The 282,397-nt window shown below is 46.7% G+C and overlaps 42 protein-coding genes across 42 annotated transcripts; 20 read left to right on the top strand and 22 right to left on the bottom strand.

Annotated features, from left to right (window-relative positions):
- Positions 1-2,968: 2,968 nt before the first annotated feature.
- Positions 2,969-4,449, bottom strand: PtA15_3A619 (uncharacterized protein; the record flags this gene model as incomplete). Its single annotated transcript, XM_053167604.1, has 9 exons — positions 2,969-3,014; positions 3,091-3,191; positions 3,321-3,396; positions 3,469-3,534; positions 3,611-3,705; positions 3,794-3,903; positions 3,988-4,133; positions 4,284-4,301; positions 4,430-4,449. 9 exons carry the CDS (start codon positions 4,447-4,449, stop codon positions 2,969-2,971), a joined length of 678 nt encoding a protein of 225 aa, XP_053018805.1.
- A 1,020-nt stretch (positions 4,450-5,469) lies between these two features.
- PtA15_3A618 (uncharacterized protein) lies at positions 5,470-7,653 on the bottom strand (the record flags this gene model as incomplete). The annotated part of the gene is made up of 8 exons (XM_053167603.1): positions 5,470-5,502; positions 5,581-5,658; positions 5,740-5,895; positions 5,971-6,819; positions 6,897-7,048; positions 7,132-7,247; positions 7,360-7,523; positions 7,591-7,653. The coding sequence occupies 8 exons, from the start codon at positions 7,651-7,653 to the stop codon at positions 5,470-5,472; spliced, it is 1,611 nt and encodes a 536-aa protein (XP_053018804.1).
- A 63-nt stretch (positions 7,654-7,716) lies between these two features.
- PtA15_3A617 (uncharacterized protein) lies at positions 7,717-10,344 on the bottom strand (the record flags this gene model as incomplete). The annotated part of the gene is made up of 3 exons (XM_053167602.1): positions 7,717-8,012; positions 10,220-10,264; positions 10,338-10,344. 3 exons carry the CDS (start codon positions 10,342-10,344, stop codon positions 7,717-7,719), a joined length of 348 nt encoding a protein of 115 aa, XP_053018803.1.
- Positions 10,345-11,324: 980 nt separating this feature from the next.
- PtA15_3A616 (uncharacterized protein) lies at positions 11,325-13,204 on the bottom strand (the record flags this gene model as incomplete). Its single annotated transcript, XM_053167601.1, has 4 exons — positions 11,325-11,479; positions 11,615-12,787; positions 12,854-12,878; positions 12,986-13,204. 4 exons carry the CDS (start codon positions 13,202-13,204, stop codon positions 11,325-11,327), a joined length of 1,572 nt encoding a protein of 523 aa, XP_053018802.1.
- A 690-nt stretch (positions 13,205-13,894) lies between these two features.
- Positions 13,895-17,632, bottom strand: PtA15_3A615 (uncharacterized protein; the record flags this gene model as incomplete). Its single annotated transcript, XM_053167600.1, has 11 exons — positions 13,895-14,047; positions 14,140-14,210; positions 14,319-14,565; positions 14,678-15,163; positions 15,233-15,453; positions 15,537-15,688; positions 15,795-15,934; positions 16,009-16,106; positions 16,206-16,840; positions 16,910-17,237; positions 17,302-17,632. 11 exons carry the CDS (start codon positions 17,630-17,632, stop codon positions 13,895-13,897), a joined length of 2,862 nt encoding a protein of 953 aa, XP_053018801.1.
- A 27,492-nt stretch (positions 17,633-45,124) lies between these two features.
- On the top strand, positions 45,125-45,528 carry PtA15_3A614 (uncharacterized protein; the record flags this gene model as incomplete). Its single annotated transcript, XM_053167599.1, has 2 exons — positions 45,125-45,208; positions 45,292-45,528. 2 exons carry the CDS (start codon positions 45,125-45,127, stop codon positions 45,526-45,528), a joined length of 321 nt encoding a protein of 106 aa, XP_053018800.1.
- A 21-nt stretch (positions 45,529-45,549) lies between these two features.
- On the top strand, positions 45,550-54,102 carry PtA15_3A613 (uncharacterized protein; the record flags this gene model as incomplete). Its single annotated transcript, XM_053167598.1, has 3 exons — positions 45,550-45,589; positions 52,751-53,513; positions 53,874-54,102. 3 exons carry the CDS (start codon positions 45,550-45,552, stop codon positions 54,100-54,102), a joined length of 1,032 nt encoding a protein of 343 aa, XP_053018799.1.
- A 5,885-nt stretch (positions 54,103-59,987) lies between these two features.
- On the bottom strand, positions 59,988-64,844 carry PtA15_3A612 (uncharacterized protein; the record flags this gene model as incomplete). The annotated part of the gene is made up of 7 exons (XM_053167597.1): positions 59,988-60,035; positions 62,521-62,931; positions 63,007-63,352; positions 63,511-63,739; positions 63,793-64,045; positions 64,141-64,247; positions 64,832-64,844. The coding sequence occupies 7 exons, from the start codon at positions 64,842-64,844 to the stop codon at positions 59,988-59,990; spliced, it is 1,407 nt and encodes a 468-aa protein (XP_053018798.1).
- A 7,759-nt stretch (positions 64,845-72,603) lies between these two features.
- Positions 72,604-74,463, bottom strand: PtA15_3A611 (uncharacterized protein; the record flags this gene model as incomplete). The annotated part of the gene is made up of 2 exons (XM_053167596.1): positions 72,604-73,177; positions 74,261-74,463. The coding sequence occupies 2 exons, from the start codon at positions 74,461-74,463 to the stop codon at positions 72,604-72,606; spliced, it is 777 nt and encodes a 258-aa protein (XP_053018797.1).
- Positions 74,464-75,788: 1,325 nt separating this feature from the next.
- On the top strand, positions 75,789-76,457 carry PtA15_3A610 (uncharacterized protein; the record flags this gene model as incomplete). The annotated part of the gene is made up of 4 exons (XM_053167595.1): positions 75,789-75,807; positions 75,903-75,948; positions 76,042-76,292; positions 76,387-76,457. The coding sequence occupies 4 exons, from the start codon at positions 75,789-75,791 to the stop codon at positions 76,455-76,457; spliced, it is 387 nt and encodes a 128-aa protein (XP_053018796.1).
- A 1,545-nt stretch (positions 76,458-78,002) lies between these two features.
- On the top strand, positions 78,003-79,433 carry PtA15_3A609 (uncharacterized protein; the record flags this gene model as incomplete). Its single annotated transcript, XM_053167593.1, has 1 exon — positions 78,003-79,433. One exon carries the CDS (start codon positions 78,003-78,005, stop codon positions 79,431-79,433), a length of 1,431 nt encoding a protein of 476 aa, XP_053018795.1.
- A 1,455-nt stretch (positions 79,434-80,888) lies between these two features.
- On the bottom strand, positions 80,889-83,253 carry PtA15_3A608 (uncharacterized protein; the record flags this gene model as incomplete). Its single annotated transcript, XM_053167592.1, has 3 exons — positions 80,889-82,976; positions 83,077-83,151; positions 83,218-83,253. The coding sequence occupies 3 exons, from the start codon at positions 83,251-83,253 to the stop codon at positions 80,889-80,891; spliced, it is 2,199 nt and encodes a 732-aa protein (XP_053018794.1).
- A 749-nt stretch (positions 83,254-84,002) lies between these two features.
- On the bottom strand, positions 84,003-85,558 carry PtA15_3A607 (uncharacterized protein; the record flags this gene model as incomplete). The annotated part of the gene is made up of 2 exons (XM_053167591.1): positions 84,003-85,432; positions 85,519-85,558. 2 exons carry the CDS (start codon positions 85,556-85,558, stop codon positions 84,003-84,005), a joined length of 1,470 nt encoding a protein of 489 aa, XP_053018793.1.
- A 1,342-nt stretch (positions 85,559-86,900) lies between these two features.
- PtA15_3A606 (uncharacterized protein) lies at positions 86,901-88,706 on the bottom strand (the record flags this gene model as incomplete). Its single annotated transcript, XM_053167590.1, has 5 exons — positions 86,901-87,292; positions 87,427-87,616; positions 87,829-88,073; positions 88,151-88,156; positions 88,274-88,706. 5 exons carry the CDS (start codon positions 88,704-88,706, stop codon positions 86,901-86,903), a joined length of 1,266 nt encoding a protein of 421 aa, XP_053018792.1.
- Positions 88,707-90,666: 1,960 nt separating this feature from the next.
- On the top strand, positions 90,667-93,630 carry PtA15_3A605 (uncharacterized protein; the record flags this gene model as incomplete). The annotated part of the gene is made up of 13 exons (XM_053167589.1): positions 90,667-90,843; positions 90,936-91,032; positions 91,098-91,143; positions 91,259-91,397; positions 91,510-91,587; positions 91,695-91,781; positions 91,866-91,895; positions 91,976-92,038; positions 92,112-92,193; positions 92,285-92,381; positions 92,521-93,294; positions 93,423-93,482; positions 93,618-93,630. 13 exons carry the CDS (start codon positions 90,667-90,669, stop codon positions 93,628-93,630), a joined length of 1,743 nt encoding a protein of 580 aa, XP_053018791.1.
- A 4,452-nt stretch (positions 93,631-98,082) lies between these two features.
- On the top strand, positions 98,083-98,372 carry PtA15_3A604 (uncharacterized protein; the record flags this gene model as incomplete). Its single annotated transcript, XM_053167588.1, has 2 exons — positions 98,083-98,174; positions 98,276-98,372. The coding sequence occupies 2 exons, from the start codon at positions 98,083-98,085 to the stop codon at positions 98,370-98,372; spliced, it is 189 nt and encodes a 62-aa protein (XP_053018790.1).
- A 6,796-nt stretch (positions 98,373-105,168) lies between these two features.
- PtA15_3A603 (uncharacterized protein) lies at positions 105,169-107,808 on the top strand (the record flags this gene model as incomplete). Its single annotated transcript, XM_053167587.1, has 9 exons — positions 105,169-105,416; positions 105,470-105,587; positions 105,640-105,907; positions 105,981-106,151; positions 106,304-106,659; positions 106,730-106,766; positions 106,844-106,942; positions 107,020-107,225; positions 107,311-107,808. The coding sequence occupies 9 exons, from the start codon at positions 105,169-105,171 to the stop codon at positions 107,806-107,808; spliced, it is 2,001 nt and encodes a 666-aa protein (XP_053018789.1).
- Positions 107,809-109,388: 1,580 nt separating this feature from the next.
- On the bottom strand, positions 109,389-110,819 carry PtA15_3A602 (uncharacterized protein; the record flags this gene model as incomplete). The annotated part of the gene is made up of 1 exon (XM_053167586.1): positions 109,389-110,819. One exon carries the CDS (start codon positions 110,817-110,819, stop codon positions 109,389-109,391), a length of 1,431 nt encoding a protein of 476 aa, XP_053018788.1.
- A 1,180-nt stretch (positions 110,820-111,999) lies between these two features.
- On the bottom strand, positions 112,000-112,467 carry PtA15_3A601 (uncharacterized protein; the record flags this gene model as incomplete). The annotated part of the gene is made up of 1 exon (XM_053167585.1): positions 112,000-112,467. One exon carries the CDS (start codon positions 112,465-112,467, stop codon positions 112,000-112,002), a length of 468 nt encoding a protein of 155 aa, XP_053018787.1.
- A 1,109-nt stretch (positions 112,468-113,576) lies between these two features.
- PtA15_3A600 (uncharacterized protein) lies at positions 113,577-114,974 on the bottom strand (the record flags this gene model as incomplete). The annotated part of the gene is made up of 3 exons (XM_053167584.1): positions 113,577-114,326; positions 114,473-114,541; positions 114,633-114,974. 3 exons carry the CDS (start codon positions 114,972-114,974, stop codon positions 113,577-113,579), a joined length of 1,161 nt encoding a protein of 386 aa, XP_053018786.1.
- Positions 114,975-116,497: 1,523 nt separating this feature from the next.
- Positions 116,498-122,040, top strand: PtA15_3A599 (uncharacterized protein; the record flags this gene model as incomplete). The annotated part of the gene is made up of 7 exons (XM_053167581.1): positions 116,498-116,609; positions 116,691-117,243; positions 117,418-117,943; positions 118,235-119,176; positions 119,255-119,417; positions 119,500-120,189; positions 120,281-122,040. 7 exons carry the CDS (start codon positions 116,498-116,500, stop codon positions 122,038-122,040), a joined length of 4,746 nt encoding a protein of 1,581 aa, XP_053018785.1.
- An 8,621-nt stretch (positions 122,041-130,661) lies between these two features.
- PtA15_3A598 (uncharacterized protein) lies at positions 130,662-131,871 on the bottom strand (the record flags this gene model as incomplete). Its single annotated transcript, XM_053167580.1, has 5 exons — positions 130,662-130,837; positions 130,915-131,193; positions 131,260-131,338; positions 131,408-131,562; positions 131,703-131,871. 5 exons carry the CDS (start codon positions 131,869-131,871, stop codon positions 130,662-130,664), a joined length of 858 nt encoding a protein of 285 aa, XP_053018784.1.
- A 1,238-nt stretch (positions 131,872-133,109) lies between these two features.
- On the top strand, positions 133,110-134,790 carry PtA15_3A597 (uncharacterized protein; the record flags this gene model as incomplete). Its single annotated transcript, XM_053167579.1, has 6 exons — positions 133,110-133,262; positions 133,333-133,481; positions 133,545-133,630; positions 133,820-133,956; positions 134,034-134,561; positions 134,743-134,790. The coding sequence occupies 6 exons, from the start codon at positions 133,110-133,112 to the stop codon at positions 134,788-134,790; spliced, it is 1,101 nt and encodes a 366-aa protein (XP_053018783.1).
- Positions 134,791-141,036: 6,246 nt separating this feature from the next.
- Positions 141,037-143,235, bottom strand: PtA15_3A596 (uncharacterized protein; the record flags this gene model as incomplete). The annotated part of the gene is made up of 3 exons (XM_053167578.1): positions 141,037-141,210; positions 141,805-142,113; positions 142,876-143,235. The coding sequence occupies 3 exons, from the start codon at positions 143,233-143,235 to the stop codon at positions 141,037-141,039; spliced, it is 843 nt and encodes a 280-aa protein (XP_053018782.1).
- A 12,792-nt stretch (positions 143,236-156,027) lies between these two features.
- Positions 156,028-157,136, top strand: PtA15_3A595 (uncharacterized protein; the record flags this gene model as incomplete). The annotated part of the gene is made up of 4 exons (XM_053167577.1): positions 156,028-156,190; positions 156,331-156,465; positions 156,551-156,607; positions 156,706-157,136. The coding sequence occupies 4 exons, from the start codon at positions 156,028-156,030 to the stop codon at positions 157,134-157,136; spliced, it is 786 nt and encodes a 261-aa protein (XP_053018781.1).
- Positions 157,137-158,514: 1,378 nt separating this feature from the next.
- On the top strand, positions 158,515-159,943 carry PtA15_3A594 (uncharacterized protein; the record flags this gene model as incomplete). The annotated part of the gene is made up of 8 exons (XM_053167576.1): positions 158,515-158,751; positions 158,839-158,954; positions 159,043-159,122; positions 159,209-159,339; positions 159,423-159,507; positions 159,572-159,653; positions 159,720-159,828; positions 159,914-159,943. The coding sequence occupies 8 exons, from the start codon at positions 158,515-158,517 to the stop codon at positions 159,941-159,943; spliced, it is 870 nt and encodes a 289-aa protein (XP_053018780.1).
- A 9,782-nt stretch (positions 159,944-169,725) lies between these two features.
- Positions 169,726-174,082, top strand: PtA15_3A593 (uncharacterized protein; the record flags this gene model as incomplete). Its single annotated transcript, XM_053167575.1, has 8 exons — positions 169,726-169,962; positions 170,038-170,648; positions 170,714-171,755; positions 171,823-171,889; positions 171,971-172,498; positions 172,583-173,622; positions 173,778-173,865; positions 173,949-174,082. 8 exons carry the CDS (start codon positions 169,726-169,728, stop codon positions 174,080-174,082), a joined length of 3,747 nt encoding a protein of 1,248 aa, XP_053018779.1.
- Positions 174,083-186,088: 12,006 nt separating this feature from the next.
- Positions 186,089-189,355, top strand: PtA15_3A592 (uncharacterized protein; the record flags this gene model as incomplete). The annotated part of the gene is made up of 13 exons (XM_053167574.1): positions 186,089-186,263; positions 186,349-186,958; positions 187,054-187,093; positions 187,163-187,292; positions 187,376-187,514; positions 187,586-187,697; positions 187,762-187,917; positions 187,999-188,268; positions 188,344-188,431; positions 188,534-188,606; positions 188,681-188,743; positions 188,822-188,947; positions 189,028-189,355. 13 exons carry the CDS (start codon positions 186,089-186,091, stop codon positions 189,353-189,355), a joined length of 2,310 nt encoding a protein of 769 aa, XP_053018778.1.
- An 808-nt stretch (positions 189,356-190,163) lies between these two features.
- On the bottom strand, positions 190,164-191,200 carry PtA15_3A591 (uncharacterized protein; the record flags this gene model as incomplete). The annotated part of the gene is made up of 6 exons (XM_053167573.1): positions 190,164-190,183; positions 190,281-190,372; positions 190,463-190,592; positions 190,674-190,783; positions 190,930-190,972; positions 191,071-191,200. 6 exons carry the CDS (start codon positions 191,198-191,200, stop codon positions 190,164-190,166), a joined length of 525 nt encoding a protein of 174 aa, XP_053018777.1.
- A 1,025-nt stretch (positions 191,201-192,225) lies between these two features.
- Positions 192,226-198,311, bottom strand: PtA15_3A590 (uncharacterized protein; the record flags this gene model as incomplete). The annotated part of the gene is made up of 12 exons (XM_053167572.1): positions 192,226-192,602; positions 192,682-192,988; positions 193,065-193,800; positions 193,874-194,669; positions 194,733-194,901; positions 194,988-195,242; positions 195,312-195,490; positions 195,568-195,729; positions 195,802-195,969; positions 196,042-196,228; positions 196,302-198,089; positions 198,159-198,311. 12 exons carry the CDS (start codon positions 198,309-198,311, stop codon positions 192,226-192,228), a joined length of 5,277 nt encoding a protein of 1,758 aa, XP_053018776.1.
- Positions 198,312-199,236: 925 nt separating this feature from the next.
- Positions 199,237-199,948, top strand: PtA15_3A589 (uncharacterized protein; the record flags this gene model as incomplete). Its single annotated transcript, XM_053167570.1, has 3 exons — positions 199,237-199,436; positions 199,512-199,690; positions 199,752-199,948. The coding sequence occupies 3 exons, from the start codon at positions 199,237-199,239 to the stop codon at positions 199,946-199,948; spliced, it is 576 nt and encodes a 191-aa protein (XP_053018775.1).
- A 4,415-nt stretch (positions 199,949-204,363) lies between these two features.
- PtA15_3A588 (uncharacterized protein) lies at positions 204,364-207,063 on the top strand (the record flags this gene model as incomplete). The annotated part of the gene is made up of 1 exon (XM_053167569.1): positions 204,364-207,063. The coding sequence occupies one exon, from the start codon at positions 204,364-204,366 to the stop codon at positions 207,061-207,063; it is 2,700 nt and encodes an 899-aa protein (XP_053018774.1).
- A 17,386-nt stretch (positions 207,064-224,449) lies between these two features.
- On the bottom strand, positions 224,450-226,218 carry PtA15_3A587 (uncharacterized protein; the record flags this gene model as incomplete). The annotated part of the gene is made up of 4 exons (XM_053167568.1): positions 224,450-225,297; positions 225,387-225,861; positions 225,930-226,123; positions 226,185-226,218. 4 exons carry the CDS (start codon positions 226,216-226,218, stop codon positions 224,450-224,452), a joined length of 1,551 nt encoding a protein of 516 aa, XP_053018773.1.
- A 2,289-nt stretch (positions 226,219-228,507) lies between these two features.
- Positions 228,508-229,774, bottom strand: PtA15_3A586 (uncharacterized protein; the record flags this gene model as incomplete). The annotated part of the gene is made up of 7 exons (XM_053167567.1): positions 228,508-228,572; positions 228,665-228,785; positions 228,856-228,948; positions 229,042-229,194; positions 229,307-229,459; positions 229,557-229,599; positions 229,716-229,774. The coding sequence occupies 7 exons, from the start codon at positions 229,772-229,774 to the stop codon at positions 228,508-228,510; spliced, it is 687 nt and encodes a 228-aa protein (XP_053018772.1).
- A 15,208-nt stretch (positions 229,775-244,982) lies between these two features.
- Positions 244,983-246,442, top strand: PtA15_3A585 (uncharacterized protein; the record flags this gene model as incomplete). Its single annotated transcript, XM_053167566.1, has 2 exons — positions 244,983-245,045; positions 246,056-246,442. The coding sequence occupies 2 exons, from the start codon at positions 244,983-244,985 to the stop codon at positions 246,440-246,442; spliced, it is 450 nt and encodes a 149-aa protein (XP_053018771.1).
- A 6,972-nt stretch (positions 246,443-253,414) lies between these two features.
- On the bottom strand, positions 253,415-254,477 carry PtA15_3A584 (uncharacterized protein; the record flags this gene model as incomplete). The annotated part of the gene is made up of 2 exons (XM_053167565.1): positions 253,415-253,789; positions 254,463-254,477. 2 exons carry the CDS (start codon positions 254,475-254,477, stop codon positions 253,415-253,417), a joined length of 390 nt encoding a protein of 129 aa, XP_053018770.1.
- A 145-nt stretch (positions 254,478-254,622) lies between these two features.
- Positions 254,623-255,253, top strand: PtA15_3A583 (uncharacterized protein; the record flags this gene model as incomplete). Its single annotated transcript, XM_053167564.1, has 2 exons — positions 254,623-254,808; positions 254,879-255,253. 2 exons carry the CDS (start codon positions 254,623-254,625, stop codon positions 255,251-255,253), a joined length of 561 nt encoding a protein of 186 aa, XP_053018769.1.
- Positions 255,254-257,722: 2,469 nt separating this feature from the next.
- Positions 257,723-258,451, bottom strand: PtA15_3A582 (uncharacterized protein; the record flags this gene model as incomplete). Its single annotated transcript, XM_053167563.1, has 2 exons — positions 257,723-257,731; positions 257,861-258,451. 2 exons carry the CDS (start codon positions 258,449-258,451, stop codon positions 257,723-257,725), a joined length of 600 nt encoding a protein of 199 aa, XP_053018768.1.
- Positions 258,452-261,126: 2,675 nt separating this feature from the next.
- Positions 261,127-263,074, top strand: PtA15_3A581 (uncharacterized protein; the record flags this gene model as incomplete). The annotated part of the gene is made up of 5 exons (XM_053167562.1): positions 261,127-261,333; positions 261,411-261,484; positions 261,564-261,770; positions 261,844-262,045; positions 262,928-263,074. 5 exons carry the CDS (start codon positions 261,127-261,129, stop codon positions 263,072-263,074), a joined length of 837 nt encoding a protein of 278 aa, XP_053018767.1.
- Positions 263,075-268,738: 5,664 nt separating this feature from the next.
- Positions 268,739-272,149, top strand: PtA15_3A580 (uncharacterized protein; the record flags this gene model as incomplete). Its single annotated transcript, XM_053167561.1, has 9 exons — positions 268,739-269,089; positions 269,216-269,378; positions 269,474-269,579; positions 269,650-270,382; positions 270,455-270,645; positions 270,718-271,055; positions 271,125-271,227; positions 271,303-271,675; positions 271,766-272,149. 9 exons carry the CDS (start codon positions 268,739-268,741, stop codon positions 272,147-272,149), a joined length of 2,742 nt encoding a protein of 913 aa, XP_053018766.1.
- Positions 272,150-273,783: 1,634 nt separating this feature from the next.
- Positions 273,784-274,224, bottom strand: PtA15_3A579 (uncharacterized protein; the record flags this gene model as incomplete). Its single annotated transcript, XM_053167559.1, has 2 exons — positions 273,784-273,980; positions 274,050-274,224. 2 exons carry the CDS (start codon positions 274,222-274,224, stop codon positions 273,784-273,786), a joined length of 372 nt encoding a protein of 123 aa, XP_053018765.1.
- A 7,393-nt stretch (positions 274,225-281,617) lies between these two features.
- Positions 281,618-281,794, top strand: PtA15_3A578 (uncharacterized protein; the record flags this gene model as incomplete). The annotated part of the gene is made up of 1 exon (XM_053167558.1): positions 281,618-281,794. The coding sequence occupies one exon, from the start codon at positions 281,618-281,620 to the stop codon at positions 281,792-281,794; it is 177 nt and encodes a 58-aa protein (XP_053018764.1).
- Positions 281,795-282,397: the final 603 nt, after the last annotated feature.

Here is a 282,397-nt window from a genome sequence, read left to right as displayed (position 1 = left end):
AGCACTTTGTTGAAGTTGATAAATCCATGCAGTTTAAGTGAAGAAACGATTTGACAGGATAAGACTACCTGACAGTTAGGTTTCTCAAAGTTTTGAAACACTAGCACATTGCAAAAGATATTAAGACCTTCATTGTGTTTCCTGTAAACTATCTGCTTATGTAATCTGTTTGTTTTCCTGCAAAGAAGGTGTACAAGTACGCCACATTTTTTGTTTTTTTAACTTTGAGAATCCCAAGTGGCAACAGTGACACATTCAGATTAATCCCAGGATTTTTTTTGACAGATCAGGAGTAGAATTGCTGCAACAATACAACACAATTTATGCAGGTTGAATAAAAAGAAAAGTATGAAAACAGGCTCTGGGAGGTTGCAGCGGCGCAGCCGCCTTGGCCTCTAGTTTCATTTGAACTCAGGGACTGTAGCCCAAATCACCACTAATTTGACTCAATTTATTTTATCCAATAAAAATCATTGGCAATGGTTTCAAAAATTTTCATTTTTTATCATTCTTGTTGCATGCCATACTGTGCTCTCTAATTTTCCCCCCTTGGTTTGGACAGTAATGAGCATTCTGAGAAATTTGCAAGAAATTCAAAAATTTCCACATTTTTCATTTTTTTGTTTTAACTCCTTTTTATTTCATAATCATTCTTAAGAACTTATTTTCCACCCCTGTAGCCAATCTCATGACTCAAAGGCTGTGGCCTGAGCTTCTGCATTCAAAAACGTGGCGCCAAAAACATTAGATGACCCACTGTACATGGCCATCCTACACCACGGGTGCAAAAAAATATTTTGAAAACCAATTTCAATGGTTTTCAAAATATTTCCAATACACTATGTGTTGGACATCCTGAGGAACAAGTCGGACTAACCGGTTTCAGATATTTTTGAAATATTCTCGGAACTGCCTCAGGCGGTCCTGAAAATATCTCAAAAACCATCTTGGTCGGAGAAATATTCTGCCAACCACTTCAAATGGTTTTCCAAACCAATTTGGTCTGGCCATTAGTGTCAAAAACCGTTTTGGTTGCCAAATCCGTTTGGGTATCCACAATTGGTCGGCCAAATGGTTTTGATGACAATTTTGGTGTGCCAATTGGTTTGGATAACCAGAAATTGTTGGCCAAATGGTTCTAAGAACCATTTTGGTCGGCCAATCTGTTTAGATAACGAGTTTGGCGGGCCGATTGGTTTGGATAACCAGAAATCGTTGGCCAAATGGTTCTAAGAACCATTTTGGTTGGCCAATAGATTTGCATAACCAGAATGGGTTGGCCAAATGGTATCAAGAACCATTTTGGTAGCTAGAAATATTCCTCCAACCCTCATTGGTTAGAGAGAATATTTCTGTAATCAACTTTGGTTTGGGTGTTTACTGAAACCTTTTTCTTTGACAGAATGGTTTCAAGAAAGGTAGATTGTTGGATTGCCTCTTTAGGTGCAATGGTTTATAAGGAGTACAAGGTAATAGTGCAGTCCTAATGTTGCGGAAGCCGCAGATGGAACGCTTAAGAGCATGGTAAACAGCAGACAGTATCAAGACAGTATCACATAAAAAAACTAGCTCTCTGTGCCATCCACAGTGGTACCTTGTCCACCAGCTTGCGTTTGTTTGTTCATTCTTTCTTGGATCTCGTCCTTGGTAGGCAAGGCCGCTTCTTCAGCTTATACGCTGGCGGCAATCCTCGTTCCATTCCACAGGGCCCTATCCTTCTTGTAGATAAGGGTGGGGCGAGGAGCTTGACGATGCACTCAAAGAAGAGGCACAGCATCGAGATGGCCTGCTTGATGAAGTGGCTGAACAGGCTCTGCGGCTTGGCGCGCTCGTGCTTGAAGAAATGGGTGACGATGGACTTGTGGTGTTTGAGCAGGATGGGGAGGGTAGGGGAGGGGAGGAGGGGGTGGAAGGAGACGATGTACCTGGATGTACCAGCCCACGTTCCGGGCAGCGCATAGAACCGGTCGTGGAGCAGGTCGGGGGGGATGAAGTGGTCGAGCGGGGGCGGGCGGGGTTTGGGATGCGAGGGGTTGTGGAGGGAGGTGATGGAGGTGAGGAGGCCAGAGATGCTGATCCAGCCGTTTGTATTTTCCTGCATCTCGCATCCCAACAAATGATCCCACAAGAAAAGCAGAGTGTGTGTGAGAGAGAAGAGACGGACCAGGACGCCTTCGCCAGAGATGGCGCCGAGGGCCAGCACACATTCGTACATCCCAGCATCACCAGAGGAGTCCTCAAAGGGGCGATGGCCGACAAGGGAGGAGAGGATTTTCCAGCGGCGGAGGGCCTTGTTCCAGAGGGGATCGATGATGGGCGAGTTGGAGGCAATGGTGCGCATGACAAGCTTGGCCCTCTTAGCCTGGGTATCAAAGCCGTGTTGCAACGTCTTCTTGAGCAAATCCTGAGACACGGAAGATTACCCAATCTAAAGCAGACGGAAGCCGAGAGAGAAGGGGTCCTACAAAGAAGAGGGACAAAGGTCTTGGAGTGTTTGAGATGGAGGCAAATGGGGGAATATTTTCAAGTCTCCGGTCGGAGAAAGCAACTGGGGGATTTCAAATATATATCAAATGGTATAAATGGCTGCGCAGCCAGCAGTCCTCGGCATGCCACAATTGAGTTTTCAGAACTGCCTGCCCATGTCAGGACAGTTTCAAAAAATATTTCTGGGAACTTTCATTTGGTTCTGGGAACCGCTCTGCCAACATTTTTGGTTTTGATATCCTTTACATCAACCATTTTGGTTTTCAGAACCAATCGCACAACATTTGGGAGAAAGTTGTGAGATTGGTTCTGAAAACCAAATCTCTTAGAGGATGGTGGTCATTCTCTCACAAAATGGTTTTGGGAACCAAATTGGTAACCAAATTCAGACCAATTTGGTCCCAAAAACCACTATCCAACCATTTTGGTTCTCAAGACCACCTTGGAAACTTTTAGTGCACCCGTGGTGTAGAAGCCCTGATTACTTGCCGCATGCGTAGCTACCATTGCGATGACCATTAGACCCCCTGTTTACCATTACTTATGGTATTCAAAATTGCATAAGAATTTTTTACATAAAATCATAAGCTACTGGTTTGCGACAGACTGGATTCAATCAGCTTGAATTGGACCGGCTTGCCGCCGCGCATCCATTGATCTGCGTCCTTGTTCTTGGGGTAATCCATGTCCAGGTAGGTCGATCTCTGTCAAACCGAGTCCGGCAAAAAAAATTCAATTAGTCACAGGTGGTCACATGGGCCAAGCACTGCAAGCGGTTACATAGAAGGACGGAAAAGTTGACATGCGAAGTGACAATGAATAAAGTCACAAACAATTTTACTGCGCTCTTGAGTGTTCACGTTCTGCTCCCGGTCTCTTCGCTTGACTTGATCCCAATCCACCATGTCTCTGTAAGACAAAATTAATATGAATGCATCAAACTATGCATGCGTACGCGAGAGGTGAGAGATTCTAGCTCACGGCTTGGTGTAAGACATCATCAAACTTGGGGGGCCGAGGGGCAACTCAGGATTTTGGTCGATGTTCCTGTATCCGAAACGGAGCCCTTGATGAGCATGTACACCAAAGAAAGAATTGAGAGCTTGCGTGGATGAAAACACACCAGGTATGTATCACTTTCCCGAAGGTCTTATGAATCGCAGACATCATATCACGCTCCTTGTTCTCAGGCACTTGACCTTCGATACCACTCGCATGCTTGACATCAAACGCAATACAAGACATCAAAAAACAAGCTGAGGCGTTTCCGTGACTTTCGATGAGCAAGAGGAGCTCTGCGACATACCATCTGAATCAATACTCCACTCTCGACCTCATACTTGTGACTATGCCAGTACTGTTTTTCTTCAGCCGGTAATTTGTTGAATTTGTTTTCTGAAATCAAGTATTCGATACCTGGATCAACAGTGAGGACATCGGATTAGTTATACTTTCCCATTTTGAAGAGGCAGAAGAGGGCAGATCGACGTGGCTACTTACCTATTAAACGTGCGTTAGGCTTATCGGAGTCATAGATAATACATTGATGGAATTCGGGCGAAACGCAGCTGCAGTAATGGTGTGAATCGATTTGTCGTCCGTGCTCATCTGCCACCACATGAAATGCACAAAGATGTTGGTGAATCCTGTGAGTTTTCAAACCATGAGATGAACGGGTCGTCAGACAGATAAATCCGGGCAAGATGCCAGACTTTTTTCATCGACATTTAAAAGCCGAGAGAGACAAGAAATTGGGTTCATCTAGCAGCGTTCCCTAGTTAAGCGGTTTACTCAACTTTGCCATAGGCGTTTCGCTAATTGCGTCCAGTTTATCGATCACATTCATCCACCCAAATTCAAGAATCCGCGAGCAGAAAACCAGCAAGCGATCGTCAGAATCCTCATGGAGATGGACGCAACCTTCCTCTAATATCTTACTCACAGAACCGACCAGGGTGCCATATCGAAGGGGAAGGTAGTGGAGCTTGGTGGGGAAGTTGTTCGAGTCAAGTGACAAGGATGCTTGATGCAGGTGCGTTTGGCAGGTCTTTTTATATCCACTGCGTCATATCACACTGCGATGATTGACATCACCATCTTGTGACTGATGGCCGGATCTGACGTCAGCCGCTCTTATCAGCAGCTGCCCGGTTGGATCGGCTTTGACTTGAGTGACTCCAACGAGTGAGCTCACTGGAGCTGTGACACCTGGATCATAAATTCCTTAAATTCACCTTCAAACTCTTGTAAATTTCAATCATTAACCCCCCTGTCAAATGCTTGGATGTTCCATATTTTTTCAGCTTGGATGATAGTGTTATCAGTTTTTGAACACCTTAACAGTAATCAACTATTTGGGTGCTGTAATCAAGACATGTTAAGATTCCTTGGGCCAAGCAGCAGCATTGGGGGCCTCAAGTTTTTGCTAGGGATACCGTGCCAGTAAATTTGTTGGGCCAAACCCCATCATAGCAACAGATAGGTCAAACTTAACTAAGCCGCTCCCAAGTGAGGATTCACTTCAACTATCCAGGCTATGGACGAGAGCGCATCGCGCAGCAATAAGAGCTCAACCAAATTGTTTCTGAGAATGATGATACTGGATTAGTAACGGACAATCCAATCATACGACAAGTTCGCCCTTTGAATTCAAGTTTATAACCATTCTGGCTACAGTGAGTTGTAATCACAACCGTATTCGTACAACAGCTCACAAGCCTGAGCCCCATTAAGCACACCAAATGCGAATGATCAATGGAAACACGCTACACATCATAAACGAGAACAATTGGAATTTGTTTGAACAATGATAAGGTAGTTCGGGTCAAAAGCATATCGGAAGTTAAAAGTGTACAAAAATAATCAGGCTTTGCGATCAGTAGAAAAGAAGAACTTCATATTGATTTGATGGTACAATTGGAATGAGTATTGGAATGATCCATGAATTATCCGACGAATCAACGGATGCTGCATTGTTACATATTAATGGCTTCCAAACTGCGATTCGGTGACTCCCTGTAAACATTTTTTTTGTCTCGAGATGAGTTTACCGAAGATCATCATGTCAAGAAGAAATGAAATGAGAAAACATACCTTGCCCATAGCGGCAGTCGAGCTGACACCACCCGTGCAAGTTTTGAGCAAGTTATCGGCATAGTCTGCGCCCGACCACTTGAAACGCAGTGTACGAAGAAGACAGCCACCCAAGTTAGAGTGCCGATCTTGGTGAATCATCGTAAGAGAAAGACATACTTTTTGATGGGTCAAAACCTCACAGCCGATCTCTCTTTCCTTTCGTTGGATCTCTTCAACGTAGGCTTTCATACCTTCCTTGGCGAACGATTTGGCGAACAGGTCGGATATGTATGCATTAGAGTGAAGACCACCCAATGTGATGAATTGCCAGCACTGTGAGTGAGACGAAAATTGAATTCAAGTTTGAGCTTAGAAGACGTTGGCATGTTTTAAAAGGGCCTAACTTACAAAGCCCATTTTACCCAATTCCCAAACGTAGCTCTTCATTTGTTCGGTCGATAAGCCTGCGGCGTCCCAGTTAAACGAAGGACTTAAGTTGTAAGCTAGCCATTGATCTGGCCAAACTGAGCGAACGCCTTGAGAGAATTCCCGAGCCTGAGCCAAGATCGGACTCTTGGTCTCCATCCACAAGAGGTCAGAGTAGGGTGCGTAAGCTACTGCACGATTGATGGCACAACCGGTTCCTCCTTGGTAGCGATAAAAGCCTTCGCGAGTACGTGGCATGTCCCAGTCCCAAAAGATTTCGACATCATAGTACTTCTTGGCTAAAGACTTTGCAGCTTGGTGACTCAGTCCCATCGAAGATTTCACCCAGTCGGCTATTTTGTTGGGCGCAGCGCCTCGGATTTTGAGTTCTGCCGCGACGGCATCCGAATACAAAACCAAGTTGGCCTTCAAGGTCCAGTCGTCCTCGATGTTTTGTAACGCTTCTCCCGATTTGCCTTCGCTTTGGGCACGATTCATCAGGTCGACTAGATGGCCGATGTTGGGATTAGTTGTTCCAAGGATATAACCGTGGTCTCGTTCATCAACATTTGTGCTCAGTAAGGTGGCTGCTTCAGCGTCAGTTCGACAAACTACTATATTTTCTACTCCCATAATGTCAAACTGAAGACGAATGGCGACTAATCGGTTGATGTGCTCAGAAATAGGTACCAAGACCTTGCCAGCCATGTGGCCACATTTCTTGGTTCCTGGCGCTTGGTCTTCAATGTGAATCCCAGCGGCTCCCTTTTCGACAAACATCTTGGCTAACTTCATAACTGCCGTCAGACCCCCATGACCAGTATCGGCATCCTGAGGGGTGAATAAACAGATCAACACTATTTCATCGAAAAAGCACAATAGGATCTAGATTCTAAAAAAAAACTCACAGCGATGATTGGTCGAATATAGTCAACTGGTGGGATTTTCATTCGCTCTTGAGGTGTCATTCTCAAGCGGGCCTCACGCTGCCGGCGATCATGAAACAACTGGGCCATGAACAAGTGCTCCACTTTATTCGGGACAGTGTTCGAAGGGTAATCTGCGAAGGTCAAAAGATACAGGTACAATCAATTCAAACCAAACTCCAACTGACAAGCCCAAGCAGCCAAAGGAAAGACGGACCCGCAAGATCAGGCCCGGGCTCATTGGTAGAGCTTGCAGTGGATGAGGACTGCCAACCCGAAACATATACGGTTTCTAAGTATTTGGCCATCTGAGTAACCTGAACGGGATCGAGTCTGCATTTCGCGAAGGTAGTTCACAAACCGAAATTTGATTCAATTGAGGGATGAATATCGGGGAAGAGGCAAACAGGAGGTTTACGCAGATATGTAGTGGAACTTGACTCACGCCCCATAGGTGTGACTGGGCGTTCCATTTTTGTAGTGTTGGCTAAGAAGATTCCAAAGCTTCTTGCCGGCGACATCTGAAGGGTAGCTGATTGGCAACGTCCCGCGCTTTCCGACCACTTGCTCGGCGGTGTAAGGACGGACAAGACCCTTGTATCGAGGGCTCTAAAAAAGACAAAGACAGGTCGATTAAGAACATCCTAACAGCTGGGTATTGAGCCCGGTTACTCACAGCCCATTTGGCCTTGAGACTGTTGACATCCTGTTCGAAGATCTGCTGTTCCCTGTCTGACATCTTGAAATGATTGATGTTACCTGTTTTACTTCTACTTTCTTTCTCTTGGGGAGATTTCTGCCGTCAGTTGGGATGTGCTGGACCTAATGCCGCTTCAATCAGTCGATGATGATAGGGTAGGATGGTCTGGAGAGAACATACCAATGCGCTGGAAGACTGATGGCGAGTGGTCGAGATGCAGCCAGCCAGTCTGACCAGAGGATATAAGGGGATACACTCGGCGTGAAAATTCGCAGCGAGCCAAGAACGGGCTTTCGGGGTCAGGGTGCTGGCTGATCGGATAGCCAAATGAGAGTAAAGCCGATCATTACAACCGCCATAGGGCACGGGCTGATTAACCCGACGGTTGTTTCTGGTGGCTGTGATGATGATGTCATCGCCCCAGCTCGGAAGCGGATATGAAGAGAGCACGTGAAAGTCGGCTGACTGCCACTCAGGCGGCCATCACGGTCCAAGAGAGAACCTTGGGCAGGCACGGCTGGCAACACTTCTCCTTTGGTCACTCGGCAGGGGTGCCAACCGCGGCTTGTGGAGTTAATCAGAAGATCCAGTTGAGCGCTCTATGGTTAATACTTGCCTTAAGCTATGACCAATTGCAAAAGGGGTCCGTAACTTCTCCCTAATCACCATTCTATCTGCGCATGGTACTAAATTAAGATGTTTTTATCTGTTAAAGCCAACAAAAGAGATCTGTCCATTTTGTCCAAGATGACCTTCAACCTGGGGGCTTGGGTCACTGAATTAGTGTGCTGTTAATGAAATGTTTTTGTTGAGGAATAATGCAAAAGTGGAATATAAAGAGAACTACAAAAAATACAATTTAAAAATCTGAAGTGGTTTTGGAATTCAACTTTCATGGGGTATTGTGACTTTCATAAAGGAAGAAACTTGTTCACCATTCCTTTTGATAGTAAGGTGTGTTTTCATTCAAAAATTATGTATTCAAAGCTGTGACCCATCACAGAATTCCTTCCAAGTTCTTGGTGTACCCAGCTGTTTGATGTTTTAGTAGAGCTTTCTACAATGATCCAGGGACCACATAGCTTTTTCTATGAAAATCCAAAAGTAACGGGTTTGGATGACTTGATCAGATTAGACAGGTACTGTACTTGCTGAAGGGTGAAGGGTATCCGCTGGCTGGTGCCAATTGCCATCTGTAGTATATATAGGTACATGGTAATCTGCTTGAGTTTTGGAATATTCAGGGGAAAATCCATTTTATGAGGAAATTTTGCCTTGGGGATGAGGCTATCCAGAAGAATTTGAAAGTAACCCCACATGGAAGAGAGCAAATTTCTCTTCTCAACCAATAGTTTTCAAACCATCAGTTTGTTACAACAAAAATGGAAATTGTATTTAGAAATTTAATCATACTTGGAAATTTCAGCTGGAAACAACAAATCTCAAGGGTGCAGCTACATAAATACATTCAAATACATTGAAACAACATCTTATAGAGATCTATTCATAGAAACTTGTAAGTGACACAAATACATTTGAAAAGAATTTTTCAGTAGAAAGTAAAATTTGCTCTAAAGTCTGAAAGAGTCCGTCAGATGTCCTCATTTTCATTGAGATGGTGCGCAGAACCTCAAAAATGGTACTCTGATGTAAATGAATCACAGACTTTCGACTGAGAATGTATGATTATATCTAGCTTCTATTCTTTCTCAGTTTGTGTGGCCCTTCCATGACACAAATGGGTTGAAGTTGACTGACAAGGACTTCAATTCGACCTGCTTTGTTAGGCTACCAGATAAAACAAAATAAACCCTCGTGCATGACTTGAAAATAACGCTCGGCTGAAATTTTACTCACTTTAAGTTTCAAGTTCTTGATTGCATTGGCTTGGCAGCACCAGTCACTTTTAATGTCAATGTCAGGAAAAGGACAGTTGTAATATAGTTTGCTTAGTTCGTTTGCTTGAATGACTGGTAGATAAAAAAAGTGATCAGTTGACATTCCAATAAACTCGTGGAACACACATCTCCAGAAGGTCTGTGATTTTGCAAAAGGGTGCATGTTTGCGTGGATCCGTAAATCAATCCTTAGATCAATTCTGTAACTTACAGGCATACTTGGTTGGTTTGCCCGAGGTATCTGTTGCCACTGGTTTAGAACACCACCCTTCTGGCATTGCTGGGCCACAAGCAAATAGCACATCATGATAGAAATCAGCAGCCACCAGCAAAGGTCCCGTTGCGCAGAAAAAGAACATAAAACCCTTGGTGAGATGCATGATGGATTCGAAACAAGAAGTTTTGCAAGTGCAGAAGATCGAGTATTTTGGATTATTTGGGATGGAGACAGTTTTAGAACAACAAATGTTACACGGTGAGAATTTTTATCAATCTGCTCGAACTTCTAAGGCTCTGTTATGTATAGGCAGATGGTTTGTCTGGAGGACACGAGATTGAGAGCACTGTTTCACTTACTGATCAGCCCCTAGATACGACTTGGTCTCACAGAAACCGAGCCTGGTCCTGCTCCCTCTGGCCATGGGCAATTGCTAAAAATATACACAAAACAAGAGGTGGAGTGTAATCAGACTCGACAAAATGCTTACCAGGAAACGCCACGTCGGAATCCAAGCACTTCCCAGATTCGAGCCCTGGACACGAGGCACTGAACCAACGACAAATCAAGCGAGGATGCCGAAACAAACCTTGTTGTAGGGTACTAACGAAGCATTAACAACCGGGTGTTTATTAAGTATGGCGAGACTGGAGCACAGCATGAGGTCAACTGCAACAAAAAGGCATCGGAATCCAAGCGATTTCCCGGGTTGCAGTTCTGCGCACATAGGCACTGTTATGTAGTCACTCACCCGTCGGCGTCACCCACAACAAATGGAGAGGGTGGCTACATCATGCTTCCAGGGCACTACCAAAACATTAACAACCGGTCGTATATTGATCATGGTGGCACTGGAGCATAGTCTTGGGTTGATTGCGAAGCACACTCAGTCACGAGAGACTCCACTACCCCCGCTGCATTTTAAGGCCCGGCCATACGGCCACCACGGGTACATATCTGTAAATATCCGTGGAATCCTCGGGGCCATCACGAGGTGCCCCCGTGATCCATTTGGTGGAGAACACGTGAACGTGTGGACCAGCAGCCGCTGGTCCAACCTCGCGCAGGGGCACTACGGGGAATCCACGAGGATTCCTCGGGATATCCTCGTCGAAGGACTCCCCAGGTGTATATTAGAAAAAAAATGCATTTTTGTTGGTAGTCGGTGCATGCTTAAAGGCCAAAAATCAATCATGTATTGGATAGTGATTTATAGGCCTAGGGGCAAGTTCTCAAATCATGCAGGGTGTTTAACGCTTAAACCCCGGGTCATATATGGGTGTGGTAGTCCAAGATTGTGTGTAATATTGTACGTTGCTTTTAAGGATTCTATCTATGCAGGAAACTCCAAAATGGAGATCACTAGTAAATGGGCCGAACGGGTTGATGATCAGAACAAAAGTGATGAGTGATATGAATGCGATGGAGGAGAATTGATGAGGGGTAATTGCTTTGGAATGCTACATGTCGAATACAACGATTCCTAAATAAAAATCAGAGTGGGACGATGGTAAAATCAAGATCACATGGTCAAAAAGAGCACAATGATAAGATTGATGCGATGATCGCAGTGAATTATTGGCATAACACCTTTACTACCAATACTGGCTCGCCATTATGTTCCTCATCGGGTCTACTATCGGTCCGTCATCATCAAACTGTGAGCCATAGCTTCGCCCGCATATAGGATGAAAGCACACCCCTCGCGCTTTCAACGCCTCCTCGACTGCTTTTCGATCTCTGCAGTGCCCTGCAGTATGTACGTACCCCCACAAGAAAAATGATATTTTTAGTTGGTTCATTTCAGGCAAAGGTTAAGAATTCATGAAACTTTCAGTAGATGCCCTTTTAAAACAATTTTTAAGAAGGAGGCGAGGGTACTGACACTTATTATCATCACGGACTGAGAGGCATTTTAAATTGGGTAACCATTGTGAATTTGTATCAAGTTCACCGGGCGACTCTGATTGGTAGTCACTTGAGAGTACCTTCACGAGTGCACCAGACGGCAGTTCCCAACATTCATCCCAGGCAAGCTTCACTAGGGACTGTGGGAGGAACTTCAAGGATTCGGAGCCGACTAGAGTACCGGTGATGGACAAGGTTTTGAGCTTCCTCAAGGCGGAAGAAGATTTGAAGACGAGATCCATCAGGGCCGAGTTTAGGGCTGGGTCGTCAGAACCTTCGGCGCTCCTTTTAATCATGTTCCAAGACCAGTCCACTTCGAGTGCCAAAGATTCGAGATCTGGGCTAGTGCACTCTGTCAGGATTCGGTATAAACCGCGCCGATCAAGCCTCGAGTTTGGATTGACGATCTTGAACGTCCGCAGGCTTTCCATAGAGCCCTTCAACATCCAGGAGAGCGTTCTCTCGTCCAAATCAGGATCGTTCAAGATGATTACTTTGAGTTTATGATTCATAACGGGTATTGGTTGAGGTATGGTCTCGGTGATCTCGAACGACTGACGAGAGAGTCCAAAGAATTCTATGGACTCAAGTAAATCCCATTTGGAGAACAATCGGCGGGGCAATTCGTCGACAAGCCACTTAAATACGGTGGTGTCAGTGGTCTCCCTCTCGAAGCGTCTTCCAAGGACGACAAATTCTTTGATCCGCTGGCGACTCGCAAGCGCCTCTAGGATTGGTTCCTTGCAGCACATCAAGAAAGTGGGGCTGATGGCGATATTTTCAATCAATGGACAGCTTCGGACGATCTCACAGATCAGGGAGCCGCCTTGTTCCATCGAGCAGGGGGCAGTCCACGTAAATTGTAAGGAGCGAACATATAGAGCCAAATGGCTAGAAGAGGGAGTGGCAATCGCAGAAGGTGAGACGACCCGGACGTCGCTCGTCCGGGAGTTATGCTCCTCGTGATTGCCTATCGAGCCACGTGGAAGTTCTGAACCACCCTCAGGAGTTGGTCCACTGAGCGCCTGGAAGAATAGATTCGCCTGCTGTTGATTTCTTAAGCCAACGTTATTGAAAAGCTTCTCCTGAGCACATCTTCGAAAGGTGTGATTGATCAAGGAGAATGGTAACAAGGGATTGGATGGGAGACCTGCAGAAGATGAGTGAAGGGTACTTAGTGTCTGGTGAGGCTTTGTTGCAAAAGCAGATGACTCACCATCTGGCCATGATACTGGAGCAACCTGCAATAAGATTTCAAGTTTGAAAATTTTAGTATGGAGCCTGTTGTGTTGAGACATTCTAGCTAGAAAAGCTCTGATAAGAGTGACCGAGAGGGCTTAACATTTACCATCTCATCTTCGTCGGTGGGAGTGGTGGAAGGGAACTGCCGACTTTCCATGTCATAGGGGCTTTTGTCAGCTAGATGCGGCCTTGGTTTCTGTGCAAATTCTCCGATTTCGTTGTGGTCGAGATCATGATGATGGATATTGTCGCAATAGCACTGATCGAGGACGTAAGCGATTATCCTCCGGACGAGTTCTGCTGGCAGGTCGTTTAACTTGGCCATGTGGATCGTTCAAAAGGCAATTGGAAGGGATAGTCCGCGAAAAAAATTTGAACTGTTTTGAATATAAACAAGAGGGCTATGAAACAGTAGGGGGCTTGGAAAGAATCCGGTCAGGACTCAGACGCGTTATTTGGCTTGGTATGATAGGCAAAGCGGTGGTATGAAAGCAGTTTTTTTCTTCTTCCTTCTGTCTTTTTTTGTTGTGTGATTGATTCCACGTGTCACACTGCATATTCTCATAGTCATGGTAACTCCAAGAAGTCTTGTATCTTGATTATCTAGAAACCCTTCTCTCTATCTTTCTCAATCTAAGATCATGAGAGCACGTGCCCTAATGCAAAGAATCCCGTGTTCATTTACACTCTTTTATTCTTACCAGTCATTCGTGACTGAAATACAACGGGTATAGGGTTTCTAAGAATGTCAATAGTATCCTCACAGGGCCTGCCACAAAGCGCTTTGCGATTGCAGAAGTTACACGGTGAATGTCATTGAGCTCCAGCAACGCCAACTTCAGACAGATTGGTAGTCAGGGTCACTAGGGCTGTAGCGAAGACCACGCATTGGAGTACAAGAGGCGTATATAGTCTGCTCGGGCGTGCTTGTATGCTTTAATAAGGCCGATTTTTGGGTTGAGAAACACAAGTCAGGTTTTGAGAGAAAGTTTCCGTTACAATGGGTCGCAATGAGTTAAGAATCGGAGATATCTTCCATATCAAACACATGAAGCTTCCTGCCCTGGCCGGAAAGTACACAGCCGGTCCGCCTGCCTCTAGCACCATTGAGACTCATCTGATCGGGTTGGTAGTCTGATTCGAGTCGGTGATTTCTGTATACCGGCAGCTGCTCATGTTTGTGGGGTTGTCAAGGTCATCCAATTAGCAGGAATTATTTTAGCGGATGTGGAACATCAGTTATTGGAAAGCCGGACGAACCTCAGTGAAATGTCGTTGATTCTCGTCAAACAGTTCTCTAAACCTCATTGTGATCATCATGTATTTAGCACCTGTTCAATTCGTTCATAAGTCCAACAACAACACGCCGAAGGAGTGAATGTCATCAGCTTGAAGGAACGTGGGAATCCAGAGAGACAAAAAGCAGCCGGGCGACTGACTGAAGCCCGAATCAAACTGAGCCAAAAGGACGACTTCAAGATCATCAAAAAAATCTAAATCCAAGACTTTGATGGTTCTTTCCGGATGGTTATCTTCAACATGGCCACCAGGCAAGGCGAGTTCAATTGTCACTTGAGTTTGCGCCAATTTTGCGCCCATCGGTGTTTCAGAAGGCAGTTCAATTCGATCGATCACAAGAACTGTCACACCTTCGGGTTGCTCCGATAAGAATGCGGAATAATGAAACTGTATTCAGTTTATTATAAGCAAACAGCGATGTTATTTTTAGCTTCCATTCTCGGGTAGTAGAGCGATAGCATAGGTCTAACTGCTTTTTAACAAACAAACAAAAACCTACATCCTCTACAAACCTCGAACAGATATGGCGGTCAGCGGGTTTCAGGAGTGAGTGGGTATTTAGTAAGGTATTTTCCTGTACGGGTTTGGCCATGGCGATTTTGCTGAACATTTTCACAAACACTTCAGCGATGAGCATGGAGCTATAGGTTAAGCTATTGTAAAGTCCCCAGGGTGGTTGCGATGACGGGTTTGGTGAATCATTGACTCCGGATTCGGATGATTGATGTGAGCTGGTGTTGAACTGAGGATTGGACCCCGAAGTAGATGATGAGAAAGGTTTGAACATCGAAGGGTTTGAAGGCGTGATTGCCACATCTTTTTGTCTTTTCAAATGGTCGCCAAGGCTGGGGGTTAAGAATTCGGCATTTGAATGAGGTTGAAGATGGCTCGAATCGGGTGTGACGTAGGTACCAAGGATTGGCGAGTCGTCGACAAAAGGTTCACTATTCTGATCGGTTTTCCTATCGGCGGGATGGGCGTTATCCTGATCAGAAAATGATAATACAGCAGCTAATTTCTTTTTTAATTCAGCCCGGTTTTCTGGTCCATTGACATCGAAATGATCATCATAAACTGCTTTGGATAATTGTTCTTTGACTGCGTGTAAATATTTAAAATCGTCTGTCTTGGACCGAAACTGAGAAAATATGACATTATCCAAAGGATTGGCTTCGCCGCGTTGGATGAATTTGCTGACAGCCATCAAGTCGTATTTGATCAGAGGCCGGCTCGGAGGAGTCGGCGCGTTTTCCAACGCTACAATGTAATCGAATTCTGTCATGATAACACAGTACGCATAAAACTCAGGCATTACTTGATGAACATAACTATAAGGCTGGAAAAATCAAGAGCTCTACCTGATCGAAGCCATTTACAGAAGTGTCCAAACAAGTCTTCTTCTTCTTTAACCAACTGATCTAACATATGAACCGCTTTAATCAAATGTTTGATTAAATTGTCGACTACCAATAGGGTTTCGAAATCGTCGTCTTCAATCATCTTGATAGATCTGATTGTATTTGACATAAACACGCATGTCAACATATTAACAAAATCATGAAAAAATCAGAGAAGTTTATAATTAAGACTGTCACCAGTGGGGATATCGGGCATACGAAAATTTTGGGTATGTGTGCAACCTGAGTTCTGTCGTTAATATATACAGCCTTTCCACAGCTGGTACGAATAGCTCCATAATCGCCAGTCGTATTCGAGTAAGACTTGCTGAAACAGCACTTTCCCATTTTGAGAAGATCTGAACCGCAAAAGTAGAGCTGACAAACGATCAATTTCTAGGACGGCTGTTTGAGGAAAGTGTCAGGACCTCACTCTGTCGCCACTTTTGGTGCCAAGGAAATCCCTCAAACCTTCAGTTGCTTGTCCAAGAAACAAGAGCTGCAACATTTGAAAGCTGATAGGCTCTGCGACTTAGATGATAAGCATTTCCAAGGAATATGTTAGCATCAAGTACAGCGTAAAGGATCAAGTTGCCCGAAATCTGGGGTCAGGAAATAAGTCGAACGTACCTTTGTGCGTTTTTGAAAGCTGTTCCAAGTTCTCATACCACTTTTTTGCTGTGACGCGAGCAATGTGCCAGTCTTTGACGATCCCAAAGTATGCAAAAAAGCTGTCTTTCAGTAAACTTTGAATTTCATTTGACAGCTGTGCTTGCTGGTTGAGTTCTTTGGAGTTGATCCCGATGAGGGATAGCCTCTGGTTGAGTTTGAACACATTAAGATGTAATGATGACTTGTTGGAAGAGGGATGCGAGGGTAGTAGAGAAGGCAGTAAGTCGAGGGTTCCGAATCCGATTGAGTGTTTTTTATCCAACCAGACTAATTGCAGTCGAATTCCACCAAGGTGAGCATCATCTAAAGGGATAGATGAAGAAGAGTCTTGTTCTAAGAGCTGAACTCCGACCAGCTGGACTTGAGAAGGCAAGGTGGTGGTGCCCAGATAGATTGTGCCGTCCAAGAAAAAGTGAAGGGTGTTGATATGGGAGGACACGATCAGCAGGGAAGATGTGTTCGGACGTTCCTTTGGCTGCTGCTGATTTACGGCCAAGCAAGGAGGAAATCGAATCATAGGATAATGATCATACACTTTGGAAGTTCCGGTTGATGGGTTGGAAGTGTATACAGGTCCCATATGGCTTCTCATACTACGAGACCAATAAATAGTCAAGCCTCATACAATCAAGTTCAAAGAAAAGTGTAAAATTTGGGCATACGTTTCGATTTTTGTAAGCTGAGTGACAGTCAAGTTGGCTGGTAATCTATCACAGAGCGATTGTCCGATCGAGCGCGCGTCAGTGGTAGATTGGGCTGGTTCTTGAATCGCCTTTTTCGACGGCCGTATGGAGAGCCAAGCAAAGAAGCCAAGTTTGGTGTGGTGGGAAGGCTGGCCTGAGTGGAGGGGAGTGGCTGATTGAAGATTGAGGTCTGATGAGGTGACCACGGTTGGGAATGCCAACAGTTGACCGGAATGTACGCTTAACAAGATGAAGGTTGCTGGACGAGCGGGAGATGTCGAACTCACGCCAGCCACCAAGGATTGACCTAAGGGTGCTGTAAATCAGTAGCTGCATCAGTTTTCAGAGGAATGGGCACATGGTTGACTCACCATCTGGACTCCAGTGTAGAGCTGTAATTTCATCAAAACGCGAATCCGGATCGAGTTCGACGTGATACCCCAGAAGATCGACGCAAGCACAATTATCGGTAAAGAATCTGCCGATGGAGGCCGACCATACCTGAGGGGTCGAGCCACTGAGACGAAAGCAGCTGATGGTGTCATCATGGGATGTCGATTGGTTTGAAGCCGCGCTATCGGTTCCGGTTGAGGGTGAAGTGAGGACGGCGAGGTCCATTGTTGGGCAACATGCTTGATGGCTGAGACGATGTGGGAAGGATAGTATCCGATGGGAGAGTGAGGTGAATGCTTCTTGATCCATTTCTCGTCTTGTTTCCTCGTTCTTGTTAGTAGAACGCGACGCCTCGCCCCGTCCCGATGGTAGCTGCTTGGCTGTATTGAATTCCGCGGACTTAACACAAGCCCCGCCTTCTGCGGGGCAGTCACTGACCCTCCTTCGGGAGGGACTTGTAATGTGGCAATGTAACCGCGTCACGGTTGAGCGGTTTTGGTGTAACGCACTTCTCGTGGGCCCCACTTCCCTTGCATCGCACACCGAAAAGATGTAAACTAGTGTAGGGTGTAGCTCAGGACCCTGCGGAGGTCCTCATCCAATTTTTACGGGAAAACCTTGAAAATTGGATCCAGAGGGGATTTTCTAAAAACACCAAAATGTCAAAATATTGAACCCACCAGTCATTTCCCTGTTTTGTAAATCAGTCTCTCACTGATAAAATAGGGGGGTTCACGTAAGGCTGATTTCGCAAATCAGCAACCAAAACAAGCAGATGCAGCTTTTGAAAATCGTGAGAAAGCAAAAAGGTTTGGCTGGGCAGCTCCCCTTTGGAAGCAATCTGCAAGGCATAAACCTTACTCACAGGTGCATGAGCAGACGAAATCAGCATTGCTTTTTTTGCAACGTGAACCCCCCTAATAGGGGGGTTCACGTTAGGCTGATTTCGAAATCAGTCAAAAAACCTTGTTAAAAATTGATGGCTGCTCATGCAGGTCTATGCAAGGATTTTCTTGAAAATAAATAGAGTTCTAAGACCTCCCCTTTGAAGCCCTTGCTGAAGGCAATGCTTATGCAGTATTTTTTTTAAGTTTATGCAGGAAGCGTGCATGAGATTTGAAACCATCCGTGACGAGCAGCCAAAATCAGGCTAACGTGAACACCCCTAATATGTTCAAAAATTTTATGTGTACGGATATGGGACAGTAAGCTCAACCTTCAAGGGTTACATATGAGACGGTCAAGTTTGAAAAAAAAACTCCAAATTCTAGGTGGACCACAAATTTCTTGTAAAAAATTTGTCTCTACATTTTGTGGAAATTTGGAAATGTTTTTTGACATGGATGAAGATCCACATCTTGAGCATACCATGCCTGATTTTGGTCTCCAAAAAGCAAAAACTGTATTCTTGGTGGCTTTTAGAGAGAAAAACCACCAAAAAATTCCAACCGTGACACGCGAGCGAGTCCGCATTGGATAAAAGCCTCTCCCGCACTTCGTGCGCTCGACAGAGAGGCTTTACAAGCTCGTGAATTCCACTATTACTTTTTAGTTTTTTCCCTGCTCCAAAGTTCATGTACCCTAACACAACCCTCAATCTCAGCCATCCACGGCAATATAACCCATCACCCCATATGTAGACATGTCCTAAATCTAAAAAGCTGGCTATGGCAAGCCAACTCTTCTTTAATTTAGAAGAAAAAATTAAAAAAGAGACATTTGCGGGGAAAAAATAACAAAAAAAAGTCAAGAAAGGTCTACCAGGGAATGAAAGCATGTTCCAAACAATGGAAAAAGGAATCTGACCCAAGGGATTGATGCACAATCAAGCAGTGCTAGTCCTTTGCAAAATTTCCAGCAGCATTGTGAGGGATGAAATTTAAAATGAGGAAAAAGAAAAAATTACACCTGGCCTCAAACTTTGATTCTCACGCGCAAGCTCTGTCATCTTGCCTAGCATGCACTTTGCGCATGGCTCTTGCCAGCAAGTGCTTGTAAGGCTTTGTTAAGCTAGTATGTATCTCTTGATGAAATGTGAGCTCCGAATTGGAGGGAGGAGACACCAGGGGAGAAAGTGTTGCACTCTCTAGAGAGTGCCAGGCCATAATGTCTTCCTGGAACTCTGTCAGATATGAACCTCTGCCCCATGCGTAACTCAAGTTTGAGCCAGCCCTATGATTATGTTTCACTTGTACCAATCTGTTCTGTATTGAACCTTGTTGTAAAAGATGAGTTAAACTGAACTAATGGGTGTCTCCACTTGATGGCTGCTTGTCTATGTACCAGAATACCCCACTGACCTGTTTGTACTGGTCATTGAGTGGGAATAGCCTCCACTTGACAAGTATGACTGGGGTTTATGAAAGCCAACTGCAGAAACCCTCCACTTGAAGATTTGGAGGTCCATCAAGTCAAGAAATTTTCCATTTGATGACCCTGCTTAATGGCTATTTAGTGGAGATATCCTCCACTCAACGGCCATGTATACCAGCCATCAAGTGGAGCCATCCTCCACTTTTTAAATTTTTGTATGGCTATCGAGTGGAGGGATGCTCCACCCAATCATGGTTACGTACCGGCTATTTCATGGAGAGACACTCCAATTACGTGATTACATGTTGCTGCACAAAGCCCAGTTCAATGACCAGTACATCTTTGTGATTGAGCTGGGTCTTTGCCAGCTTGATATGCTAGTACAAGATGCACATCGGCTGGGAAAGGCCTGGATCGACATGCAGTACATACTGGCAAGCCTTCTGGGCTTTTCTGAGCTCGTTTAACAGTATATAATTACCTACCAAGCTCGGAAAGGCAGGCTTGTTGACCAGGATGGGCTGGGTATCGGGCTAGGCTTCCCTCACTTGATGACCAGCATGTACGGGTCATCAGATGTGAGATTGGATAGGCAGAAGATCAATGAAAAGTGCATGCCAGACATCAAGAGCTTTCCTCTAGTGACTGGATGGCCAGTTTCTAATGATCATTGATGTGGGTAATCCCTAGCCCGATTACCAGCATATGATGGTCATCGATCTAGTCGTTTCCGAGCTGGGCTGGCAGTCTGTACTTTCCACCGAGATTGAAAAAGAGAAGCTTGATGAGAATATGAGTTAATGTTTCATTGATCAGGGGCTTTCCCAGCTCAATTGCCAGCAAACGAGGAACCAAGTCCATGTACACAAGCTGCTTGCAAATGTCCACCCGGACGTTCGGCCGAATGTGAGGGTGGACATGGCAAGAAAAGGAGCAACAATTGCGGGGACACCCGGGGGACACTAAGCTGATCTCTGTTTCCACTCGTGACCATAGTTGACTTATGCCAACCTTCGAACTCCCAGGCATTATTTTTTTTAGAAATTTCACCAACATGTTTGTGCCACTCCTGCTGCTCCAGGGTCAATGATTTTGAGCAGTCTGGATACAGCAGGTCCCTGGTGCAGAAATCTGATATGAATGCGGGTGGCACTTAATTACCATTTAACAATAGCAATAAATACCACAGTTTTGCACCATGAACATGGAAACCAAATTACCTGTGATGGCAGAATTCTATCGGTAAGAAACATTTTTGGGAAAATTCTTAGGGTAAATATGTGAAGATGATCAATATACAAGGAAAAAGGTGTGAAAAATGCTGGGATGTGCATGAGCTTTCAGAATTGACTGTTAATCATGGAGCTCTCAGACCAGCTGTTGTATTATTTCTCCAGCTTTTTCCAGGAGCACAGGAATATTGATGCACCGGTTGATATCCACCAACATACCCCCCTTTCCCTTGAGGAGATTTATTGTTGCCTCCAGAAACTCCAGTTTTCAGTCAGGTGGAGGTAAATTCATGAAAATTGTGCAATGTGTAGTCATTTAATGGGCAAGGTCCATGTTCCCAAATGAACAGCTCTTGGCCTTTCAAACTTTAACCTTCTTCAATGGCACATCCCTTGGTAAACACGGTTGGGAAAAATATCCCCAGTTTTTTCACATTCCATATTTACGGGAGTCCAATTTGAAATTACACTGGTTTTCCTAGATTTGACATGGTTTTATACTTGAAGAAGATAAATTTGATGGCAAAAAAATTCACTCCCAACTTAATATGGGAATATGCATTGCAGAAATAGGCCACAACAATTCATCCACCAGTTGGCTGAGCTTCTGTGGTTGTTATATTTTACAAGTGTGTTTCACAATGTGATTTGATGTGTGTTTTTAATGAAACGTTTCAATATTGCAAAATTTTCCTTGTCACTTGGATAAGTACATGTTTGAGCATAAGGATAGCTCTATTATTTGCCACTCTTGTTGGGCATTGAAGATCATATCCCTAATTGTAATCATGATGAACCAAACACAACATTCCAACAAAGAGATGTGGATGTGTTGGCATGGTTTCATCAATCATTCCATAACCACTTGACCTACACTTACCCTTGTATTGGGAAGAAAGTTGAACAAAGAGTTCAAGTTGACATTGAACTCACATCAGACCACGCAACATATAAAATTCAGGCCTGGCACTCTCTAGAGAGTGCAACACTTTTGTCCCTGGTGAGAGAACAGTGGCCTGAGGAAAAAAGCTCAAGGCCATGTTTGAGGAAAAAGGAAGCCCAAAAAGGGGGCTAGTCTGCTAGTTTGTGGGGAGGAAAAAAGCTCCGCACCACAAGAGACTCATTGGTATCAGGGAAAAGGCGCAGAGGATTTTTGATTTTTCATTTCTAGTCTGGCTTGATATTTAAGCTATTACAAATGTGGGACAAGATGTGGGACACAAGGTGGAGATGAATATTCATCTGGAGGAAAAGTAACAAGTGACAGATGGGTGACAGGGAAGAGAAAAGAGATGGATAGATGAAATTCCAACATCTCTCACTTCAAGCAGGAGCAGAAAGCATCTGCTACACAACAAGCCAAAAATGAGAAAAGCAAACTGGTTACTGAATAGACAGAATTGGACAGAATTGTAGGTTCTGTCCTTGGAAAAAATTTGAGCCACTCACTTGTCTTGTAGTTGGAGAAACATTTGGAACCATTAAATTTTTCTGAACATTATTTAAGGTCAACCAATATTGGTGATAGAGAAATTCTGAGCAGACCAAATTGTAGGGAATGTGATGTAGCATAGGGTCCCTGTGGTTCAGTTGCCTGGAGAGGCTAACGGAGAGTCTAGGGGAGGAGCTATAAAGAATTAGAAACCTCCCAGCAAGACAAAATTCCTGCTCCTGCTTAACATTTGTGGGATCACCCCATGCAACCTGCACCTTGGTAACCACAGATGCTAGGCCTCCACTTACAGCTCAAAAAGATTCACATGGATACTCTAACTTAACAAATTCCCTCCTCTGTCACCGCCCCAAAAAGCAAGGCAATGTGTGCACATTGCCATGCTCAAACATTTATGTAAACCCACTTGTATGTACCACAAATAGAAGTGAAACCTGTGGTGTATATGTTTTTTATTTGCTTCTTATCCCTTCCCAAACTTGCCCCTACAAACATCTTATGTTGACATTTGTGACATCTACCTCCAAAAAAAATCTCAAAAGCTTGGAGTTCATTTGAAAATTTCTTCTTTTCTGTGTCATTGTGAGAATGAATCAATCCAATTTCCCCTCCTATGGCAGGTCACCTGATTTCCAGTTGAAATTTATCCAAACACAGCACTAGCTGTCAATGAATTGAGTTAATTAACCTTTTTTGTAGTTTCAGGCAGAAGTATTCCCAAGTTTTTAGACAGGCTCTCATTACTGAAATTAACTTATATGAAAATAGGCAAAAAAGCAACAAACCAGGCAGTGGCCACAGAAATTTCTGAACCATTATGACCTAGGCATTTATCTGCCATTACATATTCACTTTCAATTCAAAAGCAAGAAACAGAAAATTGAAAATACTACCCAGATAGAAAAATTCAAGCCAGCCAACATTTCAGACAGAAGCCAGTAGGTACAAGTGAGAAGTTTAACATAGAGTAACAGTAAGTATTTATTTGGGGAAAGTAATATGATCGAGTTACAGTATTTTAGACAGGAATACTGTTTTGGAAAGCAACAAAAAACTGCTTATTTTGCAGCGACAGCTCGAGGGACTTGAAATTGTTTTGCCGGGAATTGGTTTTGGAGACAAACAAGGAAGTCGGAGGTAATTGCTTGGGCAAGTTGTGTTATTTGCAGCCGGTGGAAATTGAAAAGGCAGTTGGGGGTTAGGAAAGCATCGATGAAAACACTATCAATATACGCGCCTGTCCTTTTCCAAACAGGTTCCAAACCCTCGCGTTGAGGAATACTGTTTTTGAAGATGTGTTCGATGGCGCCCAAGAATCCCAAAGCTGATGCACCGGAGGCAAACTGACGATTGTTAGGAGCCAAAATAAGGCCACGAACGCCGGCCACAAGGTAGAGGCAGAACGGGGTATAATTGTGTCGTGAGCGATGTTGGTCGAGTTCCTTCTTTTGGAGAACTAAGGCTTGACTTTCAGCAGAAGGTGTGTCCGGTTCAGCGTCGGCGAGCGCAGACCCTCTTATGATTGAGTAAGTGATGAATATGTCGAGTATCAAGTCATGGAACTGAATCAGGGGTTTGAGCGACATCTCGTTGCGTATCTTTCCGTCTTCTGCATTCATTTCGGGTGTAGAAGCCTTACAGCTGTTGAGATACTCAATAATGCGCAAATGGGAGCCAAGGTTCGTGTTGTCCAAGTTGTTGATCGGAGGTGGTTTGACGGCGAATTCCTGTGCAGTCAACTGGATAGAAGATGCAATGCAGTTCGCCCATCGAGACAAATTGACCTTTGATGGTTTTTGGATTTCGCGAAGTAAGAGGACCAGGGGATATTCGACATGCTTGCTTGCCTTCAACTCGGGTAGTTTTGCCGACTTGAGCTGTGGAATATTGATCAAGCTAGGTGCATACCATGGCTCATCATTGGCCGGTAATAATATGACGTCCACTACCGCCGAACCACAAAAACTTTAGCTGGGTGAACTGAAAAGGAGATAAAAACAAGTTAAACTCACAATATGTTTGGATTTCTTTTAGCCATACTTTGTGTTTAGATTCGGACTGAAACAAGCTGAACTGAGGTAATTCGGGTGGTGGGGTTCTCTTGTGCATGGATTTGGCTCGGCAGTCGATGAATGAATTGACGGAATTATGCGCGGACAAAAATTTTTGACGGTTGAGATGGCCTTGGAAAGTCTTCAGAATGGAATGCACCTCAAACCTGAGCGATTCCTTTTGGATAAAAGTGATGGAACTGGGCTGAGGTGTAGATGTCGAAGGAGCTGCGGTTTGAGCTGAAGGTGCAGTGGGCGCAGGAGTTGGGCCTCCAGTTGGAGCTGCTCGGAGGGTGATCATGGGGGCCGGTGGAGGTTGAAGCAGAGGGGCATCGGTGATATTGGCCGGTGGAGGGATGGACGGTCCCGACATGTGAAGGATTAAACCAAGATCCGACGGACTTTTGGCCCCAGTCGAGGATGGTAAGGCCGGAGCGGGGTTAATTACAGCCCTGGTTGAGGTTGTTATGGACAGATTTGAATTTGACCCGGATGACAACTGGGTGGTAGCGAGCCCTGGTTCAGTGGTCGCTGCAGCGGAGGTTGAGGAGCTGGTAGGTTTGGGTTGGTGGCCAGGGAAATCTTGAGAGGTTGAAGGTGCTTTTGAAGAGGATTTCAAAAAAAAAAAACATTCGAACTTAAGAACATGGGGAACATGAATAAGAGTGAGTCGGCATGCAAAGCTTACCCATATGTTGCGCGGGTGACTGGGCATCGTCGATGTCTTCGACAGCACCGAGGGGATTTGGATTGTCTTGGCTGGTCGACGGGGAAACATTGGAGACTTTGGAGGGGAGCTCCGGATGGGGACAGTTGATTCCCGACGATGAATCTGTGTCCTCAATGCAGAGACGTTTGGCAGGTGGTTTTGACGGGGAGTGCCTTTGAGAGGCCTGGTCTCTGTCCTCGTCCTCGTCGGACTCATTTGTCAAGTCAATAAGATCCTCCGGTGGGATTGGCTTCCCTTCGCGCACATCTGGAAGAATCTGGGGAGTCAGGACTTTACAATACGCATGGGGAATGGAATAGAAACTTGATCACCTTGCTTTCTCTTTCGGCACTGGTCATGAATGTTTCGGAGCCCAGAGATGATAGTAGCCGGGGTGACCGGAATTGACTCCGACAGACCCAAAGCTTGCTGTATAATTTCCTCCAGCTTTGAGCAACTGGTGACATACTCTTTTTTTCCAGCTTGCTTTCGCTCACTACGGAGGAGGGTCGGTGGAAGACTTGTCTTGTAGTTTGCATAGGCCTCAAGCGACGGTGCCGGTCCTTTGAGGGTATCTAAAGCTACAGATTTCAGAGTGGTATTCAGCAACAATAAGCCGATGTGAATCCAGTAACATTACACAGACCTGCAGTTGAGTTGACACTCCCAGAGTCGAGCTGGCCATCCGGGGCAGTACCACTCAGTGGGAGGAGTTTGCTGGCTGGGAGGTGGTTGTTCGGAGGTGAATCCATTGAGATTTGAGATTTGGCCGCCGACTGGGACAGATGATCAAAAGACAAGGATACTGGTTTTAGATCAGTTATTGTGAAAGTCAAAGTCAAACAAGATGAGGTGAGGATGATGGAGGAGGCGAGAAATGTGGGGGAAAGTGGGGGAAAAGGCCAACGACACGGGGAGAAAGATTGATGAACCTGCAAACGAATGCTCAGAAATCATCAACGGATAGATTAGCAAGTGAGAGAGAAAGGATCTACAGACAGACAATGACCGATGGTGCCGAAACTTCATGATTGGGGTGTGTGAGGGGTTGAAGTCAAAGGGAGGCCAAGACTAATGAAGAACATAAGCCAGCGAGTTGCTGATCAAAGAATTCACTAGCTGCCGATTGCGTGCCGTCAGCAAAGAAAAGCAAGCTAAGGAAATCAGTTGGGCGGAAAGTTGTAGAGTATATGGCGATGAAGTTGAAAGGTTGAAAGGAGATGATGCTTACATACAGAGTTCCTGCTTAGAAAAGGAAAATCCAATGAGCATTGATGCGGTCATCACTTGTAGATGAAAGAAACCTTGCCGCGCAGCCGCCTTTCCGACATAAGACCTTTATCTTGATGATCACATCAACTCGAAGGGCTGTGAGGATGAATGTGGGATAACGGTAGCTGTGAAGATGGGTAGAGCAGTATGCACATACCGGGGGTGAAGGTGGGAACTGTGCCGATTGTGAGGCAGGTCTAAGCTTACATGAATACACAAAAACCAGGCGCTGATGAATCCATGCATGTTCTCGAAGCATGTAGTTATTTTCCCGGTTTGTAAAAGGTCTTGGCGCGCCATGTCTTGTAAGATCTAAATATGTATGTGTTTACATAACATGTCTGGGGGTATTTTATGTACATAAGAGAGAGGCTGAATGCAAATGCAGCTCTGAATTTTACCTTCGGAACCATCTTGCCGTATGGATTGTAATCTTGCACAACACATGGCGTCCAGGCGGCGTGTTCGCTGGAAGTAAGAGGAAAAAAGTGGGGTGTCACGAGTATCATTAACTTGGACGATCGTCCAAGTTGATGATACTCGTGACGCCCCACATAAGCTAAAGCCATTACCTGTACTTGAACTTTTGGACATGGTCCATACGCAGAAACTTGGGTGTTTGTGAATTGCAGGATCACCATGAGTGTCCGGCCAAGGATTTCCCATGATCTAAGGCACTTGTCCGAAGTGTTTAAAGGGGAAATGCGCCACCCAAACTTGTCAGATGAATGGCACTAAACCAAGTACGGTAGAATTTGAGGGAGTATGAATTAACACATGGGACGCAGAGGAGTATGAGGTTTGGGGTTTACCGTTGGTTTGGACGATCGTCCAAAGTGAACGGTAGGCCGGGTGAGCAATTTGTGGTTGAACATCTCCTGCGGATGAGTTATTTGAAAATTTGGGGATGCTTTCTTACGGGTAATGGGGTCGGTAATTCATCCAACTTGCCCGTTGACACTGATTGTATTTCTGGCCATCAATGAAGATGTACATATCACACTCGCCTCTTGCTCTTTCCACTTTACAATCCACCGCTCTCATGGTTTCCTTATGCGGATGTGTATGTATTACATACTTGTTTGTTTGTATCCCCTACTTTCCCCTATCACGCCCGATCACACCTTATTTATTACAGGGGAGCTGTTGCCGGTGTGAAGTTTGGAGGCAAAAAATCACAATCATGGCATGGTTTGCTTGTGATTCCTCCATATATAGGTGAAGAGGAAAATGTACACTGGGTATCGTTTTGATTTTTGAAGTCACGGGTGGGCGGGCAGATGGACACACTGCATTGCGCACTTGTGCAGTAAATTTGGTGAGAGGTGGAATGTTTGGGTAAGTTCATGTGCAAGAACTTACATATTTATGTACACAAACCGTGTTTGAGTTTGGCGAAGAGGGATGTTCCGCGCCTTTGTTTTCATCGGCAATTGATTGGGAAGGATGGGCCACCCTTTCAGCAAGGATCGTGGGGAAGTGTGTTGTTTGAAGGCTTCAGGTGGGCGGCCAGAAGGAAGACAGATCAATCCGCCTGGTGAGTACGATTTTTGCCTATCAGTATCTGTGGTTTGTTCATCCTCAGTTTCCCCCCTCCACTCCACATCAATTCACCCGGTCAACTCCGTCTCAATTCCAATCCGTTTGTGACTACAGCCCTTGGTTTCATTTGGACCCCCGGTGAAAATTGATCATGGATGTCGAAGAGATTTTCTTTCGAGAGGACGCTGACGAAGGCCTTGGTGAAGAAAGACCAGCCGGAGGTGATTATCCGTATTCTCCTGCCTGCAAATCTTGATTTTTGCAAATGATGACCAACTGACACATGATTGATTTGGGGAATTTTATGACGTGGTCAGAGGTCCCGCTCGAAAAGCTAGCTGATGGCAGCAGCCGTCGCCGCAGGACCGCCAAAAGCCGTACTCAGGAACGGCAGACCAATGAAAATCTGTCTAGAATGATAACCCGGGCAGCCGATGACAAGCCACACCATCGTGAGAAAGTCTTACGTAGTCTTCAGACTTTTGCCCGGGCAATGATGGGGCTGCCAAGCAATGCTAAACCACAAGATCTTCCGGATTCTGTAACCTCCGAAGAGCTATCTAACTGGGACACCTGGAGGGAGCGCCGCAAGGAAGCCTTCAACGACCGATTGAAGGAAGCGATAAAGAAAAACCCAAAGGCCAACGAACAGGAAATCAAACTCATTCAGAAAGAAGTCACGGATCAGCTCAAAAGCCGTCTTGTACCTGTTACGTTCCGAGGTTCTGCGTTTTCTGCTACGTTATCAATCTCCTTGCACGTGAAGAGGGACATGGAAGCCGACTTAGCAAAGGCTGGATTCCACAGATACACTTTTGACTGGAATGCGAAACTTGTTAACGATAGCTTATGGAATGCGGTAACAGTCGACATAACAATTCGCCACTGGCTTCCGTGGGCAAAGCGCATCAACATCGATGTCAACCAGTCGGCACTCCCAGGGATCAAAGCGCGCTTTCTCGAATGGATTTCCAATCAAGGAGTAACTCAAGCAAAGGCTCAACTCACCCCACCTCAACTTGCCGCACAAAGAAAACGCATGCAGTATGTTAGAACTACGAAGAGAAAGGTAAGAATCTGGACATCCAATGTGTTTCCTGGAGATTGGTTTCTCAACCATAGATTGACAGATGTTTCTTTTTAACATATATTAGATTGCTAATCTCCGCGGTGACACCTTTCTGGGCCTCTACCCCGAGAAGAAGATTCTAGGACATTTACTTCGCGACCCAGATGCGGTCTCTGACTTTGAAGAAGAAAATCCCGAGACATTGCCCCGGAGAATTGCGGCACACTGGCGCAGCACCGAAATGGAAGACATCATTCGCTGTATCGACCATGCTGCATTGCAGCGTGCAAAAACCACTCAGAAGAAGATGTCTGTGAAAGGGCTCTTGGACCGGAAAGACACCCGAGTGCCTACGTCGCAAGAACGGATCGATCAAACTGTCCCAAACCGCTTCCCCGCTGACGCGTATAGGTCCTCTTATCTACAAGAAGTAGGCCAATTCCAAGCAGAACATATGACGAGCGAAAGAATGGGACTTGACAACCTGGCAAAGGAGATGATACGTAAATCATTTGGTGAAGGATATTGTCGCCCACAGGTGCAGGGAAAAGATAATTCGACGGCGCTTAATCCGGCGGCCAGCAACCAGGCGGGGCCCTCAGGTCCTGAAGTTCAAATGTCTGGGTAACTGGTATGTGTCGATTTAGACCTGATATTTTAAGATCTACACTGACATATTTTGGAACTTTGGGCTTGCTTTAGTGTCATCTAGCGGGGATCAAACATTTGGATTGGGATACCGGAAGGAGTCGAGATCCGGACCCCCAGCGGGGTGCTTGAATGGCTAGTTTGCTCAACCTTTACAACAATCGAAAAAAAGAAGAAAATAAACTAGCTTAGAGGGCAGGGGAGAGGATATAGTATGAGTTGTAAAATGATTTCTTTGATCTTTATACAAATATCTGTGACAATCGATGGCCAATCAGAGGTAGAGGTTTGGGAAACCAATGTAAATATTTTCCCTGTGAAATACATGTGCATGTTTAGTTCCACTAGCTACCCCGGCGGGTAAGGGGTGTGTGTACGTGTGTGTGATTGATGAGGTGTGGAGCGGGTGACTTTCGAAGTGAGAAAAAGTTATATTGCAGGCAAAAATATGCCTTGTGTCAAATCATATTGGAATCCGGGGAGATTTCACCTCTGTGAACAGCCAGACAATATACTATATTTCTTTCCTTGTTTACTGGGATTCCTGAGGGGGAAAAATCTTCAGAAGTGTGTCCTGGGTATTCGTGCAGGAGAATGACTGACCTCTGCCTAGCTTGGCCCGGCGGGCCACCCAAAGGGCGTAAAGGTTGGGTATTTGATCCTCAGTCAACTCCATGGATAGGGCCTCCTGTCGTGCCCCATTGTAGTAAGTGTTAATGTGCCTCAGGAAGTGATCGTCGTCCAGGGCCTTTTGGAGGGGGGTCCTAGTGTCGTTGTCTGGTTCAAACTGGGTATTTATCTTGTAGTTCATGGATGCGATGACGCCGCGCAACCATTGTTTCTGGGCATGGGTTAGGTGGTTGGGGATGGAGCCGACACCTGTTTGTGTGGAACACTCTGGGTGGTTAAACTTGCACATGGAGAATTTTTGGCAGCTTTGAGGGGGGAAAAAATGGCAATGGATTTGACTGGGGGCGGGGACAAGACACACAAATCATGGATGGGTGAGTGCTTATTTATTTCAGAAGGCCAGGTAGCTGGCAGGTGGCAATGATGTCGATGAGGACCCGATCTGGTGGCCCAGATCACGTGAAACATGTGGAGAAGTGCCTCAAAGTGAGCAGGGGCTGTCCAGAGGTTTGCCGCGGGCAAATCATGATGAGAAATGGGGGGAGGGGTCAATGGTGATGGTATGTTTTGCAAATTCTAACATGGTTTGAGAGCGGCAAATAGGTAGACATGCAGAAAGTAAGAAATTCAGGGGGGGAAACACATGTGCCGGCAGGTTTCAGATTATTGGGTCAGGTGTGTGGGTATGACGCAGGAAGCAGAAGCGGTGGAAGGGCGGATGAGCTGTGAGAAAAAAAAATATGCTTTGGTTGGATGGGGCAACAAGAAGGTGGAGCGTAACTTGACTCGTGTGCCGGGGGGGGGGATTGGATGGGGATTTGGACGATCGTCCAAAGTGGGATTGCAGTGCGGTGAGGTGCCGTCGGGGGATACAGGAGGGATTTGTGACTTGGACGATCGTCCGAGTCGGAAAGGTTGGGGACTTGGACGATCGTCCAAGTAGGAAGGAGTTGAAACTTGGAGAATCGTCCGTGGGGGCAGGAGGGCCGAAAGCATGGTTCTTTGGAGTCGCAAGGGCCGCTTGAGAATTTATGGTATCCAACATGCATGCAGCATGGGAATCTGGCAAACTCTTCAATCCTCTTTGAAACCCTGAGAATGTAACTTTTTCATCAGTTGCCACCGGGGGGAAAGGCCACTGAGGGAACGGCCGGAAAGGCGGGAGTTCACTCACCAAATGATGGACTATAGCCACGGAGACAGTTTCGTTATCAATGCCAAAGACGCCTGAAGGATTCCTCAACACCGCCACATGACCTATGACATGTTTGATGCATAACACAATTGTTTTAGGGGTGTTTGGTCTACAGAGCAATTTGTAGTGAAGGCCGGACAATTCATTGTAAGGGTTCCATCGAGGCTCCTCTTGTTCAAGGTCTCCGAACAGTGCGACTTGAACAAATGTAGCGTTAGGTATCTGATTGGTAGCAAAAATCGTCTGTATACTTCCGAATAAGTCCTTCTCTCCGAGCCGAACGTGCACGTATGAGTTTCCTGCATGCCCTGTTTCGACAGTGTAATGTTTCTTTTGTGCATCCTTAAAACTTGGCTGCATGACCACCATAGGGTTTAAAATCGTGGAATTGCTTGAATTACTTCCCGATACGTTATGTTCCCATTTTGCGGAAGAATAAGGGGGGTGTTGGTTGAGGTGATCTAACCACTTGGTATATAATTCGCCATCAATCACCGCAGGAGAAACCCTTGCAGTTGCACGCGTGTCGCCTCCGTCAAGTTGTCTATCAGCCACATCACTCAATCGTTTCAAGGTAGCTCGCTGGATCCACCGGCGAAACAAAGTCTTGCTCAAAACCCCTGGAGGCGGGCGAGAGTCAGTTGATGTCTTCAATGTGCATAGTACACATTGACATCGCGAATTCAAAGAGCTCACCGGGGTGATTGTTGGTTTTGGCTTTCCCAAGCAGCCCATTCAAACGTTCCTGAGCCCATGCCGCAAAGGAAGCCGGTGGACCAAACCGTTCAATTACTTCTGGGAAATGTTGCAGGATATGGATATTCGGTTTGGAGTTCACTTTGGGCCAGTTGGAAAGAGTGTGCTCCCTGTACTCCTGGATCGTCTTGCGGATCGATGTTAAATTTCTGCTGGTGATCACCCGATGGTTCAACAAATGGATGATGCGAACTAATTTTACCAAGTTTTCGGCCAAGATTTTTCGGTGATTGTTTGCATCGCACAAGTTCCATAAAGGTAATAAAACAAGCGGGTAAAATACCGTGTACAAGATTCCCCATTCAGCTGCCTTCAGGGACCCTGCACTTGCGGCGCCTAATTTGAGAGGCAGGCGGTCAACCCATGAGGGTAAGCAGGTTTGCTCAATTGCCCGCCGGACGCACTCAAGTTCTTCAGGTAGCAGATGCGGCATCTGATCATCCAACTGCCTCTCCGGAGTGCTGTCCTCCTCGTTGTGAGTGTCCACTTCGCTTGCCAAGCTTCCCCCAAGAGATTGTCGTGATGCTTGGCTAGATTCCTTCCGCGGATTGATGGTTGCTTGGCTTGAAACACTAGCCGGTCGGTTGGTGAGGCGCGCTCGGAGGCTGTACTGATGTACTGTGGCGCCAGACGCTCGCGATCCTCGCGAAGAATTGGCATCTTGTCGTGTTGCTGGAAGCTTGTCTGAACTCGTTGAGGCCAAAGCTAGCACATTTTCTGTTGTTAATCGGCGCTTTGCCGGATGCTCGTCATCTTCCGCGGGCCGTTTCTTGCTTTGAATTTTCCTTTGAATTAACACCTCAAACACACTGGCTTGTGTGCTTGGTTGCATTTTTCGCAATTTCTTCAGATCGGCCTCTAGTTTCTTGCCAGTCGCCGCCAACCCAAAGTACGAGAGAGAATGATCTTTGAGCACGCCAAGCATTAAAGCATGCATAACATCGATACTGGAGTATTCTAAGGGCCTCCAATAAGGTAGTTCGTTCAACGGGCTATATCGCACTCCTTTTTCTTTGACTATGGCGTTCCTGCGCGTGCTGTCAGGGCTATTCAGCCATTTTTCCGCCCATTCGATGTGATCGTCATGCGTTCGCGGAGGAAATTGCGCCGGATCAACCACATTGATCTGAGGTCGAGAGAGCTTACAGAAAGAACAGAAAAGAGTGGCTGAATGGGAAGCAAATCCGGCCACCTTTCGCAGTGCTGGGAGATCGGCAATCAAAGGTAGCATGATTGCGCGGATGGTTCGTCCTGATGGAAAGCGTGATGTTTCTTCGAATACGACCCCATTCGAAAATTCCAAGAACTCGGTCACAAGCGGTTGAAGCACTTTGAATATGTGATCTGCTGACGGCTGGCCCGGCGTGATCCCAAACAGGAAGATATTTTTCTCTAGATAGCGTTCTCCCGGAGGCAAGTTCAGACAAACCAAAGTTATAGCCCCCGCCTCCAAACACTTACCTCCTATCTTATTGCCATGAGGGTTGAACCAGTCGACGTAGAGGCTGAAAACAAGGTTGCCAGACGTACTTGTGTATGGTTCAGCCGCTGTGCTGGGGAACTTGAACGTGTTCCATACGGTGCCGTCCCATATATCGCGCAGGACACCATCTTGACGTGTGTAGTGCAAAGGGGTGTCGACGAGTTCCTCAAACTGGTCACTTCGGAGCTTCCTCTGCAGCCATTCCTTCAGTTTCTGGTAGCAGAAACTCTTGATCGGTCTCCATGCTTGTTTCCCAGAGGCCGTAAACTCTTTGAAAACTGGCTCGTCGCAGGTTCTTGTCCCCTGCTCATTTGACGTTGAGAGGCTCCTGGCGGATGTGAAGAATTTGGCCGTACAACGAGTCGTCAAGGTAGCGTGCATTTTTTGTTTAGCCCAACTTTCAGAATCCGGAATGGCTTCATAAAGCGTCCAACATTTCGGGCAAGCAGCCTGTTCTTGAAAACTACAGTCTAACCCGAGTCGCCTTGTAACCGTACTTATTGATGCCGGGATGTTTTTCAAGATGTGAGATGTTTGGAAACCAAATCGGTCTCCCAAGCGAGTTAGCTTTGCCTTCTCATCAGCCAGGAACCTCTCACATGCGTCTTCACTCATATAATTCTCAAAGTGCAGCCGAGAAACTTGCCGCAAAACATGTAGCGCATGTTCATCGATGAACCGATATTCTTGTTCAGGAAAGTTGTTTTGGCCTATCGGTTGAGCGTTGTGCGCGAGGTTGTCCTGAAGGGTGGGGGCCTGAGCGTCTGATTGCGATCTGAGTTGGGCTCTACCAGCGGAGTTAGGATTGGGGGCTCCGAGGTCGTCTTGCCGGGGATTGGGTTGTGCGCCTGATGATCCACTAGCATTCATCTCGGACGGAATCGATTGAGACTGCCGATGTGGTAAAGAACCTCCAACTTCAAGACGCCCAGGTCGTGGTCCAAGTAAGGTGTTCAGTTCAGCGAGCCTTTGGTGCTTTCGAAACGTCACATCTGTTACCGGAACACCCATTCGTTCCATTCCAGTGTCGTCGCGGTAAACCTTTCCTGAACACCCAAATTCATTGCAGTTACAGATGCGCATTGACTGATGAATATGTATTTGCCCACCCAATGGGAATATCAGTCACTGTAACCCAGTATTTTCAGTGAGGAGAGGTGAGAGGAGGACAGTCTGGAGAGCTATGTACTTACGGAGTGTGATTGGTGCTTTTAAACCTTCCGAATCAATAAGTGTTCACTTGCGGGTTGTGGAATTGATGTTTGCAGGCGATGAACACGTCCTATTCAGGCAGGCATGGGTTTCGAAGCTTGACAATTCGACCTACACTTTTGATGCATTCAAGAGGTTCCCTCAAGTCAGCACAGCCGGAACACATTTACATATGCGGTCCTGTTTACATCTAGCATTCCAGCTTCCATATGTAAAATCTAGCATTCTAGTGGCCCCCACGATGGCAAAGAGGCGTGAAAAATGATCCCCCGCGCTGATGAGACATGATTTCTCCAAAGTGCCCAGGCCAGCATCCATGTGAAAAGCGACGTGATAAAGTCCCCCTAACCTGTACAGAAGATAAGGGATCCTTATTAGTGGAGCCCTTCGTGCAATCGTCAGAACTTGGACGATCGTCCAAGTTCACCTTGCACCATCATCCGATGGTCTGTTGGAGAATTCCTGTAGGAGGCTCAGGAAACCTATGATCAACTTGGACGATCGTCCAAAGCTGCACTTAGACTTCCAAGCCAAGTTGATGGATCATTTCCCTTGCTGCTCCACCCATCATCAGCCTAGCCATCCAAATGTACGAATACAAATGGATGTATTCAAAAAATGATCAAGGCAAAATGGACAATCGTCCAAGTTACCAATGTTGCAACATACATTGGTATCTTCATTTTCCTATTATCTATCTTCCTCATTGTTCTCAAGGTGATCACCCACCAAAGGGGGTGTTTATCTCACCCCCTTTCAAAGATACCCACTGTACGGGCTGTTGCAGCAAAGAATCAACGTACCCACCCCCCACAGTGACACTCCCATCTTTCCCGCCGCTTTTCACCATTTCTCTTACCCCACAACTTGTCCATACTGACCTCAATGAAGACCCATCTCACCAGCCTGACGAACGGCACCATGCCCACCAGTATCACACACCTGCAGTCACACCTCACTGCAAGCGGAATTCCCGACGGTAATTCAGCATTTTCCCGCTCCATGCATGACTTCACTCGGATCCTGCTGGGTATTGAAGCAACAAAGAGCGACCTTCCCCCTTCGCCGCCCCCATCTCAACTTACAAGCTTTCAGACAAAATCAAACGAGGCATACACCAACACTGCTACCCTCACTAGCTTCCGTTCATACCTCTCCGAACACAACATTTCCCAGCTCGCTGTTGGAGGGAGAAGCAAGAGTATCCCGGTAGTATGTCGGGATTTTTTTATTGAAGATCTGGCCAAGGCGAATATCCATCACGTCACTTTTGCCTGGCACGAATCCCCAGGTTCCCCTTACAACGAATGGTTCGGCAGCATGATTTGGAAGCACTGGATGTTTGCTAAAAACAATGGTCTCCTACACAAATACGCGATCTCTCCTGCCGAAGATACATATTCAAACGCCCAGAAGGTCTTATTCCGTTGGATTCATGGTCGCCAGTGCGATCTTCGACAATCATCTCGCACCCCCAACTGGCGTGAGCTCAAGTCTTCCCGCGAAAAAAGGAGCAAAAGGAGGAAACAGGTTTGTCTCCAACGTCTTTTGCAATAAAAACATCCATCATAATCTGACTTCCACTCTGTGTCTCGCGTTTCTGCAGTTAAGCGATCATCGTGTAGATACTTGTGTGGCTTTGTCACTTCCTGCCAATTTGACGCGCATCTTCATGGACGCAGATTGCACCTCTGACACGGAAGAGGACGATCTAGGAAACCTCTATCGCATAAATGTGCCATGGCGCTCGCAAGAATTTACCCAATTTGCTCACAATTTGGACAATGCGACCATCGATCGTTTGCGCAGGGAAAAAGGAGCTCGATACATACAAAAGACTAAATTGCTTGAACTACGCCGACGTCCCGCTATCAACACATCTCAAGCTCCGCGAGTCCCCATCGGCTTGCCCCGCAACTGCTACAATCCCGTCTTCCTCCAATCGAGACCCGAAGTTGCCCAGGAAGTATTGAATACTCAGGAACCGTTAGAATTTCCTTCAATCTGATTATCTCCGATTATCTTGCTGGCGTTGTTGATTAATGGATTCTATCATAAGCCGGATCACCTCCCTGGTGTTATCACTCGTTTGATCAAACGCTAAGCTGTAGAATCACTCTCATTGGCACGTGACCGTCCCCAAAATATATGTAAATAGAAAATGCTTACTGGGCCAGCTCCTGCTTCCTTTTTTGTATCTACAAATTTGTATGTTTACATACGTCTCTTGTCATCAGCTGAATTAACATTCACGATCTGGAGAATTATCAAGCGTACCTCCATGATATTTACTTCAATGCTACCTTCTACAAAGTAACGAATTATGTGAGTAGTGCACTGTTGGCCCAGGCGATAGGCGCGATCGGTTGCCTGGCTTTCAACGCTTGGGTTCCAACATGGCTCCTGATGGTGTTTTCCGTTACTATGGGTCCCCAGGCGCTCTCCCTATATGTCATCAGGCTGACTCACCATCAAGTAAACTTTTTGCGTGCATGTCAGGTCGATCCCCACTCCACCTGCTCCAACGGTTGCCAGAAGTACTCGAACGTTGGGGTCCTGCCTAAGTGTCTCTAAGCTCCTCCCCCTCTGTTGGAGTGAGCACCCGCCATTGAGCTGTTCAAAATGAATCCCCGCTTTGGCGAGTGCCACACCCACACTGGAAAAAAACCACCTTAGTGGACAAATTCATTTCTAATCAAATTAATACTTAAAAGAAAAGCGGCACTCACATCTGCAGGTAGTTCGTCCACTGAGAAAAAACCACTGCTTTTGCTACTTTTCCCCCCTGCTCCAATGTCAAATGCTTCTTCAGATTGGTTATCAAGTGGACAATTTTCGGACTGTCGGACCATGTTGTTTCCGTTTTTGGTAGACTCCACTTGCTCATATCAACCAATCCCGGATGATCACAGTATAGCCGCAGCATTGTTAGTTGTTGAAAAAACTCTGCCGCATCCCAGGTTTCACTCTCTCGTTCGACTCCAAACATTTCGGCGAACTCGTAATAACGGTTCCGGTAGTCTTTCCGCCAAGGTTCCACCAGCTGTACCGCTACTTGTTCTTCCACTTTAGGTGGCAACTGGAGCACCTCTGTTTTCAACCGTCTTAAAGAAACCGTGGTCAGCAACTGTTGAAGCAAATTGATGGCCTTCACTGATTTGCGTCGGATGTTTGGTTTGATAAATAACTGCCACACTTCTTCCCTCGCCCACGGGTCGACTCGGACAAATCGAAGTAAGGTGTATAGGTCACTCAGGTGATTCTGCAACGGCGTTCCGGTTAAGCATAGTTTTCTTTGACTCTCCAATGCCAGAATGGCCCTGCTTCGCTTTGTTGATGGATCACGAATCAAACTAATAAAAAACCAGTAATCAGCAACAATTTCCCCAGGTGGTGAAATCCTTCAGAGATAACTATCTCACTGGGCTTCATCCAATATTGTGCGAAACCAGGTTACTCCAAACAAAACTTCACACCGAGACTCGTGATGATTTGCCACCGTGTCGTACGTGACAAGGACAATATCGTTGGCCCAAATCTCTTGTCCGCTCCACTTTTTCCGCTCTTCCCCGTGGTACACGGCATACGTGATGAGACTTGTGTTGAGGTGTTTGAGGATCTCCGCCTCCCAATTGGTCAGGGTCGATAAGGGGCATATCACCAAAGTCGCCTTCGCATTCCGTGTGTCCTTACTAGCAAAAAACGCAGCATCATTTTTGGTTCTTGCAATTAAGGCTAGGGAAGTTAAAGTTTTTCCCAGACCCATGTCGTCGGCCAATATGGAGCCTTGATTTTGATGATTAATATCCGCCCTAGTTTGTCCTGAGTCGGCCAGTTTATTTAAGCAATACTTGAGCCACTCGCAGGTTGGTGAGTTCCAGAATGCGGACAGTATGTTTGATTCTGGTGATTCTAACTGTAGAATGAACTCGAGGGCTCGTTGTTGGTGTGGTAAGAGAGGTGTTTTGCAGCCAGAAATTGATGCTGCAGCGGCCAAACGTTGCTGAATCCCAATACGAGACGAATGAGGAATCCCGTGGCATTTTTCGGGACAGTAGCCTTCAACCTTTTCTGTTTCAAGATTACTTTCTTCAAGTATTCTGAGTACCTCGGCAGAGTGATCGGACGGTGAGAACAGTATTAATATTAACGTCAGACTTGGCATTGGGGTTGGAGAAGCAACAAGGGTAGCCTCAATAAGGACGATCGGGTACGATGTCTCAAGGAAGGTGTTTTCATCTGCCGTTCGATTTAAATATGTATTCAGCTCTGTTGACACCGTTCCAATAGGGCCTATAAGCAACTTTTTCAAAACACTTGATAGCGGTTCGGCGACGTGACCGGCTTGCTCCCCTGGCCAGGTAAAAACGTTGATGGTTTCTCGTCCTTTCTGAAGAAGTGCTCGTGTTCGGCTTACATATTTGATTGATCCTTGAAGACGATCAACTATGGTGCAACTACTCGATATCGTCCCAAGGCATTCGAGGTTTTTTTGGCGTTCCTGTTGGGTATCTTGCTCCGGATTCATTTTCATAAAAAGCAACTCAATTTCTTGGTATACCGTACATAGAAAGCTATAGCAGCATATATTGTTTGTGATAGATAACAGGAGGAGAGGAAAACAGAGCAGACGAATGGTAAGCCGGCCATATCGGATCTGCTGTTTGGCAAGTGGCATCACACTGTGGGCACTAACGACCTAGTACATACCAAAAGGCCCAAAGCTTGAGGGTTGACGCAGAGCTTTTTTGCTGATGATTTGCTGACCAGTCCTCCACATCAGCTCCTATCAGCGTAGTGCTTCAAAGTTCATGGGCAGCATTCATACACATTCGTGACCACAACATGTTACATACTGTGAATCCCCTTAAGAAACCGATCTACATACATAATAGGTTATTATCCATCCACATCCTCCCTGAATGTCAGTTATCGAAAGGTTACTTTTTTCCTCTATTTTCTGCAACTGCAACTTTGGAGACAGAATTCCCTCCACTCTTGTGTTCACATCATCTGAGTCAGGACCCTTGTGTTGTAATCCTGACAAGAATTTCATCATCAAGTACTTCTGAGCAAAAGATGTCTTTTAACTCTTTCATCATGCCTTCTCTTGGAATTTTCAAAATGGAGTAAAGAAATACAAATAAGAAAAACCAATGTGTATCTAATTTTGGGGATACACTGATTTGTTGACTGAACTTAACTTCAATCTATGGCGAGGGCCAGAAATCAAGACCAACAGCCTCCATCTCTCATATACCCAAAAAGAACTTGCATTGAATAAAACCCCATATTTGTGGCTTGTAAGGGAAAATTACTCTCAAAGTAACATCAAAATTGAGAGGTGGTTAAATGGTCACAACTCATGGCTTTTGTATGGGTAATTTTTGTGTAATAGCAAGCTTTGAAGCATGGCAATGTGCACACATTGCCTTGCTTTTTGGGGCGGTGTGTGGGGCTGAGTGGGGAGCAGAGTGACACCGACCGCAGGGAGGGACTTACAACTTATGTCAGGGTGTTTGCCTGAGAGCATTGGCCAAAAGCCTGGTTCAACTTCAAGACCCTGTAGCTTGCTGGTTGTGCGAGCTACAGATGAGGTCCTGAGCATTGACAGATGCACCTGCATCTCATCTTTTTTCCTGTCAGCTCAGATTTTCAAAGGATAAAGTAGAACAGACAAGCAAGCTGCAAAGCCGAAATAAGAGAAACAAAAACTTGACCCACGCAGAACTGTGGGGCTAGGCACGGCCTTAGGATACCGCTGTCTTGAGTCCGGGTGAGCTTTTCAAAAATTTATTGAAAAAAACTTGAAAAATGTGATGATGATGTGATGAGCTCAAAAAATCAACAAAGTATAAAGCAGCTTAAGTTAAGATAATGGGAGGGGTAGCTTTGAAACTACAGGTTACAAAATTCAAAGTATGAGCACTGCAAGAAAAACTCTAGAAACTGCCAGCAGTTGAAATGTGGCATACTCCAGGGTAACTGCCATTGTAACTCCACATAGTTACACCATGCCCTTTCATGCACAGTCACTGTGCATATTGCACAGTGACTGTGCATTCACCCTTGGTTGAAACAAACTTTGAGAAAGGCTTGAGTATCACCTCAAGCTTCCTTTGAGCTTCTGCATCTCAACCGCTAGCAGTTTCCAGAGTTTTTCTTGTAGTGGAGTTTCCATCACTTTTTGGTGGATGGTCTCCCACCAAAATGGTGTGATGGCCTGTAAGTCTCTGGTGGCTTTGCCACCAGCCAAATGAGATACCCCCCATACCACCACCCAAAATCCAAACTCAGACCTCCTGGGGAGGGACTTTGATAAGTTAGATGGATACTATGCCAGCAAACCTCCACCAGTGTATAAAACCAATCCAGATTATCCCCCCTTTAATTCCCAAGCCTTGACCTCCATTTTTTTAATCAATGAAAGATGAAAAATAAGAAGAAAATTACTCCTCTTATGGCTCTGCATTCTGTCCCCGGGCAGCATTGGAAAACCCAGTGGGAAACAGCTTGCACTGCCGCCTCCAGGAATTTCATTTTGAGCTCTGCCAATATGTCTCCATAGTTCTCCAAGTTTGCCTCTGGTTCCCACAAGTACTCTGCCTGTCCAAATCTGCTCCAACTTACAAGGTATTGATGGTATGGAGCACCTGTGTCACCACCTGCTTCAAAGAAGGCTACCAAAAGCGCTCCACCACTTGTTGATATGTCTACGCTACTCTGAAGTGCCCCAAATCTTCATGTAAATGGCAGAGGAAGGAATCCTGTTTCACATGAATTGTGATGAAAATGCATGGTAACGGGCTGCCCCTCTTTATGAGCCGCCCTACCTGTCTGAAGAAATCCATGGATCAGCGTCTCAAATCACAAAACTCCTTGGTGTCCATACTGTCCAGCCTCTTCAAGTCTGAACGAAAAGTCTCCAGCTGATTCCAATATCCCCCCTGTCCTTATATCACAACTACTCTGCCGCTTGTGCCGGCCTAATGAGCAGAGTTTCTTCATTGAATTCCAAAGGAGGGTTGAACTCCTTGTAAGTTGTCTCCTTGAGGGTGTCTATATAATCCATCTGGCATGGCAAAAGTCTTGCCAGGCCAATGCAAAATGTCAAAAGAAAACAACTGAATGAAAGCACCACCATCAGTTGGGTGTGAGATGAATGTAGCCAAATGGAGAACTGTGTTAGAAGAGAATAACTTGGTGCCAGAATATCAACATTTATTGCATGGATTCCAATTCATATTTGATCAGGGGATTCCGGGCCATCAAGTGGGTTATTTAAAATGTTTTGCTCCAGAAAACTATGCTTCATTGGAAAAATCAAGGCCACAAATAGAGGAATCAATAGCAAAGGAACTAAAGGCAAGCCAGATTTTTGGCCCATTCACACAAGAAATGATTGAGCATTTTGGGTTTATCAGTTCAAAACCTTTAGGAACAGTCGTGAATAGAGATGGGGCAATTCAACCGGGAAAAAATCAATTGTTCCCTGGAATGAACCAATATAAAATCAGTCAACTCATCTTTCAATAAATCCAATTTCAAAACTACCTGGGATGAATTTAATTGAGTATCAAAGATCTTTGCATAAGACAAGCTCTGTTTGACTGGGAGAAGGCGTATAGACAAATACCAATGATGATGGAGCAATGGAAGTACCGGGTGGTGAAGGGTTTTAATGGAGAATTCCTTATTGATACACAGACAAAAAAAAAATTTTTTTGGGGGGGGGGTAGCTGGATGTGGATCTTTTGGAATACCAGCCAATGGGTGAACATTTCTTATGAAGAATAATTTTGATTTGGTATCAATTTTCTGGTGGGTTGATGATAACTTATTTGTGAGGATTCAAGGGGGAAGTGAAGAAATGGAAGAATTAGCTGATAAATCAACACAGCTAGGGGCTCTCACAAAAAAGACAAAATATTCCCATTTTGGGAATGAACAAAAATTCACTGGCTTTGTGAGGAATGGAGTACAGAAGACAGTTTGTTGAGGGTAACTGGGGGGAAGTGAGATCTAAGAGAGAGGACAAGATGTCATGGACACAGTCCAGCAAATTGAGTCAAAGTGGAATTATCATTCAGTAAGGAAGGAGAATCAGAAGGAACAACTTGGCTATATAGGTGTACAGTATTGGCTCAGTTTTGGGTGTATAGATTAGAAGCATACAACACTTGATAGATGCTAATACACTATCTCAGTACAGATTTCTTACCAGAAGGAATGATAAAAAACTTCTTAAGACAGATTCAATCTTATTTGGAAAAGGGATCCCACTTTAACTACAAGGACGTGGAGGTTCTGGTTGGACACCTCAATCATGTTTTATCAGGTTGCTTATCAGAAAGAACTGGGCACAATTTAAATCACAGTACCCTGGCAACAGCACAAAAATATCTCCTATTGGGAAACTGTTGACACAATGGGAAGTTACTGAAAAGTTACTCAAATTTACTCAACTTTCATCTGGTGATGTCTCATGTACAAAAAGGATTAAAAAAATTGGAGCATGCCAAATTATCCTTTCAACCAACACTGAAACCAATACTATATACAGAAAGTATGATGGGGTTTTCTGCCAACTTGCACAGCTAAAAAAACATTTTTGTTGGATTGCATGAGCCCTATATTCAAATAGGTCAGAAAATAATTTTCATTGGGATACAGATACATGAAAATATACATGCCTATACATTGCAGATACAGTATCTGTTTCAGCATTTTTTCAACTGTTTGACTTGAGAATCCAAATATATTAAAGCTTCAGGTTCGCAGAAAAAAAATTCAAGGGTTCCCCCTACAATTGAGCAAATCACAAAAAAAAAAATCAAAGGTTTCCCCCTTTCAAAAACAAGCAAACAGAAGGTCTAATTCCCCTTACAACCCAGAAATTAACACAAAAAAACAAGCCCTACATACAAAATGATAAAAACAAGGCCCGCTCCCTACCACCTAGCGCAGCAAGCTGACGCACCGTGGCCCATTGCCCATCCCTGTCTAGCAGGGTTAAAAAGCAATGAGAAGAAGACCCCCAGCTCGAAAGCACAGGGGGGTCCCCGAATATCCCCCATCAAACTGCGCAAGTGCAACAGCGGATGGGGGTGAGACAACCCCCCGGCTGGAAGCCAGCCCGGGGAGTCGCCTGAGGAATTATTGATGCCATTCCACGTCTATTCATAGAACCTCATCTCTTGCCACCGCAGACCTGCACGTTCCTCGCAATCTGTCCCATGCCAACGCCCACCACGACTTACAACACACCCTGTTGCCTCCTGCCTTGACAGTAGGCGGTCTAATACTAACAACCTGCCACAAATGTACTGACACTTGTGCTCTTCCCAGCCATCACGCAAACACCATCCCGAATACAATTCGTTTTGTTGCCGCAACGGCTGCCGTGGCGTGTGCCACTTGGCTCACATTCTGTCTGACCTTGGGTGAGACCAAAGAACTTGGAAGACCTGCTCAAGACCCTCGACAGATTGGATTGGGTGCGCAATGGTCCGAATTAACCTCCATACACACCTCATCACCGTTCACTTTGCAATCCACTGCCTGTAATTTTCAATCAGAAATGCATTCCTCCATCGGACCCTTCCCCCCTGCTCAACTTTCTATCAGCGACTCCTCAACCAGGTGATTTCTGCAGATATTGCCCAGTACAACCCCCAGGTGAGTATGGCCCGCTTCAATTGCTTGACTTTTGCTCTGAACAGACTTTCCATGATCTAATTCACTGAATCATTGTCTTCTTTCCTGGTCAATTTTTACCTCTTGAATTCTGTGGACACTTGTTGTCCAGTTCCTTTGATCTCGCTCCGTGAGTCCGTTATACTCTGATTCTGGTTAAATGCCACCCTTCGCTTTGTGGACACTTGTCGTCCAGACCCATCAGGCCCTCTCATTGTGATTAATCTTGATCCTTTGACTCGCAGACACTCGGTGTCTGGAACCACACATCATACTTCCATTTTGGACTCGTACTCGTCTCTCCTTCATCAAGACTGACCAGTAAGCCTCACCATCGAAGTCAATTTGTGATTACATCCTCTTCGTTTCTTTTCCACCAAAAGTGGAAGTATCAGCTTTTGGTTGCCCACAACCTCAAAATAGTACCTTTTTGATTCCGCTACATCTGGTTGCTTTTATGTTATTGTTCCTTCTAGGCAAGATCAATCTTTGATCCAATATGAATTGGGGCGCTTGGAAGGTGTCATCAGCAACTATTTCATGAACGTTCGACCTGACGTTGATCTCGCCGAAAGTACCAAGGAGCTTGAAATTGCCTTTGCTTTCGACAACTTTGATGGAAATGTTAGTTTACTCTCCTTCTAACTGCTCTCGCCTTGGTCTGGCTATGGGCTTGTGATTGCTCATCATCTCGGACCATCTCACAGTTGGGTATTGGCTACAATACCATCTCTGTCCTCCACCTCCCCCCACCATTCTACAAGATGATGGAGAAGAACCTGCTTGAGGAGCCTCTATTTGCCTTTCACTTAGGCTCAGCTGAGGGAAGCAAGGCTGACCCAAAGGGTGGTGAGGTCGTCTTTGGCGGGGTGGACGAGGCGCACTACAAGGGTGAGATCTTCTATGCTCCAGTCCGCAGACGCGGTTACTGCAAGTCAAATTGAACTCGGTCCAGTTTGGAGGGAATGAAACTCCACTACGTCGGTGCTGCTATTGATACCGGACGTAAGCACTTTTGCTCACCCATCCATATCTTCTGGTCTGACCTGGTTGTTTTTTGTGAACCAATAACGGGCACTTTGCTCATTGCTTTTTCAACCAAGACTGCCGAGATCAACAACACGGAGATTGACGCCAAGACAAGCTGGTCCGGCTAATATACCGCCAAATTCAGTTGAATCCTTGACCTACCCAACTTGAACTTCAACTTTGGAGGCAAGGAACTCACAGTCGCTGGTGAGGACTACCTCCTTTGAGTTCAGGGCACTTGTATCCCTGCGTTCACCGGTCTTGGTGTGCATATCTTAGCCTCATCCACTCTTATGTGTTATATCTGAGCTGCCTAACCCCGGCATTACCTCCTCAACCAGATACCCCCAAACATTGGTGAATCGTGGGTCGTTGGCGACGTGTTCATTTGTACATGGTACACTGTCTGCGACTGGGGCCTGGATGCTGTTGGATTTGCCAAGGCCCGTTGAAATGGGAGGGGTCAGGTTGCCGATCTCAAGGAGTGCGTTCTAGGAAAGCAATCTGATCATCACCGAGGTCCCTCAGCTTCCTTGTTTCTATTCATTTTTTTTTTTCTCTCTCTTGGCTTGCTACGCTGTATTTCTCAAGTTCTCATTTCCACTTCCAGTTCCATCCATCCCTGAAGCTCTTATCAACATCTTCACACTCTGAAGCGGTTGTGCGCCTCAAAAATTTTTTGCATCAGGTGAGTGAACCGCTATGTTTAGCAAGAGATAGGATGATCCACCCGTGGTAAAATACATGAAAGCTATGAGGATAAAAAGGCCTGGTAGAAATTAGATCTTGAACCACATATTTTATGGTTTGTTTGCTTTAATTTGCAAACATGATCATCAATGATGTAAAATTATAGATAACAAGGCACGCCAAAAGTTTGGTGATGCTAAAATGAGTTTTTTTAATTACATGTATGGTTTTAAACTTGATGGCCCATAATGAAACACTTGTATAAGTGTAACAGGGAATGCCTGGTGAGTTCCATACTGATCAGTCATTTGAATTGGAAGATAGGGAAGAAATCATCTTAGAGATATTCTTGCTGGACCCCTGAGATTGCAGCGGCAAAGCCGCCTTGGCCTCTAATGAATACAAGGATGTTGAATTGAAAAGATCAAATAAATCAAAAGACATTCAACCTTTCACATCAGTAAACACACACACATCAGAGGATAAGGGGTATCAAGAAAATTTTACTATCTTATCTTACCAGGGTACAAATACTACAAGGCAGGAAGATGCATGCATGACCAATCATAACATACGGACCATTAGATATGAGAGAATATAGGTGAGACAGACTAGGATCTGAGGAAATCTTGAAATGGGGTGAGCAAGTACACAAGGCAGAAGGCAGAAGTGGTGTTGGGGGAAGTGGAGCAGGGGGGGTGGCACTGCCAACGGGTTTTATTGGTTACAACCCCCCACAATAAGTTCAACAGGGGGTGACCAATTTAATATCAGTCTCCCAGACCAAAATGATGTTGACGTGGCCCACCAATGCACTATCCCTTTGCTTTAATGTATTTGTGGCCCGGGGTTGCGACCAAAACAACCCCCTTTTTAGTGTGGGAGACAGATGGAGTGAGAGGAAGGGGAAGAGGGGGGGTTCCATGGCAGGGGTTTAGAAGTATAAACCTGAAATTGCTGTGGCTTAGCCGCCTTGAACTGCTTAATAACTATCCTCAATTCCTCAATTGACCTGAGGCTGATGTCCTCAAATGACAAGTGGTGCTCAATTGACAAAATTTCAATTATTTGCTTCCAGAAATAGAAGATTGACACTCCTGATGTGTGAAGGGAAACATGAAATTCTATGAAATTGGAGTTGTGATCATTTTTGTAATTTTACTTTCCAGAACGCGAGGGCAGTCCTAAACAGTATACTTTATTCCATTGCTTAAAATATGATTGCCGTTGATTTAGGAATTATTTTCTGCAGTGAGATTCACATTTCATGCCATGAGAGGCTTACACCCTGCAGCGGCGTAGCCGCTTTGGCCTCTAGTGGATATTATATTTTTGATTCCTGATTTTGTGACCAAATTTCAGTTACTGAAAAAAGTTATCTCAGTAACTGGAATTTGGTCACAAAATCAGGAATTAAAAATATGTCATCCATTCTCAAGTCAAAAAATAGTGGTTGAACTCATAAAACACAGTTGAAAGGATAATTTGGCATACTCAGATTTTTTTTGAACATTTCCATACATGAGATATCACCAGATGAAAGTTGAATAACTTCTCAGTAACTTCCCATTGTTCAGTGTTCCTGGGTCTTTTGATGCTCCTGAAACTTGGTAAAAAACAATTTAAATCACTGATTGTTTGGACAGATAATACAACTACCAAAAACAGAATCAATAATAAGAATCACCAGGGAAGAAAGTGTTGCACTCTCTAGAGAGTGCCAGACCGTAATTTTTGTCTAGAAGTCTGCCAGATATGAGCCATATACTCAACTCATACTGATCTTATCTGTATCAAATCTTGTTGGATTTGGTGAGTTAGACTTGTATAATGGCTTTCTCCACTCCACCGCCATTACATACACATATTCTCCACTGACTGGTGTGTACCGGCCAGGAATTTGAGACAACCTCCAATTGATTACTGTGTTGCATGGCCATCAAGTGGAGAAAACCTCCGTGTAATGACTAGTTTAGATGGCCATCAGGTGGAGTGATTCCCAACTCCATGATACTGTGTAATGGCCATGAAGTGCATCCATCCTCCAGTTGATGAACATGTATCCCAGGAATTTGAGCGGAGACATCCTCCACCCAATGAATGTTGTGTATGACCATTGAGTTAATGGATTCTCATATCAATAACTGGTGTATACTGGCCATTGAGTGGAGATGTCCTCCACCTGATTACACATTAATGGGCTTTGAAACACCCAGCTAAATGACCAGTACATGATGTTCATCAAGGAGGGCCTTTCTCATCTTGATGAACCAGGATGAATTATACATTGCGCTGGGGAAGTCCCGGATCAATGCTCAGTACATGCTGACGATGGCCATCCAGCTGGGCTTTGGAGAGCTGGGTGGCCATTATATACTGCCTCGCGAGCTTGGGAAGGCCTGCTCGATGACCAGTATGTGCTGTTCATTGGGCTAGGGCCTCCAAGTGATGACCATCAGGTACTGGTCATTGGATTTTGGTTCGGCGAGGCTGCAGATTGATGTCCACTGCAATTGTCCACCATAACGTACGGCCAAACCTTGCGGTGGACAAATTACAGCGGTCCCCGAGTCGGGGGAGCCCTATTGCAATGACCAGCACTGATTTGGGTTCGGGGACGCAGCAGATTAATGTACACTGCACTTGTCCACCGTAACGTACGGCCAAACAATGCGGTGGACAGATGAAAGGGGTCCCCGAGTCGGGGGAGCCCTATTGTGATGACCAGCAAGTACTGATCATCGCGCCAGCATTTCTGATCTTTTGAGGCAGTACACACTGCCCGTCAAGCTCAGAAAAGCCCAAATGGATGGCCAGCATGTGGTGGCCATTGAGAGGCGAATTTTCCAGCGCGATGAACAGCACCCACTGTTCATCAAGTCTGGGTAAATGTGTGATATTTTTGCCAATTTCCACCCCAACATTTGCCCAAACATGAGGGTGGACATTAAAACAGAAAAAAAAAACCCTCACCAGGGAAACAGGGGGATGCTAAGCCAATCTGTGTTTCCCCACGCGTCCATAGTTCAATTGTGCCAACCTTCAAACCCACATACACAAATTGTTTTAACACTTTTCCTCACAAATTTTGTGACACTCCTGCTGGCCCATGACCAATCATTTTGAGTGGTCTGGATACAGCCTAACCGCAGTGCAGAAGTCTCAACTGACAGCAGGTGCCACATCAGCACCATGTTATGAGAGAAATCGACACCATGTTGTTGCACCATAGACATGGATACCTGTGATGAAATAATGCTACACCAAAGAAAATTAATGGAAAATGGTTGGTGAAGAAAATATACAAGATGATCAATCTACAAGACAAATGGTTCTAACCACACTGGGATATGCGTGGGGATTTAAGCATTTATTGGATGACTTCCTGTTGAGATCTGCGGGTCTCCCAGAAGTGATCTAGAGCCCAAAAATCTAGACTCTCCTGCAAAAATTCAGACTTTTTGGGTCTAAATCAAAATCTGTGAAGGTTCCAGATGTGACAGGAAGTTGTCCACTGTTCCCTTTGGAGCTCTAAGACCAGCTGTTGAATTATTTTTCCAGCTTGTTCCAGAAGCAAGGGAATATTGGTGCACCTGTTAATATCCACCAATCTACCCCTTTTACCTTCAGAAGCTTTATTTAGGATTCTAGACGGCATTTTTTGGTCAGTTGTAGTTAAATTTACAAAATTGTACAATTTTGAGTCATGTACTAGGCAAGATGCATATTCCAAAATGAACAGCTATTGGCACTGAAAAATTACAAAATTATGTTTCATCCCTTGGTAAAAATGGTAGGGAAAACTGAATCCACTATTTTCACATTTCATATTGCTTGGAGTACAATTGCATATGAAACAGGTCTTCTTAGCTTTGGCAGGGTAAGGGTTTGATACTTGAAGAACAGAAATATTATGTCAAACCACTTTCCTCCCGATTTGATATGGGAATTGACATGTCAGAAATATGCCACAAGGATTCATCCACCAGTGTGCAGATCCTCTGAATTTGCTATATCTCACAAGTATGTTCCATAATGTGATTTTATGTGTGTTTTGAATGAAAAAATCTGCAATTCAAAAAAATTACCTGGCAGTTGGCTAAGGATATGTTTGAGGATAAATATTCATACATTCTTTGCAAAGCTTGTGTGCAATGAAGATTGCTTCTGCAGTTGTAATAATTAGGGTGTTCAAAGTTGACTTGCATAAAATCATAACACCATAAAATCATAAAATTCTAAGCTGAAAAAATATTTTGCACCCAAGCACTCAAATTAGAGCAACATTTCTAGAATGGTACATATGAAGTCATCACTTGAAAGTTTTATGATTTTATGATTTTATGCATTGAAAATTTTATGATTTCAACTTTGAACACCCTAAATGATGAAACAAACACAAAACTTCAACAGAGAGATGCTTGTGGGTTGGCATTGAGTTATAGATCATTTCACAAACACTTGACCTACAGTTACACTGGTATTGGGAAGAAAGTGAACAAAGACTTCAATTTAACATTGAACTCACATCAGACTAACTTACATACAAAATTACAGCCTGGCACTCTCTAGAGAGTGCAACACTTTCTTCCCTGGTGAATTCAAGAGACATATTGTGATTCCGCTTAAGCTTGAACAATTCAAGACTTTCAGTGGGCTAAAGTTATGGCCTTTGAGCCACAGCACCAGTAAAATTTTGGTTTTCTGACCAACACAGCTGCAAACTTGGCATGTAAGCCCCTTATTGTTGCCCAGCAGGAAGGGTGAACACCTGAAATCAAATGTCAGGATCCCATGATTTTGAGTTCACAGCTCAAAAATCTGTCCAAGCATTCCTGGAATCACAATATGTACATACGTACCTTTTTGAGCTTTCACCTTTGTTTTCACGCGCCATTCACACAGCTGTCACAGCTGCACACCTGTCTCGCATAGTCTTACACTGTTTTAGTGGGGATTTTCCGACCACAAATTCCCATTCCCATTAATCATTAGAACGACTGTAGTTGGCCCAGAACACTCGCCTCGATCCTCAGAAGTTTTGCTCCACGAACCACTTGCTTCAAAGTAAGTCCCCGATGCTCATCACACTTAATCATATTCATACCCCAGCTCCACTCTGACCTCGATCTACCCCAAAGGAGCGGTATTTGAAACCCAGCAAAATCCCGCCCATGGAACCGGCGACTCCCAAACGGCCTTTTGCCGAAGATGAACCGTTGCACAATGATCGGGCATTCAAACGTTTCCGGGACAATCTTCCTCCAGAGGAAGATCCAAATTCGAAGGAAGCTTTTCGATTGTTTTGGAATGAGGCAGGAGGTATGTCGATTCTTTCACATCCATCCATTCCTCCTCGTTAACATTCACACTGATGATTTTTCTTCCTTTCTTTCCCAGCCGAGCTTGTCAACAAGTATCTTGACGATCTTGATTCTTTTTCTCAAGATTTATTTCAACACACTGGCTTGACCGAGAAAACCTTCCGCCCGAATTGGGCAAATTTCCCCGCTGGAGATATGACGTTGGAAGGGTTCTGTCGCCGGTTGCGGGTTAAAGAACAACGCCTGAAGGACCGAGCTGTCCGACTTGCGTTCTTGCGAAATCACCCGGGCTATTCCACCAACGAAGCGATCACCGTCCCACAAATGAGTGAAGCCCTGAAATGTCGCGATAACGGAGCAGAGCTTTATTTGAAATCTCTACTGAACAAACCCGCCCGCGAGGCCCTAGCATCCGGCATAAGCGTCGAGATCATCAAGAAAGGTTATGACGGAGATTTCTTGAAATCAGACACTATTCTTAAGCCACTGTTGGAAAAACTTCGAAAACAAGCAGCGATGTGGGACGAAAACAACTATCATTCCCCGTACACCTCCCTGGTTGGCCCGACGACTTGTGGAAAAACTCGATCATTAGGCAAGCTATCCGAGCATGTATGCGTAGTTTATATCTGCCTTCGCAATAAAGATTCCGACGGGCAGCCACCCCGATCAGCGCTGGCTTCTAGCATGACACCAGATACAGTAGCAGATTTGACCAATTACTATGAAAGCTTCCTCATCGCTATCTTCGAGGTGGTGACCGAATTCTTTTCTAAACGTAAAGGTACGCCGAACGAAGAGCTCCTGAAGCAATGGTTCGATTACAATTGCCCGAAGAATTTGCAACCGGAAGAGGTAACCGACTTTTCCAAGGCTGTTTCCAAGAAAATCGATCATCACTATGGATCTTTTCAAAAGAACCCAAACAACAAGGCGTCCATACTTCTCAAAAAAGCCGTAGCCGACATGTTCACTCAAACAGAGGGTATCCACCCTTCCTTTAACGTATTGCTTGCAATCGATGAGGCGCGGGCATTACTCTCGTCGCCCAAAAAAATTCCAAATGAATTCTCTTTTTTCCGCAATTTTCGTCGTGCTTTACAACATATACCTCCAAATAAAGGCTTCTTCACCATACTAGCCGATACTACTTCGCAAGTTGCCAACTTTAACCCAGCACCCAAGTACGATCCTAGCGCGAGAGGTGGTCTTGAAAAAGGTGTTCGGCTTTTCGACCCAATATACCAGATTTCCTCGCTCGATGTCCTAGTCCCAACCAATTCGCCTACATCCTGGAACGAATTGACGTCGGCCGCTCGACTGGTCAATTATGGAACTCCAGTTTATGGAGCATACTGGCGCGATGCGCAAGCCGAGTCAATGAACCGATCGGAAGTCTTCAGCCACATCATCAGCTTAGCACAATCCAAGCTACTTTGTTCAAATCAGCTGCCCCTACCGCAAAACCTCACCGAATATCAAGCCCTTGCATTGCTAGGTACTACAATCCAGCCAAGGCTCAGCGGCACTTTGCACTTGAACTCCGAGCTAGTTTCATCGCATGCAGCTCATTGTGACTACATCTCACCCGGTCGTGACCTGATTCTCGCTAATTACCCCTCCCAGTTTATCTTGGCATCTGCAGCGAATAGAACTTTGGCAGACAAAGAAATGCTCATTTGCTGCATCAAGAAGCTAACTGCCACTCTGCGCCTCGGACTTGATGCCAAGGGAGTTGCTGGAGAGCTAGCCAGCAGGATCATTCTATCATGTGCGATGCACGAGGCTATGCGAAAATCGAAGGAAGATCCTGTCGAAATACCTTACGGTCGCTCAGTTCGATTGGCCGACTTTTTGAATGCTTTAACCGGTCGTTCAGAAGACAAGTTAGAGCTTGGTGAAAACCTCTCCCCAAAACACCGCACGAATCTCTTGAAAAACGGGATGGTTTTTTGGAACCATTTCATCCAAATCTCCTACACGCCGAACTCGAGGCAACTGTTAAACTTCCTTTATCGAGGGCTAGCCGTGCAATGCAAACCATTACAAAAATGTTTTGATCAACTATTCACAATCTATCTCAAGCGTGACAATATCCTCGACGAGCAGAACATCACGTTCTGCGGTGTTCAAGTCAAGAATACCACAACCAAGCCCAACTTTGCCCAAGACGATCGCAAATGGACTGATGTATCCTCTGATGTTAAAATCCCGAAGGCCAACCCATATCTCGTGCTTTTCATGAGCCTGAAGACAAAAGGCGACGTGGCTCCGTTACTGCCGCCAGATGCACGACGAGCCTCCCAAGTTTTTCATGGTTTCAAGGGCTATGCGTGTCTTCCTGAAGGCGTAGCTGAAGCTCTAGAAGAAATGATACAAGTCGAACCGGATTTGCGGTCGCTTCATCAAGATCAACCTGGAAGGGAATACGCCCACACAGTTAACCCATTGGTTTATACTGGTCCCCAGAGCTGAATCATCACGATCACTCCCATCGGTATGCACATACTTTCCCGCAGCCCCAAATAATCTCGATCGCAACATTGATAATTATCCAATTTTCCTATTTGCTTTTGTTTCCATTCTTATACAACAGTCAAGTCCCACTTCCTACGCATGTTTTGCCTTGTAGCTCCCCATCATCATCCCTCTTGACTGTCCATGAAGTTGACTGTCCATGAAGCTTTGAATTATGTGTGTTAATTATGGCTGTATTTACATCCTATGAGCAAAGATATTATCAATGTGACAGATCAGGTACATGTCAATCTTGCAAAAAGGAAAACCCGATGGCAAAGGCAAATTGGACAAGACCAAAAAGCCTAGTTGTCTGTCCCTTTGAATTCACCAGCAACTACTGGAAAAAGAAGCAATTCTTTAAAATTATCACTTAGGAACCTCTGCACAACCATCAACCTGCAGAACACTCCTCGGCCCATGCTTTCGAAGGCATGCTTGAGGTTTGGCGCTGGTGTGGTGTGCTGGCTGGGATTTTGCTGACTTAACTAAGCCTCCCGGGACTGGGGGTGCGGAGCACCCCGATGCGAAGCATCTCCCATTCCCAATGGGAGGCTTATGAGTTATTGGCTTTTTTCCGCGTGAGAGCTTCAGGAAATTTGTGGCTTTTGGCCAACTTTTTGAATCAAATTTACATTACACAGCGCGCACTCATTGTTAGTCGGCGAGCTGAAGTACACGGGATAGCTGAGCATCTCAGCTTCAATGTAGTGTCACTTTTGTGATATCTACACTTGAAGGAAATTGTTGCCCTTGCTCAGCAGTCAAGGTGGATGGATGATGGAGTTCTGTATTTAAATTGAGTCCAAATGGATCTTCTTGGAATTTGCATACACACTTCTGGCTAAACACAAAAAAAATTACAAACTTCAAAGGGGGATGGAAGGAGTTTGTGAAGGGGGAAAAAGTGGTGATTGACACCAAAAGAAAGAGAAAAATCAGGCCTTTAATCTGGCACCACAGGCAATAGGAATACACATGGAGAAGACCCCTGAAAGGGGAGCGGGAAAAAACTCCCACCAAAACACTGAAAGCTCTCAAGCCAAATTCTTGGCTTTACCTGCAAGTCCCTCCTTCGGAGGTCGCGCTTCGCGCGAGGGCGCTTTGCGCCAGCCCAGGCTGTACCAGGGCCCTCTGAAGCAAGGGACTTGTGATAAGTCAGGGATTTTGAGGGGTGGGCTGAAGTTGGCTTGACCAAAGACGGGCCCGGGTGCTTCTGGTTTGTGGTCAAGCCAACCGGAGCTTGACCCCCGCATTTTGGGGTGCGTCGGCTTGACAATTTGGCCCCATGGGCGGGCCGACAGCAGCCCTACTGACTGTTGACCAGGTGCTGTCGGCAGTCGTTGGCCCGCCTGATCTGGCGGGATTACGCAAATCAAGTCATGCCCGACCAGTGCTCGACCACAGCACAGTGTGGAGTCAAGCAGACAAGCGGCCACCCAAAAATTTTGACCCGTGGTGTACTTACATAACATATTGATTATTATATAAATACATAAACAATATAAGAGCATAGAGAATGAATACGAATAATATTATCAATGGAGAATATTATGAGAGGAAAACATAGTGTATATATATGTAAATACAAGAGGTCTGACCGCAGAGCACGGAGTCAAGTAATATGTAATAGTGGAGAATGTCAAAACGGACCCGGGTACCGGTTGCACCGCCGGTACCCGCGCGTTTTTTGAGAAAAACGGGCACCCGGCACCGCCAGGCGGGTACCAGCGGTCTTTTAGGCGGATACCACGGGTACCAGCTGGTTTTTTTTTATCAAAACTCACTCCCAAGCCCCAAAGGGATGGCATGAAGACTTACTACCCTCTTGATGGCCGGCAGAGACTGGTCATCGAGAGGAGTGCACCCCCTCGATGACATTAAGGGGGGGGGGGGGGGGGGGGGGGGAACACTCCCCTTTATGGCATTGCAAGGAAGATATAATCCCCTTGATGCCATTGAGGGTATATGTATTCTACTCTCTAGATATTCCCCTTGGCTCCCCTCGGTCATTGAGGGGATGGTGCACTCCCCTTGATGGAATCGAGTGGGGTATGTCCTCTCGATGTCATTGAGAGGACACAATCCCCTTGTCATCGAGAGGACACACTCCCCTCGATGGAGGGGAGTGTGTCCTCTCAATGACAAATGACAACAAGGGGGGGGGGGGGTGTACTCCTCTCGATGACATCGAGGGGAGTACACACCTTGATCCCATCAAGGGGAGTTTGTATTCCCCTTGATGGCACCAATGGGAGTCCATCCCCCTCTGGATGCCACCAAGGGAATGGTTAACTCCTCTCAATGGTGTCGAGAAGAGGACACGCTCCCCTGCCGGCCATTGAGAGGAGTAATTGATCCCCTTGATGGCTGGCCAAAGGTGGCCCCGTGCCGGAGTACCCGGCTCCCCGGCCGGGGGGTGAGCGGTACTTGGGGGTGGTACCCGGGTACCGCACCGCTTTTTGCCAAAAAACGGGCACCCGGCACCGCTGGGCGGGTGCGGGCGGTACCTGCCAGGCGGTGCCGGGTACCTAGCAACGGGTACCTTTTTACATTCTCTACCTCTATTTCATCCAAGAAGTCCCCCAGTGTGAAACAATTCAAAATGCAATCAAAATAATCCGTAGACGGGTAGACGGGCACCTTTGGTCCAGACACGTCCACCAGAACCAGGTTTTTATTGTCCAGGTCAAGGAATCTGCATATAGCTGAGTTGACAAACCAATATTCTGCAGCAACCCAAGACACCACCCCTTGCTCTCGGACAAGCAACTGACTACCACTGCCTCTACCGCCCTGTCGTCTAGTTTCTTCCTATTCTCCAATAGGACATGAACGTAAGCCTTAGCTCCAAACGGTCTCAAGACATCAAACATAGGTCTTTGCTGATAAAATTTCTTGTATGGCATGATATCTCCTGAGGCTTTGTTGGGAATTCTGTTAAGGACCATACCTGCCCACTGGAAAGCTAAACCCCAGAACGGTTTTGGTAGTCCGCTATCTAATAGAAGAGTTCGTCCGGTTTCTTGAAGAGTTTGGTTAAATCTCTCGATAACACCATTCTGATAGTGATGGTATGTGATTGCTCGTTCTGCTGTGATTCCTTTTGTCCTCAGGAAAGTCTCCAAATTTTTCCTGTTGAATTCCCCACCGTTGTCCAACCGCAAGATTTTCACCTGAAGATTAGTAGCGCGTTCAAGTCTTATGATTGTTTCCATGACCAATAGCCTTGTCCTTTGTAGCAATTACTTTAACTTCATTGTACCCAGTCTCAATATCTTGTATAGTCAGCAGGTACCGACCACCATTGAAGGTCTGAATCTCAAACAGTCCTACGAGATCAACTGTGAGAGCTTCAAGACGTCCAAACACCCGTCCCTCTTTCTGTAGTGTAGCGTTGGAACAAGCTTGCTTTTTGCAATCCAGCAAGAGGAGCAATGAATTTTTCCCAGGGGTAGACTGGCTGGGAGGCCCTTGCCCATTTTGCACGCAATCATCCTTTGCAGTGTTTGAAGGCTGACATGTCCAAATTTTTTTTGGAGAAATAAAAGCTGTTTTTCACTTGCCGTCAGGCTGGGTGCTTGCCAATTGGGGGCACGCGAGTCTGGCACAGTAATTAAGAAAGGCTCTTCATTAACAGGAGCGTCCTTTGCGCATACAGATGGAGTAAGAGGAGCAGTAACATGAGCAAAAGGCAGAAAGGCAGAAGAATGTAAACCAGTCGGAGAGACATGTTTGTCAGAAGGGAGAACAACAGTATTAAGTGAATAATTGAGTAAATTAGGGAGTGAGACAGCTGCAAAGGAATGAGGCTTTGTGAAAGATAGGTGAGGTCTGAGAGGATGAGGAAAACACCACTTTTGGGTTGAAGGATTAAGGTGACATACCGCCCATGAAACGGAATTCAGATAAATGGAAAAACTGTTGGTGGTGACATCAAAAGAGAAGTGAAAACCCTGTAGTCAGAGTGCCGCCGGCAATATTAAAGTGACATTTGCAAATTGGCAGTACAAGACATTCTTAACGACCACCTTCATTCCATTGGGCCCAATGAAATGAAGGTGTCCCTGAGCTGTTCTGAATTGAACGTTGCCGTCAGTAGCTTCTCTAAGCAGGATGGGCTTAGATAAAACAGTAAAGTTAAATAACGCTGACTTATCACCAGTCAAATGGTGTGAAGCTCCTGTATCAAACAGTGTTTCTCAAGGGTTCACGTTGCCCGCAGGGTGTCCATTCAGCTCGAGATTGTTGAAGGAGGGGTGGGGTGGCTCAAAAGAAAGATCCGCTGCTTGAGCTGATGGGCGGGGTGGGGCATAAGCAGGACGATGATTGGGATTATAGACAGGCCAATAAGTGTCACGCAGACGGGGAAGGGGAATCATGTTGGGATTGCTGGGTGGTTGTCGCGGGTGATAGTAGGTAGGATTAAAACCAGATGGGGCTAGGATAGGATAGAACTCTTGGAAGGGCGGGAGGTTCTGATGGGAGGAGTTGATTGCAGGAGGGGGAGGTTGCGACGGAGCCGGTGCATTTGCCAGTGGACAATAGCTGATAAGATGGCCAGTCAATTTGCATCTGAAACATCTGTACTTGTTTGTAGGATTGGCAGCCATGATGTACACGTTGTCGTCATGACTGATGACCGATTCCGCGCAAGGAGGAGGAGGAGGAGCCGAGACTGTGTTGAATAGGACTTGCTGTCTGGAGGTCTCGAGTGCTTCAGTCAATCTGACCTGATGAATCGCCGCCAACAACGTCTTCCAAGTCTTCTCAAAGGTGATTGGTTGATGGCCATTGAGAGAGAATTCAGCATTGACTCGCCTGTTGAATTCAAAGCAAAGAGCCGTTCCGGGAGCAATGTTCTGCTGGATGAGGAGGGGGAGGGGGAGAAGGTCATCATAGAGGAAAGAGGTACCCATGCCATTCAACTCATCCACTAAAGCCTTCATCTCCGTCGCCACCCGAGCCGGATTAGTGGAAATGTTGACGGCAACCCGGGAAAGTTGTTGAAAGACCCTCATCATCCTGGCTTTTGTGACCCCCGCAAATCTTGCCTTGATAGCCTCCAGAACATCCCACGCCGTTGCCATGTCCTGGAACTCCGTCTTCATCGATGGATTGATGACGCCCAGAACAATCCTCTGTCCCACACCAGCCATTCTTGGTCAAACACAGGGTCCACTGAAAAAATCCTTGTCGTCAAGAAAGTTTTGACCTATGCCGCCCAAGTTCTTCAACCAAATCACATAGTTAGAACCATCCCCTTGTAAATAATTCGCTTCACCAAATTCATCAAAGGCCGCCTTGACGAGTCCACTGACAGCTTGTTGTTCCACAATGAGTGATAAATCTTCCTCTTCTCTTTGTGGTTGTGGCGCTGGGTGGTGACGTTGGAGAGGAGTGTGGGCATGGCGGCGGTGGCGATTGACGTGTTGGTCATCCAGCATGGATTCATTGTGAGTGGATCGTCCATTGTCATTGCCAAGTGATCCGGGAGTTTTGGCGGCTTGAGGGGAATGTTGAACAGGCATTTCGAGGGAGTTGAGATTGTGTAAAAAAAGATGTACTGGGAAAACAATGCAAAGGATTGTGATGTAGATGGAAGTAGAGGTTGAATAATAGGATGAATAGAAATGGAGGAAAGACCGCAATGTCTGTGGAGTTTTATAGTAGGATTGGATAGTACGGATATTTGAAGAGTAGTAGTAGAAGTGGCATATAAGCAACAGTGAAATGAAACCAGATAGAAAAGCTGAGGCAACCAAGAGCGTCGGTAACCTTATGCATAGATATTTCATGATGATAAGTTGAAAAATTGCCTTTGTCAATGATGAATTTGTAGATTAGCCAAGTAAATAAGATTTTAAAGTAAACTTAAGCTCAATGCAGAGCTATAAGGACCGTTGAAAAAAGGGTCTTGAAAAATCGACTCCCGGAAATTAATTTTCCAACTCCCAAATGTTGCGGACGTTGCGGAGACCGCTTCTGGACGTCTCCCGCGGGTCCTCAGGACCCAATTTTGGTCCAGGGCCCATTTGGCAGTTGGAAAATTAATTCCGCCATCCCAAATCACCATGAAAGACCTGAGGGGACTAGGTGTTAGGTGACGTGAAGCTAACTCCACCCTTAACTCCAACCATACACTTATGGAAAAGTGGTAGAACCCCCTGATGATGACAAAGGGGCCATTGTTATTCAAGGGGAGTAATGCTGGAGTACCACTGGAATTTAATCATATCTTACTGAATGTCACCTGACACCTATTCACATCATTTTTTTCATGGTGAATGGGAGTCGGAAAATTAATTTTGCAAAAATTGATGAAAAAAAGAAAAAAATTATATCTTCTCACTGGGAGGCCCAAAGCCCCCCAAATTTTCACAGCGCGCAGAATACACCCAGAAGCTCCCATGCTGAAAGTTTGGGCATCACCCCACGCCATAAAAGGGGTGTGCTACTGTGCCTCTAATTTGGCGGATTTCCTACTAAGGAAATCTACCAAACCCTTAGCTACGCCGCCCCAAAGTGCGCCAAAATTACACAGCACAGAGTTAAATAACCTCTCTATAAATGGTTAGCTTATGGGCAGTACTCTACCAACGGAAATTAATTTGGAGGGGGTGGCGGCCTCCGCCACAGTTAATAGTGGCTCCGCCACAGTTGATAGTGGCTCTGCCACAGTTAAAAGTGCCTCCGGCACAGTTAACAGCGCCTCTGGCACAGTTAACAGCGCCTCCGGAACAGTTAACTGTGGCGGAGCCAGTATTAACTGTGGCGGAGCTACTATTAACTGTGGCGGAGGCGCTGTTAACTGTGCCGGAGGCCCTGTTAACTGTGGCGGAGCCACTATTAACTGTGGCAGAGCTACTGTTAACTGTGGCGGAGCCACTATTAACTGTGGCGGAGCTACTGTTAACTGTGGCGGAGCCACTATTACCTGTGGCGGAGCTACTGTTAACTGTGGCGGAGCCACTATTAACTGTGGCGGAGCCACTATTCACTGTGGCAGAGGCACTGTAAACTGTGCCAGAGGCACTATTAACTGTGGCAGAGCCACTGTTAACTGTGGCGGAGCCACTATTAACTGTGGCAGAGCCACTGTTAACTGTGGCGGAGCCACTATTAACTGTGGCAGAGCCACTGTTAACTGTGGCGGAGCCACTATTAACTGTGGCAGAGCCACTGTTAACTGTGGCGGAGCCACTATTAACTGTGGCAGAGCCACTGTTAACTGTGGCGGAGCCACTATTAACTGTGGCAGAGCCACTGTTAACTGTGGCGGAGCCACTATTAACTGTGGCAGAGCCACTGTTAACTGTGGCGGAGCCACTATTAACTGTGGCAGAGCCACTGTTAACTGTGGCGGAGCCACTATTAACTGTGGCAGAGCCACTGTTAACTGTGGCGGAGCCACTATTAACTGTGGCAGAGCCACTGTTAACTGTGGCGGAGCCACTATTAACTGTGGCAGAGCCACTGTTAACTGTGGCGGAGCCACTATTAACTGTGGCAGAGCCACTGTTAACTGTGGCGGAGCCACTATTAACTGTGGCAGAGCCACTGTTAACTGTGGCGGAGCCACTATTAACTGTGGCAGAGCCACTGTTAACTGTGGCGGAGCCACTATTAACTGTGGCAGAGCCACTGTTAACTGTGGCGGAGCCACTATTAACTGTGGCAGAGCCACTGTTAACTGTGGCGGAGCCACTATTAACTGTGGCAGAGCCACTGTTAACTGTGGCGGAGCCACTATTAACTGTGGCAGAGCCACTGTTAACTGTGGCGGAGCCACTATTAACTGTGGCAGAGCCACTGTTAACTGTGGCGGAGCCACTATTAACTGTGGCAGAGCCACTGTTAACTGTGGCGGAGCCACTATTAACTGTGGCGGAGGCCGCCACCCCCTCCAAATTAATTTCCGTTAGTAGAGTACTGCCCATAAGCTAACCATTTATAGAGAGGTTATTTAACTCTGTGCTGTGAAATTTTGGCGCACTTTGGGGCGGCGTAGCTAAGGGTTTGGTAGATTCCCTTAGTAGGAAATCCGCCAAATTAAAGGCACAGTAGCACACCCCTTTTATGGCGTGGGGTGATGCCCAAACTTTCAGCTTGGGAGCTTCTGGGTGTATTCTGCGCGCTGTGAAAATTTGGGGGGCTTTGGGCCTCCCAGTGGGAAGATATAAGTTTTTTTCTTTTTGTTTCGTCAATTTTTGCAAAATTAATTTTCCGACTGCCATTTGGGATGGCGGAATTAATTTTCCGACTCCCAAATGGGCCCCGGACCAAAATTGGGTCCTGACGACCCGCGGAAGACGTCCAGAAGCGGTCTCCGCGACGTCCGCGATTCTTGCCCGCCTGCACGTCCCGATAACTTACAGTGACCTCCAACAGAATCATGTGGTCGTTCATCTCCTCGACCTGGGCCTCATAGAACCGCGTAAACGCGTCCGTCTTGCCCATCATCCCTCCCAGATCCGCCTCGCCACCCATCTGGCTCCGAAAGAACGCATCCGTGCCCGTCTTCTCCGCATGTGTAGACTCCATTAAAGCCTGGTCTCCGTCGTAGGACCGTCGGCTCTGCGTCCGGTACACCTCCCGCGCCGACCTCATCTCCACCTCCACTAGCATGTCCCGGCGCTCCCCAAAGCGGAGCTGGCCTAGCTCGAGATCGGCGTGCTGACCATCCGAGGAGATCACGTGCGAGAGCCCAGAGATTTTCTTCATCTTGAACCACTTCTTCTCTGCGATCCCGATACTCACTCGCGCATTCGACATGCCCACCGAGAGCTGAATAAATGAATAATCAGTCTCGCTGTGAGCGAGCAAAAATTGATTGGGGAACGCTTACCATCCCCTCCACACAGCCTCGAACCCGTTAGCGGAGTCCTCCGCCTGCTGAGCGACGACGATGTCCTTGCCAAAGTACTTCCAGTTCTGGGCGGTGAGGATGTCTTCGGTGCGGCCGGCACGGGCGAGCTGCTCGATGGCGAACTCGACCCGTTTCAGACTTGCCGGCTTGCCCACCGTCAGGAAGGGCGTGTAGAGTAGCTGGCACTGGCCCCTGGCCCCTCCACCACCCCCGCTGCTGGCGCCGACGGTGAAGGCGACAAGAGTCAGGCGAGAGCGCGGGTGCAGATGATGGACTATGAACTGTAAAGACTGTTTCAGTAGCCGCAATTTTAAAGTCGACGAGGACGACGACGAGCTGCTGGGCGACCCGGAGGACTCAGGGAACGGGATGGAGATGACGAGGGCCAGGTTGATGGGCCGGAAGTTGTGGCGGATCGGAAGGCAGGATTGGTGTGCAGCGAGGGTACGTCCCGGAAGGAGGACGGATGCTGCTGCTGCTGCTGGTCGGTCTGGAACGGGTTCGAGAAGCTCGGGTTGTTGTCCGGGTCGGTGTACTCTTCCCCGACTGAGGAGAGCGTGGAGATCGAGGTGACCAGGGTGGTCCTGGTCGAGCCGGACATCAAGGAGCCACCCGTGCCGGCGTCGTTGTTTCGTGAGTCGGACGCAGACTGGAGACTGTCCGAGTGGGACGAACGGCGAGAGGGGGGAGGGGTTGGGGGAGAAGTGGTATGCGGGCTGGGAGGAGCTGAGGAGTTGAGACCATGCAGGTGAGATGCTGTCGGAATCCGTGTTGAGGACCAGGTTGGGGTTCTCGGCCAGAAGGGTTGAGGGTAGGCCTTTTTTTTCCGCTCTGCTGGCGTGTGTGTTCGATCGGGAGCGTCTCGAGGCCGCCGGGAGGGAGCAGACGGGGCTGGTCGAGCTCGTTCCATGAGCCCAGCAGTTCGTCTTCGCGCTCGAGCTCGGATTCTGAGAGATGGGCATCCTCTTCGTACTCTGAATCGTCGTCCATCATGTCTGTAGTCGGCAGGGCCTTGCGGGTGATGGAGTGGATCTTGAGAGTAGCTGTGGAGGGATTCGGGATTTCTGATATATATGTGTGTGTGTGTGTGTGGGTGGGTGTGGAGATTATGATTAGTTAAGAGAGACGAGGTTGATCTTCGTGGGTTGAGTTTCCGCAGGGAACGAGCCGGTTCCCGAGGCCAGCAGGCGCATGTCCTTGCGACCGATCCCGCAGAGGCCGAGCCACGATGCATCTGGTTGGTGTTGCAAAACAATTAGCTTGTGGGTCTTGTGAGTTGATATGGAAGAAAGAAAAGAAACTTGCCTCTTCCTTTACCATCCCCTTCTTTGGCCGCGGCATTTCCCCTCGAGTGGTGTGCGAGAGACCCCCCTTGTCCGTCGAGCAACTAGCACACATCAACTAATTCCCCTTGGATCATCTGCCCATGACCGACCCGATATCATGGCACACATGCTCGGTCTCCCTCACATCGCAGGCTCAGGCTTCTCCTCAAGTTGAGGGCGTACCGCAAACCCCTTTTCCACAACTGCTCCGGCAGCCGCTCCCACACTTTCCCCTCTGCTTTCGACAGGGGGAGAGTCGTCAAGGTGCCCTGAGACTCAGGCCTGAAGCTCCTCCCTTACGGGTTGAGGCACTACACGGTTGAGTATCAATCAGCAGACTTCTTCGCCAAGACCCGAGCACTGACCCCGGTGAAGACCTGCCAGCCCATTGACAGCTGCGGTCGCGGAGGAGATTAGCCCGGAAGCGTTGTGCAGAAATGCAGATGTGGACGATATATGGGAGTGGCCCATCAAGACTGGGGACCGAACCAACGACAGTTCGACATGGCGGTCTTAAACATGCCGATGACGATGCACTGGAACGCGCTGTTAGGCTAGTGGTAAACCAGGTTCACACTGCTGTGCCCACTCTTGAAGGCGGAAATCCCACGTCCCCCAGCGGGCCCGTGACCGATCTGTACAGATCATGTCCGGAGTAAGCACCCCCCCGCCGATGTGACCCCTTCATAATAATCCTGGGGCTTCTTCATGGGTGATGATCCTCATGAAATCATCACCCTTGAGGGTGCCCCAGGATTATTGGTAGGGTCTGACATCGGACCGGTGTGATCGATGGACAAGCCAATCAAGGTGGTGGAGTACACTTCAAATGAGCCCATCAGGGGTTCAAATCCCCTACAGCGCAGTCACCTTTTGCCAAGAGTAAATGACAATCCTTCCACATCACGTTGCCGACGTGTTCGATTGCAACCTGAACTCACTCACAACAGCACTCATCAAGGAGTCGGAATCCAAATTCTGCAAACTTGGACAACTCGGGAGGTCAGATCACCGACCCGGGGATCGAACCACGGCCATCCAGTGGTACCGGCCAAGTACCAAAAGTCATGTCGACCTCGCAACGCGCTGTTAGGCTAGTGGTAAACCGGGGTCTTGCTCTGGAATTCCAGCCTGAAGGGATTGGACACGTAACAATGGAATCAAGCACGCCTGGGTCGTGTCCTGCTCATATGGGCGCGTCGCTTGCCAGCATGTGCATCGGCACTGGGGGGACCTTTCCATGTGTCCTCGGTCCCTGAGGGCTGTGTGATGCAGCCGACAAGTCCCTCAGGAGGTGGAAAGATCAAGTGGCTCAGTCGGGGGTTCGACTCCCCTACGGCGCCCTTCTTTTGACCTCGATCATTAGAGAAGATCAAAAAGAGTCTTTTTGGGTCCACTGGACTTATTCGAGGCATATCTAAAAAAATATATACCCTGCGAACGGCTTCTGACCGAACGATTGTTCTGCTCTTCAACAATACGTGTTCTGTTCTACATGTTTATGTACGAGGTATGTACTAAAACAAGCCCACATTTACAGGGACCCGCCGGGAATTGAACGGAGAACATCACGCGATGAGGTTGGAAGATTGACTGCCAGTGCAAATTGCCCAAATGTGCTGTTAGGCTAGTCGGTAAACCGGGGTCTAATCATTTATGTAATCCGGCCTGGGGTGAGATAACGTTCGGGGTCCGTCCGTTACAGGCCTGCGTAGGCTATGTCACACGTTAGCATGTAGCGCCGCTGGAACCCGGATGGCATCAGAGGTCTGAAGTACCTAATCGCAGCGGCTTCCAGGTTAGGCTGTGCGAAGCAACTGGCAGCATCCCAGTGCTGGGCTTCAGGTGATTACAGGACCCAATCAGGGGTTCAAGTCCCCTACAGCACACTGTCTCTTTTATTGAAAGGTTTATGACTTCCATTTGAGTTCTTCACTTTTGGGCTCAAGACTGCCTTTTGCTGATTTTCAGCTTTGGTTCTAAGGCCCCATTTGGATGCTGTGTTATACATGATAACTGGGCAATTTATCATGTGCAACCCAAATTTTCCCCCTGTCTCCACCAAATGTTTTGAACTCCTGGGGTAGAGCCTGATAAATACACCCATTTATCAAGTATAACAAGGTGTCCAAATGGGCCCTAAGGAATATTGAGAGAGATAGATTTGGAAAATTTGAATTTTCATGCCCTATGGTACAGCTGAGAAACAATCCTTCTAGAGAATGCAAAGTAGACCTGGGTACCTCCCTGTTTTTTTGCCATAGTGGGTACCTTGGCACCGCTTGGCAGGTACCAGTGGTACTTAATGTGGGTACTGCGGGTACTGCTTGCTGGGGGTTACAAGGCTACAAAAACTTGCTGCGGCTTGCATGTCAATGCACACCTTCTGGCAATCAAGATTGGACATTCTTGATGGCCAGAAGATCTTGACCATTGAGAATATACAGTCTTGATTGCCAAAATCAATCCTTTCCGGCCATCTCAATGGCCAGGGCATCTTGAGTGTCAAGATAGCCTAGAGAATATCAAAGTAGGCCTGTTGGGGGGTTCCCAGTACTGCTTGCACCCGTTGCACACCCGCCTGGTGGTGCCGGGTGCGGTACTAGGTACCTGTTTTTGGCTGCAAAAGCAGTGTGGTACCTGGGTACAGCCCCAAGTACCGCTTACCCCCGCCAAGGGAAGTGGGTGAACCCCGGCATCCCGGCCCTTAGCCTGCTTTGAGCTGCCCTCAATGACTGACAACAAATGAAGTACATTCCTGGTGCAATCATGGAGTAACAACTCTTCTCAATTACCAGCTTGTCCTGGTTGTTGAGGGGAGTACCCTCAATGACCATGATGACCTTTTGATGACCGGAACAGGTTGGTCATTGAGGGGAGGAACTCTTGATGACTTTTATCCATTCCAGTCATCAAGGTCACCTCTCAATGAACTGTTTGATGAAAGAAAGCCAGAGGTACCCTCCAAGCGGTGTTGGGTGTGGTACTAGGTACCAACTTTGGCCAAAAAAAAACAGGAGGGTACCCAGGTCTACTTTGAAATTCTCCAAGATAGCCGCAGAGGAATTTTCTAGGCCATCAAAGAGTATATTCTTAATGGCTGATATGGTTCCTCCGGCAAAATCTTGACACTCAATACACCCCTGCCATCAAGGATGCATGCTATGATGGCTGGGAAGGAACTGTCTTGGCCATCAAGACTGTACAGTCTCAAAGGCCAAGATGAGTGAACTGCAGCCATTTCAATTTTCAAGCTGTCCAATCAAGACTGCACAGTCTCAATGCCCAAGAAAATATTCCACTCATGGTGGAATATTTTCTCTCCTCCCCTTTCCCCAGGCATTGCCTCTCCAATCAGCTCTGCTCCATGGTCCACTCCCATACTGGCCACAATTCATCTCCATAAAATTCTGCAGACTACACTCCTAGACTAACACCTATTCAACATACAACCTCCCATGTCATCTGTCTAGCCTTAGGGATATTTGTGTTGAAAACAGGTGCCTGTATAGGTGTGGTAAATTTCAACCACTGGCCTGGCAGTTGTACGTCCCATTAAAACTAATTTTGTTAACCTTATATAAACTTGGCCACAGAAAGGAGGGATCCAAACAGGCCCCCTAACCTCTCTAACCAGAATAAACCCTTCTGGTTGCAGAGGTTGTGAATTCTGAAACCAGGAGGTTCTATTCTTCTGGGAGGGGTTATACAACCTCCCTGTTTGACCAGAAGGAATCCCTTCTGGTCACCAAGTTTGTATCACCTCTTTTGACCACAATTAGGCATTCTTTCTGGTTGCCAATGTGATTTTTAAGGGGACAGATACCTACCGGTACCCACCATGCAGGCGGGTACACCCTCCAGCAGGTGCAAGTGACCACACACGCAAAGGTACCCGGGTTCAAAACAACCATATCTATCTAGCCTCCAATACTCAATCTCTAACCAGCACCTTTGGCCCAGCTTCCCCGCCTCATCTAACCAGCACATTTGGCCCAGCTTCCCCGGCTCATCTAACCAGAACCTTTGGCCCCGGCTCAGTTCTGTGCTGCTACTCACCATTCTATGCCTCTGTTCTGCCAAAGTCCTGTTCCAACTATTCACTCCGCTCTGTGATATGTTTCCCAGCCCCTGATCTGTGCTCCCCATGTTCCCCACGGTTTTCCCAATTGCCATTGCATTCTGAATGATCTTGTCATCTTCTTTCAAACTTTTTGCCGCAATTTCTTTTGTGCCTATGCATTCTCCAATGCTTAGACACTCAAATGTGCAATGAGATCAGCCAGGCATGCATTTCTGCCCGTGCTACTGCGATTGGGAATTTGGCTAACAAACACACACTTTCACTGGGACCCTTTGTTGGTTCACAGCTTTTTGGGAGTCTCAAGCCAAATCAGGAGAAAATTTGGGAGCTTTCCACCCAACAAAGGGTCCCAGTAGAAGTTGTGGGGGTTTATATGGGTGTGTGCATTGGCCAAATGCCCAATGGCAGGAGCACGTGCAGAAATGCATGCCTGTCTGATCTCATAAAAGCTGGCCTGAGAGCTCCAAGGTGAAAAGTCAATTCTGAAATGCCCAAGGTGATCTTTTTTTTGGATCCATTTTCAGGTCACAATTATCACTTGAATTCAAGCTGTGCCTGCCTTGATTCAGGCCTTGATTGCACTATGTTGTGCCCAAGGATAGATAGAACTGAAATTGTAGAAATGTTGTCTAGTTTCACTTCTTGTATTATTTCTTCACTTGGCTTCTTTCCATTTTAAGTCCAGCTCAAACTTTAAATTTCAATAACTATGCATGCTTTCATCTGTTGAATGTTCCTCAAATCCTCATTTTGCACTTGCATAGTATTTTACTCTTCTGATCTTGCCTAATATATTGTGCAATTTATAAAAGCTCTGGAATATTAATTGGATCAATTCACTCATATTGGGGGGGAGGGGGGGGTCACAATATAAATTTCCAACCCTTTCCATTTTAAGGTGTAAGTGTTGGATTTGATCAACAACTTTGTAAAAATCAAGAAGTTGTTCAGGGCCTGGTTCCACAGAAACTCTCCAGCTTGTACATCCTGCCAAAGTTTCAAAAAAAGTGTTCATGAAGGCCTTAGCATGGGCTCTAAATTTTTTTACCCTCCTATTACAATACTGGAACACTGGAGGACTTCCTGTGGGCATCTAGAAAGCTCTAGCTGCCTATCTAAATTGTAAATTAGCACAACTATCAGAGCCATCACCAGTGTATGATCACAGGGTTAGGAAAACATTTTCCTTTTAACCAAAAATTAACAATTAGTTGGTGAGAATTGATCTGTGGGGCTTGCAGACCCAGCAGGAATTCCTCCACTTACATTATGCTTGGAACAGTTTAAAATACACAAGGGTGCTTATGGCTGCATTTGATAGATCAAGGACTCTTTGACATGGTCATAAAAAGCATTACATAACAGGCATCAGCCCCTGAACCTAGATTACAGTTACACTGCAAAAATAACTGTGTCAATTGTGAGCGGTTGACATGCGGCAACTCTGAGGAAGCTTGTGGTGTTACACCAGCCTTACTCAAGGTTTGACTCAATCCAAGCTTCAATGCAAAGTCACTGTGCACCTTGCTCAGTGACTGTGCCAACAAAGCTAACTTAAAAAGTCCCTCCCTATGCAGGAGGTCAGAGTTCGGAGTTCAGGTGGTGGAACGGTGTAGGACTCCAGGGATGGATGGGTAATCAAAGTTCCTTTGAGGGGGAAATAAATTGTATGATAGGTTGAAAGGCTATTACAATCTGCGGGTGGTTTGAAAGACCTGCCCCTCTAATAGTACTATGCAAATAACCAAGAGTCTTGTAATCAATATTTAAGAAAATGTGGCAGATTCCAAGATAGCTCTTACTTTTATATAGTAATCTCTATCAGACCTAAATGTCTAATTCAATGTGTTTTTAATTTGGTTATAACTAAGGATAACATGGTTTGTTATGGTGAAGTTCCTCTACTGTTGTTGATGTTATAATTTGTACTGACTACTTCTACTACTACTACTACTAATATGCTAATAAGGAGAATGGGTTGTTGGTTGGTTGGTTGGTTGTTGCAACAGTGGGTCAGCTACGCTACCATAGCTGTTAGCGTAGCGTAGCGCAGTGCAAATGCGCTATTTTTTAGCGTAGTGTTAGCGCAATCGCACGCATCTGCGCTAACGCTACGCGCACAGGGTGCAAAGCTGTTTTAGCTTTTAGTGTAGGGTTAGCGCAGATTTACGGAATGGCGCTAACACTAAGCACGCAGGGTGCAAAAGAGCGTTCGCTACGCTGCGCTACAGCGCTTTTTGAGGCAAAAAAGGCGTTTTTTCCGCTAAAAGAGCCTTAGTGCAACGTGGCGCAGCGTAGCGGCTGTAGTGTAGCGCTAATGCTGAACAAAAATTGGCGTGCTGTTAGCGCCGCGGAAAATTAGCGCAGCATAGCGGCGCTAACAGCGCGCTAACGCTATTCAAAAAAGGCCAGTGCTTTTTGCCGCTATGCTAAACGTTAGGGCTAAAATAGCGTAGTTTAGCGTAGCGGCCCACTGTTGGTTGTTGGTTGGTTGGTTGGTTGGTTGGTTGTTGATTGTTGGCTCTACTACTGCACTAACACTCTACTGAATGACTGACTCTATGCTACTCAATACTAATACTGCTAACTACTACTACTAAACTGCTACTGTGGCCAAACATCTGTAGGCTGATGGTAAAAAAGAGAAATTATGGGGGGGAGAAGAGCTCCTTTTATATTGAAGAGTGAGGGATGTAAGATTATCTCCTCCTCTTGTAATGGGTTCATGCAACTTTCCTGTTACAATGCCTCTGTATACATGCTTTTGGCATTGCAACAGGCACAGCACACCACAACGGGGGATAACTCATTTGGGTGGAGCTTAAGTTTGGCTGGTGGCAAAGTCACCCCTCCTGCAGGGAGGGACTTACACCTAAAGAAACTGTTTGGGTGGCAGAGCACCCACCAAAAAAGGATGAAAATCTACAATTTGATTTTTCCAGCCTGCAGCTTCAACACTGCCCCCCCATTGTTGGGAATTAAGAAGCTATACACATCATTGAATTTTTAAGCTCTTCACCTTGTCGCAATACCATCAAGGGATTTTTTGAATGATTTTTAAAAAAGTGGCAAGCCTCAAGAACACCCTCTTCTTGGGCGGTGCCTGGCCCCGCAGGTCCGAGCGGGGAAATTCACTTTTCTCTTTATTCTCCTTTGCTTTTTTGTTTGACTAATGACTTTCTTCAAAAACGGAGTCAATAGAAAGACAGACAGGATGCATTTGCATCCATCAATGGTTGGAACCTCATATGTAGCTTGCATAACGAGCAAGCTACAGCCCCTCAAAGTCCAACCAGATTTCCGCCCGATGCTCTCAGGCAAGCACCCCCGCTTTGGGTATAAGTCCCTCCCTGTGGTTGGCGCCCCCCCCCCCCCCCCCCCAGCCACATGCAGAGGAGGGACTTAGTTAAGTTAGCCAACAAAGGCACTTCTGCATTCATGTGGAGTTACAATGGCAGCTTGGCTTGAGTATCCTGCATGTCAACTGCAAGCAGTTGACCAAGTTATTTTTGCAGTGTTAACCATGCCAAGAGAGAACTTCTGAAGTTCTAACAAATATCAATGTTAGGGCATGAATGCACTTCTTGATCCAGCACCATGAAAAAATTGATGTGAATAGGTGTCAGGTGACATGCAGTAACATGGGTTGAAAGTCCAGTGGTACTCCAATAATACACCTTTTGAATAACAATGGTCCTCTTGTTATTATCAGGGGGTTTCAACAATTGTTCCTGGGAGTAAGGTTGGAATAAAGGCTGGAATTAGCTTCACATCACCTGGCACCTAGTCCCCTCATATTTTTCATGGTGCTGGAAGTGTGTAGGTACCATGATTTGACAATGTGCTGCATTAGCAGTTGGCACCCTAATAGGATGACCTCGTTGAATTGATTTAAGCCATGTCCATCCCAAAGAAATTGAAGCAACTGAGTTCCATCAATCTAAACCAGAATAATGGTACACGATAATGAGGTTAGGAGCGTAAAGGAGAGCCAAAAGTAATAAAGATAAATAGCTAAGTGGGTGAATTTGAACTACAGCGAAATGAGAATGAGAATATCAGAGAATGCAAAGAGAGGGATGAGGAGACCTGAATGACAAAAAAAATGATAGATAGAGGACATATAAATGTACGAAAAAAATAATAATAAATAAGAGAACAATGGAGGTGGATGGGGAGAGCTATGCGATTGCTGCATAGCTCGTCACGACCAATGTACAGGACATGATGAAGCAGGTCGAAAGCATTGGAGCAATAACTTTGGAGACACTAGAAGCGATGTACTGATCGTCTGGACCATATGGGCCATTCGGTTTTCCGCCGGTGGCAGCAGGCACAGGAACACTACCAGCAGCGCCAGTGGAGTCAGGAATCGGAGTGAGTTTGACGGGGGCTGTGTTATTTGAATGGCTAGTGCTGTTATTATTGGCTTGTGTGCTGTTGTTTGTGGTGGTAGTACCGTTGGTGGTGGGAGTGATTGTAGAGTTGGCAGGAGTGTTGCCGCCTGTTGCCGGAAGAGATGTTTGAGTCTGAGTTACGGACGAAGTGGTGGTCGTCGGAATTGTCAGGTTTCGCTCCGGGGCTTGGGCCAAGACGGCTGCGGATAAGAGCACTACTGCTAGGACAGTCGAGAATGCTTTCAGGTTGAGAGGGAGCATGATTGGGAGAGGCTCGAGCACAAAGTAGGACTGAGTGGAGATATGTTGATGATTGATCTTCAGCAGAGCGTGAATTGGGAGCAATACCGAACGAATGCTGTTCAGCCGAATGCCATGGTCAGCGAGGATACGTAACACGGGCTGATGCTATCAAGCAAGATAAGTCAAATTGACAGAATAAAACTCACCGACAATTCTACCCAGACCGGATTTTGATGCAGTGTAGTGTGTATCGCAGGATCCAGCGGGGGGTTATGTGGTTCTTCGTGTTGTAGAATGTTCTTCGGCGAAGTGCGGGCGCGAAATCGAGGGTATGTGTATGTGTGCGTATTGTAGAATTGAAAGCACGGAAAGCCAAATAGTGGATAGCTTAAGAGGAGCCGAGCTGATTTTGCCGCAGGTGGGGCGAATGAGGCTGATGAAGATGAGCCAAGTGGATGATGGGAGCTCAAGCTGTGGAATTAATAACGATTATCCTGCTTGATCCGTCAGGCGCAGTGTTCGCCGTGAAACTTGATCACAACTGGATGTGTCCAAGCACTCCACACAGCCGTGCTCTGTGCACGGATCTCGGACTCGGACCCAGCCAGACACCAGGTATCCGAATATCCGACGAGTAGACACCCTACCGCCCGCGGAAAGCGGCCGCAGCAGCAGAGCGGCAAACCCACAACTCCACCCGGATCTCCATTTTCGATATAAAAAACTCGCGGCCGGCATCCCCTGCTCAGAGTCCAAACACCACACCCCACCTTCATCCCAGCTCCGGCCTGCCCGGCCCACTCACGAAAGGACTGCAGGATGTGAAAGCGGCGACAACACTGCCTCGCCAACTTTCTGCAGGTCACATGCCATCAATCGGGTTCCCATTTCCTGGATCCACAACAGCCTTATCGGGCTGTAACCAAAGAGCAGGTAAACAAACAACTCCCCTCTTCTCGTTGTCTTTTCGTTATGAAAGCCTACTCCAGGTGGGAGGGTGCGTTTTTGCGGTGATGATTTCAATCCTAGATAGGGACAGCTTAGTTGGACTTGAAACAAAGATTTCTTGTCATCGATGCTGATTAACCATTGGATCGCTAGATAGTACCTGAGCAAACCAATGTCATATTATTAGACTCTTCTCACTCTGGTTCCTCGTGTGCCACCATCACATCAACCGGTGTGCACCTGTACTCACTCGATTGCTTCTGTTTTCGTAGTCTTATAGGTGCTCTTCTGGGGAGTCCGTAGCCGGTTTAAAGCGCTCGTTGAGTGATGGACGACGGTTCGACTATCATGAGTATGCGTCCAATGATCAGGATGTCCGATTTCTTCGTGCTTGCCGACCCACCTCACTCGTTCTTCTCGCGGCACCTTTAACTCGTGCAGGTAGGTCGACATCCACGAATCACACATCATCGGCCCATCTCTAATCCACCCCACTGCTTGTCTGAATCCAGTCTTGCTGTGCGGATGAGATGTGTTGATAGTTCCATTGCTTATTTCCTCATCCACCTCGGCAAGCATGTCCATGAATCGTCGTGCTGCACCCACCTCCAGATTTCTCGTTTCTGAACTGACTGTCTCGACAGTTGCCTCGAAAGGGGCCCTTCAAATATATCTGTAATGCATGTTTGGCCAACTTAACACCAATGCAATCACATTTGCAAGTGCTTTTTGAGAATGCTTGGAGACTGCGCAAATCTGCCTCGCAGTCGCACTGAGATTATCGCGTACATAGCTGCCTTGAGTCCAAACCTGTCGAGCAAGTGATGAAACACCGGGATAAAGGCGACATCCAGAATAGTGGCAACGTGTATAGCATTGAGCTGGGGGGAAAAAAGGCAGAAGCCAAGTCCCAGGAGGGCCAGCTAGGCTGCTGGAGGCGGGTGAGCCAGAAGCCAACTAGTTCTTAGTCTCATCTGGGTTGCTTCTACTTAAAACCAAGGCGACATGAGGGTCTTCGCTCCTGGGTGCCAGACGCTGCCAGAAGTCCCCGGGTGCAGAGGGGTTGTGCATATCCCGGTTTATCCTGGTTGAGCCTTGAGGAGAGCCAATCCTAGCCAATCTCGATCATCTTTGCGACTCAAGAATTCTCGGCCTTCATTTCGCACACCTTGATCATGGTGATGCCAAATCTCACGACCTCCAGCCGGGGTGCCCGTCTGCAACTTGTACTCGGAGTGCTAGCGCGCGATCATCTGACGAAAGCCTTTGCACAGGCCTGTCCGACAGAAAGGTTATCCAAATTGGAGAAGAGTATTTGCTTCTCCATGCAATCCCACAATGGCACTCCGTCAGCTCCCCGAACATCCCGTCTCGACCTCGATGGGAATGCGAAACTGCTCGGCGATAGAGTGGCACCTGCCACCAAGCCCCTGAGCATCGTAGCATCACGCTATATAACTTGAAGGTGATTTAGGCTATCAATTGGTCTCCGTGGGATGATCGAGATTGCCATGCCCCCATAGGTTAGCAGATGAAGATTTGTTTTGCTTGAGTAAGCCAGTGAGTGTAACACGTGCAATCATCTGCCTTCGAACAGGCTATTGTCTTACGCTGATGCCATCAAGGGGTAACTGGGCACAACACCCTGTTTCCTTCGCTGATGACTGGTCCGCCATCTCGCTGAGCTCTTTGCTTGAAAAGCAAGCGGCATTCGACACAGAATTCCTCCCTTCACCTAGCAGTCTCATTATCATAGCAAACAGCCGTATATTCCCAGAATGGCTTTGACATGGAGTGGTCAGTGTTTGTTTTAGGGTGATCGTCGGAGGCTTTGTGCTGATATTCCTGCATCTCATCCCTCGTCAAAAAAACTGAACAAATTGACCATGCAGCCGTATTCGTTTTGCTGATGGCGATCAATCAAACATGTTCTGCCGTGTAATTAGTCCTCGATCATTTGATTCGACAAGAGCAGGATGACCCCTTGTTAAAGAATTTTGACCCTTTTTTTCCTTCACATCAAATGCTTAGGCCAAGTCGAATGTCCTCCGAGGTTGAAGCACGGGACACGATCTATGATGCGCAACTACGCTGCTTCACCAAAAAGTGTGCCGACTCCGAAGCTAATGGTTATCAGTCGGTCAGAGACGAGCCCGAAACTCCCAAACGACGCCCTTTACGCCAGAGCGCACCCGTAAAATGTGGAGATACGGGACTTCCACCGCCCTGTGGGCCCCAAGCAAAAAAAGGCTCGAGGCCAAATAAAAGTCCCTGGTCCAAGGGTGAGTCGTCTCTATTTGGATCTGACAGAAGTATGTAGGTTTTTTCTGACAAGAGATAATGCGTTCAAAAATTGATTAATTGCAATCAAACTAGGCCGCCCGAAACCTCATCAAACTGCGCCAGTAACTTGCAGTGATACCGGGCTTCCACCGCCTTGCCATTAAAAAAACTTCTTCAAGCTCTCCGAGAACAACGTTTCTCAAATCTTCTCTGGGTAATGAGCAGCAAGACTCCGTGCCAAGAGTTTCCCCGTTTTGTCAATTTGATAATGACTCTGAGTCTGAGGAGAGACTTCTACCAATCTTCTTTCTTCCTTATCCACTTTGATTTAAGTTGATTCGGTTTCAAAAATAGCCACATTATGCTCCTGAAGAAGGGTCTTACAAAACCGATCGTTCTGAGGTCTGCACTGTGAAATTTTTCTACCCGCTCCTCAACTTAGGGAAATGTTACAAGCCTGCTCTAAACTTATTGTCTCGCATCTGATCAATCGAGGACAGAATAAGCCATTGATAGCTAAACTACTAAAAAGCGCGAAGAGAAGCTGGAAACGGAGAGTGCTGAGCGTCATGTACACATGGTGCAGACAAATTTATGTGCGCAAAGACTTCGTTCGAATCCCTTGATTCCAAGATCAACAAAAGTGTCAAGAATCGGATAGAACTTGCGTTGGGAGGAGGCTCCGCGAGAAACCACAAAAAGCAAAGATAGGATCGAGCGGGATTACGAAAAATATCCCATTACTCATGAGGGCAAAGCAAAATTGACAAAACAGAGAGAGATGAAGGCGTGCGTCCCGGTCGCCTCAACATCTACATTCACGGATCGAAGCCTTCTCGATCGACCAGCTCCAGTCAGCAGATGGATTGAAGAGTCCATACAGCTGGCCATCTAAATGAGTGCAGTGCCCGGCCCTTGATGAAAGCAGTCAAATGGCATCTTGCTACCTCTGGCAATTGGCATGTGTGGCCTGGCAATCGGCTTGTGTGACAGTCTTTCATACCAATCGAATCTTGTCGTTTTCTTGTTTACCTCGGTCCAAAGTGCCGACACGACAGCAGACCCGGATCTCGGTGCAGATTTTGCTGAATCATCTGTTTCCACCATGAATTTCTCTCACCCGGGGCAATTATTGTGTGTGAACTGAGATTTTCCCTGAGCTCCTTTGAGCCTGGAATCCCTGGATTTTATGAATCGACTGTTATCCCCCATAATTTTTTCACACAACCGGAAATCATTGCGTGTGTGAAGTGGGGTTCCTGCGCCCGGATTTTGAATGATGTACATACATACGCCTACTCTGCCCGTACCGAGCCGGGCCCGAGAGTAACCAGTCCCTCCGAGACGATGGATGTTGAGAGCCTGCTTGGGCATATCTAATATCTACACAAAACGTTCTCGCAATGAGAAGGATTCTGAACCGCATTACAAGCGCACCAGCTGGTCTCGAGACGTTGAGGTATAGTCCACGCGTGAATGCTCAAAGAGTGAGCAAAACTGGCTGGAACACCGAATCAACTGACTGGTTCCCTATATAAGCAGCACTCTTCAGGCTGTTCCCTTTCTCCAGCATCAAACCAATCCCTATCAGATCTTCATCCGACCCTCCAATAGCTTCCCCTTAAAAAACCTAATAATTATTATAAAATTTGCCTGTTTTAATTTTAAACGAAACGAAAAGAATAATTCTACATTTAAAAACTTGTATCATGTTCCCATCAGCTCAACTCGTCCTCCATCTCGTTCTCTGCCAAGCTGTGCTTGCAGCTCCTTCCTCTGTGACGAAGGACACCAAAAGCCATCTTGCTGGAAAAGATGACGCTAATAATACTTCCACCCCGACTATCAACCCCAATCTTCAAGGTCAGCCCGGAGCTGCAAGCGGATGCATTCCCATTTCTGGCGGAGCTTCCACCGGTCTCGGAAATAGTAATGGCGGCCCCTACAGTGGTGGATACGGTGGTGGATATGGTGGCGGATACGGTGGCGGATACGGTCGGGGAGGCCCATACGGTGGCGGATATGGTCGGGGACCCGGATACGGTGGCGGAATCGGAAACGGTCCAGCAGGCGGCTACGGTGGAGTCGGCGGACCTGGCGGAATTGGTGGGGGAGGCGCACTTGGTCTAGGAGCCGGAAACGGGGGGGCAAGCTACAACAATCCTGGCTCTTCGATCGGCAATGGTGCGGGTGCGAGTCTCGGGGTCGGAGCCGGCGCCTACGGGAATCCAGGAGCAGGCTACGGCGGTGCGAGCTCTCCGATGTTAGGCGCCAGCGCGGGTCTCGGAGTCGGGGCCGGCGCCTACGGGAACCCGGGAGCAGGCTACGGCGGTGCGGGTTCTCCGATGGGCTATGGCGCGAGCGGGGGTCGCTTCGGACTCGGGGCCGGCGCCTACGGAAGCGGCCTCGGCTCTAGTCTAGGGGCCGGAGCCGGCGGCTACGGGAACGCAGGCGCAGGCTTCAACGGCGCCGCTGGCTCTCCGATGGGCTTAGGCGCGAGCGCAGGTCTCGGGGGCGGTGGCTACGGGAACGGAAGAGCAGGCTTCAACGGTGTTGGCTCTCCGATGGGCGGTGTTGGCTCTCCGATGGGCGGTGTTGGCTCTCCGATGGGCGGTGTTGGCTCTCCGATGGGCGGTGCTGGCTCTCCGATGGGCGGTGCTGGCTCCCCGATGGGCTATGGCGCAAGCGGGGGTCTTCCCGGCGGCTGCCCTTCCGGGTATTACAGTCCTAGCGTCTCCGGAACGGGCGGGCTGGCGGCAGGGAACGGCGTCGGAGGACTTGGTGGGTCGGACTCGAGCCCTGGAATGCTCGGCGGCGGGCTAGCGGCTGGGACCAACGCCGGAGCAGCAGGACTTGGTGGATCCGCAGCAGCCTCTGGAATGCCCGGCGCCGGGCCTGCTGGATTCCGGCAATCAGCTCTCGGCGGTGGCTACCCCGGTATGCTCGGCGGAGGACGAAACGGATTCCGACAGTCAGGTTTCGGCGGCCACTACCCCGGCCAGAATCAACTTGGTGGCTATGGTGCCGGCGCTGGACCTCAAGCAAGCGCGTCCCTTGCTGGCCAGGCCGGTGCCCTCTCCGGCAAGGCAACCCACAAATCTTCGGCCGACAGCGCACTGCCAAGCCAAGAAAAAAACTAAACAAGTGAGCGATTGTCCATTTTGATTTCCCAGATACATTTACAGCGTCCTGATCTACCGTCCTCTCTTCCCAGATTGTTAATCACGCCCAGAGGCCGTCAACTCAACTCAAGTCTGCAGTATCGAACCCTTATTAACGAATGGACTCCCCTCACCTCTTCGTTTCATCCTGCTCTTTCATGTTCACCCTACATTTAATAGACCTATGTGTTGTCTTTTTTGTTTTTTCCAGACTGTGATCTCTTCTTCTGTTTTCTACTGTGTACATTTTCTTGCCTATTAAATTTTCGAAACCCGCAATTCTATGCCCCTTTCTCATCTAATAGACCAACGTGGGCCAGTTTTGAACAACGATGTGCAAGTGCCGTCCAAGGATCTCCTGGAGCTGACAGTCTAGGGCCTCCAGCAGTTACTGTCCCGTCAGGTTGTTGTTGGCCAGGTGTCGCCTGACCGGTCCTGCGCCAGAGAGCAGGATCGGATTGGCCTTTGCATCCTTACTCGGTGATCCACTTATTGGCCCAATGTCCACTCCTCATGGCGACCGAGCTGACCATGATCTCTTCGCACAAATGCCCGCGTTCCTTCTCCAACTTGATCGCCCTTGAGCACTTGCAAGTAAAGCCAGCGCTGGGAGGACGGGACGATGCACATCAATTGTTGTTGACCCGAAAAAACAAGCAGTCATTGTTTCCGTGGCGTAGTGGTTCTGCGAAAACCTCACCGGAGCTGGATCTGCGCAAAGACAACGTGGGCGTCCAGTGGTCCACAGTTTAACTTGAACCAACTCGAATTACTCGATTGCCTTCTTATGCATCAACGTCGTGTCCAGGTTGTGCTTAATTTCTGCCCATTCAGTTCCAAGCAATAACCAGCAACTCAAGTGTGTATGGATGTCTCGAGCAATTGGTAGGAGGGCTTTGTAGAGCTGCTTCAGCTCAGCATTTCATGTTCAATCGTTCAATCAGATTGAGTGTGCTGCAACGTATGCAAGCTTTAGACCAGAGCTGATTAACATTGAAAAACAATGTTTAAGAATCAAACTCGTATTTTTGTTTAGTTATCGCAAAAAAGAAAACTCCGAAAAATCCCAATCCATGCGAAAAGAAATATGTACACTTGATGAGAACAACAACAACAACAAGAGGAAATTAGGGGAATGAGGATGATAATTTACATAGTTTTGAGATATATATGTGTGTCGCCAAGATTAGTGGGTGAGTGTTCTTGCTGTGCGAGAACTTATACGGGGAAATGCCGAATACAGGTATGAGTGCAAAGGTTGCGTATACATAGGCATTAGACGAAGAGTTGCAAACAAAAGCCATAAAGAAATTGGATGGTGTTGGTCAAGATAAAGTTAAGAACGGGGGTGAAAGGTGCGAAGTGATGGAAAATAGCCCAAGAAAAAGAAGCGAGGCTGTATAAACACGAAGAAGGAATGGTATCAAGAAGAGATTAAGATCGGTGATTGGCGAGGTAATTATAGAGATGTTGCGGCTGGTGATGGTGAGGTCTCATGATCGAGCCAGAACTGCTACTCCTTCCACGCCCGGTCTGATTGTTCACCAGTGGTTGATGGTTATTGGACCCAACACGATGGCCATGAGAGTTGGCCAAGAAGTGAGTGGAATGGGTTGTGTTCGGGTTCCGGGGTGCCGGGTGGGAGGAAGAAGGGCACGCAAAGCCAGATTGGTTGGCTTTGAATGCCAGCCATCGTTTGCGGCCCTCGTCCAAGAGCTTCTGGCGATGATCGTCATCAATCCCCGCCTTCTCACTCCGCTCAAGCCCTCCCTCACCATCGGACTCTCCCAGAAGATCCACCGGCTTGGTTTCTCTTTGCTGCGGATAGTATACATTTTTAGCACTGTGGTAGGGGTTTCTATGCTCCGACATCGACAGGCCATTAGAGTCAAGAAGAGTTGGGTCCTTGTAAGAAGAATGGCGGTACTCGAAGATCGAGTCTTGAGAAGCTTCCGCCAGCAGTTCTCGGGTCAAATTAGAGTGATAGTGTCCGTCAGGTACGACAATCAGATCCTTCCGTTTGGCATCGGGTATCAATGAGCCTTCTTCACGTTCATCAATCCGAGAGAACCCCAGATTACGACCATTACCAGCAGATTTCCCGGGATTAATTACTGAGGTTGAGCGAGATAAACTGGATGATTGGGATATTCGGAGCCAATTTTTAGATTTTGAATTCAACTGAGTAGCTGCCTTGCGCTCGCTTGCACCGGTCTTCCCGCTGCGGAGGTGACGGCTGCTATTTTGGTTCGATAGACGATTCAATTCAGAGTCGTCAAAATTGGAAGAGAGGTTTGAGTTAGCCGATAGTAAGGTTGTTGTTGAGCCTGATTTGACCACGGTCTCGGCCACGATGCCTTCAAGCAAATCTCGCAAGAGTCTTTCAGCCCACCATCCAGATCCACCATCAGACGTATCTTGGCTGCCGCCGGGCTCGTGGTCGGAAAAGCGTTCCAGTGCACTTGTAGACTTCGTTTGGCAACTGGCACTTGTCTGACTTTCTGGGTCTGTCGTATCAGAGACAGGAAAAGGTTTATGGGTTGCCAAGTGACCTCGAGCGGCTAAAGGTCCATAGTGGCCCTGCATCAGTTTTTCGCCGAATGCTGGAACAACGTCTATCACTTCGCTGGTCACATATTCCAACTCTTCACATAGTTCGGCGAGCAAAGTCCGGTCGACTTTACTTTGTGATTGGCAGGTGAGATGAACAGCTTTTAGGGTTTCATCAAGTTCGTCGGTCGACGCACGATGGGGATCGGGTAGGCTGAGGTCCCATCGGTCGGACTCAGGACTATCCAAGTTGATCAGTGTGGTATCATCATTTGTCGATAGGGGCAGTTCTAATGCTTGCACATTTTGAAGCTCCCGAGTTTGGTCGTTGTGTGCAAAATTAGCAGTGGCCAGATCGGTCATTGTTGGATCGTTTGACGAAGCTGCTGCCGCTGCTACGACAACGGCGGCTGCAGAGCCACCGCCTAGACTGAACTGGTGTGAGGGAGAAACCTTGACTTGTCGTCCAAAGGCGGCAACGTATTCCTCGAGGGCAAGAAGTAATTCGCCCAACAGCTGAGTTTCTACCCTCGGTTTGCTGGTCGAAGATGTTCTATCCAAATTCGGTAGGAATCGGCGACGCAAAGGAATAAACAAGTTACCGCCTGACATCGAGTTGTTGTTGGACATGGCGGTGGAGGATAAGATGCCGGAACCGGTGCCACTGCTCTGTTTGACGAGTGATTGAGCTCTGTAAGCCGAATCTAGATGGGAAGTGCTGTAGAGAGCTGATGGATCAGACGCTGGATTGATGGCTGGTAGAGGACGCATGGGCATGATGAGTCCAGCATCGGACTGTCGACGAGAAGAATCGTGCAAGTCGAGTAAAGGGCATAGTAGACTGCTTGCTATCGAGCCACGACTGCCGCGACTGCTCCTGTAGTGTGAGTTGGAGTCGCTTGAGGAGATGATAGAGGAAGCATATGGATCGACGTCTGAGGACAGGGCCCGAGCATAGTCCGGTGCGTCTCTCTAAGGAACAGATGAATAGTAATAGTTCTAAGCAAGCTGATTAACAAATCTATAGACCCAGCCGGTTTGAGGAGAAAGTACGAGTTTCTCCCAGACTCACTTCTCTATCGCTCCTTGTCGAAAACCGCCGCGAGGGGGGAGGCTGGATGGACGATGGGCTTGGCCAGGAGGGTGTCTGGAAGCCGAAAAGCAATTCGTAGTGAGCATGTGCATTACGAGCAAGACATGGGTAGATACTTACCTTCCAAGATGATAGTGGGTCATACTGACGGTCCATCCGTGCCAGGGTTGGCTGGTGCAAGAGAAGCTGGTTTGGCGAAGGGGAGCTGGGATTCCGAGTGGCAGGGCAGGAGAGGGGGAGGCGGTTTGTGCGTGAAAGGCGGAGCGAGGTGCATGCATACATCCAGCTGGCTTATGTACTCATGATAGTGCTGACCTAAGCGCGCAACGTCATTCCCCAGGGAGACCGTTGCGATCGTCACTCGGTCCCAACAGACAGTCTCCCCGAGGGACGCCCCTTCCTCTCTGCTTAGCTAACAGACCTCATCGGCTGGAAACATGCACACATCTCGCCAACTTCGGAGGCAAGAAGCCTAAAAAATGCTTTCGACACTAGAAACTTGCCATGATCCTCAGATGTTTCAGGCAAGATGGGCAGGGTGGGACAGGGTTAGATCAGCACAAATAGATTACACATTTCAATGGCAGCATAAGGGAAAATGTGGCGAACCACTATATTTGAGAGCAGGATAAAAGCCACTTTGATGATAATTCAGCGGTATACATGATAAGAACATCTATAAAATCACTAATATTTGAACACGATAAATTGATTTGTCTGAGAATAGTACAAGTTAATCTGATTACAAAAAAACGAACATCAGAGAAGCATCTGGAGAATGTATCAGGCAATAATTTGTGGGATTGGGAAAGGAAAACGGCGAAACATTGTTTTAATGTTTGATTCTGAGGCGCGATGTTGAAAGTGAAGGGACGGATTGATGGCGGGAGATGGAGTGCATTGGCCTAATCCACTTGTGGTGCATCCCTGATCAATAGTTCAACGGCATCGGAGAAATCGTCCATAGCCACACGGATTTCGGATCTGGTCGCGTAAAAGTAGTTGCGGTAGATATGTTCCGATGGGGGGACAGAGGCCGAAGGCACAAGGTGAAAACCTATCAAGGCTATGCAGCCATCTAAACTGGCACGAAGATGGTTGATCAACATATTTAAATTGTCGAGTTCGTCCTCGACATCTGCATCAAATCCGTCAGCAGCATGGATACGATACAAGACCTTGCAGATTTCGTGCACGCTGTCTCCAACAACGCCCGAGTGGGATGAAAACCATATGAGGTCATAGGAATGCATCCTTTCGCTGAATGTGAAGGGTGGTTTGGACGTTGGATTGTCCCATAGTCTGAAGAAGAAAACTCCGCATATCTTGACGAGCGGGACGGCGAGCCGCATAAGTTCAGTTACACGTGGTCTGAGGACAAACTCTTCAGGTGGAGCACTGGCCACACTCCCTTCTGCTGAACCGTCTGAGCCCCCGTCGGAAAGGTCTTCCATGAGTTCATCATCATCCTCTGGGTCTTCCATGATTTCGTCATCATCCTCTTGGTCGTCCTGGAGTTCAGCTTGATTGTTTTCGGCTCCAGCGAGATGGTTTTCGGGACCCTCTTCGGGCTCGGCTGCGTTGTTCTCGAGTGCACCCGCAGGGTTGGCAACGTCATCCATGAGATCGCCTTCCTCTTCCTGTAGCTGGATCGCGGCCTGGAGTTTCTGCACCAATTCTGTCAGGACTGTATCAAGTTTTTCTTCTGTGTTCTCCCACACATATTGGATGGCACTGAAGCTGGACAGTTTACACCATCGCATTATGTGCCAAGCTAAATCTGACATGCTATCCGTATTGTCGATGATCTTCTTTCGAAGGTTATTTTCAACGGGTTTGTCGAGGAAGGCAGTGCTAGGCAGTAAACATTGCCCGTCCCGAACATAAGTGGCATATCGATTAAACACGTGCCTGAGCGTGGAGGTCAATGTGTCTACTTGTTCCCGAATGCCATCACATTTGAAATGTTTCAAAACACCGTAACTCTGATCGATGCGGCTGGAGTAATTGCGCAGAGAGTAGATATACGGAGCAAGCGAGTTCGCGATAGAAGAAATTTCATTCAAGGTGTCACCAAGACGAGTTGTTATTTGTAAGGTGACATCGAATTTCGGAGAAGGGGTGCCTGAAGCTGCTAGGTCAAGGGATGCCTGCAAATCGGCGAGCTGCTGTCGGAGGGAAGGTAGCAAGCTTTTTCGCAGTTTTTTTAGGAGAGCTTTTTTGGCGACCATCTCATCGCTTGAAGGGACTTCCTCGGTCTCCAGAAAGACGCGATGCTGTTCGGGCAGCTCAGCACATTTTCGGGATAGTTTTCTGAACGCCTTGACAAGCGGACCTTGAGGAGAAAAAGTAGACCAAAAAATGTTAGTCAGAAGGCATGGTAACTTGGAACAGCTAGATAAAGGAAAATAGCTGATTCACCAGTGCCTGGAGCTGGTGTTGCTTCGACTGCTTGGGACATAGCTTCGATTGAAAAGGGTTTTCTAAGCTACTTCTACGGGGTTTACTGCGTAGTAAGAGTTAATAGCTGTGGGTAGGAATCTGTTGAGTTAGGGTGAGTATGTGGATGGAAATATGATGGATGGCACAATGGAGTTACGCGTCCCAAGCTAATACTGGAATGTGCTTCTAATTGCTTCCGATTTTTGTTTTGTTTTTCGAAATGTTAATGATTCGGATAGGATGATGACGCGCTTGGGGGATTGGGTACGGGAACTTGTTCAAAGAGGTTGAAGAGTGCGAAGAAGAAAGCGAAGGGTGTCAGGTTATGGTGCCAGGGCTGGTTTGCCGGCCTCTGCTTATAGCAGTCGCCGAAGCTGAGCCAAGCTGCCTGGTGATTTGTCGGTGAGGACAAAGAAAGATAAAACCGGCGAGAAAAGCAAGAGGTGGCCCGGCTGAGGTCCGCGCATGGTAACGGGTAAGCATACAAAGAAAATGCAACACAGACAATAGCTCCGGTGATGCCGGGAAAAGATAGCCGCGAGGAATGCAAATTTCATCCAAACCTTAGGAACGCGACTGGACTAGGATGTCCCGAAACCGGTTAGTTCGTCCATTGATGCCCTCAAAACTAGGCGAGTCGAAAAACATCCGATTAGATCTATTGCCGAGACCGGCTGGTCAGGTGGTATGCTTATAATGATGGAATTTCTTTGGCTTTCTCCTGCAAGGTTGAACAGGTTCTCATTATGATTCCGGTCAATTTGCAACGCGACCTGGCCCGGAACCGGTCATTAGAGCCGCCCACTCCTGCTGAGACGTTGCACTGGAGAGATTGCACCTGAGCGTAACTCATAATCCGACCTCGAAGCCCACGCGCAGCCGCGCGAGACGCCTCCCTGGGTAGTTTGCGGGTGATTGATTTATTGAAACGCCGGAAACGCTGAATTTGGCCGCGAGTGGGAAACATCCCTTCCCCTCACCCATCCTCAAAGACCCATATGCAAATATAAAAGTCTTGAAGGGTCTTATGCCTTTCAGTAACAATCCGATGCAAGTCTTACTCACAATACACAAGCTGATCACTTCTATGTCACTTCGTTTAGCTTCCTCTCATCGTTCAAGTGTAGTCCTTTTTTCCCTCTTTGTAATCTCACACTAATCAACCTCAACCAACCATGTCTGAAGTCTTCAAACTCGTACTCCCAAAGCAAAAAAGATTTATCCGCAGAGCCAGGTTCCCTGTACAGGGGGTAGTCGTGTATAGTTGCATAATGAAACAGGACTGTGAAAATAAAATTGCAAATACAATGTGGACCACAAATGTTATGATTTGCTACAACGATTGTAAAAGAATGAATTGACTACCAATCCGTATTTTTCAGGATGTCATGAGAAGAATCATGAGAGGGGTCACCGAATCTGACTTTCGGTTTAGGTTTTGCAGACTTCCTCTTGACTTGGGAAGGATTTGCAATTTTGAGCTGATCGATATCATCAGTTGGGACTTCGGAAGGCTCATCTCTTCGGGGTGTGGCCGGAGCTTCTTCGGTTGGATTGTCATTCTCTAGGTCCAGACCCAGTCCCATCATCTCGATCCGAAAGCCTTTCCTGCGACCTAACTTGAACCCTAGATTACTGCCGATCCCCGCTTCCGAGGCCCCGCCTAGGGCTCGAATCACTGATAGTTTCGTCGCTGGGGGCGATAGCGATGATGGACTTGGTAACCTGATGAAGTGTACAGCACCCTGATGATCTTTTGTGTGGTACCAAAAAGGCGTTCCTCGGTCAATTCAACAATGCGTCGGCAGATAATCCCAGCAGATGAATCGATGAAGAATTCTGCTTTTTTTTTTTTGAAAAATCAGTGATCAGACACAGGAACTCAACTAGGAAATGCGGCTTGACTCTTTTCATCCCCAGCAAAACTTTGAAGAGATAAAGACCCGGACGTGGCCCATGGTAAAATCTTAGCCAAGTCAGAAGAACGATACGCGCTCGGGAAACTGATGATCGCGATCATCGGGGCATCCGGGGCTCGGAGTACTGTTTCGAGATCTTTGAGGAATCGGAAAATCATCTGTATGGCCAAGAGAAATCGTTTGAGTTGTTAGTTCTCACTACAATTATGATTCTCTTTTTCTCCGAGGCTACGAATGCATTCTCTTTGAATTATTTGAACAATCAATGATGTGCGCAGGCTGAGCTGAGATTTCTAGTCAGCCTGAAACTTCGAAAATCAAGATGATGGAACATGCAATATGAGTCAAGTCTCTAAAAAAGCTTACGCACGTGATCTTCCATCGGTGGCCAGCCTATAGACCCAATAGATTGAATCACTATCCGAAACGAGGGGTTCGATGATGAGACTTTTTGCTTGTTTTCGATGATTTGTTTGATTCGGGCGAGTAAACTGGTGGGTAAATTTTCCAAATTTTTGACGTCCAGGCAATCGATTTTTGAACGTAAGTCCGGCGAGATTTTCATTGTCTTACTCAGGTTGAACGAGTGACATCTTGATTGCTGGTAGATGCTCTCTGTTTTGAGCAGGAGCAGGAGTATCACTGAGGATGAAGAATCAAGAGAAGTAAATGTGAAATTTATAGAAACCTACCCGATTCTGAATGATGGTGGCCCAAATTTTCGTACCTCCAAGCGATCTTCATCCTTTGACTTTTCACCTTCTCTGTATCTTCGTCATCATCCTCGTCACCCTCCTCATCATCATCGGCTGGACCGCTTGGTGGGGTTTGTTTGGATTGATCCGATTGTGGAGTTGAGCAGCTTGCGGTTGATTGGTGTTGATTGCTGGATGATGTCGGTTCAATAGGCTCGTCAGAGTCATCCAAAGACATCAGTCGATCGACAATTTTCTCAGGGTCGCCGCCTTCGTCAAGGGATGATCCGACGATGATGAGGTGTTGGTTGGAAACGATCCCTTGTGCGATCGAATACCGGAGCATAAGTTTCGCGTATCCCCCATCCTGGTCCTCGTCGATGAGGAAGCTAGATGCAATCGGTAGTCCACCTCCGAGAAGGTCGTCTAGGGAGGCTATCCCGGTCGATGCGGTTGGAACGCCATTGTAATGGGATGGATGGAAGCCAGCTGGATAGCTCGATGGTGTTTGTTTCCGGTTGGTTGGGTTGAGGTTCCTCTTGAACGAAGACATCCTGAGTCCGTGACTGTTGGCCGTCCGCGCTCAGCTCGATTGAAATTTCTGGCTGTATGCGTTGAGCTGTGAACACCTGTGAACACCCTCTTCACTCCGCAAACCTAACTGCAAGTGGAAACTCGGACTTGTTTCTTTAGGAGTTTTTGGAAGTTTGACATATTAACCGTTATACGATACTCGCCCCTTACCTTACCCCTTCGCTCCCTCTACATTGCCGCTTTTTGGACATCACCCTGGGCCCAAGCATTAATGCTTGGAAGAAAAAACTTCAGCTGTACCCAATCCATTTCGCAGCGGGCCGGCCTGGGCCGGCGGAGCGTGTAACGTCCAGTCGGACGTCTTTCAGAACTGCGCGAATAGTCAGGTTCGAGTATGATTTGCAGTGGCTGGCCTCGGCTTCTCAGTACCAGAATATCACGAGTCCAAACATTAGTGTGGCTTCTATTTCCAAACATCACCGATGCGAAGACAATTTTTCCACCTTCCTTTTCCAGCAAGCATGAATGTGGAAACTATGGCTTGCCAGTGCTAACGCAGGTTTAGGGGTGAGATTTCCACTACCACAGTGGGGAGAAGACGACTGAACGAAGCCTTGCTTACAGGAAACTCAGAAAATGTGTGATGGCTAAACCTCTCGACCACAGATTAATTGTCTATAGAAATGGGGTGTGTTCCGTTGGGTCCGATCCTGCACGGCGGAGTGCAGCTGACGGGCACTAGTACTACAGTGGCCATTCCTGATTCATTCAGTTCAGCTTAGGGCCCAATTGAGACCCATGGATACCCGGAACTGGTTGCCGGAGGACTGGGACACAACTTGCACTTGCCGCATATCACTATTAAATAGGCTAGTAAATAAAATCTTAGGGCCTGAAGGAGTCGCCTTTAAGTTCCGATTAACGACTTGGCCAATTTGACCTCATCGAGACTCATATGTATCACTCGCGCTATGATTAATTAAATACTTAAACCGTTTCAGTAGAGGTCCATGTCGATCTCTCTGCCTTCAGGCAATCAGGGCATGGTGATGTTGGATGGCTGGATATGTATCTCAAACTTTTTATCTTTTCATAATGATGCAGATATTTATGTTTATGGATATCAACACATATCATAGGTCCATCGTGTCGATCACATCCTGGATCAAAACCCACGTGGTGTATTGACAAGGATTCAATAAGAGTGGGGTTAGGTCTGATAAACTTTTGCAGTGGAGTTTCCGGGAACACACCGACATTTGTCTGGTAAATAAATAAATACGCTTTCATAGTTGACATGGCAGGCATGAACGTGGAAGAAGAGTTCATTATCAAAAAGGGGCCACGAATTCAACCGATCGACATGTGCTATGATGTCTCAGTCAGCATTTCCCAATTGGGGCTCCCAGCTTCACCCTGGGCTCGCCATACATATCAGCTTGCTCTAGTCCTGGTGGCTCAAGTAGTGGTCCAGGTCCTGGGGTTGGAACACTATCAAGCGCGGTGGTTATAGAGCAGAAGGAGTACGGTATATGCACCACTGGTAAACTAGATTTTAGGGACCCGCAACTTCTTCTTCCTGCAGCAGGGAGTAGCAGTGACAGGCACAGACAGAGCGTCAGGATATCAATCGCGGCTTGGAGTGGGGGTTTGGAATAACGTAAATATCTACCTCACCCAGCCTTGAAACCTAATCTTTAAAAGGAGGAAACGAGGGAATGCAGTACAACTTTCGTAGTACCATCACAAGTTCTCTCTCGCTCCGTTTTTGATGGAATCATGGGTAAATTCCCAATCGTTTGCGAGGTTTGGCTAGCCTATATATTTATGCCAAGACCCTCCAACATTCCGCCACCGAATCACATAAACATTACCAGCGCCGATCAGCCCACCTTTTAAAATCGGAAACATAGAGTATTACACAGTGACTAATCTTCACGGGCCAATTTCAGACGTTTTTCTGGCTGAACTCGGAGAAGATGCATTACAGTCCACAAATTGCAATCCTCGAAGCATTAACTTGCACACTCATGCTAATCTTCTACATCTGGCATTCCTGGCATTATGATCGGTTTCAACCAATGCTTCGAAGGAAAAACAAGAAGACACTGCACTCGGATCCCGAACCGAGAAACTCGTTTCACTTGATCATGAGAGTATGTCTACTGCTTACTGGGAATCGGATATCAAAACCCATGGCCAACCATACTGACAAAACTAATTCATAATGCTTTCGGGTATTGTGCAGTTTATCTACCTGTTTGGTTTGCCGCTGTGCGTTGTTCAAGGAGTTACAGTTGCTTACATCAAATACCAGGTTGGTTATCTACCAGTCGAGATGGGTGGTGAGTGATATTTTCGCCAAGAAATCGGAAGAGCGCACTGAGGTCGCGGTCATTCATTCGTGCAGGTTATCCCGTACCCTACACCTCTTGGCCGCCTAATCACGTCCGATTGTGAGAAATTAGATTTCGATTATGATCACTTTTGGTGACGCATTGTCTGAAAGTACCCCTTTTCCGAGCTACCAATCACTGATTCACCGCGCTACAATTTTGTGCGCGTTCCCAGGATCAACACAATTTATTATTTGAAGGCCCTGGGTTGGTCAGGAGAAGGGATAGTGCACCTTGAAGAGCTTGCTTTCTGGATTTTCTTGATCCATCTCAAGGAGACCTCCCCACCTTGGTTCAAAAGCTCATTCTTTCAGGTGCGAAGCACATGTTTTTTTCTCTTTTTAAATAATTTGGCCACATGTCACCCTTCGTTACCTTGAACATTTGCTCATTTTGTTGTTTCAAACGACTTGAACATCACATCAGGCATTCATTCTTCTTTCCATTGCATCGACCGGGACTTTGATCAGTATTGTCAGTATTTTGAAATCAGACGTCATGTTGGTAAGCGCTCTTTGGCTTTGACCTTTGCTTTACACCTGCCCCGGCCTTCGAGAAATCAAGCCGCAACTACTGATCATTGTTTAATAAAACAAATCGCGTCTTTCTAGACTGAAGGTGTCTTGATGAGTTTCGCAACAGGTTTTAACCTTTCGGTCACATGTGGATTTTTCTGGGTGTTCTCCAAATTTCCCGCAGTAAGCTTTGGGTGCTGAACCACAATTTTTGACACAAAACAGTGGGACTGACCCATTCCCAACTTGCGTTCCACTTTCTGGCAGTGGTTGAAAGACTTAAAAAAACGAGGCGCAGTCAGCTTTGTTTCGTTTAGTTTGAGCTTTACCCCATCCAATTGAACACTGTTTGCTTTGGCCCCCTCTCTCACTTACAGCCTGCTGAACTGCTAATAAGACTCCACGGATTTGGGACCCTAAACGAGATTAGAATGATCTTTGTTGAGTCACTAATCTCACATCATAATGTGAAACACAACATCGTCGTTTACGCTATTATTTCTCCCGACACAGCGCTTGATTTTTACAGCTCCATTACTTGCGCTCTCCGTGGATGGCCTGATGCCACAGCCTTTCCTTAATAAGCAGATATGGGGTGAGTTTCGTTCCAATGATTGTAATACCGCAATGGATTTTTGACCATCATTGATTTGATTTTTTCCTGACATGGCTTCCAATGATGAAAGTTGTTGACCTTGTTTCTATGACCTCCGTCGTGGCCTTTGCGGCCCAGGGGATCATCACGCTGCTGATATTCTTGCCGCGTAACTTGAGCAAGGAGTGGTTAGTTTACAGCTTAAAGAAAAACTATATTCAGAAAACAATTCATCGAATCAAGAGAAAAAAAAAAGAAAGAAAATCATCCTAGTGAGATATAGTGACATCTTTACTAAGTTGTGATTTTTTTGTCTGACTTACATAGCGGATTCAACATGGAGGAAAGCAAAGGGCGAACGAAAGGTCCTTCGAACTTGGAGCACAAAGCCTTGAATCGATCTTCCGAGTCCTTCGAACTCTCTAGGGAGCACTCTACTTCGATTAAGCAAGGCTCTTCGCTTTTAAAACCGATTCTATCATCCCCCTCCACCACCATGGCCGTCACGGTCAACGGCAGCAGTGAAAAGCAAAAATACTCCAAATTCGATGTGCCACCACTCAATCGTCACACCAGCGTGTCGCCTTCTCATCCATTCAGTTTATCCGAATATGGGAGAAACGGAAGGAGATCGGTGAACAGTGCTCCAAACGAAACTTCGTGTTCCACACCTCTAAAGCAGAAATCTTCCATAAACAATGAAAGGAAATTCGACAGATCATGTTGTCTGCAGAACGATTCAGCCGAACCTTTCGCGCAAAGCACCAGCCAAGCAGCTGAGGCTTATGTGCAATTCAATCCTGGAAATAAGCTGGATGCTTCACCAACTTTTGAAACAGACAGGCTCGCGAATTTTCCCGGCGAAAGGAAGAATCAACCGGATCACGGAAATTCAATCTCTTTTCCAATCACATCTCCACTCACTCATTTCCCCCGATATTTTGCGCCGTCTCAAACACGATCTTTGGAGACTTGCGATACTGATCAGACGGTAACATCGATTTCCCCTCACGCAGACTACAGCCAGCAACCTCTGCCATTATCGACTCAGACATCATCTCAACCCACAGAACATCTTCTGCCGATTCATCCTGCAATTCGGTGAGCCTTTTTTCTTGATAGACTGAAGATTAAAGCGTATTCCTGCGTATTAGATGTTACCTCATCGGTGATGTTACCGCATGTTGACCCTGGCCTGTGCCCTAACTTTTGTCGCTCCGACGTTTCAGCAATTTCAAATCTCCAATCAACATATGCAGCACTTCGTTACCAGACAAAGAAAGAAGCCCGTAAGTGTGAAAAAAGAGCAGATGCATTTCTCTCTCTTTCATTTCCTGTGTCCCTAAGTGCTGATTACCGCGGCAAGGCCGAGTGTGTTTGACTCACTATCCTGATGGTTTGGGCTTATTATGTGTACACTCTAGGTGGAACGACTGAGTCTCCTCTTGTCAGTTTCGGAGCCGACGGCAAAATCCATCGGGGTATAACATATCGGCCCCACCACACTTTTGGGCCGGATTTGAACAGGACGATATAAAATTATGGAAGCACGCGGGTATCATGAATAAGGATGGATAACGAAGATACATTCGAGTCAAAATCTATTTGTAAGAAACAGTATAGAATCTCAGATAACGTAGACAGCCAAGGGATGCGATTTTAGGCTGAATGAAGAGGGATGAAGCACAAAGGAAAGGAAATGTACCAATATTAGTTGCTGGATGTAGAGGCCGTAAATGAGTGTCCTTACCGTACCGTCCTTTGGGAGCGGTGACTGGACGCAACGGTCCCATACACCATCTACTGGGGCGCTCAGCGAACGATGTACTTTTTGACAAAGCACCAGTTCCTTCAATAGGTTGTCAGACATTGAGGGGACCCTTGCATCATGAGAACATCTCAGTTCCAGACCACCGTCCCCTCAACGCCTCGGTAGCAGAGCGTCGAAGGCAAGAAGAGATGGCCCCGAGAAGGCCCCGAAACCTTCCCTGATCACTGTGATGCTAGAAGAAACCACGCGTTGAGGGAGGGTTCTGGCAACGTGCATACTGGGACCCTCAACGCCTCCTCCCCGTCCCCCAAGTAAAGCGGACTTTTCTTGCTCGAGCGTCGAAGAAACAGTTGAGATTCACTCGATCGCTCCTGTGGTGCATGAAGGATTCTTCCTGACTTTACACAAGTCCCTCGAGGACACATTCCGGTGGCTTGTCCGGGAATCGGATCCTGAGGCCTCGTGCGGGAGAAATCCCTCAATGACTAAAGTGCACCCGGTGCACCAGCCTCGGAAACCCGACATGAGGCTGAGCATCATCGGAGGAGGTAACTCAGTTACCTTCGCGACAGCCCTTCAATCGTGCGCAGATTTTGCTTGTCACTTGGCACATTCGGAACGAAGTTGCAATCCGTGGAAGAAAACACCAGCGCATATTTCTGCACATTAATAATCGCATCCAAAGATGCGCCTGAAGCTAACTTCCATCCTTCAACTCGCATGGAATACTAAATAGTCAGTTTTAATTTCATTCTGCCGATGTAACAAAGGTTCTTCAGGTAAACAGACAGAGCCTCTTCCGATATACAGAGGATTACAGTCCAAGTTCGATTCTAACAGTCCCTCGCCTTGGAGGGCCCTTAGTGCAGCCTGCCACCTGGAGGCTGGGGCCTTCGGACGCGGGGCTGCCCGCGGAGCTCGGGAGGCTTCATGATAAGCTGAATATGTAAATAATTTCGGAGTAGGATGGATGTAGCAAAAGTCTCCTCCGGCTGGCTGAGCCGCAGCCGAGAACACCACACACTGAATCAGTCCTAATCAGTCCCACCCTTCTGAGGGGCGGGCAGGCACCCCTCGCGCGAAAGGCTTTCTTAAGCTCGAGAACATCAACCATGTGGCCTAGGTCGCACCAGGAAGTCAGCAAGCCAAAAATTCCTCACAATAATTGTGTGCGTGCTTTTCTTTTGGAGCAAAATTCTTTTAGTCGTGGCGTCCAAGAACAAGGATGCTTACGGGCTGTTCTTCTGGCTATCCCCTATTTTTAAGCAAGCGTCACGTCGCAATAGGTCGCGAAGTGACGGTTGACTGCAGGTATATACACGATGCCAGTTGCCATTTGTAAACTGACTCCGCGATAGAAGTAAAGGAGAGCAAGCATCTCACTTGATGGACTTGCCGCTAGGAAGAGCAATCTAGAGCAATGCCTTGTTATGTCAACACTACCCAGGAAAGTCAATACAGCTACACTATGTGTACAACTTACGCTGGAAGTTGGCATCAGTACAAAGCCCTGGTCTGCCGGACTCAAAAGTCACGCAATCTCGTAAATATGTATATGTCTATCATTGCATGTATGTAGATCGCGATTGGTGTTTTGGCGGTAAGGGTTGGTAAGACATCGTCATGATTTCAAATCCCCCTCAGCTCTAATGGTATGTGAGCCTAGGAGGAGGCGGTCCACAGATGTAAGGGCAGCTAGGTATGTACTTGTGTATCGATGTAACTACAAGATGCTCATATGTTGACTCCTGAGTTGGGCTTCTCAATCAAGCAATCTGTCACTCATGGTAAATGGAGTCATCGACAGCGTCTTTCTCTGGCGTCCTAAAATTTCAGGAATATAATTTTTTCTTCGGGATCACGCTTCTAGCCTAGCTCTCCTTGGTTCATACATATTTATCAATCCTGAAGCCTCTTGTCATTGACCCCCAAGGCCACCCTTCTTCTCATCTGACGAACATCCCGCCGCGGAGTTTTGGTAAGGCATGATCAGGATCAGTTCTGCCTAAATTGGAGGCTGACATCTTCATGCTTACTCCACGACCTCCAGAGCAATGCATTACAGCCCACAAATTGCAATCCTTGAAGCAATCACATGTGCACTCATGCTGCTATTCTACTTCTGGCATTCGTGGCATTATGACCGACTGCGACCTATGTTTCGATGGAAGAGAGTGAAGAATAGTCAAGACGGCCTCGACCCAACAAACTCTTTCCATCTTGTAATGAGAGTGCGTATACAAGAAGTCCAGAACTTACCAACAAGTGCTCCTCTAGGCTATATTGGAATTTTCATCGGTGTTATCACAAAGCTGATTTTTTCTTCTTTTTTGCCTGAAAAAACTTTTATCACAGTTCATTTATTTGGTTTGTTTACCAATCTATATCGTTCAGGCAACAATGATCGCATACATCAAATACCAGGTTGGTTATCTCTCAGTTGAGATGGGTGGTGAGTGATTACAACATGCTTCAGTTCATTGAGCAGCCTACTCGGTTATCAGTGGTGTGTTGTGCTTACACGGTGAAAGTCGAATAGGCTTCCCCGTTCCCTACACATCCTGGTCATCCGATTATACTAGATTGTTGAGTCTCGGGTTCAGATCGTGTTTGTCGGGCAGTTTGATCACTTCAAAACACTAACCCAGCTCTATGCCAGAATTTATATTATCTATTACCTGAAAGCGCTAGGTTGGGCAGGGGAGGGGGTAGTGCATTTGGAAGAGCTTGCTTTCTGGATTTTCTTGATACATCTCAAGGACACTTCCCCTCCTTGGTTTAAAAGCGCATTTTTCCGGGTGCGAAATACATCTTTTATCCACCTTTCTCAAATTCTTTGTCGTACTATTTCCCTAAATCTTGATTGTTTGTTCCACCCAAATAACCTCAATAATCAGGTATTCGTTCTTCTGTCAATTGTATCATCCGGGGCCTTGATCTCGATTGTCAGCGCGACAAAACCGAATGTGATGATGGTAAGGAGCCCTCAGCGGTCTTTTCTAACAGTTTACCAAGTTGAAAATGCTCTCCGGAGATCATACTACTTACTCAACTTCATATAAAAACGCAAACAAAAAAAACAGACGCAGACAATAATGATGACTGTAGCTACGGGGTTTAACACTTCAATAACATGTGCTTTTTTCTGGGTCTTCTCAAAATTTCCCAGTGTAGGTTTTTATTGTCACTAAGATTAGAATTTATCGAAGCATGCTGAAAAAAGTGTCCTTGTATACATTTAGTGGTTGGCAGACTTGAAACGAAGAGGCGCGGTTCGTTCCATTGATGTCCAAATCCATGCACATATCCTTTTCGAATTGCCCGCTCATTTAATCTACAATTTTCCTTAGCCTGCCGAACTCATCATCAGGCTACATGGATTTGGCACTTTAAATCACATCCGAATGATTTCTGTGGGTCTAACCTCCTTGAACTCAAGAATGAGTTTACTTCTCAACTCTTACTCAGCACGCTGTAAATTTATATTTTTCTGGTCCCTGTTTATTATCCTAAGCGTCTCATTTTCACGGTTCCCTTGCTGGCTCTCTCGATGGATGGTCTTATGGAGCAGCCTTTACTGAACCGTCATGTTTGGGGTAGGTTACCCCTTCTCTCTCTCTCTCCATCAAGTGATCTGAAAATGTCTTCCGAATAAGTTGTTAATGCGGGTGCCTTTTCTGCAATCTTAATAGTAATTGATTTGGTTATAATGACCTCGATTGTAGCCTTTGCCGCCCAAGGAATAATTACGCTACTGATATTTTTGCCACGTAACCTCAGCAAGGAATGGTCTGTCATTTTATTTATTGCAAAGAAAGCAAATTCAACAAAAAGTAGATAAAATACAAGGATACGAAATTGTTATGAGCGGTGTTCATTAGACTACCATGTGCTCACCTTCACTCGTTTCATTTCATTGCAGCGGATATTGCCCAGACGCGAACACCAAACAAGAGAGGACCTCGGATCAGCTCCTGTTGAATAGCGCTTTGGATTCGAGGTGTACCTCCAGGTTATCTTTGGATCCTATGGAACTCACTGGACATTTGCCACGACCTCCATCGCCTGCCACTTCAACATGCTCACTTAGCGAAAAACACAAGTCGTATAGCCCTGTCATGTCTCCAGTCAATTATTCTATGGCGGAGGGCACTCACCCTTACGACCTCACTGAGATAACTAGCAGCGGAAACGTGTATGCCGATAGCGAGTTGACAAATTTTCAAGCCCAATCGGCACTTGTAAAGCATGGACGGAACTTCGATCGGACATCTTTTGTTCCCCCTGAGTTGATCCAATTCTGTTCACCAGGAACAAGCCAGACATCTATGGAAAATCCGCACGCTTCGAGAAAATTTGCTACCCCATCAACTTCTCACTCGCCAAAGCTCTTGCCTTCGAAGAGTGAATTCAGTCCACGCTTAGCTCCAGGAAATTCAATTCCCTTCCCAATTTCATCTCGACTCACTCATTTCCCCAGGTATTTTGCTCCCTCCGAGCGCCGAGCGTTCGAAAGCTGTGATGGAGGAAGCTCCAAGTCTTTTAGAACTATGTCTCGTTCACTAAGCGTCAACCAAGCCTTGCCAAATCCCGAAGCCTTCGCATCAAACCCAGCTGAAAAGCCCAATTTGATTCATCCTGCAATAAGGTGAGGCATTATTTTTGCTAAGGGTCTACCTTCCCGTGTTTATTTTTGTAAAAAATCTAGTTAGGGATCCGAAAACAGGCATAAAACAGGGATGGCTGAATTTATCCTCTGGATTTTCAGATATTTTAGATCTCCGATCGATATTAGTAGCTCCTGGTTCCCCGAAAAAGAGAATATTTCACGGGTTACTCAATCCAGTTGACGATTCCTGTTGCGGCAGCTTTGAAATGTGCAACTTGCTGGCGGGCGTCTTATCTTATGCTCCTCCCGATCCAGGTCGCGTATGTTTGCACACGAGATGAAATGAGAGAAAAGCTGCGCAGAGCGCAGAAAGGAAACAATACTAATGTGAATACAGGCGTTCCCTTTCAACGGGATAAGTAGTACTCTTGGAATATTTCTCAATGTTTGGTTTAAAATATGTACAAAAGTGGACATCGGAATATGTATTGTCAAAATGCATTATCCTAAAGTGCTTCAAAAGCTGAAGCTATGTACCATCCATGTTGATGGGCGAAATACAAATTCTTGTTAGGCACGGGTTGATTATGTCGAAATTTTATTCAGTCAGTAACTCAGACCACAGCGCACTAAGCAAACTGGAGGGGTCTACCAATTTGACTAAATCAGTGGGGGTCTTCCTGCCACCTTAACAGCTTGATTTGGAGGATTTCCTGGAGATCATTTGTTGATGAGATCTGAATCAACTTTCACCAGCCTATCGGGTTTGAAACTTCCTCTAACTTAACGCAAGTCTCCGCCGGTGGGAAGCTCGCTTGGGGCGGCTTCATACACAGAGGGACTTTCATGTTATCCCCCAACTTCATAGGGGAGCAGAAGGCACCATTAAAAATTCTTACAGCCATATTTGTGGCTGTGAGAATTTTTAATTTTTTTGATAGCTCCGTGCCCAGTCCCTTTATGAGTCTGAACCACAGATTTCAGGAACGCTATTATATGTTCTACAGTTTGGTCGGTCAAATCAGAAACCCTCTACCACCATCCATTTATTTTTAACACTTTGTTTCCAAAAAAACAAAGAGTGGTCAATTAAATATGTCCCACCCGCTAGTGGGTAACCACCACTCTTTAGCAGGTCACTCCCTGCATGAAGAGCGGAAACCTTAGCTTATGTAGGGTGTGGTGGTGTTCAGACTGGTACACGCGGTGGAATGAAAGATGTGGTGCAGGACTAGAGTAGCAGACCCACCCCTCAAGAAATTTTAGGATTGGGACCTCAAGCTCCGCCTCTTGAAGGTTTGGACTCCGCCTCTGCCAATTCAGGTTCAGTTTCATTACACTCTTTGGTTCTTCTCCCTTCTTCTCTCTTACTCCGCTCATTTTTTCTCATGTCTCTTTTCTGTGGACTGCCTCTGCTTTGGGAGCTCTGTTCCCTGGTTGCAACGAAGGGTAGTTACATTACGTTGCGTTATCCGCGCAATTTTGGTGACGTAACTACCCCCGTTATCCGCCCCCCCCCCCCCCCGTTACTTTACTAGTAACGGGGTCATTTCAGGCCCCGCGCGTAACGTAACGGGCCTCATTTTTGAGGCCCGTTATCGCGTTATCCGCGATAACGGACCATTTAAGGCTTTTTTAGCCTCATTTTTTGCTCGTTCTCAGGGGCTCCGCGCGCCCGGATAACGCAACGAGCAAAAAAAAAAGGGCTTAATGTGGTGCAATAACGTATTTGCACCGCCGTTATGCGTAACGCGTAGATAACAACAAAAATTCTGTTACGTTGTTACCGTTATCTACGCGTTACGCTTAGCATAACTACCCTTTGTTGCTGGTTGTTTGGTTGCAGACTGTTTCACACTTGTTGTGTTGGTTGTTCTGGTTTTTTTTCCAACGGTTGTTGTTGTCTTGGCGGCGGATGTGCGTCTAACACAAGGGTCAGGCGCACACCTTTCATCCTGAACTATAGTTCAAGCTCCGCCTGATCTTGGGAAAGTTACCCCATGCAATTTCCATCCTGATCTAAGGAGGATACCATCACTTTCTGAGAATTCTTGATCCTGATCCTGATTCTTGCTGAGTTCCACCAAGTCTTTGAGCCTATTCCCTGATCCCCTTTCTGCATCTCTGACCTCCAATCCCGTCATCTTCATAGTTTTTGAGCCTTGTGCATCCCTTCTCTGCCTCCCTGACACTGTTTGCTGGGCCCTATTCATCTGATTCTCATTCCTACACCTCTGCTGAGGGTATCCACTGCCTCTGTCATCTCAAACAAATCCACCCCACCCAGCTATCATTTTTTTGATCCTTTTTCTGCTTAATATTTTACGGAACACCACAATTGCAGCAGTGCAGTGATTTCCCCTCACTGTACTGCCTACCATCTGACACCCTAGGAGCTCCATGAATGACTTGCAAATTTTAATAGCTATTGGGAATGGTCCTAGCCATTGGTGTTCTAGCTCTGTGATTGGGTGGGTTGTTGGAATATTGCACCCATTCAGTGATATGTTGAGTTAGACTATTTCTGTCTGTTTTTTTATATACTACACACAATTCATCATTTTTCATGCTTGTCACATCTATTTCAAATTTTTAAATAGTGCTCTGGGGGCAGCAGAGGTGGTAGGAATTCTTTTCCTTATCCTGTCACCACCATCTTCCACTCACCCCATATTTTGTCTGCTGTCTCCAGTGTCCCAGTCTAGTCATCACCATTCTTCATCACTGATGCTCCATTCTGAGGTATCCCTAAAGCTCTCTTCATTACCTCTTTTTCTGCTTCTTGAAACTTAAAGTGGTTAAGCTCTGCCTGCACCCCCTCTAGTTGCCTCAGCTGCTCTGGAAACAGAGGCACACATTTCTCTACCAATGGTACTCCACCTTATGTCAGTGAAAGGTTGAACTTGGAGCCATAATTCAACTTGAATGGTGATACTCCAGTTGAGTTATGCTTGTTTTTGTTTGTAGGCAAACTCTTCCTTTACAACTATTGGTTCCAAATTTTCCTGTATGCAGAACACAAAGTGGCATATGTACTGCTCCACTGCCTTTTTTGCAATTTTTGATTGTCTGTTGGTCCTGGGGTGATACACCAATGATGGGTGAATCTCAATGCCATTAAGAAGGTTGTCTAACTTTTGGGTTATCTGAGAAATGAAAACACTTCCATGGTGCATTAGCGTAATCAGTTACCAGGGCTAATTCTTAAGCCATACAGGCTGGTTCAGAATTGATAGTGTGGAGCGGACGCCGGGCGTGGAGGAAGCTGTGGTAGATGAAGTGGGTTACATTAGAAGACATTTTAGCAATAAAGGTAGGTCTTTGCCAAAGATGTCCAAACTCTGCCTCTTTTTACACAGGCTGGGTGATCACCAATGACTTTTACCCCTCCTGCTAATTCCTGCTAATCTTCAGAGCTACCCAATGAGCCTGATATTTAATATAATGGTCCATGTGGAAATTGAATGAAGCTCTCTTCTCTGCGCTTAAGGATGAAAATAATAAAAATGATACCAATGATAATAACACAAGTACCTCCATAAGTGTAAGTACAATAGTCTGTAAGATAAATGGGTCAATAAAAGAGAAGAGGCTTGCATTGGAAATTCCTCCTTCCCATTCAAACAAATCATCTGCCTTTCCAACCCAACTCAGCTCCAAGCTGATCCTCCACACTCCTTTTTCATGTCCACCCAAATTTCTGCATGCCCCGCTTGCAGCCCAGTGGAAATTCTTTCAGCTAATGGGCGAAGAGGGAGAGACACCTGAAGCAGCACAGAGGCTGTGATGAGCAAGAGAACACACAGCAAACACGGGAGTGGTGGAGGCACACCTAGAACCAAGTGATTTGAATGAAGATTGTAAACAATGAGGAGATGAATGAAAACAACAACCAACCTGAAGCAGCACAGAGGCTTTGATGAGCAAGAGAACACACAGCGAACACAGGAGCGGTGGAGGCACACCTGGGATGAAGACATAGAAGGTGTGAGAGCGTGAAAACAAGAGTGGAAGTGAGGAGCATACCTAGAACCGAGTGAGTTGAGAGTTTGAGTGAGTTGAATGAAGATTGTGAACAATGAGGAGATGAAGGAAACCAACAGCAAACATAAACAGTTGAAATACTACATCTACAACTAGGGTTTACAGTATCATCATCTAGGTTCAAATACTACATCTACAACTAGGTTTTACAGTATCATCATCTAGGTTCAAACCCTATTGGTACAAGTCCGCAGCATGGCACATGCAAGTATGCCTGGCCTATGCCTCAATAGAGCCTGTATAAAGCACCAAAATGTAGCTGGGGTGAAGGTGGCAAGTGGGAACTAAGCACCAGAGGCTAGGCTGGAGTCAAGATGGTTTTTGAAAGGGATGCCTAACAATGAGCAGTGATGATCAGCAGATGCAAAGGGTGTTGGTCCTGATAACAGGGCTTGGCAGATGGATTGCAAGTACATGAGAGATGAGCTCAGCAGATAGTGTGCGTGTTTTGGAGAGCAGAGCTTGGTGGAGGATTGAAAATGATGGCCTATTGAATACAGGTGGTGGACCGTTTACTTACTTATGGGAGGGGTGGAAGAAGGATCAGCATGTTTTAAAAGTGGTGTGTTTTTTCAAAACCATCAATTAAATAATGGTGGATTTGGTAATATTTGATACCTCTCAATGGCACTTTTCACATGTCTTGCAGGAAATGCACCCTCATTGACTTTAGAAAGCCACAAAATCACCGCTTTGATTTTTTCAGAATTTAAAGAGAAACACTTTGGCAGCATTGGAGTTCACATGAAACCCCTAATTTTGGCCCCCAATTTACATGGAAAACACCCAAAATCAGCTGTTTTCACATGTGTTGCAGAAATGATTCTTTTGTTGGAGGACTTCCTGTTGAGTCTGGGAGCCTCCCAGATCTCAATTTACACACCCAACTTCTTAATTTTTGACAAGAAGGGAAATGTTTTCTTAACGCTACAGGTTCACAATTTCATGTGAACTGGTTGAGTTTTTGATAGGTGTCTTAATTTAGGATTTAGAGGGGCATCTATAGCTCTCTAAATGACAACGGGAAGCCGTCCATTAACTGGTTAAATTCATCTTAAAACTATCCAGATTTATGGATAATTTAACTTGTACCATTGAATTCCAAATGGCAATGTTTTTGGCAAATAAGAAGCCCAAAATGAGGCAAATTATGTATCACTTTTTGGGTAGTTTATTGAAGCATTCAAACTTTTCAATGATTTAGAGAGATTCTAAAGTATGTTCAACCTGTTTACTTGCTGTATTTATACAAAAGTAATAAATTAAAAACCAGCTATGGGACAGCCACCATACACACTTCTGCAAATGCTATATATACAAAGGGGGAAAGTATGTTGTAGTGTTGAATTATTTTACTAAACTTGTGCACCACAAGCCCTCTAACTGGCACTTTCAAGGGAAGAAAGGCAGTGCTCCATATTTTTGTCCTCTGAAGATGGCAACCCAATGCACTAGCAGAGTGGTGTCATTAGACCCTGGACCCTGTCATAGTGGAAGGAGGAGAAAAATGGGAAGTGTATGAAACACTGGAATGTTTTTTTCTTCTTCTTTTTAGTGCAGATTTGATTTGACATTGCACATTATGCATATGCATATGATGGATAGAGCTGTCTAAAGGGAAACTGGAATGTTGACAGTGGGCAAAGACCCTTAATTATGTAACTCATCAGTTGGAAAGAATTTGGCCTAGAGGAAAACTTGTGGGATCTGGCAGCAGCCCTTGCTGACTTCAACAGGAAATTGCCCGAGGTGGCAAACAAGCATTGGTGGAGACAGAGAAGAAAGTGGGAGGGCAAGCTTTTTCCCACTGGGTTTTTTAACACTGCCTGGGCACAGAATGTAGATTCAAAGGGGGAAGATTGTTTTCTGAAATTTTATTTTTTCATCAAGTAATTGAAACATGAAAGGGGGAGGCTTGGGCAGTAAAGGGGGTATAATGTTTTGATCTGTAGTGGGGATTTTTGTATATATGTGTCTAGCCTATTATGACACACATGCCACACTAGTCTGCACACTCATAGTTTGAGAAGCTGGAGATCCAGTTAGCTTTCTCATCTGAGGATCCAGCACCCCAGCCTCCAGACTCTATCCTCCCAGGCTTATTTCATGCAAAAAATACATTATTATGCTTGTGATGTACTGCTGACAAACTATGTTGGCGGGTACCCACCACCCTTCAGCAGGTAGCTATGTGCCCATGGTGGGGTAAGGGCTGTTCCATTGTAGTGAAAATTGACGCAAGTAGCTCTGCACCAGGCATGGGTACCTGCAAGGGCACACTGCTGAAGGGTGGCGGGTACCCACCAACGGGTGCAAAATGGCCATCTCTATGACAAATGTAAGGTGTTCAGAGTTGGTTTATGCATGTGAACTGTATTTTGCTTTCTCATTGTTTTTTTAAGCGGATATTGAGCTGACCAAGGTTCATGACTGGAGTTCTGAGCGACTTTTGAGGTTTTTGTATGTAGTTATGGTTCATGGATTTTGATATGGGGATGAGCTGGCCATCGCCCCTGGCTGTACAGAGCGCAGTGCGGGTGGCGACACTGCCATGGCCCAGTGGGTGTTTGAATTGAGCGGGGGCAGTTTGAGGTCAGCTGAGCGGTGTGATCGATTCCCCGTTGAGTTTGCGCTGAGACGGATCGATGGGAGGCGGTGGGCCGGATATGGCTGGATCCGGAGTCGCCCTGGCTCGCCACAACCACCCTCCACCCACCACCCTCCACCCAGCGAAAACGAAAACGAAGAGCAGAAGACGATGAAGTTCCACAAACGAGTGCCCTCCTTCTCATTCACCTCGTTCACCTTCAACAACAACACCACCAGCACCACCACCAACGAGCCCGACCCAGCCCAGGCACACTCCCAGCCCAGCTCGCCCTCCCAGCCCCAGCTCGAGCTCCCCGAGCCACCCTCCTCAGCAGCCGCACTCTCCTCCCTCCCCAGCGCATCATTCGCCCACCACCAGCAGCACAGCCCGCCGCCGCCCCCGCCGCCCCCGTCCCGCGAGCTCGCCATCCAGCCACGCAACGGCGCGATCACCCTCCTGCTCTCCCCCGATGACCCGCTCCAGTTCATCGTCCAGACAGCAGCCAAGGGCCCTCCCCCGCGGAAGCGCTCCGGCAGCCTCATCGAGCACTCCCTGAGCTCGCCCCCTGCCGACCATCCCGACCATCCCGCATCCGCCAGCCGCAGGCGGTCCAGCTTTGCCGAGTCCGCCAGCCAGGCACTCACCCTGGCCGACCGAGGCCGCATCGCCAGCCCCCATCGGATCAGCACCCTCACCCAGAGTAGCACCAACAGCAACAGCACATCGGCCAGCAACTTCACCCGCCACCGCAAGCGACTCTCCAACCTGTTCAGCCCCCTCGCCTACTACTCAAGCCACTCCCGCTCCCCGAGCCCCGCCGCCCGCTCCGCCCGGCCCAGCCGCTCCTCCACCTCCCTCGACCCCGAGTCCGACCGGGAGAGCAACCCCGACTCGGCCCAGATCGATCTCCCCTCATCCTCAGAGGACGAGTCTGAGTCCAACCAGTCAAACTCGGACCAATCCAGCGACCTCGACCCCGAGCTCTCCGACCCCGAGGCCCAGACCATCCTCGCCAACACCAACGCCAATGCATCCTCCATCACGCCCATCGACTACCTGCAGAAATCAAACCAGCCCATCCCCTTCATCGACCAAGCACCCAACATCACCTCCCCGCCCCCACTGCCCATCTCATTCGCCCCCACCGACCCCCGAAGTCTGCTCAAACACCCTCCGGCTATGGCCCGCAAAACATCGATCAGCAGTCGCCCCGGCGGCTCCATCCGACGAAGGTCCAGCCTCGGCCCCCCGCGCCAAGACCTCAAGCTGACCGTCTCCCGCCCGATCTACCAGAAGAACCGGTGCACTATCACCATCGAACACGGCGACTGGCTCGAGGCTGCCAAGAAGGCCGAGCGCACCCGGTTCTATCTCGTGGCTTGCGACCTCAGCGATGAGTCCAAGTACGCCATCGAGTGGACTATCGGAACCGTGTTGAGACAGGGAGACGAGGTGCGTTGCCCCCCCCCCCCCCCTGTCTACACACACCTCCACACTCTTCTGATCCTTCTCATTCACACAGTGTCTTGTGATCATGGTCATTGAAACCGACTCGAAATGTATGTCTCACAGGCCCCTTATGGCTGGATCTTGACAATCCCTAACCATCACTCCTTTTTTTTTTTTTTGCTTCCAGTTGATCCTGAGGACGGGCCAGGTACAGCGGCAGACCGGACGGCGAAGATCCGAAACCAGAAAGACCGGCAAGAGAAAGCGACGCTACTCGTCCGAGAAGGTACGTTCCCCTCCTAACCGCTGCTGATGACGACACGCGGTGATGCAGATGAAAAACCCCTGTTCTACTTCCTTCAGTCACGGCGCTGCTGGAACGCACCGGCTTACACGCCAAAGTGACCTGCCAGGCTATCCATGGCAAGAACCCGAGGCACATGCTGGTCGACTGCATCGACTTCCTCGAGCCTAACCTGGTCATCGTCGGCCGCCGGGGAGTGACGTCTTCGAAGGGCAGCTTGATGGGCAGCGTTTCGCATTACTTGGTCCAGAAATCCTCGGTCCCAGTTGAGTGTTTTTTTCTTCTTTTCCTTTACATACAAGTTCTGGTGGCGCTTGCTGACCGGCTCTCGTTTGGTTGGGATGCGTTAGGTGATGGTGGCCCGAAGACGTCTCAGGACGCTGCCGAAGGTGTACAAGAAGAAGTCGGGCGTCGTGCCCACTGCCCACCAACAACGCAAGCTCAACGAGGCCGCCATCGAGAACGCGCTCCCGCCCTCCACCTCCGCCGCCTCCTCCTTTGCCCAGCTGCCCTCGTCGCCCGACTCTAAACGGCTCTCCGTCGTCAGCGAGGAGACCGAGAAACTCAACCTCCTCGGCCTCCGGCACGCCTCCCCAGAGCCGTCTGAACTTGTCGAGGACGGTGAGGAGGGCGAGGAGGACCAGGCGACGCAGGAAGACCACCAGGAACCCGGACGGGCGCAAGAGCCTCGTGACGGACAGTCGGACTCTGATGGCAAAGAAGAGCGTCCGGACCTGGCCGACCAGGACGTGTCGGTCCCAATGCCCCGCCAGACGGACGAAGGCGCCCGGCCCGCTGACCCCGTCGTCACCCCCCACCCGGTCTCCATCGTCGAGCCCGTAATATAACTCTCCGTGTGGTGCAGACTCGTCCACCCTGTAGCATACCCATGTATCTTTAAACCCCCACATTCTCGCCTGTGGAGCTATACCCCCCATCGATCTTTCTTCTGAAACCCGCCTCGAAAACTAAATATCAGAAAAACATCCGCCGTGCTCGTCTTTACAACGCTGCCCTCAACCCAACCCAGCCCCGTCCAGCCACCCAGTTGCGGAGTACCACGTCGTGCGGGACGGAAGAAGACGTTGGAAAGTCAGTGTTTTTCGTATCCGAGTGTATGTGAAGTTTTGTATCCTCATGGAAAGGACATCCCCCTCCACGTCTCTCGTTCCTCTTCGTCCGTGTCCTTTATATCATTATGTATCAGTGCTCCCTGCCCGTCCCCTTGTCCTCCAAAACCCCCGCCGAAAACCCGAGACCAGACAAGCGGAAACGGGGACCTTCTCTCTTGACTCTCTTTGTTTCTGAGTGTGGCGTTCCGGTTCCGGCTATGCGTGTGCTATGTATCCTTCCCCGCTTCGTGGTCCCTAGTGCCCGCCACCAATCGCCTGACCTATTCCTTTCGTACGTGCTTCACATCTCACGCGAGAATCGGAGCCTGCATAGACGTCGGCAGCAATCCTGCTCCATACATGCTTTTTTTCCTCGCCATATATGTAGCCCTTGTTGTGTTGATTATGTTTTTCATGATTTGCGTGTGTGTATGTGTGTGTTTTATGAGTAGGAAAGATGTATACATGAGGTGAACAAAAATGCAGATGTATCCGCTAGGATAGAAAGTCGCATAAGGCCCTGTGTTGAGGAAAATGACTGGCGCGCGCTGGCTACGAAGTCGGAGATACTGCACTGCAGTCTTTCAACACCCTGGAGGCTGGAGTCGGTCGTGTTCAACCGGCTGCGAACCCCTGGCACTGATGTAGATCGCTTTTGCGTTGGGGGCGCGAGCTCTGCTTCGGCGGGCTCTTCATGCAGTCGCGCTGTGCCACTCCGCCCGAGGGAGGGAGAGGGGGCTGCACGCTAGTGCACACGTGAGCCCACTGGGAGAAAGCTTGCGCGAAGACGGGATGCCTCAACAGGCCAATCAAACACGGCACGAGAAGCATGAAGTCGAACGGGGGGTGTATCCAAAGGCAACACTTGACCAACGAGTTGGGACACCCCGTAGCTGCTAGCAGTGCGGAGCCTTGTGCACAAGGAAATACTGAAAAGAGACTCGGCACACTGCAGCTGGCCAACACTGGATCACGTTGGTCTAGTAGATGAGAAACGTGTGTAGGATTACGGGCTTCGAAAATTTAATGGACAAGAAAAAATGTGCACAGCGCATAACAGAATAAAGAGATCACAGTCGGGAAAAAACAAATACAGATCCACCTGATCAAGAAAACACATATTTATTCATGACTATTGAAATTGTAGCGTGAACATGCACGAGCAGGTTGAAATGAAGAGGTCTATCAGTTACGAATTCCGCAGACTTGAGGGGTTTTGACGCCTTCTAGGCTTGATCAATAATCTGTGAAGAGGAGGGTAGATCAGGAAGCTGTAAATGTATCTGGAAAATCAAAATGGACAATCGCTGACTTGTTTAGTTTTTTTCTTGGCCTGGCAGTGCGTTGTCGGCCGAAGATTTGTGGGTTGCCTCCTTGCCGGAGAGTGCACCGGCCTGGCCAGCATTAAGGGACGCGCTTGCTTGAGGTCCAGCGCCGGCGCCATAGCCACCAAGTTGGTTCTGGCCGGGGTAGTGGCCGCCGAAAGCTGACTGGCGGAAGCCGTTTCGTCCTCCGCCGAGCATACCGGGGTAGCCACCGCCGAGAGCCGATTGCCGGAATCCAGCAGGCCCGGCGCCGGGCATTCCAGAGGCAGCTGCGGGTGCACCAAGTGCTCCTGCTCGGGCGTTGGTCATAGCCGCTAGCCCGCCGCCGAGCATTCCAGCGCTCGACCCACCAAGTCCTCCGACGCCGTTCCCTGCCGCCAGCCCGCCCGTTCCGGAGACGCTGGGATTGTAATACCCGGAAGGGCAGCCGCCGGGAAGGCCCCCGCTTGCGCCATAGCCCATCGGGGAGCCAGCACCGCCCATCGGAGAGCCAGCACCGCCCATCGGAGAGCCAACACCGCCCATCGGAGAGCCAATACCGTTGAAGCCTGCTCTTGCGTTCCCGTAGCCACCGCCCCCGAGACCTGCGCTCGCGCCTAAGCCCATCGGAGAGCCAGCAGCGCCGTTGTAGCCTGCGCCTGCGTTCCCGTAGCCGCCGGCGCCGGCCCCTAGACTAGAGCCGAGGCCGCTTCCGTAGGCGCCGGCCCCGAGTCCGAAGCGACCCCCGCCCGCGCCATAGCCCATCGGAGAACCCGCACCGCCGTAGCCTGCTCCTGGGTTCCCGGAGGCGCCGGCTCCGACTCCGAGACCCGCGCTCGCGCCTAACATCGGAGAGCCAGCACCGCCGTAGCCTGCTCCTGGATTCCCGGAGGCGCCGGCTCCGACTCCGAGACCCGCGCTCGCGCCTAACATCGGAGAGCCCGCACCGCCGTAGCCTGCTCCTGGATTCCCGTAGGCGCCGGCTCCGACCCCGACACTCGCACCCGCACCATTGCCGATCGAAGAGCCAGGATTGTTGTAGCTTGCCCCCCCGTTTCCGGCTCCTAGACCAAGTGCGCCTCCCCCACCAATTCCGCCAGGTCCGCCGACTCCACCGTGGCCGCCTGCTGGACCGTTTCCGATCCCGCCGCCGTATCCGGCTCCCCGACCGTATCTGCCAATATTTCCGCCACCGTATCCGCCACCGTAGGGGCTGCCATTGCCACTTCCGGGCCCGGCAGAGGCTCCACCAGCAATGGGAATGCATCCGCTTGCAGCTCCGGGCTGACCTTGGAGATTGGGGTTGATAGTCGGGGTGGAAGTATTGTTAGAGTCATCTTTTCCAGCAAGATGGCTTTTGGTGTCCTTCGTCACAGAGGAAGGAGCTGCAAGCACAGCTTGGCAGAGAACGAGGTGAAGAACGAGTTGAGCTGATGGGAACATGATATGTACAAGTTTTTAATTAATGTAGAATTAATCTTTTCGTTTCGTTCAAAATTAAATTAACAGGTAAATTTTATAAATATTAGGTTTTTTAAGGGGAAGCTGTTGGAGGGCCGGATGAAGATGTGGTGCGGGTTGGTTTGATGGTGGAGAAAGGAAACAGCCTGAAGAGTGCGGCTTATATAGGGAACCAGTCAGTTGATTCGAATTTCGGTCTTCCCCTCGAGTTATCACGCGTGTACCGCGTCTCAACCTGCTGACACCAGCTGGTGTATGGGAGGCATATCTTGCCATTTACACTCACTCTCGGCATGAGAACACATTTGGTAGATACGCCCAAGCTGACTCTCAACATCCATCGTGTTGGAGGGACTTATTCTTGTCGGCTGGGCAGGGTAGGCGTAATGCGAAATCCGGGCTCTGGGAAGATCTCACTTCACACACGCCGCACGTGTGAGAGAAATTTATGGTGGACAATATGGACGACTCCTCTGCAGGCATGGCGTGCTGTGCCCAACGCACGTCGTAGCGGATTCCGAAACCGATGTTCTCTCGTCCGGGGTGGGATGTAGCATTCCTGCTACGGCGAGCCGTGGCGAGTGTAACATCCATGTTACCACAATTCCGTCCTTTGCTCGTCCATGGAACCTCTAGAATTGACCACCTTACTCCCTCCAAGTCAAAGTGGGGAAAAGCTTCCACTACGGCGGAGATGGTAGCCCATTCAGGCAATCCCGTTCAGTATGTAAAAGCAGGAAATTCATGGCGTGACAACCAACGGATTTTAGGCCCGTTGAGCAAGTCCACTGAACGGGATCGCTTTAATGGGCTACCATCTCCGCTCCAGAACCTGGCCGCTTACAGCGGGAAGCGGGTTAGGTACGGGAAAATAATGGGCCCGAAAAAGTCCATTGAGACTCAGCTTTCTGGCTTAATATAAAAAAATGCACACCGTTTGAACTAGTCATAACGGATGAATGGTCAGGTTGTAGAGGCTATTCACAGGATGGAAACAGCGTGCCAGAACATTTTTCTCTTAAGAACGTAGTGCTGAGTTTTATTTATTATTAAATTTCTCTCATCTTGCACTCAACTGGGGTTGGTGCAACTACATACATTAAGGTAATCAGGAAAAGTAAGAGAGATGGCAGTTAGACTCGAGACCAGCAAGCTGAACCATTCAGTTACTGGGACGTGCGGCCTTGGGGATACCGTCGTCCTGCAAGTGGACTTGGACCCTCCACTTGTGAATCGCGAAAACTTTGGAGGCAGGCATGAAAGGATTTGCGAGTAAGTCATCAGTTACACTAATGCGGATAGGATTGGCTTTGGGGTAGGGCACTGGTTTGCGTCGAGAACTTGGCGCCAAGTCTCGGTTGACCGGGGTGAAGACGAAGGGCTGTAAGGCGACTGCGCGTTTAAAGTGTACTTTTTCCTCCTCAGATGCCAAGATGGCCTGCCGGCTGGCAGGAAGGGAAGAGTTTGCTACAGCCCGACGGGGGGCAGCCTTTTGTGCGCGCATTGGTGATGGCCTGATGTCGTTGCTGAGGGCATCTGCGATGGCGCCACGCAGGTGGGGCGACGGGCTGGCGTCGGGGGCAGGTGCTGGGCATGAGGGGGAGGATGCTTCGGAGGGAGTGGGGGTCATCGTGCTTTCTTCGGGCTCGCTTAAAATCTGGCTTTCTGGAAGAAGTTGAGAGGTCGCCGGCGACTTCAGGTCGGGGTGAAAAGGATCTAGTGAAACCACAGGACTTTTTTGGGCAGTGAGCTTAAGAGTCGTTGACGTTTGAGGTACCTGGCTGCTTGAGTCTTCACACTTCGCTGCTGGGGACTAGTTCCGTGGAAGGCAAAGCCTCGGTTATATATCCACGTCCTCAGCATTTGGAGATCTCTGCTGCACGAGAGCTTTCTCGGGACTCTCTTCGGATCAGAATGTCACTGCTGCTTTCTCTCCCTGTGCTTTTCTTCCTTCTGTGCCGTCTCCTCACTCCTCAGCTTTACTGACTTGCTCAGCCTTATCCGTCCAATGCTTTTAATTGAACTCAGATGTCTCTGGATGTAGTAGACCAGGGCTCGATAATAACACCGCGAGGCATACACCTAACTAGACAAAATCAAACCTCACCGCAGTGGAGTGGTACGCTAACAGCTTGGAGCTGGTGGGGTTCTTCCTATACATACCAAGGCCGCTTTCAGGAGTGATTTCAATTGTTTGATTCCGGATCACACCCTATCACACCGCGCGGGACGGGCGCAAATTTCTTTGGCTCAAGGTAGCTACTGAAATTAACTTCTACGGTAGAGTGGTAAAACACTGGCACCCCTAAAGTGAGCAAAACAGTTGACATGCAGGAACTCATGCTGGTATATCCTCACATATCAACTGGCGGCAGTTACACGACTTTTTCTTACAGTGATTGAGCTTATATCTGTTGACAATCTATCTAGACAAGGAAGGAGGGATTGCGTTTTGTTTTTCCCATTTGGCAGCAAGCAAGACAAAAATGGATAGGATTGTAAATAAGTTCCGTCCCTCCCGGGCGTTAATTTTTCCGTGTTTTACTTGCCAAAAAAGGGAAATCGTAAGTCAAACAAATGAATAAAAATACATCGTACTAGGACAGGGCAACTAGAGGCCACAACATATTGCTTGATACAATACAACAAAAGGGAGCCATAAATTATAAGAAAGACCATGTATAAAGTTTCCGCAAATTCAAAAGAAACAGGGGCAATGGATAGAAGGTTGTTTGTATTTCATTTAGTCGAGCCACCGAATGCGCGAAATATTTCATGACCCAGGTCGCCCAGTGCCTCGCCCAAGTCGGCCAAGACGCTGATAGGAGGATCAGCATGATCTGATCTGAGCGAGCTACCATCGGGCGAAAGGGGGCGGGCGGGCTGGACGAGAATGCTAGCGATATCCCACTGCCGTTTTGCCCATCTGCGCGCCTCGGGCGTCCCTGAAGACGGGAACTTTTCGCGCCAGCCTGGGGCTACGGAGACTACTCGTACGGCCCGGGCCGGATCGGGAGAGTTGTCCAAGTCTGAATCTTCTTCTTCTTCCGCTATATCAAGAGAACTTCTGTCTGTCGGAATCCGGCCTACCACGGGCGACGAAGATGAGCAGGCCTGGTTGTTGGATGTGGATGTGGTGGATTTAGTGGCGAAGGGGAACCATTCAGAGAGTTTTTCCAATGGAAACGGGGTGGACGAGTATGATTTCCGGGACGAGCCGAAGGAGACCGGCTGCACTTCGAGCAAATAATCCACACTGTTGATCTCCTCCATCGTCGCATTCGAATACGTTGGATCGTGCATGAACTTCACCTCGATCGTCCGTGTCATCGGGTCGTATCGGAACTGCGCCGGTGGATGTGACTCCCGTGTGGGCCGGCTCAATATCGGCTGGGGTTTCGAGAGCACTAGCCGGTAGTCCTCGCCCACGTCGACTCGTAACCCCGAGCTTGCTGAACACAAACATCCATGCCAATCTACGAAAAATAGCTGCATGGTAGTCGATAGTTTCCAGGGAGAAAGACATGTATGAATAACTGATCATGCCAGCCAGAGATGGTGCTTTTCTTTTCGCTGAAAGTAGACTTGATGTTTTTTTTTTTTTTTCGTGAAATCAAGGGTCAGAAAATACGTACCTGGTTGTTTTCCTTGTGGAATAAATCGCCATGGAGCAGCGTGGGACGTTTGGGACTATAAGCGATGACCTGGATGACCAAATCCACCGATCAAAGCAAGCGGAAGAGTGAATTACGGGCAGATGATGTGTAGCACTGGTTAAGGATTGAGAAGACTTACGGGGGTACCGACTTGAGTACCTGCACCGGAGACATCGAGGACTTTGAGGCTGCTTCTGTTCCTCAGGACGAACAGGCCAGAGGGGAAGCGATAGCTAGTCTCGATTGTATGTCGATTGGGGTTTGCGGGATGCGTGGAGCCTGAGGGACGAGTGGAGAAGGATCCGAGCGAGGCTCCCTGGGAGGCTTCGGCATACGAGGGCGGCGGGGGGAGTGGGACGACGCTCACCCGGCTTGCGTCCGCTGGCGCCTCGGCAGGGGTCGTGGGCAGGATGGTCGGGCTGGTAGAGCCACTCGGATGTTGCTCGATGGCTGCTGTGGTGTTGTCGTGGTTGGTGCTCATCGTGGAGAGAAACTGGACCGCCTTCTGGGGGATCCCCAAGAGTTCCCAACTTATAAAACTCAGATTTCATCACTGGCCCGAGGAGGTCTGGCCGCGGCGCAAGCCACACAAAGCAACTGCGAAAATTTACCAGTCGGTGCTTTTGCCATATGAATACATACGGCAAGGGTGAATTTGAAAACAGAGGAATACCCCAGGAACAAAAAAAGAGTATTGTTGAAAGACTTAACAAAGCAAATCATCCTAGTCTACAAAAAATCAAAAAGACCATTATGATAGACTGAATAGTCGAGCTAAAAAATCACTCAAAAAACCCAGCGGGATACCGAAGAACTGGGGAGTTGAAAGGATGCCAGATGTTGAAGATCCATTCTGGCCATTATCAGTTCAAGTCTTTGAAATTACAGGTCCCTTGAAATTAAGAGGGATTATGGAGAAAATACATAAAGAGCCGAATAGAAATAAATAGATATTTGAAACAGTGTGCATTGTTAACCTCCTTCCGATGCTCGCACCGCATGGTTACAGCCCCCTGGATTGCGCAATCGTGTTTCGGCTGGCCCCCGTGCGGGTGACTCGCCGATCTGCTACGGCATGGTTAAGTTACGTTAAGTGAAGTGGAGTGTTATGTAGTTTAGCTCCCCCCTGCTCTCCTCCGCGAGTTGGCTGTTGACCGACCATCCATCATTACTCAACCTCAACAACCTCAACAATCCCAGGAAGCTTACATATCCCCATCGACCACACACCATCCCCCAGAACGACCCACTTGGCCGTGCTCTCCGTCGATCCCATCCTACATCCATCGGCTTCCCCAACGACGGCTGGTCTCTAACGTAACGTCTTCTAGACTTCTCTACCTCGATCAACTCGATCGATACATACACCGACATCCCTTACTGACCTTAGACTCTACCGTTCTCTTTCGTTAATAGGGAACTCTTATCATTCCCTCAGAGACTAACGCTCCCATCATGAATAACGGGATCTATAACCACCTTTCTGCTCAAGCTCATCAACTCAACCCGCAACAACAACAGCAACTCCAACAACAACAACAAGTCCAACAACGCCAACAACAACAACATCAGCAGCAATATCAACAACAACAGCAGCAGCAGCAGCAGCAATATCAGCAACAACCCTACCAGCATCAGCAACAGTTACAACCACAACAACTCCAACAACTCCAGCAACAACAACAAATGCAACAACAACAACAGCAGCAGCAACAGCAGCAATTGCAACAGCACCATTATTCACAGCCGCAGCAACCATCAAATCAGCACCAGCAGCTCTCTCATCATCCCCAGCAAAACTTTCAACCACAACACCAAATCCAGCTTCAACACCATCAGCAACTTCAACTCCAGCAGCTCCAACAGCAGCAGCAGCAGCAACAAGTCCATCCAAAACAGCAGCAATCTCAACCACAGCCGCCCCAACAACAACACCGCTACAGCTTGTCCTCCGCGGTACCGAATTCCTTCAATTCGCAACCCTTAGCTTCACCCGCCACCAACATGGGCCCGAGCTCGTATTCTCTACCCAACTCCGCCCCGGCCATGCCCGCGTCCCCCGCTCTCTCGAATTCATCCCTCCAGTTTAACTCTCAATTAGCCACGCATTCCATCAGTTCGTACAACAACCCCTCCTGGAACCTCAACTCACAGCCGCAGCAGCAGCAGCATCATCTCAACAATAGTAACCCCGCAGCCCCCACCCCCCCACTCAACATGCCATCCTCCTGGCAGTCCCCCTCGCTCAATTCCGCGTCTCTTCAATCCTCACAGCCGATTAGGTCTCCCGAAGATCCAACCCAACCAAATTTGATCCCTCAACTAATGAGTCAGGTTATCACTGCCATCGGCTTGAATTCTGATTTCGATCGATCTAATCCAGCATCTTCTGTTAGACGCTATGACCCTCGCACCCTTCCAATCGATCCTCGGACCAGCCTTAGGCTCAATGAAGCTGCCATGGCCGCGATTGAGCAAGCCTATCTGCACGAAACCTGCGGCGTGACCGAACTCAAACTTTACAAAGAGTACCTCATCAATCAGCATCAACTCAAAATTTCCGAGAAGTCATCCAAACTTCACGATCATCCACCTCTCAGCTCTCCGAACACCAGCACCACAAATATCACCGGCATACATCCCGTTGGAATGAACAACTCAGCTATGGCCTTCAGATCGTCAACCCCAGCCAATAGCGGCCAAAATCAACGGCCCCAGCTTCAATCGGCTCCTCCACCAGGTCAACCAGGGTTCCCTCAATCCGGAAGCTCGCCTGTTTTGCCACTTTCCAGCATCGCATCCGGTAATCTTAACAACAACAACAACAACCTCGCTAATAGCAGCAACAATCTCAACACCATCGGAATGTCTAGCTACTCTGGAATTAACCTTCAAAGTCAGTCTCATCCGGATTACACCCCCAGCCCCCGACACTCCAGCCAAAGACCGCTGGGGCCACCGCCACCCACCTCGTTGAACTCTAACTACAACCAGTCCCAGCAACCCAACCAGCAAGTCATTCTGAACGCGTCGAACACGTCCAACCAAGCCGCCTCATCTCCCACAGCCATTGCCAACCCTAATCAGGCGTTTGCCCATGCGCCCTCGACCCCGATGAATAGCTCACACTCCATCGCGCCATCATCTCCCAATCCAGCCCAACGTTTTCTTGCCAGCTTGAGCGATTTTCTCACCAAGAGTAGTCGACAGCCACTTCAGCTATCGTTTCCTCCGTTGATCGAGGGCCAGGCAGTCGATCTATACAAGCTGTTTGGTATTGTGCAGCAGAACGGCGGGTCCGCGAACGTCGCTCGCCTGGGCGGTTGGCCACTCATAGCCGCTGCCATCGACCTCTTGCCTTCAAACGACCCATCGGGACGTCGGAGCTCTCAAAACGAGGCGGACCCGATGTCTCGATACAGTCCCGAACAAATCCATCAGCTTCAACACGTCTATGGCCAGTACCTGCAAGCATTCGAACACTTTCAGATTCAAATGATAAGGAGGCGACACCAGCAACAAGCTATGCATAATATGCAACAGCAGCAGCATCAGCAACTACTATTACAACAACAACAACAACAACAACAACAACAACAACAACAACCGCAGCAGCAGCAGCAGCTACAACAACAACAGCAGCAGCAGCAGCAGCAGCAACAACAACAACCACAACAGCAGCAGCAGCAACAACCACAACAACCGCAACAACAACAAAATTTGCTTCATCTCGCACAACAGCCAACCCAACCTGATCATGCGCAGCCTCAATTTGCTCAACAGCACCTGCAGTCAAACCCACTCTTGCAGTCCTCGATCCCGCCCTCAAGTCTTCAAAATAGCTCTTCGAATTGGACGGGAAACAACCAGAATACCTTCGTTGGCACTTCCACGAAAGCTCCTCTACATCAAACGCACCAAGCTTCATCGGCTTCGCAGCACCCTCCGTCAGCGTCGCCTCAGTCAATGAACGCGGTACCTGGCGCGCAAAATCCATCAATGAATTGGCCAGGTAGTACTCCGAATAGCTTTACCAATTCTCCTACGAAAACTCCGCTGCACCTTCCTCAGCAAACCCAACCACAACCTCCACCACTTCAACCGGCGTCACAAAACGTGCATGTCGCGTCCTCCTTACCCTCGTTGAATTCCAACCAAAATCCAGCAGTAAACTGGCCAGGTGCCCCTTCGAATCCTCTCAGCACCTCCCCAGTAACAGCAGTCTATAATCAATCCAATATCCCATCTCAATCGCCTGGAGAGACCGGTCAGCTTACGAGCTGGAATGGAGGAGCGGTTGGTCTTAACCAACCTCAAAATCAAATTCCCACTCATGGGCCTACAGCCTTAGTTCCGAACCTCTACAATCAACCGCCGAACCATCCTGGCAACAGTCAATACGTTACTCCTGGCGCATTCTTCGGCCATCAACCAGGCAGCGGACCTCATTCGGCTAGCTTCAGTAGTGGTGGAAGCCCGATGCTGAATACCAACATGAGTTTGGCCGCATCCTCTATCGGAGTAGCACCGACTACTCCCCAAATCACCAACAAAAATCTCGCCATCAACCCATCTCATCAGGATCCAAGCGCCCTTCCTGGTGGTCCGCCTAACGGTGCGATGACCCCGGCTGGTAGTCAGGCGGGTAGTCCTGGAAGTTTGGTTAGAGCTACCAGCGAAAGTGTCAGTGCTAGTTCTGACTTTCTCTCCCGCGCGGTGCTTTCTTCTTCATTTTTATTTATTTATTTGTTTCATTTGTAGGTCTCGAATACATCCACTTCACTCCCGAATAGCTCGAACAGTAACGGCAAGAGGGCTCGATCAAGTAAAAAGTCAATCGCTCAGGAAGGCTCGGCGAAAAACTTGAATAATAGCAATAAAGCACCGCCTAATGCTTTGGATAAAAAGAAGAGAATGAAACGAGGTCAAGCCTTTTCCCCACTCGACCTTGCCATGTCTTTCTATATAATCAGCCATACTGATTCCTATTTTCGTCTTTTTTTTAGACCATGAATCAAACTCGCCCCTAGTGACGAGCAAAGGTCTTCCACTCAACGATTCCCAAAACGGCACGTCGAGCAGTCGAACTCCATCAGTTGCGAGTAACCATCCTCAGCCGCAAATTTCGCCATCATTCCAGGGCGAAAATGAAGCCACCCTTGGTGCCTTGCCGCCATCCAATGCGCCTCCGAATCTCAACGGCCCATCCGATCAGCCCTCGCCTGCTCTCCAACAAGCGAGTCATTCGCAGCAGCCGTCTCCTGCTGGTGGCGCGATGGTCGAGCTGATGCCTCCGCTGATCCAGTCCTCCGATGGCGCGACAACGATGTTCGGATCCCAGCATGAAAAGAGCAATTCACCCCAGCATCTTGAACATCCCCCGACAGATCATTTCGGTCCCAGGGCTATCACCCCATCCGTCAACCCACCATCTTCAGGTAAAAATCAGGGTTATCCTTCCCCTCATCCTCCCGGTTCACCCTTGAAAGGAAAACCCCCTTATCAGTCCGACCCCGGTCATCCCAATGGAATCGCTGCCAGAACTCTCCAACGACCGCCCGTTCCTCCCCCGAGAACCGATTACGTCCCCCTATGTAAACCTGCTGACAATACCGGTGGATGGGATTTGAAGGAAGCTGAAGAGATTTACAATTTCCGCCTGTCTTCAAAACCACGCCGATCACTAGATGATCTAGGTAGGTTCTTTTTTGCAGATTTCTCCCACGCAATCGTATCATTTGTAGCTAACTGATCATTGCTTGCATCCTATTTCCTCGATATGTTTAGGTTTGGTGGATGTACACTCGCTCGTGATGTCACTAAGATCCAGAATCGGAAGCGAAGTGACTTATGCATTGAACACTCTCACGTTTCTTGGTCCTCACCTCAAGATATTCCGCGACGAAACTAGCGGAAGTTTGGGAATCCTTTCGATGCCGCTAGCGATGTGTGAAGATCTCCTAGAAGAACTGTTAGACTTGTTGGAAGATGTAGCGTTCAAGCCCAACTGGAATCGCGATGATGATGATCAAGCATGCACAGAAGAGCAAACAGCGACTGGGTTTTATGATATGATGGCACATGCTTTAGACGAAGATGCGAGGCCGCCACCGAAAGATTCACCGTCAGCAGAAGACGAGGATGATTCGGATGATGAGGAGTCTGACCTGCGTCCACCAATCGGCCAAGTTGAAATAATCTTCAGTATCCTGAACATCTTGCGATCATTTGCACTTTCGGAAGATAGCGCTCCCTATATCGGTCGGACCGCCCGTACGACAAGCCTGTTGATTGGATTATGCGAATTCAGCGCCAATCCACAAAATCTTCGCAAGAGTCTTCGTTTAACTAAGCTCGAGAGGTTGAGGATTCGACGAGAGGTCTTGCAAATCCTGTCAGATGTTGGCCATGGGATTTATCTCGATGAACAAACCGACCGGGTAGTGTCAGCTCTTCTCCGCCTAGCTTTATTCTTTCTTGTCGATTCTCCGCATCAAATCGATCGGACGCCGTTTGAGGGAGAAGGCACGATAGAACTTAAGCCAGGGGTAGAAGTTAGTCCGGCGATCCAGCTTCGTCTGCGCTCGTTGTCAATAGTACCGAGTCATGTGGAAGCAGCAACGAGCCTAGTATCGAAAGTGGGCACGTTGGATAGCAACCGGCGTCGGATCGAGGAATCATTGTGCAGGACGAGGACTGAATGGGTGGTAGAGGAGCTAATAGAGACCTTGACGAAAATGTTGCCGATAACGGGAGAAGAGATGGTCCTAGTAGTCTCGGAGGACGATCCGCGGGTGCGGGCGGAAGTCCTGGCAATGGGCCTTTTCAACCTGGTCAGCCTCAAGCCGAGCTCGATGGCGATCCCTGGCGAGAGTCGACTGAAGACCCGGTCGATGTTACTGCGCGCCTTGGTCCGCACCCTTGGTCGTTTCCTCGTGATCGGCGACGACCAGGTCTCTATCATCGCCTCCCACAGGGCCCTCTCCATGCAAATTCTTGTTGAACGTCTGATCGAAACCATGCGGGTCTTGATCGAACAGGTCGACCTACCCACCTCTGGCCCTGGTTTCACACCCATCACAGGCTTGTTCAGGGGCAGTAACACTCTCCGACATCACGCCGGCAAACTCAGCTTCGGGGAGCCTCCAATGAATTGGTTTGGGGGCGGGTTTGAGTCAGACGAGTCTGAGAAAGAGATCGGCTCTAGTCTTGTGATCCAACCCTCAAGCTCGTTGTCGGATGAAGAAGAAGAAGAAGGGCTGCAGAAGGTCCAACTCTTGCCCAAGCTGTCCACCGATCTCAAGTCTTCTGAAGGCGAGAATGTTCCCAAGACTGACATCGGTAACCTTTCTCTGGCCGGCTTGAGCTCCGTCGGCGCGGTCCGTTGGAGGGCCGAGTTCATCAAGATGTTGGCTGGCTTCGGCGGCCATCTTAATCGCAACCCTCCCAACCATCATAATCATCCTAACTCGCCCAATCTCGATGGTCCTATCGGCAGTCTTATCACCCCTAACGCTTTTAGCTCACTAGTCAAGATCTTGGACTGAGCCCTCTCTCTCTGGTTATCGCTCTTCTCCTTTCCTTTTATCTTCCTTTTTCCTTTCCTCTGTTCTTCACTTAGACTCCTTCCTTTTTTTGTTTTAGCTCATAAGACCTCTGAACATCAATATCTATCAATATCACATATCCTCCTCTCCTTTTTCACGGATTCTTTCTTTCTTTATTTCTCTCTCGCATGCTCCTTGTTTGTTTGTTTGTTTGTTTTCGTCTGGTTTTGTTTTCATCTGGTTTTGTTTTCGTCTGATTTTGTTTTAATGGTCCACACAATGCGCAAACTGTCTCAACTTTTCCCAGATGCCACCGGCCGATGGCGGCTTCCCCGCTATGAATAGAGAAAGGGGTGTTTTTCAATTTCCTACAAGAAGAGACACTAGAACTGATGATTACATCATTTGAGGAGTCATATTGCCGTATTTTCCAATGGAAATGTTGAAGATGGATGTGAAAAACTCCCCTGAGCTTATCTCTGCCAATTTTATCAGATTTTCCCAGATTTCCAAATTGTTGTATAGTGTCTTTGTATCCAAAACTCAACCGAGTTCCACACAATGCATGGTTTAAATTTGCATTGTCTTCTCATGGTTGTAAATTAGCAGGTTTTGGAGTTGTTATAATTGGTTTTAAAAGGAACTGTTTAAAGTGCAAAAGCATTCTCTGGCTGATTTTAAATCTTGAGAATAACTTTGTTGTGGATTTGCTTTATCCTGTGCTGTTGGCCGTGGTAAGATGTTCATGATCATCTCAACATGAAGCAAGAAAATAGAATTTGTCAATTTTAAAGTAGGTGGGAGATTTTGGAAAGTCAAACTGAAAATTGGTGGCCAGCTTGTGCTTGATGTTTCCAGTACCAGTACCAAGTGTTTAATTATTGTTATGTTTTCAAAATTTTTGGATGAGACTTGGAGATTCTTTTAGCTTGCTGGCAGTAAACAAGGGGCATGCAAAAAGCTTACCAATTCCAAGCTCAACAAAGCCTCTGATAGCCCCAGGGCTAGGGGAAACCCTGGGGCCTGCAGGGTCTGTCTCTGGGAGGTCACACTTTACAAGGTGTATCGGTTAAACACATAAGCGCCCTCCTGAGTGCAAAGCACCCCCCTCCAAAAAAAAGCAATGGTTTTTTTTTGGCATGAGAGGTATCTACAGTTGAGTCCTTATTGACCCAGAGAGTTGTCCAACAAAATTGGAAAATGGCTGGTATATGCAAATTATTCACCCATATTAACTTTTAACCCAATCCACCAAGGGGTGTGGGTTAATAGAGACTGTACAGTACAGGAACCTTATTTTTGTTTGGTTTTATATTTTCCAAAAATCCAACAAAAAACTTCATTAAATATGCAATCAGTAGCCAAAAGTCCAAGCTTCATTAGTCTGTGTCCCCCTTTTTTGATTTTTTAACATCACAATTTCTGGCAGAAAACTAAAGAAATGTGAGTTTCAGTATTTTCCCATGCGGAGGGATGCATTTTGCAGCCCTGCACAGCCAGACAGCATTTTAAAATTCACACATATTGTCTTTGGATGCACATGTATGATTCAAGCTGGTAAAGGATGATACTAAACTTTGGTGAGGAGAAAGGCAAGAATAAGAATACTAAGCCTTGGTTATCATGTTTTCCACTATACGGCCTGGTATGGTTTGGAAGTTATTCAATTTTTAAATTGAAATAACCCATCAGGCTGCTTCAGAAGAGGGAGTTTTACGCCCAAAACAATGATTGGTGAAGTTTAGGCATGAATTCAACTCAACTTTTATGTAAAACTAAACTTCCAGCTCTCAAATCCCCTACAGGGGCGGAGCTTGGGATGGGCTGGGTTAACTTAACTCCTGGCTTGTTTGGAGGGATGCCATCGCGCAGAAAGTATGCCATGTGAAATTTTCTTGCATCTGCTTGCCTTGAAGTTAATTCAAGTCAAGCAAATCATAATAGTTTCCATTTTCTTTCTTGTTATGCACATACACTTGTCTGTTGTGAATCCCGCGCTCCGGTGAAACGTAGAGATTGCCGAGCGATACACGTTTGGCGATAACCGGCCTTGACCGGCAGCAGTGCTGTACGCTCTTCATGGGTGGATGGGATTCCTTCCGGCGCCGAGGTTGTATATATAACATTGATGAACGAGAGGGAATTCATTCTGGCCGTCAAGGTTGTATAACCTGGATTCCCTTTGGCCGGTTCTGGCCATTAAATCTCTTACGGCCATTGATGTTATGCAACCACATCAATTGGAAGGGAATGGAAGGGATTCCCTTCCGGCTATCAATTTTATACAACCTTATGGCCATTGAGTTTATCTAACCCTAAACCCCTTGCATGTGCCGGGTACGGTAACACAAAAGAGTGATAGGATGTTGGGAAAAAGGCACAATTGGAAGGTATGAGAAGGAGAGAGGTGCATTGGCCAAGTTGTTTCTCATACTCTACTATTGTTGCTTAAGTTTTAACAGATAGTCTAATTTTCAAGAGGAAGTAGGGTTGGGAATGAATCAACTTAAACAGAAGGAGTCAAAATGAATTTATCATCACCATACAACTTCAGGAATTATATTCCTATATTTTTCACTAAGTTTCTCAACTGAAATTTGGAAGATGCAGCTGAAGAAAAATTTGAAATCCTCCCTAAGCTTATCTCCTTGGATTTTCTCAAAATTCCACAGCCACTCAAAGTGCCTCTGCATCCAGCACTCCACAAAGCTCCAAATAATACATGGATGGTAGGGGCGCTTTGTTAACAGTTTATTCATCATGTCAGGTTTCCGCTTATTCCATAAATCAGATGGGTTGGACTTGGAGTCCAATTCTCCAGGAATGATTGATTCTAAAAATAATTCCCTTGCTGATTCTAAATTCTGATAGAGATTTTTTTCACAGTTGTTCCATTTTTCTGTGGGGCAGGGTATAATTGTAATGATCATCTCCACATAGAATAAGAAAACAGTGTAAATGTCTTCAACTTTGGAGTGTTTCAATTTAATACCATAATCTTCAAAAAGATTTTCAAAGTCAACTTTAAAATCAGCTTGTGTTTGGTGTCTCCAATATCTGTACCAAGTTTCTTGATTTTCTTGAAATTTCTTCCTGCTCTGAGTATACAAATCTTGATAGTATTTGGCTCTCTCTATTTTTGATTGTGAGGTGCCAGATTTCCCTACCATAATGATTGGAGATGTACCATATCTGTAGGAATCCTCTAACTGTATAACAAGTGGCCTTTCAGGAGGAAAATTGTTGCATTTGAACATCATTTCTATTTTGCTTTTGAATTCTGGTTTCAATTTTTCCAAATTGAAAATTCCATGATCAAAGCTTAATCTTGGAATTCTTATGTCTGGATTAATCTCTACTGGAATAAGATGTTCTAGATATGGTCGTGCATCCCCTTGAATGTGGCCACTGAGTGAAGGTACATAATTTTCATCCCTTTTTGCATTATGTTCAGGTGAAATTTTGGAATTTTCTGGATGAATTTCTTCCCTGATCATCCAGATGTAAGGATCACTAGAGTATATTTGGGCATCTCCAGAAGATTTTTTTTTGTTTCTGTGCTGATTGCTTCTGTTTATTTTTTCTTGAGGAAGAAGTGGAGCATCAGGTGAGCTGTAGTTTTTTTCTTTTATTTGCAGGATTGTTTCTTTTTACTTGGTCTAGCTTTATATTGATTTCATTATCATCAGGATTCTTTCCTCCAATTTCTAAACCACCACCAACAGCCAGGATTCCATTCTGGGACATTATATTAGTAGTTATAGGCTCTATTGTAGAATGTTTAGGGTTTTTATCAAATCCAGATAAGATTCTTTCAAAAGTTTGAAAGGCTTCAGCCTTTTTATCTTTGTTGATTGAGTTGGATAGATTTTGAAATTCATCATCTGAATCAAGAAATGCTTCAAGATCATCAAATACCAAGTTCCTTATTTCATGACAGGGACTGGGTACATTCAAGAATTCATCTGGGTCAAAAAAATCAGCTGCTGAGCTGGGAGAAGACATTTCTTCTGGAGATTTCTGGGTGATAGATTTTCTTTTTGTTAAATAAGGGGTTTCAAACATATGGAAACTGTCTTGGACTTCCTGAATCTGCCATTGTTTAAGGGGAAAATTCATCTGATTTTCTGTTCCCAGTCCTCCAGATTCCACATGGGTGCTGTGAAATAGAGAATTTGAAGCATCAAATGATTTTGATGTGTCTTCATGGTATTTCTGGCCATCCCCTGGTGGATTCAATTGTGATGGAGGGAAATTTGTCTGCAGGCCAATATTTTGATCAACTACATCAAATTCACTAAATTCATTCTGGGGCCACAATTTCAAAATTTGTTCTGAATTTCTGGGGGCCAAGCCAGGCATTGCTTTGGGGTAGACTGCAAACAAGAACACCATGAAGGCATACAATTGGTCAGATTTCATGCTTGCTAACTTGCTGATGGTTTTCTGAAAATATGTTTTCTGGCTTATGGGAATGTGCTGATGGGATGATACAGAGAAATATAATAGGGTATTTTTGATGTAAAAAAACCTAGAAACTTGGGTAAAAAATGACCTGGGTGACCAGAGTAACCCAGCCAACTTGGGAAACTCAGCTGAAGGATTGCTCCATAGATCTCTTCTCATATAGATACTAAATTTGAAAGTTCAGTTTTAACCTCTGCCTCATGATATGTAAAACCAAGGAGTGTGAATTGAACTCAAACAAGATTCACAGCCAGCTGTGAATAGTTTTCAATTATTGAGAAAACCCCATTGGTTGGGTTCACAATCAGCATTTCTCATAAATATTTCCAGTCCACTGATGAAACTTAATTTTACTTTGAAAAGTTTAAAAACATACCCACTCCAACCAAAATTTGATCTTGGAGATTTAGGGCCAAGCAGGAAAAAATAGAAAAAGGAGAATATTACAGTACATTTGACATGTGAACCTTGCTATCTTCAACACACTTATTTACATGTGAGTTTATCTCTAGTTTGTGTTTCATCAGTTTATGACTCCATAGTCTGGGTCAGAAGTTCATAAAACCATTAACTACCTGACAAACATCCATCAATGACAAAAGGAGTACAGGTGATGGACAGAAAAAGCTGAAACTGGATGTGAGTTCATTTTTATTGAGTTTACCCCCATGATATGTACTTGGATACAGTGTATGTGCATAAAACCTTAGCTAAGATCTGTTTGAGAGAGGAAGCCAAAGTGGAGCACTTGAGTGCACTGCTGGCCAAATTGGAACAAGAAGAAGACATCCACAAATTGATGAGCTGATCAAGGTGAGAATCACAGAGATTGAAGGGAAGCTGGACTGGTTTATAAAGAAGATACATACAAATTCAAAAGCAGATGAATTATGGAAAGGAAAAGAGGAAGGGTTGTCAGTGAATTAGGAGGGAGGGAAGACTGGAGGATGAGCAATTATCAATTGAAATTGAAGGTCTAGGTTTGTCAAGTTTAGGTCAAGCTTGTTGATAACCAAACTTAAATCTTGCTGATAATTGTGATATAGCTCCTCAGCTTCAATTCAACTGTAGATTTCATGCATGACTCTGAGCAGGACTGGTGTGTGAATATACCAACCTCTAAAATGTTGGCATGCAAAAAGATCATTGGCATTCATTTAGGCTCATTTAGGCCAACCCTATATTTTTACTCCAGTGTGTTAACTTGCCACCTCTGGTCATATGATCAATGATGGATGGCAAGTCCAGTTGGTAGTGGCCAACAACCACTCATTCTCCTTCTGTGCATGCACTATAGTTTCTGCCTGTGTACCTCCAATTCAATTGGGCACCTCCAAACAAAACCTATCTGAAAGCTGTGTACAGTAGAGAATGTCAAAACGGACCTGGGTATAATTTACACCACCAGTAGCCGCGTGTTTTTTTCCAAAAACAGGCACCCGGCACCACATCCGGCACTGCCTGGCGGGTACCAGCCTAGCTTAACTAAGCCTCTCAAACGGAGGGTCCGGGGGACCTCGCCCGGAGGGCTCTCCGTAGGAGAGGCTTATGAATAATGTCTGCAGGCTGGCAGACAAAGGAAGGATTTTCAATCCTAAAAACACAAAAACACAAATTAAAATTCACCAAAATATGTACAAGAAAAACTGAATAGACAGTTTTCTTGGCAGTACTGATGGGCACCCTCCCCCAAGTTTTTGAGGAATGAACTCCAAAACTGATTGAAGGAATTTTTTTTGGAGGTCAAGAGAATCCTGGTGGATATTCCATTGCACTGAAGATCCCATTTTGGATTTTCTGATAATATGCACAATTGAATATCCTATCTGCAACAATTGGGCGGCTACAGGTGTAGGATCTGCAGATATCTGCAGGCTTGTGAATCCAATATCCACAAGGCATGATGGTTGTAATTCCTTGGTTTACTGTTACATTCCTTTGTGTTTTTTTATTTTTAAAACATTAGTACAGCAAAAATGATAAGGATTGGGGAGATGAGACCAGCGCCATTTGAAAGCTGAGATTGAGAAGTCTAATTTGGCTCTGGGGCAGGTCCACAGGAGCTGAGGGGGAGGCTGGGTGATGCTAAGTATTTTTCCTCCAGCCATTGTTGATTTCTTTCTCAGCCAAAATTTTGACTTTGTGCACAAGTCCCTCCCTGCGAGAGGGGCCGCTTTGGGGCCAGCCACAGCGAGCCTCCCACCAGGGGGGACTTGTGTCAAGTTAGGGTACCAGCGGTCTTTTAGGCGGGTACCAGCGGTACCCGCCAGCTTTTTTTCATCAAAAAGGTCACCAAGAGCCGTCCTTGATGACCGGAATGGACGGGTCATCAAGAGGTCCTCCCCTCGATGACCGCAACAGGTTGGTCATTGAGGGGAGGACCTCTCAATGACCAGAAAAGCGATGACCGACCTGTTCCGGTCATCAAACAGGTCGGTCATGGTCATTGAGGGTGCTCCCCCAACGACCAGGGCGCACTTGCCATCGAGGGGAGTGACAACTCCCCTCGATGATTGCACCAGGGACTGTCCTCAATGACCGGTCCTGGCCAATGACCGGTCTATTGTCAGTCATCGAGGGGAGCTCAGAGCGAGCCAAGGGCCGGGGGTCCGGGGGTTACCCGATTAACCCGGCGGGGGAAAGCGGTACTTGGGGGCGGTACCCGGGTACCGCACCGCTTTTTCCGGAAAAACGGGCACCCGGCACCGCATCCGGCACCGCCTGGCGGGTGCGCGGCGGGTGCGGGCGGTACCCGCCCACGGGTGCCGGGTACCGCCAAACGGGTACCAGTTGACATTCTCTAGTGTACAGTGGGTCATCTAATGTTTTTGGCACCACATTTTTGAATGTAGAAGCTCAGGCCACAGCCTTTAAGTCATGAGATTGGCTACAGGGGTGGAAAATAAGTTCTCAAAAATGATTATGAAATAAAAAAAAGTAAAAATGAAAAAATGAAAAATGTGGAAATTTTTGAATTTCTGGCAAATTTCTCAGAATGCTCATTACTGTCCAAACCAAGAGGTGAAAATTAGAGAGCACAGTATGGCATGCAACAAGAATGATAAAAAAATGAACATTTTTGAAACCATTGCCAATGATTTTTATTGGATAAAATAAATTGAGTCAAATTAGTGGTGATTTGGGCTACAGTCCCTGAGTTCAAATGAAATTGGTTGATAACCCATCCACCCAAAAAATCATTGAAAATGGTTTCAAAGATTTTCATATTTTATCATTCTTGTTGTATGTCATACTTTGCTCTCCAATTTTCCCTCCTTGGTTTGAACAGTAATGAACATTCTGAGAAATTTGCAAGAAATTCAAATATTTCCACATTTTTCATTTTTTTGTTTTAACTTCTTTTTATTTCATAATCATTCTTTGGAACTTCTTTTCCACCTCTGTGTCCAATCCCATGACTTAAAGGCTGTGGCCTGAGCTTCTGCATTCAAAAATGTGGCACCAAAAACATTACATGACCCACTGTACACAGTTTCCACAGGTCCTCCATTAGAAGGGCTTTGTTAAGCCTTGTTGTTTCTACACAATTTGATGAAAAGAAAAGGTACGGATAAGATGGGAGAACTTGAGTAAAAAAATACAAGAGCACAAGAAGACAAATCAAGTGAATGGAAAACCTTCTGTGGATGTTGATCAGTCTGAGAAAGGGAGGAGTTTGTGGTTCTTTTTTCATGTAGACAAAGAAAATGGAAGAAAAAGGGGAAATAAGGTTCAAAGCAGAGAAACAGGCATGGTAGGTAGTACTACTAAACAGATATATCAGACCGGATGGAAAGGTTGGAGAGCAGAAGTGTATCATAAGTTTATATGAGAACAGGTTGAAACAAAAGTGTCATGTATGGGTAAGATAGTGGCAAAATTGACAAAATAGAGACAGGTGATCCAAAGAGAGTACCGCTTGGAAATTGGCACCATGAAAGATGGTCAGATTGAGTTTCAGTAGCCGATGCTCCATAGTACAAAAGCACCCTTTGCAATGCAGGGTGTCGGCTGCTGGGATGAGACTCGGGGTTTCCATGGTAATACAGCAACTGAAAAATAAATAAATAAATTATAAAAAACATCTCTTGACTTTCATAACAACAAGTGAAAATGAAAAAAATGGCCACGAACCATTGAATCAACGTTTTGATTCAACAAGCACAACCATCTCTCTTTGTTTCATCGTTGTTGGTAAGACTGATCCGACTGTCTTCGCCATTATTTGTCCCTGCAGCCCCGCCCGACCCTCGGTTAGCAGCGCCGGCTCTCCCACCTGCATTGTTACTCCCTCGGCCGGATAAAATAACCTCCAATGGAATTTTTCCAGCTAACAACAAACACACGGGTGGTATGAGTTTCACGTGGACCAATCTGCAAGCAGATTCAAGAATGATAACAACGGACCAATTTGAGTGAAGACCTCAACCACTCCTTCTCCGGTTTTGGCACTCGTTTCAAAGAAGAGCAAGTTGTTCTCCTGAGCGTATGCTTCGGCTTCTTCCTTGGCAACTTGACGCTTGGAGGAGGAAGAGATATTGGCATTGGCAGCAGCGGAATCAGGGAGTGAGGCCGCATTGTCAGGAGTAGCAGTGGCATCGTCTGCCTCGTCGTCTGTGGTGGATGATGATGATCCATTGGAGGCTGATTGGCTGGCGTCTGATTGAACCAAATCGAGCTTGTTTCCTGAGGAGAAAGACCAGAGTTTAGATGCTAATTGTATGGGTTGACGAAGCAGGTGTGCTAACTAACCAATCAGAGCAATGACGATGTTGGGGTGCCCCTGGCGCTGCAGTTCTTTGATCCACGATTTGGCTTTATCCAAGGAAGACTATAAAGACCGAGCACAATTTTAGGTGATGTTTCCTGGAATCGAGAGTCATATTTCATCTGAGCTCACACTTTTGGTGATGTCGTAAGCGACGATGGCAGCTTGAGCATTTCGATAGTACATAGGAGCCAGACTGTGAAACCGTTCTTGCCCTGCGGTGTCCCAAATTTCGAATTTGATTATTTTGTCTTCTAGCCTACACTTCTGAGTCAAAAAAGCAGCACCTGGGTGGCATCAAACGGTGTTGGCATATTATTCAAGATGAGAGTGTGGCAAATCAGTTTGTTATGTTCAAAGGGAGTTTGTTGCGAGCGAAGTAAGCGAAGAGGGTCGACATGATAGTCAAAAGGGTTGGTCGACTAACCGATGGTAGGCTCTTTGTTTTCTTGAAAGTCGTTTTGAACGAATCTAAGTACGACCGATGATTTGCCGACGGCAGCTTCACCCAGCAAGACCAGTTTGACTTGAACGGGTTTACCATCGGTGGATGGGTTCGGTTTGGACGAAGCTGCGTTTGCTGGAGATGCGGCCATTGGATTGGCTTCGATGGTAGGTATAGAGAGCTGTTGATTCGGAATCGAGGGATGTGTCTGTCTGCGGATGTTTCTTGAGGAAGTTGCTGGTTTGATTCTTGTGGTCGAACTTGGTGGTGCTTGGCGGGTCTGATCCAAGGGGTTCGGGTTTTCTTCGGGTGTCTGCCAGGACCCGACCAGCTGTTCACAAAGGTTCACAAGCTATCATCTCAGGGTGTAGGCGCGCACTGGGCGCTGCTGCGCCCTAATGAACAACAGTTGCTAGGCTACGTTTTCACCAAGAGCAACACATGTTCTCCAGGTGAGATAAACTCTGGTAAAAATTGGGTATTACATTGCTCATTTCCAATCCCTGTAAGTTTTTATTCTTCACGATATCTCTTTAAGTTGAAGAGTGCCCCTGGCCCTGGCCCTGCTGCGTGAATTCATGAAATACTTGATTTCTTGGTATCAATCAAGCAGCTAAAGTATTTTAATCATAGTAATATTAATGGCCAATTGGATCCATTTACCAGGGGAAAAAGATGGATACACAGAGCTTCTGATTTTTGATCAGGTTCTACCAGGTTTTCAAAAGACATGAACTTTGGAGTCCCTATCCCTTAGCCCCCACATGAAGGTCAGAATCATGTTTAAACAAAGATCCCTTATTTTTTCAAAACTTGTTATAAGTACCTGGAAATGTAAGAAAATTATGCCTTTTTGAATGAGAGCTAAAACAAACTTGCTCAAAAGTTGTGCAATACTGTAGGCCTATAATTCCTATAATCTTCCTTCGATGATGAATCATGTCATAAGGTATCAAGTGAGTCATTCTGTTCATATAGCGCATATACAGTTGCTAACCAAACGACAGATCTGTCCCACAAGCCGGATCAAAGGAAAGGCCAAGGATGTGCGGCTCATGTAGGAAAAATCGAGCATGGCGACAATAATGGCAACATACTCTACACCGAGTCTTGGTTTACGATTCAACAGAAGCCATCAACAGAGGGCAATCTGGGTCGGTATCTGGGAACAGCATTCTATCAGAAGTTTGTCACATTGCTTCCATGTACGCTCAAGCTGGCATCGAGAGCTGGGTTACCGGGTTAGTACATATTCTCCTATACATTACGCTTGAACCCCGTCCAAAACATTAGGCGCGAATCATTTGTTCCAAATTCACTTGGCCCCTCATCTCGAAACCTGGAAAAACTCGCCCATCACCACTTAAATAATACTTCCCTCGAAACAGAATGTTTGGATACAATCTTTTGATTACCATTTTAGGGCTATACTCAGTCCTTGGAGCTTCATATTCCCCCACCCTGGACGTCAAAAATACAAATCAACTCACCAATGCCGCAACTCAAGCTCTTAAGAATCTGTTGACCTATCTTGACGGTTATGTAAGTTGCATGTCTTTACTGTTTTAGTGACAAATGTTCCGCACTGAGAATCTACTTGTGGCTCTCCCAGGATGGCTCGTTTAGCCAAACCGATACCCCGTGGCATGAATCAGGCATGATCTGGGGCATGTTCATGGACTATGCGCAATACACAGGAGATAGACAGTTTTCCGATCTAGTCACCAGTGCTCTAGTCAATTCATCCTTCAAAACTGCCCAGTAAGCTTACCAGATTGAAAATTAACCCAATTGAAAAAATGCTCGCTAATGCATATTATCTAGTGACTTCCTCGGAGGCAACCAGGGTCAGGTGGTGGAAAAATTTCTCGGGCGATGGAATGATGACATCTTATGGCCCAACCTCGTTAGTAGAAATTTCTTGCGCAAATGGCTATGCTCTAAAACGCTAGATTTGACACATAGTTAAAACCCTAACGTTTTTACTCCACAAAAGGCTGGTAAGTCCAAATATATCTATATAATAACATTGTTTCTTATTAGTTAGCGGAAACTTTATCTATCTAATTCTACGCTAATGTACTCAATTTGTTGTTAAGTTATCACCGGGGCAGAACTTTTCGGGCCGAATGCGCAAATGGCGGGTGGCAACGGAGATTGGATCAGTCTAGCCACGAAAACCTACGACCAAGTCTGGGCTCAGAATGATAACAAGTGTGGAGGCGGAATATATTGGGTAAATCATCATAAATTTCACTTTCATGAGCTTCCTGGTTTCGATTTGTTAACTGCAGCGGTCCGGTGCTTCACTAGTCCAGGAACCGGGAATCCAAGGGTGGAAACTACAAGTCTCTGATTACGCAAGTGGAATTTATCTCTCAAGGCGCCCGAAATTTCATGCAAACGAAGAACGCCACAGCTTTTGAGCAATCGAAAACTATCCTGGATTGGATCACATCATCAGCCATCGGGGATCAGAAAACTGGCATTCTGTATGATGGTCTTGAAGCTAACGACTGTGGAAAGCTGTCAACCTCGCTATGGACTTACAATTATGGACAATTGCTTGGTTCCCTCGCGTGGATGTTCAAAGCAACAGGAGACAAGAAATACCTCGATATGACGACTTCATACTTTGATTATGGCGCCCGTACTTTTGCTGGTTCGAATACGTCGGGTATCATTGCTGAGCAATGCGAAGCGGACAAGAGCTGCAACCGAGACCAACAGGGATTCAAATCAGTTTATGTCCGCAACTTAGCTTATCTTTACCGAATAACCAACAATCAGACGATGAAGGCACAGATTCAAAACATGATTGACACCTCTGTCAACGCCATGGTTGATAAATCATGCGACCAAGCCTGGAATTGCGGCGGGAATTGGACACAAGATACGCAACCCGTCAAATACGTACGATCTCAGCACGTCAGCGCTGCTCTTCTCGTCGCTGCCATTGGGATTCACGGAAATCCGAAGAATGCAGTTTTCTTAGATTCGGCCTCTCCCCTCAACTCGACAGGGCCTCGAAGGGCTACTGTTCAAGGTGCCAGCGCAGCTGATCACCTGACAGTGATGTCTTCTGCCAAGTGGATTTTGCCGCAAAGCCTCTTGGTTATAGCATTGTCCCAATACTTCTTTTCGGCCTAGAAACGATTGCTTTTCCTTCAGACAATACGTTTCTCTCAGAGTTGTTCGATTTTAATATTTTAATTTATATCTTTGCTTCCTACTGTGTATTTGACGGAGATTGTGGAGATTTTACTGTTTATAAAGTTTTCTTTCATTTCTGTTTTCATTGGTATTTTGTAATTCCCTCCATGTATACCCTCGACCCTAACTTAGCTACTTCCCTACCTCCGCGTCCCCCCTCCACAGAGGAGCTTGATTAAGTTAGCCCTTGACCCCTACTTTGCCGCAGTGGCAGCCCTTAATGTACATTGTGAATTGGCATGGGAAAAGCAACAGGTGGGTTCACAATTGAATTTTACTAAACTTTGGAGCTAAATTTAAGGCCTTTATGACCAAAATTTTAAAACTTTGGTAAAATGTGCAGCAGCAAGTGACACTGATCAGTCAGTTGAAAAGATCATTTTTTTTAAGTAATGTTCATAAACAACTTAAAATGTGTCCTAAATTTTGGTAGATTTCAATTGTGAACCCCCCTACCTGCAGTGGGTAGTTACAGTTGCCCGCGGCATTCTACTGTACAGAGCTGCCTGCAAAACTTGTTGGGCTAAGCCTACGGGGGGAAAAACCTCAACTGGTTCGGGGGTCCAGCACTCTAACAGAGTAAATTTTTGGAGTCTACAGAGTGTGTAGATTCCAAATCTAAAGTGGCAACCAATTTGGTCCAGCCAATTTTTTATTTATTTTTTGTTCACAGCCCATATTTTGGGACCCACCTCCCAAATATGGGCAAAAGTACATTACTTATGCCTCCTGGTTGGGCACTAAACCCACACATGAAGGCAGAAACTCTCATGTAATGCTTTCAGGAGTGCCTGGTGGGTTTAAAGCCATAGCTGGGACACCATACCATGTCCCAGCCACCCAAAAATATGTGAAAAAACTGTATTTTTTTCAGGTTTTGGGCCCCAACATTTGGGACCGGGCCAAAAACTTGTACAGTGGAATGCTGTGTGCAACTGTATCACTACAGCAATGTGTGACGTAACAATAACATAACAATTGGTGGACATTATCACTATTGTTACTGGCAACGCCACTGCAATACTGATATTGCATTGGGTGAGAGCCATTTTTTAAAGGCAGTTACTAGATCTGTGCGCAGAGCAGCAGATGCTGAGTAAGATGAAAAGCAATAAAAGCTCATTTCACAGCAAATTTGGCCCTTTATTGCTTGACAACACATTACTTTACCAGTAACGGTACTAAAAAAATTGCACACTACTTTACGTGTGATACTAGTTTTTGTGCCTTACTGATAACAATAACGGTGAGTAGTTACTTTACTGAAATCTGTCAAATATTGTAAAGTAAAGTAACTACCCACCGCTGCTAATACACCTCACTGGTGCTCTAACTTCACACAAGTCCCCCTGGTGGGATGCTCCCCTCCTGCAAGGATTTGCGTGGTATCACAAATTTTAAGTGAGAGCAGAAAGTTTGTTTGGCTAGGAGGTTTTTAGATTTTCTACAGCTCCTCCTCCAGCCTCTCCCAAGGTCTGCCCCTATCACCAGGAAAAAAAGGAGTCACTTGATGGCAAGTGACATGACACAGCTTTTTTTTCAGCTCCAACACTGCTCCAACTCTGCTCCTCTCCACCAGCACATCTAGGGCTCACATTGCAGGTGTCAGGATCAAAGCACTCATTGTGACAAAACCAGATGATTCTCAGCTTTGGCCCTGGCCCAGCTGATGTTCAGCTTTTACCCTGGCTCAGCTGATGCTCAGTTGTTTCCCTGGCCCAGCTGATGCTCAGCTTTAGCACCGGCCACCTGATGATCATCTTTGGACCTGGCACAGCTGACTTATAAGCCTTGGCTGTGGCTCAGCTGATGCTCAGCTTTGGCCTTAGCCTAGCTGATTTTCAGCTCTGGTTCTGTCCAAGCTGATTCCCGTCTTTTTCTCTGGCCTGGCTCAGCTGATACTCAGAAAGCTGAGCATCAGCTGGGACGGGAATAGGAAAAGGCTGAGCAAGGACTCCTACAAATCTGAGCATTGGCTGCGCCAGGACTAGTACAAAGCTGAGCATCACCTGGGCAAGGACTATTCAAAAGGCTTTATTCCAATTCTGAGAGTGAGCTGCGTGAAAAAGCTGAGTATGAGCTGGGCAAAAAAGCTGAGTATGAGCTGGGTACCAAAGGGCAGAACTGAGGATCAGTTGGGCTCATAAAAAACTGAACAGGACCTCCTTGGTAGATTTTGGAAGTTGAGGATATGGTTGGGAGATTGGGGTAGATAGTGGATATATATTGGATAGATTGTGGGTAGCTGGCTGGGGCTGGTGTGATGTCACTTGTCATCAACTGAGTATTTTATTTTCCTGGTGTATTGTACCTCATGCCACATCACTGTCCCTACAATTTGGCGCCCCAGTAACCTGCATGCCAGTGAGTGAAATTTGAGAGTTTTTTTTTCTTGCATTGTTTGTGATTAAACACATGCCAGGTGTGAGAGAGTGAAATAAGCAATATGGGAGTGATGAATTGGTCACAGTGACACAGGTAGATTCCTGTAGCTGTAAGCACAAAAAACGAGTCATGTAAAGAAATATTCATATAGGGAGGAATTCAGATATAATTGCAGGAGCCTGAGACTTCAAAATATTTGGTAGATAAATATCATGAGACATAGCACTTTGGCAATTAGTGATCAAAGGGTGAAAAGATGCAAGAAATTATAAAATAGAGCAAGAATTTCAAATCAATCAAAAAGGTAGCTTTGCATCTTCGTTAAATTTTTCCTGAATAAAGCATGATGTTGCCGCACATCAGACTGTAGATCTGCTTTATATTGGATGAAGTTTTGGAGTGCGATTGATTCCAATTTTTCCAGGATTTCTGAGAAGCCGCTGTTGTTCCCCTTTTCCATTTCTTTGAGTTTCTTGAGTTGGATGAAGTATCTCATGTACTGGTGATCAGCTGTGCCAATTGAGCTCCACACAGCCTCTTTTACTTCCTCCAAAGAAATCTTTGTTGCTTGGAAAATGTTTCCTGCAAAACTTTCATAGTTTTGTGAGCCATTCATCATCCGCTTGATATTCTTTTGATGTCTTATGGAAAAACCATCCTCTTTTGTGTTTGAAATTCTTTTATATGGGTTTGAATCAGTTAGATAGTTTGAGCCTTTGACCTTTTCTCTCAATTGCTCTAGCTTTATTGATCTATTGTCAAGATTAAATGGCCTTTTGGTCTTATATGGCAAATGTTTGATTTTAAGAGAACTTGATACCTCATATAATAATTGATTGAGACATGAAATCAATCTAATAAGCTCTTTAAATGTCTGAAGTTGTTGGGATTCAATTGCTTGTTTGAATTCATTTGAGATGATGTCTGGGTAGTATCTCTCAATGAAATTTTCCATTTCATGCAGCACTTTGAAATGCATAAGCACCCATTCTTGCTCATGCCCATCAAGCTTCACTCCAGGAATATAGTGAATTATACTTTTTAAGAGATTCTTCACTTCAGATGACGAGCTGGCTTTGTCAAGTGATGCTTGTGTGAGAAATTGCTCCTTGATTGTCTGGAAATTTTCAAAACTGGATTTGGATTCTTCATATATCAATTGAGCCTTGATATGTTGGAACTCCACCTGCTTCCAAGCTCTCTCATCAAGTCCTTTCAATTTGATAAAATGAGAAGTGAATCAATTTATTGTCCCTTTGATTGACAAGTTCCTGAGGAAAAATGGCTGACCATGAAAAATTCGCCACAGGCTTTTCTTCAGGTTGCGGTCCCCTGCAATGCTTGATCTGAGATCAAATTTCACATATGTGCTCAACACATCATATTGAGGGTATTTGGCGATGAGAAAACTTGAAAGCAAGTGACCCTGATCTTCTTTGTGGAATTCTGCAAGAGTTCCGGGGGGTACTAGTTGAAGTGTTTTCAAATCTTGATAGAAATCAATCATCAGGCCACTCCAACTGGACATCAGTGATCTTTCATTCCAAAAGTTCACAGGATCCCATCTTAACCCCTCTACAACTTCCTCATAAAATGAAAAAAGACCTTGTATCATTTTTAGAAATATCACATCCACAATTTCGTCAGGAAGTGAAGCTTTATGTTTTTTCAGTAATCCTTTTTGACCAGCTAGGATTTCCAGGACCTTTGTTTCATATAAGCTGTCTGTTTCTTTCTTCAAAGCTTCCATGTGCTTGGAAAACCCTTTTGGAAATGTGATTTCTTTGGTCCTGGATGAAAGCTTCCATCCAAAGTTGGTGAGATTTTCAATCTTCCATTTCAGCTCTGATTGCTGTGCTCTGACTCGCAATACTTCTGCAATCATCAAAAATAGATTCAGGAAATGGGCCTTATTTTGTGCTAAAATCATCCGTTATGCGAGCACATACTTTTTTTTGTTTCTGCCAATGCCTCTTGCTGCTGAACAGTCATGATATGTTCTTGGCAGATTTCTTTCTTAGGTGAATTCACAAGAATTGGATCTGTCACAACACATTTCATTTTGATAAGCAATTGACAAGTATTTAGACAAGTGAATAGAACCTGCATGGGGAATCTTATCTTACCTTGTAGTATGGAGATTTTTTGACCATAGGATGCAGGAACGTCTTCCTGTCTGCCACGCTTCACACCTAAAAGGTTTGTTTGATGATGTGGCGTTTCTGACAGCACGTCTTTGTTGTTGCCTGTATGAACATAAAAGCAGTTTATGAAATACAAATGTCAGAAGCATCCTATTTTGGGTGGAACATGGTATCAGAGAGTTAGTCGGTCAACCTACCTGCACTTTCCTTAAATCCTTGTTGTGCAGATGTTGCTAGTTCTTGAGAGACAACAAAGTGGCATAGAGGAGATGAAGAAAAACCCAAGTCAGTGTGGAGACAAAATATATTCTTCTTTTTTTCGCTGTAAGTGTGTGGACTTACCCATATTATCATTAGAAAGTGAGACGGTATTTGCGTGAGAAGAGTGGGTGTCACAGATGAGATGAGGCTCCATCCCTGAGATGACAGGGTTGATGCCTATCACCATGAGGAATGCCAAGATGCAAGATCTTGGCATCATCCGGCTAGTATTCCCAATCACCTGCATGTTGCGCTGGTCTTCTCGAGAGCTATTTTTCGCAGCAATTAGAACGAGTAATGTGATCTGAGAAATAGCTTTGGCCAGGCTATGTGGAAAAAAGAAAGTTGGGTTTGGATCCTGTCTAAGGAAGTGTTGATATGACCGAGTTGGGTATACAAAAATCCTGAAGTGCTTCTTGAATTTGTTCTATGTGTCTGTGTCTATGGGGAAGCTGGTGACTTTCCTGGGCAACTTTTCGCATAAACATCTGTTGGAATGCTGGCCGAGAGGAATACCACGAGGTGCCCAGAATGCAGCCCCGCTGGAGGAGGTCCCAAAGCCTGTAAAACAGGAGCTTTTCTGCTTCCAACACATCCAGCCCAGATTTGGGTTCGGGACTGTGTGCAGTTGGATGCCGCTGGATGAGGGGCATGCTCAGTGTGATCAAGGCCCTGAAGTCTCCGAATGCTGCCCCGCTGAAGCAGGTCCCGAAGCCTGTAAAGCAGGACCATGCCAGCGCGGATAGTAGGATGTCCCAGCAAGGGCCGCGCCCCAAACCTCAGGAGAGTGCTGAAACTCGGGCAGTTCCAGGCCTCACGACTCCATGAATCTATTGTCTGCCAAGGAAGCAATAAACCTTGCACCCAACCCCTCCTCTCCTGGTCCCAGGATATTCCCCACCTATCTCCACAGCCACCTCCCCTGCTCAAACCATAGCAAGCCAAAAAAGCAATAGAATAATATTGGTACACAACAGCAATCGGAAAACAATCGTATATATATATATATATATATATATATATATATATATATATATATAGTGTATATGTTTAAAGACGAGACGGAGAGGAACAAATGTCTGTTTGGGGGAGCGGCTGGGGCATTAGAGAGGGCGCGGGCGAGAGATGAGAGGCGAGAGAAAGAGGGCAGGGCAGGAGACAGAGACGGCCGCGTGATTGAGAGGAAGAAAGAGACAGAGGGCGCGAGAGAAAGAGAGGGAAAAATAACCAGACGACGGCGATCACCAGGACGGTCCAAGCCGATGCAGAAGGAGGACGGCGTTCGGCGCGGAACGGAAGGGGGGCCGAGGGGATCAGCTGGCGAGGGTGTCGAGCGGGTTGGTGGAGGGGGTGTAGAGGAGCGTAGGCGTGGGGGGGTTGTGGAGGGTGTGGTCGAGGTCGGCCATCTCTGAGTCCGCGTCCTCCTCGTCCACCCGCCCTTCCGCCTGCCTCTCGCCGGCCGCGTCGGGGCCGCGCCCGGCTCCAGCCTCGTCCACCCCGTCCATCCTCCCGCGCCCTTCGTCCTCCTCCTCCGCCTCCTCTTCTTCGTCTTCTTCTTCAACTACGTCTCGGCGCGCCTTCGACAACACTTTCTCGTACTCGATCAGCTGATAAATCAGCCCCTGTTCAAGGAACAATAAGAGTTAGAGGTCGGGCGGATGAGGAGAGGAGGGAGAGAAGGGATGTACCATGTTGGGCCCAGCCCAGGGCGACTTCTCCTTGACGAAAGAGTACGCATCATGCATCCTTCCCGAGAGCTGTAGCTTATCAGGATGGAAAACGGCCTCGCGCATGCAGTAGCCGATGACGAAGGTAGCGGAGCGCGAGACGCCGCACTGGCAATGGACGAGGGTCTTGAGTCTGCGTTCGCGAGCGCGGTCGATGAGCGCGAAGACCTCGGAGCCGTTGAAGATCTCCGCCAGGCCGTCCTGGTCGTGCGACCAGGGAAGCTTGATGTAGTCCAGGGAGGGGCGGGAGGTCTTGCGGTCGGCGTCGAGCCGTTTCATCTGGAACGGACTCGACGAGGAGGAGGAGGCGGGTTGGTAGTGGTGGTGGGGGGAGGGCTGTTCGGGGAGACTGACGCGGATCTTGCCCTCGAAGGAGCGCTTCAGATTGGGGGTCGAGGCCGTCGGGCGGACCATCAGGCCGCGTTTCCTGGGCTGCTGCTGCTGCTGGAGGGGCGTGGGCCAGAGGTGCTCGATGGGCGCGGGGGACGAGGTGGGCTCCCAGGGACACTCGACCTCCTTGGCCACATTGATGATCAGCCCGAAGCCCATGGACGAGAGCAGGTTGCCGTCGCGTGCGTTCTGTTCCGAGCCCAGGAAGACGTCCGGGAGCACCTCTTTGGGCCCGTATTCATACGGGAACGTCTCCGTCAGCTCGCTCGGCACCTCGATGTGTCCCTTCCCACCCACCCCCGCCTGCGAGCTCATCAGCTCCTGGCGGCCTTCGCCCGCAGCCACCGGGTCGAAGTGCAGCTGGACGGGCGTGTTCATGACGCTCTCGTTGTTCCGGCCGATGAGCCGGACGGGGTCGTACCCCCTCGAGGTGTCCGTCGAGCTGATCCCGCCCAGCGAGAGCCGGGGGATCGAGGTGCGTCGCTTCATGGACAGGCCGCCGGTGACGTTGGCCTTGATGCCCACGAACTGGGCCCGGGCTTGGCCGAGGTCACCGAGCCGAGGCGAGGGGGGCAGGGAGCGCGAGAAGACGGAGGTCTTGGAATTGATGTTGTTGTTGCTGCTGTTCGTCTCGTGTCTCGCTCTGAGCGGGGTGGCCAGGGCTTGGGGGACGTTAGACTGTTGCTGATGGTGATGATGGTTGCTGTTGTTGGCTTGGGGGACGGCGAGGGATAGGGAGAGGGGCTTGGTGAGGCCACGGCGGGCCTTGAGGCCGTTGGTCGAGCTGGCGACGCTGGCGACACTGGCGAGGGAGGAGGAGGAGGCTCTTCGGAGCAGGAGGCCGTCGTCGGAGGAGGAGAAGGAGGAGGAGGAGGAGGAGGACAGGTTGAGTGGGGGCCATTGGGAGGTGGGCAGGGAGACACGCGATGCGCGAGGGGGGTTGGAGGCGGGCGGGGGTTGGTAGTGTTGCTGTTGTGGTTGGATGTGGTGGTCGGTTGAGAATGTGTAGGGCGAGTTGGGGGAGGTGGGGCTGGCAGAGATGGGCTCGAGTTCGGTGGAGAAGCTGGAGAGCCTGGTGCGGGGGAGATGGTCGAGGGCGAGGTCGGTGGAGGAGAAGGAGTTCTTGTTTGCGGAGGCGGAGGATGGCGGGCGGAAGAGCGGGGGCTGGTGGTCGGCTCTTCGCATGCTGAGCAGGTTCATCGACAGGGGTGGGTTGAAGCTGGGGTGGGCGTGCTTGGGGGCCTCGGCTGGGTGTGGGTTGTTTGAGAAGGAGAAGTGGCCGAGCTGGTTGAGGAGGTGTTCGTTTGAGTGGGGCAGCTGGCTGTTTAAGCTGCTGGGGGCCTTGCTGCTGGCTTCCCTCCAGCGGCCCTCGATCTCTGCGAAAGGGTCGTTCATCGGTCGAGGATACTGGCCATCCTCTTCAGCCTGCTCTTCGTCGTCGTCGTCGTCTGGGTTGTGGGTGTGGTTGTTTGTTGGCGGGGGATGAGCGCTGTCGACATGCTGCTGCTCGTAGCCTGGTAACTGTCCTCGTCCCGCAGGGTCAGTCTTCTGAGGCGTTTGTGCTAGTGCTAGTGCTAGTGCTAGTGTGTGCTTACTCGGCTTGTCGTAGTCTGTTCCATCTTCTTCTTGTTCTTGTTCTTCTTGTTCTTCTTGTTCTTGTTCTTCTTCTTGTTCGTTGGGAGTGCGTTTGTTGTTGGTAGCCGACGCCGGCGCTTGAAGAGTTTTCTGCTCAAGCCTTATGTAAGCCAGAACCCCCCCCCCCCCCCCCCCCCCAAAGAACACCAGGAAGGAAAGTGTATGTACATAACTAATTGGCTCATTCTCGCAGCACAAATGTCTGCTCATCCACCCTTCAGCAGGGCCAATTGCTTCCAAAGGGGAGCTTCCCACCACAACCTCCTATAAGCAAAAACTGCAGGCAATACTCTGGATGACTGACCAGAAAAACAACTTCTTCATGTAGAAAGACAGTGGAAACTTACAATCAGCTATAAAGTTTCACTAATGACTGCTGCAAACCCTCCTAAACTAACTAAGGCCCCGGTTGTTGTGTGATAAGTGGAGGGATGGCTCAATTTAGAGCTTTTCTGGTCAAAACCCACTCTCATCAAAATGTTTAGCCTTTCCCTCAAAATAATCAATTTTAGCCACCAGGAAAGCCTCCAATAATTTCTATTTTGTGAAATGTGATATAAACTGTTTCCACACAGATTTCCCTTTAATTCTCCACATTTATCACCCCTCACTTAGGCAGGGAAATCAGGTGGGGTGGCCGGCGGGCTGCTTGAACCCGTCTAGGTTCAGGGCGGGGTTTGGGTTGGGATTTTGGGGAAATTTGTAAGCTTGGCCCAACCCAACAAACCTGCAACTGAGACTGGGAAGGCTTGGACAGCCCGCTAGGCGCCCGTTGGGCCAACCCACAGTCTGCCCCGGCAGCCCCCTGTTGAGTGGTCTGCCATGAATGGCAGAGTTTTTGACCCTGTAGCACCATTTGACACCCACAATTTGACTTCAACATCTTTCCCCGCCTGTTGAAATGACATGTTCCAACACTGGGCATATTGGCATACACATTAATCATCAAATGGAGTTGCATGCATCATTTCACTTTTTTTGGTTATCTGGATGAGGCCTGTGACCTGTGGGCTCAACAGATTCAGATGCCTGCAAGCTAAACAGGGGGGTTTGGGTTGGGCAGCAGTTTGAGACAAACTGACCCAGCCTGACCCGCCTGGTAATTCTGCAAACCAACACAGGCAGCCCACTGGCGGCCCAAAACTGCCTGATTGCCATGCCTAGTCACACTCACAAACAGGGTCAGAATAGATATCTAAATTCCCTGCAAAAACAGAAGCTTTGCAACCTGTCCATAAAGCCAAATGCTATAAAGCAAAAAGGGTGTGTGTCATGAGCACAGTCCAGGTCCCAGCCATGACCTCAAAGCTTCCAATTTTTGTGGCTTTTTTGATAACTACCAAACTATCAAGAAAACTGACATGCCATGAGATTTTCCATAGAGGGAACCCTCTTGGCTTTGGTCCCATAATTCTTGTTTGCCATATTGAAGCATTGCTTTTCTGGATGGTCATTTTGCACCCATTGGCACCTGCCACACTTCAGCAGGTACCTGTGTGCCTTTGCAGAAACCAGTGGCTGGTGCAGATATGAATCCTTGCTAAAATGGAGCACCCTCACCCTTCATGATCCAAAGGTTTGTTGGTACCTGCAAAAGTGGGTAGTTACTGAAAAGTTAATCAAATTTCATCTGGTGATATCTCAAAAAAGCTTAAAGAAATTCTGAGTAGGCCAAATTATCCATTGAAAGTTGGCTGATGGTATCCAACACCATCTTCATGACTTTCAAATGGATAAAACATTTTGAACTGCTGATTTTGTGACCAAAGCTCAGATACTGGTAACAACAGTGAAATCAATCCAATCCAATACTGTGTCTTGTATTGAATACAAACTAATTTGATACCATGTATCATATCAAAAAAAAAAAGAATAAAATGATACAGTTGGTGTCATATTTAAAATAAGGTAACTGTGTCAGTCTTGATCCAGTGTCCAATCCCAGCAATACACCAAGTATTGGTCAGATTTTATCATATCAGAAAACTAATCCACATTGATTGGATCATGTTGGTGACCAATCCAATACCAATAAAATTTATAGCAGCTCAAACCAATCCAATACCAATATGTGTATTGTATTGGTTTCATCATAAAAATAAATCAGCACCATGTATGGCAATTTTCCACATCATTCATTTCACTTACTGGGCTTTGTCCAATACTATCCTGAACCAGAACAGATCTAGAGATCCAATGTTGTGCTGGTTGGGGTGTTTCTTGTTACCACTTGTTCCAATCATTTTGTAAGTTGTCAAAATCAGCATTGTTGACTGTAGGTCTTCTCTATTAAGGCTCTTCCAATTGTCTCCATGGAAAACCTCATGAGGGATTGTGTGATCTCTGAAATGGAGATCAATTTTGTTTTTCCAATTTGAAAGGGTTGCAAGAGGGCAGATGACTAGTGTAGCTGCAGATTGTTTGTTGGGATCAGCTTGTAGGAAACTTCTTCCGCTGTTACTTGTTGCCAGAATAAACGCAAGGGCTGTTAACGTCTTTGCCAATCCCATATTATCAGCTAGTATTGATCCCTGAGACCTGTTGTCATTCCGTTCCTCCGTGCTAGAATTCAAATCTTCTTCAAAGTAGCTGCAAAGCCAGGCTTTGTCATGGTGGTACCACAAGGATTCTGGCTTGTTGTTCTGAGCATCTTCATTCTCAAGGAGGAATTTTAGGGCAGATATCTGATGGGTTTTCATGTTTGTCTTGCACCAAGGCTGAAACGCTGCTCTGCGCTACAAAAAAGCGGTCTTTTAGCGCAGCGCAGCGGGGAACCGCTGCGCGGTCAGCCCAAAAAGCGGTAGCGCAGGGCCAGTCCCGCTGCGCTACCGCTGAAAATAGCGGGGGCCCGCTTTTTCCCCAACCCAAAAAGCGGTAGCGCAGCGGACGCGACCGCTCCTTTCAGCGCCGCGCAGCGGCCACCAAAACAGCTGCGCTGCGCTTTTTTGAATGGCAGCGGGGGAGCGCTACGCGGCCAGGTCAAAAAGCGGTAGCGCAGCGATGGTTCCGCTGCGCTACCGCTGAAAGTAGTGGGTCCCCGCTTCTTGCCAGACCCAAAAAGCAGTAGCGCAGCGGGCGGGGCCGCTACTTTCAGCGCAGCGCAGCGGCCAGAAAAACCGCTGCGCTGCGCTTTTTGAAGCGCAGCGCTTTCACCCTTGCTTGCACTTTTGAAACAATGTTGAAAGCCAAGTGTTATGACCCGTAGCGCGGGCTCCACAGCGCAGACTCACATGTACATAGACTACACGTACATGTCACGGACCATACTCAAGGCTCGAGAGGCTGGAGATCTAAGCCTCTTCCTCATCCTGCAATCTACCATCTTGGATCCAGAACCCCCAGAACCCCAGACCCCCTTCCTCATCCTGCAATCTACCATCTTGGATCCAGAACCCCCAGAACCCCAGACCCCAGAATCCATCTTCCTCTCCCTAGAATAGACCATAACATATTGCAGGATCTACTTCATGGAGACAAAGACTAAGAACCCAACAGACCAACAAGAACCAGATTGCTCCGCCTCCAAAACCTTGAATATCCCGCACTCCGCTCTCAGAAACCTGACTCCACTCTTTGAAACCTTGAATATCCCGCTCCGACATCACACCCAACCCTTTCAATGGACGCCTCCAAAGCCGCCAAACTCCGACAACAACTGGCCAACATCACCAAGAAGGCCGACAAAGAGGAGAAAAAACGCCGCCAGGCCAAGGCCAAGTTGGAGGACGCACTCCGCAAGCAGAACCCATCCCCCCCCCCACCCCTACCAACCGCCGGAGCAGAGATAGCCGCAACCAAGGCCCCCAAGGTTGCCCAACCCAACAAGTTCAATGGCAAATGCAGAACGGCAGCGGAGACGTTTGCCTGACAGGTCAGCATCTACATGACCTTGAACAAGGCCATGTTCCCAACTGACTCAACACAAATCCTATTTGTGTCTTTGTACATGACCAGAACCACGGACGTATGGGCTGCCCCGTTCCTTGACCAGCCGGCAGCGGACCCGCCCACCCTGACTTACGCGGAGTTCTCGGCGTCCTTCCAGGCCATGTTTTTTGACCTGGAAAAGAAGACAAAGGCGGAACAAGCTCTTCAAGTGCTGAAGCAGACCGGGTCCGTGGTGGACTACACCCACACCTTTGTCCAGCACGCTTCCGCAGCAGGATGGGAAATCCCCACCCTGGTAAGCCAGTACCGCCAGGGCCTGAAGTGGGACATCCAGATGGGGCTCATCGTTTCCTGCACCGCATTTGCAACTATTAATGATGTTGCTAGCTTAGCACTAGAGCTCAGCATGGCAATGAGGGGAGCGGGGACTGGAACAGCGCCAGCCAAACAGAAGATCAACCCTGACACCATGGACCTATTGGTGTTAAAGGGATGACTCTCCAACTCCGAGAAGGCCCAGATGATGCGGGAAGGACTCTGTTTCCAATGCGGAGTACAGGGCCACATATCCCGTGGCTGTTTGACCAAGAAGGGAAAAGGCCGCGGGGACGCCAGGATTGCAGCAATAGAGGATCAGATCCGCCAACTATGTAGTGGAAGGGATGGTGGCAATAGGCGGAGGCGGACCAGCAGATAAAGGCGGAAAAGGCCAGGCCAACTCGTCAAAAAATCGAGGTGCTCAGGAATGAAGGTTGTGCCTTTCCTGAGTGCGGCGGAGTTGTCTTGTAGTATTGGTGCTAGTCAAACTTTAAAGGGAAATAAAATTGATCCCCAATGTTTCATTTCTTGCACCATCACAACTCCCAGAGCCACACCCTAGATCCCCTTACCCCCTGCCTCCTTCCTGGTTGATTCTGGAGCGACCCAGATGTGTTGAGTGAATCCTACACCGCCGTCGCGGGATTACTCTGCAACGCCACCGCCTCAAGGCGGACTGTCTTGGGATTTGATGGATACACATCCCAAGCGGCTTATGAGATTGACCTGACCCTGAAATTGAATGAAGAACCCCGCTGTGGTAAGATCAATCAAAGCAGTACTTCATTGAAATAGTATTAAATTACATATTACATATAACTTTTAGCAAGATACATACTCAAAAAGCGTGGATGTTACAATGTGAACATGTTCTAAGATGTTACATACATTTTTCTGTGAAACTTCTTCATCAAAAAGCGCCCCCATTAGCTGGTTTTTCATCTATACATAAATACTAGGTTTTGTCTTCACACGTCACAGATATGATCATCTCTACATATCAAATTCCTAATCCAGTTATAATTTAAAGCTTAAATATAGTCTAAGTAATTAGGGTGAAAGCCAGGAGTATTTTATTTCACAACACCTTCCTAATGTGGTATATTTTTTACTACACACAGTACAGCTTTCCCAAAGTAGCTATCTTTTCACACTATATTAAATTCTTCTTTCACAGCTTCTTATTATTATTTCACACTGCTTATTATTTCACACATCTAAGAATCACTCTCAGACGAGTTTTCCTCTATAAAAGGAGGACTTCCTTGCCCCTTCTTGTTTCTTTTCCCCATGTCTGCATTAGTTTATACATTTACATATAAAGCATTCATCACTTCAAAATATTAGCTTCATAAATTGCCCCCTTCAAAAATTGAACTCTTCTAAATTTGCCCTCTTCTAAAAATTGCCTCAATTCTCAAACACCTACAAGGTTAAACAAGCAACTTATTTTAGACTAAAAATCTTCAGAAGATTGTGCCACACTTTAAATCTAGTGCACTCCCAACAGCTTATTACAGGAGGGAAGCCTTTCAAGCACCCTTGTAACATGTCATTATCCGTGATACATTACTTATTCCCCTCCAAGCTCTACTTACCTGTTGCGTGAGAGTTCCACACCGCCCATCAAAGTTCATCATCACCCAACTGAAAGAGACATACAACGGCATCCTTGGGATGCCATGGGTCTGCAAACATGGACACCAAATTGACTGGACCACCCGCACCCTCCAACAGTGCAACTGCCTCCACAGTTTTGTCCACTCTGAAAACATCCTCAACAGAGGGCCAAGGGCCCATGATGGGGAAAGCTAGGATTTGTGACAAGGGGGTGTGTGTTTTACCGCCCCCACAATGTGAATTTGATAGACTACCCTCATCCATACTCCCTGAAACAGCTGGCAAGCTTGTTCTCCCCATAGATAGTACTCCGCACCCCAACTGGAATCCCGCCCCTCCGCAACCTGAATGGAACCCCGCTGACCCCGCCAACAATTTTGCTACTGCTTTGGCTGTATTGCCCACTCCGCAAAAATCTTCAACAGAGGGTCAAGGGCCATGATGGGGAAAGCTAGGATTTGTGACAAGGGGTGTGTGTTTTACCGCCCCCATAATGTGAGTCCAATAAAGTTTCTCCGCAATCATTCTCCAAAGCAGCTGGCAAGCCCCTTTCTCTCCCAGAACATTACACCGCAGAGATCAGCGCCGCCAGGACGTTGTGGTTGACCTCCCCCTGGCTAGTGGCAGCGGGAAAGGACGCTATGGCAGTACGGACCGCCAAAGAACCAGTCCCGCAGTGCTACCATCAATTCATTGACATGGTCCAAAAATCCAGCGCTAAGAGCCTACCGCCACGGAGGAAATATTACTTTTGTGTTGAACTAGTCCCCGCAGCCACACCTCAAGCAAGCCTGATTATTCCACTTTAACCGGCCAAGAACCAGGCACTCGACACACTGATTGCAGAAGGACTGGCCAGCGGAACAATCCGGAGAACCGCGTCACCATGGGCAGCCCCATTTCTATTCACAGGGAAGAAGGACGGAAACCTCCGCCCTTGTTTTGACTACCAAAAACTCAACGCGCTGACAGTGAAGAACCGTTATCTGCTTCCCCTGACCATGGACCTGGTTGACAGCCTGCTAAATGCCAACACCTTCACAAAACTAGACCTCCACAACGCCTACGGAAACATCCACGTGGCGGAGGGTGGTGAGGATAAGCTAGCTTTCATCTGCAAGGTGGGGCAATTTGCTCTGCTCACTATGCCATTTGGACCCACAGGAGCGCTGGGATACTTTCAATACTTCACACCATGGGATTTTTCTTGGCACTTGCATGCAAGTTCCATCATACAATATTGTTTAAGAACCCTGTTAGATATATCCTGGAACTTGAGCCTCAATGTATACTGAATTCATGATGAATTTATTTTTAACTTATGCTCAATTGAGCTGAAGGCACTTTGGAAAGGAGTTGAATTCAATTGAAAAACAGCTCCAACTTGACTCTAGGTATTACTGGAACTATTTTAGAACACATTTTCAACTACCTTGCAAGGCAATATCAAATACTTGGCATAAACAAGGTATTTACCACAGGAATCATATATTTCTAGAGCTGACCCCTATCATCTTTTGGCGGGTACTTGGCACCTGTGGGCGGGTATCTTGGCATGATATGGCTGGGTGATGGTCTACGTGTCACACAAACGCGTGCCCGTACGTTTGTGTGACACAATGTGTCACAGAAACCCACACAGGTTACAAGGTTTTGTGACAGTTGGCCCCCAAGCTCCAAAGTCAAACCATAGTACCAGAGCAAAATCAGACCTCCCACTAGAGCTGACGCTTTGCACCCGGGTACCCGCGGCGGGTGTGGTTACCTGCCTGAATTTTGACCCAGAATGGACACCCCCACCTGCTGGCAGTTACCTGCGTACTTCCATGGGTACCCGTCCACAGATACCTAGTACCCCCCAATGGGCACTAAGGGCAAGCAGAGCTGTGCAGAATGGCAATTTGTGTGCAGTTACCTGCCTGAATTTGGACCCAGACTGGACACCCAAACCCGCACCCCGCGGATACCTGTGCACTTCCACAGGTTCCCGCTTGTGTACCTGCCAACGGGTACTAGGGACCAGCTCTACCTCCCACAGTATCACTACACTCCATCCAAAGTTTTAACCATGTGTAATAGAAACAACTTAAAAAGAACTTGCAGCTTTTTGGTGTGTGCCCTGAAAATAAATACAAAAACCGTTTCAGAGAAACCTACTGGCTATGGGTTTCCAAAACAGGTCAAAAATGATGATAATTGAAATATGAGGAACTTTGGTCAAGATTGAGGATCAAGTAAACCTTATCATTAAGGCCCTGTTTGGCTGCCGCGTTATACAACATAAATGGTCAAATTTATGACGTGCAACCCCTGGGGGTTTCAAAGTTTTGGTGGCAACAGGGGGCAAACTTTGGGTCGCGGCGTCATAAATTCAACCATTCATGACATATGATGCGGCAGCCAAACAGGGCCTAAATTGGCCTGGTATTCAGCATAGGTATGGCATACATTTTACACAGACATTGCACAACAGATTTGGTATGATTCCAGTTCTTATAAACTTACTTTGTGGCAGACATGAAATTGCCTTCCAACCAGCATCTAACTGAGATCCAACCAAATCTATGACTGAGTTCAGAGATGGCACTTGCGCACAAGTGCCATGGAAACTCCCATGATGTCAGAAGGGTGAATCTCACCCTTTCACAAAAAGTTGAGGAATTTCTCCCAAACATTTGGGCATTCAAGTTGAAAAGATATTCTCATGGAAAAATTTCTGTTAGAGCCTTGGAATTCAATCTCAATTCAGCTTGAACCCATTTCAAACTTGCCTTGAGCTAAATTCAGCATTGATTCAACATTAATTCAGCATGAATTGACCACAAGTTAATTGAGTGGAAATTGAGTGTAAATTGCTGATAGGGTTCCAGAAGAAAGTTTAAAAGGTTAAAAAAAATTGAATGATTGGAATTGCATGCAAGTGCTGAAAAAGCTCCCCTGGTATAACCCCATGATTAATCAATATATATTATGTAGTAGTAGTAGAAGAAACCATTGTTTCTGCCAAGCAGTTGACAATTCATTGCAGTGTGGTTGTACATATGTTTTTCAAGAGTTAAATTAATTTATACAGTCAAGTTGAAGTTTGTATCAATATGATATCAGACCCATGACTTGCTAAACATTCAGCATAACTTCAGCAAAAATTCAGCACCAAATTATGCATAACTTGGGGTCAAGTTCTGCAAGAGATCTTACAGGGTTCCTAAAGAGAGGGGTGATGACACTTGCATGCAAGTGCTGAGCAAACTCCTGTGGTGAGAGTCATGGAATATTGTTCAGGATTCCTTTGACCTTCAAAATGGATTCCTTGAGTGAGTTTTGGAGTTTGGGCCTCAAAAACATAGGTCAAGGTGTGCATTAGTACTGAAAAGAAAAATGTCTACCCAGATCTCTCTGTACATGTGTTGTTGATTTTTAAATAGTGTTCACTACAAGAAAAACTTGCTCAACTGCTAGCAGTTGACATGTGCGTTAATGCTGTGGAACTGCTGTTCTAGCTCTACCCAAACACACTTAAGCTTTTTTTGCACAGTCACTGTGTATTGAAGCTTGTTCAACAGCAAGCCTTGAAAAAGGCTTGTGTAATACCACAAGCTTGCTTGAAGTCCTCACATGTCAACTGCTTGCAATATGCAGTTGCTTGACTTTTTATTAGGAAGGATTTTCAACCCCAAAAACACAAATCATTTTTTGTTTTTGGGGTTGAAAATCCTTCCTTTATCTACCAGCTTTCAGACATCTACATATAACTGAAGGAATAGGGTCTGGGGGCCAAACAAACCTGTACAAAATCTGTCTATGCAAGTAACGCCAGCGTTGATACCCTGTACAAAATCTGTCTATGCAAGTAACACCGGTGTCGGTATGCAAGTAACGCCGGCGTCAATGCTCTGCTTTTGTATTATGTAACCACCTCCACATGGTCATGAACAGAACCTTCAAGTTTCAATCTATGGCCTGTCCCCGAGTGCGTTTGAGCAGACTCCACGGATTTATTACTTTAAACCCCCTGGAGCCCCAAATTTGGGGGCTATCGCCTTGTTGTTCATAAGCATCTCCCAGGGAGAGCCCTCTGGGCAACGATGGGAGGTTACGTTACAGATAACACAAAGTAACGTTAACGTAACTAAAAAAAGCACGTTATTGTTGAAGTTTCTTCTAACTTTTTCAAGTTGCGTTAGGTGTATTTTTCCTTCTTTTTTTCTCACTTGAGTTACGTTATCTGGTTTTTTTTCTATTCTTTATTTTTTAGAAAAGTTACGTTATTCACGGCAGCCAGCTTGCTTTAGTGGGTTTGTACGCGCCGCAGTTGTACTGTCGGTTTACGTGTAATCCAACAGTACAGCCGCGGCGCACTGAACTGACGGCAGCAAGCTGGGTTTGTACGCGCCGCAGTCGTACTGTTGGTTCACGTGTAATCCGACAGTACAGCCGCGGCGCACTGAACTGACGGCAGCAAGCTCGCTCCAGAGCAAGCTGGGTTTGTACGCGCCGCAGTCGTACTGTTGGTTCACGTGTAATCCGACAGTACAGCCGCGGCGCACTGAACTGACGGCAGCAAGCTCGCTCCAGAGCAAGCTGGGTTTGTACGCGCCGCAGTCGTACTGTCGGTTTACGTGTAATCCGACAGTACAGCCGCGGCGCACTGAACTGACGGCAGCAAGCTCGCTCCAGAGCGTTATTTCACTTTTTTTGTCAAAAGAAAGTTACGTTACTGCCGGGCTCAGGAGGAAGGAAAAATCATAAGTTACGTTTCCTGAGCCCGGTCTTGCTTCAAGTTAAAAAAAACTTTAACTGGTGAGAAGATAACGGAAAAAGTTACGTTACAAAAATCGCTTCAGATATCGTAACGTATGTAACTTCCCATCATTGCTCCGGGCAGGGTCCCCCGGACCCTCTGTTTGATAGGTTTGGTTAAGCTATGACCAGATAGGTTGCTCAATATTGCCCTCACATTGTGAGGGTAAGATCTTCCCAGCCAAAACTCCCCTACAAGCTTCCAGTTCAAACTGGGCACATTGTTACAAGTTGCCCTTAATTCATGTTAGGTAATCAGCTTTAAGCATTCAGGAAATAAAACCTGACATTCAATCCGCAGGCAGAGTGTAATGACTAGACTAATACCACGTAATGTGCCAGAAACAAGATGTTTCAGAATATCACAGACTAGCTTTTTGATAACAATAGGCAAAGGTTTCACGGGTAAGAATAATGATGATAAGGTTTGTTTGATTTGAACTTTGATGAATGAAGAAAACAAAATATTGCAATAAGGAAAAGGAACAACGAGATGCGCGCATGGTAAAGACTTTTATACACCACATACAATGAAACAAGACATAAGAGCACACAACTAATTCAACAGAACATCAGTGAACCTATCTTTGATCCTAGGTGATACGGGCATTGTATATCTGTTTCCACGGAAAACCTATCCTGATCTATACTTGGAACGATAAGACTGGAGGACTTCCCGCCGATCTGGAAACCCAGATTTTCTCAGATTTCGCAGGGAAATCTAGGCAGATCTAGGATTTGGGACGATCAAGCCCAGATTTCCCCGCAAAATCTAGAAAAATCTGAGTTCCCAGATTGACGGGAAGTCCTCCACTAAAGAGTCAATTTAATATTCTGCACTTGTCCCTGTCAGAGTTTCGGAACTGTGCTATGTGAAATTGTGTAATATTACTGAACTCTTATTATGTTTTTCCAATTCTTACTCAGAGACAAGCTTTCACGAGACAAGCCTGCTCCGGATTGGATTTCATGATTGATTTTGCGCGCAGTGTGACCCTAAAAAAGTTACACCACCAGGTCAAAAAGTCTGATAGGTATTGGTTTGTCCATGCATAACATGATCGGAGTGCGTTGCACAAACCAATACACCTCACCTCACCTCTGCGGAACGCCGCCACAGTTTGAGGATGATTGGGGCCAGGTTGGACCAATTTGCCCCCGAAGTTGGGGACTTGTTTTCTTCGAATTGGACTCTTGGTCAGAGAAAATGGCTTCTTGTATGGCATGAGGAGTCCTTCTGCACAACATCACTGACACAGCAGTCAGATTGGGTGCTAAGACTTGTGATGTCCAGGCTGTCGTGGATCCAAATATCTGTTTTTGGACTCACGGGCCCGCAACAGGTTGCACATCTGCAGTAAGCATCGAAGTTGCGGTACGGTTGGGTGAATGTTAGGGACTCGTTGGACGAGTCGATGCACGGTTTGTTCCCCCTTGAGGACAACATGAAAACAAGAGTTCAATGTTTGTCACCAAGCCGAGGAACATGGTTGGACAACTTGCAACAAACGTAAGACATTGGAGTGACCCGGTGGGGTAAATAGACATCGGCAGGCTGACGTTTGCCGACATTTTGAGGAGTTTTGAGGTCGATTGAGGCCATGGTAAACTTCGCAGTATTTAGTAGTGTTCAAGTTTAGAAACAATGATTGATGTAGCTGTTTAGGCAGGTTTAGGCGAAGGAATTTATGCAGTTGGGTAATGACGCAGTAGCCAGTATATACATAGCTCTCTGTCTGCTCTACCCCCAGTGCATCCTTGACTTCTGCCCAAGCGCCCTTTCCCCCTGGGGTCATCTTCAGTGGATCCGCACAACAGTGGTCCATCACGACCCTTTCCAATCCAAGTCCCAAAAAGAACTGAAAGGAGCCAGAGCAGTATACCTCTTAGCAAATAGATTTTAGTAATTGCATATATCGGCGGAAGATGATTTCTAGAAGCTTGTTGGCCTGGCTATTGGTGTTTCCCCATCTTGATCTGACTGCCGCCATGCACAAAATAAGGCTTTTGAACCAAGACACTGCTGTAACATCGTATGAACTACTCGCGACCGAGCCCAACCAGATTTCGGAGGCATCAAACAGAAGAGGTCGGTCTAGTTTGTAAGATCGACTGCACAAGATGATTTGACCCAAGTCCCACTCCATCCCTTTTTGCTTGTTGCGAATCTGATAGGGTTACTGACATTCAGAACAATCAACAAATCTTCACATCTATCCTTGCTTGTAGCTTTAGGTTCACCATCATCGAAGTTTTTGGAGACAATTTGGTCCCGGGGAAAAAAATCGACATCGGAGATTGACGCTGACCTCGTTGCCATTGCAGAGGATCCAAAAAATATGGAGTGGTATTACAACCACATTTGTAAGTGGGATGCCACTGCTGTTAAATAGATTCCATTCTCTGGAAATGGCTTTAGAGCTAATCACTCAGAACTTATGTTTTGTAGTTAATCCGAATCCCCTACGGCCGGAACACCACTATACTTACCATTGGCTAACGGGTGGTAAGCTTGATGCACTTACCATCTTTCTTCTTGAGCACGACGTGATAATCACAATCTTTTTTACATCTGCCATTAACTCCCCGTAACCTTTCAAACAGGTGAATTGAACGAGTCCCTTGATAAGGCTTTTTGTCATAAGTACATTTCCGGAGACCAAATAATTTTTAATCTGCTGAAGAAATTCAAGTCAAAACAGTGGAAACGTCCAAAGAAATTGAGCAAGGACATGAAGAGCAAGATTGACAAAGCCTTGGATAACTTATTCCAAATGAAGGATAAATCTGACCATGAACCGGCCATACGGATGGCACATTACATTCAAGTGTTTTGTCAGATAAGTGGTATCCGCCCACAAGAAAGAACCGAGTTAGAAAAACTCATCCTGAAGCATATTCAAGACCAGATGGTACCGAAATACACTGGCGAAGCTTTGGATTCACATGTTCGATACTTGTACCGTTGTATGAACCGAATTTTGGGCGTGAAAACACCAGCGAGGCCAGCTCATGTGTGGAGCTCCTCAAGATAGGACCTTGAGTTAGATAAATAAGGCTTTTTTTGGAGCCGATATAAATATAGGTGATATAATCATTGGTTAATTCAATGAAAACTACAAAATTCAGCATAAAGCCTCCAAATATTTTTCCTAGGCAGCCTAAAATACTGGTCTCTTCAATTATGAAGTCAGATTCAACTGATTCAGCAATATTCAGTACTGTAGTACCATTATATCGCTTTTGACCAAAAAAAAGCAATATAATAGTATTATGGTGCTGAAGATGGCTGAATCAGTTAAATCTGAATTCATAGTTGATGAGACCATTACTGCAGGTTTCCTACAAAAAAAATTGGATTCTTTATGTTGAGTTTTGTATTTTTTATTGAGTTTACAAGTGATTATATCACCTATATTTATATTGGCTCCAAACGGGGCCTACGATCATTACTGTGTTGACAAAAGACAAATACATCTAGGGACTGATCATTATAGCCATATGCACTCTTCCTGACTACCAATCCCATCAACACACTTCAAATACTTGAGACTACTTTATTTGATATTGCTATTATTGTTTCATCTGCTGAGATCAAAATGTTTTAAATTATTTGAGTGGATCAGGACTTCCCATCAAATTTGAATAAATCTGGAATTTCAGATTTCACAGGGAATTCTGAAATCTGGAACTCTGGATCACTTTGGGGATCTGTGGTGGCCTAGACCAGAAGCTCGTTCGCGGGGGCGCATTGGCTTGGCCGGGCCACGACACCTCGCGAGTTGCCTCGGTAACGCCCCACTCGCCCCGCTGTGTTGTAGAGACGGAACGGGAAAGTCGCGCGCCGCGCTCCAGCCTGCCGGCCGGCGGGGCTGATGATGGGAGTCGACTTGGGGACCTCCGACATGGCCGACCCGTCCGCCGTCTGTTAACGGATGCTCTCGGATGCAGGCCGGAAGATGTATCGACCAGGTTATGGGGGGTTCGTTCGGCCACACCCACAACATGCATGTCCCCAGGATATGTGTACCTGGACCCGTGGTGTACAACGGCTCAGCCACGCCCAGGCACTTGTTGAGCGTCAGCAACTGATAGGGTGTACAGCACCCTGCAGCGCAGAAGGCGGCAATTTTGCGGAAACAAGCCCGTTGTGCCTTACTACGCGTACAACCCTGTCTTCTCTTCTTGTTCTTCTCGCCGCCCTCGTGGATATGTACATATGTATATGGATGCTTTGTCCTTCCCTCCTTCCTCCTCCTCCCCTCCAGCCACTTCCTCGCTCTGCTTTCTCCATCCCCAGTTTTACATACATACTTGCCCTTTCATCTCCCTCCTTTTTCTTCTTCTTTTCTTTTCTTTCAGCGGCCTAGATCAGCCTTGCGACCCCCACTTCTTCTTGGCCCGAGTTTCCCGATGGATTTTCTTGTAAATTTTTCCGGCTTGAGAGGATCGAAGACCGCTTGGAGCGTTCTGGCACTACTACTTGTGCTTTTGCTCCTCGACAGTCCCGTCCATGCGGCTTCGAAAGACAAAGAGCAATCAGACCGATGTCTCGACCCTTCCGTGATCCAAGAGGCTGCGAAAAGCGACGGCGTTCCGAATCCCAACCCCGATAAGGATGCGAAATCGCTCACCTCGACGAACAATTTTGTTCGTCCTTCTTTTATTCTGATGATGGTTTAGGAAGACTTGTCGTCTTGACTCAACGGGCTAACGATACTCGTCCTGATCACACAGATCAACTTCTGCCGCGGTGCCAAATTGACGAATGGTGCCCAAGTCAAAGAGGGTTCTTGCAATCCTACACCGATGGGCTTCCTTCCAAGCGACTCAAACATGCCATCAGTTAGGATGTAAGCCAGCCACTCTTTTTCTCTGTTGATCCGAATATCTTTCTAGACGTTGTTGATTGATCCTGTTGATTGAATGCCATCCAATCAGAATTGAACCGTCGCCAGACAAGGTAATCCCGGCTAAGACAGACTTCGACGTGGTCATCACTGCTCAGAAGATACAGTTTGGTGAGTGTCTGAAAACCAATCTCTCCGATTTTTTTTTTTCAAGTAGCTGATGATCTATGTTAATTTTTCAAAACCGACGGTTGCAGGCTTCTTTACATCGCCCAAAAACACCTATTATATTGCTCCCCAACAGCTTAACTCAGAAGGACTCATCAAAGGTCATATACATGTGACCATTCAGAAAGTGGATGGAAATAACCTTTTCGAGACAAAGGAGGTACGACAGCAGCCTTTCTTGGCCAGTTTTAAGTGAGAGACGAACGTTTTCTTATCTGATTCTCTACTTCCCGGGTATTCTAGCATGCATTTTTCAAAGGTATTTCCGACAAACTGGTCAATGGAAAAGTGAAGACCACCGTCAAGGGCGGCTTGCCTGATGGATTATGTGAGCTTTTCCTCATTCTATCTTTCGACGCTCCTGTGTGCTGATTTCTTTTTCCCTCTGCTAGACCGTATCTCGACCCTCACGTCTGCGATGAACCACCAGCTCGTAGCCCTTCCGGTTGCCGCAAGGGGTGCGGTGGATGATGCGTGAGTGGTTGATGGAAGCGTCGGGATGAATCGAAGAAGGCTGATTAAGCTGGATGTTTTTTATAGGATATACATCCATGTTGGTTCGGGCTCCAACAAGGACACAGGCTCGACAACAACCAATAGCGTTTCCAACGGAGGAAGCGGTGGTTCGAAGGGCAAGAAGCACAAGAAGGTGAGTCAGGTGGTTTGATGTTGAGATGACGCTTGGTCAGATTGGGCCTGATTGGGTTAGAAGTAATGATTATTGTTCTGCTCAGGTGTGTCGGGTCAAGAAAAGGAAGGCTTGAGTGGATTTGCGGACACTGGTAGTCTTTTCTTTTTCTTTTCTTTTTTCGTTGCGCTCGTCCAAGATCGATTGCGGCTTCGTATTTAAGACTCAGGCTAGTTGAAGCGATGTGTACATATACTTTGCTCTTGCGTTTGTGGTTGTGTTTTTGTTTTCTTTCCCTTGATGAAGATTTCAGTTGTATAGTCAGGTTTCAGAAAAGAACCGGTCCTTTAATTAAATCCATTCACCTGTTCCATAGGAACTAGCAGCAAACGCGTGACTACGCCAAGTTTGGAAACACTTGATCAGTTAGCCCGGTTCATGTTGGGGCAATGGAGGACTTCGTGTTGGCCAAAATGCTTGATTGAGAGGGACGGGCTAAACTTTACTGGCTGTGGAAAGTTGACTGCGACCAAGTTTTCACCAGCAAACAAGGTTTAGCAGACCCCTTTAAATCAAACATTTGAGGTGACGGGAAGTCCTCCATTTTATGTATGTCCCTGTCTGAAATTGATGATGCTGGTTGATAAAATTGGCAGCTTAAAAATTCATGAAATGGCCGTGGGAGTCCAATTTTCAGCAAGAACTGATGCTCACCACCTTCATCCCAAAGCTCATGCAAAGCCTATTCCAAGGCTCAGGATACACTTACTGAAGATAACTGTAGAATTTCCCCCTCTTGATCTTGTCTCTCATCTGGAATACACTCAAACCTGTCTAAGGGCATACCCTTTGGGAGAAGACTTTTGGTATGACTTTAGGCAGGTTATGCCCTTAGAGATGGTGATTTTGCTGATCAATCAAGAATCCGGGGAAGTCTTTTTCTATGCTGTTAGGCAGATTATGCAGTTAAAAGGGTATGCCCTTAGACAGGTTTGACTGTAGTTGTATTTTTGTCTCTCTTCCCCTCACTTGTTTTCCCACATGACATCACTCTTCCACTTGTCTTCCCATGTGAAATTAAATAAAAAAATGAAAAAATCAAGTTGAGAAATTACTGAGTTGCTTGTGCACCAAGTTGTCACTCAATTTTTGCATTCCAATATGAATTACTGCTCATGGTGTGCCAAATTACTCAGTCAAGTTTGCATCAGGTAAGGAATGCAAATGATTGTAATTCCAATTCAACTTTAAATCACAAAAATAAAACATGAGGAAAGAATGACTTGGGGAAAAACAAAATGTGGGTTAAACATGATTGAAATGAAAAGATACCAATTAAAAAAGGGGAGACTTGAGACTTGATTGGTGGAAAAACTACTATAATGGTGTTATACTCACTGGGTTCTAGACCCTCTCATCAAGTGATGAGCATACTTTTTGGCTGAGAATGTGATGGATCAGGCCAGACCTTTGGGGATGCCTTTATTGTGGAGCTCCTGCACATTGAACCACTTGAAAATTGTCCAATGTGTGATCCCGAGGGTGGTCATTCCCTCTTGGACTTTGGGGGAATTCGGATCAACATCTGCAAATCAGAGGAAGTCTTTGATTGTACTAGTATTATTTGGCAGGGTTGGGGTCCTTGGGGCATTGAGTGCACTTGATCCTTGGGACGGAACCAAGGGGCTGGGCACGTTTGAGGAGCTTGGCATGTTCATTGGGCTGGCCATGTTCATTGTGTTCATTGGGGTGCCTTTGAAGTGACAAACTAAAGTTGTATTTTGAGTAAGTTAACATGATGAAAATAAGAAATACACAAAAGAAAATAAAAGTACCTAAAGGCAAGGAGCAACAAGAGGTTGGTGCACAAGGAGGAGGAAGGAGGACACAGGACACAATAAAATAGAGAAGCAGAAATGGAAAGAAAAAATGTCAATGTTGGTCATTTGAGAAAGTCTTCTGAGATAAACATACTGATCTGTTGAGCTACTTGAAGCAGATTGTCTTGACGGTTGACAGTTTGTCAATAGGGAGGGAAAGAGACTTTGCAAATAGATCACCGGAGGAAGTCGATGGAAGAGGATCTTTGAAGATCAAGAGCAGAGAAGATAAGAAAAGAGATCAATTGATGAAGATGTTGATAGTGGAGGAACAGCTGATATTGTGATGATGTGATGAATAAGATATAAGCTATAAGGCAACAAATGTTGTTGCAGGTTCCCCAAAGGAAAAGTGGGAGGTGTGAATAAGTGACAAGTTTATATATGAGAGATTCAAAGGTGGAGAGGACCAAGCGGATTTCCTGTGGGAGCAAATAAAGAGTCATAGCGGAGGTTTGATTGTAATGATGTCATTTGAAGGAACAAGCTTTGAAGTATGTGATCAAGCTTTGAAGTACGGGATCAAGCTTTGGAGTACGGGATCAAGCTTTGGAGTACTAGAGGGATGAGGCACTAAAATCAACAGTGCCCATGTTCATGGGATTGAAGAACATCCCAGGGAAGTTGAATGGATTAAGCACTGGGGCCGCTGCCGGCGCCGGAGCTGAAACTGGAGGTGGCGGTAAATCCCCCACGTTCCTGAATTGGAACTGGTTGGACTGAGGCGGATCCAGCAGAGTGACTTTGCCAGGATTTTTTCTATTTAAATTTATGCAATGTCAGCTTTGAGTCAAATATTGGGTCAGACTCAGACTAATATTAACTCACAATTGCTTTGGCCCACACACTGGCCCGCCCCACATTCAAACTAAAATACTTGTTTGAGTTGGCTGTATTGATGAAGATGTGGCCCTCATGGCTCCCAGTGAGGTGTGGAGCAGCTTTGTGAATACTTTCAAGCTGACTGATCAATTTAGCAAGCAAGACCGCACTCTGGACTCCTTGAGGCGGTCCATTGGCCGGTGGATTTGCCACAGAGCTCAAACCAGAACTCAAACTGGTATCCATGGCTGTCTTGAGGTGTTTGTATGCCAATTCTTTCTAAAAATTGAACCAAAAAGTGAGCTAAAATGATACTTGCTGAACAAAGTAAGAAACAAGCACGGCTTACCTGGGCCAAGTGTTGGGTCTTGTTAATCAACAAAAAATTGGGTGTGTTTTGGAAGCGCCCTTGGCAGCCAAGAGGAATCTCTTGAAGGTTTCCTGGCAGTCAATTTGTCTCTTCTGTGCTGCTGCAAAGGGGCCCCCATGCAGGATGATCAAGTTCCATGTGAGCTTCCCTTTTTTTTCTTTCTCCTGGGCAAAGAGTCCTGCGCTCTCATCTTTGTTGTCTTGAATTTTTGAAATTGCAGCCTCCTTGAAACTGTTGATGCTGTAGTTGTGTGAGTCCCAATTAACAACCAATTTTCCAACATCTGTGTTGTTTTTTTTGAATAGTGGACGATTTGGAAGGGCTGTTTGTTGCTTTCAAGGGTTGCTAAGAGGCAGGGGGGAATGGGAGTGTAAAGGGTGAACTCAATACCAATTGGAACCTCATGGCCATCAAAAGTTGAATGTGAAGCTGCCAGGCTTTGTTGAGAGTTGGTAGGCTGGCTTCAATGAGACTGAGCACGCGCCGTTTGAGACTGAGTCCAATTGCTTGCTTGTTCCATTGCCCGCGATGCCGCACCAAATATCAAGGGATCCATTACCGATTGTCTGCACTGACTTCTCACAAAGGCTTCATGGCATCAATCTTGTAGTTCAACTTTAAGTTAGATTGGTTGGATTGCCCAAGCTGATTGATTTGATGTGTCACTATAACTTTCCAATTGCTGGGTAGAATTGATTTGGCTGCTTCCAATTGCAGTAGCGTTGGCTGTGTGGCGGGTGGCTGGTGAGTGGCTGGTGGGTGGTTGCTTGCAGGCCTGCAGGCCTGGTGGAGATCCCCCCATGAACCCCCAAGCATGGTCCGCGCGCACGGCTGAATTCAGCTGTGCAAAGTTTGGCAACTGCGGCCAAAAGTTTCAAGTTTGAGGTGTGGTGGACAGCTTGGTACACATGGCAAGTTCAGGATTTCTTTGTGCATGGCGCGCGCCGGAGGACGTCAAGGCTTCAAGACCTCAATATTTCAAGGCTTCAGCTCAAAACATGTCAAGGGATCATCAGCGGGGTGTACATCACATCCTCAAGGCTTTTCAGGCTCTTTCATTCTCCTTCCCCTCCCTTCTTGTTTTTTTTTTTTTTTTTTGGTCTGTTCATTTCCTCATTGTTGTTTCTTTACATTATGTTCTTTTACTTTTTCATTTCTGCGCGCGTTGAACAGGTTTGAATGCGGAGGGCTGGTTTCTTTTCATCTTTTGTCTTTATGTGTTGTGGTGTCTTGTTTGTTTTGGTTTGGTTTGGTTGTTGTAGCAATACGCGCTAGGTTGTGATGAGCTGTCTGCTAGATGTCACAAACCCCAGAGTTTGATTTCAGCCCAAACTCAAGCAATGGGGCAGTATTGAACACGTGATCTGAACCATCAAGAAGAAAGTTAGAATTTTATTGATCATCATTTGGCATCCGTCTATATCCGCACATCTTCTAAGTTTTGCCCCACATGACAATCTCTCCCAGACCTCTGGTTTAGATCACAACTCCGCCAGCAGTATCCCCGGCTTCCCTCTCAACAAAAACATTGCCAATGCGCTTTCCTGCCGTCAGAAAATCATCCCCCCCCCCCCAACGCTATACAACACTCAGTACTTTTTCTCAACCAATCACCCCAGAGGGCATACACAGATTTATTTCCTAACTCTCATTACCCTCCCCCAACTGCCAACTGTCTGACACAGTAGGAGTTCCTCAGCGGCAAAAGTAGCAAGCCTTTTTGGGCCTGATGTATCTTTTGTTTGAGGCGGGTTGGAACATAGATTAGAAATGTTTTCTGGCACAAACTTTAAAATAATAATAAATTATTTTTTTGACTGCTATGGATCAGCTCCTACAATGTCAGATTGTAGACAGCGCAGTGAGGAAAAAGTGCTATAATAGCTTCCCTTGTGGTGGTCTGTATTATTGAGCAGAAAATCATCAAAGAAAGTGATAGCGGCGTTGGGGGTGGATTTGTTTAGAGACAGAGGGAATGGATGCCCTTGGCAGAGGTGTAGGAATGAGATTCAGAGGAATAGGTCCAACAAACGGTATGGAGAGGTAGAGAAGAGATGCACAAGGTTCAAAACTATAAAGATTGCAGAGTTGGAGGTCAGGGATGCGGAAAAGAATCAGGGAATGGGCTTAGAAACTCAACCACTATGAAAAAAACTTGAGAAACTGCTGACAGTTGAAATGTGGCATACTTGAGCCAATACTCAATTAGAACCAGGTTACAAATGAATCCCAGGCTGGAACAGCCTGGAATAGTTGGAATTTGCTCAACATCCTTCTAGTGCACATTGCACTAGAAAAGACTGGGCTCTGAGGCAATTGCTCAGCTGGGATCCATGATATCTGATGAAAATGCTCAGCTGAGATCCATGGTTTGCCAACCTGGGCTTGTCAGCCAGAATCAGCCCCTCCAGCCTGGTCAACAAGACCACACCCTTTTCAACCGGGTAGAATGCCTCCTTCTCAGTGTTGACTAGGAAGAAGCCCCTGGTCAACAACAGGAAACCATGTCAACCAGGAGCAATCCCTCCCAGTCAACAACAACAAACAAAAGACGGCCAAGGGGCAGTACCTCCCAGCCAACAACAAAATCATCATGTTGACCAGGACGGTGCTTGAGTCAAGGGTGGGGTGGGGAAAATAATTCCAAGGTCTAATTGTCAGGCTTGGGGATGCCAAGAGTACTAAACTCTTCTGGCTACACTGGCGACTGTGCTATGGTGCAATGATGTGCGCAATACAAGTGTGTATGGATTAAAAACAACCTAAGTTATTTTTAGTAAAAAAGAGGTGTAACAGAGGTTCCAGGAGCGCCTGGGTTGTTTAAGTTCCCTCCAAGGTTCATACAGGGTCTGTGCAGAGGTATTTAAGTGCCTGTGTTGCATGGGGCCTGGCATCACTGGGAAGTTACTTTTCAGTTATCTGAACAATTTGATATGTAACTCAACCTTAGGCATCAAATAAATTGAACCATCTGGTACCAAAGAACAAACAAACTTTGTTCTTGAGATTGGGCAAAAAAAAATTGTTTTTATCAAGTCACTGATTTTTAATCCTGCAAACTGTGACCAATTTTAGTTAGATCTAACTTGTTGCTCAGATAACTTATTTTGTATCTAATTTATATTCTCATGGCTGCGTGAGAAGAGTTTTCACCAAAATCCTTTTTGGATATGAAAGGGGAGAGCTCAATCTTTCTTGCCTATGCCATCAGTTTTATGAATTTTCTCACAGTCTAAAGTTACACCAATTCAAAAATTGAAAAAAAGATAACTGATATGTAACTTCCCAGTGCTGGGCCTGGTAATGGGGGTGTTTATGAATGATGCAACTTTCCCAAGAGTATATTTGGGATGTAATCACCAGGGGGGGATTTTTGGCACTCTCTAATGTATGTTTATCATTCAAATGGTCTGATGTGAGTTCAATGTCAACTGCAACTCTTTGTTCATTTGTTTTGCCAATACAAGGGTAACTATAGGTGAAATTGTTGTGGAATAATCTGTGACTCAATTTCTACACATGAAATCTCTGTGTTGAAATCATCTGCTAAGCTTGTTTCATCATGATCAAAATTCTGTATGTGAACTTCAATTTACAACATGTGTTGGCAAGAATTCAAGTATCCTTATGCTGAAACATATCCTTGACCAAGTGACAAGGAATTTTTTGCAGAGCTGAGTTTTTTTTCATTAAAAAAACACATAAAATGACATAATGAAGCAAACTTTTGAAATATAGCAACCACAAAGGCTTAGCCAAATGGTAGATGAATCATTATGGCATATTTCTGCCATGGCTATTCCCATATTAAATTGGGAGGAGATAATTGGTTTGAAATCAAATTTTTATTCTTTAAGTAGCAAGCAGTGTGAAATCTGGGAAAACTGGTGTAACCTTCAATTTTCCTCCCCAAAATACAACATGTGAAAGCTACCAGAGCCAGTTTTCCCTACCATTTCACCAAGGAATGAATTTTGAAACATTTAAGAAGGGTAAAGCTTGAAGCGCCATCTGCTGTTCATTTGTTACCATGCAGCTGGCATACTTAAATAAACATTGCACAATTTTCAGAAATTTACCTCCACCTGACTGAAAGATGCAGAGGCTAGAGGCAAGAATAATCTTCTAAAGGCAATGGCGGCTAGATTGGTAGATGCTAGAATTATGCCTCATGCCCAGAAGAGGGCTTATTTCTGTTATTGTTCTTTTCCTTTCCAGAGGGTTCCATAGCCAACTAGGCCCCCTCTCTATGCCCCTTGCCATAGTTGTATTTACTCTGCTCCCTCATGAAATACACCTTCACTTAGTTCCAAGCCCATAGTAGTCAGACCTGCTCCATTGGAGACTTCTGCACTGCTGTTCTGAGTCCCTGTGCATCCTGTGCACTTGACCTTCTTCAGCTCACTTCTCCTCCTTCTCAGGCCTCTGGCCATATTTCCTTTAGTAGATATCAACAGATGCATAAATATTTCAGTTATCCTGCAAGTAGCAAGAGAAAGAATTGAAAACCTGGTATGAGAAATCTGAGGTGAGCAGTCAATTCTGAAATGTCCATGGACATCCCAGCATAAGTTGCACCTTTTTTACTTGTAGGTTTATCATCTTCAATTTTTTTCCCTGACTTTTCCCGTCATTTTTTTCCTACAGTTAGCATTCCTTCATCATAATTATCATTGTGTCCATGTGTATTTTGCAACAACATCATGTTGATTTTTCTTATCAAATGGTACTTAGACCCTGTTTGGACGCACTGGTATACATCACAAATGGGGAAAATTTCATGACGCAAAAACTAAAGTTTGCCCCCCATTGCCACCAAATTTTCAAAGTCCCTTGGGGCCCACATCATAAATTCACCCATTTATGATATATAATGGTGCATCCAAACAATCCTTCAGTAGCACCAGGTGTTGAATAAGGATGATGCATTATGGACATACTGTTTCCAAACCAATAAAATTCATTTGCATTGGATTGGCAGGAGTTTCATGCATATGAAATGAAAAGAGAAAAAAACTTGTGCACATGAATTTTCAAGCTGGGCACAAGTCAACTACGACTGCAGGGGGGAAACATGGATCAGCTCTGTCTCCCTGTGTGGCTCCAGGGGGTTTTGTTTTGTTTGCAATGTCCACCGTCATGTTTGGCCGAACATGAGGGGAGACATTTGCAAGTGGCTGCACTGCCTAACTTACTAGTTTTTGGACCAATTTTGTCCAACAAATTTGAAAATAAAGATCCAACAGATTGCTGAAGTTGTTGGACAACATCTGTCCAAGAACTGCTTGGAAAAGACTGTCTGAGCAGTTGATTGCTGCAGTGATGATCATGTACACAGACTCAACAAACAACATGTGCTTTTGTCAATCTGCTAAAGCCCCCACCAAAAGAACAGTCCAGCAAATACTGACCATCCAGATGCACTTTTGCAATCTGGGTGGCCAGTATATAGTTCCCACCAAGCTCAGAAGGGCTGCCCCGATGATCAGCATGTGCTGGTCATCAGGCTAGGGCTTCTCTTACTCAATGGCCAGCATAAACTGGTAATTGAGTTGGAAGAGGCCGCGCTTGACAGCCATAATGCCCTGGTCATCAACCTGCGGCCTCTCCAAAATCAAATACAATGACCCGTACACACTGGTCATCAAGAAAAGGAAGCCCTAGCCGGATTACCAGCACATGATCTTCATTGATCTGGCCTTTTTTCCAAGCTTGGGAGGCCATATATATTGGCCAACCAGCTTTGAAAAGAAGATCTGGATGGTCAGTATGTAATGTTCATTGCACCAGTACTTTCCCAGCGCAATATACAGTACATACTGGTACTTGAAGCTAGGAAGGGCCAGTCTCAGTGACCAAAATGTATTACTGGTCATCCAACTGGCTTTTTCCCAGCCCAGTGACCTGTACTCAAGTGGATGGTGTCTCCACTCAATTGCCTATACACACCAGTTACCAAGTGGAGAGCACCTCTGCTCAATGGCAGGTACACACCGGTCACTTCCTTCAGCTCAATGACCATAAAACTAGGATCATTGAGGGGAGGATGTCTCCACTTGATAGCTGATAATCTACATATGGACATGAAGTGGACACACCCTCCACCCAATAGTTTTCCAACATTCATCAAGTGAAGGTGTCTCCACTCAATTGCTGTACAACCAGGTCATTGAGTGGAGAGTGTCTCATCTTGATGGCTGATACAGACCCGCAAGTGTAAAATTCCAGGGTGTAACAGGCATCAAGTGAAGGTACCCTCCACTGAATTAACAGTGTGCACACCCTTGATTGGAGCAAAGATTGGTCTTAGTTGCACATAAGATCAAACTCCTTTAAGCCTGCTCCTTGCATGCTCACACAGATGACATCAGCTAGTGTTACCAAAGAGACATACGGTTTGGCACTCCCTGGAGAGGGCCACACATGCCCCCCTGGTGAATCCCAATAGAAAGAAGAAAATACAGACTTACTTGAAGAGAGGTTCTGTTATAAAGACAAATTGACAAATTGAACCAAGATTGAAGCAATGGCAGGCTGGCGGACAAGTCGGATAGACGAGGGCAAGGCTGACAGGGCTGCAATGTGGTTTAAGATTTTGGGGAGGCCTTTTCTTGCTCAAAGTTCCCCCCTTTTATATTAAATCAACACTGGACTGTTTGCTCTTGGCCTTGTGGCCAAGGGGGGATTGATTTGAACAGCCAGTAGACTCGCTCTCCCTTGGCCTCTTGTCTGAGGAGAGATTGGTTGAACAGGAGGTCTACTACTCATGATGCTCCTGTTGTTGTCATTCAATATTGCATATGGGTGCTGCATGTTTGCTGGTGCGCGGGATCGAGGAAGGGCAGGATGGCGCCCAAGAACCAGCCCAGTGGGAGCACCCAGCCAGCCGCAACCACGACCACCGCCACCCCCCAGACTGCCCGCCGCTTCGCCCTCCTCCAGGACCGCTCGCCCCGGCCGACCGGCAAGTTCCTCGTCGTCTCGCCCGCCGAGCTGCGCTCCTACCAGGCATGGCGCACACCCGAGCAGCAGACCCACTGCCGCACCCTCGCGTCCCGGGCCGAGCTGCCCTTCGTCTACAAGGTATGCCCATCTCCAGCGTATATATCCAGCCGAGACGGCTGCTGACCGAAAAACAAAAAACAAAAAAAACCCTAGTGCGTCGACTGGAGCACCGCTCGCCAGGGCTTCGATCTCGTCGCCGCCGGCACCGCCTCCGGACGGATCTTCCTCGTCACCCTGCCCGACGCCGCCAGGCCCGAGCTCTGCCCGCCGCACCCGATCATCAGCTTCGCCGCCGCCCGCGCCGCCCGGCCCTGCAGCGCCATCGGCTTCTCGCCCTGCGGGAAACTGCTCGCACTCGGGCTCGACAAGGCCGGCCTCCAGATCTACGACCTCGACCGCTCCATCCTCGCCCGCTCCCACGCCCTCCCCCACCACGACAAGAGCTCGCTCCCAGCCGACCCGGCCGCCGACCAGCTCGCCCTCGCCCACGCTGTCCATCCCGACTCCGTCCATGCCCTCGAATTCATAGCCCCCACCCCCGCCTCAGCCCAGCCCGCCATCCTCGCCGCCAGCTCCTCCAAAATCATCGGCCTCTACGACCTCCGCGCTACCGGTGCCAACAAGCCCACCAGCACCGACCATCCCCCCTCCGCCCCCGCCCACGACTTTGCAGCCGGCCTGCTCAGCCCCGTCTCCCAGTGGCCCGCCCGCTCCGTCCTGGGCATCAAGGCAGACCCCCTGGTTGCCCATCGCTTTGCCACATGGTCATCCCCCCTTCTCCCCCGAGACCCCACGAACGCGATCACTAAAACTGCTCTTCTTCCTCCAGGGGCGACGACCGCTATGTCAAGCTCTGGGACACCCGAAAGACCACCGAATGTGTCCTCCGATTCGCCCAAGAGGAGCCCCTCCCGACCACCACCCGATCCAAGCCCGAGCACTCCGCCCAGATCCTCTCCCTCACCTGGTCCAAGTCCAGGAAAGGCGTCCTCGCCACCCTCTCCGCCGATTCCGCAACAGTCAGGATATGGGACATCGTCGACGGCAATCCGCCCGCCCAGAGTGCACGGAACTGGAGCGACGGGTCCTTGTTGAACCCCTTTGGCTCCAGAAACACCCTCCCCCCCGGCTCCGGATCCTCCTCCACCTCGCCCGCCTCGTTCCCCAACAACCTGGCCGCCAATTTCAGGAAGTCTGCCATCGCCCCTCGAGGCTCGTCCCCCTCGACGTCCCCGAGAGAGAAGCTGCAGCTACCCAACTACACCGTGTTCTCCTCGCGACTGCTCAAGCCGTTCAGCCGGCCGAGCCAGGCCATCGTGGCCGCCCACATGCCCTCCCTCCCCGACACCCGCCCCTCCTCCGCCGCACTGCTCCCCGAATACGCCTGCAACCTGCTCAGCATCTCCCGCGAGGGTCATCTCGAGTTCGTCGAATCCAAGTCGCCCGGCGAGGCCAGCTTCGGATCGAGAGGCCAAACGGCCTACTCGGATGGCGTCCGGCTCAGGATCGAATGGCATCCTGTCAAACACTCCACCGACCGTCCACAGCCTCTTACCCACAACACCTCGTCCATCCCCATGTCTGCCGAAAGCTCTAATACCAACCCCTTCCAATCACCTCAGCCGTTACATCCCGATCCCCAACAACAACAACAACAACAACTCCCTATGGACCTCAAGACGTGTTCCTTCCAGGACGTTGCTGAACTAAGACTGGCCAATAAGTTCGGAAGACATCTCGTCGGGATGCCCAATCCAATCGGCAATCCTCCGATCAGCTTGCCGACTACTACTGAGCCCAACCCGGGCCCCTTGAAGAATGACATCTCGATGATCATGATGAAACGGGCTATGAGCGGATACGGCTCCAACGTTAGTCTTGATCCTCGTCATCCCCACTTGTCTTCATAATCTGACATTTATGTGCATCCCCACCCAGCCATTGAAAAATGAGCATCTGGTCAATGGCGACCCAGTCTTGGGCGCCTTCTGGGAATGGATCACCCGTACGCCTCTTTCCCAAACACATTCACACAGCATCTTCTAAGCCTGAAATTCGACCTATATGCTGCTGCTGCTGCTGCCAGATTCCGATAAACTATCCCAACAGGGAACGGGGTTAGTCAATGGCTATGATTTCAGCTTCCAAGGCGTGCTTGCCATCATGAAAGGATTCTTGCCCGTAGATCAGCAACAACAGCAGCAGCAGCAGTTGGTAGACCTGGGGACACCATCGCCGTCACAGCGACGAAGCGCCCAAACGACGACACCGGTGGACCAGTTCGGAGGAGAGTTCTTCAACAACAGGAAGAGTCCGAAACAGAAGCCGGCCAACAGCCATCCGAGCCCAAGCTACACCAAGCAGCTCTCGCAGTATCTGAAAGCCTTGCGGACGTTCAACCATAGCCACCAAGTCGAGAACTTCACCATCTCCTCCGAGTTCAGCGACCAGCGCCAGACCGCCCTCTTCCTGTGTGGCCCGGACTACAACTCGGGCAAGATCGAGGAAGTGCTGAGCAAGTACGAACGGATGGGCATGTATGGAAAGGCCTGTGCGATCGCCCTCTTCTCTGGGAACACCCAACGGGCCATCGCCAGTCTTCAGCGAAGCGACGGTGAGTCTGGATGGATCTCTCGAGAAACCTCCTCTGGATATAGAGATCTTAAATGTGTGTTGTATGTGTGTGTGTTTATTGCAGATCTGCAGTTACGCACGCTAGCCCCGCCGCTAGCGACACATTTGAACACCCAGCGACACGGCCAAGCGCGAGACCCGATCTTCGACCAAGTGTGTCGCCAGCTGTCGGACGAGCGGACGTCGGAGCCGTACCTGCGGGCGATCTTTGCGTACTGCGCGACGGGCGACTGGCACGAGGTGATTGACGAGACGGGGCTGCCTCTGAAAGACCGGCTCGCGGTCGGGCTGCGGTTCCTGAGCGACGAGGAGATCTTCCAGTGGCTCGAGGACAGCAGTCGCGATGCGGTCCTGTCGGGCGATCTGGAGGGCATCCTGTTGACTGGGCTCAGCCAGGCCGACCTTCTCGGCAGCAAGAGGACCGAGGAGCCCGCGGGCGCCGAGCCTGCCAAGAAGGCGCGCGCCGGCCAGCCGCAGCCCGACGAGCCCGGCCTTCTCGGGCCCGGGTTCCGGCTCATCCAGACCTACGTCAACCGGACCGGCGACCTGCAGACGGCCGCCTTGGCCAGCCACCTCGTCGTCCCTCCCACCAGCTCCACTGGTAGACACAGCCAGACGGTGGCCGAACGGTGGGTGGACAGTTACCGACGCCTGCTCGACCGATGGGCCCTGTTCACCGTGCGCGTCGAGCTCGACATCTCCCGCGGCCTCAAGGCCCGCCAGACCCTCTCGTCCGCCCATTCCAACACCACCGCCAATGCGAGGATGGGCCCCCAGACCGGCCGCGATCATCGCGCGCCTCCCCAGCTCTTGCTCCGCTGCCAACACTGCCTCGAAGTGCTCTCCGACGCCCCCAACGTCCTTGCACAGCTCCGCGCCATCGCCGACCGCAACCCGCCCGTCGCCTCCGTCGCCCTCCCCCTCTCCTCGTCTGTCGCCTGTCCGTCGCCTGTGGGCTTCTCCACTACTAATTCAACTGCCTCTGCGCCGCCAACGACGACGACGACGATGACGGCAAATGGCTCTGCTAATCCGCTCCTCGCCTCCTCGTCCAGTAAGAAGAACATCGCAGGCGCCGGCCCGCCCGGCGCCCACAACAAACAGGTTCGTCCCTCCTTCTTGCTCCCCCTCTCTCAGCGCCCTTCCCTTCGGCTTTCTCTGACATCGCCGCTCCGTTCTCTCCACCCCACTTTCTTTGTTCGTCACATACATACACACACACGCACTATGTTTTTACGCCGGTGGCCACAAACCACCAGACGAACCGGTGTCGGATGTGTGGCAAAGGGCTGCCGAAGTGCTCGGTCTGCATGATCCCGCTGACGATCAATGACGCGCGGACCGCCTGTGAGTTCTGCTCCCATCTTCTCCCACAAACACCCCAAACACACGAGCACCCAGAGACTGAGACGGCCTGTTGCGGGTGGCAGCCATCTGGGCCTGGTGCCATCGCTGCAGACATGTCGGCCACGCCGACCATCTCGCCTCGTGGGCCCGTCGCGGAAACACACTGTGTCCTGTGGCCGGCTGCGACTGTGTCTGTTGGGACTCTTCTTGCAAATAACTTCCCCGCGTCCTTCCCCGCGTTGTTCTCTTTGGGCTTGGCATATTTGCTTGGTGTGGCCGTTGTGCCACAGCGCTCTTGTGGAACCAGCCCAACGGCGTGGCCACTAATAGTCCCGCCGCCGCACTCTCCTGCACGCCCGCTGGCGGCCAAACTAGAACATCTCCCGCTGCGGCGAGGAGCACACAAGCGTCCTCTCAGTCCCTCGCCCTCTAGCGTCCCCCTTCCAAAAAACACAGGCCCTTGGGGCCTGGAGCATGGGCTTCAATCACGAAAAACGGCTACCTTTCTGGCGGCTACAGCAATGGCAGGAACGCGTGCAGTCCGGTAGGCCCAACTTTCGGGCTGCTGATTTCGGCCTCAAAGCCTGTTTATGGCTCCTGCATGTCAGGAATGCCATCAGAAGAAAAACTCCAGTTTCTATGTGTTTCACACGGGGCCTTGAGGGTTGCACTGTTGGGATCCTGGAGTGATTTTGTGTCAAGCAGGCCCTTCGCCGCACATCCCCCCTGCCCCGCACCCTCCTCCAGCGGACCCAGCCGCCCGAAAGGGGGTTTGACTGCCTGTACAGTGAAGCTGTACAAGCCTGTGACTGAAATGCAAAAATCATTTTTAGCCACACAAATCGGCAAGCTTTTCTGCCACTGCTGTATGTTATTCTTGTCCTGGTCCTCTACATGCAAAGTGGAGACTCGGGCAGAGTTCACTGGTTGACATCCTTCACATTTGCGCTCAATACTACCAGGATGGCCGGTTTTAGGTCTAAGTTTTGAGAGAAATAGGTTTGGGACACTTGGGTTTTTGTGTCCCTTGGTGCTGGCCTAGCTTTGCTGAACTGCTCTTCAACAGGAGGGGGGGGTGCTCCTGCAGGGACCACAGCCAACTATGAGTGCGGGCTGCTACATGTATGTGAAAGGCTACATACATGGAAAGTGCCCTGCTACAGCTCATAATACACTGCAGAAAAAAGCTTGCTCAACACAGCTGCAGTGCCAGCAGTTGTGACACACAGAAACTCAAAGGAAGTGTGCAGTAGTGTGTCACATGCTCATAATGAATCATCTTGTCTCTTAATTTGCTGCTGAGTGCACAGTCTATACACAATACATGTTTGAGATTTGACATGGACATTTTGAAAGTAGGGGGTTCCAGGCTTTTCCATCTGCTGGGCAGGGCTGCTTTGGGAGATCTCTGATTCTCCCAGAACGCTTGGTCAGTATTGCAAAAAAAGAAGAATATAGCCAGTGCCCCAGGACAGAGAGTGGATTCAAGAAACACCTTGGTATTCTTTTATCTTAGTATGCCCAGCCCCATAACTGCAATTCCTCACTAAGATTTTTGATAGATAGGATCCAAAATCCCAATCTTCTTTTTCATAGCCAGACTGACGCTATCCCCTAGGCCATATACTTTCTTCCAACTGGTGAGACAAACTCTGATCTTTTTGTCCAGAAGAATATCAATATGTACTACCCAATATATTTTGAAAAAGTTGAGACTATGACACATTCATTCTATTTAGAGATCAATATGAAGGTGGTTGGTCAAAACACTGGGGTTAGACAAAGATCTTGCATCTTGGCCTTCTTCATGGTGCTGGGAATTAATCCTGCTATCTCAAAAATAGCATCCCATATCATGGGTGACAGCAAGTCTTCTCAACCAAAGGTGGTCTTGCCTTCTTGCAATGATATGGGTAAGTTTTCATCAAGCTTATTATTGGAGCCAAGAAGAAATAAACCTGATATTTTATCTCCACACTGACTTTGGCTCACATGCATCTCCTGTCCTTCCATTATTTGTCTCTCAAGACCCATCAACCTCCACCAGTGCAGGTAGGTTGACTAATTGGTTAAGGACTTGATACCCTCTTCAGGCCAAAAGACGATTGAGCTGATATTAGTGCTACATGATCTGTTTGTATAGGCAATGTCAGAGAATTATTGACAGAAACACCACATAATCAAAGCAAGCTTTTGGGTTTTAAGCATAGTGGGAAGCAAGACTTTGCTGAAACTAGCTATGTTCAAGCAATCCCCACACTGCCAAGTAAGATAAAACATTGCATCCACAAAATATCCATCTTTTTCCAATGCTTATCATAAGGAAGCTCTTGGTGATATTCAGATCCTGTGGACTCACCTAAGAAGAAAATTCCTAACCAAGACCTCTTGACTTTTCAGCAGCAAGATCTGTTGGACAAAAAAAGGAAAAGTAGGTGCTTCCATTCTAAATCAGGCACCTTTTCTGGAAGACTCACATTTTTCTGATTGCAGAAATATTGCAAGTCAGGGAGCATCATTTCAAGATAAGAACAAAAATCACCAAGATCACCAATCTAGAACCAAATTCATCCCCAGAATACAGATTTCCAGAAAGTTTCTACCAGCACATGGATGTTTTAGAGAAAATCACCAACCAACTATATAGCAGAAAGATCCTAGAAATTAAATTAGGCCGGAAAGTATTACTGGAAACAGATCAAGTCTTATTGCCTGGTGACCTTGTTGATGAAATATTCTTGAAGGTGATAGAGGGTCCCTTTTCATCCTTTAAGGAGGCGCCAAGGAGCTTCAGATTGCAGCCACTAAAGGTTTGGAATGTGGGATTGAGAGCCATGATGTCCCATTGGAGTGACCTGATGATTGATTTCTTTCGAGATTTGAAGCAAATTCAGCTTGTCTCCCCTGAAAATCTTGTAGAATTCAAGAAAAAAGATCAGGGTCAACTGTTTACAAGTTTCCTTATTGCCATGTTCCCTCAATATGATGTCTTAAGCACATACATCAACTTTGATCTCAGATCAAGCATTGCAGAGGACCGTAACCTGAAGGATAACCTCAAGGATATATTTCATGGTAAGCCTCCTATTCTCAAAAACTCATTTTTGTCAAAGGTATATGAAAATATATAATGTGTATTAATTTCTATGCCATTGAATTGACAGGATTAGATGAGAAGACTTGGCAACAGGCAGAGTACCAATTTATCAAGTATAAACTGATTTATGAAGAAGGAAGATGTATTTTTCATAATTTCCAGACAATCAGGGAGGAATTTCTCTCAAAAGCTCCACCAGAAAATTCCAGATCATTGCCTGAAATGAAAAAACTCTTGGAAAAGATAATTCACTATATTTCTGGAGTGGAATTTGACTGGTATCCAAAAGAGAAACTGCTGATGCACTTCAAAGTGATACATGACATGCTGAAATTCATCCAGAGATACCACCCAGAAGTTATCTCAGATGAATTCAAGAAATCAACTGAATACCAAAAGCTTCATACATTTGAGGAAGTTATCCAGATGATTTCATGCATCAATCACTTTTCATATGAGCTATTTGACTTTTTTGTGATTCATTTCAAGAAACTTGACAAAACACATCTCATTGAATCCATGTGGCACAGGGAGGAAGAGCCAATCCATAGTGAGCATATATCAGAAATTCTAGATGAGTTTACAGAGAGGTTAAAAGGCTCAAATTATCTGACTGGTTTAAACAAAAACCAAAGAGTTCCAAACCCAAAAGAGAGAGGTGCATCCATGGAGCATGAAAAAATGATCCAGCTATTGATCAATGGATCAGAAAGGTACAAAATTCTTTCACTCAAAATTTGGCATGTCATGCAGCTTCCTTGGATAAATGAAGACAATATTTTGTTGAAAAGTTCAAAGGAGAGAGCTGAAGAGCAGTACATAAGATACCTCATTGAAATCAAGAAACTCAAAGAAAATGAGAATGGGAAGGATCAAGATTTCTCAGAAATCATTGAAAGATTGGAGTTGATGGGAATTCAAAACTTCATCTTCACACAAGACAAATTCCAGAATGACTTGCGGAAGTATGAACATTTATTTAGCTCAAGCTAAATTCAAGGAAGATGCAAAGCTTCCCCACTTAAATATTAGTGTGTTACATGCAGAATGTATTTCTATAGTGACTGGCTTATAGTTTCTGGTGAAGACCACCAGTACAAAAGTGATATCTGTCACTTTCTGTACCCTTTACTTTGAAAATTTCCATACTATCTTGTTGAGAGATTTTCAATTCTTGTTTTGTTTTCAATTGTTTTCCAACTTTGCTGTACATGTACCGCCAATTGCGCATGATTAGCACAAACCTGCACCTTTTCTCAAGAATTTTTTTCTGTGCACAGTTTGGGGACTGTTGGCTGTCTGTTGAAATGGTTATTTAGGGCTTTCAGCAAGCACAAAGCAATCACTCTTCATCATTCCACTCAACCTCTCAAAAGAACAGCGCTGCTACGCTAACGTGTAGCGCTCATATAGCGCACCACCCCATTTTTGGTTGGTTTCAGGAAGTCTATTCTCTGATTGGGTTGGCCCAAAAATCTGACTATGAACCAAAGCTGTAGTGCGCCGCCGCTCACTCATTGGGCACGCCAGCTATCCCACCCAGGCCCCCCATTTATGGCATGCACCAAAGTGCGCTTCCAGGGCGCCTTTTTTATTTTGCTTGGGTCGGCTCACCCCAGAATAGGGCTGCCCAGGGGAACAGCCCTAGGCATGGCCTGCGGAAGGCATGTGAGCAGCACGCCAGCCCAAGAGCATCAAGCACATCTAGGCACCTTCCCAAGTCCTACGCAGCCAAGTGTCACCAAGGTTTTGCCATGTGGTCAGGGGGCTTGATTGGGTGTTATCCAGGAGAGGAACTTCTCTCCTCAATGGCCAGCCTGAAAACTAGTCCTCAGAGTCAAGGGGAGAAAATCTTCTTTGCCTGTGGGTCTGGTATGGCGGGCACCCCAGAGGCGAGATCTCCCATTCAGGGTCCAGGGGCAACAAGGACACCACTAAATTGGTGCCCCAATCACCCTGCATTGAAATTGGCTCAAAAAGCTGGAGTTGGCCCAGTGTGATGGGTTATATAGGCATGGGTTGATGGAGTGTGCACTTGGTGGTAGCACAGGCGGAAATAAATGCGTGGCTGAGATCACAGCACATTGGGTGACATAAGCATCCATGTGGTGATGTCAGAATTCACAGAAAAAAGCATGCAGAAACTTAAAGCTTCACATTCAGGGAATGCACCCAGAAGGGATAACCTGGGGATCACGGGGAGGACAGATTAGGAGCTGTGATCAGTTAGTGGAGCGGAGCAGTTGGCCAGTTCTGGACTCCAATAGATCAAGGACATGGACTAGATGCGGCTGAAGCTGGTGAGAGACTGACTGCAGGGGGCTAGAAAGTTCAAGTGTTGGAGAGGAGGAGAATGTAGATGTTGTGTGGAGGTGATAGACTAATGTGGGATGGTATGTTTGGAGCAGATTTGGGTGGGAAAGGAGGCCAACAAGTGTGGAGAGGAGGAAGGAGGGAAAAACAGTGGGCCACAACGCTGACCCTGAAGAAACTTCTAGCTATGAATGTGATGCTGCCAAAAGGACTAGAAGCAATGGTGAAACCACTGCGCTGCACTGACATCAGCAGCACTTTTAGCGCAGCGCAGCGGTCTAACACTGATCCTCCAGCCCAATCAGTGTCAGCGCTGTGCTAACACTGAATTCAGTGGTTTGCCGCGGACGCCTGCTGTTGATCAGTGTTAGCGCAGCACCGCTGAAAATCAGTGCAGCACAGCAGAATGACCGCTGATGGCCGCTGACCGTTTTTTTGGCATCAGCGCGCTGATTTTGCTGCGCCCCACTAGGCGCTGAACATGGCTGCAGTGACAGCGGCGTTGCCAGTGTGTTAACTACATATTTACATAGTTTCATTCACCCAATCAACCTCTCCACTAAATGTTCGGCCCCATTGGACCTCACCTGTGTTATGGTGTTATGTTCCAGTATTAGCATATGTACTTAGATTATGTTTATATCCTGTTCTTAGTTTCTCTAAAAGACTCCTCTCCTGGGTGCCGGTGAACTCTCTTTTCCTCACTCTCTTTTGCTTCTCTTCACCGGCATCCCAGGTAAGCCTCAATCTGTTCTCACTATCTTGTCTATTTCTTTTTTCCTTCTTTTGTTTTAGATCTAGGATGATGAAATCAATACTCTCTTTTGCTTCTCTTCACCGGCATCCCAGAGCACGAGCACAAGAGGTTATGAGCCCTCATTCTTGCTAATCAGGTCACGGTGCATTTTTTTTCGAGAGTCCGCTTGCAAGCGATAACACTACATCTATCATCAACACCTTTTCAGCAGTCAATCTTTTGACGGATCCATGATGCCTCAACTTGCGATAACGGCGAACAAACACGATCCACCTTCACTGCAGGATCAAATTCACCATACCAACGTACCGCTCCACTCTGAATTTTTTCTCTCTCAGTCACCCGTCGCTGGCTTGTGTCACAACCGGTCTACCTTAACTGCGGGACCGATTTCGCAAGGCCAAAGCACACCTCAATCCGCTCTCACATCATTAACTTCTAGTCCAGATCGTCGCGACCTCCTCACCTCCGACGGAACTGGTACTGACACGGCGATCATCATCATGTCGTCTTCCGATGCGCATTCTACCAAAACTCAAGCCATTTGTTCAACCGCTTCGAGAGCTGCTCCGGCCCTCAAACCTTCGCCTGCTGCACCAGCTAATGGTCCAACCATTCTGTCAGTCTCCACAGACATGCGCAACCCTGAGGTGAAGCGGGAGGAGATCGCTCGCTTTGTTAGCCGGGGAGGGCGATTTTTTGGGTTGGACTCGTGTGCCTCTCATACTTTCACGAACGACTTATCGTTGCTCTTTGACCATACTACTCTGTCTAACCCCATTCCTCTGACAGTTGCGACTCACGGACCACAATTGTTTGTCACTGTGGTTGGGAAGATGAAGCTCTGGAATCAGTTAGGATCGATCACACTCAACAACGTCTACTACTGCCCAACGGCAACATGTACCCTTCTCTCAGCCGAAACTCTCCGACTAGGTGGCGGTCAATTGTGCATATCTGATCAAGGCATCGCGTCGATCCATTTCCCTAATGGTTTCAGCTTTCGATCTTATCCAATTCACCGTTGGTGGCAGGTCCCAGTATTTTCTCGGTCATCGCCTTCCCCTGCCGTTTATGTACCCCCCACTTCCAAAGCCTGTGATCCTTCAACTCCCCCCAATGCAATTATCGCGTGTGATGTTTCCATCAAGAACTCAGACGCACTGATGTGGCATCGTCGGCTCGGCCACGTTAGTCTCAAGCGGATAATTCGTATGTGTGCGCTGGGCAGCCTACCAGGGCTACCAGATAAGTTAACCAATAAAGACTTTGTCTGTGAAGACTGTCTGGTGAGCAAAAGTAAACGCAACAGGGGTCAACGGCTTTCCGAAGAATCAACGCTTCAGCCAATGGATGTCATTGTTTCTGATGTGCTGGGCCCATTCATTGAAGGATTCAACGGCGTTAAATATCTTGTTGTCTTTCGGGATCTTGCTAGCACCTATTCCGAGGGATTCTTGCTGAAAGCTAAAAGTGAAGTGTGCTTGAATTTTAAGCGGTACATCGAGCGGATGGAGAGACTCACCGGGAGGAAACTCAAACAATTTCGAACGGACGGCGGCGGCGAATTCACCTCAAAAGCTTTTCTTTCGTGGCTGCAGGATAAAGGTATCAAACACCAGCACTCAATGCCCTACGAGCCGGAACAGAACGGAGCGGCAGAGCGACTCCATCGGACTGTTGGTGAGATGGCGCGCACGGCACTAGTGTCTTCGGGATTACCCACCAAATTTTGGGGTTTTGCTTACTTGTGGGGCTACTTCACCCACAACCAATTGATCAACTCGCTGACGGGTGATAAAACACCCATGGAACTTATGTTTAACAAGAAACCCCTCTTGGATCGGCTCCGGGCCTTCGGCGAGGTGGCTTTTGTACACAAACCAGATGTTTATCGGACAGGGAAGACTGATCAACGTGCCTGGCGCTGCAACCTTGTGGGCTATGTCCAAGGAGGCAAGGGATGGATCTTTTGGGTGCCGACGAATAATTCCTTCTTTGAGTCATCCATTGCGACCTTTCCATACTCCAATCAAACCTCTGTGAACCCTCCGGAACCAATCAAGCCCAAACTGACTTTATCATCATCTCTCAATAAGATTCTCAACAACGGGGACAACGATCACCAGGTTCCTCAACACAATGACGAACTGGCCTCGGCACCGGATATCGCACCTGTTTGGCGTCCGATAGACAAGTTGCTCAACACTGAAGATGTCGCCCCCATGATTTTTAATTCAGCACTTGTTCTTGGTTCGAATACTGCTGAGACCACTCTAGTCAGTCAATCACCTGAAAGCACGGGACTGTCAGCTGTCACAAGGAGCCAGTTGCTTCCAAGAACTTATGCCCGTGCAGTAGCCAGAAAGGATGGCGATCGATGGGCGGCAGCCGTGGAGACTGAACTTGCAAACATCTGGGACATGTCGGTGTGGCATTTCGAACACGTGCCAGCGGGACGAAAGGAAACGGACGCCAGGTGGCTCTTCGACATAAAGCGCAACCAGGACGGCTCAATCAAGAAATACAAAGCACAATACATTGTCCGTGGGTTCAGCCAGATTTTTGGCCAAGATTACCACGACACCTGGGCTCCAACAGCGACATTCGCGTCCCTCCGGATGCTCTTTGTAGTGGCAACATCAAATCGTTGGGCAATCGAGTCTTTTGACATCACCGCAGCGTATCTACATGGCGAAATCGATGAAGACGTGTGGGTCAAGGTTCCGGATGGGATGTTTGTGCCTGAGGAACATAAAGGCAAGTCCCTCAAGCTTGATAAGGGACTCTATGGCACTAAGCAAGGGGGTCGCTGTTGGTGGAAGCATTTTGTGCAAGTCATGGAAGGTATTGGCTTCCACGTCAGCTTCTATGACGACTCCTTCTACCATATGCATCGCGGTGGAGAAACCTTGCTGGTGTGGATTCACGTGAACGACGGCGTGGTCACGGCCTCCTCCCCTGGCACAATGCAAGAGTTTCGCTCAGCTCTTGAATCCAAACTCCGAACCACCTGGGAAGGTTCATTACACACAATCGTGGGAATCAAGGTCGATCGGCCCAGCCCCTCGAAAATTATCCTCTCGCAACCTTTCCTCACGCGCAAAATTTTGGAAACCTTTACCACTGAAGCAACTCTTCCTCGAGCGGTGCCATTAAAAGACACCAACTCCATTACTTCCACCCAATCTGGCGAAGAAGTCATCAACCCTAATGGTTATCTCTCCATTGTCGGATCTCTGAACTACCTCGCAGTAGCCACGCGCCCAGACTTAGCGTTTGCTGTTGGTTTTCTGGCGCGCTTCGCCAAATCACCCACCAAACGGCACTGGTCGGCGGTACAACACACCCTTGGGTACATCAAAGCGTTTGGGTGTCGCGAACTGATCATTAAACCAAACACCAATGACCATGATATGCTCACATGGGTTGATGCCAACTGGGGTGGCGAGTTTGCACGTTCAACCCACGGATCTGTCACAACGCTATTTGGAGTGCCAATACTGTGGGCCAGCAAACGCCAACCGTCAGTAGCTACGTCAACGTGTCATGCGGAGTTCATGGCCCTAGGATGGGCTTCGCGGCACTCGGTGTGGCTCAAAGAGCTATTCTTTGACATGACCAATCAAATTATCACCCCAAAACTCATGTGCGACAATGATGCCGCAGTCAAAATCTCGAAGGACAACACGGCAAACAAGCGCACCAGACACTCGGAGCGCGAGGTTTTCTATGTCAATGAACAACTCCACCGCAAGAGACTTGCAATCGAATGGGTTCCAACCAATGCTCAATCGGCCGACATCATGACAAAGGCGCTAGGCCCAATGCCTTTTGAGAGGATCTTAGCCAGCCTCAAAATGTCTACTCCTGGTTGAGTGACATACGTTATGGCAAGTACCTGGGGGGATAGCATGCGCTGGCTGCGAGACACATGCGCCCCCCGCGATTGTCCGTCTCCCTCATACCAATTTTTTTTTGTGTGATTAAGATAACGACACCTTTTGTTTCTTTCCTTTGCGCTCGACAGCGGCAATCTATTTTTTGGCGGTTATCTGGACGTCCTTGGTTCTTTCTTTCTTTTTATTCACCTTTCACTCCTGCATTTTATCAATTGTTTAAAATTTATTTATTTATTTTCTTCTTTCTTTGTTTTCTAGTTGATATTTTTTTTCTTCTTTTCTCTTACGATTTGTTTTCTCTTTTCTTTCTTTCTGCTCAAGTTTTTGATCAGTTGTCGGAGTCTTTTCGAGGGGGTGGCTGTTATGGTGTTATGTTCCAGTATTAGCATATGTACTTAGATTATGTTTATATCCTGTTCTTAGTTTCTCTAAAAGACTCCTCTCCTGGGTGCCGGTGAACTCTCTTTTCCTCACTCTCTTTTGCTTCTCTTCACCGGCATCCCAGGTAAGCCTCAATCTGTTCTCACTATCTTGTCTATTTCTTTTTTCCTTCTTTTGTTTTAGATCTAGGATGATGAAATCAATACTCTCTTTTGCTTCTCTTCACCGGCATCCCAGAGCACGAGCACAAGAACCTGGTCCTTATGACCGTGTTGGGGCACCACAAAATCAGTGCGCTGACGCTGAAAAAGCGGTCAGCGGCGTCCGCGGCAAACCGCTGGTGTTCAAAATTGGACATGACAAGCCAATTTTGGCTGGGAGATGTCAACATGAATATATAATACTTCAAGTGAAATCTCCCAGCCAAAATTGCAGTTTATGTCAAAAAAAATCATGAAATTTTGAACACCATAAATGTGACATTAGTCCTAAGCTTCCTCCGGCGAGGCTTTTAGTCAAGCTCGGCTCCGAGCACTCTTTCGCACCCCGCGAGCACGGGAGGGGCGTGTGCTAAGTTTGGGTTTTCTATCCTCTTCCATTCCGGCTCGAATATTTAGCCTTCCCTACTTAAATCATCTTTATCCTGTTGTCAGGCCTGCAAAACCTTAACATTCGGGTCCCAGAGGAGACACCCGGATCATGGATCAGTTCCGGCGGGTTGATAGTACATGCCAGCTGGCTAGTCCGGTCCTTATCGTCCAACCTCCAACATCCTCCGGAATTATGTACCTGGGCTCATATGTCTCGTTTGTCAAATGGTCAGATCTGCAACCCATTATCAGCATACAAAAACTAAAGGCCGTTTCAAAATGCTTCCTTGCTAGTTAGCCTCGGCCTCACATTGGGAGTGAAACTAGGTGATACCGACAAATGGTGAAATCACAATGATCTCGTCGTAATCACCGCGGTATGATGGGTGATTACTCGTAGGACAACGCTGTATACGGGCCTTCAGCTTTCTGGAGAATCCCGGGTTTTTCGGTGTTTTACTACGCCTGACTTCTTGGTGATGATGAGTCGTATCCGGCCCGGATTTTCGCGGCAGTGCATACCAATTTTTCACCTACTGTATGCGTAAGTCCATAGGATGTTACAACGAAAATGGTCTTAGATGGTCTTGGCAAGGTATGCCAGGATCAGGGTCGAAGCCAAGAAGAATCAGCGAGGAGGTGTTTCAGAAAAGTAGCTTATCAAGGAAGATGAGACACCTATACCAGAAGCCTTCCCTGAGTCCGGTGTGTCGACCCACTGGAAAGACGACATGAAACGTGAGTTCAGCTCTTGAACCTTTGATGGAATTTGTCTTAAGTGATGTATGCACGCTCCCGGTACAGATATCTAGACTGTTTTGACTGGACCCCGCCAATACTCCTTCGAAGGTCGAAGGTCGAAGGTCGGGGGTTAGTATATACACCCAGTGAAACTCACGTGTTTCAAGTTCACAGTAGGAGCGGAGCAATATGGGGAACACGCTGGTTTCCTACCTCGGCGGATTAACTTCAAAAGAGTTGTCCGTGTCCCAGCTGAACCCCGACACAAAACCTCCCAATCCCAGGTTATACATATTATCATTTATGATTACTAATTGCTAATCCTTCTACGCTCCTTATCTGCCAAAATTTCTACCAGCGTGTAGTGTGCTCCTTATACGCGACGTCTTAAAACCGGTAGAGGGAAAGATTCTGAAAATCCCCACATATTTAATACCAAAAAATGGGCGAACCTCGCCAACGGCCATTGAAATCCCTTGCAATAGCGCAGGCTGTTTCCCTTTGCATTGGAACTTTGGCATTTTATCTCCTGTTGTGTATCCTACTGTCTTATTCCGTCCTTGACCTGATTTCACCTCACCCGCAAGTCAATGGCCTTCACGGGAACTGGGGGAAAGGTAAGATAGTCACCAACAATACCCCCTCCCCCCTCCCCAAAATCCAACTCAAAATCTGATAATCTCCTGTTCTGTTCTTCAAAAGATAGCTCCGGCTCTGCCGACTCTGATGGGCGCACGGGAGCAGAATCTCCCATCTCCAATGGTCCCTTCATCAGTCATTTCAACAGCCACGATGCTTCCATTCCCGACTCTCGACAGCCATGGGACCCGCGAACTCCATCGGGTGCAAGGATTTTAACCCTGTTGTCGGCCCAGCGCTTCCCGTCGCCAAGCCCGTCATCAAATTCAACTACCGGACGGCCTGGCATGCATCCTCCGCCTCCTCCGCAATGGCCACCGGCTAAGTTCATTTCAAGCAAACCGAAAAACCTTCAAGCCCCTGTTCCACTTGAGCAGCTTTCGGGAGTGGCCCATTTGCAAACTGCCCCCGGACAATGGAATCCTAACTCTCAAGACTTCCAGATGTCTCCTTTGCCCAGCATCCAATCACGCACCTTCCTAGACAGCAATTCATGGGATACCACTGAACTGCAAAGCAAAAATCTTGAAAGACGGGATTGGATCATTCGCGCCTTCAGTCACACTTGGGAAGGTTACAAAAAAACTGCTTGGGGGTTTGACCAAACAAGACCATTATCAGGTCGCGGCCAGACTGCTTTTGCAGGATGGGGCGCCACCATCATTGACAACCTGTTTGTTTTTAACTTCTCTAGTCATTCGGTCAATTCCTCCACCAAGGGTCGTACATTTCTGAATTTTCTTCCTAATAATTTTGAAATTATAACAGGGACACTTTACTCATGATGAATATGACCCAGGAGTATAATGTAAGACATGTAGTTTTCTTTCCATTTTTATAGTATCTTTTCATGTGCTAATCTTACTGCTCCACAAAGTACGCCAGAACCCATGTACGAGTTCTAGACTGGTCCAACCCTGGCTCCGCTCAACCAATTTACAATAGCAGCACGGGGGAAATCAAGAATTCATACGCCAACATCAACTTATTGGAATCTGGTGCAAGATGTGAGCCGGCCCATCCAAATTAATACCGAGCAGGGTTTTTTTGGCAAACAAAACATAAAACTGACATCTTGCTTTCGATACAGATCTGGGAGCTCTCCTATCAGCTTACGACTTGAGCGGCGACAAGCTCATGCTCTCCAAAGCCGATGAGTTGGCTCAGTGGTTACTACCAGCGTTCAACACGAAAACGGGAGTGCCCGTCCCCAATTATGATTTGGGAACGTGCGTCTAATTTCGAAGTCTCCACCGAACGTTTGAACACGAATACTGAAACCAAGACGTTGTATTTACAGCAACCCAAGCGGAGGTGCTTCAGGAGAAACCTATCTTTCGGAGGCGGGAAGTCTGCTGCTAGAGTTTACGAGATTGGCCCAAATCACTGGAAAAGCCCACTATTTCAATGCGGTAAATAAAATGTCTGAATCATTCTCCGGAGCGGCCGCTGACTGAAGTCCAATCCGACCATTAGGTGGACCGAGCCGCTCAATACTTGCAAGGACAAAGCTGGAATTCTACATCAAGGCTTGGAAATCTATTCCCCCAGAAAATCAAACCTGACGAACCCACTCAGATGACGGGCGTCTATAACTTGAACGCCAGGTCGAGTGGTTATTACGAGAACTTGGTAAGGATCAATTTCATACATTTCTCCGAAACAAAGAAGAGGGAGGAACCAACTGAAACTGGCCGACACTATATCCCACAGGTCAAAGAGGCTATTCTTCTGCGTGGAAACTCGAAAGGATATCAACAAGCTTACACATCAAGCGTCGATTCAATCTTCCAGTACCTTGCCGAAGATATCCAAGTAGATAACCAAGGTACTCAACTCAGCATAATTGGAGAGGCATACAGCCTCCCGGGCAAAGTTGGCTATCTCCCCAAGATCAGTCAGCAGAGTTGCTCGGCTGCTGCCATGATCGGTCTCGGCGCCAGATTGTTACAACAGGACTTGCCACTGAATTTCGCCCAGAACGTGAGCCGTCTGACCTCAGCATCCATTTCCTACTTGTCACTTTGCTGATCTTGATGGTTGGACTTATTCTTCTAGCAAACCGATGCTTGTTTGTGGGTTCACGAGACAAGTCCTGGTGGAATCGGGCCGGATGAGATTACCATCATAAATTATGAAGGATCCGGTAAGCTTTCCCCAAGCAGTTAACAATTTTATCCAGTCCATTTTCTGCTTTTATTCAACCATCACTGATCATCACATCTTATTTCTCTCTTGGTTTTCACAGCCCGCCAAGTCAGCTCCACTCCCATGAACGAAATCAGCAACCCAAGCCATCTCAACCGACCAAACACCATCGAGTGCGCCATCATTCCTGAGTTCCACGTATTTGCGTCGAATGCAAACTCATGATTTTCCTCCCCTTCTCCTGTAGATCGATCTTTTACATGTGGAGATTGACTGGAAATCGGGAATGGCAAGAGAGAGGCTGGAAACTGTCAGTGCAACCTTCTTATCAGGCAATTCAAAGAACAGTTTGAGCTGAATCAGCCCTCTACTCACCTTCCCCTGACAGGTTTACCAGATGGGCCGAGGCTTCCATAACCGAAGTTGGCTTCGCTGAAATCGAAGATGTCACTGATGACATCAATGACGATAGTAACAAATTTGATGGCTACACTGGAACCCTATCCACAGAAAGGTGAATAAAAATTTGATGAAATATACCTTGTCAACTAGACTACTGGTTTACTGACTACAAAAAAACCATTACTTCAATAGCATGAAATACTTTTACCTATTGTTCTCGGACCCTGAGACCATATCATTAGACGAATACGTCTTTAATGTGGCATCCCATCCTTTCAAGATACCCGGAAGCAAGAACAGCCAAGTGGTCAACTGGCAAGACCCTCAAGACAGCCAAGTTGCCTATTTGAATCCGCCAATCGCCAATGTGATGGCCTCGAAATACAAAGGCCAGCAAAATACCACTGGCATCGATCCCCAAGGTAGTGGTACGCATATTCAACAGTGGTCCCGAACAGTCTCGCAAGATCCCAAGACTCCAGTTTCAGAGGCTGTCACCCGCTCCGGCTCAAGCAGTTAGATTTTATTCGGAAAATTTCCATTCTGGAATTCAGGCTTAAATTTCCAGGACAACCCGTAGCTCTTTCTTAAATCGACTAAAAAAGCTTCCACGTAAACACGTCCATACCTTCCAACTTTCGTCGCTCATGATGCAAGCATCAACTTTTTCTTCTTCATTTGGCCTTCACTCATGAAAGGTTTTGGCTGGACAGCAGCCGCACAAAAGAACCCACTCTTTTTTCCCTTGTCCTAGTTCTTCCCTGTCTTTCAAATATCGTGTCATGATCCACTCATTCAATCACTCATTTATCCAGATTCACTCATTTGTTTTCAATGTCTGACTTAACCATAACCCTTGTGGACTTGAAATTTAGGAACTTGCTACTTGGTTTGGAAATGTTGGATCGATTTTGTCTCAATCTTTCAATTATACAATCTCTGCAAACACTAACATGATGAGCGGGGTGTGCTAAACTGTGTTGCCAAAACCTTGACTTTGGCAACTAGGGCGCCATCGACGGGCCAAGTGGCTTGAGACACGAAGCAATAGACAATTGCCATTGGCCGGGACTGTGGTCCAGAGATGGGCGGGCGGGGATGGACGTAACGGTCTCATTATTATTGATCCTGACTGAAGAGGAAGGGCGAGAGGAGATGTTCACAAAGGTATAGGTAGGCGCAAGAAGGTTGATTCGTATTGTTATTTAGATGAGTTAAGGATTGAGGAAAGATGGAGTTGAGGATTGAGGAAAGATGGAGTTGAGGATTGAGGAAAGATGTATGAACATGGGTAGGGGGGGCAGAAGGGAGCCTAGCAAGAACAGTCGTCAATGAGAGGGCTTGGATCCTAGCAAGCAGACAAGAGTCGATGAACATCAGAATCGATTGGCTGGTTAGGTGATCATTTGGAGTTACTTGAGCAGGGCAGAAAAAGAAGGACGGACCATCGACCCTAAGATTTCTTGTTGCCGATGGTAACGTGACTGTGGTGCCGTCCATAGACTTTGTCAGCTTAACTTGGCATCCTAATCGCGAGCTTCCGAGGCACGATGGATCGAGGAAGCGATTCAAGAGAGAGAAGAAGTCGGCTTTCAGCAAAATGAGATGCAGCAAATCGTACACATACGTGTCGGTGAGGCCGAATGCAAGGTCGAGCATATCTTCCTCATCTTCGCTGGGCTCGGGCAGTTGGTTGTAAACATCCGGCTCAAAGATGCAATGACAGGTCGAACAAGCAATCGATTTTTCGCAAGCAGCTAGAGGGCGGTATCGGTATGAATCGAGTCAGGAAAACCGCTTCCGCTTCCGGCGGAGATTGTTTGTGGAGATCTCTTTACCTTCAATATCTAGGTCCCATTCCCACGACAGGTCGACCATGTCGTCGCCCTCATTTCCTTCGACCTCCTTGATCAGCTCTCCTTTATGATTTTTGAAGAACACCTTGATCCTATTACCAATTTAATTGGTTCAAAAATCGGACCCAAATCATGTTTCAGTGTCTTTGCCCTATGGTTGCCTTCGTGCAGTTCCTTTCTATAATTCTGCATGAAGTGTGTATTTTTTTTTCTTAAGGATGAATCAACTTTTTCTAACCCGGTGCCAGGAGCCGGTCTACCTTTCCCGCCATGCTGAATAACTGCAAACAGATGAACGTCCCCAAAAAATCGAGTATGGATTAGCGTCAGGACAGCGAGGTGATGGCCGGGTGTGCAGCGAGGATTATGGCAGGCTCACATCGGGTATCGTGGAAGAGCCGAAGGGACATGGGTTTGACGCCGGATGGAGGTTTGGAGACCACCTCTCGAGCACTGTTCAACCCGATCGAGAGCGATTTCTTGAGGACCAGGAGCCGTAAGAAGCTCATGCTTTCCGCTGGGTTCTTCGGTTGTTTCAGGGACGGCGGCTGTGGTCGAGTTTGGCGGCCTTCGGGGTGGTGGTCTTGACTTGAGTTTCCTGGAATTGCCTCGGGAAAAAAATAAATATGTATTTGGGTTTATGCAAAATCAAAATCCAACCAATCAAACGCGCCCAGTTCTGGGATGAACTCAGAAAAGGTTGATGATATAGGACAGTTCACATTTGACCATCGGCGTGACCGCTGGCAGCTGCTTGCTGGTTTCGGAAATTCACTACTAACTCCCCAGCCAAATTGGCTTGAGCTAGTAACATTAAATGCTCTGCTGGTTTGAAATTTCCCTAAATTTTCCTGTTGCTGAAGACTTTCAACTGTGAACCGACCTAATTGCTGAGGTCCTGTGGCCAAAAGTCTGCGTACGGCTATAAAAGGGTGTTTTCATCAACCCTCCCTGCCAAGATCCTGAGCAAGTTGCACCCTCTCAGATCATCACTCCAAGCCACCTCTTCCTGGAGCACCAAAAACACACACACACACACACAAGGGAAACAGAACTGATGGACTGGAGATTCCTGGTGACAGTATAGAGCAATTGCCGCAAAATTAATAGACACACGATCTGAACAATTCTACACCAGAAGAAAAAGCGGGAGAGACAAGCGAGGAAAGCGGCGGATTTCTGATGGATTTATATAGTGGGAAACAGCAGGAATGAAGGAGGGGAGAAGAAAGCGGACTAGGAGAATATGTAACTAAGTGTGAGTGTGTGTATATGCATCGATGAGGAAGACCGTCTATCCACTACGTCGTCCAAGCTTTAGACCACTCTTTACATGCACAGCGAAAGGGACAACAGGAGGGCGCTGTATGTATCTATGTGGCCGGAGGAAGAAGGAACATGACGAAGGGGGGAGGGGGCAAAAAAGGAGAGCCGGGAGGGGAGGGAAACAACACTAATCATGACTGATGCGGAGAGGATTGGACAAGCAGCGAGGGGTTGCGCGGGGGAGAGAGGAGAAAAGAGGGTGGGCTTGCTAGAGTGCGGGGGGGCCCAAGGGCCCGTTGGAGGGGGGAGGAACGGCGGCGGGGGCGGGCTTAGCCTTCGCCTTCTTAGCGGGCGCCTTGGCCGATTTCTTGGCGCCAGCTGGCCCCGCGGCGGGCGCGGCGGCGGCGGTCTTCCTCTTCTTGCCAGCAGTCTTCGTCGGCCCGGCCTCGGCCGCCGCCGGCTCGCCCGTGCCCCCATCTCCCAACGGCTCCTCCCCTCCCGTCTTCGCCTGCGTGGCAAAAAACCCAAACGCTTCTTCGTCGTCGTCTTCCAGGTTCAATCCGTCTTGGCTCCATCCTATGCTCATCGGGCCTGATTGGTTGGCTGCTGCTGCCGCTTTCCGCTCTTCTCTAATCTTCACTCCTCCTGTTTTATTAATCAAAATAAATAAAAAAATCAATGCCCATAATCTACCAATCGTTGTCAGCAAAGGGAGCGAGCTTACGCAGGCCGCTTTGTACTTGCTTTTCCTTCACTGCCTCTCGTTTGGCGGCTTGAGCCCGCATCCCGGCCTCCAGCTCTTCCTCATCGAGCAAGAGGGACACGACTTCATTAGGCTTGGCCGCTTCACTAGGGCCGGTGGCCTCTGCGTTACCACTACTGGACCCGACGACCGCATCTTGTACAGTCTTCTTCGTCCGCGCCAGCTTCAAGATCCGCTCATCAATAGTCCCTGTCGTGATCAATCGGTAGACTGTCACTTGGCGCTTCTGGCCCAGACGATGAGCACGATCCATGGCTTGTTGGTCGTTCTACCAGGAAGGAAGCCATCAAAATAGTCATGAGTTGATGGGGCTTCGATGGAATCAAACAAAATATTTAACCTACCGAAGGATTCCAATCACAGTCGTAGAAGATGACCGTGTCTGCAGCCGTCAAGTTGATACCCAAGCCACCTGCTCTTGTCGACAAGAGGAAGATGAAGATTTCCGGGCGGTTCTGCCAATCCATGACCATATCTCTTCTCTCTGAGATGGTGGAACTGCCATCGAGTCTCAAGTAACGATAATGGCGGAAGCTGAGATACTCCTCCATCAAATCGATCATCCGTGTCATTTGGAAATAGATCAGCACTCGATGGCCACCCGTCTTGAGTTCTTGTAAAAGACTGTCCAGGCGAGCCAGTTTGCCGGAATCGAGCATGAGTTTTTCGAGGAGAGGGACCTGCATGAATGACCGTGGTAGCTGATCTTCTGCCGACATGCCCATGACCCCAGCGGATGAAATACCACTGAACGTGACCTGGTATCGTTCGGAAAGCGTGGGTGATTCTCGTGCAGGATGGGGTAGCCCAAACAAGAATAATCGGGTCATTGGGTCAAACCGATTCCGTTGCTGTTCCAGCTCAAACCCTCGGTCGGCGCAGTAAAGATCAGGAGGGGGCGCTACAGCAGACTCGTTGTAGGTTTGAACATCCGATCGATTCATCCGGGAACATTTCCGGAATTCTTCTGTGATCTCATTAAGCTGTGTCACACCCAAATCATTCGGAACTCGAGGGAGTAACTCGGCTTTGGCAAAGATTTGCAAGGTTTCCAAATCTGAGGCAATTGAATCAGGAAGCCTGGAGGAGATAGAAACATATCAAAAAAAAAAAAAGTGCCAATAGCTGTGAGAGCGAAAACGAGAAGACTTACTGTGCTCCCGAGGCCAATTCGCGGGCTTGATTCCTTCCTCGTATCAAGTAGGGGATTCTCTGAGCAGTTTTCCCGTGGGCAATGAGCTCGACTTCTCCCGGTCCAAGATCAAGCATTTTAGCCCACGAGGGAACAACTGAGCCCTCAGGACCGGCTTTCATGACGTTGGGTACTGACCAGATGTTCATAAGTCGATCCAGAAATTTCGTGTCGAATCCCGCTCGGGATGAGGGGCCTGGCACCGAGAGAATTCCACCATCACGGTAGAAAGCTCGAGGAATCGAATGCTGGATCAGACTTCGAGTGGCATAGGGGCAGTCCAACACATCCCCGTCTCGGGCGACGTTCGCAGTGAAGTTCAAGGAAGCAAACGATAATGGTGCAGTCACATCGGCTCGCTCGAACAATTCGGGATGGTTGCAGACCTTCCTGAATTGCATGATCAAGTTCATCAAACGCTTCACGGCAGCATCGTCGTTCGAGAGAGAAGTCGCCTTTTGTACCAGATCTGCAATCGACATATTCTCGCGTAGACGACTGTACATCAACTTCTGTCGGGGCGTCAACCCGCAAGCAACATCGATTTCGATCTTGTCGCCTAGTTCGTTCTGGACATTCTTCTTGATTCTCCGAAGCATGAAAGGTTTGAGGATCATGTGCAGTCTTCTTAACTGATGCTCGTTCATACCGCCCGCCTTGTCGACGCTATTTTCGATGTCCTTCGAAAACCATTCACTGAACTCTTCGTGCGAGTCAAACAACTGCGGCATGATGAAGTGCAACAGGGCCCAGAGCTCTGTGAAGAAAATAGGTGTCAGCCAATCATCTTTTGGACAATAACAAGCAGATCGACACATACCCGTCATTGAGTTTTGAATTGGAGTTCCAGTTAACAGGAGCCGATTTCGGCAATGAAATCCCAACAAGGTTTTCCAACGTGTGCTGGTTGAGCTTTTGATAGCCTGAGCTTCGTCCAAAATCATGTACTGCCATTTCAACGTTTGGAAGTATTTCTCATCTTGCACCACCTATCCAAGTCATGTGATCAAACAGGCTCCATGGTAAGCTTACCTAACAGCATGAGAAGCACGTCAAGAAGAGTGAGAGAACGTACCAGTTGGTAACTAGTGATGACCACATGGAATGGCGCATCACGATCGTATCTCAAGTGTTTCCGGTTCCAAAACTTCCGCAAGATCGTTCGGTCTTTGACACTCCCCCAGTAAGGGATCGGTTTGAGGGCAGGGACGAAGCGGGTGATCTCTTGCTGCCAGTTATGCAGGGTCGATGCAGGAGCGATCACCAAAAAAGGGCCCCAAATGTTGTGGACCTCGGCCAGATAGGCCATCAAGGAAATCGATTGAACCGTCTGTGTCAAACAAGCAACAAATTGATCAACTCCAATCACTACTATCCAGCCGAAAGATGGGTAACATACCTTGCCGAGTCCCATCTCATCAGCCAAAATTCCGTTGATGCCTTGCTCGTAGAGGTTAGCTAGCCAATTGAGCCCTTTGAGTTGGTATTCTTTGAGTTCGGCCATCAGAAGCTTGGGTTGCTTGACTTGAATATCGCCCGCCATGGTGGGGTTTTGGAAATTAAGATCGTCTCGATCGACTACCGGGAAAAAAATATGGGAATTCAGACATGGATGTCTAAGCTTATCTCAGTCGAACGTGAACAGAAAGACTGACTGTCAATGTCAGTGACCGGCTGGGCATCCTGACTGGTAGCAGGAGCAGTGGCTGCCAACTTCTCGGCGGCGGCATGGTCAAACGCTTGCGCGCGTTGCTTGGCAGCATCGACAGCCTTGAGAGCGTTCCGGGCTGCATGAGCATGCAAGTTGAATTCGTCATCTGCACACGTAGTAAGGACAATTCAGTTAGACGAGTCACATCTCCTTAACAGAATCGAGAAAAACAACACACCATCGTCGAAGTTGATTTCACCAAGATCCTTATCCGTTGTTGCAATCTGAGTGATGTCAGCTAGCTCAACCTTCTGTCCGCTTGTGGTGGAAATGGTTGTTGACTGCTCGGCAGAAGCCGCAGCGGGCGCTGCGCCCGCTGTGTCTTCGCTTTCCTCCGCCTCTTTAGCTACACGAGCAAACCTATTTGTCAGTATCTGGCTGGAGACAAAAGGTTTGAATAAAGAGGAAAAGTCCTGACTTTTGATCTTATTGCCAACGAAATGAGAGTAAAGCTCGGTCTGAGTGATCAAAAAGTTCAATTTCCTGGCCTGCCGCTTGACTTCTCTCATCTCGTCTTCCTTTTTGGCTCGGTCGATAGCTTCCTTATCCGCTTTGCGCCTTGTCTCTCGCTCACGTTTCTCATTACTGCGATAATACACCAGGAGCTAAACACACAGAGACACGACACGACTAATAAGTAATAGACCACAGGACTTAGAAAGATATGTGACTACGTACCTCTCGCATGATCCTTTTGGCTTTAATCTGAACTTCCTTGGATGATTTGGTTCTAGCGATAATGCGGCGTGCCTCCCGACTGACCAAGGCGCTCAGCCGTTTGGAATAAACAGCCCGACTGAGACTGGCGGCCTGCTGGGTCTTGCAAACCCGTGGAATGTCTTTGCGGGCGATCGAGAGCCAAATCTGTCGCCGACCTTCTTCGATAGCGTCCCAACGTTTGTTGGCCAAAGCCTTCGGATTAGCCACAGCCCGCTCGCGCAACGGGAGCGACATGTCGAGCAGCTCTGTAGAGTCTTGGTAAGGCTCGGTCCCATACGGCAGGCTGTGTCCCCAAGCTGGCAAATTGCGCGATTGGAGCCGACGGGTGGCGGGGTCAATGTGAGGTTGAGCAGGTTGAACTTGGCGCCGCGTTGAAGAGGCGTCGGCGGTGTGATGGGATTGTGAAGCTTCGAACGCTAGTTTAGACGTTGAAGCAGACGAGTGTGGCAATTGAGGTGGTACGCTATTCGCGTGCGCAGAACTTTTTTCACGAGCCAGATGGGCCTGAGATGGTAGTCCACTGACGGTCCGGCGCGCGCCTTGGGGATGAGGTGGACGGGCAGAAGTGCTCGATGAAGCAGAAGGGTGATGGATGACTGGAGTTGGACCCTCCGGGGTGGCATATTCGCTGCTAGCTTCCTCATTCGGGTATTCATGAGGTTCGGGAAAAGCTCGCTTTCTCTTGGCAGTCGTGCTGGTGTTTGAAACCCGGGGATTTGTGCGTGAGGCTTTGGGGCCCATAGGGACGGGATGAGGGTTGCTTAGACCACTGGAATGGCCACCCGGCGAGTTCAGCAGATTGGCCAAATTCGACGGAACTCTTGCATTAGTCACGTCATCCATCTGAAAGTCGCCGGCTTCATGGAGCAAAACTGCTTCTTGTTGTGAGGATTGGCCTTGTTTGCGAAACCGGTGAGTTGGATGTTGGTGAGCTGGGAGGCCGTACTGATCGAGATTGGAGCTGTTGAGAACGGGTAGACGGAGCGGGTTCTGATTTTCGTGAGCCCATTCTCTTTGGGAGTGCTGTGATTCTGCTGCCATCAAGGCTTCAGATTCTTGGAGCGTCTGGGCTTCGAATCGGGCCAGTTCCAACTTGCCCTCTGCGCGTCGCTGGAGTTGGCGTTGTGATTCCTCCGAATCGCGCTGGAGCTGGGCCTGAGCCAGCTCGACATGTCTCTGCGCCTGTTCTTCCTCCTTTCGTTTGTCAGACTCCTCCTTGGCTTGCCGACGTTTTTCCCGGGCACGTATCTTAGCCGCCGCCGCCGATTCCTTTTTCCGGCGTTTCTTCTCTTCTTCTGCTGCCTCCCGCTCGACTTGGAGGGCCTCCTCGGCGAGGCGGTTCCTCTCCTGACGAAGGCGTTCTTCTTCCCGAACACGGCGTTGTTCGATCCGGGCACGCTTGAGTCGCCGAGCCTGGTCCGCTTGATCGCCGGCCCAGCCCGTAACACGGGCTGCTGTTTCCTGATGCTTGGCCGATTCCCATTCGTCGTGACCTTTTTCGAGTAAGCGCTCCTTGCGACGACAGGAGACCATGTACTGGTTCAACGAGTCGCTCCAGACCTCTGCAAAGTCGTCGAGATCCATGTTATCGGAGGATGCATAGCCTTCAGGCTCGGGGTAAGGGTGCTTTGTGATGGTCGGAAGAGCATCAAGCTGGAGGTCTTCTAGAGCATCGCTATCCAGTATTCGATCGAGGTATCGTTTCGGAAGTTCTCCCGTGGGTTTTTTGGGTGCTGAGGAGGCTTTCTAGACAGCGCCAAATCCAAGCCAGATAAATAAACAGAGAAAACAGCGGCGAAAGATGTGAGCACTGACCTGTTTTGTGGATGGGGGCATTGCTTCTGAAGCGGGGTTTGGTTTGGGTGGGGCGGGTGAATCGGTGGAGGAGGGGGATGTGGGGGAGACAGAGGAAGGGACGAGAGAGGCGACCGGAGAGGCGGGATGGTTGAGGATGTTTCTGAGGCTCATCTCGGCAGACTGAATTGGAGGTGGGTGGTGGCCCGATCTGAGGGTGGCGTGGCTCGGCAAGCAAGCGTATCCAGCCAGGTGCTCAGGGGAATTGGGTGATTGAGAGTGGAGAGGCAGTGGGCACGGCAGGCTGCAGGACAGCGGTGATCCGTGGGGGAAGACGGGGGGGTTGGAGGGAGGCGGCCAGTGGGGGGGGGAGAGAGTCGAACGGAGAGGGGGAATGAGGGCGGAATATGTAGGAAGCAAGCCAGACTGGATGGGTCCAGGTTGGCTGGGGGGGGCGGCAGGGGGTTGGGATGAGTATTTATGTGTAGCGGGAGGAGATGACGTGTTGGAGGACGAAGATCGGATCGCCCAGGCGCAAGTGGTCGGATGGCCCCCGCTGGCTGAAGACAGAGAGAGAGTATACTTATGCGGCTGGAGGGGCACACTTGGTGTGTGTCAGGTGTAGACTGCTGCTAGCACTATAAGTATGTGTCGGACTCAGTTTCGAAGGGAACGGTCGATCGGGATGGCAGCTGGAGGGTAAAATTAAATAAATAAGTAAAACAACGGGGAAAGGGATTGGGCTGCTGCAGACCGGACGGCGGCGATGGTTGCTCGAAGCGAGAGTGGTCGGGAGAAGCTTAGCCCGGCGAGGGATCCGTTGCCAGTCGGTTGTTGCGGGCGGAGGGAGTGAGCCGGGATGGGTGAGATGGATTAGGAGGGAGGAGGGGGAGAGGGGTGTGTGTTCAGGGGAAGGACGGAATGGCGCTGGTGCTGGCCGGGAGGGATGGATGGGATGGGAAGAGCCACGCCGAGAGCACCCAAGGAACATCACCACCACCGGAAACACCTCTCGACACTCCGCAGAACACCATACAACACATATCCCACATCCCACATCCAGCCCAGCCAGCGAGCACCGAGCACGCGCCACTCAAGTATGTACAACACACCCAACACCCATCCCGCCTCCCCCCTCCCACCCCACAGCTATCGGGCCCTCCACCATCCTCGTGGCTCGGAGGGCGCCCCGGAACCAGGGCCAACGGAAGCGGAACGCTCGAACGCCCGATCGATGCACGCGCCGGGCCGGCCGGAACGCCGACCGGAACCCACATCCGACTGCAGGCCAGCTCACATGTCCAGGCTTTGGATCAGTTGAAAGAACGCTTTGGTTGAATGATTGATTGGAGGAACCAAATCGCTGTTTTGCAGGAACGTGGCCTCCGCTGTCGACAGACCGGGCGGCGCGGTTCGGTACTCCGAAGGGCTTTCTCACACTCCACCCGATCAAACCATCTCAAAATTAGCAAAAACCAATCCTGCAAGAAAGACCCCCCAATCGATTCCACGGGCGAAAACACACGCAGCCGAGGATCTCAGACTCCACTTCTGTCTTGGCAATAATCCGTGGACACACTTGCGAATTATACGGACCAACATGCGGTTATCCAGCAAGTGTAACACAGGCCGAGGATGTTGCCACACGGCTCTGGGTCGACGACGGCAGCCCGCTGGCTCAGAAACGACGGCGGCCCGCTGGCTCAGATCGACCTGCAGACTCACCCATCCCCGCCCACCACCCCCATCCCCCCAATCAATCAGCTCACAAGCCAAGCAAGCTGACCGACCGACCACCGGCTCCAGGATAAGGCGGACACCCCGAAAAGCACTACCCGATATGGCCCCCCGGGTGCGGGGAGCTGTGCATACAACAACTGCATCTTGGCACTTGACAAAAAGTCTCTCGAACGGCGTCCCCGCGGGACCCTCGCCAGAGGAAAGCCTACCGGCTGGCCTGAACACTTTGGGTCGAGAATTGCATCTCTTTGGCAATCAACAGCTGTTCAAACTAAATCAACTATCCTGCACCATTTTCTGAGGAGATGGATCTGTTGTAGCCTTGCTTCTCAGGCACCTTTTGATGCCTTTTTTGGAGTGATTTGGACCAACATGAGCAGCTGCTTGAAATTGCTAGTTAGCCATGTCCTTGGATTCTGCCAGGTAGAGGAGCCATTTGGATCATTAGGTCACAGATGCTCCCACGGTCCGATGACTACTAGGAGCCAGGTATCATGAGAACTTCCTGTCAACTTTGAATAGATCAGATTTTGCAGGGAAATTGGGATCACTTTGGTGATCTTTGGGGACCTGGATTTCCTTGCAAAGTCTCAAATCTGGCGGTACAGATCTGACTTTCCAGATTGGCAGGCTTCCCTTTGGCATTTAGAGAGCTCTAGATGCCCCTCTAACTCCTCAATTAAGACCTCTGCCAAATCAACAATCAGTGCACATGAAAGTTGCAAGCTGTAGGGTTAGCAAAACATTTGCCCTCCTACCAAAAATTAAGATTATGGGTGTGTAAATTGAGATCTGGGAGGCTCCCAGACTCAACAGGAAGTCCTCCAATACATACTGTGTTTTGCAGAATTATTGGATTATTTTCCGAAATTTCTGGTTTCGTTGACCGGGGGCAATCACATACTTTTTATGTCTTTTCTGCATGGTGCACCTGACAGATGTTAGATGAGGCCCAAGGCCAAATCCACCCCAGGAGCCAACATCATCCAGAAAACTGTCTTGGAGTTGGGTTAGAGACAAACCAAGTTCATATTTAGAACCGGAGTGCCTTCTTTGCTCTACCACCCACTGCCCAGGGCCATCAGCCACTGCCCTCTGCCCGTGTGGAGGGGGCAGGGAGGGGCTGACCAAGCACTGGGCTGTTACAGACGGACATCCCAGGCGGAAGTCAATCTGGAGGTGAGGTTTAAATTTAGGTGTGGATTTTTTTCTACATGTGCTTAGAAAACCTTGAATGCAAGGTTGGCCTAAGGTTTGGTGTGAAGTTTGAATTACATTTAAGTGCACAGCAAAACCGGAAGAGTTGAGAAAAATCCAACAATTTCTGCAACACACAGAAACATATTTTTTCTGAATTGGCAGTCAAGTGTCAGACATGTGTGTACCTGATACCAGATATATCTGCTGGAATATCCAGTCCTGAAAGGGTTGGATTGTTCACAATGTTATTTTCCTTACAGAACAATTCTTGCAAGGGGAGGGAGTTATTTAGAAATTTAAAGCTGTAGGTAGTATGCATCAAGCCTTGTGCTTCTGATGGTGCCATGATGGGATTTTTATCCAAATACTATCAGGATAGCTTTTAATGGTGCCAAGGGTGGGATGTTTATCCAAAGATTAGTTGGGTATATAGGCCCAGGGGGATGAAATCAATCCCCAGCCATTTAGCTGGTAGTGGTAGCTCCCCCCCCCCCCTCAACACACCAACTTTGGATTCAAGTCCCTCAATTTGGTGGGTAGTCATGAGGAACTTGTGTTAAGTTCAATCAAAACTTGAGTGTGCACTTCTTCCCTTGTGGAAGGTTGTGGTCTTGCTACTCTTAGCTTTATCATACCTGCTGGTGTCACTCATTCATGACCTGTTATTTACAGGTCTTACCCTCAATTAGGGAGCTTCATGTGACACCAGTGGTGGCTAGTATATCATGGATGTAAGAGACATGGGTTCAACTCCCATAGGACACATATAATTTTATGGAGTTTCACACCTTTCTAATAAAAAAATACATCAAACAACCAGTGCATCTTGCTGAGCATCAATACTTGAGTGTGCACTTCTTGTAACCTATTTCAATACTGACATTCCTGAAAAGCTTGTGGTTGGGTAGGCTCAACTTGTGGATGGCAGATTTCAGCCTCCAAGCCTTTATTGCTGCTGCATGTCAGGTTGTCTACAGTGATATGATCAGAAGAAAAACCCTGGGCCTCAAGGGTCCTACAATTGGAATCCTGGAGAAATTTTACATTGCTCAGGCCCTTTGCCACACAAGCACCATTTGCCCCATGGCCAGCAGGGCACCCACATTTGTCAGAAAAGAAATGGCTCCACCAGGACTTGGACCCAGGTTGGGCTAGCTCTAGGTGCCTGCTTGACCACTAAGCTACAAATCTTGAGTTGCCTGATTCATAATCTAACAACATTGAGCAAAACCAGTTAACCAGAGGGGTTTTGCCTACCTATACAGTGAAGATGTACAGGCCTATGTGGCAGAAATGCAGAAATCATTATCAGCCACACAAGCCTAGGGTTGAAAGTGGGTTGGGTTGACCTGCCGGGTGCCCAACCTGTGTTGGGTCTGGGGCCGGGTTTGGGTTGGCTTTTGTCTCAAAAACTGGTTTTTGACCCAACCCACCACAGACACATTAGATTTTTGGGTTGGGTTTGGGCAGCCTATTTTCTAATTGGGTTGGCCTGCAACCCAACTACAACACCTCCAACAGTAAATTTGGGGGTTTTTGGCGCCTAATAGGTTGGGTCAACCCAAGACCTGTTGGGTCAGAAATCAACCTGACCCAAAACAGTTAGACATTGGGTTGGGTTTGGGCAGCATATTTTCAAATCTGACCCAACCCAACCTGACCCATACTAAATTCTGGGTTGGGTTCGGGCACTGTTTCCCAACCCAAACCCAACCCGGTTTCATCCCTACACAAGCCCACATGCTTTTTGTAAGCCCCCCTGAGGGAGACCAAAGGGATGGAATTTGGCCTCACAGCCTCAGGTGATTTTGGCCTGAGGCATACATCAAATTTTGAGGTCTTTTTACCCTTCTGTCTTTGTGTAATATCCCTCTACATTCAGAATTAGACTCATACAAAGCTTGACTATCTTGTGTCTAGAGATGCCACAGCAGGTACCTGTGTCATTTACCTTCAAACTGCTTTTAAGTGGTTGTGAGTGAGGAAAATCAATATGTGATAATGGAGGACTTCCTGTCAATCTGGGAACTCAGATTTTTCCAGATTTTGCGGGGAAATCTGGGCTTGTTTGTCCCAAATCCTAGGTCTGCCTAGATTTCCCTGTGAAATCTGGGAAAATCTGGGCTTTCAAATTGGCGGGAAGTCTTCCAATTTCAGTCCATCAAGTACTGCTTGTAGTTACTTGAGGAAGACACTCAGCCAACCGCATGGGCCAGCACAAGTGAGAGTATAGAATTCAAATACCTGCAAACATTACCTGAGGAGGAGGCTAGAGTTATAGCTCTTATATCATACAACCTTGAGTTCTAAACAAATAAAAACAAGCTAAAAGCGTATAAGTAAACACCTTCATTTCCTTATATTTCTCTATCCGTAAAGTTGTACTTTCTTTATCTTTGAAAATACAACATTATTACCCCTTGCATCTTGTGTCCGCCCGTCACATAAGAGACGCCGGCTCACAGGGATCTATGTAACAAGGATGGTGGACATCTATTTGTACAGATTTGCACCCTTCCTGTCCGCGCCTTGCCATGATTGTGGATCAATGTACCAATTAAAACCCCACCCCAACAACGAGTACTGATGGGCCACACGAGAAGCTGCTCTGATTGGTTTTTTTGGGGGTGCCATGGGCTACTACTTAGTAATATTCCATCCTACATTTTGTGTTTAATGACAATGCTCTATGTCCAGCCTCCCTGGAGATCCCAGCAACCTCGTTGGCACATATCCGCGCCGTCTGCCCGAGTGCCCAATTATTAAGCGCTGACTCGACGATTTTTAAGACAAGTCGCAGAGTGCATGGTCACAAAACCCCGCATGTCCCAGCGAGCGTTTTATCGCAGAGCGGTGCTGAAAACCGGAGAGCAGAGGTCGACGAAGAAAACACTTTTGAAGTGAATATTCGCAAATTTTGCTCGGTATTGCACCCTGGTTAGCTCGGTAAGAATCTTGAGCTGACTTGCTCGTGCCGTCTGAATGAACTCTTTGGGACGCTGTCAGTCGGGTGGACATACAGACCTCTCGTTGAGGAACTCAAACAGAACTGGCATCCGAACCCTTGTAACAAGTACATAATCCCGAGTCAGGCAATCAGCTTCATGCCTGCGGACACGCATAGGGACTTTAATGCTCACGTCTCCACTCTTTCGATATTTCGGCTCCTGGATTCGTGGTCAACTAGATCGAAGCTGAAGAATACATAACACAGGTTTTCAATTTTTTTCGCCGTATGTCGCCGTTAGCCACTCTAGTTGGACCAAGATAGCGCTGATCACAACCCATGAGGCCTTCTCGGCTATGTTCCCTTTCATATCCCACCGGCACGAAGCGCATTGTGCTCGTTCTGTTTGCTTTTACTTGCAATCTCCTGATAGCGGTGGCTCAAATCCCAAACTCCGCTAGCATACAACCAGCCACTGATCACATCAATCGCTCATACTCAAATAACTTCTCAGCAATCGGTAATCTATCTCAAGAGCTTCCAGAGAATTCAAGAAATTGCACTATTGCTCTAGATCAGAATGATCATTCCATCTTCGAAGCGGTTCCTCAAACAAATTTTGGTGAAAAGAAGGTTTCAGATTTCGCCGACGAGCAGTTCAGTTCGTCATTTTTCAGCGGCGATTCCGGGGAGGCTCAAAGGAAACAACTGGAAAAAATCACGGATACCCTACACCGCCTTAGGCAAGCAAGAGACAATCCACAGGTCCTTGAGGCCCATCAAGCACTTAAGCTTTACCTCTGGAAAGAAATTCAACAAGCTGAGACTCTCCTAGAGACGATGAGAGCTTGGCTCATACGAATCTTCGACCAGAAAGACCTGAATCCAGAGCAGTTCAAGTCGGCCAAAGAATTGAAGAAAGGACTTCGGGCAGAGGAAGAGGTTCTCTGGGACGACATTTGGAAGTCAGAAGAGGAAGACTACAGATTCAAGAAAAAGTCACAAGGTTTCTTCGGTTATTTTTACTCCTTATCCAAATTCTTTTTTGATAATCAGTATTGGGAGAAACAACAACTACGTCAATCGCTACGAAAAATCCTAAGTCAACTGCCACATCGGATATTGATGGAAGAGGAGCGAGTCATAATGCAACTAGAAAAAGTTCAAAAGGCAGGCTTTCAAATCAGCTGGCAAGAGCAGCGACTGGCAAGAAAAATCTCCGAGATGTCTCAAAATCTGAGTCTGACTGATTCTGAGATCAGCTGTTTTATTCCGCTTGACGTTGAAGAAGGAAATCTACTGGAGACAATTGGACATCGTACGGTGGCCGTTAGGAGAGAAGAGCAGGTGCATGGACTTGAAGGAAGATTGAAAAAAACTCTCAAAGATGGTCAACTGCATGGGATTGATTCAGAAGATCAGAAATTTATCCTGAATGAACTACAAGAGTTAATCAAGAAGGAAAAGGATGGCTTGGGATGGACGGAAGAGGATGCAGCATGGATGCAATCGTTGGAGAAGGAAAGCAAGAATTTAGAAAAGAAGAAGAAAGGATATCAACTCCACCAACTTGTGGCAACTCTAAAGATTAAGAAATTTGAGCAGAAGCAGAGCCGACTTCGCCAAATTGCAACCGATCTTCAACTCCGGAAAGCCTTCAATGTCTTGCAAGCCAATGCCCATGATCCAATGTCCTCAGAAAAACTAGCCCTGCGCTTGAAACTAGCTCAGAAACTCCAAGAGTACATGATAAACTCGCCTTCCAAAGCGCCACCTCATGAGGAACTGACAGAGCCCGACATCAAAGAGATCAAACAGCTAGCAAGACACTATTACCGGATGAAAGAACAGCTCAAGTTTCCCCTACACCCTGATCTGAAGGAAGTGGTAAGAAAACAGCTCGACAAGGAGGTGCTTTCGCCTGAGAAAGCTGCAATCCACCGGCTCAACCAATTGAAACACGACCAGAGAATAGAGCCCAGTCAGCAAGAACTATTAGACAAGCTGGAGCACGGAATCATGGGGCACGTTGTCGCGATTGGGCCAGAGGAAGTTCGAGTAGCTGAAGAGCACAGGAAGAGGCGCTTGGCAGTCCCTCAATCGGACAAGGCCAAAGAAGTCGAACGACTCCTCCACGGGACGCCAGAGCACACCTATCTTTTGCAGCAATCAGAACTAGATAAAGTAGAGCTCTACAACAAGGCAATCCATTCCACCCCCCTATGGGAGTTTCGGAACGAGAACAAACCAAAGGAAGCCATCAAGCACTTGCTGAATACTCCCTCTCATACGGGGCAGCCCGACTCAGACCACTCTCCACACTCCGCAAGATTCCTTACGTTTGCTGAGAGATGCAAGGTCTTGATACATTCCCAAGAGTTCAGAATACATTCCCAAGAGTTCAGAGCGCACTCAAATACCTCTCCTGAGAGCTTAGAACAACTTGCCTTCAAAAGACTACACCAAATGCAGGTCAATCCAGCTGGGGCAGAGATCCATGACAGTTTGGCCTCCAATAGAGACACAGCTATGTCCACTACCGAAGCAAAGGAGATAATTAAGAATTTGGCACTCAAAGAACACTTGGTTAGAACCTTCAGACCTGCTCCAGAGGACGCAAAATTGGCCAAGAAGTTGTCTGCAAACATCAAATTAGCCAACCTGAACAAAGAAGCTCTGGGGAAACTACAGCATCTTCTCCCAGATGAGCTTAATGAGCTAGGAAAGTTGATTCCACTTATTGGAGAGATTGACAAGAACTTCAAGAAATCTGCAGAATTCTTCCAAATTGTTGGCTTGCTTCAGAAAGCATCAGACCGGATCAGGTTCAGGCAATCCATCACCCACAATGATCGGCCAATAAACCTTCTCTTTCACGAATCAACCCTTGAAGCCACCCATCATTCACTTTTTCTCAAACATATCTCCAGAATCAAACATATTTACAACCATTTTGAAGATAGCTCAAGAAGTGTCCTTGCAGTCCTCAATGTTAATCTTCAAGCAACCTTAGGTGTTGAGAAAACTCAAGCAAATTGAAAAAATCAAATTATCATTGCGTTTTTTCTTCTTCAAAACCCCAAGCTTTCTTCATTTAGTTTGACTTCTTTCCAAAAAAAAAGCAATTCATATGGGATTTCAAGGGTTGAATTTCTTTCTGTATGTAACAGGTGTACTTATAGATTTAATTGGAACCAAGTTTTATGTGTTTTGGGTACCCATTGTTATAAAATGAAGCCACTTTCTGCATTTCAATCAAATCATTAATGTCTGCAGTCCTGCTACTGTGTAAATCTGCACCCTGCATAAAATTAACTCAAGCATAGAGAATTGATTTTTGGAAGCTAACTAGGTTTCAGTACTTCATCTTCCATAACTTACAATATAGAGCTCTCCTTTTTGGCTTCTTGTCTTGCATTCCAAATTTGTTGCACATTTCTTGACACCTGTAGAGCAGGGCTCATCTGCCAAAATCTGGTGATCTCAGCAAAGAGGATTCCTATGTCCTTCAAGCAAATCACATCAGGTATGGTATTGATAATTCATAGATGAAATAAATGAGATTACCATCTATCCATAGGGATTCTGAAATCAATGAGTTTAACATCTATCCATGGGGATTTTTAAATCAATTAGAGTACCATCTACGCATAGGAATTCCTGCAGTTAGTGAGAGCTCTGATGATAAAAGCCCCTCCTGCAAGAACAGAGTGTGATTTGGCATACTCCTAATAATGAAATGTTCTTTGGCACACTCCTAGGGAATAAATAATGTGCCAGAGGACCCAGGGGGGGTACTGCCCGCACCCGCCAGACGGTGTGGGGTGCCTGTTTTTTTTTTGAAAAAGCAGTGTGGTACCCAGGTACTGCCCCAGCTCATCCGGATGGTTTGGGCTTCCTGCCCCAATTCCCATGCCATATCACCAGATCTAGCCCCTGTGCAACATATCTGGAAGGAATCAAACAAACTTGTCAACCGGAGGGGATTACTTGGAAATAAAAGGTTGTATATAGCCTTGTTGTCTAGAAGGAAATTCTTCCAGGAAAAAATGCCAACATACTGCCAGTACACTTCTGGCACCCTCCGGAATGTTCCAGGTGTTTGGTTTTTTGAAAAAAGTGGTGTGGTACCCGGGTACCTCTTGCACTGGGGTCTGTTGGCACATTCTCTAATAGGGAAGGAGTTTGATTTGACACACTCCTACTTAGGGAATGAGTGTGCTTTGGTATACATGTTATCCCATATTTATTACTGGATATCCCACACAGGATATCTCATAGCAGTTGAAGTGATATATACCACTATATAACTCCTTCTCTCTCACAGCTAATATAGTCTCTAATAGCGGTGGGTAGTTATTGCTACGGTAACTTGTAACATAACAATAAAGTAACAAATTTTTGACCTTATTGCTATTGTTACTGGTAATGGCGCTGCGCTATCAATATTGCACTGGGGGAGTGCAATTTTTTGAAGGCAGTTGCAATATCTGTGCATGGAGCAGCCAATATTGAGTGAGATAACAAGCAATAAAAGTTCATTTTACAGCTAATTTGGCCCTTTATTTCTTGATGACGCGTTATCCAGCGGATAACGCGTTACTTTACTAGTAATGGTACTAAAAAAATTTGCAAGTTACTTTACATGGGTTACTGATAATAATAACGGCGGTTAGTTACTTTACTAAAATCTGCCAGATATTGTAAAGTAAAGTAACTACCCACCGCTGTCTCTATGCAGCCATGCTGCTGCCCTTGAGAGCAGTGAATTGAAGAACAGCTGACTGAGCCTGAACCAATCTGAGTTGTGATCTGGTTAAGCTTTCTTGATGGGATTCAAGACCACTCATCACAAATACCCACAATTGTCAAGGACTGAATAGAGCATCACCATAGTATCACTATGAAAAAAACTTGAGAAACCGGTGTCAGTTGATATGCAATTACTCTGATATTACTTTCAGTTTAACCTGGGTTATTCCCTTTTCATTCCATGCAACTAGATCAGCATGGTCTGTTAAGGTTTGGTGCTAAGCCACACCAGATCATTGCAGCAGCGGTGGGCAGATATGTTATCCAGAATTCCACATTTTTTTGTTGTAAATTCTCATTTTGCACACAACGGTTCAACTTATCAGAAAGATTTAAACCTAATGTTTAACTCTGGCTGATAAGTTGAACTGTTGTGTGCAAAATTTGAATTTACAACAACAAAATGCGGAATTCTGGATAATGTATCTGCCCACTGCTGATTGCAGCTCAGTTCTTCATGCTGAGCACTTTCCCACCATGGGTCCTCAGTTGGGACAAGTGATTACTTGGTGGTTGCTCCCACAACACACAGGGTTGCCTAAGACAGGATATGCTAAAACTGTACCTGGAGGACCTCCCAGTCAACAAAATTATTCAACAGTTGACCAGGAGCAATAGTACATGAGTGTTGACTGGGAGTCCCTCCCAGGAGACAACAATGCAACAACATACAACAGTCAACAGGGAGCAATCCCTCCTGTTCAAAAATGGGTCAAGGTTGCAAGTCCCCTCTTGATGACTGGTCAACCAGCCATCAAGAGGGTATAAGGTCCTTCTCAATGACCGGGTTGAACTGTCATCAAAAAGTTATAAGGTCCCTCTTGATGACTGGTCAACTGGTCATTGAGAAGGTATAAGGTCCCTCTCAATGACTGGTCTACCAGTCCAGGTATGTACATACTGGCCAACCCCATCTATGTATGGCCTGGTCAACCCCACCTGGGACCTATGTACTGTGGGGCTGTGCCAGAGTGGAGCAGCTGATGTCTGCTGAGCATTTGCTTGAGGCCTCAGTCTAGTGCATCATGCACTAGAATTAAGCTGTAAAAGTTCCAAATGTTCCAGGGTATACCACCCTGGAATTCATATTTCTGAGCCTGGTATCAACTGGGAATGAACTTGAGAATCCTGCATGTCAACTGAGAGCAGTTTCTTGAGTTTTTTTTTATAGTGTATGATGCTAATTGTGAATGAATTTCACTGTTCTCAAACACATATGCATGCACTTCCAAAGTTTGGAGGGAGAGCGTTTGAGGGTGATCCCTGCTGATATGACCCTACACTCAAGCTTTGAAAGTTTGTTTCTAAGCATTAACCACAAGGAAAAAATTATTGGCAAGATTTGGAAACTAAAAAAACACCCTCAGAGAAAATTGCCACTTTGGAATTAGAGTCTGAGATGGAACATGACACCCAGGGCCATGTGGCGGGTGCAGGTAACTCCCTGAATATTTACTAATTCCTGTAGCATACACCTGCACCTGGTACCTGCCAACGGGTACCTGCAATATCAGTACTGGCCTACAGGCACTTGATAACCACCAACTGGCACCCAGGGCCCTGTAGGGAGGGCAATTTACACCCAGCTACCTGGCACAGGTGCGGGTACCTGCCTCAAATTTAACTCAGACTGGACAGCTGCACACACAGCCAGCACCCACCGGCGGGTACCTGCCTGTACATTATGAGATTTTTTGCTGTCATTTTTATGTATTCTTGAGAGAATATGAATAGTAAACTCAATCTGGCCATTCAGAAAGAAAAAATTCAGATGTAAAAGAAAAGAAAAACAAATTCTGAGAAGAAGACTTTATTTCAGCATAGGATTCAACATTTAGAACCATGGAAGCTACCCATGACTGAGAATAGTGAGGGCATTTGTTTTTTTGTCTACTTGTATATATGGCTATGCAGTAGAAAATGGCTAGGAGAGAGAGTGAATATAATTCAAGGCATGTTGATAGTTGGTATAAAATAGGAAAAAATGATAAAATGAAAACACACTCTCTCCTCAACTGATACAAAATTTCAGAATCAGAAGTGTTATAATAAGAATTCAACTTCTCCTTTTCAAAGGATAACAGATTCTATTTCTTGTGTTGCAAAACGCTGAAGCAGTTGATGTTGCTTATCTGTCATTGTTTCAAGTATATCTTGAGGGATATATTTGAAGTTTTTAGTTTTGGTGATAAGATCAACATATTGCAAAATATTCAAAACAGCAACCTTTTCTTCAGAAGTTTTTAAATTTTCCATTAATTTAAATGCCATTTTGTTCAGCTTTTCAATTTGGGCAACATCACCCTCAACAGTTCTATTATTCTTTAAGATTTCTTGAAATAATTCCAGGTTTTCTCTTCTATATAAACTGTTGAATCTTGGAAATTTTCTTGGATAACTTTCTTGTTCATTGTATTCAAAATGAATAGTGTAAAATATAAGCCAATCAGGATAGTCTACAATTGCATCTTTTTGGAAAACATTTGTGGTTTTTTTCAAGATATCTTTTTGCAACTCAGTTAAACTTGACTCTATGGACTTGTATCTCTGAGCATATAATTGCTTATCCAATTCAGCATTTCTTCTGAGAGAGGTAGCTGCATGAATTCTTGTATCCCATTCCTTTTCCTGAGTTATGACATTGCTTTTTCTCAAATTTTCCAGCACACTGTTCATTTGTTCACCATAAGTGTTTTCTTTGATATGATCAAAAAGGATCTTTGTCCTTCTGAAGATCTCCTGCCTTTTTGATTCATTCAGAATTTCTACCCCTGAAGCTTTGCTGACTTGATCAAGAAACTCTTCTGATATTTTTGAATCTTGATTGGATATCATTATCCCTACATGATTTCATACAAATATTTTACATAGAAGATTCAGTGCATGCACGTTTTGCTTGCTGATCAGAGAAAACTATACTACCTACCACTAGGCTGTGTTTGGACATGTGATAAAAATGCTGGCTTATTTTTGAAAAGTCCAGATATGAAACTGCCAAACCCAGCCTTAACCTCAGCTGGTCCTTCTGGTTTGTATGCTACTTGTTTGATATTTTAATCAAGTGAATGATGAGAGGCATACAAGTTCATGAGCATCAACAAGTGAAAATAGAAAAACATTTGCAATTCAAACAAGATCTAAACAAAAATTTGTGCATACCATATGCCTTTTCAGCCTGAACAATTTCCTCAAAAGCATTACTAATGTAATCAAAGAGTCTTTGCCTTTTGCTTTCACCTAAATTTCCTATTCCCAAAACTTTAAGGCTTCCATCAAGGAACTTTTCTAAACAAGTAGAAAAAAAAATCATTATTTTTTGCACATTTTGCCTTTTGAATTGTGGCAACAGGTAAAAATTATGCAATACTACTCACTAACTCCTGCTTCCTTGAAACTAGATATTTCAGAAGGATTTGGTGACAATAGAGAATCACTCTTTCCATCTGCTTTTTCAACATCTTTATAAGCTAAAAAATGAGAATAATGAAATTTCAGCATTCAAGAGCAGTAGATCTACCATTTGAGAGAAATACCACTTGGACATTTTGAAATACATTTTGTTTTTCCAAATTCTCCCGCAGCTGAAAGTGCAACCAAATAAGATGCAAGACACAGAATTCAGAATAGAAATCCGTTGATTTTGAATCCAAAATTAGGAAAAAATTGGCATACAAGCTAGGTCCATTCCTTCTCCCTTTCCTTGGACTAGACTTTCAAGGCGGCTGCGCCGCCGCTCGTCGCTGGTTCCCCGCGCGGGCCTCCGTACGCCTCACCAGGCCCCCCCGGCGCCCACTCCCCCCCTGCCACCCCCCCACCCCCGCACTCAATCCCCCCCTCGCACACCCCAGCTGTCTCCGTACTACCCTCAGCCAAACCTCGACCAGCAGCTCGAAGGCAACGACCCACCCGACCAATACTGATCGCCACCAAACCCTGAGAGCTCCACAGGCCCCGGTATACTGGACCCGCACGACCATCACCGCAACTATTCATCCACTCCCTCCGACCACACGATGGGCCAAGGCATAACTACGCGGACGGCCAACTCCTCCCCCCCTCGCCCCCCATCAATTCGACCAATTTCCCTCGCCAATCAGCTGCCAACTATACCCAACACTAACAAATCTAATCCCAATCATCATGATATGGCCAGTCACTTGGCTCGAAAGTCTCCCCACTCGCGACACCTTGACGTTTTGTGGAAAGTTCACCGCGATATCATCTGTAAGGCCCCTTCCCGCAGCACTTAAGCCCGTCGCTAACGAACTATTCCAGGTTTTTGAGTATCAATCCAATCCCTTTGAAGCACAGCTCACCCAATCCTCGTTTCTCACCTCACCTACCGTCCCAGCGAAATTTCCACGGGCATCCATCACATTAGCCCCTCTTGATACCACACGACAACAACTCGAAGACGGCGAGATTTACCGCCTTGAAGGTCAAGTCGCCCTAACCGACCGAAACGGCAACCAACAATTCTACTATCATCCCCAACGAGTCACTTGGAAACGCCACACACGAGCTCAAGCCTCTCCCGCAAAAATTACAATGGAAGGCACCGGGACTGTCCGACAAGTTACCCTCCCACCAAATCACTCGGACAACACCACCCAAACCTCATCCCTTCCATATCTAGAGCTCATCATTGAGCACCAAACTAACGTTAGTGTCATATCTCAAATTTTAAGACAATTACTGACGCCGTCGACTCATAGGCCTATTCCGGCGCAAATTTCTACGCCAAATACATCATAGAAGGAACGTCTGCCCTTCCTTCCGATATCATACCACTCGAACCTGGGGTAAAAGTTCAACTCAAAGGCACCTTAACCGACCGATGTGCGATTACGGGGCTTCTAATAATCAAAGTGAGCCACAACCAAACCCCAACAGTTCACATAACTGACATCTTCCTCAGGTCACGTCAGGCTACGTTGGGCTACCCCCATTATTCTCTAACGGTCCTATCTGATCCGTCATAGATCTCACAGACTGAATCCCCCGCCTATCTGTAGCCAATCACCCGAAGACCAATCTGAAGCGACCTCTACAATCGAGATACCCACAGACATTTACACCAACCCTATCTACCGCGGTTCAACTCATCAACTTTACCACATTCGCCATATGATAAAGCAGAACCCCCCACTTTGACAAGTCCGAGCTACGGGTCAAAGCACCCAACAACCCTCCCCGAAAGACTTTCACATCAACTACGCCACAAGAAGTACGACACGCGATTTCTTGTGCATTGCCTTCGATTTGCTTATCTCCGAATTGTTGTTCTCACATGACCGCTCCATACCTGAGCTTTCCGTACAAAATCACCATGTTTTCTGATTCCCCTTCCCATTCCAACTTGTGCCTACAGTTTTTGTTTCATTCAATTTGAGTAATGTGCAACACCAGATGATATTGACCCGATCATCACCCAATGATACCTCACGCGCAACTGTGCTCCAGCTCTATTGAGTCTTCCATATCAGTCGCAAGAAAATCAAACAAAGCAATTACACAAGTACAAATTGTAGTGTTCCGAAGATAAGAATTTTAATTAAAAAATAAAACAATTCCGGAGATTAATGGAGGAATATAGGAACAATGCAACAAAGTGAAAGAAAATAGCAATTGCTAACAAGAGTGCGACTCTTTCATCCACAGACGGCCCCAACATGTGAGATTTCAAGTACGCCGCCTCCCATTGTGACCTACAGGTGAGCCTAGCGTACGACCTGACTTAGCTGCATTCATCTCTTCGCAAAGAATGAAGATCGCACTCACCAAAAATAGACTTGTGAACAACATTCACAAGGCCTTCCTTCCTGTCAAGCTTACACACGATCAAATTGTCCTTATGTGTCACTCTGGACAACGCAACGTATAATTGACCATGTGCGAAACATGAATGCTTTAACATGACACCCACTCGCGCGAGTGTCTGACCTTGCGACTTATTAATTGACATTGCGTAGGCCGGAGTTATGGGAAATTGATGTCTGAAAAAACTCAATCCCGACTTCTGACTCCCCTCGTGATGGAGTTTGATTTTCGGCAACATCACCTTCTGTCCTTTGAATGGCCCGGACATCAAGACACCCTCTATTGATCCTGTCCCAATCCTAGTCAATATGAGACGAGTGCCATTACATATCCCCGCGGAAATGTCCATGTTTCGCATGACTAATACCGGCATTCCCACCTTCAAGTCGATGATATGTTCGGGGAAGCTAGGTATGCTCATCTTGTTGAGTACTTCCTCCGGCAAACTGTCAACTCCTTCGGGATCTGGCATATCAATCGATGTCGCCCTAACAAACGGCCCGGCGAGTCTCAGTGCCACTTCACGGTTCAACTTGCGAACGTCGGCATTCAAGGGTGCCAAGATACAGCGCTCCGCTAGGTAAGGCAGGTTAGTATCCACGCTGAAGTTATGCCTTGAAGTCATATCACCGTAGACGAAATCCACGACCGTCTTGTTGCCTTGCGCCTCGCTCGCCGCGTGAGTTATATTGATTTCAGAGACTTTGACAATGTGGTAGTCTTCTGTTTGACCAATACCTTCACCTAAGCTGAGCAGCGAAGATGCAAATTGACGATTCTTCTCGGCGTCCTCAGGTACCGTTGAGTTCGCCGCGATTCGCATGTTCTGCACGAGTTTGAACTGCTCCAGTTGGCCCCAAAGGGGAGAAGACCTTATCGTTGCGTCATAGGACGGCGGAAATTCGTCAAATTTGACGACTGGGAGGATTTGCCTGAAATCGCCTGAAAAAATTACTACTTTCCCCCCGAACGGCAAATCAGAGCGGCAACAACGCCTCAATGATCTGTCAACGGCTTCAATTGCGTACTTGTGAATTGTCACGATTTCATCCCATATGATTAAATCCGTAGTGCTTAAATCCTTGCCTAACTTATGGTTAGGCTCAAAACTGCACTCTAATTCTGGCTTGAGATTGATTGGTATCTTGAACGCAGAGTGAGAGGTTTGACCTCCCTTCAGCAAGAGAGCAGCTACTCCAGACGACGCTGCCACGACGGACCGTTTTCCCATGAGGCGACATAGGTCGATGATTGCATTCAACAAAAATGTCTTGCCGGTGCCTCCGGGGCCGTCCAAGTAAAACAAACTCGCCTTCTTAGCCTTGACCGCGGTTCTGATCTTGCAAAAAAATTGGGATTGTTGTTGATTGAAAAGACCTTCTGAGTGGTCGAGGCGAATTGCTACAGCCGCGAGAGACTCGAGTTCCCCTGGTATCTTGTCGAACTGTTTCATCTTGCGTTGATCCGTTGACGACACTATCATCCCGGCATCCGCCAGAGTCAAATTCATTTTTCCTAGCATGATTGATAGTTTAAACAAACCAAAGACCCTCCTTCTTGACCGGCTTAAAGGAATCGCGTTACGATCCCCTTGATCCAATCTCAACAGGTCGTCAGTCATCGAATCCCAATGCTTATCGTACAGGCTTGTTGGGTTCGAAGGTGGCGAGTTTACCAGCATGAGTGCGAAGAAGTGTCGTAAGGCATTACCACTCTGATATATAGATGCTTCCTCAAGAGCTTTATCATACAGATAGTCATTGATCAACAACCCGAGCAGGTTGCAGGCATCTTGGTAAGACGCCGCGAGAACCCCATCAACAGTTCTGATATCTTCGTGGGACAAGGGCCCTCTTCGGTGGGAGAGGAGAGTGCGTAAGTAAAACTTTTCCCCCGCCCGAAACAACACGCTGAAGATCCTCCCAACTGAAATCGTCTTGTTTTTTCTCGGCGTCCAGACCTTATCCACCTTTCTCCACGTGAAATACTCCGGTATTTCTTCATACAACAAGGTTCGCGCTTTTCGCCCTTCGACCCCAACAGCGTCAGTCTGGTTGAGGTCGAAAAAAGCCAATAAATTCGTCTTTTCAGGTTCTTGAAATTTCAATTTGTCCGCTATCTCTCCTCCGTCCCTGAAATATATCATTTGTTCATCCACATCGTGTATTGAGAGGCGCGTGACTGGGGGCCACCGAAAAGAAAGGGGAAACTTGAGTAAACGCCATGCGGCTAATTTTATGTGTCAGCCAAAGTCCCACTAAACACATTAGACAAACTGCGTACCTTCTGGTGCGCTAATGAATCTCGCGTCAATAAATGCTTTAGTCTCGTCATTATCCCTTATCTCCATAGACGACCGGTCATGTCCCTTTGTGATATACTTGTAGAGATATTTCACCGCAGTAGAGTCCACCGGTATTTCGACGTTAATGTGACAGTCGAACTTCAACGAAAGGTATTTGTTATACGGAACAACATTAGAGCTGTTGAAGATTTGTTTGTTTTTTGCAACAACAAAATCAGTCACCCTACGCCGATATACTGGGTACGCCCCACTGATTGTGATTGTCCTTGGTGTGAGTGGTTTTGGATAACCCGAAGAACAGCCTTTCTTCGACCAACACGGGCGTCCGGGACAAGGGCCGTGGATCATTAGCCTGGAGACAATATCGTAGAGCTTGGGCTCACTCAGTGGGTCAGGCACCTCGGCGCAGATGAGAAAATCAATCTTCTCGGGGGTGTCCGGCCTATCTTCTTCCCTCAGTGTGACCATTAAGTGGAGATGGGGAAGGCCCCGTTTCTGGAATTCAATGACCCCCACGTATGAAATTACCGCTCCCAACCTTCCGTAATCGATAACTTCTTCAATTAGTGCGTCGACTTTCAATTTGAACACACGGTCGACAAACACAGGATGGTCAGCCGCGGACGCCAGGAGTCCGATTTCGTCGGTTATATCTTTCCACTTTGGATTAGCAGTCATGGTGATGAAAAGTGACAGTGGGCCATATTTCCTTACGATGGCCATCGAGTCTTGGTACAATTGGCCCATCGCCCTCGGGCTGCCGATAAAAGTCGAGGGGAGTATGACTCGCCGGCCCTCAGGGACCTCGAAGTTCTCAATGGATGTCATAAGGGACTGGTATTGATTTGCTTTCAAGGCGAGTTGATGGTTTCGAATGAAATTAAGACGGGAGCCTTCTACGCACACGTACATATCCACGACAAATTCCTGAAAAAGCGTACGGCCATGGAGAATGATCGAGTATCGACCAACTCTTGCAAACAGGAGGAATGCAAACCATTCCAATGACTTGACGTGTCTATTCGTTTCTATTTCGAAAGCACCACTATTAAGACAATGTCATTGTTCTGATCCGAGAAAAGGACTCACTTCGAGAGGTTGTACAAACATATACGTTATCCCACTGTTGGGATCCGTAAGGGAAGAATAGGGGGTATCGAAGAGGGAAATAAGATGAATGTAAATCGGAGATATGCTCTAATCGTCCGTCTTTCCGCCTCAATTGAATATGACGGGTCTTGTTAATTTCACCTCCCCCTTCGACAACGATCGCAACTTCTTCCGGACTTGGAAGATTGTAACGCTTCGGGTTCGTCCCCGGTTTATGAATCGTCGTTAGGGCAAGCGTCTTTGACGGTGAGTTTTTCAAGACGGTTCTAGCACTCTTGTAAACTTTCGCGTATGGGTTATATGAATACATAACCTTCATCAAATCTGACACTATGTCTTCCTGCATGACGAATTTGGCACCAATTGGGTTTCGTCTGCCAGAGGCTTTCTCGATTCGCAGCCGGGTTTCTTCTTGTCCGCCATTCCCGATGACGTAAATTTGTGCATAGCCTGGGTTGGAACAATTGAGGGGCTCGACACTTGGAATCAGGTGGCTCAGACCGCTCGAGATTCAGAAAACATTGATGCCTAGTTGACCGCGGACGGTTTTGTCGACATTAGCTCCCAGCGACGTGAAGCTAATGCAGTTATTGTAAAGTCTGATAAGAGCCTGAAAGTTGATAGCTCCTAAAGAATAGTCAGCCAAGAAGTTAACATCCCTTTTTGTCAAATGTGTTACATACTCTCGTCTGTTCCTGAGAACAACTGTTCGAGTATCGGAGGCGTTTCAGGGGCAGCTGGATCCATCATGGGCAATATGACCTGCGATTTCTGACAGCACATTGTGAAGTCTTTCTCCGTCTTCCCACGGTCGAGTTTCGTCGATTCTTCATTGAAGTGAAGGGCACCACAACCTATACAGATGATTATGCACCTTCCAAGCGAGTGGGGAATCGTAAATAGGACTTGTTTCAATATGTAATTCTCGTTGTTGTCACATTCACGGGTAATAGCCTTGAACTTGAACGGCATCGTAACTGGGGATAGAGATGTGATAAGATGTTGACGAGATGAGGCCCGATAGTTAATGATTATCTGACAATTCAACAAATATAAGGCAACAACGAAGAGGGCTGTCCAAAAATTTATCGCTAGAAGACTCACACACAATTTACAGAGAATGTTCCTAGTGAGGAGAGTGAGGACTATGAACTGGTCAATCGTGTTACGCACCAACCACTCGAGTAACTTGGCAGAATTAGTCCCGAGAATGTCTCAATGAAGGTTGAATGTTGAAATCGCAATGTCAACTGGCCCCCACAACTGGTATCAAACCAACACCAAGAGGCCCTGAACGTGCATGACGGTAAGGCAAATGTGGCTGGACCAGTCATTTGATGATGAATGGGCCTTCAGGTCGTGACACTCAAGCGAATCCAGTTGGCCCAGTAGATCTAAGAATCCTAGCTCATGAAGGACAACTAATAGCGGGCAAATCGCTAGCAAGGGTATTGGGGCCTATCCAACTCGAATGACCGGACTTGCATTGACATGTTTGGTCCTGGTTGTGAGGTGCGGGCAAAAAGTACAGTTGTTATTATTTGGCTCTCATCTAACTAACAATATCCACAATTTGGCCCGCTTTTTTTTTACAAGACTATTCTAAATTTTTTTCTATTAACTGTGGCTCTTTATGATAAGATTTTTATGTTGATTTTTGAACTATGCGACACGACAAAAAAATGAGCAATGAAGGGAAAATGGATCCGTACAAAGTAAGAAAATGGCCCCGGAGGGTTCGATCTTTGGCTCACGGGCGCAAGAATTCGGGCAAATGGACTATTGATCTTCGAACTTTTAGTTCTCTTGGTTGGGGTTTGCTGCCGTCGGTGGCCCGGTGAATCATTCATTTTTAGACTTTTTACTTCCCTCGGTTGGGGGTTGCTTGCGTGGGCGGCCTGGCCCTTTCCTCTTGAGGAGCGGATAGTCATCTTCTTCGACCTCGTCTTCGTCATGGTTGTCGTGGTTTTCATCATCGGCAACTTGGACCTCGTCGGGGGATGCTTTTTCTTTTCCTTTGCGAGAGATCGGAGTGTGTAGCAGCCCAGTGGTGCCAGATTGAGATGCGCAGGGGGTTGGAGAAGATTCTGAGTCTTTCTTGAAGGTGATACTGGTGGGATAATCATGGTCAGAACTAATCCGATCTTGAATGATGAATTAAACTAACAACTTCCTTCCACGCGAGGCTGGAGTCAAGGGTCCTACCCCTAATTTGCCATTGCTACCCTTTGACTGATGACCACTCGTAACACTCACGCCACCAACCTAGAATTAATTCCCGAACAATTAGTATTAAGATATGGAACAGACAGTATCAACTCGACGCACAAGAATGATGGGCATCTTTGCCTTGATATCCCAATCGACCAAAGATCCAATGATCGACATTTCCCGTCCCACAGTGTAAAGGACATGGGTTTTCACCATGTTGCGAGTAGCTGGGACTATATACTTCGAAAGAAAAGCTCGGTGGGAGCGTGCCTAGACTGGGTATTAGTACCAAGCGTCGACTTGAAATGAAAATCTGACTTACAACAGGATCCCAATCATTGTGAGAGACAATGACTTCGAGTTGATCTTCCTCTCCAGGGTTCGGGCTGGGAACTTCAGCACGTTCAACAATTACGCCTAGGCCAACAATACCCGTCTTATTCGTGAAATCGAGGTTCAAATCAGTCGCTTTGCCAATTCGCATGATGGAATCCTGTGTGTAAGTCACGGTAGGAGGACTCCCGTCGTTAAGAGCGATCATCCGAGCACCCGTGATCGAATATATTATCCCTTGCTCAAGTGCATTAGCGACGGCCGTATTGGCCATTAATTTGACCTCGAAATCGACCTCTTTATCGCCTCCAACCCCTGCGCATTGGAAAAAGGTCCCGGTTGTCAGGAGCCCGTATTGGTTTCCTCTGACAACGTCTATTTCAGACTTTTGAGGATGGGAACGAGTAAGTCACAATCCGGTCAGGTTGAAGATGGTGGGGTGCTTACGTCGGACAAGGCTTCAAAATGTCCGGATACGATACTCGGATGATTTGAAGGTTGGACGTTCAACATTGGGGTAATGGTACTTGGTGGTGGGAGACGATGTGCGTGGATCTAATCTACGAGGAATTTTTCAGGTGGCAGGAGATTAAGATGAGTGTGATCAGGTAGTGGGGGGTGGGAATGTGAGAAGGCGAGCAGGTTTTAAGTTCAAGCTAAGCAGTGATATCGCGGTTGGGGAAGTTCAAGACAACGGCACTCGGGCCAAGGAGAATATTGGGCCATGTTGTGAGGAATGGGGTCCACGGAGAAACACGGGTAACACTACAGAAGGGTTCGAGTGAAAACAATAGAATTGGGCAAGGGTCAGTTGTCGCCATGCGCAATGTTCGATGTTTGCTCGCAGAGCTCCTATCGCTCCGTTTTTTCAGGGCCTGGTGTAACGGACGATAAGGACACGGTGGCCATGGTAGCAAATACTTGAGGGAAGGGGTGAACTAAGAAGTAGGGGTGACGATAGGGAAGCGGTTAAGAGAAGTGAATGTGATCAGTAGACGGTGACATGTCGGAGCTGGTCGCGCGCGATGTTGTCAGGGTCTTAAGAACTCACGGGAATGACAATATCAGGCAACGTGGGCGGGTATTCATGCCTAGAGGTCCACAAAAAACAATGGGTGACAATACGGAAGGGTGGAAGAGCAAGTAATGGGATAGGTTGAGGGTCAGTTACCGGAGATGAACGCGTTGTATGCACACGTGCGGACCTCGTACCGAAGAGAGTTCGACAATCGTTTCTGCAAGACGACGCCTCCAGCTTGGGAAGGCGTTGAGGGTCGCGAAGGCGGATACGAATCGGAATGTTTCCTCGCGGTCCAACTGCGCCCCTGAATGACAGGCCCTTGTGGGATCAGTACAGGAAAGATTTAGGTAAAAGTAATTCTGGAAGGTTCCTTGTGGACCCCGGTTGCGAGGGGATGGTAAAAGATAGGAGGTCATGACGAACAGGAGTGGGTGAAGTACCGAATTGGTGAGGCTGTCGGCCCGTAGGCAACAGTATTGGCCGCAAGTAGCGAGAAATCGGAAAGGAGGAGCGACGGATTTGATGGGTAATCGAGACCAAGTTCGGATGAGGGTATCGAGAGGCGAGTTTGGGCGTCTAGGGAGTATCATACAGTGAGTTCGAAGAAAATCGGAGGGGGAGGCGTTTGGGGGGGGTGGCAAGGATTAGGGTGCGACGTGTTTTGAATCCGAGAGATCACGTGGGAAGTGAAAAAAAAGAGGGAATGGAAAATTATAAATAGAGACTTACGGCGCATATGGATTGCTCCTCGCGGTTCCGGGCTTTGGCTTCATTATGCCGCCGGAACCGCCATTGTGGGCAAAGGGGGTTATAGCAAAGGGGGTTGAGGTTGGTTAGCGGGACTCGCGCCAACCTCGTGGATTTTCCACATTGAATTGGAGAAATTCATATTGAATTGTTGGCTCTAGGCTGGTTAGCGGGACCCGCGCCAGCCTAGAAATAAGATGGGGAATGGGGAGGGAGAAACCATGATCTTAGGTTCCATGAATCATTGGTTTCATGAAACTTAGATATAGCTGTGGGAATATTCTGGAACTAAGTTTATTTCTGCTCTCTTGACCAGAGAATATCTTGGTGAAAGTGGTTGTGGTAAAACATCATAGTAGCATAAAAGCTGTAAGTAAATTAGTAGCTTGGCTGAAAGCATGGCTATTGAACACCTGGCTGGTCAAGACTTTGGTGAAAATCTCAGTGGATGTTGAAAATGATGCAGATATGGTATGGTGAGGAGAATCCAGTTGTAGAATCAGGCCGCCTTTTGTAATCTCACCAATATATGAGTGCATGCTGGGGGCCCAGTCAAACACAATATTTTGCCCCTTCTCAATACTGAAATACATGTTAGATATATAAATCAGCAGTGTACCAATTTTTTACTGTAAATCAAACAGTGGGGAAATTGCCACCCTGACAAATGAAACAAACAATTGAATATCCTGAAATAGAGAATTTACCTTTGCACTTGGGTACCAAACCACTTTGTTCACCAAAAAAAAAACCACCCGGCACTGCACCCGGCACCACCTGAAAAGTGTGAGTATGCAATTTTTTTTTGGCTTGAGTTTGCTAATCAGATTCTGGGGCTGTCTTGTGGAAGTAACACAAGAATTATCTGCTTGTACTCTGAAATTTCCCCACAAAATGATTTTCCCAAGAAATTCTTACTTTCAACATGACCTGGTGGTTCTTGCTAAAGCATAGAACTTGCATTCCAAGTGTGTGTTTTATTTTGTATGTCATATGTGTGTTTGATTACATAATTTTATCTACCAATCGTGATTATATAACTGAGGGACCTGAGACAGCAGCACATTGTTAGGTCTGTGAAGTGGAAGAGAAAATAACCCCTCATGTGTGGTCCATTTCTTTTCTCTCTTGCTAATCCAAGTGTTAATGTTTTGAATCTACAACAACAACAATGCAGAATATGGGCACAGTCAGAGTGAAAAGGGACTGGGGAAGGATCAATTAAATTCCTGATTCTAGGATTCAAATCACTCTGTTTATACCTATTTTTATGTTCAAATCCCCACAATAAGGTGTTGCACCGTTCTATCCTGATTCCCACTTCCCCTCTCTCTCAGGTTTTCCCCATTAATTTCCACCAATCAAGATGGGCAAAATAATGGGATCAAGGATCTGATAAGTGAGAAGGTAGAAGATGGCCCTAAGATGGTAGTCAAGAAGCAATCAGCAGGAGCACAGGTGGAGTGACAAAGATGAATGACTGAGGAACCAATACAATGTGGAGGCAAATTTAAGTACAATCAACTATGACATGACACAGCTGCGGATCACAGACAAATTAAGGCTATCACTATGTATGCATGCATACTATACATAACTAAACAGTCTAACAGGGAGTATCAGGGAAACAGCCCTGGCATTCCCTCCTTCCAGGACCCCAAAAAGAATCAATGATATATTGACAACATTTTTCCTAATAGGACTTCCCCATGACAATTATAGACCTCTAGATAACCCTTTGAAACCTAAGATATCACACCTATCAAAACGACTACCAGTGCACTTGAAAGCAATGAATCCCAGGCTCAGCAAGTTTGGGCCAAACATTTTTGAGTTAGGGTATGTTGACTGCAATCTGCAAGGGATGCAGAGCTGACAGGGAGGTCACCCACATGCAAGTGTGATTAGAATCATGAGCTTATGCATGTGAGATACAAACATCAATATTTATCTGATTACGCATTGGAGTATCAACATTTATCGGTTAATTGTTTTTACAATACATTGGGAACAAGCACGTTTCTTGCTGTTACATTCTGTTCTCAAACGATACGCCAGACAATCAATCAAAGAACAGTTTCCAGTGAGGCTAAAAAGATAAGATCCGGGCAAAGAAGGAACAAAGGTGTCCCAAACGGAGTGTGGTCAATGAGCTGCAGCAGGAGAGAGAAAGAGTGGGTGTGTGTGTGTGTGAGGAAGATAGGACTGACCTTGACGTTAGGATTTTGGGGAGCTTGAGAGGGCAACAGCTGTTCGTCGTCGTCGTCGTCGTCGCCGAGAATAGCCGATTGGGACTGGGAGAGTTTCAGGCGTTTACGGGTCTGACTGAGGGCGATAGCATCCTGTTCGACTTGGGCCCAGGCGTCGGCGGGCATCCTGTCGAGCTCGTCGTCGTCCTCTCCTTCATCATTCGAGCCGTCGTCGGGGGGGTGGAACAGTTTGGGCCTTCCCCGGGGCGCGTCTGTGTTCGGATTGGCGTTGTTGATGGAGGAGTGTGTAGACGAGTCGAGATGGCTGCTCGCTGGTGTCGCTCGCTCCTTGCCCTTCTGTTGTGCTCCTGCTGGGCCGGCCCGGGGTCGAGGGGCACGCTCGGCCGGTCGACGGGAAGCCTCCTTGGGCGGGTCGAGCAGGCCGAGCTGCTCCCCGTCGGTGCTCGCAAGCACGAACTCTAGCCCCACACTGCCTTCCTCATTGAGCACTGAGAAATATACCGGCCGGCCGCCGACCGAGAACCCTGCATCTACCGGACTGCCCAATACACTCCCAAGCTCGAAGATCGACCGGACCTCCTTGATCGCCATCGCTGTGATTATCGCCCCCTGACTCACATCTACATCAAACTTCTCAAACTCTTCTGGACTGATTGTCAGGGATGTCGAGAGCTGCCTGACACCTTTGGTGAAGATATCTTGGTCTGCACATATTCATATCTTCGGTCAGCACACAAAATGAATAGAAAAGATGCCAGTTTAGGGGTGAATATTTTATCAGTGTTTTGCTCACTTTTGGGCACGATGACGTATGGACTGTATTCCTCGGCTAGGTTAACGGTTTTGAGGATGATCTGACGATCGGGGTGATAACAGAAGCAGATATCTTCCACGCCTTCGAGAGCGCCGACGAGGTTCTGGGTGATATTCGGATTAGATACGAAATGGTCGAGCCATTGTTTGAGATTGCTGGACAGACAGATCCAGCGGTTGGGGCTGTTGTTTGCACGCAGGTCGGTGGGGTTGAGGGTGCGTGAGTTGGAGTAGGGCAGCGAGAAGGAGCGGATGATGCCGACGGTGGACTTGAGTTTGATCGTCAGCCGATGGTTTAACCGGTGTATCCCCCCTGTTTGTCCTCCGGCTGTATTCAGACCCGATGGGCGCCTGGCGATCGACAATGACTCGTTCGTGTCATCCGAATCGATCGAAATCCTGCACGACTCGAGGGCGGCTATGAGGTTCGACTGGGCAAAGATCTTGTGCAGGGGCTGGGAAGAAGAAAGACGTTTGAGGGTGGGTGTGAGTACATATGGGGAGTAGCCTGGACTGGACAGACCTTGACGGCGACTTCGATCAGGCCCAGGGTAGGGTTCGAGAGGAGATAGGCTTCGAAGAAGGTGCGTTCGAAGATGGCGACGGCATAGGTGGACCGGGTGGGCGAGACGGCGGAGAACTTGAGGCGCGCGGGCAGCGGGTGGATGTGGATGAAGTCGGAGAATGACTTGAATGACTTGAGGAGGGCGGTGAACTCTGTTTGGCGGGGGTGGGGTCAGTGTGAGTGGGCAGATGGGCAGTGCTCGGGTTCACTGACCCTTGACCGAGCTGGCGGGCAGCGAGAGTTCCATGGCTCGCGATGGTTGGGCTTCATCCCACAGTCGAACTTGCACAAAATGGCATCCATATTGGCAAATTCTATTGCAGAGGAAAAAGAAATAACACAACCCGAGAGTCCATCCAACTCAGTACAAAGTGCATCATCCTTCGTGTGCCCAAGCAAAGGAAACAGATAAACAAAGAGGACTGCAGCATAAATTTATTTTTTATTTCGAGTAGCAACAAGTCGGGGTTTCTTCCTGCTCTCCAGAGAAGAAGCGTCCCGATGATGGGTCAACCTCGAAGGAGATAGAGGAGATCCTTGCTGCTTCCTAGAGATGAGAACAAGGGTTTTGAGGGAGGGTCTTCGACTTTGATTTTGAGCACGCTTGTGGAGTCCAGAAGAGTATCCAAGCTGGTTTCGGACGCGCGCGTGAATCTCGCGAGCTCCCGACAAGTTGAGATTCTCGGGAGACAAGGGCCTGTACAGAATTTCACAGAGTGGTTTCTGATCTTCTTGGTGCCGATGCTATATGAATGTGGGTTTTCAGAGATATCCGCGGATATCGAGATATTCACACATATCCGCAGGTTTGCAGGCCTCGGATCTCAGATATCTGCTGTGATCCGAGGTCCTCCACCAGATATTCCGGATTGTCTACCGGATATCCTACACAGCATAGAGGGTTGAAGTGCAAGCGGAAACCGAATGGCGCAATCGTTGAATTCACCGGACGGTTTGATCGATCGAACGAGTAACCTTTTTTGGGCCCCTACCTGACCGGTTTTTGCAAGCCAATCTTATCTGATTTCAATCATGTTCGCGGGTGAGTCTTGATCCCGTCTTCTTTGTCAAGGGGAATGTCCTTCCCTTATCGCAAGACAATATTCTCATTCTATGACCGAAATCTAGAAGCTACTGGGCTACAGAGCAGCTGACGCCAATGATTACGATCCAAACATTTTCATCGATTCGATTATTGATTCGGTAAACTAGGTCAACCAGCACCGTCTCCGGCTCAGATTGCTCTCGCTCAAGCAGATGCTCGAAGAACGATGAAGGGTTTCGTTTACACTATCCTTACAATTCGTGCTAGTTGAGTATAACGTTGCTTAAATTTATCATCTTCGTTCTCAACTACCGCTCATTCTCCTTCCCGTAACTGGCACAAGACCTTGTTTTTTTTGGCTTGCTTTCTGAGGTCTCCTTGCCTTAATTCCCGCCTAAGGAACTGATATTCACTTTACTGACTCCCGATATAAATCATTTTTTGTTTCGCTACTTCCCTCTATCAGTTCCTTTCGTATTCGACTACATTGGAAGCTGGCTATAAAGAAAATCGATGCTATCTGATGTATCTAGAAAACATATCTGCTATGAACGGAGCAAGAAAAACCCTTCAAAACTCTAAACTTGTTTACCCTGACCACGGTCGGGACTAGTCTAAGTCACCGGGAAGCTAGTTCAATGAGATCGAGGGTAATTACCAAAAGTTTGTTCAAGAGTCCACATCTGGTATTTTTCTCATCTGAAGTTAGCATCCATTATTTAAGCACAATACTCAAACTCAATAAACAATGGTGTTCTCAGTAACCTGGTTAATTTCCCTGCAAAAATGACTTTTTGGCCCCAAATCAACATCTGCAGGGGCTGCAAATTTGAAGTGAAGCCCTCCAATCTTGTGCAAAACCAGGACCCCAGCAAGCCCGCCGGAGGGGAATGCTGAAAAATCCAAGTTTTTCAAGTTAGTGCCCTTGTGTGAGGCAACTACTACAGTTGCACTTCTTTGCAGTAGTCATCCTTCAGGTCGAACTTTTTTTTTTTTTTTTTTGGGGGGGGGGGGGGGCAATTGGGAGCCCTGCTAGTGGCACGGGTGGTTAGGCACCAATGCAACCCTTGGAATGCAGCATCGAGGGTGCGATAAAAAACGAGCAAAACTTAGTTGTCGTTCTATTGCAGCAAGGCCTATTTATGTTCAAGAACAAGATAGTTGCTAGTGAGGGAGATACAAAAGAGTGACAAGTCACATCTGAAAGGACTCTTGCAATATAAAGACCGAGTCTGGAGAGATCCAGACCGAGTTAGGTAATCTAATGTACAAGCTTCCGCGAGGCGTGTTATAGTAGGTTTTACAAGAGGGCCGCAAAAGGCCATATACAAGGATAAAGGCCGAGAGCGGCGAATAAGAGAAAGAAATGCAAGACCGAGAGCGGCCAACAAAGGAGTCGGATGGCCCTGGGCCATTACCTTAACAGGGAAGTGGAAGCTGAGGCTTCACAAGAGCCAAACTGCTTTTCCGTCATCATTTTCACATCAGGTACTAGGCAGGAATGGCTTCACGTTCCCGAGTACTTGTGCCATCAACATCGGATGCTTCTTCGGCAGCTATGTAGAGAGGAAAGAGGTTTCCACACACAGTAACCTGTCATTAATAGGAGTACAGTTTGGGTTTGAAAGTGGGCGTGACGAAAACTTACTGCGACTCGTTTGTATTTCTGTGGGCAATGCAGTTGTAGGCACGTCTGGCAAATATAATGAAACAGGTGACGATGCCGCTTGTTTGGGCTTCTCATGTGTCGTGAGTTGTGGGCCGGTCGCCTGTTGGTGTTGGGCACGGAATAGGCTTCAGTAAAAGGAACGCGGTGAGTATATGAATGCAAAATCTGACTTGTTGATTTAGCGATTGTAATATTTCGAGTTCCTTGTGAACCTCTTCTTCTTCCTCATTCGTCATTCTGGACATTAGCAATTCGCCAATTTCCTGTGTGATTTATTTTGGAAAGTGAAATCAAGCGTTAACATTTTCTTTGACTTGAGACTAGTAGTAAGGGTTTATGTCAGATGATGTTAATACGTTTTGGTAAGCAATTGAATCGGCAGTTTCACTCATTAATTTTTCGACATTTTCAATGTTCAATTCTTTGTGAATCTCTTTCAGTATTTGGTTCCCTTGGTTCAATCCGAATAGCACATCTTTCTCAATCAACGAAAATTCGACTGAGGAAACCTAAATAAACCAAAACATAGGTTTAGCAGCTCAACTTGCCTTTTAACTTATTGTCGACGGGTGAAGTGCTGTTCTGTATGTTTTCGCTTTTTCCGAGATGAATGTTGCTTACCAGATTTTGAAGAGTTTCTAGCTGTTGATCGGTTTTGGATAGTAGATTCTCTTGAAATTTCTTCTTTCTCAGTGCAATCAAAGCCTTCGGTTTGTTGTTGGCTAAAAGCGATTGTTTCGCGATTTCTTCCTCTAATTTCAAGACAGTTTCAATCTAAGCTAGAATAATTGATCAAAACAGTACACATAGTGGATAAAAGCAGTATCAGCCTTTGATATATTTAAACTCAATCAAAGGAAGAAGAATTGACCTTTTTCTGATATTGTCTCAACTTATCTCTCTGTAACTTCATGCTTCAGTTATCAATGACAAAGAATGAGCAAAATAAATCTATATGTTAGCTCTCATTACGCCGCTGGATCAAGAAGTAGGAGTCGGGGCGTTTGTCTCGAATGGGAGTTAGACTTACTCCAGTATAGCGCGGTCTTGACTGGTAATCCGAGGTTGAGAACTTCGACCTTGACCCATGCTTTTTCGAGGATGACGAGAGGAGTCTGTTGCTTTAGGCCCCGTTTGGCCGCGCGATGTGATGTGATAAATCGGGCAATTTATAACGGGGGTTGCCCGGGGTATAACAGCCAGTTATTCCGTGTTTGTGGCAGCCAGTAATATCATAAAAGACATGACCGGGCATGACAGAAAATTTATCATCCCCGCCATTTTGGAAATACAAGTCTGGACTAGGGTTCCGTTCCGGTGCCCCGGGTCCGGGTATTGCCTTCCCGAGATCCGTACCCGGCGTATCCGGCTCCGACGCCGGGTACCCGCCGGGTATGGCCAAAAATAACGCTACTGAGGCTCTGACGTGTCATGGTGGGAATCTGGGCTTTCTGATCACTGCCACCACCCAGAAATGGCCCCTAAACGCGCTGCAGAAGACCAAGAACCAATTGACATCAATTCAGACTCCGAAAACAAACAGTCGACGCGTCAGGATGGTGCTGAACCCAAAACTTCTAGCAAGAAAAGTTGGGTTTGGCAGTATTTCAAGACAACAAAGGTTGATGACGAGTCTTTCAACATTTGCCAGGTCAACAAGACTCCCGGAGGAAAAAATCTATGTCTCAAAAGGCTTGCCGTCGACCAACGGGGATCAACAAAAAGTATGATCAACCACTTGGACCGCTGCCATAGGATAACAGAGGGCAAATCAGATACTGGCGCAATCACCAGATTCCTAACTAAAGGGAAATTGCCCAAGAAACTCAACCGTGAATCCTTAACCGCTACTGTCGCTCGCTTTTTCATCAACTGCAATATACCTTATGTTGTTGTTGAGGATGAAGAATTTCGCGAGCTCCTTTGACTCTGCAACCCACAAACAACCGATCTAATTTGTGCAGCCGACACCTTGGCTGGTTTCATTCGCGATGCATTTCAACAGGGACAACAAGTCCTCCGCAAACAGCTGCGTGGAATCCAGTCCCAAATAAGCCTAACCTGCGACACCTGGACTTTGCCTAGCAACCAATCAATACTAGGAGTGACGGCACACTGGATTGATAAGAAATTCTCTCTCAAGTCCATAGTTCTAGCTGCTCGGATTGTTGAGGGAAGTCACGCTGGAATCAATCTAGGAAAACATTTAGTTGAGGTACTGGACTCTTTCGGAATTAGGGACAAGATATTCTGCATCACGGCCAACAACGCGGCAAACAATGGCACAATGGGCTCCTATGTCTCAAGTCACGTTCCATCGTTCCAGAAAGAAACTCGCCTGCTTGGCTGTATGGCACACGTGATCAATCTTGCAGCGCAAGCTGGAATTAAATCACTCTCTGAACCGCCGCCACCACCAGCAGCAATTCCTGCGGGACTATTGAGCATCTTACACAATGAACCAGCTGAGATAGAAGTCAAAACGGTTGTCTCTCAAATAAGCGGCCTTGCCACCTTCTTGAAGCGCTCGACTCAAAAAGCAGCGTCATTCTCAGATATCACTGTCCGCTTGATGGGTAAAAAGATTTCAATGGTCGATGACGTTACAACCCGATGGAATTCGACATTCTACATGCTCAGGAGGGCACACACACTTTGAGCTTGTATTACAGAATTCTGTGAAATGCACAACTTGAGTGAGAAGTATGATGTTACTCCAGACAAGTGGGATCAAGTTAAACTGCTCTGCAACTTCTTGGAGCCTCTTGAAGAAGCAACAGACACAATCTCGCCCAAAAAAACTCCGACTTTGGTCCTTGCTGCACCGGTATATATTTGCTTAATGCAGAAACTTACAGAGGTACAACTCCCATCAATCTCACCTCGGAGTCTATCAGTTAAATTAACTCACTCATTAACCATTTACATATTTATAAGCTTCCAAAAAATACGGCGCTAGGCGACTGATTCCTGCTGCAGATGCTATGCTTGACAAGCTGAAGGAATACTTTGATTCTGCAATAAAGAAACCCGTTTATCTTTGTTCTACATTGCTTGACCCACGGATCAAAACCAACATCTTTACTCCTGAAATCCTCGAGATAATCAATTGCAGCAGGCAATCCATTCTTGACAACTTTTGGAGTGAAGCCAAGAAATTTGTCAATAACCGCTACAACAAAGATCACACAACCAACAAACCACCCAAACCAGCCCCCAAAAACACCATCAAGTCTAGCCTTTTCAAAAAAAAGAAGCAAAAGGTTTCCTCGCTCGATGAGGATATCAATTGCTATCTGAGCTCCGAATGCAAAGAGGAGTCTTGTGATCCTCTAACCTTTTGGAAGACACACTCCGAAGAGTTCCCAACACTCGCAAGTATGGCTCAAACTCACCTTGCAGTACCGGCGTCCAGTGCTCCAACAGAAAGGGCATTCTTGGCCGGTCAATACGTTCAAGACTATACAAGAAATCAGATGAAAGTTGAAACCCTTGAGTCCCTCATCTGTCTCAAAGACTGGCTCGCTGAGGCAATCATTGATGTCGATAACATCAAATTACCAACATCTTAGTTTTTTTTATCTTTCTTGTTGTTCCGATCCCCCCCTCCTTACTTGCAATATAAAACGAGTCCTCTTTGAGATATTTCCCTGCCACATTTCAGGGCAGGGAAAAGCTACTTGGAGCAGAGGATTGAAGATCTCCTCTGCCCCTCTCCTTTACAGATACCCAACCGGATACCCGGTATCTTGGGAGCCATCCTGTGACCCGACTCGACCCGGTATCCGGTCGGGTAGCGCCGGATCTTCGGGGTCCGGATCGGAACCCTAGTCTGGACCTGTATTTCTGGGGTGATAAATCCACTTGTTGTCCCCAAGTCGAAGTTGTGGATTTTTACTCATCTCATCTCGCACTTGTTAACTCGCACGCATTATGGCTCGACCCAAATCAACCCAAAATCCTCGTCCAACTCCAAAACGCACCACCAAGCCTCGGAACCCGTTGAAATCTCCGAGGATTCCTTCGACTCCAGCTCAGCGAGAATCTCGTCCGACTCAGGCCACTAGCACTCAGAACTCAGAACCAATGGATTCTCAACAAACAGTTCCTATCCCCTGGAGTCAAACCCAATCTCAGCCAATGGCTTCTCAACAACCAGGTCCAAATGCTTCTCAAGAGACTCCAATTACAACCCAAACCCAGCCAGAAGATAGCCCCAAAAAGGACAAGACCAAAAACCTTGTATGGACTGCTGGGATGGAACGAAGTGCTCTCGAGATGTATGTCAAGGCTGTTGAGTCCGGAAAGCGTGGCGAAGCTGGATTCAAACCTGAGGTTCACCAAACCGTCGCTATCGAGCTGGCTATCGAGTTCCCCGGTGTCGAGTTTACCGTCTCAAAGGTGAAGTCAAAATTCAACCAGACTTTCAAAAAGATCTGGGACGCTTTTACAGCTTGCAAAGGAGCAAGTGGGTTCGGGTGGAGCGAAGCTGAATGTATGGTTACCGCTTTGGAGGAGGTCTGGAATGCTTTTTTAGTTGTAAGTTGACCTTGATGCTGGGTGCATGGTGTAAGGAAGACAAGCTAGCTCACATGATTCTTGGTAAACCTTAGTCGCACCCAAATGCCAGAAGGTTTAAGAATACCCCGTTTCCTGAATACCAAGACTATCAAGTGATATTCAAGGGTAACACCGCAACTGGAGTTTTGCGTTGATCTGGTGCAACTGTCCCAACTGAAGATGCAGAGCAAGGTGCTGCAGCTCCCGGTGTTGATGATGCTGCTGCTGAAAACTCGGATGCTCAAAAAACAGTTTCTCAACATCCAGGGGTCCGAGCTCCTCGTCGTCATCGAATCACATCCGGTTATCGCTTTGAAAACTCTATTGAACGACTCGTTGATGCCTTTAACCAAGAGGAAATCTCGCCAATACACACAGCCATCAAGAAGTTTCAGGACCACTTTGCAACCGGTCTCAGTATGGAAGAGCTTGTCGCAGGCTTTAGCGTCTTGGAAACCAAAGCAAAGGCCAAAGCCTTTCTGGCAATCCGAGACCACGACCACGCCTGGGGCTGGATGAGCGCACAGATTAAATCTAAGCTTACTCCAAGCAATGTCTGATTGGCTCATATTACGAACAACAAAACAATCAATACAAACAACAAAATGCAAATTATGATCAGGAAAACATTACAGCGCCTAGTTATCATGTCCTGCTGTTCCTAGTTCTCTTGTGATTCTGCTGTTTTTCACTACTCATCTCGTCAAAGATCGAACGTATGAATGTTTTTTTTCTACTCATAGTAATACCAGTCAAATCAAGAGAAAAGCATGAACGAGAAATAAAAGCACATTTCAACTGAGAAAAGGATGAACTAAAACAAGAGCACATTTCAATGACCGCGTTGATGAAGATAAGTGCAGTACTGTTCCCACATTTGCTCGGCCAACGAGTCCCTCCAGATCTTGTGTGCAGCACGTTCTTGAGCTCGGCTAACAGAGGTTTCATCTTCTTCATTGTTGGGGATCTCATCTTCCTCTGGTGCTGGGCCGACGTAATTGTGATCATTGAAGTAATCTGATTGGCCGTTATTATCAATGATGATATTATGTAGAACAGCGAGTGCAAGAACCAGTTTTCCTTGTGTTTTCAAACTGTACTCTAGAGGATGTACAAGAATAGGGAATCGTTTCTTCCAGGTTCCAAAAGTTCTCTCAACAACGTTCCGAAGCATCGAATGCCTCAGGTTGAAAAGCTCTTCTTTGTTTGAAGGTCTGGAAAAATCATCATGATCAGTTGATTGTTACAGAAAAACAAACAGTTTATCAAAAAGCGTACTTTTGACCTGCCTGTCCATTTTCACGCAGGTGATAACGTACCCCGCGGTAAGGAACTAGAATACCTTTTGACAGCGAATATCCTGCATCAGCGAGGTAGAAAGAGCCTCTGGGAATGCTGAAATCCTCGGCCATTGCACTTCCAAGAACCCTTGAGTCGTGCGCGGACCCCTCCCAGCCAACCATAATGTAGGTGAATTTCATATTGAAGTCCACCACACCGAGTACATTCTGAGAAAGAGTTCCTTTCCGATTACAATAAGGGCCTGCCATTGTTTCGGGGACACTTGCCGGGACATGACAGCCATCCATCGCGCCGATACACTGATCAAAGAATGGAGAAAATTTGGGGTTGTCCAAGATGGACTTGTGTGCCTCGTTAACCGGCGGTCAAACAATGTACTTTGTCAGAAGCTGAAGGAAAAGGTCAATGACGTGATGGAAGATACGAGATATTGTCTCCCCACTGTGTTGGAAACGATCCTGAGTTTGACGGTTGGTAGCGTTCTGGCCCACGATGTACAAGAAGATTGCTAGTTGTTCATCCATGCTGACAAGTTTTGAAGCAGGTTCTACATCAATGGAGAGTAGTTCCTCTGAGCAGATATCGAAAACGTGAGTTGATAATCGGAACATTGCTTGGGCTCGAAGTCGGTTTCCATTGAGTATGTGTCTTGTCCAGGCTTCACCGGTGAAGATAGCATTGTTGTATGGCTCTTTGATTGTCTTTGAACACTGACGAAGGCCAATGATGATAACAACCATGATAATCATCTTCTTGCGTCTGATTTGTTGTTGCTTTTGGGTTCGTTGTAGAGATTGCTGGATGTTTGATGGAGCCATTTTTGAAGTGATCTGGTAGGTAGTTTGGAATGATGCCGCGCCAAACGGTGCAGTAATAAATGGACTCTGAGAAAAATTTGTGTGGCTGCGCCAAACGCACATGTTATAAGTGATGTGTGGGTTTTATTGTTTCTATGACAACTCAAACCCGGCTACATGTGTTATGTAAACTAACACACAATTTATCATATCACATTGCGCGGCCAAACGGGGCCTTAGTTTACACTTCAACCCAGCCACATAGCCCGTGCGGTTTATCCGGTAGATAATCCGGAGTAAATGGTGAAGGATCAAGAAGCACTCCGGATATCGGAGGTCCGATGTGCCCATCCAGCGGATGTGGACGGATATCTAGATATCCGCGGATATTCCGGAAAATTGGTTGAGGGTTACAGGCACGCAGCAGTGGCCAAAGTTCATGGTGGGAGCCTGCCTCACCCCAAGGCCAAAGAGGCAATCCTAGTAGCACCTTGAGGCTAGGCCTTTGCTAGATGAATCAGATGATGCAACCCAAGGTATGCGCACACGTGACAGGCAAGAGATGACCACACTTGATGGGCCAGAGATGAGCATGCTTGCACTGATCCTTACAAGCTCAGGGAGAAAGCCCCACAAAGAGCATCCAGCCAACAAGGTGGAGGACAAGGATCTCAGCCAGACCTTGTGGGTATTCAAACCATTGGCACACCAAAGGTTTGATGCATGTCCGTCAACCCTCCTCAATTATCCCTTCAGCAAGTGTTTATTGCCTGCTTACATAGTTTTGTCATCAGCTTTGAATCTTCCAACAATAATTTTTCACCAATGCATCATATGTCAATTCCTTCTTGACCCCTACCCTTACCAGAGGGGCAGAGATCATAGATCCCCTATAAAGCCTGCCCTTACCAGAGGAGAAGAGTTGACACAAAATCTTTAACCTCTACTCTGACTGGAGAGGCAGACCAATGGTTCTTGGGTATTTGGTTTGAATTTAGTCCCCATGTCTTTCATGAGAAATTATAAATCATTGATGATTTTTGTTTGCTGCCATGGTGCCAGCCTGATTGTATGTACTTTGATGGGTTTTACCCCCCAGAATTTGTCATTGGTTTAACTTTGACACTATGCCCCTCATGCCTCAGCTGTTGGAAGCCATGAAATCTTGGGGATTTGGGTAGATTATGCTTCCCATGATTTGCGTAAATAATGATAAAATCATGGAAATTTTTCAACAACCGCTGCGGTGCAAGCAGTGGTTCAATATTTACTCCCCTGGATGTGTCATTGGGTTGACTGATAATTATAGCATAAAAATAGAAGTCACTCCAGAGAGTACCCCATGAGTAGCACAATTATTCCATACAGCTTAGATCCTAAGGCCTGGGAGTGAAGCGGCAAAGCTGCCTTGACCCCTAGTGAATATTCAAACAACTAGGATTCCGATCCGGACCCCAAAGATCCGGTGCTACCCGATTGGATACCGGGTCGAGTCGGGTCACGGGATGGCTCCCAAGATACCGGGTATCCAATCGGGTATCTGTAAAGCAGAGGAGCAGAGGACCGGCATTTCATTTATTGAATCCTCTGCTCAAAATAGCTTTTCCCTGCCTGAAACTATTGAAGTTGCCAATCAGGCTGGCGTTTTGAGCGTCTGCAGCCCATTCAAGGTAGAGGATTGATCCGTCTGCTTGGGCAATCAATCCGAATTTCTCGTACCCTTTGGAGAATGGATCTAATCCGCCTTTGGTCTTGTCAATTTTTGTCTGTCATGTTTAAACTTTAGAATGCTGATTCATATACAGCAGTGGTAGTCAGTAGTACCAGGGGAAGGAGAGACAGTCAAGACGAGTCACTTACCAAGCCTCAATAGTCTGAGAGAATGGCTCTAGCCTGGGTATTCTCCTCAGCACGGCGACTGTCAGTCAAGTGAGATGGATGCTCTTACCAGGGGTCGTCGACCACCAGCTGAGGTTTCCCCAAATCACTTGTCATCACGGCCGGCAAGAATATGCTAAAGAATTGTGGTTTCAGCACCATCCTCACGCGTCAACCGTTTTTTTTTTGGAGTCTGAATCAATGACAATTGGTTCAGGGTCTTCTGTAGCGCGTTTAGGGACCATTTCCCGGTGTTGGTGGTGATGATCAGAAAGCACAGATTCCCACCATCACCCATCAGAGCCTTAGTAGCTCAATTTTTGGCCATACCCGGCGGGTACCCGGCGTTGGAGCCGGATACGCCGGGTACGGATCTTGAGAAGGCGGTACCTGGACCCGGGGCACCAGATTGGAACCCTACAAACGACTGCAATAAATCTACTACTCAGGTTTCATAGACTGCAAGGTTTGGGCTAGCTGTACTATCAACTTACTAGTGACAACAATGGGCCTTTACTATACAGATATTGGTATAGTATAGTTGTCGTATTTTTTTTGGTCCAATAACAGTACTGTTATTTCCATTTTCCGTAATGAATTTTTAATACTATATCCAATTACATGAGGATTTTTTTTTTTTTTTTTTTTTTGAAAATACTATATCCAAATGAAGGAAGAAATAAAGAAAATCTCAATACCATACTGGCCAGATGTGGCCAGTACCAATACTCAGTAGGGATGAAAATTTATCTATTTCTTGGGCTTGGGGATCAGAGCACCCAAAGCCTTTAAGGCCTCAGCAAAGTACCTGAGAGGGGAAAATCCTCACAAAGCCACATAAGGCTTCTGAAGGATTTTGAAGTAGTTGAAGGGAACAGACAACCACGTCTGGAGCCACACACATCTGCAGCCACAGAGAACAATCTCTCAACAGAACAAGACCCACCCGGTGTTCCTAAATAAACCCTTGCTATTACCACAAGAACCAGGTAGGTTTCATGGTTTTCCTGTACAGTCATCAGGAGCCCAAATTTTATTGCCTTATGTTTACACCTGGTTAAGTGTGTTATTGCGGTAACCAGGGGCAAAGAAAGTTACTATACCTGTATTTTTTGTTCCACAGAAAAACCACAGAATACTATACGGGCCACTTGCAGCAAGGGCCAATACTAGTACAGTTATTAGTATGGGTTGGTACAACCAGACCTATACAATAACAGAAAGGCCCAGTTATAGTAGAGTATAGTATAGGCCCATTGTTGCTAGTGATGCTTGAAGAAAGATTCAACCAGCATGGATTTTATTCAGGACATAAGGCTTTGGGGGGAAATTAAGAGAGAATTTCAACAAGAACAAACAGCCAAAAATCAAAGAAAAAATAAATTTATTGGCATTTATCTGCCCTTAAACTCTGAGCCAGCACCTGGAGGTAGCCAGTAGTGCAGAAAACAGGGAAGATTATAGTTACAAACAAGTGTCATCAGCAGAGCACTTATCAACTCCGGTGATGGATAATTTTCCCACAGCATCAGTAACAAGGGTAGTTGTCAGATCGGGTTTAGGATCTAATCTGTTGGATTATGCTGAGCTGGAAGAGAGGAGGAGGAAAAATCTGTGGTGTTCAAATAGGAGGTACTTTGGTACAAATCCAATGCCTCTTGAACAGGTCATGGGTTGCTTCACACCAAAGGGACTTTGGTTGATTAAGAAAAAGGAATTACAGAAGCCCTGGACCAGTGTGAACCCTTCTACCCTCTTCCCACATTGGTTGGACACTCCTTTGGGGTGAGAAAAATTAACAGAGAAAAAAATTGGGTCTCATTCATCATTCCATGTGATTTACTCAGCACAAGCCAGGCTAAGGATACATACAATTTTCTCTCTATTTCTCCAAAGCGGCCCCATATTGGTAGACTAGCTTCTACACCACAGGCACTGAAAAAAACAACTGTGTCAACTGTGAGAAGTTGACATGTGGTAACTTTGAGGAAGCTTGTGATGTTACACCAGCTGTAATCAAGGTTTGACTCAAACCAAGCTTCAATGCATAGTCACTGTGCACCTTGCACAGTGACTGTGCCAACAAAGGCACTTGTGCATTCAGGTGGAGTTGCAATGGCAGCTTGGCTTGAGTGTCCTGCATGTTGACTGCAAGCAGTTGACCAAGTTTTCTTTTTGCAGCAAGGGTACATTCCTAGAAATTCCCTTGCATCCTGCTGACATTTCTGATTGAGAAGCGTCCAGAGGATGCCTGGGGAGCATCCTGCAGATGTAATTGTGAGATTGCATGCCAAGGTGAACAGCATTGATCTTATAAATCAAGAGAGATTCTGTGATCTCAACCAGCTGTGGAAAAGGGTAAGCAAAGCAAACCCTTTCTGCAGTCCAAGGTGTGAAGTGAGGAAGAAAAAAAGCTGACTATACGGGAATGGTACATGCAGATTTTACCTCTGGAGTGTGCAATGGACACGTAACAAAGCTGTCCATCAGACACTCTGGCTGGATTTTCCAAAGAATGGTTGGGCATAAGGGCCCAATTAATTATTGCAGGGTGAGGTTGCCCCTTGAACTGCGTCCCCTGTGCACCCGGCTGGTTGTGTGTCCAATCTCTAATTATTCCCCCACACTCTGCCCACTGCTCCCACCTGCACATCCTGCCCATGTCTACTGGAACCCCACCTAGTCTGGGGGCTGACTGCCCCATCTGCTGTGCCAGCTAAGCTGGCCTGAAATATTGGCAGTCTGCAGGTAGTTGTAGATATCCAGTGGAAACGTTTTGAACTTTGGACCTTTTTGCAGACTGAGATGATTGCAAGAGATAAGAAAGAGTCTTGAAATACCAAGAAGAATGAGCAAGTGAGGAGGTTTTTCTCACTGGATGCAGTTTGGGTATGGGTGCGGATAATGAGAGATAGAACTGCTGGTTTTGATTGACTTGTACTAGCACGCTATAAGTATTCTATGTACAAGTATCAAAATGTGGGTGAGAGCAAATTAAATATGCAAATGAAAAGACTGGCACATGATGACAGGTCACACAAAAAGATATGAAACACTAGAGAGCTGATAATCCAGGGATGCCGGGGTTTGATGACTACACTGTGTAATGGAAAGACACACAAAACTAGAACTTACAGACTATGGTATGTGAATGAAAAAAGAGCAGAAAAACCAATAAGGAGTCAAGGAATTTGGGGTGAGTAAGAGAGAAGAGATAGAATTTCAACAAAACTTGCATACCATCCAGCAGAATCTTGGAGAAAATCCAGTGGATGCCTTCTGTGGTAATGTCCGCCACCAATCATGCAGAGCTCCGTCTGCTGGAAAAATCCTGAAGTGCAAGAGGCAGATGGCTGCAGGTATGTCCAGACTTATGTCCAATCAACATTTGTGACAACCCATTGTGTACCTGAGTGCTACTTTCCCAATAGCCAAAATAAATGTGGTTATCTCTGAGGCTGCCCCTGGACCATACCTGCTGGGTAGGCCTGGTAAATTCCAGGCAAGGAAGGATCCCAGAGACTGAAACCTATGGTCCACCCTGCAGGTATACCTGGAGAGGCCAGGAACTGGAGCTAGCCCTGTATTATTGCATCCAATGGTGAGCCACTAAACTACTTTCAGTCAGTATTTTAGTGTAGCATAGTGGGGTGACACTACCACCAACCAGTTTTTTGGTTAGCAGTCAGTGATTGCCCACTACAGCTAATGGGCTTCCCTGGAAATCTAGGGGCCTCTTGGTACTATTGGTGCTAGCAGTGCTATTGAATTTCTAAAAAAACAGATGGTGCAGTTAGCGCTTGATAGTGTAGTGTAGCAGCCCTGTAGCAATGCTACCACTGTTGGCATTGTGCTAGGACCTACACCATGCTAAACTAGCGGATAGCGCATGCTACTGCTAGTTTAGTGCAGCTGTCTACTGTTGTCCCATTGTCAAAAAAATTCATCTTGCATGAACATGTATGCAATTTGCACAGGCAAGAAGTCCACAGACATGAATGGGCAAACCATGATTAGTTTCCTGTTTGTTGAAATTGAGATATATTTCATACACAGAATCCTCCAAATAACCAGACATGTAGTTTACTTGTTGAATATATTGCTTGATGAAAAAAACCACCCTCCTGTCTTTTTAGAGGGGTGGAAAAGTTTATCAATTTGAGGTGTACAGTGCCCGGAAGAAAGTTTTCATGACATTTCTTTTGAATAGGAGACTTACAAACCATGCCTCTTAAGTTCTGAGTTATTGGGAGGATGGACAGAAAGGTTTCAAAATAATGAATATAAGTAATGTTTTTGGAAAAAATAAGTGCATAATAGCTGAAAATATTCTTTCATGAAATGATAATTTTGGAAAATCTTTAATACTGTTCCAAAAAAAAAAAAGAAAAATCAGAATCAGTAAACTGACATCCAACATGAATGATAATAAATGAAAAAAATGAGTACCAAAATAAATTTCAAATTTTGGGTGGCAGTGAAAACACATCAAATACTGTTTTTTTGTTACCTGCAGTGCAAATTTGGAATTTTTGATGTGCTTTCACTGCCACTCAAAATTGGAAATTTATTTTGGTACTCATTTTTTTCATTTATTATCATTCATGTTGGATGTCAGTTTACTGATTCTGATTTTTCTTTTTTTTTTTTGGAACAGTATTAAAGATTTTCCAAAATTATCATTTCATGAAAGAATATTTTCAGCTATTATGCACTTATTTTTTCCAAAAACATTACTTATATTCATTCTTTTGAAACCTTTCTGTCCATCCTCCCAATAACTCAGAACTTAAGAGGCATGGTTTGTAAGTCTCCTATTCAAAAGAAATGTCATGAAAACTTTCTTCCGGGCACTGTATTTTGAGAGAGGGATGGATGGCTTTCAACCCCTTGCAGAAAGTAGCTCACTGCCTCTCTCAATAAGCCTGAAATCACCTCAAATTGGTAAGCTTTGACATACCTAATGACAGGATGGTGTGAGAATACCAGCTTAGGGGAACGGCGCCTAACTCATAAATTGAGGAAGACGCCGGGAACTAAATTAGCTGCGGAATCTGGTAAGCAAAAGCGAACCATTTCTCCAGTCCAAATCAGCGCCGCGGGTGTCGTGAAACTGAATTCATCTTTTGATGTCAGCAGGTCCAACGCACGTGAGCAGCAAGATTAGGCTTACGGAAAATCCTGGCTCCCAATCTCTCATCACGAGAATCTCAGCAAGCACCAAAGGTAAGCGGCTGCAGAGACTCGAGATGAGATGATCAGATAGATGCTAACGCTCTATTTCGCAATCCTAGACAGAACCGTCAAAGACACGCAGACCGAAAACGCCGATACCACTCAAAGAGCAGGAAGCAATATCGGTAAGAGTTTTGAGTTCCAATAATGAAAAAGGCTAAAGCGAAAACAAGGAGCAAGGAGCTGATGCAACGTGTCTATTCTTGTAGACTGTGTTGCGTCGCTACTTCGCTGATTGGCCGACGCCGAGTGAAATCACTCAGGTCTCAAAGACCAGTCAAAGTAAGGCTTGAATGAACATTCAGGAGAGATCAGAGAGATGGCATGAGCTAACGACAAACGTCACTCATGACAGGTTGTTGACAGCCGGCGCAAACTTCCTCTAAATTAAATCTCAATCCTTAATCTCAAGTAGAGAGCGGCTCTGTTCCTGCTCTTAGGTACATTCCCTTACTTTATACTTCTCAAGTTATTATTCTTCATATCAGAAAGCTATTGTACATAAACATAACTACTTAGTCTGACAAAAAATGAATACTCTTAGTTCCTTGAATTCTTTCAGATGGCAGATGTTTTTCATCACCAAATACATACAACAAGAAAATCAAACAATTCTGGTTAATTTGCAGAGAAGTATGTCTGAATTTTGAGAAACAGGAAGCTAATCATTTGCGCTTTTATGTCAGCTATGGAATTCTTGCCCGTGCAACTTGCGCACACATTCATCTCCAACAGAGATTCCACAAATTTTCTCCAAATTTTCTCCAGCATTTCCCCAAAGCTGAGGTACCAATGTGAGCCTTAAGCTCTGGAACCTCATTACAAAATCAAATTGAGTCAGGAACAAGGTCTATTTATACCCAATTCCTCACAGTGGATGCTCCTTGGTACATCCCCTGTTTGCAATTCAGCGCGGAAACAAAGGCTCTCTCCACTTCCTAAACTGCACTATCCTCTTGATAATTTCCATTTCCCATTGCTACAATGTGTAACTAAATAAATTGAGTAAATAAAATTCCTAAAAGCGTGTCCTACCAGATATTCTGACCCTCATTCTTAATCCTCTTTGTTGCATGACCCTATTGCAGGCACCAACATATGACCTCCAATGCTATGTTTTTGTTTGCTGCAATGTAACAGCATTTATAATTCTATTCCTATATTGGGAACAGCTTATCAAGTTTACAAGCCCCATTCTACCAACCTGCATCACCCATTAGTTTTGAATTGCATCCTCCGGTCCGACATTATTTGCCATATTAGTGGTCTCACCCCAAGGAAAACACCTGGCACCTGTGCATTCGGCATTCAGAGTGTTGACCCATGAGTCTGACCATGTTCTGTTGCCGAGTTTGTCAAAATGTGATCTCTCGACGCTCTCCACACTGTCCTTACCACTCTTTTTCTCACTCTACTATACGCGGTCTTCTAAAGACTCGCCTAGTTGTCATCATTTATTGTCATATTTGTTTCCATTTGCGGACTCCAAAGAGTCCGCTCTCTTGTATCTTCTTTTATTTCACTCGGGTCTAGCCCATCTTGTAGCTAGAGGCCCTCACCTATAAATAGAGTTTCCATCCCCCGCCTGGAATGAAGCCTCAGCACACTTTCAGCTATTTTCCGTTCTCAAAACCGAGCTGTCATCACAGAAATATTTCTGTGAGTTTTTTACTCTATCTATTCTTTTCTATCCGCGAGCACCTAACTTAACACAAGTCCCCCCTGGTGGGAGCGCTGTGGCTGGCGGCGAAGCCGCCCCTCCCACAGGGAGGGACTTGTGCATTATCCCAAATTTTACGCGGGAGCAGAAAGTTCATTTGGCTGAGAGGTTTTTAAAATTCTTATAGCTCCTCCCCCAGCCTCTTCACCAATATGCCCTATCTGTACCATATGCTACTTTTCTTTCTCTACAATTTGGTCTACTCAGATTTTTTCTATCTCAATCTGTTGACCTTTTCAAAAGATCAAAAATGCACAAGTCTTCCAAATGAGGCTCCACTTGTTTGGGACTCCAGGAGTTGTTTTTCTGGCTACAAGATAGACAAGTGGCTCAAATTCCTTGCAAGAACAGAACCTACAGCTCTGTGTATTCAGTCTTTCTATATTGGTTGGGATTTTTAGTGTAGCAGATCCTTTCTGCTCCTGCTTAAATCAAGACATAACTCATAAGCCTCTCCTGCAGAGAGCCCTCCGGGCGGGGTCCCCCGGACCCTCCGCCCGAGAGGCTTTGTTAAGCTAGCGCGAGCACCGTATCCCTTATAATCCTGTTATATCATCTGCATTTATTCACCCCTTCCTCTCCATAGAAAACCTAGATATAACTCACAACCCCGTACTCTCGACCTGGTAGCGTAGCTCAACAGGTCACCTTCGTATACATAAATCACTCATCCTTTTACTCTTACTCGGATCTGGTAGCCTAGCTCAACAGATCTCACTCCTATCATCTTCCACCTCTGGATTCGCGACCCAGTAGTTCTTTCAAAGATTTATTTATAGAATATTCTCCGCATACAAATTTGAAAATGGATGCCGCTAACAACAACATCCTGGGCCTGATTGCCCCCGAGGTCGACAACCGCGACCAAGTTATAGCCAATCTCTAAGTCAAATCAGTTTCCGTCCGCTTGCCCCCTTTTGATGGTAAAAATGATCCGGAAGTCTGGATCTACAAAGTTGAAACCATCTTGCAGGCGCGCAAGGGCGCGCAACTATCCTGCTGACAGGTGGACCATGATGATTGCCGAGTGCTTCCGAGACAAGGCCGAGAGCTGGTGGTTCCAGCTCAGCAAGAAAGAAGGAACTACTAACATCCCCTGGGAAATCTTCAAAGGTTAATTACTCGACCAATACAACTATGTCTACAAACAGTGGGACACTCGAGCCGAATTGGACACTATCAGGTACAAGAACGCCGATGACTATATTAGCCAGTTCACGAAGTTAATCACCAAGATTCCCAAAGATAAAGTAAGCGAATGGGATGCTAACTATATTTTCACTCGAAATCTACCCGGTCTCCTGCGGCAACGTGTCCTCATGGAAAAATGCAGCACCCTCTAAGACCTCTGCAAATCCTTGCGAGAAAATGAACGGATAAAGTCTTCGAACGGCCGCTTTTGTGGAAATGCTGGACAACACCGTCGTAACTCTCATGGCTCGTCGCTTAGTGCCGGGATTCCCATGGACCTGGACGTCATGGACTTAAAAAATCAGGCTAGCAACAAGAATAACATGCGGCTCAATCTTATGGACCCCGAGGACGCCGCAGACGCGAAGCAATCTTCGGCGCCTAAACCTCTTCCTGATGGAACTTGAATCGGAACCATTTTTCGTTCATAACGGAAAATACGTTCGGAACTTCTTTCACCAGCCTATGAAGACATCCGAGGAGCTCAGAGAATTACGCTTCCAGGAAGAAATGAACACCATAAGAAAGACTTGCAAGTTATGCAAACGGATTTCGAACGCGAACTCCTGCAACTCGATCAACTGAATGACGGGTCCGCCGACAGGATCCTTGTCCACCCCTTCTAAGTTCTGGGATGAAGCTACTAGAGAAAGAGAAAGTATTGCCATGTGCCGACGCGTGGAACAGTCGACGCGCACTCTCGATCCCAAAGCAAGTCTGTTCCGCCCCGGAGCTAAAGAACACTATCTCCGGAACGCCTTCAACCTGGAACTAAATTTAGTCGATCCTGACGCTACAAATGGGACCGTTGTAATAAAAAGTAGCCTGAAGAGAAAATGTACAGGTGAAGAAATCGCTCTCGACAAGCCAAATAAGAAAGTAACCTTTGATTTGCCCAGCGACACGGAATCGTCTTGTGGATCGAGCACCGGTGGGAGTTTCCTAGACTGGTGTCAGTTCCACGCTGACGCTGAATCAAACAACTTTGAACTACAGTCTCTATGTTTGGACGGTACCGATATGTTGGCAGACAACGAAAAGTCCTGCTTAGATACGCCCCGCAAACAGCCCTGAAGATTCTACACTCAATCATCACCGATGAATTGTATATGATGGAAGAAAACAACACACAACCGGCCGGGAGCAGCACCATTAAATTACCTAGGTACGATGTCATAATCGGTGACATTGTCTGTAATACAATAATCGACTCTGGCGCAGGAGCAATTTACCTAGATGCCCGAGTTGCACAGGAACTGCTGCGACGAAGACAAATAACTACCGTAAAGATAGCGCCCCGCAACGTCAAGCTAGCCAACGGACACATCGAGAGAGTTTGTTTTAAAGGCATCATCGAGATTGACGTAGAAGGTTATGTACAAGCTTACGAAGCTTTCCTAATCAATCTACCGGACGTCGACTTGGTGCTCGGATTGCCATGGCTATACCAGACACGAGCAGTACCGGACTACGATGATCTATCTTACAGTCTGCTCGACGACCTGGGTGATGTGAAAACAGTCAAACCATCGAACCATTGGAACGAGCCAAGTCTACTGAGCATTGTACAAGAGGTTGACCGGCAAAAGGCTCTAGTCCCAAGCGAGCGGTCGTTTATGAACGAGATTCATGAATTGGGGTGTAATACGGCCCCACAGTGTTTCCGGGAAGTCGTAGGACTACCTAAATTCAAGAACTTCGAGCATGATATCGACACTGGAACAGCTTCTGCGGCAAAAGTGGGTGGGAGGCCTTATTCTCCACCCGAGCATCAACTGATCGACAAGTTTGTCGAAGAAGGGCTACGGGACGGCATTATTCAACCTTCCAAGTCACCCTGGTCGGCACCGCTAATACTCGTAAAGAAACCGGACGGCTCATCACGGGTATGCGTTGACTATCGAAAATTGAACGCTCTAACTATCAAAAATTCCTATCCACTACCAAGGATTGACGATGCTTACCAATTTTTGGAGGGAGCATCTGTGTTTACGTCGAATGACTTAAAATCAGGGTTCTGGCAAGTGAAATTATCAGAGCGATCAGTTGAGAAAACGGCTTTCGGCACACGAAATGGAGCGTACGAATTCTTGGTAATGTCGTTTGGTCTCTGCAACGCACCGGCAACATTCCAGAACATGATGAACGCCATCTTGAGAGAGTGCTTAGAAAACGATCTGGTTATATCCAAGAAGAAATGCAAGTGGGCTGAGAAGAGCCTTGTGTTTCTCGGTCGTGTCGTGAACGGTCAAGGTATCCGAGTCAATTCGCAAAAAATTGTCAAAATTGAAGAATGGCCGACTCCAACGAATATAACAGAGGTGAGGGGTTTTCTGAATCTCTCAACATACTATAAAAGTTTCATCAAGGACTTTTCGAAGATTGCTTCACCCATCTATAAGCTCTGCAAGGGTTCACCGCGAAGGGGAGCTCGGGTTGAGTGGGGGAAAGAGCAGAGTGATGCCTTCATTCTTCTGAAGAACGCCCTGACTAGCACAATCCTCCTCCACCATGCAAAGCCTTTTGCTCCATTTGTTTTAGATGCCAATGCTTTGGGACAAAACATTGGAGCAGTTCTACAACAAAATCCAAATGCTGAAGAGATCATTCAAGATTTCTGCCTAGAAGCATACAGCAAGACAGTTAAAAATAAGGATCTTCGTCCGATCACCTACAAATCACAAAAGCTCTCTAAAACGGAACAAAACTACTCTGCGCAAGAACAAGAGTTCCTCACCATCATACACGCTCTTAAACACTTCCAAGGGTATGTTGAAGGATCACCAATCCTTGTACAAACTGATCATCAATCTCTAAAACACTTCAAAAATCAATGACATGTCAATCACCAATTGGCTAGGTTTGTAGACAAGATAGAATTCTTCGATACTTTGATCATTTACCGCCCTGGCGTGGAACAAATGGCGGCCGACTCTTTGTCAAGGAAGCCTGACACCGACTCTGATAGGGAACCTCCAGAAACGGCTGAGTTCCTATTCCTCATAGATGACAACTGTCTGGACGCCTTCAAACAATTAGACACCCTCAAGAAGAACCATCCTAGAGAACTCAAACGTAAGGGATTTAAATTCCTCAACAACAAGTTATATGGACCCTGGCCTGATGGCAGCATTGTTCCTGTAGTCACGGACCTAAATCTGTCTAAATCCATTGCTTTCAAGACCCACGTCCGACTGGGTCACAGAATTGTGAAAGATACACTCCATCAAGTAAGGAACAAGTGTTTCTTCCCACGCATGGGGAGAGTGATTGATGAAGTAGTTAACAGCTGTGTCTCTTGTCAGTACTGCAAGAATAACAGTGACTGCAACAAAATGCCTATGCAAGTCATTAAAGGCAAAGGGCCTTTTGTCACATGGGGCATAGACTTTGTTGGACCACTCCCGATAAAAAAATCAGGGAATCAATATCTTGCAACGGCAATTGGCTACGGTACTGGTTGGGCGTATGCGATGCCGCTTAAAGCACGATCTGGACTTGCCGCAAGTCGACTTGTGAAAAAAATTGTTGAGAGTCATGGTCTCCCCAAATTAATCACCTTGGAAAATGGTGCCGAGTTCGAATTCAAGAACTATCTTGAAGGACTTAAGATCCATCATAACCTGTTATGAGCCGTAGCGCGGGCTCTGCAGCGCAGACTCACATGTACATAGACTACACGTACATGTCACAGACCATACTCAAGGTTTGAGAGGCTGGAGATCCAAGCCTCTTCCTCATCCTGCAATCTACCATCTTGGATCCAGAACCCCAGACTCTATCTTCCTCTCCATAGAACAGACAAGAACATATTGCAAGATCTACTTCACGGAGACAAAGACTAAGAACCCAACAAACCAACAAGAACCAGATTGCTCCGCCTCTGAAACCTTGAATATCCCAACTCAAAAACCTTGAACATCCTGCACTCCGCTCTCAATAACCCAAATCCGCTCTTAGAAACCTTGAATATCCCGCTCCGACATCACACCCAACCCTTGGTATCAGTGATACAATGGACGCCTCCAAAGACGCCATACTCTGACAACAACTGGCCGACATCACCAAAAAGGCCGACAAAGAGGAGAAAAAACGCCGCCAGGCCAAGGCCAAGTTGGAGGACGCACTCTGCAATCAGAACCCTCCACTGTGCCGGAGCAGAGGTAGCAGCAACCAAGGCCCCCAAGGTTGCCCAACCCGGCAAGTTCAACAGCGGCAGAGACGTTTGCCCGGCATGTTGGCATCTGTACGACCTTGAACAAGGCCTTGTTCCCAACCAACTCAACACGAATCCTGTTTGTGTCCTTGTACATGACCAGAACCACGGGCGTATGGGCCTCCCTGTTCCTCAACCAGGCGGCAGCAAACCTGCCCACCCTGACCTATGCAGAGTTCACGGAGTCCTTCCGGGCCAGGTTTTTTGACCCGGAAAAGAAGGTGAAGGCAGAAAAAGCGCTCCAAGCGCTGAAGCAGACCGGGTCTGTGGTGGATTACACCCACTCATTTTTCCAGCACGATTCCGCAGCGGGATGGGAAATCCCCGCCCTGATCAGCCAGTACTGCCAGGGCCTGAAGCGGAACATCCAGATGGGGCTTGTCGTTTCCCGCACCACATTCACAACTGTCAATGAGGTTGCTAGCTTGGCACTACAGCTTGACAGGGCGATGAGCGGAGCAGAGACAGGAACAGCGCCAACCAAACAGAAGATTGACCCCAACGCCATGGACCTGTTGGTGTTAAATGGATGACTCTCCAACTAGAGATCGCCGAGTGGAACCGGGTACCTGCGGTCATTTTTGGCATATTTGGATACCCAGACTCCGACCTGGCACCCATAGGGCGGGTACCGGCGGTACACGTGGCGGGTAGCACGGGTACTGCCTACAATTCAACCCACTAGCCGGTCTATGCCGGCTTTGAGGGTGGTGTAACCTCTTGATGACCAACACAGACAGGTCATCAAGGGTGTATATGCCCTCTTAATGCCTGACCTGGGCCGGGTATTGAGGTCTGTGCTAGACACCAAGAGGAAATACAGTCTCAATGACCGGCACAGACCGGACATAAAGAGGGTGTGTGCATACCCTCCCAATGTCCGGTCTGTGCTGGTCATCAAGAGTTTACACCACCCTCAAAGCCGGCATAGACCGTCATCAAGGGTGTATATACCCTCTTGGTGCCCGGTCTGGGCTGGATATTGAGAGGGTATGTCTGCATGTGAATTCTTGATGTCCGGTCTGGGCCAGAAATCAAGAGTGTATGCCCTCTTGGTGTCCAGCACATACCGCACATAAAGAGGGCATACATACACCCTCCCAATGTCCGCTCTGTGCCTGACATCAAGAGTGTATGCCCCCTCAGTGTCCAGCACATACCGGACATCAAGAGGGCATGTATACACCCTCCCAATGTCCGCTCTGTGCTGGACATTGAAAGTGTATGCCCTCTTGGCGTCCAGCATGTGCTGGACACCAAAAGGGTTAGGTTAGCGGGGGCCATGATTGCGCTGCACAAGGTCGTCCACAACTGCTTGTCTCCAGAACTTTTGCAGCAGGTACCTGCCATCCAAAATTTACATACCCGGACCCGCATGCGGCAGGCTGGCGGGTACCCACCCACGGATACCGGGTACCCACGGGCAATCTCTATCTCCAACTCCAAGAAGGCTTGGATGATGCAGGAAGGACTCTGTTTTTGATGCGGAGTACAGGGCCAAATCTCCTGCAACTGCCCAACCAAGAAGGGAAAAGGCCGCGGGAACACCAGGATTGCGGCAATGGAAGATCAGATCCGCCAACTGGTGGAAGGGATGGCAACAATAGGCAGAGGCAGAAAAGGCCGGGCCGACTTGTCATAAAATGGAGGTGCTCAGGAATGAAGGTTGTGCCTTTCCTGAGTGCGGCGGAGTTGTCTTGTAGTATTGGTGCTAGTCAAACTTTAAACATAAATTAAATTGATCCCCAATGTTTTATCTGTTGCACCATCACAACTCCCAGAGCCGCACCCCCTGCCTCCTTCCTGATTGATTCCAGAGCAACCCACAACATGTTGAGTGAATCCTACACCGCCGCGGCAGGATTACTCCGCAATGCCACCGCCTCAAGGCGGACCGTCTTGGGATTTGATGGATCCACGGTTCAGGCGCGCGGCTGTGGCAGGGCATGAGGGCTCTGCAGGTAGTTGGGGCGGCGCAGGATCTCCAAGCAGCGGAGGCGGAGCGCATAGGCTGGGCGCGGAGCGGGCGGTCAAAGGCGGGGAAGCTGGGGCGTGCGGAGCAGAGCAGACTTGCTGAGTCCAGGCATTCAAGCGTGGACTATCTAGAACAACACGGCAATTGGGGGAAGCCGTGGCAGCTGAAGCGGGTTACTTCAGCGGACGTAGCTGGGGCGGAGGTGGCGTGTGGGATCCCAACACCGGAGGCTAGACAGGGGCGTGGATGATGGATGATCAAGGGTTGGGCGGCTGTCTACAACAAGCAGCAGAGGTGCAAATGACGACCTGGGAGTGGAGGCATGCAGCGTGCGTGGGATGGGAGGAGGATTTCTATTTGTTATTTCCTTCTCTATTGGTTATGACAGGTGACGGAGTTTTCTCATGGTTCATTTTTTTATGGTGGAGCAATGGAGAGTTGTATATATGAGGGGAAGGTGTTTTCCCCTGCGGGGGAGCACATCATGGATCTTTTGGAGGGACTTTTTGATTATGGTTATTACGGATTCTTACTTTACTTGCGGATGTTGATTGTGGAGGAGTTTTATTATGGCTATCTTTTCTTTACATTACTTTGAGCGGTGTTTTACAGAGTTTTACTTTACTGTTTGGATGGATTGTTACTATTATGATTGCTTTACGGTTACTTTACGTCTGCGGAGCTATCTTGATGCTTTTTATTACACAGAGTTTGGAGCATCCCTTGACTACTCAGGATTATCTTGCAAAGAAGAAGGCCCCACCGGATATTTTGTCACAGTGGGACATTTCTAACTTCCACACCGTGCAGGCAGGGCTGGACAAGCAGACAGTTCCTTGGCCATCAATGCCTCCTCCTCCTCCAAATGTAAACAGCAATAATGAGTACACTATTTTAGGTTAACTGAAAATCATTTGCATCAGTTTGTTGATTGTATCTCTACACTTTTTGCATTTGAGCCCAATTTTTCTCCTCTACAATCAAATTTTCTCAACTATGTATACAAGAGTCCTATTATTTGGTAGATTAAATCATCAAGATGCTTGAAATCCCCTTTATTTCTTGATTCTTACTCCTTTCAGTGTGGAAATGTTGTGATCTTTTGAATTGTTACACAGGCAAGTATATTTGTCAACATCTTTTGCTTCAGTTCCATACGGAACTTAATATTCTCTATTCAACAAGTTGAACAAGCATGAGACAAGCTAATATCTTTTTGAACCTTTGTAGCTAACAGGGAGGTGTTGTAGTATTATATGCCGTTTAAAACACCCTGTTGAGCTGTAAACTGCCTACCAGAAGTCTTGATACATGCTTGCTGTGAACCACCATCTGGCATGAGTGTCAATGACTGAATAGAGTATGAGAATAGAAAGGGAGTACTTTGAGGAAATGAGGAATAAATTATGGTGAACCCTAACTTAGAGATAAGCCGTGTCAATGTGGCCTATCACCTATTTGAGTCATCACTTATGCCATTTCACGTTCCTTTAAGTTTTGGGCATTATATTTTCCATTTGCCAATTCCAAAGGGGATTATGTTTTACATGTGTTTAGACTTGATTTGTTATGTGACATGAGGGAGTTATGTCCCTGTAAATAAACCTGTACCAGCGGCGCAGCCGCAATTTCCCTAGTGCAAGATGGAATTCAACGACTTATAGCAAAGAAAAAGCTCTTGATGTCTGCAAATGTCTTGACGCGTACGGATGGCCAATTGGTTGATTTTTAGAGTTGATTGTAGTGGGTTGAGAGGAATGGGTTGGTGATGAAAGGGAAGGGGATGATGTTGAGAGCGAGGAGAGGGCAATGAGAGAGTCGGTTGTTGAAGAGAGGGTGAGGATGATGCTCGTTATTATGAGGAAGGCAATGGATCAGGAATCAAGAAGTGTTGCCGGGCAAGCCGGGATCGATCTGATCGAAATTGGAAGGCTGAAATCAAGACCGTGTTGAAAGTGGTCAAGCCGAATTGCTTGCCGGTTGAATTCAACAGAGACCGGATCAGAAGCTGTGATTGATTGCCGAGATGATCATTGTTTGGGATCACGTGATAAAAATCAGGGCACCTGGCGATGATGATGATGATCAGAAACGTCCACTTCGGCAAGCTCCCGCCGTGCCCGGAAGACGGGCTCGATGCCCGGACTCCGGGAGGCACCTGAAGTCCTCTTCTACCCAGCTCTTCCAAGGGCGTCAGGGTGGACAACCCCGTAAATGGGAGGTGATTGTTCTGGGAATATTAGCGGGATTCAAAGTGGACCCGCACATGCCACTTGCAAGGCAAGGCAAGCCGGCGTTCAACTCAAATGTTGAACGTCGACTGGCAGTCTCCCCGCAAAACTGGGTTATGCACGCGCTAACTTAACACAAGTCCCTCGCTTCGGAGGGCCCTAGTACAGCCTGGGCTGGCGCGAAGCGCAAGCCTCCAAAGGAGGGACTTGTGACTAATGTCAAAATTTTGGCCTGAGAGCTTGAGGCGCTTTGGCAGGGAAAAACTTGCCCCACCTTCCTGGTGGAAATTCTTTCAGCCAAATGGACCGGCCGAAAGGCCTGATTTTTCTCCTTCTTTCTGCGCTAGACAGACGGCTAGGGGTTGTGTACTTCGCCGTCCATAAATTATTGAAATTTCCATTTTTCCAAGAGAGGACCCAGGGGTTCTTCTTACTTCTTCTGCAAACTTTCCTCTCATGCCTTATGCCAATATAAATCCTTTATTTAAGAAGAATCAACCACCTAGCTAAAGACATACCCATACTGCCCTGTGTTGTCTAGTGTTGATTGTTATACGATCCCGATGACTAGATTTGTAACACGTCTCTGGAAATTGGTTGTAACAAGTCGCAGAAGTAGGCTCAGATGTGTAACCTTTGAAGAAAGTATCAATTATTTTTAGCCAGCTGGACCAAGGCTTCCGGCATGAAATTCATTCCCACACAGCTTATTCCCTCCCTGCAAGAGCGTCCACCAAAAAGCAATATCATTTTTAACATCATCATGGAATTGCCCAGCGAGACCAAAAAGGTCCTCCAAATATGTCAGATTTTAAACTCTACCCCATCAAAAATGACTCCGAAGCGCTTCTTGGAAATATTTCTAAGCTCTGAAAATTCTGAGGTAGCATTCTTGTGTCGCTTATGGCCCCAGCCAAGGGGAATTGACTCAACCATGAGACTGCTTGAGCTTTTGCGTCTGGAAGTCCAAAGGTCAGACAGTGGTCGTGAAAGGTGGTCCACATTTATTCAGCAGCAGGTTTGCAACTTTTGTAGCTCTTTATCATCACTCCAGTTGCAGATTCATGACTAATTTACCTTTGTTCCAGGCGGTTAAGGAGCTTGTGTCACAGGAAGCACCGCGTGGTTGTTATCCCCGCGGATCGTTCCATAGCTCTGTCACTGTAAAGGCATCGTTCTTTACCCCTGAAGAACAGCACAGTGAAGAAAAAATCATGACCAAGGAACATATGCCATTCTTGCATGGATTGATATTTGGGATGCTTCAGCAGAGAGGCATTGCCAATGACACTAGTATGGCAAACAAAGATGCCAGAGAAGCGGCAAACTTGGCCGACGAGACCTCTAAGGATGCAGCTGAGTGCGAGGATTTTGTTGAGGTTGCCTATATTCAAGAACTAACTGGGCAGGACCGTGTCAATGCTTGGTTTGCAAGGGTTGGTAATTTGCTATTTCATCTCTAGCACGACCTATATACTAACACTGGACCCATCCGCTGTTTCCTAGATTGCCACTACAATCTGCTCGATTGTAGCATTTGCCCATAACCAAAGGCACAATGCCCTAAAATTGAGGAATTCTGTGCGCTTCTTGGCTTGTGGGGTCTCCGAGCCAATACACGAATACTTGAACTATCTCGGCTTAGCATCAAGCAGACGAACAGCCCTTAGTGCACTCAAAACACTGTCTAAGGAAGGCGAGGCTAATATTAGGAAGGTCATGGCTGTGAAGCAGAACATACCAATGGCTCCAAGTATATGTATTGATAACATAGACATGGTTCAACGATGGGAAGTTACGTTATCCAGTTTGCCTAGATGTCATTCAGTTATCCAGTCCTATGTGGTGTAAAATCCAACATAAATTGAATCTGTGGGTGTCAAGAGAAAGGTATAATGTTGTTTAACAATATGGACCCCAATTTATTCCAAGGAAATCCTCTTTTTGATGTTAAAATAATGCTTTTGTGACCAAATATCAGTTATCTGGTCTAAGTTACCCAGATAACTGATTTTTGGTCACAAAAGTGATATTTCAAAATCAAAAATAGGATTATATTCAAAAAAAAGTGGGACCATACTGTTAATCAACATTCAGCCTTTCTTTTGACCCCCACAGATTCAATTTATGTTGGATTTCACACCCCAGAGGACTGGATAACTAAATCACACCTAGGCGAACTGGATAACGTAACTTCCCATCATTGCATGGTTCAGCGAGTCCATGACCTATCAGTTGGGAACCGGTCCAATACGTTTCGTGGGACCTGGGGCTACATTCACGTCCCAAACAACTCCCTCCTCCGTACACTCAATTTAGAAGAGCTCACTCTGAATGCATTTTGTGAATCCCTACGCAATGTTCCAGATTTCACAATAGAGCCGGCCCATTTCATGCCTGGGGCGGATGCACAAGCAGGTGAAGTGGCTATATGGAAGAGCCAAATAGCTCGGGTTCTTCAGGAACATCTTGCTATCCCATCAAAGTCAGCCTCCGCCACTCCGATCAATCCGCCTGTAATTGATCAGATCAGCCATCAAAAGCCAACCATCCACATGTTGAAGTTAATGGATGCGTCGGACAATTCTGCCGAAGGGATTGGGCAGGTTTTCACGACTATCCTCCATTAATCTGGTCTGTTGGGCGATGAATTCTATGGCCGCCTCCAGCCAATGGATGGTGATTTGGGCACGATCCAGAACTTTAATTCCCTCAGATCTCAACCCACTCCGAGCCCTTATGGGAAAGACAACCTCAAGAATGTATTATTCCAGCTGGGGGCCTCTCACACTTTGTGGAATATTGCCTCAACCATATTTACTCACCATTTTGGTGATCCAAGCAACCATTCAAACTGTGGTGCCTGGCAATTCTTGGAGGCATTGGGTTTCCCGTCAGAAAAAGCCATCCAAAAGAAAGACTTCACCCTGATGATTAATCAGATGGAGAGGGTGATGGAAGCCACTCTTTATTACTGCTTGCGGTGAGTTGGATAAATATCAGTTTATTCATCGTTATTTCCAGATCATGAATGATTATGGGCTATTTTTGCAGGGTTGTTATGAAGACTCAGTTCAAAAACTTGTCCGAAGAGCGCCAGACCATCCCCACAGCTCGCTGGAATGCCATTATTGATGAATGTTACAATCGATTTTGCTCTCCAAAAGCCCGCAGGGCAGCAGCAAAAGGAAATTGTCCCAAGCTTAACAACACTCTGATTCTATTACATGATTTTTCATTTGTAGTAGAAGCAAAGAGATCAATGAGCGCTGGAGATATTGGAAGACTAATGAATGTATGGAAGAAATGGTGCTTGATGACCCAGGCTCTTACTGGGCTTACAAACTACTCTTCCTACCTCCCTCGAATGGTACTGCTTCTCACCGAGATCCTACCACAAGCAATGAGAAAATACCTCAGCCACAACTTGTTGTTCTCCCCAACTGGTCAAAGCAACCATTTTGTTGCAAAGGATTATTGGCTTGAGATACAGAATTATCGGTTAAAATTCTTTCACAACAAGACTGGCAATGGCACAAAAGTAGAGTGACTCCGGGATTTATTCTCTGTCAACATTGACATTGTAAGTAAAAAAAAAAAAAAAATCTACTCTCTTTCATAAATATCTTAACTGAAAAGCCTTATGAAACTCTGCAAACAGTTGCAGCGTATGTTCCAATCACTCAAGTTAGATTGTGGTCAAACTGTCATACATCAGTCCCACAAGAACAAGTTAGATAAAAAGTCTCTCGAAATGTTCATGCAAATGGCTAACAACCGTGATATACTGGGTCAAAAACCAACTGCGGCTTCACCAAGAACAAAAAAAGTGGACAACACTTATTTATCTGGGTTTGCTAAGATAAAGACAATGATTCGAACAAAGGACCCTGAACTGAAAAAATTCAAAAAACATTTATTTTATGATGATGTCATAAGGCCTGAAGATGCAGAGGACAGTGAACAAGATGAAGTAAGCTCAGTAGATATGTAGATGGGATAAATATTGAGGCAGAAATCTACACATGTACTCCGGAATTTTGAATAAGTGATGCTTCTTTTCCTGGAACTTCTTGTTGTCTTGCATTTCCTGTGTGCTGTTCAGATATCTCTCCTTTATCCCTTTTTGCCTTCTCAAAGGCTTCCCTCATGAACTGAGCGATCTGGTCCTTGCGTTTTTTTTCTGAAACCAACTGCATTTCTTTTTGAGCTTTCTTCTCAACAGATCGTAGGTGGCTTGCTTCAGCTGCCAGCTCTTTCTTTGTTGGTGGCCTTGGTCCGCTCTTTGATGCCACGGACTTGGCTTTTGGTGCTCCCTTTTTGGAAGGTGTCTGAACCAATGGCAGTGATAACTTCAACCTCTTCGGTGCCGCTCTTCCACAGACAGTGTCGCCCTCCAGAGAAATCTTGAACTTGGTGATTTGATTGAACAGCCACGTAAGTTGGCCTTCATAACATTGGCCTCCGATTATACCTCGAATATCATTTGGTGTGTGGATATGATGCATATAGGAAACTATGGCATTGGCCTCTTCTTCACCAAAGATATCTTCATCACAAAGAGGCCCTCCCGCTTCAAATCGACTGTTGTAATCTTCATGCAAATCAGCGATTAGCTGAGCCTTGAAAACTTCTAAAGCGGGTCTTTCATTGTCTAGCATTTTCCTTTTTCTGAGTGATGTCCGTTTGGCTGGATATTTGACACTTATATTGCGCACCTCAGCTGTTTGGAAGTTGTCGTTGATGATGTCGTCAAAATTCTCTTTGTTTGCAAAGATAAGGTTATTCATCAATGTGGGAACTTGGGCAGCAGCACAATTAGAGCAGCGGCACTTGAGCATTGATTGCTTGATTTCTCGCTCCTTCTCCTGAATGTACGCCGGATCATCCTCCCAGAGTGGGACGTACCCCAACCTATGGTTTGATAAATATATCAATGAGTTGTATGTTTTTTTTATGTTTGATTATAACAAATGGATTTGACTTACAAGTTATCGATTGAGTAGGCAATCCGCAGGCAAACAGGAGTGATTGCAAGTGCATCCATTCGATCTTGGTCATTTTGAAACGCGCCTTGGGTAAACTGATCAACTGAATTTTTACCATTTCGCCGATTCTTCTCAACAAACATCAGCGCCAGTCCCTGTCGACCATCCCTCCCGCATCTACCTATCATCTGGCTGATATTCGCTGGATCACCCCTGCCCATGTGGACCACCATTCGGACTCGCTTCCAGTTCTGGCCCAGACCAAGCGCCATGGTGCACGAGATTAAAGGAAACTTGCCTGCCGAAAAATCTTGGACGCAATCAACCTTGTCTTGATCACCAGTGCATGAATGGAACCTTCGGATGCAGGTGCTGTGAGGTACAAATGCACCCCCAGGAGTCTCGCGAGCCATGTCTACAACCTCCATCGCTGTAAGTGTACGATTACGCGAGCCGCTGTAAATAAGTGTTGGGACTAAGTCTTCATCGCGAACGTCCTTACTTGACGGAAAAGCTTTGATTAAGTCCAGTGTTGATGCAAGAGAATTTGCCATTTCAATCCGGATGATTCAAATCTCGGGTCGGGTAAGCTCTCCTCGTAAAATATCTATATCACTTTCATTAAGCTTGAGACTTTTCATGATTCCGTCCACAGCCACCGGACGACACGTAGCAGATAGCAATAGGATGGGCTTATCATTACGAAAGAGCAAGTGCGGCCCAACTTTTCCATAACAAGGTCTGAATATAGCGTAGTCCTCAATTCGACCGTGGAAGTAATAGTTTTTGAAGTGGAACTCTCAACAAGGCCCCATATGTAGATCATATGGGCCTCATCAACTACAATCATGGCAAGGCGGTTCTGGAAAGTAGTGCTAAAGTAAACACCGTCAAAGGATTTGCTATTGAGAAAAATCTCAGGACTCAAGTAGATAAAATTGTATTCTCCATTCATGATTGCGTCAGCGGTGTCTTTATCGAAGTTCATCTTTGTTAAGTTTATCGCCGTAAATCCAGCTTGCTCCTTCTCAAAAACTTGATTATCTCCCAAGGCATCAAGCGGATTTAAAACCAACACCACAGCCTTTTGTGATTTCGGAATCATTTTGAAGTAAATCTCCGAGATTCTTGACTTCCCAAAGCCTGTTCCAGCAAGAAGGAAAGTATTGCGACCTTTGCAAAGGTTGAAAACGGCTTCGACTTGTAAGGGCTTGGCCTCCTGCTTGTAGTTCTCTATAGATGTTTTCTTGATGTGCTCTTTCAACTTCTCGTCGCTCTTTTCATAAAGCTTCTTGTATAGATTGGCACCAACAGGAGTCCATACTTGTTTGGCAATACCAAGGCCAAGGTCGTGCATTCAGGAAACTTGAGAGGTGTTTTTTTGGAAGGTACTGATTATAGTAAAGGGAATTTTGCAAGTTGTCTACGGGAAATGGGATCAATATATTTAGCAAGAAATTTTTGTTGCGAGTTGTTCAAGTGAAATGTTAGGCTATGTACATAGCCACAAAATTGTTCATAAGTTTGTTTGTTTGTTTGTTTGTTTGTAGTACACCGTTCTCACTATGTACTTATCATCCATCTGTTTGATGTGTGGCTCCTGACCTTTGTACAATTTGTACAGGGTACCAAATGTTTGATCTGTACAACCCGTAGTATATGGGATACCACTGATTATGGAATAACTGCAAGATACAAGCTCCAAGAGAGACTCTCACTAACACACCAGGGAAGGGGTATTATTTCTTCAAAATATGCACAAAAAAAAATATGGCCTCAAAGGCAAGATGGATGCCTACATCAGAAAGCTCACGGCATTTTGATTGGCGTGATGGTTTGGGAGCTATAAGCCTGAGAGCTCCAAAGAGGTCAAAAAAGCCACAAAAAGCCCAAGCTCTCAGGCCACGGATGGGACATTGCTCACAAGCCCCTCTTTCAGAGGCTCGCTTCGCGAGGCGCCTTCGGCGCGCCGGGTCCCCCGGCCCCTGAAACGAGGGGATTGTGCTAAGCTAGATGCACGCGCGGGTCTACTTGGAAACCCCCTATTGGCAATTGGTGAGCAGCCGCAGATCGGTGCGATCATGATGGCTGGCACAATATCGCCATCGGAGTTTGTATATACAGGCCCTGAGGGAGGGAATACAGCAGAGGGCTGAATTCAGTTGGGATGTATCGTTCAAACTGCAACTTCCTTCTCGGAAGTTCAAGCTGAGACGTGCTGCCTGCTGCTGGGGATCTTCCTCAAGGGGGATGCAGAGCTTTCCGGTCCCAGCCTGCAAATTATCAAATTGGAAATCGGCGAGCAGCACAGTTGAATATTCCAGAGTCGGATAGACAAGCAAGACAAGATGGTCAACAGTCTTCTATCGAGTGCCTCCTCGCTCCGCCGAGCCCTGCTCACCACTCCCACCAAGAGCAGCCTCTCGACCAGGTCCAGCATCCCCCTCCCCCGTCTTTCTTACCCTGCTCGATCGGCACCCAGCTCCGTCCAGAAGATGTCCGTCTCAACGAAGCCTTACAACCAGGGCTTGTACACCCCTCTGGCCGAATACGATGTAAGTCTATCTGCACACTCTCCGCCCGATGTTCTTTCGATCCCACTCAACCACTTGTTACCGCCTTCCCTCCGTAGCCCGAGGTCCAGAAGATCATCGAAGATGAGACTTACCGTCAGTACTCCGGCTTGGAGCTCATCGCTTCCGAAAAGTAAGCCATTCTTTCAACCCCATTCCCACCGATTTCCGGAAAATAGACAGGTTTTTGGTTAACATTGTGTCTTCCACAGTCTGACTTCCCTGGCAGTCATGCAAGCCAACGGCTCGATCCTCACCAACAAATACTCCGAAGGCTTGCCCGGTGCTCGATACTACGGCGGAAACGAGCACATCGACAAGCTGGAGATTCTATGCCAACAGCGGGCCTTGAAAGCCTTCAGATTGGATCCCAAAGTCTGGGGCGTCAATGTCCAACCTTACTCTGGATCGACTGCCAAGTAAGTCTTTCCCTTCCCTCCCTTTTTTGAAAAAAAAAGAAGAAGAAAAAAACTAACAGGAAAAAAATGGCAGCTTTGCGACGTTCACCGCATTAATCGAGCCCCAGGACCGCATCATGGGTCTCGGCTTACCAGACGGAGGCCACTTGACCCACGGCTTCTACACCGCCAAACGGAAGATCTCAGCCTCCTCGATCTACTTCCAATCCTTCCCATACAACATCAACCCGGAGAGCAAGCTGATCGACTACGAGTACCTCGAGCAGACCGCCAAGGTCTTCAAGCCCCGGATTCTCATCTGTGGCGCTTCTGCTTACCCGCGTGATTGGGACTACAAACGGTTAAGAAAGATTGCTGATGATCAAGGCGCTTACTTGATGATGGATGTCAGTCTTCTCTTTCCCCCTCACATCCCATCGTTTGTCTATCCTGCTAATAGATTCGTCTCTCTCTCTGTTAGATGGCGCATATCTCAGGATTGGTCGCGGGACAAGTGCAAAACAACCCGTTCGAGGAGTGCGATGTGGTGACGACGACGACGCACAAAACGTTACGAGGTCCCCGAGCGGGTCTGATATTTTTCCGAAAGGACAAGGACGGGACGATCGAGAGTCGGATCAACAATGCAGTGTTCCCGGCCTGCCAGGGCGGCCCGCACAACAACACGATCGCCGGGATCGCGGTGGCCTTGAAGCAGGCCGCCGACCCGAGCTTCCAAGCGTATGCCCAGGCAGTCATCGAGAACAGCCGCGCTCTCGCCGCGAGACTCGTCGAGCTCGGCTACAACCTCCAGACCGGCGGGAGCGACAACCATCTCGTGCTCTGGGACCTCCGTCCGATCGGCCTGACCGGCTCCAAGGTCGAAAAGATCTGCGACCTCTGTGAGATATATCCCCCTTCCAAAAACCAGACAACCCACACTAGAGAGACTGATGGGCTCGAGACGCGTATCTATTCCAGGCCACATAACGATCAACAAGAACGCCGTCTCAGGGGACACATCGGCGCAAGTACCCGGGGGAGTCCGACTAGGGACCTCGGCGCTGACGTCGCGATCGATGGGCCCCGAAGAGATGGTCGAGGTGGCCAACTTCATGCACCGGGCCGTCCAGATCGCCCTCGTTCTCCAACAAGAAGCCGGCTCCAAACTCCTCAAGGACTTCCTCGCCCGGGCCACGTCCGGAGACGGCCGCGGTAAAGAGCTCCTCGACCAGTTGCATGCCGATGTCGGCGTCTTCAGTCGCAGGTTCGGCCTCCCCGGCGTCGACGTTAATTCGATCAAAGAACCTGCCCAGCAATCTTGATTTCTTCCCTAAAACCTCTGCCGTTTCTCTCCCTCTCTCTTCCACCTACTTGCTCTTGTTCGCCCCTCTCTGCTGAGACGCTGTTTTTCATCTCATTCTTTTATCATTATTATGGTTCTTCTTGGATCATGTTCCTTGCGATATACACCGATTTCAATCTGACCACCGGCCCATCCGGCTGTCAGACACACGAATCAATCAATCCTTGATGGCCAATAAATCGAACTGGTCATCACGTAAGGACACCCCAATCGAGTGGCTGCCAATCGATGAGCGGTGCAAACCGGTCACCCATGTGCAGGTTGACCCAGGTTGTCCCAACTTCCAAGGAGTCTCTGATTCCATACCTCCAGAGGAAAAAATACACTGTTGTTTGGTGTGCTTGATCTGGTATTACTCGTTGTTGACATTGATGGTGTTCAAAGTTGGTTTATGCATGCATTGATCATAAATTCATGATACTGTTTCAGTGGAGTATTGCACAGGCATGCTTGCAAGATCCCCTGCAAAGCATGTTGAATGATTTTATGATTTATGCATGTATATACCAACTTTGAACACCATACTTGTGATTGGTCAAGGAGGCTAATGTGTTTTCAGGGAGGGTGGTACATGGGTGTGCACTCGAACAAGTTGCTCTTCAAGGTCTTGAACACCAAGTGCAAAAAAAAACTTTGAAAAAGGATTGGGGAGTGTAGTACAATGTGGCTTGCATGCACGCTTGCAGCTTGGAACTTGTTTGGACCAATATAACCCAGGAAATATATGAGTGTTTTTGCCTGAAATCCTATCAGGTCTGTATTCTGGGGACCAATATAAATCTGCCAAGGATGGCACTAGCAGTTTCTTGTGTAAGTGCAGGGCTGCCAGTGGAGCGGTCAACAGATCAGAATGATTGATTGCCTTTGCCTGTGACTTGTTTGGCGGGTTTCTTGGATGCAGAGGTGGGAAATTGAGGACTTACCACACCAAGAAGCCTGCAGGTCATGTCGGCAAGAGATTCTAATTCTGGACCATTGCACATTTCAAGAACAGATGTGACTTTGTATGAGCTTGCTGGTGATACTGAACCACTAGGCCAATCATCAAGCCATCAACAATATTGATTGCTTGTTTTTGATGTTTTGGGGTGTGGATTGAAGCTAGCTGGCCGCAGGGATTGTACTCCAACAGTGATGAAAGCTGCTGTGACAAACTTGCTAAGTTCATCCCAGGGCGCAAAGTTGCTGTGACCGAGATATTTGTTGATGACTGATGGCAACATCATGGCCTTCAGGAGGTAAAATTTAAGGCCCTGTTTGGCACAAATGTAAAATGTAGCATCCAAATTGTTTTGCAGGTAACATACACTATTGGTCCCTTCAATAATTTTACAGATTCAATTGATCCAGTCACCTTCACCACCATAATAACAATATATCACATATTGTTCAAAAGGAGATGTATTTGTATCATGGCAATAAAGATGGCTAAATCTATTGAATCTGATGACAGAATTGAAGATACTGTTTATTTTGGTACCAAACAGGGACTAAGTGAGGAAAGAAAAATTAAATGGTGAAGATATTTGAACCTTGTGGGAAAATCCAGGAAAATCCTGCAAATCTGTCCAAGGATTCTTCAAAACACAATATATAATGATTCCACAGGGCTGGGCCATGTATGCAATGGGAATGGTGCATGAACTTACACCTGTTCCCAGTCCTAAATTAACAATTCCCTTCTTGGTTTTGGGAGAAGAGTGCGTTGTACCACAGGGAGGGACTGATAACCAATGCGGGGGTGCTTGCCTGAGACTCAGAGCATTGGGCAAAATCCTGGTCCAAGTTTGAGAGCATGTAGGTTGCTTGTTTTTCAAGCTATATATAAGGTTCTAAGCATCAATGGATGCACTTCCATTGTGTCTTTCTTTCTATTGAATCCAATTTGTAAAAGAAAAAGTAGAAAAAAAAGTGAACCAGAAAAAAGAGAAACAAAAACTTGCCCTGCACAAAACTGGAGGGCCAGGCACCACCTGAGAAGAGCATGGTCTTGAGTCTGGGTGACTATTTCTAATATCTCTCAAAAACAAATGAAAATATGATGATGAAGTGATGAGCTAATAAATCAAGAAAGCATGTATCTGCTTAAGTCCTGATTGATCCAAAAAAGGGTCTAGGACAATGTCTGGGGCTGGTCAAAAAATGGTCCTGGCAATGTAAACCCAAATTTGGGAGTCTTTTTCCCAATTTTTGGGAGTTGTTTTTCCAAGCCTCCAAAAAATACATTATTTGGGGGTGTAAAAACTGATGCGAAAATAAACACTGGAATTGAAGCTGATTTTCTGTCCCTGCCACCCCAACTTTCACCCCTTAGAGCATCTCCAACGGTTGGGGGGGCAGTTGGCCTGTTTTCCCCGGCCCGCAAGCACATGTCACAGCAGTCGCGGCTCAGCTCCAATCATGAACTGGCAGTTCAAGCCGCAATCCAATAGACGGATCTCACTCTTCCAGCACCACTAACTTAACACAAGTCCCCCCTGTTGGGAGCACTGTGGCTGGCGGCAAAGCTGCCCCTCCCGCAGGGAGGGACTTGTGCATTATCCCAAATTTCACGCGGGAGCAGAAAGTTCATTTGGCTGAGAGGTTTTTAAAAATTTTATAGCTCCTCCCCCAGCCTCTCCACCAATATGCCCTATCTGTACCTATGCTACTTTTCTTTCTCTACAATTTGGTCTACTCAGATTTTTTCTATCTCAATCTGTTGACCTTTTCAAAAGATCAAAAATGCACAAGTCTTCCAAATGAGGCTCCACTTGTTTGGGACTCCAGGAGTTGTTTTTCTGGCTACAAGATAGATAAGTGGCTCAAATTCCTTGCAAGAACAGAACCTACAACTCTGTGTATTCAGTTTTTCTATATTGGTTGGGATTTTTAGTGTAGCAGATCCTTTCTGCTCCTGCTTAAATCAAGACATAACTCATAAGCCTCTCCTGCGGAGAGCCCTCTGGGCGGGGTCCCCCGGACCCTCCGCCCGAGAGGCTTTGTTAAGCTAGCAGCACCACCCACCACCCTTGTTCCGGTCATCAATAGGAGTATAGCATACTCCCCTCGATGACCGGAACGTTCTGGTCATTGGGAGGCTTGTACATCAATGACCAGAACGTTCTGGTCATTGGGACGCAGTATCTCGATGAACGGAGAAAACAAAGGAAAAACTCCTCTCAATGACCCAAGCAAACCAGCCATTGAGAGGGGTCATCTCATATTATACTCCTCTCAATGACCGGAGAGAACCTTCCAGTCATCAAGCGGAGTTGTTTACTCCTCTTGATGACTGTAGAGGACCACGCACGTATCTTGATGACCGGAGTAAACCCGGTCATCAAGAGGAGGAAACACTCCTCTTGATGACCCAAGCGGACCAGTCATTGAGGGGAGTTATCTTACATTGTACTCTTCTCAATGACAGGAACGGGCCCGGTCATCAAGGATGTACAAGTGTTTACTCCTCTCGATGAACGGAGAGAGCTGGTCATTGAGGTGATTGTTTACTCCTCTCAATGACTGGCCGAGAGAACTGGTAATCAAGAGGAGTACATATTTGCTCCTCTCCGTGACTGGAACAGACCTGGTTATCAAGAGGAGTCTTGATGTTGATCCAATGCAGACATGTTTTTTTCTGTCTTGGCAAGCTTCAAGTATGAGTTGGGGTGTGTTGTGGACCATCTTTGCTGATGAAGCCGAGTGGATGGAGGTGTGTCTGGTCAATTGCAGCTGGGAGGCGACCCGCAGAAGTCAGCAGGTGATTGCGGGTTTGACTGCCCCTGGCAGTGTTCCCAGGGTTGTTCTGCGGGTCTGTTAGTGCGCAAGAAAGGAACCCCAGTGGCCAAAGTTTGCCCCCAAACACCCAGTTGCGGCTCTGTTAGAGATGCTCTTAGCGCACAAGAAAGGAACCCGGGCGGCCAAAGTTTGCCCCCAAACGCCCAGTCGCGGCTCCGTTAGAGATGCTCTTAGCGCACAAGAAAGGAACCCGGGCGGCCAAAGTTTGCCCCCAAACGCCCAGTCGCGGCTCCGTTAGACATGCTCTTAGGTGTCAGTCCCTCTTGCGGAGGGCCCACACCAAGTTTGCATGCACCAGCCAAGATATTGAGGTAATTTTGCGGATTCCTCCTTTGTGCTAGTCATTTAAGGTGTTCAAAGTTGAAATCATAAAATTTTCATTGCATAAAATCATAAAATCATAAAACTTTCAAATGATGATTTTATATGTACCATTTTAGAAATGTTGCTCTAATTTGAGTGTTTGGGTGTACATATTTTTCTCACCTCAGAATTTTATGATTTTATGGTGTTATGATTTTATGCAAGTCAACTTTGAACACCCTAATTGTATTTTTCATGTTTTGTTTTTCAGACAGTTTACCATCCTCTTGATTTTTAAGTATTTTCTTGTCATTTATTCTCTCACTTCATTTTTGAAACTCAGCAAGAAGAAGTGGTGTGACTGCACTCAGCCCTTCTCATGTGAGGCACAAGCTGCATCAAAATTCAAAATATTGAACTTCAATGGGAAAAATTAACTAGAAGCAAACACAATCTTGTGGTTAAAAAATTACTGAAAAAGCAAGAAGATGTAGATGTATTAGGGGGGTTCTCAATTGAAATTTACAAAACTTTGGGGCACATTTTAAGGTTTTTATGAACAGTTTTTAAAAAAAATTGATAAATTGCACTGATTGATCTGTATCACCTGCTGCTGTGCATTTTCCCACAATTTTAAAATTTTGTTCATAAAGGCCTTAAATTGACCTCCAAAGTTTTATAAAATTCAATTGTGAACCCAAGGTCAATTTAAGGCCTTGATGAACATAATTTTCAAAATTTTGGCATTTCAAAATTTTGGCAGGATGTCCAGAAAAAGGTGTGAATGATTAATCAGTGCAATTTATCAACTTTTTAAAAATATGTTCATAAACAGGTTAAAATGGGTCCTAAAGTTTTACAAATTTCAATTGCAAACCCCCCTATTAGGGGTGTTCACAATAGCCCGGTTCACATTGGTCACTTTATCAACAAATTTTTAAAAATCTGGCAAGATGCACAGGACCGGGTGTCCCCAAGACTCAGAGCAACTTGTTCATTTTTAAAAAAAATGTTCATAAAGGCCTTGAAATTAGCTCTAAAGTTTTATTTTTATCCTACTGTGAACCCCCCTATTCCATCTTAGCACCTAGAAAGAGGTGTGGCAAAGGAAACAGGGGTGCTCCCACCAAAACCTTGGATCTGTCCAGCAGGGTCCGCCCGCGGCCGCTCCCGGTCCCCGCTCCTGCTCCCGATTGCCGGTGGAGCGGACCCGAAACGACATCGGTCGGGTCTCGAGGCGGCAAGTCTGATCGGGTCCGGCGCCGGGCGATGGAAGCTCGGCGACTGGAACATTCTGGAACGTTGGGGGAGACTCGAGATGGGCTCCCCTTCCCCTCGACTCTCGTGCCCGGCAGGCCTCTCTGGAAGACACGCGGGGCATCCGTGAAGGCAGGCCTGACTCTGGCACGCCAGAACAGAACCCAAAAGACGGCACCCATTGCAGCATAAAAAGTCCTCACCCATCCCCCCTGGAGCAAGGAGCAGAAGCACTGATTAGACCAACCAGACGTACCACACATCACTTAACCTCCCTATCAACATGTCCGCTAGCGCTGGATTTTCCTTTACCGACAAAACTAACGATGCCCTCACTACCGCCATCGGTCTCGCCCGTGAGCGGTCCCATGTTCATGTCCAACCCATCCATATCGCTCTCGCCCTTCTCGATCCAACCGTGATCGGGACCAACGGCGGTACCGGTTCAGCCGGCGGCGATTGTCTGTTTGCAAACGTCCTTGACAAGGCCGGCGCTGACGCCCGGGAAATTACACGGGCTCTCAACAAGCGCTTGGTTCGTGAGCCGAGTCAAGACCCACCCCCCGATCAAGTTGGCTTTTCGTCCTCCTCAACCAAGGTCCTCAAAGAGGCTCAGAAACTGATGAGGCAGCAGGTCAGCAGATTCATCTTTACCTTCCTCTTGGTCCACATGCCACTTGGACTTTTGAACTGATGCCTTGGCTCCGCAACAATTGTTCTTTTTAATTTCATCATCGTTATTACTTTTCGATCATTTCAGAACGATGGATACATTGCTCAAGATCATCTCATACTCGCCCTGCTCGATGATTCCGTAATCAAGCAAATTTTCAAAGAAGCCAATGTTTCCGATCAAGGCATCCGAACTGCAATCTCCGCCGTTCGAGCTGGCCGCAAGGTCGACAGCAAAAGCGCCGAGGAAGGTATATGACAAGCCTTGCTCGTGACTTTGAATACGCCGTTCTATATATTTGTTCTGAGTCTGACCATCTAACCTTGTTTGAAATGCTTGAAACAGGATTTGATGCTCTTCGGAAATACGCTATCGATTTGACCGAGAAAGCACGAGAAAATCTGCTGGACCCGGTCATCGGACGGGATAACGAGGTTCGGCGCTGTATCAGGTTAGTCTCCGTCTTTCTGCAACCCCTTGATGTACCTGGAATGCCAAACTAACATCTACTTCGTTACCAGAATCTTATGCCGTCGTACCAAGAACAACCCGGTCCTCATTGGTGAACCTGGCGTCGGAAAGACAGCGATTGCCGAAGGCTTAGCTCAACGGATGGTCAACAGAGATGTGCCTGCATCACTAATCGGACGATTATTCGCTCTGGACCTGGGTGCCATTCAGGCCGGCGCAAGCTATAAGGGCCAATTTGAAGAGAGAATCAAATCAATTCTCAATGAAGTAGAAAAAGCCACCGAAAAGGGCGAAAACATCATCCTATTCATTGACGAGATGCATCTGATCATGGCCGGTCAAGGCGCTAGTTCCGGCGGGATGGATGCTGCAAATCTCATTAAGCCTGTCTTGGCTCGAGGCAAACTCCGTTGTCTAGGTGCCACTACCCTTGCGGAATACCGCAAGTACATTGAAAAAGATGCGGCCTTCGAACGCAGATTTCAGCAAGTTATCGTCAATGAACCCTCAGTACCCGAGACAATTTCGATCCTTCGGGGTCTAAAAGAGAAATACGAAACTCACCATGGTGTCACCATCCTCGACAATGCTATCGTCACTGCCGCCACTCTTGCTCACCGATACCTAACGGCCCGTCGATTGCCAGATAGCGCTATTGATCTGGTTGATGAAGCAGCAGCTGCTGTGCGAGTTACAAGGGACAGTCAGCCAGAAGCTGTCGACAGACTCGAGCGTAAGAAACTTCAGATTGAAGTTGAAGCTCATGCCTTGGCAAAGGAAAAAGTAAGTGTATAACGATTTTGAATCCCGTTTTATCTTCACAGTGACTCACGCATCTGGTGTTCCTTTTCACAGGATGATGAGAGCAAAACCAGACTGGAGGCCGTGAATCAAGAAATCGCTGCCATCAATGACGAATTACAGCCTCTCAAAGCCGCTTGGGAAGCTGCCAAGTCGCGTGGTGACAAAATCAGAGCTGTTCGAGAGAAAATCGATTCTTTGAAAGCCAAAGCGGAAGACGCGGAGAGGCGGTACGATGTATCAACGTAAGTTCATCAACTCAAGTGCTTTGACTGTCCTGTCCGCCTTTCTGAGATGTTCGCTGCCAACAATTACAGTGCCGCCGATCTACGTCACTACGCAATCCCAGACTTAGAAGAGCAATTGTCTCTCCTAGAAGCTCACAAGCGAACGGAAGACGCTAAGCGAGGGCCATCCGAGCTGGAAGATGATGTCGTGACCAGTGACGGAATTTCCGAGATCGTGGCCCGTTGGACTGGGGTCCCCGTTTCACGCCTGAAAGCCACGGAGAAGGTCAAACTCAGAATGATGGAAAAGGCACTGATGAAACAAGTAGTTGGTCAACCTGAAGCCGTCAAGGCTGTGGCTGATTCCATCCGACTCAGTCGCAGCGGTCTGTCCAACGAATCACGCCCGATCGCCTCCTTCCTATTTTGTAAGTCCTTGTTAAACTTACTTTTTTTGATCCCCAATCAACTGACGTATCTCGTTCTTCTACACCTAGGCGGTCCTTCCGGAACCGGCAAAACGCTCCTGACTAAAGCACTGGCCAAATTCCTCTTTGACAGCGAAGAGGCGATTTGTCGGATCGATGGAAGCGAATACTCGTAAGCTCTCTTATCTTCGTCTGATATTCACACGTACTCCGGCACTCATGATACCTTGATTCATCATTTATACAGTGAGAAACATAGCATCAGTCGACTTATCGGCAGTCCACCCGGCTACGTGGGCCACGAAGAAGGCGGAACATTGACTGAATGGGTCCGTCGAAAACCATACAGTATTGTGCTGATCGACGAAATCGAGAAGGCGTCCCGAGAATTCAGCCAGTTGTTCCTTCAAGTCCTCGATGACGGTCGTCTGACCGACAGTCAAGGAAGAGTTATCAGCTTCCGGAACTGTGTGATCGTGATGACGAGCAACTTGGGCGCCGCTTTCCTCAACGAACTTGAAGATGACAGTCACATCCCTGATTCAACCCGGTCTTTGGTTCACGGAGCCATTCGCTCACACTTTGCTCCTGAATTCATCAACCGCATTGATGCCACAATCGTAAGCAAATTCTCTTCCACTTCTCATCATGTTTCCCTCCTCCTAAAAATCTACACAACCATCTGATTCCACATTCTTTCTTCGCCTCAGATTTTCAATAAGCTCGGCACAGCACAAATCAGGTCGATTGTCGATGTTCGACTGGCCGAAATCCAAAAGAGACTACACATCAACGGCAAGAACATCCAGCTAGAGATCGATGACCAAGCGCGCAACTGGCTCGGACAAGCTGGCTTCAACCCGCAATACGGTGCCCGACCACTCAACCGGACGATCCAGAATGAACTCCTTCACCCCCTCTCACGGATGATTCTGGATGAACGGATTCGGGATGGCGAGGCTGCTCGGATCACTGCAGACTGGAAACTCAATCGTCTCGTCATCTTCCCCAATCATGAAGCTTTGGCTATGGATATCGATGAGGAACAGGATGTACTTTCAGATGATGAGATCAAGATCGAAGATGTCAATTAATTAAATCCCTCTCTTTTTTTTCTAACGCTTTTCTGTATGTTGTACCTCTTGGCTTCCTCGTTCTTAATCGTTGTATGCTAGTTCCATGCTCAATTTCACATATATCCCTGGTTATCTTCCTTAAATAACGTCTTGCTCATTTTAACCTGATTTTAACCTGATGTGTAAACAAAAAGTCTCCCCAGAAAAAAATAGTTGATGGGTTTATTTTTTGCAATGAAAATGTTTCTTCTGGAGTTTCTTTTCACTCGTGACTTGGTGTTGAACAAAAACTTTGAACTCCACACCGGAGAGAAGTTCCGAGAAGGAAATGTAGCCTTATCCTTCGAAAGCTATCTACTCGAAGAGACTGCGCAACTTCCCTAATCAGCGGCTTACATACCTAGCTTTCTGAATAAAATAGTGCGCCTTCAAGCATGTTAAGCATTCATGAAATGTATATGTTACATCAGGCTAGGAAACAGATGAAAGCTGAGAGTGAGATGCCCTGATTGGACCCAGTCTTGAGATAGATAGGATGATCTAGCTACAACAGTAATGTAATGATATGTAAATTTGACGCCCCACAACGAACTTATGGAGCTTGACAGTTTTACCCAACTTGAATGGGTCCACAACGAACTTATGGAGCTTGACAGTTTTACCCAACTTAAATGGGTATTTCAATCCCTCCGCATACCGTATTGGATAGTGAACCCTTTGTCATTCTCTTCTCTTCCGTCTTGGAAATGGAAGCAATCTATAATTCATGGTACGGTTGGACTGCACGTTTCAATTGAGGACCCGGGTTTGGCCTTGTCATTCCCCCTTTAACTCACGAAGAAAGGCGAGAGTGTAGTAGTACTAGAATTGTTCAATTCACTCCGAGCAGCCAAATGATTGAGCCTCACAAAAGCCTCTGGTAGAGTCTCAAGAGCTCCAAAATGTAGCCCCGCGATGATCCTCCACGGTCGCACTTTTTGCCCCATCCAGGCCGCCTCCAACGATCAAACCTTGGACCACAGGCCACTCAGGCACTCACAAGTTTGTGAATTTGGGAGCGATTAAGATTCTGAAAACTCAAGCTTTGCTCTCACTTTCTAGGCACATTTGAATAAAGCGCAGATGCACCTTGATTTCGGCACTGCGGTTGATCCACAAGAAGGGCTGGATGCATGGGTTGCTGGATTCTAAGGCAAGATATAAATACATTACTGGTGCGAAATGGGAAGAAAAACGTCAGTTGCGCTTTTAGACACCGGTTGTTGCATAAGATGCAACAAATTAAGGACATGGAGATTAAGCAAGGCTTCCGGGAAACGCCATGTGGATAAAAAGATGAAAATGAACGAGTAAAGATGAAAACTCAAGTGAAGGATAAAGATAACAAATAAAAATAAAGAATCAAATAATAAGATCAACATAAGGTGACCAACGCATAAGAAATGGTATAAGAGAGGGACCAATATGAAGAATGATTAATCAAGAGAAAGAAAGAAATCAAATTCAAGAGAGAACCGGCCGTCAGGGGGTGGTACAATCGGAGTTCTTGGTCTGATCGAGTCGACTTGCTCTCTGAGACATGATAGCTTCTGGTTCCTGAGGGCTTCCATGATGGCGAAAATTCATAATCTCAGTGGTGGCACCTTGACATGCTAAGGAGAGGTGTTGGAGTCTGATGGGGCAGTCTCAGTTTCGGGACTCGAGCTGGGGGCATTGGTGCGCGAGTTTTCCAAGGTTAAGGATGATGGGGTTGAATAATTTGAATTTGAGATTGTGGAGACCACAGGTACGGTCGTGTTGGAGGCAGTGATTGGACCAGTCATATTGGAAACCGCGACAGTCGAATTGTCTACAAAAAGAAAGACCCATGGTTAGAATGAAGCCGGTATTCGAATCAAGATTTTGCACCTCTACTCACTCGTGGGATTAGTATGTTTTCCAGCATTGATTCTCGAGTGCGGGGAGATCAAGTCCAAGATTGAATAGCTGAGCAAAACACACAGGATAGTATGAAATATGATAGTTGCCAGTGAAAGTGTGATTGCAAGCGCCACCCGGCGGTAGGAGAGAGCAGACTTAGACGGTGAAGACATTGTGCTAGTTATTTAAATTGGTTGAATAGGGAGATTGGTTATATAGGGTTGGTTCACTAGGGTGATAAATTCAAACTACGGGGATGAGAGGGTGTGAGGAACGGAGAGTATGGTGAGGGGCACAATTCACGGGAGTAAATGTTTATGAAGATGTTGGGAGATAGGGAATGGTGCGGGATAGATTCTTCCTTGTGTTGCCAACTCGCTCGTCCGTCTCGCTGGATCTCGGAGTTGTTAAAGGTCTCTTGGCAGTGGAATGTTTCATGCCATCTATGTACGTGATGGACTCGGTCGCCCGGTCGGCACAGAGCTCCAGAAAGTTTGAAGGGTGTCATATGAAGCTCCCGGTACAACGCGGGGAAATATTCAAATACTCGAGAAATGACACGGTTACAGATTTATAAGACAGCCGGTATTGCTTGGCGATGGCCATGGAACGGTGTAAGAGGATCTGTATGGGTTTCTTTGGGCATGTTTTGCCGGGTCTCCTTGGTGGTCAGGGACTCGACGAAATCAACCCACGAGACAGATGCTTGCGTGTTCCGAATTCTTGTAGAAAAGTATATCCGGAGAACGCAGGCGATTAGACACGTCTCTTTTGAAGCGTTGTGGGAGGGCATCGGAACCTTTCTGCACCGGGACGCACCGGCAACACTTCATGAACCAACCAACGGTAACCAACCATCGCGCGACGGAACTACTGAAAATGCCGTTCTGAACGTCACCGTGGGACTGATGATAAGAAACCATTAATTCCTAATAGAAACATGCATAACCTTGTGAAAAAAGATTTTTGTTTGAATAAATAAACATACATGATTCGGAGAGGAGGTGAAAGAAGAGGAAAGGCAACAAACTAAGGTTCCGATCCGGTGCCCCGGGTACGGGTATTGCCCGCCCGAGATCCGTGCCTGGCCTATCCGGCCCCGACGCCGAGTACTTGGCGGGTACTTTTTTTTTTAATAGTGTTTTTGATTTCACATATCACACTGTACAACTAGAGCGGAGTAATTACAACTGTATTTTTGTGGATTCACTGTCCTATCGGTGGTACAACATGTCATGAGGATGTTGGCAATCTGGATAGCATAAAGAGGAATAGAGAAAAAGATATAGAGAAGAGAAAAGAGGAAGAGAAAAGATGAGAGAAAATTGGGAGCAATTGGAACACAGAGAGAGGAAGGGTGACCACAAGCAAATAAATGAAAAGGCTGGATTGGGGAGAAACGGGAAGCAGTTTTGCCCTTACCCATTGGAAGAAGTGTCATGTCTAGAGGAGGGGCCATGCTCCTACTTGGCGGGTACCGCCGTGTGTCTGTGTCCGGGTACAACCCGTACCCGTCGCGGGTAACCAGGTCCACATTGCCATCTTTATTCAAAACCAAAGATAATGGTGAATTTATCTTTGGTTTAGAACAAATGGATCAAATAGCCATGTCTCAGCTTAACACATGCCCCTTGTTTCCGTGTGCCTCTTGTGAAGCAAGCCTCTGAAAGAAGGGCTTGTATGGTATCCCCAATTTCTTGTGTGAGCAGTTCCATTTTTGGTGGAAGGAATTTGCCGCCATTTCTCCCCTATGTGACAGTGGAAATTTTCCATGGTCTATTGCACCATTTGAAAGGCCTACATCTGGCTCCTCTCATGTCCAAACATGGATGAGCATGGAAAAAATGGACCAGAGCCAGGCCGGGTTGAAGTTTAATTTTTTTTAAGATCTTTGACCAGTGCCAAGACCAACACATAACAAGGTAGCATACAGTTACATGTATCTATACAAAATTTCTTCTCTATTACTTTACAGAATGAGTTAGTGTTTAACAAGAGAAAAAACCTCATCATTTGCTGTATTTTCAAATATACAGCTTCCTCACTCCTTACCGCCTTGAGCAGAGCTCAGTTTTCAAGTGTGAAGAAAGTGGTGTTGTTCTCAATAATATTTAATAATCAAAAACCCGCAGGATGGCAAGATTCATGACTTCTGGGAAGTGTTTAACTCATCCAAGGGGTAGCTCAGACAGAAACCCTATCATTGATTCAAGTGGAAATTGTCAAGAATACAATGAAAATCTGGAATCTCTCACCCCAGGAATGCTGTTTTGGTTGCAAGCTCCTCTTTCAGAGGCTTGCTTTGCAAGGCACCCCCAGCACGCAGGTCCCTCAGCCCCTGAAACAAGGGGATTGTTTGAGGCTATTGTGTGAATCTGGACACAAAACCACCCAACCTGTGAGCTTAACTAAGCCTCTCCAAGACTCTGAGGAGGTGAAATGTGTCTCTGGTGTGTCTGGACTCTGCTGCACTGTGTTAAACACAACAATTTTTTGGGTTGCTGCGCTGAGAAGATTTGATCTACAAATCTGCCTGAACCCAACCCATTCCCCAACGGGTCTTTGGCTGGTTCCAGTTTGGCCCAACTAATTTGCATCCTGAATGTCAGGTGAAAACAGTTAGTCTGACAGAGAGGGGTTCATAAAGACCATAAATGGGCTGCAATGTCAAAGTACAAGGGAGCCCAGACAGTGGTAAATTGGCCTTGTGAAAGGGATATCAGTCTAATAAAACAGGAGTGGTGGAAAGGAACACAGCATGCTGACATTTCAAAATAAATACTTGTTCTGGCTTCCATTGAAATTGAAAGATTCAGAAAAAGATTTGAAGAAGTGATATTGGGAAGCATCTGAGATAAAAAAAACCTCAGACATCAATAAATCAAAAACTGCTGATCTGAGAAAGCAAATGAAAAGTCTTAAATTTAAGGTTAGAAAAGACAGAAGCAAACATGAAAGTTGAGGATTCTTGCAGTCAAGAAAACTAGAGAGTTTATCAATCAACCTGAAGATATGTTTCTATTTTTCAAAAAAGAACACAGGTTACAGGTCTGATAGCTCAATCTTCAATTTTTATGCCAAGGAAATTGGTATGCCAATTTGGGTTTAAAGCAATTATGGGTTATGGTGATGAGCATTGAGATGGATATTGTGATGATATGGAATCAATTGTATAGATTTTTGCTCTTTCTATTGCAAATGAAGCATTTTTCCTATATTCTGCAGTTGTGAGGGAGTTTCCTTCTTGTTGAGATTGAGTCTTGAACCAAATTTCCATCAAGTCAAGAGCAACACGGAATGCACGTACTTTAGTCATGGTACCAGTCTTGTTGAGACATTTTTGAATAAGAATTTGAGCATCATCAAATTTTCTGCTCTTTGGTTCTTTTGATACATCTATTATACCCAGAAGAGGAGGATGCTCTGCAGTTTCCATGAAGATGAGATTGTAAAACCATTCAAGAATTGACTTGTGATTCCCTTCTGTCCTTTTCAAAATAAATTTGTCTAGTTCATTTAGAGCAACCAAGGTGTGACAACAGTGTAAATCCTCTCCAATCTTTTGTAATTTTGAAATTAAAGCTGCACTATCTCCCCTGGCAGATTTATGTGATCTTGAGAAGATCCTGATTTTATTTTTATCATTGGGGATAGAAATGTCACAACAATTAGACACTTTTCCTCCAAGTATCTTTAGTCCTGGAGTTCTAGCTGAAAGCTTGTATAATTCTTCAATTTCACCTTGTTTCCTGAAGATATTTTTCTCAAGTTTCTTCCATTCAAGGAAATCTTCAACACTTTGCTTCCTCAGGGCAGTCACTGTTTTTTTGAGGATAACTCCCATTGTATCACCATTTTCAAAGTATGTTTCCTCTAATCCATCCATTTTATGGCAACTCAAACTTTGAAACTTATGAACACAATATTTAATTTGTGATTCTACATCCTTCCAAATATTGCCCTTGTTTTGCCCTTCTTTTTTTCTGGAGCCTGGGTCTGGAAGCTGATCAGATAATGTTTGTGATTGGATAAAACCCGCCCCCTGGTGATATTCTTCCCCTTCTCCACAAATTCTTAAGGGAACTGTTTCCTTGTGTGTATCATGAGTATCTAAATAGCTTGAGGGATCCACCAGTTTGTGAGAGTTTCTTTACATGTAAAATTACCACAACCAAGCTGACCTTTCTTTCCCATTCCCCTCACATTACCTGCATCATAAATAGATGTCAATGACTGGTTTGGTCCACAATGAAATTCTCCTCCTTCTTTCAATAGGGAAACATCTACCTCAGGCAAATGCAGAAGGCTCTCTGTATGATTAGAGAAGAAGGCGGATAAAATATTGATAAGTTTTTGGAAAGACTTGCCACTAAAGGTCAAAAATATCTAACCTTTCTCCTTTAATATGGTGCTGCTACAGAGACTGGAATTTTCATGATGTGGTGGGTAAGATTGCAATTTGTGTTTGTATTCTACCTCATTCTTCAGATGTGATTTGTGATTCTGATCCATATAATTCATGTCTAGATGATTTCAGTCAAATAAGCAGATTGAGTTTCAAACATCTTGAAAAGTAAATATTCAATAGCCTATTAGAAAAAACATCAACTGACATTTTTCCATGGATCCATGATTGAAATTTGAATTATAGATTGTTGCCAATTCACTCACTTCAATTTCATGAGAATATTCAAAGAAATTGGGAACATAGATATCAAAGTGGTTTGAATAATCTGGAAACAAGTGTTAGTCCCCATCATTATAATTCAATATTTTACCTTGTGAATCTTACCCATTGAGCCAAATCCATCTTCATTTGAGTCTTTTGTAAAGCAAACAGTGTGGTCTTGAAGTGTTTTTGGCCGTTTTGCAGATCCCCATTGTTGTTCAGGAAAATCACCAAGTTCCTGGAATATATGTTCATCAGACATGGAAGTAGTAGAATAAACAGGTCTTAATTCTCTAATCAAAGCGGCTGTAAATGAAAATTTGATGTTATGAAGATTAACTATACTGGAAAAGGCTAATCCAGACCAGTTCATTTTTAGATTTCACTAGTGATTTTGATTTTTCTGGTTAAAAAAGACTCAAACAGAAGATCTATGAAGGCTTTTAACTTTTATATCAATCTGTAATATCATTCCAATTATTTTGCACTGAATATTTCACACCTATCCAACAGGCAATCAGTGTGAGACTGACAGGGGGTATCAAATATAAAAAGGCAAAAATTTAATTCATGATTTTCTCCTGAACTGATTCAAAATTCTGATAATTCCAAGTTTATTAGAAGCACCGTTTCACAGAAACTTACTTCATGGGTCCATGCTGTATTTCATTGAAATTTCAGGCAAAACAAATAACAGTTCAAAATTTGTGTTTTTTAAGTTTGAGTTTATTTTTTGTTTGGGTTTAGAGTTTACTAGAGGCCAAGGCGGCTTCGCCGCTGCAGATACCTGGTTCCATTTCACCATTTTTTCTCTTTGAAATCTCCTTCAACATGTCAAAATCAGCTGTAATCATCACACCTCACTTATATTTTACAAGGCTAATGTGTGGCTGTACTCCCAGAAATCAAAGAAACCAATTGCACCAAGTCCACAACCCTCACTCTCTGTCAAATGGCAAACACTTGTCACACTTATGCTGCGTTTGGCAGTGTAATTATTGTGCAATAAATAATTGTGAAATGTGACATTATGGCACTGGGTTATCACTTGTCACAATAATTACGCTGCCAAACACAACCTGAAATAAATAGATCAAAAATATCTCAATCTCTAATCTGTCCCTGCAAAAGTTTTGACCAAAATCCAAGCCAATTATAGGTTTATATTATGTTTTACCTCAGGGAAATATCTGCTGTAGTTCCTTTTTTCCTGGTACTTCATAGTCACCACAGGTTTATTTGTATTTTGTTTAAACAAAGTTTCTTATGTTCAAGGTTTATGTCTGCATTTGTTAAATAACCTTTCTTATGTTTATGTCTATTCTGCTGAGCTGCATACTGAAGAACCCCGCTTCAGATCCAGAAATATCTGCCCATATCCCCAGGTTTTGGAACCTCTGGTTTCAGATATCTGGTGTGATCCGCCCCAATATCCCGGATTGTCCATTCTTTGAAACTGCTTTTGTTACATAATTGGTAAGCTTAGGTGTGTGTTGGTTGCATGGAGACATTGAGTGACCCCAATAGCCAAGCCCTCTACTTATGGTGTTCAAAATTGCACAAGATGTGTTTACATAACAGCATAACATGTGATTTTGGCTGGGAGATGTCAGTGTACATAAAACTTAAAGTGACATCTCCCAGCCAAAATTGCAGCTTATGCTGTTATGTAAAAAAATCTTATGCAATTTTGAACACCACAACTGATGCTTCAATGGCATGCATGTATTTAAATACATACAGCCGCGTAAAATTTCCGCTGGATAAACCAATTGGACATTTAAACATGCCTGACTCAGATTCTTCATGGCTTTGGCCTACCTTCAGGAAGATTATCTGCTTGAAGAGCCTGGGGACCATGAGGTGATAAAGCATGACCATGCTCATCATCGGAACTTACAGTAGCAACAGTTTACGTTCCAACAGCCATCAAGGTACATCCCGAATTCAAAGGTTCTTGAAGAAATTGATTCCCTCTTGAAAACCTACTGTGGAGAGCGATCCAGACATTCACACTGAGCTTCCCATCAAGAGCCCCTTTTCACGAGATTATGGATCAAATCTTGCTGGCAATACCGCCAGCCTTGACATCAAGCCTCTTTCGAAGTCTTTAAGTCAACCTCTATCACGGCTATTGCGCTCTGTTTCTCATCAAAGTCTAGTAGAGCGCTTCGCACCAGACAAGATCTCAGGCAGTGACAGGCTGTTGATTAATCAGGCCGTAACAAAAGCCGGGAAGGAGTTGCAGCCCAATTTGTAAATCTCAGATCCTTGGTGTTCTTAGTGAGTTGGTTGCTGAGGTTTTTGTTTGAGTGTAAATTCTTGGTTTTGTTTGAGTTTAGTTTTTTGTATTTTTTGATGGTGGTCACATTCTTTGTTTTGTGTGAGTTTGAATTTCAAACCCAGCCCTTTAAGTATTGGTCCCAGATCACACATGACACAAGGTGGCACCCTGGGCCCTGCACCTACCTGAACACCAAAACTGTGTTACCAGGGCCCTGCACCTGGGAAGACAAAATTCTGGCTTGTACAAACTCATGCAAGTATTTACAGGTCATCTTGAGAGGTTTATGTCATGTGTGATCTGGGACCAATACGTAAAGGGCTGGGTTTGAAATTCAAACTCACACAAAACAAAGAATGTGACCACCATCAAAAAATACAAAAAACTAAACTCAAACAAAACCAAGAATTTACACTCAAACAAAACATAAACTCTAAACCCAAACAAAAGATAAACTCAAACTTAAAAAACACAAATTTTGAACTGTTATTTGTTTTGCCTGAAATTTCAATGAAATACAGCATGGACCCATGAAGTAAGTTTCTATGAAACAGTGCTTCTAATAAACTTGGAATTATCAGAAATTTGAATCAGTTGAGGCTCAATACGCAGCATGCGCGTGGCACTTAGACAAGACCCAGAAATAGACACTTGTGAACACGTACTTCCAGATTTAGCATCACAGGAAGATACGGAAGCTCGCACCATGCTGGGAAAATACTGGCACAAGTACGCAGGCACTGTGGCCTGCGTGTGCAAAAATGCTACCAGGTACTTCTACGATTTATAGTCACCCGTTGTAAAATTAGTGTGGTACCTAGATTTTTGACAAAGTATTAGAGACACAGTAAATAGATAGCATAGAGGCGGGCAGCGCGGACGCCGCCCGGTACCAACTTATTCACTTTCCCTAACGCACTAAAGCCTTGCACTAGCAACTTCAAGAGTAATGAACTTAAGCTTTGGTGTTGCAGTTGGGCAGCACTTAACGCTCATGTTCACAGTATAATACATTCCATGCTCAGGATGACCATTCAGGGTTATCCAGATGTGTTCCACATCCAAGGTATTTGGCTTCAAGCAGTTGGATTGTGTCTGTGCTTACTTGCTGGTGAGGCTTTGACCTTCTTGGTGGTCTGCACATCTCTTGATGAACGGTCTGTACTGGTCATTGAGGGGAGTCACACCTCTCAATGACTGGTCTGACCGGCCATTGAGGGGACCCAGATCTCCTCCCCATGACCAGAGTTTTCCTGTACTTGAGGTGACTCACACCTCTTGATGACAGGTCTGTACCTGCCTAGAGATGGCCTTGCAGTACCTGGTACCCCTTGGTGCGCCGGCGCACCCTCCCAGAGGTACCAGGTGCCTGCTTTGGGGGACAAAAACTGAT

The sequence above is a fragment of the Puccinia triticina genome, chromosome 3A (assembly GCF_026914185.1).
Source record: "Puccinia triticina chromosome 3A, complete sequence".
NCBI lineage: Eukaryota > Fungi > Basidiomycota > Pucciniomycetes > Pucciniales > Pucciniaceae > Puccinia > Puccinia triticina.
Note: the sequence above shows the minus strand (reverse complement) of the source record. Positions and strands in the feature narration are given on the sequence as shown.